Below are 288,358 nucleotides of genomic sequence, written 5' to 3'. Positions count from 1 at the left end.
CAGTAAGAAGTTTGAGGAAAGGGGAACCTTGACATTAATAATAATAATTAATAACCTATAAGATAATAGCCTGTACAAACAGATATCTATCTATTATTTAGGTTATATTTAGTTACATGCACTTAGTAGTAAGTTAGTGTGTGTGTGTGTGTGTGTGTGTGTGTGAAGAATAAATATATTCTTCATCTATTTAATGTTATTATAGGAAGGTGGAATTCAGCCCCATTTATTCCTGTTTACATAAAATCCCTGTTATGTTATGGGTTTGGTTTTTTTGACAACCAGTTGCATTATTTTGTCTATCATTAAATAACTTTGATCATGGTATAACGCCCCTCCGACCCACTCTCACCTACTGAATAAATTATATCACAACTGTGATGGACCATATTTTTTTCTTTCTTTTTTCTTTTTAAGTAATTAGTACTATAAGGGGTCAATTGTGATTTTTTGCAGCAAGCTCATATAAAGGGCAGCACTTTGTTGCACTCCCCCAGGAGCAGATAAGGAAACAGATAGTGGCCAGTGCAGGTGAATAAAAGTGTGCCTTACGCCCTCTTGTTCCCCTGGCAGGGATAACCCACAGTGTTACATAAGTGCACATTATGGACCACAATCTAGACTTGGGAGACCTGTGTTCAGTTCTTTGCTTTGCCATTGACTTCCTGTGTGGCACTGGGCAAGTCACTAAGTCTCTCTGTGCCTCAATTCCCCACCTGTAAAATGAGGATAATAGTACTTCCCTACCTCACAGGAGTATTGTGAGGATAAATACTTTAAAGGTTATGAAGCATTTTAAGCTACTGATGAAAAATACTATATTAGAGTGATGCACTTGTAGTACCTAATTTTATTTCTAAAGTATTATGCCAACACCTTCCCCCACTGTACTCCAAAGTGCAACAGAATAAAAATAAAAATAGGTCACAATGTAACCTAGTTTTAATTAGCTCTTTTTATAGTTAAGTGGATTGGAAGTCCCAGTTTGATTCAGTGGGCTATCACAACACTTATAGTGAAGTGTCATTTCTCTTGTAGTACAGTAAAGCTTCATTTCAATGCAAATAGGTTCAGATTTACTAATTCTCTTAAAATTCAGGAGTGAGTTGGGGTAAAGAGGACTCCCTGACTCCATGCCCAACTGCTTGACCTGGCTGGTCTTGCTCTGAGGGGAGGTGAAGATATGTCTTTTCAGATTCTCCCCTCATCGTGTTACATCATGTTACCAGCATGGAATAGTAGAATGGGAAATCCTTTGTTTTCATAGTGAAACTTCATTTATCGTGAATTTGTTTATATGAAAATAAGTACTTAATTATTTGTGTTAATCTGTAGAAACATGATACAACAGATGTACTCTTAAAATTCACACAAATAAATCCAATTAAGGGGAAGGGATCCTTTACAAAAAGTAAAAGAAAAGAGTTGGGATGGAGATTGGTGATATATTTCAGGCCAACAGTAGGTATAGAACATCTAAACCTTTCAAATAGAAAAGACTTTAGGAGGGTTTTATAAAATCAGGTAGAGGTGAACTGACATGGATGTGAAACTGGCGCACATTCTACACTCTAGAATACACAGAAAAGGCATAATTACTTGGTTGCCTCTGATACAAGTTCAGATCCCTAAAAGGTGGGTGGTATCTGACCATGGATACTCACCATAATGAGACTCAAGAGAAAGGTCTCAAGTAATTAGAACTTGAAAACAATATTAATTTAAATAGCTCCTATAGGTTTACAACAGCCATGTAAAAAGGCAAAGTAATGCTGCTTTGATAGTTGCTAATATTAAGGAGTCTATATATACATTCTTAGCAATGGTAGTGTCCTGAGCTAAGCCCTGGTTTAAAAAAAAAAAAAGAATTGTAAGATTCAGGCCTTATGCTGATAAAGACGTGTTGTTGCAAAGTAAGCTTGGGTAACTAAGACCACAATCTCTAAAGTGAATGAATAAAAATTATAATTGTGCTTTGTTTGACTTGTGGCTTTCCATGGAAAGGCTGATTCTAAGATTTTAAACTTTTTAAAAGATTCCTTCTTGATTAAACGCCGACTCTCAGACCCTGTGCTATCAGTGTTAGGCAATTGGTAACTTCTTTAGATCTCAAATGTTTTTGATATCAGTAGGTGTGTCTTCTACATAAATCAACTGCTTGTGTGTCATTACTCTCTAGAGCCTCCCTTTCCTGTTCCTTTCTGACCACGGTCAGCATCCTTGATGGAATTATGGCATTGCAGCTGGCTCTAGGTCTCTGCAGTTTTGTGGATTTTAGCTTCATTTAGAAAAGCACTCTGTCCATTTTAGTTGTTTATCTGACTTCCAGTAGATTCCACGGTGCTCAGCAATTTGCTTTGAAGCCGAAGCATTCATTTCAAGTCAATGACACCATTTTAACATAGTATTCTACTTCACCTACATTTTGGTACACTGTGATGACTCTTAGGTGTGCTTCCTAAGAGTGCCTGCGAGTCCCTGAAAGAGTGTTTATATTTAAGTTTTGTCTCCATCTGAAGTAACAAGATTTTGCAGATCATGGAATTATGTATTCAATAAATTGTTGGTTATCCAATTCCTAACACTCAAACCTGTATAGAAGGGATGGAGCTCAGAGGAACAGGGATTGCAAATTCTATCCTTCTATGGTTTTAATGGCTGTTTAGACTCATCATCCATATTAGTCATAGGATTTATACATATGTGTCAATAGATCAAAGCAAAAATATGCTCTATCCTGCAGCATTCACATTTCTGCATATTCAAAGCCTCACTGTTTGCTGCCTGCAAAGACTAACTGCATTTTATGAGCACAGGGCAACATGCAGCTTAGTTCCTTGTAGCTGTTTGTTTGAAGGAACAGAAACATTTGTACTGGAAGGTTCTTCAACACAAAAATCTCCAGTTAGTCCCTATAACATGTAGAACTTTGCCTTTTCAGTGCTAAAGTATTTGAATTTTCTAAGTATTTACAAAACATTTCAGGAAAGGAAGCATTGTACAGTAATACTTTCTGTCCTCAAGACCTGAATGAACTATTTTGACTTTTTATTTCAATAAAGAAAGGAAATAAACTCTCTGTGCTTTGTTTTGACCGTGGCATATATCACTAGCAGCTATCATGAATTAAAGGATTTATATTTAGAATAATAATTAATTATTAATAGTAATTTAATGGAAGGGTTCAGTCTCAGCTGAGAACTTGATATGAACTGATCATTTATTAGAATATAGCTTTCATTAATTCTGAATGGAAGCAAATCATGGGTAAAATTATTGTTTTATTCTGGGTTGCTGTAACTTTTGTAGTATAAAATATAGACAAGTATTCTTCAGAACAAGCAGGCCGCGTAACTCCTGTTGATATTAATGCATCAAGAGGGAACAGAAAATAGGGAATGATTAGATTTTCCCCCCTTTTGAAGAAGGGTAAATATAAACCATACCCAGGCTGAATGTGAATAGCAAGATGGATTTATTTAATAATTAGAGTCAGTGAAATTGTGCCCTCAGATATGTGCATATAACTCCCATTAAACCTTTGTTCATAGTTATGATATATTTTCCACACACTACGTGCAAATCATGTGCTTTAATTTATATGGCTTTAATTTTAGATTAAAGAAAACAAATAAAAAAGGAACAAATGTAAGTTTATATGATTAAAAAGAGACTGTTACTCATCCTGAATTGGCTCACAGCAGTAGCATAGCAGACAAAATGATAGGTAAATTCCAATAATAATACCTTGCTCTTATGTAGAGCTCTTCAGCAGTATATCTCAAAGGGCTTTACAAAGGAGTTAAGTGTGATTATTGCCATTTTACAGGTTGGGAAAGAGAAGCACGGAGAGGTGAAGTGGTTTGCCCAAAGTCATCCAACAGGCCAGTGGAAGAACTGGGAATAACATTAGATCTCTTGAATCTTAAGGGTGCAGTGTGAAGCAAATAATCATAACACAGTCCCTACACTTACCTAGTTACAGAGGGTATACCACAATGGCCTGGGTGCAATCTCGCTGAAAATACTAGATTTGCACCCATTCTCCATGGCAATAGAATTTTGGCTTGATGGGAGTAACGTGTATGCATCTGAATACAGCATTTGGTATTCAACGTAGAAGAAAAGGAGTAACATTTATCAGTAAATTAGTTGTCATCGAATATTACTATTTTTATATTGAAAACTGTGCAGCAACTTTTACTTTTTGAAAGCCTGTTTATGTAGAGATTGGGCAATTTCAAAAAATGGTAATGAAAAAGTATGATTTGCAATGATTTCTAATCATGTTGTAATGATAAAGCTTGGAAGGGATTAAGGGAGAAGATGCTCTTGACAAAAGTAAATGATTTAACTGAGAGAACAGAGCTGCTGAAGACAAGTATAAAACATGACTAGGTAACACCATCCAGTGGTCATCCCCTGCAGCTCATACATGCTGCTTCCTTATGGAATACTGTACATCACACTTCCTTTCTGGTGATACATTTTGCTCTCTTTTCTCATGCACAGTCAAGAAGAGTTGATTCCCAGGTGAAAGTTAGAGGAAAAAAATGCTCATTTGGACCTTATTTTGCAAAAAGTGAATTTTTAGTTATAGCACATTCAGATACCATTATATCTAAACCAAGAAAGAAAATAGGTAGACAGACAGATTTGAGAGATGCTTGTAATTACCTCTATAAGCACACTGAGCTGTATATCTATAAAATTTCACTTACATTATGCTTTGTAAAATATTTCTGTCTTCTCAGAATAAGTGAAGTTCATCTTGCTCAAAAGGAACAGCATTCTACAGTAAACTACCATTTGAATGGAATGAAAGCTCTCAGTTTGATTATTCTTTCTCATGAAAGAACTACAGGGAGTAAGGAGATGGTTTTTATGCTTTTCTTCCCAGCTATTTAGAAAACAGAATTTATCAAACAGCAGGCTATTATGAAAGGTACTTTTTTTTTCTTTTGTGACTGTGCTTTCCTTAATTCTGTTGGCATAGAATTTATGTATTATCTATCCAGATTACCTTGTATCACAAAAGCCCAGCATGGTGTATATATTAATGACTCAGCAATTGATTTGGTATTAATATGGGCATCTTTGGACATACGTAAGTAGGTTGGCTATTCTAAAGCCCAGATCCATATTGTCTAAGCACATTGGGAATGGATTTTATAGCATTACATCGCAAGTTACTGCCACAACCTTGTCTTTTCAGTTGGTCTCACTCTCTGTTCACACCCATTCAGAACTATGTTGTTTGAGATAAAAAAAAAAGCCTGTGATAAGCTTTAGAAATTTTTTTCCCTTTTAATAATATGAAAATCATCTTCAGTGCATTGAAAATATTTCAGTGTGTTTAGATTTTTAAGGGTATAAAGTATGTAAAAAAGAGCAGTGTTCTTAAACTTGAGGCTTAAGGTTTTCTAACAAATGTGATTTAAACTTCTTTAAAATATACTGAGTGCTCTTTGGGCTTTTCTTTCCAGGGACTCAAAGGGATGTGTTCATAATATAACACGCAGTTATATTATAACACATAATATAATACAACATAATATAAAGCCCAAACCTGCATTGTCTAGGCACAAGTGGGAATGGATTTCATTTCACTATATCACAAGCTATCAGCACAAACCTTGTCATTTCGATTTGTCAGACATTTTCTTTTTTTTGTATCTCAGTGGATCTGAGAATCACATCTCTTTAACCCAATGCCATAGGCTACTAGTCTGGAACAAAACTTAGTCTCAGTCTTGAATGTAATGGAAAAGTTAAAATCACAAAAGAATATGATAATGGCCATGTCTGCTACTATGAGTTCCACACTCTTATGCTTAGTAAGTCCTTTAGTTCATCAACCAAACTTGAATTTCAACCTACTGGCTCTGCCACTGCTATTTCTGCTCTGCCCAGTGGCACAGACATAGCAATAACAAAAGAGAACCTCCCTCCAAAAGCCTTTTTAGCGTCCACGGGAACAGAAGAAATCACAAAGATGATAACCTGACTTTTTTGGCTGCACCTTCTCAGTAGTTAATGATCTGTCCCCTGTAGCATAGCAAAAGCCAATTTAAAACTTTTCTACTGGTCCTTTCTTTTTGGTAGCTGCTGTAATTTATTCATATTTGATAGCACTCCCAAAAAACAGAATGTCAGAGGGTGTTAAATAGTAATCTGGAGCAGTACCAGTCTGTTACAAATGAAAAGGGCCAAATTCTGACCCACAGACACTGAAGCTACTCAAACATGTTTATTCAACAAAAGCATTGGGCCTTCTTTTGTAATCCACTCCACTCTTATTCAAAAACAGAAATCACATATTAAACCTGTACCTACAGACCCCACTCAGGGAGAGTTCTTTCATTACAAAAGAAATTTTGCCTGATTGAGAGTTTCAGGTTTAGGTCCAATTAAAGTAAAGATAGCAAAGTTTGCTATGTGTACAGTTCCATCAGTCATTTACCTATCCTGACAAGTTTCTAATCTAGTCAGTTTTTTCTGCATTTACTACCTTCCTAATACATTATTTATCCACCTGCTTTGGGATTATCGAGCAGTATGGATACCTGTAAATCCTTTAAGTCAGGGATTCCCAAATGTTTGAAAGCTGAGCCCCCATTCAGGAAAATGAAACCATTCACAACACCAGTTGCAACCCTGCAATAAGTTGTGAAAAGCCTAATCATCATAATTTATACTTGTACGCACACACCATCCAGTCCTTCTCCCCTCAGTGGCATGCCCCGCACTTTTGGAAATGCTATTCTAAATAAAAAAGTATAAGGACCAATCTCAATTTATTGTTGAGTGTGTAATCAATTTATTTTCTTCTCCCAGAGCCATAATTGTTTTGATAATATTGTCAGCGGGAACATTGTCATATCTGCATTTTACTTTTTGGTGAATACTCAGGCCTGGTCTACACTACAAACTTAGGTCAACGGAAGCTGCCTTAAGTTGACCTAATACTGTGTGCGTCTACACTACCAGGTCCCTTCCACTGACCTAACTCGCCTGTAATGTCAACTTCATTACTCCACCTCCACGAGAGGCACACCGCTTAATTCGATGTTGATGGGTCAACAGAGAGGCAGTGTAGACACAGTGTTATGTAATTCAACTGTCATTGTGTCCCACAATGCTCTGCGGTGACCACTCTGGAGATCGTTTTCAACTCTGCAGCAGCCAGGTACACAGGAAACAGCCCCTCCCCTGTTAAAGCACTGAGAAGTTTTGAATTTCCATTTCCTGTTTGATCAGTGTAGAGAGCTTGCCAGCTGATTATGGAGACTCAAAGCTCCAAATATGCTCCAGCCTGGAATACATAGGAGGTGGTGGATCTTATTGGTCTGTGAGCAGAAGAATCTGTGAAGGCACAGCTCCAATCCAACTGAAAAAATATAGACATCTATGAAAAGATCACATGGGGAATGTTGGAGAAGAGCTACACCAGGGACACACAGCAGTGAAAATAAAAGAACTTTGGCAAGCGTACCAGAAGACAAGGGAGGCAAATATTCGTTCTGGTTCTCTCCCATAGACATGTCATTTTTACAATGAGCTGCATGAGATTGTCAGTGGTGACCCCATCAGTACCTCCAAATGCAGCGAGAACACATCCCAGGAGTCTGAGTCCCAGGCCACTTCAGGCAACAACGAGGAGGATATTCAGGACAAGGAAGAGGAGGAGAATGGGAGACAGGCAAGGAGTGGATCCATTCTCCCTAACAGCCAGGAACTATTTTTAACCTCTGAACCCAGCCGGTTGCAGGACAGCATAGTGGCCGAGCGTGATTCCCGGGAAGGCACCTCTGGTGAGTACACATTTCCAATCAAACTGTTGGGGTTACATGCTCTTATATTTTATGTTTAATCTGAACAAAAAATGAGGTGCTGTGGGTGTCTGCTTCCTGGTGGCCACTTCAGGTACACAGTAGGTGCTCCCCCAAAAAGAAGCAAAAGTGGACGGGAATCTAGGAGGCAGTGACCATGAGTTGGTTGAGTTCAGGATCCTGACACAGGGAAGAAAGGTAAGCAGCAGGATACGGACCCTGGACTTCAGGAAAGCAGACTTCGACTCCCTCAGGGAGCGGATGGGTAGGATCCCCTGGGGGACTAACATGAAGGGGAAAGGAGTCCAGGAGAGCTGGCTGTATTTCAAGGAATCCCTGTTGAGGTTACAGGGACAAACCATCCCGATGAGTCGAAAGAATAGTAAATATGGCAGGCGACCAGCTTGGCTTAACGGTGAAATCCTAGCGGATCTTAAACATAAAAAAGAAGCTTACAAGAAGTGGAAGGTTGGACATATGACCAGTGAAGAGTATAAAAATATTGCTCGGGCATGTAGGAATGAAATCAGGAGGGCCAAATCGCACCTGGAGCTGCAGCTAGCAAGAGATGTCAAGAGTAACATGAAGGGTTTCTTCAGGTATGTTGGCAACAAGAAGAAAGCCAAGGAAAGTGTGGGCCCCTTACTGAATGAGGGAGGCAACCTAGTGACAGAGGATGTGGAAAAAGCTAATGTGCTCAATGCTTTTTTTTGCCTCTGTCTTCACTAACAAGGACAGCTCCCAGACTGCTGCGCTGGGCATCACAACATGGGGAGTAGATGGCCAGCCCTCTGTGGAGAAAGAGGTGGTTAGGGACTATTTAGAAAAACTGGACGTGCACAAGTCCATGGGGCCTGACGAGTTGCATCCGAGAGTGCTAAAGGAATTGGAGAATGTGATTGCAGAGCCATTGGCCATTATCTTTGAAAACTCGTGGCGAACGGGGGAAGTCCCAGGTGACTGGAAAAAGGCTAATGTAGTGCCAATCTTTAAAAAAGGGAAGAAGGAGGATCCTGGGAACTACAGGCCAGTCAGCCTCACCTCAGTCCCCGGAAAAATCATGGAGCAGGTCCTCAAGGAATCAATCCTGAAGCACTTACACGAGAGAAAAGTGATCAGGAACAGTCAGCATGGATTCACCCAGGGTAGGTCATGCCTGACTAATCTAATCGCCTTCTATGATGAGATTACTGATTCTGTGGATGAAGGGAGAGCAGTGGATGTATTGTTTCTTGACTTTAGCAAAGCTTTTGACACGGTCTCCCACAGTATTCTTGTCAGCAAGTTAAAGAAGTATGGGCTGGATGAATGCACTATAAGGTGGGTAGAAAGTTGGCTAGATTGTCGGGCTCAACGGGTAGTGATCAATGGCTCCATGTCTAGTTGGCAGCCGGTGTCAAGTGGAGTGCCCCAGGGGTCGGTCCTGGGGCCGGTTTTGTTCAATATCTTCATAAATGATCTGGAGGATGGTGTGGATTGCACTCTCAGCAAATTTGCGGATGATACTAAACTGGGAGGAGTGGTAGATACGCTGGAGGGCAGGGATAGGATACAGAGGGACCTAGACAAATTGGAGGATTGGGCCAAAAGAAACCTGATGAGGTTCAATAAGGATAAGTGCAGGGTCCTGCACTTAGGACGGAAGAACCCAATGCACAGCTACAGACTAGGGACCGAATGGCTAGGCAGCAGTTCTGCGGAAAAGGACCTAGGGGTTACAGTGGACGAGAAGCTGGATATGAGTCAGCAGTGTGCCCTTGTTGCCAAGAAGGCCAATGGCATTTTGGGATGTATAAGTAGGGGCATAGCGAGCAGATCGAGGGACGTGATCGTTCCCCTCTATTCGACATTGGTGAGGCCTCATCTGGAGTACTGTGTCCAGTTTTGGGCCCCACACTACAAGAAGGATGTGGATAAATTGGAGAGAGTCCAGCGAAGGGCAACAAAAATGATTAGGGGTCTGGAACACATGACTTATGAGGAGAGGCTGAGGGAAGGTGGGATTGTTTAGTCTGCAGAAGAGAAGAATGAGGGGGGATTTGATAGCTGCTTTCAGCTACCTGAGAGGTGGTTCCAGAGAGGATGGTTCTAGACTATTCTCAGTGGTAGAAGAGGACAGGACAAGGAGTAATGGTCTCAAGTTGCAGTGGGGGAGGTTTAGGTTGGATATTAGGAAAAACTTTTTCACTAGGAGGGTGGTGAAACACTGGAGTGCGTTACCTAGGGAGGTGGTAGAATCTCCTTCCTTGGAAGTTTTTAAGGTCAGGCTTGACCAAGCCCTGGCTGGGATGATTTGATTGGGGATTGGTCCTGCTTTGAGTAGGGGGTTGGACTAGATGACCTCCTGAGGTCCCTTCCAACCCTGATATTCTATGATTCTATGATGATTCTATGACTGTTTATGTGCCCTGGATGGCTCGGGAATCCTCCATGGAGATCTCTAGGAAACGTTCATGGAGGTATTCCGCAATCCTTTGTGGTTTCTGGGGACATCTGGCTTATTTCTTCCACCACAAGAGGACACTTTCCTATGCCATTCCAGTATTAACTGCTGGCATTATTGTGGTACACAGCATATTAGCACAAGGACCAGGTCTGTACAAACGGACTTGATTTCTCTCCTCCCAATTTTATCAGACTGTTTGCCCAAGGTTAACTTATTATCTTGTTCTTTCTGTTTCTTTGTGTGTGTGCAATAAAAGCAAACACTTCATGGAAAAAAGGCTCTTTATGTATTCCAATCGTGGGGGTATGGTGGGGGTTCAGGGAAACTGATGCAATGGAGGGGTATCGGGTATGGTATGGGAAGGTACAATTCAGAGAACCAGCGCACATTACTGTGACTTATTACTGAAATGGGTTTTCAGAGCCTCCCGGAGACGCACAGCTCCTTGCTGAGCTATTATTGTGCTGGTATCAGGTTGGCAGTTAATTTTGAGCAGCCAATCTGCCTCCATGCCCCACCCCTGCAGAAACTTCGCTCCCTTTGCCTCACAGATATTATGAAGCAGACTGCATGCAGCAATACCAGTGAGGATATTGCTTTCACTGAGGTCTCATCTAGCAAGCAAACTGCAGCAGCAACCCTTTAAATGTCCAAAGGCACATTCCACCATCATTCTCCCACTTGCTCAGCCTATTGTTGAACCATTCCTTACTGCTGTCCATGTGGCCAGTGTACGACTTCATGAGTCATGGGAGCAAAGGGTAGGCTGGGTCTCCGAAGATCATGATTGGCATTTCAACATCATCAGTGGTTATTTTGCAGTCTGGAAAAAAAGTCCCTGCTTGCAGCTTTCTGAACAGGCCTGTGTCCTAAAGATGCACCTGTCATGCACCTTTCTTTACAATCCCACGTTGATGTAGGTGAAATGCCCCTTGTGAGCCACCAGCGCTTGCAACACTATTGAAAAGTATCCCTTACGGTTTATGTATGCTTTGGCAAGGTGATCTGGTGCAAAGATAGGGATATGATTGCTATCTATCGCCCCACCGCAGTTAGGGAAGCCCATCACAGCAAAACCATCCACTATACCCTGCATGTTGCCCAGAGTCACTACCCTTCTTAGCAGAAGTTGATTAATGGCTCTGCACACTTGGATCACAACAGATCGCACTGACTAGTAACAATCCGGCATTACAAGCTTCCACAGAGCAATCACCACTCACTTCTCCACTGTTAGAGAAGGTTTCATTTTAGTGTTGCTGTGCTTAAGGAATGGGAAAAGCTCTGAACAAAGTTCCTGGAAGGTGGCCTTCCACATTCGAAAATTCTGCAGCCACTGCTTATCATCCCATAGCTGCATAACAATGCAGTCCCACCGGTTGGTGCTTGTTTCCCGGAACCAGAAATGGCGCTCCACTAATTTCAGCTGCTGCATGACTGCCAGCAGCAACTGAGAATTGTTTCATTCTGTGCCTTGCAGCAGGGCTGCTTGCATGACATTGCAATGTTCCATGGGTCGGCTCCTGTATCAGCACTGGAAATACTGAAGGATAAGGCACAAAATGTTTATAATGCTCAGAACAAGAGTGCACAGAGGAGCCGGGTCCATGGGCGTATGTGTGGCTAAGACAGGCTTTTGCAAAAAGGCATGAAAAAATGAGTTGTATGCCATTGATAGCAGGGTAGGGAAGGAGGAAACTACATCATGGGAGGTTGAAGCCATGTTCCCATTCCCCCATGGGAAAATATTTTGGTCACATGAGGCATTGCAAGACCTTACCAAAACCCCCTGCAGCTAATTGCACTGTGGGATAACTGCTCATGGTGCACTGCTCTGTGCATCAGTGCACGTGCTGCTAGTGAGGACATACTCCACCCACACAATGAGCGTGGTGTGGACACGCACAGCAGACTCGGTTACTGTGGAGGCTGAATATCGACTTACATTAAGTTGACTTACCTTTGTAGTGTAGACATGCCCTTATTAGAAAAAGAGCTCAGTTTTTCAGTTATGTCTTCTTGCTGGTTAAAAAAATTCACTGATTTCTTTACCTTTATGTATTTAAATAACATTTTATTGTTTTTAGTCTGTAATTCTTCTCTCTAATTGTAAATTTTGGCTTCTCTTATCAGTTTTTTACACATTTTTCAAGCTTTGCTTCATGCTCTTTCACCCCTTTAAAGTTTATGTTCTTATACTCTTGTAAGCAGAGTCTGAATGAGCTCTCCCCTGACATCTAGTTATGAGCTGTGGAACAGGATTTCAGGAGCTGATCTCGTTTGCATGGGCACACCCATCCTGCACAGGTGCTCAGCATGGTGGGGATGCTTGCCCAAATGATCACTTCTGGCTGGTGTTGGATCCCCATTCTCCTTGTGATTGGGGCAGGAGTAATAAAGCGTTGTTAACCTTGTTGTGTGAATCAAGGACAGGAGAACTATGCTTGGCATACCCTGATTGAGGGATTCATCGTCAACTAAACGGCACTCATTAGGCAGGGGGCATGGGTTCCAAAACCCAGTGAGTTGAGAGATGGTGGGGACAGGTACTTGTACCTGGTAGTGTGGGCCCTGCCTAAAGGCCCCAGACACCGTTTGGTTCCCCACCCCCTTCCTCCCTCCCTCACTCCCCCCCCCCCCCCACTGTGTATTAAAAGACCTAATTTAGACTCAATTGAGAGTCTTGTTACACACTGGTTTCAGAGTAACAGCCGTGTTAGTCTGTATTCGTAAAAAGAAAAGGAGTACTTGTGGCACCTTAGAGACTAACCAGTTTATTTGAGCATGAGCTTTCGTGAGCTACAGCTCACTTCATCGGATGCATAGCATATCGTGGTTGGAGCAAATGCGGTTGTATCGCAGAGCTTGGCTGTAGACGATGGATCGTGTGGTGTGGTCAGGGTGAAAGCTGGAGGCATGTAGGTAGGAATAGCGGTCAGTAGGTTTCCGGTATAGGGTGGTGTTGATGTGACCATCGTTTATTAGCACTGTAGTGTCCAGGAAGTGGATCTCTTGTGTGGACTGGACCAGGCTGAGGTTGATGGTGGGATGGAAATTGTTGAAATCATGGTGGAATTCCTCAAGGGCTTCTTTTCCATGGGTCCAGATGATGAAGATGTCATCAATATAGCGCAAGTAAAGTAGGGGCGTTAGGGGACGAGAGCTGAGGAAGCGTTGTTCTAAATCAGCCATAAAAATGTTGGCATACTGTGGGGCCATGCGGGTACCCATAGCAGTGCCGCTGATCTGAAGGTATACATTGTCCCCAAATGTAAAATAGTTATGGGTAAGGACAAAGTCACAAAGTTCAGCCACCAGGTTAGCCGTGACGTTATCGGGGATAGTGTTCTTGATGGCTTGTAGTCCATCTTTGTGTGGAATGTTGGTGTAGAGGGCTTCTACATCCATAGTGGCCAGGATGGTGTTATACAACCTGCGATACAACCGCATTTGCTCCAACCCCTCAGACAGAGACATACACCTACAAGATCTCTATCAAGCATTCTTACAACTACAATACCCACCTGCGGAAGTGAAGAAACAGATTGATAGAGCCAGAAGAGTTCCCAGAAGTCACCTACTACAGGACAGGCCTAACAAAGAAAATAACAGAACGCCACTAGCCGTCACCTTCAGCCCCCAACTAAAACCCCTCCAACGCATTATTAAGGATCTACAACCTATCCTGAAGGATGACCCAACACTCTCACAAATCTCGGGAGAAAGGCCAGTCCTTGCCTACAGACAGCCCCCCAACCTGAAGCGAATACTCACCAACAACCACATACCACACAACAGAACCACTAGCCCAGGAACCTATCCTTGCAACAAAGCCCGTTGCCAACTGTGCCCACATATCTATTCAGGGGACACCATCACAGGGCCTAACAACATCAGCCACACTATCAGAGGCTCGTTCACCTGCACATCCACCAATGTGATATATGCCATCATGTGCCAGCAATGCCCCTCTGCCATGTACATTGGTCAAACTGGACAGTCTCTACGTAAAAGAATAAATGGACACAAATCAGATGTCAAGAATTATAACATTCATAAACCAGTTGGAGAACACTTCAATCTCTCTGGTCACGCAATCACAGACATGAGGGTCGCTATCTTAAAGCAAAAAAACTTCAAATCCAGACTCCAGCGAGAAACTGCTGAATTGGAATTCATTTGCAAATTGGATACTATTAATTTGGGCTTGAATAGAGACTGGGAGTGGCTAAGTCATTATGCAAGGTAGCCTGTCTCCCCTTGTTTTTTTCCTGCAAACCCCCCCCCCAAGACGTTCTGGTTAAACTTGGATTATTGCTGTGCACATTGTAAGATGAGCTGTTGCCAGCAGGAGAGTGAGTTTGTGTGTGTGGTTTTTGGAGGGGGGGAGTGTTGGGGGGGGGTGAGAAAACCTGGATTAGTGCTGGAGGTGACCCACCTTGATTATCATGCGCATTATAAAGAGGGGTTTCAAAGGGGGATGGGCTATTGCCAGCAGGAGAGTGAGTTTGTATGTGTGTGTGGGGGGGGGGGAAGGGTGAGAAAACCTTGATTTGTGCTGGAAATGGCTCTACTTGAGGATCACTTTAGATAAGCTGTTGCCAGCGGGGGAGTGGGGTGGGAGGAAGTTTTGTTTCATGGTCTCTGTGTGTATATAATGTCTTCTGCAGTTTCCACGATATGCTATGCATCCGATGAAGTGAGCTGTAGCTCACGAAAGCTCATGCTCAAATAAACTGGTTAGTCTCTAAGGTGCCACAAGTACTCCTTTTCTTGTTACACACTGCAGAGCTGAAATCACTCATACCAGGGTCTAAGCATTAGACCTGCTTTAGAACAGTGTCTCTGATAAAAGAGACTGCCCAATGTGCACCAGCAGTGAGGCTCTCCACTAACAGCTGAAATCACTGAGAGCTGTCTTAAGTGATGGGACTTGAAGACATCCCAGCGGATCAGCGATCGGCAGGCAGGGCAGCCAGCGGAGAGGCATGGCAATTGGCTAGCAAGGCAGCTGGTGGAGAGGAGTGGTGACCAGCCATCAAGGTGGCTGGCAAGGAGCAGTGAGCGAGTACCTGGCCAGCAGAGCAAGCCTTCTTATTCCCCGTCCACCCAGAGGGGGAGATGAACTCTGCTGATAGACCTCTGAACTTTGGGTCTGCACTGATCAAGGACAGCAACTGTAAGTGGGATGCAGAGAAGGGACAGGCACATTAAATGGACTTTTGGTTGCTGGACTTAAGACCTGGAGGGAAAAGGACACAGCCCAACTTCCTTGGGGGTGGGTCTTTTGCTCATGGTTTATGTTTATGAACCCTGTTTGTGGTGTTTTCCCAAATTAATGCTGAGTTACTCCCCCCCGCTTTTTATTAAAAGTTTCTTTGCTACACTCAGACTCTGTGCTTGCGAGAGGGGAAGTATTGCCTCTTAGAGGCACCCAAGGAGTGGTGTGTCATTGTCCCAGGTCACTGGGTGGGGGCTTGAGCAGGTTTTGTGTTGAATTATTGAAAAGGAACCCCTAGATACTGAACCCGGCCCTTGTTGCTGCCAGCACTGACTGGCAGAAGGGTTACACTCTACACGTCACATGGCACTTTCCCTTGATATCTTTTATGGCATCTTTCGTTTTCTATGTCTGCCTTATTCCCTTTCTAGTATTATTCCCATGTGCTACACTCATTTCCTGAGGTTTGCATTTATTTTCTTTTATAACCCTTCATTTCCTTTCCCTTTCTATGTCCCTGATTTCACTATTGCATAAGAACAGCTATACTGGGTCAGACCAACGGTTCCTCTAGCCCGGTATCCAGTCTTCTGGTCAATGCCAGATGCCTCAGAGACAATGAACAGAATAGGTAATGATCAAGTGATCCACCCCCTGTTGCCCATTCCCAGTTTCTGGCAAACAGAGGCTAGGGACACTTCGGAGCATGCTTTTGTATCCCTGCCCATCTTGGCCCACATGACTCTTTTTTTTTCAATAATCTCTTCATTTTCTGGAATTTTGACATTTTAAATATCAGTAGTCTGATCTTATCCCTTTTAACAGTAATAAAGCCAGCATTAACCTTCAAATTTACTAGATTATGTTTGTTGTTGTTTGGGTTTTCTCATTCTTGTTATTTAAATATAGACAAGTGCTGTCAACAGTACAATCCAGTCCTAGGTGATTTCAAGGGTTAGGGGAGTTTCTCCCCAAATAATGTTTGGTCCCTTTTATTTCTCATGACTGTTATGTTGGTTAGCCAAAGACCATGTGTGGTATTTTTCTAAAAAATGTAGAGGATAATCTCAATTTTTTGGCCATCATCTTCTCTCTTAGTAAAAAATATTCTAAATAACTAAAGCTGTCACACTGAACTACACAATCACTGCAATAGTAGCAGCTAACATTTCTTTGTAACATGCTCTGGGGAATCAAATTATATTCTATATTTTTTTCTTTGCTAGCTATTTTTCCTGTAAACTGTAAATTCACCATTATGAGTATGGACTAGTTGTTAGAATAAAAGACTGTTCATAAGCTTCTCGTGAAGCCTAATTATCTCCTTCATAAACATTTGAAGGCTGGAAACACCAAGGAGGGAGAGGAGTCAATTAGCGTAGTGTATAGGGTAGGGACAAGAGTAATGAGATGAAATTAAGAAAGAAATATTTAAGTTAAATAACAAGAAAAATCTTCCAGACACAGAACCACTAGCCTATGAAACTGTGTCAAAAGGAAAAAGGTGGAAAGATTATTGCTTGGGACAATTAAAACTAGTTGGGCTCCGAACCACTCTAGTAAATATACAATAAGGCATTGCTGGAGGAAAATTGACCAGATAATCAAATACAGGTGTTCCATCTCAAATGCTTTTGATTCTATAATTCCGTGAAGCGCAATCCAAGCTTCTCATCCTCATGATGCTTTGCAAAGAGAGCTGATGTTCGAAAAGCTTTTTTGAGCTGTAATGACATAAATGACCCATTTGGAAGCTTCTAGTCATCAGATACTGCCAGTTAAAGCATTAAGCCTTCTAAGGTACTTCTTGGGCTCTAAACTTTTCTAACCAGTCATTATGTGACTGGTAGAGACCTCCAAGCACATCATTGATACTTAAATATTTATTAGTACTTGAAATTTCGTACTGCAGAATCCAAAATGTCATTCATCCATAATTCAAGAGAAGTTTAAGACAACAATTACTGGCTTGCGATAGCCCTTTAATCCATGTGTGGCAGTCCCACATAAGGACTTAAGGTCAATGCAATTCAAATGAGCTTTATGGGTAATGTAAAAATTTGAGAAAATGGAAGGAGCAAAAGCCTTTCAGCTTAATTCTGAGGAAACCAACGATTTACATAGCTATGTAATTATTTATATTGGTGGCTGCGGATCGCAGTTAGTATGCTAGTGGGATGATGTTTGTCCTTAAGGACAGAATATAGATTTCCATTCAAGATACATTCAGTGGATTTTTGAGAGGTTGGTACATAATTCTACTTAATTCACCATTTCACAAAACAAATTCTTAGACTCAAAGGAAAATGGTTTCTGACCCAAAGCCTAACCTCAATACAAAACCATTTCCGTAATTAAAACGATCTTCTCAGAGTGGTCACTGGGCTATACTACTGACTTAAAAAAATAATAATCATTCAGAGAGAAAAATATATCTAAGCTTTATATTTGGTTTTCTGCACTTCTGTAGTACCCAGGCAACCTTGCTATGCTGTTTGATAAACAACTTTAAACAAGAAAAAGAAGTAGCCTCAGGACTTATGTGATGTAACTATTAAATAATAATTATCAGATCATATGCAAAGGATAAGAGAAGAGTAGTGTTTGTTGTGACTTACAAGACATTAGTTACCTGCACCATAATTTTGAAATACAGAGAAACACTTCAAAGAAAAGTGGGATTCCTTAGGAATTATGTACTCTATTCCATATGAATGCCAAATACATTCAATCCTGATTAATATTACTACCGTGGATACCAAATGAATACTTAATTACTCACTACTTATTTTAAAATACTACCTGTGATATATAGTTCATATAGAAAGCCGTGTTCAGTTAACAAAAAATATTAAAATCTTAGCTTAAAATGGCAAAAAGCAGGAAACCGGACTTAAAAGTAAAATATTTTACTTTTATCCCATGTTCTGTCTGCAATAGTGAACATAAGGTAGAAACTATCTATGGCACAATTAATATATGGTAAGATTTTTGTATACGAATTTCATTTCTTTGTGGGGAGAGAGGCAGATATCCCTATAAGGGGGAAAAAAAGCGTTCTTTAATATATGTTTTAATAAATCCACTTAGTACATTTCCTAAATATATAAGCAGAGGCCATATGAATAAGGAATTTGTTAGTTTGTTTGTTTTCTGGCAATTCTGAAAAAATGAGGGTGGGAAATTGTTTCAGTTCAAACTGACAACAACATTTTTGACAAATAAATTTTAAAAAAAGGTTGCTTTGGGTCAAATCAAAATGTTTGTTTTGACAAAATTGAAATGTTTTGTTTTGATTTCGACCATTTTTGAACATGGTTCTTGTTTTATTTAATAAAATTAAAGGAAATTTTGAAACAAAAAGCCATTTCAAACTTAATCAAAACACTTGATTACAAAAATATCAGAATGAAATGTTTGGAGGGTTTATTTATTTTTTTAAGGTTTTTTGACTGAAATAATTTGATAAAACTGACATGAATTTTCAAAATGTTTTGGTGTTACTGCATCTCCATTTCTCACAGGAAAAAAAAGTTTCAGTATAATTTTTTCCCCCAGCTCTATCTATGAGGCCACGTTCTGCATTCATGACAGGTTTCAGAGTAGCAGCCGTGTTAGTCTGTATTCACAAAGAGAAAAGGAGTACTAGTGGCACCTTAGAGACTAATCAATTTATTTGAGCATAACCTTTCGTGAGCTACAGCTCACTTCATCGGATGCATTCAGTGGAAAATACAGTGAGGAGATTTATATACACACAGAACATGAAAAAATGGGTGTTATCATACACATTGTAAGGAGAGTGATCATTTAAGATGAGCTATTACCAGCAGGAGAGCTGCGGGGGGGAAAGAAAACCTTTTGTAGTGATAATCAAGGTGGGCCATTTCCAGCAGTTGACAAGAACATCTGAGGAACAGGGGGGGAGGGGGGGGGAGCGGGAAATAAACATGGGGAAATAGTTTTACTTTGTGTAATGACCCATCCATTCCCAGTCTCTATTCAAGCCTAAGTTAATTGTATCCAGTTTGCAAATTAATTCCAATTCAGCAGTCTCTAGTTGGAGTCTGTTTTTGTAGTCTTTTTGTTGTAATATTGCGACCTTTGCATTCAGTTACACTGTTATCAATTCAGAATAACTACAGAAGTCAATAGAGTTTCGTTGGTATAAAACAGGTGTAAGAGAGAGCACAATCAGTCCCTTAACATCTTTATTTGAAGGGATGGGACTGATTTGACAATCACTTTGAATGCAGGACTCCTATACATAGATTGTGTCACCCAATAAACATTGATGGTGCCATCCAGTGAATCACTTTGTCAATGAGGCAGGCTTGCTGAAGGAATATAATAATGTTTTTTCTAAGCACATATCATATAGACATTTTCAAGTATATAATATTTGAGATATGTCTATTTTTAAAAATATTTTTCACAGCCTTATAAAGGAAGCACATTATTTACAGAGTAGACTCTTTAAGAATTGTTTTGGAAATATTAAGATTTTTCATATAAATCCATATAAAATTATAAGTACCTTATTGTGGAGCCAGAAAGAGGAATAGTGTCAGTCCAAAGATACTGCTAAATGAATCCTTAGTATGATACACTATAAAACTTCCAGAGTCTGTCTATCTGAAGCTATGTTGATTTTAACATGGGCATTTTTGTTAAAATGTATTAAGGTCCATACACTAGGAATTAATGCATAAATTAAGCAGTATTTACTGCAACTCTCTGATCACAAAGCCACAAAATGACTTTAGCTAATTCTCTGTGCACATCCTTTCAGCATTTGCAATATTTACTATACATTCTTCTAAACTGTAACATAACATCATGCCTGAAGTGTTATGAATAAGCTTGGAAAGGAACTTCCATTTTAACCTTTTATTTCCCCGTGTCTATAGCTCTTTGAAATAAGAGCTACATGTGGGAAAGAATTCTGAGATCGTTCTAAAATATAGTGACAGACACTAGAAGAAAAATATTTTCCTGTATGCAGAGAAAGAATTTATATAAAATATTAATAACTGTCTACATCATTATATATATATATATATATATACATACACACAAACTACATTTTAGGTAACTCATAATGGTGCAAGTAACACATGATAGGCATTTTTTAATAATATCATAGGTGTGTCACAGCCCCTGTGGATATCACCGATGGGGTACTATAAGTGACCTTTACAACTGGATTTCTTTTCAAAATGTGGATGAAATATCTAATGTAACAATCCCTCACAGGAAAATGGAAAAGATTTTGCTGGCACTTAGTTGTATACTCTGCCCTGATGCCCATTCACATTGGGAAATACAATTAGTGTGTTTTGTGTCCTCTCCAGCTAAGCCCCCTGAAATCAGGAATATCTGTTGGAATATTCAGATGTGGTTTCTTCAAGGTTTGTGAGGGATAGATGGGGACAGATCTCCTTGACACACTTTTTTTCATTTGTCATCAAATTCACAATTGTCCTTGCCCCGGTGATCAAGTCATTGCCCTCGTTACATATGTAATACCTCAAAAATATTTTTGAAGCACATTTCCATAATGTTTGAAGAAGGGAGATGAATACTGAGTACTAAGTCATAATAATTTTTAATATAGTGTGGCATTTATGTATTTTTCAAATATCTCTAAACTTTCCTGGGAGGAGGGGGAAGTTTCTCCTGCAGTAAGCAAACTACCAGCTGTATCTTTGTTATCTGTCTTGATTGATGGCAACCCATTTGTCCCTTTCCTGACTGCTAGGAATCTTCATTTTGTATTTGACTTGAGATTGTCCTCTGAGAGCCACTTTTGCAATATTCTGAAAGTTTCATTTTTTATCTCTAGAATGTTGTGCTGTTGAGGCTAATGCTGTCTGTGGGAGACCTTGAAATGTTAATTCAAGCTTTGGTTGCATCAACAAATTCTTGCTTGCTGAGACTTCTTGTTTCCTGAGCTGACAGAAGGCTGTTTGCTAAAACACAGCTCATTGAAAATTCAGCAGCCAGAAAGTTACTCCATACTAAATCTATTCATTATATGGTCCCCCACTTTGAAAGTCATGGCTTTATAGTTTATGGTTACTATAACCTCTACAATTCCTGAATCACCCTTTAGATAAGAAAAACCAAATGCTGTCTCCCCATTTACTAGAACACTGGCAGTATGATGTATGAAGCTAAGTACTCATGAAGGTAAGGGAACAAAGTGTGAATTTTATCCAGTGAGTCACACGGTACATGAACTGAGGTTTGAAGGAGATAATTTAATAATTAATATCTTACTGCTTTGATGCTACAATGTGACAAATGACATGGAATATTTTTATGTTTTAAACTGATTCCATCTGTTTGTCATTTAATCCAGGGAAGAAATAAACATAGGAGAACATTTATATGTAATTTTCTGTCACTGCTTGCGGTGATCTCAAACTTAGGAAACTCATTGGTATACATTGGAAAAACAAAATCAACCCCTATTCATTTTGCTATAGAAAAGGCAGATAATGATTTAAACAAATGGATTAGTTGTGTCTAAATACTTTGCACTACAGTAGATCATGACCTGGTTTCACAAAGAGTGTGGCTATCATTAGCAAAGGTAGTTTTCCTTTGGCTCCCTGATGATGTAAAATGATAGTCAAAATGATATACTGTTTTGTATATATGTATTTAATTTGCCATCTATAGAATAACATTGCTCCTGTTGTATGTATGTGTGTGTGTGTGTGTGTATATATATATTTATATATGATACACATCCTTCTACTAGAACAGCCTGACCAGACCTGTGTTGTGTAAGTGCTGAAACTTGCAAGTTTGAATACTGAAGCCTCTATTCTATGACATGTATGTAAGAACAAATGTAGGAACTAATAATTAGATCTGGTTGTAAAATGAATTTCCTGTTCTGCAAAAGATTTCAAGATTTCAAAAAAAATTCCTTTTCAAATTGGAGGGAAAAAACCCAACCTCTCAAAATTCATCACGAACAAAAAATCTGGGGAAAAAATCATTTTGGATAAATAGAAACATTTTCATTTTGATAAATATGAAATGTTTCATTTTTATTGTGACTTTTTTATATAAACATAAATAAAAACGAGAAGTACTTGTGGAACCTTAGAGACTAACAAATGTATTTGGACATAAGCTTTCATGGGCTAAAACCCACTTCATCAGATGCATGCAGTAGAAAATACAGTAGGAAGATATATATATACATAGAGAACATGAAAAAATGGGTGTTGCAATACAAGCTGTAGCAAGACCAATTCATTAAGGTGGGCTATTATCAGCAGGAGGAAAAAAAAAACCTTTTGTAGTGATAATCAGGATCATTTCAAACAGTTGACAAGAAGGTGTGAGTAACAGTGTGTGTGAGTGTGGGGGAAATTAGCATGGGGAAATAGTTTTTACTTTGCATAATGACTCAACCACTCCCAGTCTTTATTCAAGCCTAAGTTAATGGTGTCCAGTTTGCAAATTAATTCCAATTCTGCAGTTTCTCATTGGAGTCTGTTTTTGAAGTTTTTTTGTTGGAGAATTGCGACTTTTAGGTCCGAAATTGAGTGATCAGGGAGGTTGAAGTGTTCTCCGAATGGTTTTTGCATGTTATAATTCTTGATGTCTGATTTGTGTCCATTTATTCTTTTGCATAGAGATTGTCCAGTTTGGCCAATGTACATTGCAGAGGGGCATTGTTTGCACATGATGGCATATATCACATGGGTAGATGTGCAGGTGAATGAGCCTCTTATGGTGTGGCTGATGTGATTAGGTCTTACTATGGTGTCCCTTGAATAGATATGTGGACAGAGTTGGCAATAGGCTTTGTTGCAAAGATAGGTTCCTGGGTTAGTGTTAGAGCTTGGCTGTAGACAATGGATCATGTGATGTGGTCTGGATGAAAGCTGGAGGTATGTAGGTAAGTATAGCGGTCAGTATGTTTCCAGTACAGGGTGGTGTTTATGTGGCCATCGCTTATTAGCACTGTAGTGTCCAGGAAGTGGATCTCTTGTGTGGACCATAACCCCTAGCTATGTAGACTCTCTCCTCAGGCCCTATGCTACGGCACTCCCAGCTATCTTCGAGACACCACTGACTTCCTGAGGAAACTACAATCCATCGGTGGTCTTCCAGAAAACATCATCCTGGCCACTATGGATTTAGAAGCCCTCTACACCAACATTCCGCACAAAGATGGACTACAAGCCATCAGGAACAGTATCCTCAATAATGTCACGGCAAACCTGGTGGCTGAACTTTGTGACTTTGCCCTTACCCACAACTATTTCACATTTGGGGACAATGTATACTTTCAAATCAGCAGCACTGCTATGGGTACCCGCATGGCCCCACAGTATGCCAAGATTTTTATGGCTGAATTAGAACAACGCTTCCTCAGCTCTTGTCCCCTAATGCCCCTACTGTACTTATGCTACATTGATGACATCTTCATCATCTGGACCCATGGAAAAGAAGCCCTTGATGAATTCCACCATGATTTCAACAATTTCTATCCCACCATCAACCTCAGCCTGGACCAGTCCACACAAGAGATCCACTTCCTGGATACTACAGTGCTAATAAGCAATGGCCACATAAACACCACCCTATACCGGAAACCTACTGACCGCTATACTTACCTACATGCTTCCAGCTTTAATCCAGGACACATCACACGATCCATTGTCTACAGCCAAGCTCTAAGATACAACCACATTTGCTCCAACCCCTCAGACAGAGACGAACACCTACAAGATCTCTGTCAAGCATTCTTAAAACTACAGTACCCACTGGTGAAGTGAAGAAACAGATTGACGGAGCCAGAAGAATACCCAGAAGTCACCTGCTCCAGGACAGGCCCAACAAAGAAAGTAACAGAACGCCACTAGCTGTCACCTTCAGCCCCCAACTTAAACCTCTCCAGCGCATCATCAAGGATCTACAACCTATCCTGAAGGACGATCCCTCACTCTCACAGATCTTGGGAGACAGGCCAGTCCTTGCTTACAGACAGCCCCTGAACCTGAAGCAAACACTCACCAGCAACCACACAACAAAAACACTAACTCAGGAACCTATCCTTCCAACAAAGCCCGTTGCCAACTCTGTCCACGTATCTATTCAAGGGACACCATCATAGGACCTAATCACATCAGCCACACCATAAGAGGCTCGTTCACCTTCACATCTACCAATGTGCCAACAATGCCCCTCTTCCATGTACATTGGCCAAACCGGACAATCTCTGCAAATTGGACACCATTAAATTAGGCTTGAATAAATACTGGGAGTGGTTGGGTCATTACACAAAGTAAAAACTATTTCTCCATGCTAATTTCCCCCCCCCACACACACACTGTTACTCACATCTTCTTGCCAACTGTTTGAAATGAGCCATCCTAATTATCACTACAAAAGGTTTTTTTCTCCTGCTGATAATAGCCCACCTTAATTAACTGGTCTCATTACAATTGGTATGGCAACACCCATTTTTTTCATATTCTCTATGTATATATATCTTCCTACTATATTTTCCACTGCATGCATCCGATGAAGTGGGTTTTAGCCCATGAAAGCTTATGCCCAAATAAATTTGAAAGTCTCTAAGGTGCCACAAGTACTCCTTGGTTTTTTTGCTGATACAGACTAACACGACTACCACTCTGAAATAAATAAAAACATACATTTTGAAACAAAAAGTCATTTCAAACTAAAAAGTTATACTGAAAAATTTCCAGACAGTTCTACTAATCATCATCCCGTGGTAAATAATACATTACATATGAAAATGGGGGAGGAGGTATAATGGGGGGGAGGAGAGGCAATTGACCTGCCATGGTTCTGCATCAGTGTCATTTTCATATCTGCTTTTGAAAATTCCAGACACATTTGAGTGCTCTATGCCCTGATTGGTGAGGACTCAGCAGCACTGACAGGATACTTGCAATGATGCACCTGAGCTACAGAGAATATCTAAGCTGTCTTAAAAAAAAAAAAAAACATACAAGTGGATTAATGTGAATTAATTTACCAGCTGAGGGATATTTGTGTCTAAGCCCTTAAGAATTTTGTGGATTTTTTTTTTTGACAAGGCAGATGATACATACACTTCTGGTTTCTTATGGGTGCATAATATTGAGAAGAGCACTGCAGGTACCATGCTTGACTATTACAGTCCCTGTGTCTCTGTGCCTCTCCTCCTGTCAATACTTCTCCATGTCACAGAGATCAACCCCTTTCCTTGCCCACAGAGCAGAACTTACCATCACAAGGGCAATTATATTCCCTGGTTCAGTATGATGTTCAATGGTCCAATATGATGCTGGAAATTGATGTTTTCTGATGTGGCCTTGCATTTTTGACACGTATCATTTGCTTCAACTACCCCTTAAAGGGTATATATTCCTTTTGTGCAATATTTCTCTAGCAGCCAGATTGATGATAGTTTGTCTATACTCATCCAAGCAGTATTTGCATTACGGATGTCTTGTGGGTTTTTTGGCTCTGTGCTGATTCTTCATGTTACCCAGTAATCAGCACATAGACCCTGCATTGCATCCTTACTTCATACCAGGGTTGAAGAGCCACACAAGAATGCCTTTGAATTTTTCAACAGGTGGGCACAATAGTCTCTAAGTACCATAATCAAATGTAATAATTACCTTTTGAAAATCTCCAGTCATAAGCAATCAGTTAGTTTCAAAATTCTCAGGCAGAAGAGTGGCTACATTTAATAACATTTGGACTGTCCCCCCAGATTTGAAAGTAGTCCCCATTTTAACAGGTTCCAGTGCTCTAGATCCCTGATGTACCCCTTTAAAAATCAACCTGTTAAACTCTTTTTGTTTGTTTCTCTATCAAAGAATTGGGATAATACTATCTACTTACCTCCTTCCCAGTGATACTGTGAGGATTAGCAAGTTAATATTTGTCAAAATTACTTGAAGATATCATTTTATATAAATGCTAAGTATTGTTAATACAAATCTGCACACTCACTCGCTTCATATAGTTCTATACAAAAGAATAGCGTAGCCCTTTTTATTTTACAGAGATGCACAGCTATTAAAGCTTCATGCCTATTATAACAAATCAAAACCTACCACTGTGACAAAATATGGAACATCTGTATAATACATATTTCCTGCTTAAATAGAGCTTTTAGTCACATGCATAACATTATGTGAATCTCTTTATGTGAGAGGCTTTCTGAAAGGAACTAATGCCTATTTCTAAGGTGACTTTTAAAATGCCCGATATGAAATCTGAAATTTCTGGCCAAAACTCTGTGAATGAACATCTGTTAACTGGGAGATCTGTGCACATAAGAAGCTAAAACATTTAGCAGAGATTAGAAGACAAGTGTCATCCACAGCTGACTACAGTATCCTACCTCACTGTTTCAGAGTAACATCCGTGTTAGTCTGTATTCGCAAAAAGAAAAGGAGTACTTGTGGCACCTTTTAGAGACTAACCAATTTATTTGAGCATGAGCTTTCGTGAGCTACAGCATCCGATGAAGTGATGTAGCTCACGAAAGCTCATGCTCAAATAAATTGGTTAGTCTCTAAGGTGCCACAAGTACTCCTTTTCTTTCTACCTCACTGTGTAATGCATAGCCAGTGAATCCTTAAAGTATAATTATAAAAAAGTACAAGAAATTTAAGAACATTCTGAACAGTTTGTCTAACATATACAAGTGCTTTTCATCTCTTCTTCCAGTTTGAAGGAACTGATTTACAAATGTTATGAACAGCAGAATTTGCCTCCGTTTATATCTAATAGTACATGAATATTACTGGGTATCACATTTTCAAGTTATACATTCCAGACTGTTTTCTATAAAAGCAAAGATGCACCTTAAACTCAGCTCATAAGACACTGAAGTGGTTGGATATCAGCTAATTATAAAACCTTTTATATTGTAAATACATTTATCCTGTGCTTCCCAACCAACAAAGACTTAAGAAGTAGTTTTCGTCAACTGATGGGTCTTCATAAAGGCCACTTTGCACATAGCTTATTAATATTCAGGGACAGACACTTGAGCAAGTTCTCGCAAATCACAATTTGCAAATCACAGTCTGGAGCGAACATTTCTAGAGATCACAGAAAATTTTATGAGACCCTGTTTAGTGCTGGGTCACTAAATCTTTATAAATTAACTCAGATGCATTTTTATAAACTTTCAAAGAATGTACAAAATCTCACAATTTGAATAAGAATTTAACTTAGAAGCTTATTATGTTATTTAAGAGGCTCCATTTTTAAATTATTCAAATGTAATAAGTAAATCTCATGCCAGAAATGTCTTTCCTGATCATGTTCTGAACCTTATTTCCACTAAGCATTGTGTCTTCCTAATCCCTTTTTTTAAAATTCTACTTCCTTTGCTAGGAATTTAGGAGCTTACCACATCAAAATAAATAGTCCATAAAAACCAATGTATGTGCAAAAGTTTTAGCTAGTTTAAGGACATGCAATGCTACAGGGTGAGGCATGAGCCAGTCTAATTCCCACATGAAGAGGAGTAATTTCTGTATTAGGAAATGGTGCTTGAAATGTCGTTTTGAGACATCACAGGCAGTAAATAGATCCTGTTTCATGCTGCTTTTTATTCATCTCTTCATGCAATATTTTTAAGATAATCAATCTGGGAGACCTTTTCTCCTAAAATACGTCTGCTTATCCTTGATGTGAAAACACAGGGATGGATACTCAGCTGGTAGAAAGTCTCATCTCTTTACACTAACTGAGGCTCACTGATTCTGGGCTCTTTTTACAAACTGACCTTGTGAAATTCTTTATATATAATATAAATATAATATAAATTTCAATTAGCTTGTACTGCAAAGGTGCTGCATATAGATCTTATTACTAGATGGTTTGTGATTGGATTCACAGTGCCCTGTAACTCAAATTAAGACCAGTGGCAGCAATGGCTAGTACTATGTTTCCACAATGTGACATGTCTTCAAGGGCTCACAAAGTGGATCAGAAAAAAAATGCTGAAAGGCAATTAAAATGGCCTAGTTTTGCTAACTCTCTCCATATAAGCAACATCATCAAAAGTTTCTATTTCAACTTTACATGCAGCATTGATCACAGTGAGCTCAGTTTTGAAGTCAAAACAGGAGTACGTCGGCGTGTGTCATGTCTGCAATCCTCTTCAGCACTGTCATCAACTGGGTAATGCAGCGTACAACAGAAGACATGCCAAGAGGCATTAAATGGACACCCTTCTCATCCCTCGAAGACCTGGACTTTGCAGATGATCTCACTCTCTTATCAGATACCCAACACAATATACAAGAAAAAACTTGACTCAAAGCATTCAGCCAGCAAATTGGACTGAAAATCAACTGCAGTAAGACTGATATCATGACCTTTATTATTGCCTCATCATCACCAGTATGGATAGAGGAGTATGTTCTCACCAATATAGAAACATTCACATACTTGGGCAGCACCATCAGCCAGGATGGTGGAACAAGCCAGGACATCCAGAACAAAATCAGTAATGCCAGGAACACCTTCAGGAGCTTAAATACAGTCTGGAAATCATCAAAATACAACATCAAAACCAAACTCAAGATTTATCAGAGGGGTGTACTTTCAACACTACTTTATAGTGCAGAATGCTGGGGAATGAGAAAGTATGACATGTCCAAACTGTCTTCATTCCATACAGCCTGTCTCAGAAAAATCCTCCATATCTTTTGGCCCAGAACAATCTCAACAACTTTTGGCCCAGAACAATCTCAAACAATTATATGATTCTATGAAACCAAGATCTATTGACACAGTGCAACCAAGAGGATATGAGCACCATCATTACCAGGAGGCACTGGAGATGGATTGACCATGTGCTTCAGATGGAAACTGATTCCATCACCAGAATAGCAATAAGATGGACACCTGAAGGCGAGCGAAAATGAGGCTGCCCGAAAACAACATGGTGAAGAGAGGTGGAAGCCAAACTGAAAAACCTGAGGCACAGCTGGGAAACCATTGAAAGACTTGCCAGAAACAGACAGGAGTGGAGGAGCTTTGTCACGGCCCTAAATGCCAGAGGCTTAATGGGAACATGATGATGATGATGATGATGAGTTTGACTAAACCAGTTGTGATTTCTAGAGTTTGCAGACAGTGTCATGATCTCACAGTTGTTGGTTCTCACATTTGGATATAGCAGCACTTGGATAGTGGAGGATGTGAGGAAGACAGGCAAGGTCCAACTGCAGCCATCGAGATAAAACAAAAGTGATTTACCAGATCATCCTTTTTGAGGAAGAATATTTTACTTTTTGTTTTTATTTAAACAAGAACAGCTATTGTAATTTACAGCCAAACATGTCAATCTTTTTTTTCCACACTGCTGTTGTCAAAAGTGGCTGTAATCTCATGCAGATGAGATATTGATCTGTTGCCGATGTTGAGCAGCCAAAGGGGAACCACATTACCAGCTACAAACTCCATCAGTCATAGTCTCCTTAATAACAGCACTGAAACGATCTCTCTTGGTATTAACTTATATTGTATCTCTGGCTAGAATCCAAGCTTCAATAGAAAAGGGCCTTTGCAAAGCAATAGTTTTGTGGCCACTGTTGGTCATTTAAATAAAAAGACTCCTGCTTTCTTGAGTGCTTTGTCTACAGTAATTAGTCTGTATTAAACGCATTAGCTTGATTTAATCCAATTAGTTCAACTGGAATAGAGAAAAAAGCATGCCTTCATTTTCTTATAAATATCAAAGACGTAGTTTAATAGCAAAATAAAATATGGCTGTAATGCAAGAATGTAAAATCTGGGTTCTTAAAAATCTTTACCATATATCTACTTAGAACACAACGCTAGAGAAAATGTATGTTATTTATTACCTTAGTGATTGCATCATAATTTATTTTTACTTATAAAGGAAGACATTTTTAGTACCATGGGCCCAATTCTCCCCTCAGAACCACATGGAGAATTTAATTGAAGGCAGCAGGTGTTGTGTATACATATCTGAGAGCTGAATTTAGTCCATATCTTTTAAAGCATATTTTTAAAACCATATCTACTGTCACTTTTGTTCATTAGAAGTTTTTGGCATGATTTTAACAGGAGACCAACATTAACTGATATAAAGTAATTTTTCTGACATCTCCAAAAGATGTCCTAAGGACATTTCCAATTATGCCATGATACAGACATGTACAGACAGATAATTCCATTAACCATTGTAGGTTTTTTAATTTTATTGTAACAAATATCTAGGATACATTTTATACAAATATCTAGGATACATTTTATACTCCATTATAATTGTATTATAAGGTTCCTTTCCCATGTTCACATTTAGCTTTTGAAGGATTTGAAAGGCAATAAACATCAAATGAAATTGGTAAGAATAACATTGTCAGTGTCTAGACAATGTATTATGAAACATTGGATGAAAGATACTGAACTAACTATTAGAATTTTTTACTGAGAACAAATTCTTTATCCCATTAGGTAGAATATTCTCTAGCATAAGTGGTCAATCAGAAATTACAAAGAAGATACGATCACCATATTTGGTTTTAAATTAAGAAGTATATATTTATGACTGTATCTTCAGGGCAAAAAAAACAGTATGTCTTTTACAATATGATGGTTATCTCAATATAAAATTCTGGTGGAGATAAGTCACAGTAGTTTTTCCCTCAGTGTAACTTTTTGAGGTTAACCCTAGCGGGGTGTTCTAGGGTTGACCTCAATCAGCTATACCAAGGGAAAAAAAAAACTACCTGTTCCTCGTCTTCACTATGTTGAAATAACTATTTTGGTGTAAAAAGCATGCCTCTTTTGCTGTGAAGACAAAGTGTATGTCTTCAGCATACAAAGTGATTTTTTTTCCAGCATTCTGTGTCTTGAAATTTCAGAGAAGTCTGCTTGTCTTCAGGCCATTTTGTGAGGCAGAGTTGTTGTAACATGTTGCAGAAGAGATACACACTATGCTTTCTTGTGAGAGCCTTTCTTTTATTTTTTTCTGTTTTGTTGTTTTTCTTATTCCAAAATAAATCATTCATAGACTGGATAGAGAGTCAGCCATCCTAAATACACAACTAAAATTATTCTTAGTGAATAAAAAACTTAACATCAATGTGTAAAAATATCCTAGTTCTATTTAATGGGCCGTTTGACTTCAATGGGATTATACCAGTTCGCACCTGAAGAGCTTTCTCAATGTTTTAAATTTATTTATTAATTATAGTGCTTTCTTTTGGCAATATCTCAACTTTTAAACAGTAAAATATCATAAGTGGGGTTTTATTTACTTGTTCATTTCTGTTGACTTTGCCTTTTCTTGATATATTTGTCAATATACATGTGTGTGAATCATTTAAAATATTTTTTTTAAATTCAGTTTTAAAAATTTTTATGAAGGCCAGAGAAAGTAATGAATTGCCCAGAAAATCCATGTATGTCAAATAAACCATAGTACAATGAACACAAAATAATTAGCCTATAATCTCTTTTCAGGCCTAACTCAAATCATATTGAAGTCAATGCAATGACTCCCACTGACTTCAATGGCTTTTGGTTTAGTCCCAGAAAGTGGAATTCAACCCTCATTCGTGTTGTAATACATTGTTTTGGGTATCTTGATAATTTGTGTGTTGTTGTTTGTACAACTGAGTATCATAAATGAGGAAACAAAAGGTGCATAAATATTTTGAATGGATAAAAAAACTTAATACAACTAAATCCTAAATTAGGCTCTCCAGAGAAGTTCTACTTTTTCTTAATTCATTTTGAATTTTTTAAAAGCTATCAAGACAGGTGTTTATTTTAATATTGAAATACATAGTGTACACTGCTCTGTCAGCTGAATGTCTCAATACTTATGCTGCATTAATGTGCTGGATGAGACTATTGGGGTATGTCCACACTGCAGTTGGGAGTGAGCCTAGACAGGCTTAAGCCAGCATGCTAAACACAGCAGCGTGGAAGTTATGACTCAAGTTTGAAAACCTTGAAAGCCGAACTGCATCCAGAACCACAACATCGACATGGCTGTTTTTCATGCACTAATTCGAGGCCTGCTAGCGTAAAACTATCTACCTGGGCTGGATGACTCACTCTTAACTGCAGTGAAGACATATGCTTGGAGGCCCTGGCTAAAATCCTGTTACCAAAATGGAGGGAATGCTGATCTGATTTCCCTATTTCTGATGGAGTTCACCCCTACCTCTGAGATGTCATCAGAGTTTGCTCATTTGAAAGGTCTATAAGAAATCTTCTGTAGATCATTTTTTTCCCCCCCGAATTGATCAGATTGTGTCACATGCCAATTTACTCAGTGGACCTTATGCTGATCTCACTTAGTATTTTTAAACTGGTGTTATTCACTGAATTCAGTGCAGTTACCCATGATGTATATCAGTGTAAATGGAAAAACATCTGGCCCAGTATATTTTTCTGAGTGTTTCCATTTGGTCCACTATAGAGATTGATCTGTACTGGAAAGTTGTTTCAGGATCTGGATCTTCATCCAAACTTCCCCAGTGTTTGCTGGCATCCAGGTCCAATGTTCTGATTCAAAACCATCTGTGTTAATAATGAAGAATGACATTAACCAAGTTCAATTTCTCTTCTCTGAAAAGAAATAACCTTTGCAATACACATCAGTGTGACTTTTACCTGAATACAGACCAAGTAAAGCCAGGAAGATTTGATCAGCAGATCCAAAAAGGTATTGCTAAATTAACCTCAGGTCAAATCTTGAATTCTTTAATCTCTCATTTCTTGCTCAGACATAACTCCCATTATAAGTCCCAATTCAATGGTGCACATAATCATTGTGCATAACTTAAATGGAAAATAAGCATGGGTATGTCTTCAATGAGGCTTAAGCATGATCTTATAAGCACGTGCTTACGTATTTCACTGAATTGGGGCCATAATAAATGAGAATACCACTGGCAAAGCACTGAGTAGAAAATTGGGTAGGAACTTGAGGATTTGGCCACGTATTAATACAACGTTATTTTCCCACAACAAAGCCATTAAATTATATTCAATGCAATGGGAAATTATACCCTGCTTTTTAGATAAACTCTTATGCCCTGGTCCTGGAAGACACTACAAAGTTCTGAGTGCTCTCAACTCCCACCAAAGTCAAAGAGATTTTAGCACTCCTAACACCTCACAACATGTTCTCCTCAGCACATCAGTTCCATGCTTTGCTTACTTGCATACAGTCATACACTCTGCCAAAATTGTGCTCTTCTATAATCTGAATCAATTTGAACCCCATAAAATTGGAGAGGCAATTTATTTTAGCTTCACTCTAATAAAAAAAACCCAGTAATGGAATAATTTGACAAAATGTATCAGTTTAGAAAGTTGAAGTGGTGTCCAGTAATCATCATGTACATTTTTCATCTTAAAACATCCCAGTAATAGTCAGGCCCAGAATTGTTTGAATTCATTTATCCTTCTGCCTTTGCTGCTGAACATTTTAAGTAATGTCTTATACAGCAGTTCTACAGCAGGAAGCTTAATAGGGATGCTGTTTCCATAACAACAAATAGAATTTGAGCAAAAACACAGTGCTCAGTGGTTACTGTTCTTCACAGCAGATAAAAGCAGTTATTCAAAATTACAAGCAGCATGACATTGAAAAAATAAATTAAAGCAAGGAGTGCTAACAGTTCTGTTCCACATTTAGTAAAAGTTTAACTCTTAAATGCTTGAGGGGTACCTGTAGTGTCCCAAAGATTTACTGTATTCTATACACCTAGTTAAATCTTGACCTGAAGAAAGAGAATTGTCTTGGACATTTATGTTTAGGGTACAATTAAGAGAAAAAGCAGTAACAATCAGGTGAGTCACAGAAATGGTCAGACTGAAGGATCGAATTTATATTTTACAAATTTGGGACATAAAGGCTCAAATTCTGCTTTCAGTGGCCCTCCTGTTTGTAATGAGGTTGCAAGTATGGAAGAGAAGAGGCTTTATTTTCTCGATTCATGATTTTGATCACTTTATATTTTGAACACTTGGTGGTGTTCTGAAAATTACATAATTTTTCCCATATATGATATTTTTTGTCCTAAAGCTATCAATTTTTCTTTTTTTTTTTAACTTTTATAAAAGATATGTGTTCCTGTTGTTTATAAAACAGTAGCAGTATGTGTTGATCAATACATGTGGGAAATGAAAATTAGTGTTTCAGCACCATAGGCAGTGTTCATGCTTCTTTTTTCCATATAAGTTAAATTTAATTTTAATGGAGAAATAAAATAATACAGTGAAAAGCTATATGGTGTAGCCTTATTTTCCTGTTTTACGTATTGTAAAATATACAAGTCAGATGGGAGCTGAATTTACTAGGAGAACTAGATCGGGCTCATCAGACTCTTCCTTACCTGGCCTGTGGCAGTGTCACCTTCTGGTATATGTTATCCGCAGTGATACTGATAAATCAGAACCTATGTAGCAATATTCTGTGCAACATTTGAGAAAATAAATCTGGATATGAAAGTTAGAGACAAAGAGAGAGGTTACAGTCAGTCCCTTTTCAACACATAGAAATGCCTGCTGCTAATGTGGCCAATGAATTTGTTAGCCAATGGATTTCAAGCACGTATTTTGGCTGTATTTTCAACTGGTCATTATGGATAAGGCAAACACACACACAGGTCCCTCCAGCAAATCCATTGATAGGATCTTACCATCCACCCCCACAGGAGGGTTAAGGTAGGCTATAAGAATGGGGGTTGGCTTCCTGCCATACCATCATAGGAGTCCCCAACCACCCCCCATTCATTCCTTTAATGAACACTTATTTTTAAGTCCTTTCCAAGCCATTTATCCAGTCACTGTATATCTTTCCTGTACCTACACTGGACATCCGCCATACACTTACATAAGAGTTGCGATATATGGCCTACCGCCCATCATGCCATGCATGAACAGAGCCCTTTCTGAAACCCGCTGTGGGGAAGGCAAAAAAACTCCTAACTTCACCCATGGTGGTAAGGGAAAAATTCCTTCCCAGCCCCCCTAAAAAAGGGGTGGCTAGCATAATGTCCACAGCAGGTGTTGACCAAACCTGGTATTTTACCACCTAAAATGGTGGGTCCGGCTTCAGCCTTGGCTCACATAAAAGGGGAGATTTCAGGCACTGAGCTGCCCCTTTGAAACTCTGCATTCCCAGGGGATGAGTTAGCAACCATGGTGACCCTTTTTGCAGGAGTTTTCATCTTCCCTCTCCCCGCCACAGCCATACAGCACTGTCTCCCCTCTCCCCCCGGCAGGGCGGTCCCTGTCCCTGACCAGAGTAAATAATCAGGCAATTAGAATTATGAAAAATTGACAAAGTACCAAGCCCAGATAAATTACATTCCCAGATCCTAAAGGAACTAGCAAGGAGAAATAAAGCAGCATCTGGTAAAGAATTTCAATATCTTACAGAGGATGAGCAAATGCGTCTGTAGGATATGAGTGGTGTGACAGAGGCTACATTAGCTCCTACATTCAAGGAAAGAATCAAGGGAAAGTTTACTAGATATATGTAAGCCACATTTCACTTGTGTGGATGGTAATAAGCATATTAATAAAAGGGAATTAACATTTTGTAATATATAATTTAGTAGCGATGGGATGAGAAGCAGATAAAAAGCATTATTCTCTAATTTCAGGAAAGCAGTTTATACTGTATGTAGTATATGACACAATGATCTAGCAATGATAAAGACTGGCATAAAAAAAGTATTGGCTTTGATTAATTTAAACTCAGAGATAAAAATCTAAGTTGCTAACAGATCAGGGTAGAAGACGAGTGTGGAATAAGGTACAGGCAATGCCCATTCCTGTCACTGTATTTTCAAAGATGACTGATTTTTTTCTGATGGCTCATAAGTGAATTAAAAACAATTGCAACAATGAATTGATTGCAACTACATTAACTGCATTATGTTCACCCTGCATGAACCCATACACAATTGATCTTGGGAGATGTTTATGGGTTCATGCAGGGTGAACATAATGCAGTTAAACAAGAGAAATGCAAGAAGGTAATGAGATTGGAGCCCCAAAAATGATATTGGAAATTAGACCACAAAGAAAGCGTAATGTAAGAAGATGAAAGACAAACACAGGCCAGGGGAAAAAAAGGCTTGTATTTATGTTAGTAGGCAGGAAAAAAGGGAAATAATATCTTGAGGCGTGGGAATGGAATTAAATCAACAGAAGTTAATTTTAAGCATTAGTGAAATCACATTTGAAATACTGTACGCTACTCTACCCATATTATTATCAGAGAATGAAAATGTACCATTGACAACTTCCAAAATAAGATATAAGATTAACCAAATTTGGCACACAAAGCATATCTTAAGCAAAAGGAGACAGTTTTCATACAAATATATAAGTTCAGGCTTGTTTAGGAACAGGAAGAAATGCAAATAGAAACTATCTGAGGCAGTAACTGTTTCAAAAACAAGAAGTTGTGGCCTTGAAGAAAAGATCAGCCAGTGTGATTTCAAGCAACAGATGTATTTATTTTATGTTTGTTTATTTATTTATTTATTTATTTATTTAAACAAAGGGTTACTTATGAGTTGAAATGTGGCCAGGGGATTTGAGTTGTGTGAAAATATTCTCACACAGAATGAAACTGGCATAGTCAATTTGCTAATGTGTTGCTAGTTGGGGGCCTGTCTAACCATTCATATGCACAAATGTGAGTAAATTTTTGCACACTTTTTTGGTGCATGCAGGAATTGTTCATGTTAAATAACATAAATCAGAAGTACAGCTGGTTAAAAATAGGGGGAATATTTCTATTATTTTTGTATATCTCCCCTCCCATTCCAGAAATTTCCAACCAGCTCTAGTCAGAATTATGATTTTCAATTAAAAGAAAGCATTAGATATGAGGCAATCCCCTGGATGTGGACTATCTTTCTAGTATTGTTGAAAAGACATGATAATTTGGATCAATGTGGGACTGGAAAAGAAAGTGACGGAGTTCTGCACTGAGAAGAAAATATTTTTTTAAGCAACAGGTTTTATATGCAAGCATTTACTTAGATGTCTCCAAACAAACATAATGATTACAATAATCATTAAAAATGAAAGGTTAGCAGTTTACTCTGATAGGCAAGTCAAGACACAAGGGGTAGGAAAAATATAATATTGGTAGAAATAATATTGCATAATTAACTGCTCCAAAACAAAACAAAATTAGATATATAGCTCAAAGCAGAAACAATGCAAGTGGACTGTGCATATGCAGTTAGATACAAGTATTGTATAATCCTGATAGAAATGAGAATGACTTCAAGTAGAGGTTGGAAAATTAAACCTTTATTGATGAAAAAATAAATGCATTTAATTCATGGAAAAATGAATGAGAGGGGAAATCCATTTCAGATGGATAAAGAAAAGATTCCCCTAAAAGGCTGGACCTGTAATTGTAACAATGAAAGCTTGGAGGCTGAAACGGTACAAGAAATTGACCTACTAACTATGCTAACACTAAATAATCTACAAGTGTTATAGCTATAACAGAATTATGAGTGTATAAAGGCAGAGAAGGATTTGGTCTATTTTCTGAATATGTGATATGAGGGAAAATCTCAAATATTTTAGAAGGTAATTGAAGTAAGTGTCAGCTTTGAAGGAAAAAAGGCAGCAAAAACGTTTTACTCCATCCGTAGTTTTGATTTCAACCTGTGTTTTCAACCTGTTAAGAATTGTAATGGAAACACTGTCATATCCAATGAAGGAATCATGGACGATTGGAAAACACACGGCCCTTGGGGAATATATTAATCCTGGAATGGAAAAATAATACAAAATGATGGCCAGAAAGCATTTAGCAGATGGAAAATGGGAACCCTAACTAAGATTTTTTTTTTCTACAGAACAATGAAAAGATGAGACAGCATCTCTGGAAATGAGGAACAATAAAGCACTCAGTGTTAGACATACAGTTCCAATGATTTACTAATTAACTGAGTGGCTAAAACACATTTTGACAGTCTCCAACATTTTACAAGGCAGAGATATTATGGAAAGTGTATCTAAAGGTCTGGATGTGTATTGCCATTCCATTGCACAAAAGAAGTGTCAAAACAAAGCTATGCAGCTATAGTACACAGGCTAAATTCTAAAGAAGGAATAAGAAATGCAGGAAAATATCAGGCACGATTCAGACAGTTTCAAGGATTGTAAGGAACAGAACTGTATGAAACTACTAGTGTTGGCTTCATTCACCTAGGAAACCTGAGACTTTCAAGTATTTGCAAACAGGGGTGAGTGAATAAAAACATAAAATACCAGTCAGCATGAATACAGTGGTAGTTTAGTGTGTGATCTGAATATCTCCTGGCTATAATTCAGTCAGAATTTAGCTCATGGATATTATCCATCTGCCCATTGCGGAGATGGGCTCTTGACAACAGCAGACACCAAGCTGATTGTTGCTTCTATGTCTAGTACCCTGGTGGCTTTCCTAAGTAGCTGTACGTAAGAACCTGAGATCATTTGTATCCCTTTTTCAGTGGAGCTGGCATAGTAGTGTGGCAGTAGCCTGTCCTATTTTTGCTCCTGCACAATGGAGTGGCAGATTGCTGCACTGAGGGAAGCCACCCAGGCCCGCTGAAATATACAGAGGAGATGGAGCAGCCACATGATGTGGAAAGGAGACAGGCATGGGAGCAGCAAGCTGTTGGTCAAAGGTAAGGGGAATGGTCATGTTTCCAAGGAGTATGGGGATCCTGGGGTATCTAATCTTAGTGAGGGAAGGGGTTTGAGAGATGGAACAAACTGCATTATCTCTCAATTCTGATTCAGATATCTGAATATTATCTCAGTACTAGGATCCCCAAACAATATGTATATCATCCAAATATTATATGCTGATATTCATCTATCCTTAATTACTGGTGGCTTAGGAAAGAATGAGACATGGCAGCATGCTCCAACTATGATACTATATTTTTGAACCTGAAAACAACATTAAAAGGACAAAAAAACAAATAGTTCCAAAATTGGCCCCAAGGCTCAGTGTTCAGATCTGGTTCTGAATTTAAACATCTGAAAGGGGCTAGGAGCTAGTATTCAAGATTGGATCCTTCTTGGAGGGATGGTTGCATAATGAAAGGTTGGATACAGGTTAAAATTCAATCTTTATTAAAAAGAATTCAGATCCAGTTGTCCGATTTGGGCTCATTGCCTTTGGACCTTTCCTACCACCGACTGCTAATTAAATAAACTTAACAATTTGTTAGTACTGTAAATGCTGTTCAGGTGACAGCTATGAAGCTTTGCCCAATTGTTCAGTGTCGTTTAAAAAGTAGTTATTATTAGAGGTGATCCAAAAAAAATCTTCAGTATTTTTTCAACAAATTTTTTTTTCAATTTATATGTAAATTTGGGGGGGGTTGTACAAAAGGAAGATTTTTAATATTGTTTACATATTTTCATGGAAAAGAACTCCTATTCTTCAGCCAGCCTTAGCTGTTAGAAAACAAAGTAACTGCAGACTTTGTGGGTATTGTTGTTTTTTGTCTTGTTTTGCTTCATTATATCTACAAATTTAAGAGAAACAAAGAAATCGCCTACAATAAAAAGACTCATAGGGAAGAGTTATTCATCATGGTAGAAGGACAAATAGGCAGCTTCCTTCAGGATCTCTGTTGTAGGCCAAGTTGAAGTGAATACTAGATATATGATTGAAAACAATCAATTAATGTTATTGTCATTCACTAAATATGCCACGCTCCTGACATTTTCTAGAATCGGTGCTTGGAAATAATCTGTGATCTACACATACTGTAGTGAGTCATACACAATTAACACTACTAGACCCGCTAGTAGCTATTGAGAACTGGAGCTTGACTCCAAACACTACAGACACAAATACTTCAGTACTTAGCAGCATGTGGTTTCTTCAAGAGCCTCCTTGCCTGTATCCCAGTAGATGATTCTTTCCTGTAAGCAAAGCCCAGGTGAAATAACTGACCTTTTGTTCTTAAGGGTCAGATTTTATAAACTGCTTACAGGAGGCAGTGGGGACACATTTTCAAAATATTTAGGTACCTAAAGACGTAGAGAGGAGCCTAGTAGAATTTTCAAAATCTCTTAGGCAGGGCAGGTACCTAATTCCCATCTATCACAATTATAGGGCGAGCAGCATTTTGGTCCCCTTTTTGTCCACCAAGCCTGGCTTCCTGAACACCTTTCAAGTGTGAAGCAGTGCAGTTAAATGCATAAATAACTAAGTATCCAGAAAAAGAGGGGTTTGAACATACATCTCCTACTTCACAGCAAAGTGCCCTAACCATCAATTGGCAGCATCCACACCTATTTGCTTGCCTCCCCAATGACTAGTCAAGTATTTTATGCAAAGTAGAATAGCTTCAACAGAAAAGCCTCTTAAATCAGCCTACCCTAGAGCTCTGTACAGCATGCTCTTTCAGGAGATAGAGGTTCAAATCTCTGCTCTATATCAGGCAGAGAGGAGAATTAAACTTGGGCCTTGCAGGTGAGTGGAAGCAGTAGCATCCTTCTTTGGTAAATCTAGGAAGGGTGCCTAAGCTCTACTCCACTCCACCAGGAGCAACAAGTCACAGACTCCAATATAAACATGGGTCTGAACATGGACCCATAATTATATCTGTTTTTGGACTAAGTTTGGCTACCATTGATCTCCAGTACAAGCCCCATATGGGAGTACTGACATGAGTGCATGCTATTCAGCATGAGAAGGGTTACAGAATCAGGGTATCGATATAGATGTGTGGATGGGTAAGTTGTATATGACATTAACTTTTAAGGGCCAAGTCTGATTTACCTCTTTCTCTTCTATAGTTTTCTAAAGAGGAAAGTCCTCATTTACCCCTTGATCTTTTCTATATTTTGGAGATTACATTGTCTCCAAAAGAAAATTAAAATTTGAAAAGTTCTCTGCTCCAGATTCATTGATGTGTTAAAGAGGATCAGGAAAAAATATTTTGTAAAATTCTGCCACAAAGTCAAAGCTAAAGGTTTAAATGATTTCCCAGCCTCTGTTCACCAGCTGCAGTTCACCAGTTCTTTGGAGAGTTATGCTCTGCTATCAAGGATGACTTTCCCCTGGGACTCATCACATACTTCAGAAGAGAAGGGTTTTTTTTGTTTTTGTTTGTCTTTGTTTAATCTTTTGGTATATTGGTTTCATAAGGAAACCTAGAAAACATTTTTGGGACCCCCTGTCTGCTACATTGGCAGCACAACATTGCATAAAGTATGCTATTTAGGTGATTTAGAGGTATGATCCATTAAATGGATCCCAGAGTGGATCTATCTGCAATGGTCAGTACTAATCATGCCATAAACAGGCAAGAATGCCTGCAATATGATACAATCCTTTTCTGCTTTGTTTCTACATTAAGCCAAGAAGCTACAAGGAAATGCTGGTCAAACTTCTGGAAAGGTGGGGTCCGCTCAGTGGAACTACCAGGGCACTCTGAGAGAAGAAGGGTTTGTGATAAGCTGAATGACCCTCATAGAAGATTTGGTGATAACAAGATTAAAACCTTGCCCAAACAGCATGATGCTACTGGAAGAGCTTGCCAGGTTTTCAGTGGAGTGGTGACACCTGTCCACTTGACTGAAATCAATTTACTAATGAAGGTTAATGGCTCATCAGGATCTCTATGGAGAAATCCAGTTAAGACAGGCCTCCTCAAAGAAGTTATATAAACCATAGGGGAGGGGGCAGGAAAGTCAGATAGTTTGGTTGAGAGTGACTGGGTGTTTCTCTTGTTCTATAGGTATTATGGATGAAGGAAGTCTCTTAAGTTTTATTTTAAATTGAACTGTCTTGAGGAAGGCTTTTTTGTTCAATCTGGCTTGACCTTAAAAGGGAAGACATTTTTTGTTTTCCCTGAACAAACCACATGATCAGATGCTTGAAATTCACTCCAGTGATGCTGATTCCTTTGATATGCTGCCACTATAGCAACCAACATCCTATAAGCAGGGTAGAAAAAGCGTATGTCCAAATTTGAATAAGATTGAAGTTACAGATGTTTTTGGTTGAAAGCTAGACCCTAGTGGATCATGTTGTTGACATAAATTAAAACACAAAGTTTAATGTTTCTGATGAAGAGATAACTCTGGAACATGTCAGAGTTGTTTTAGATAAGGATTGAGGTCCACTGATACTTTGATAAAGAAATATACATACAATCTAGCCTTACTCTAATTCTGTTTAGCTAGTGCTTTCAATCTTTCACTTTCATGAGCACAAAAATTCATCAAGTCTGTGCATGCCCTACAGTGCATATTTCTGTTAGTAATACTCTTATAGTAGCTTCTAAAGTATTGGGGTAATATTAAAATAGGTATAAATTCTAGTAGAACAAGATGTAGGAAGGAGTATTAGCAGCACAGAAAAAGGCCATCATATGTGCCAATGTCTGTTTCTATAATCCTGCTGAAACTTATGAATAAAGGAAGAGGGTGGGGGGCATATTTAACTGAAGACACTCAAAGATGTATCAATATGAACACCTATTAAGTTAGTGCCTGTACAGCCTCCTTGTTCAAAAACTTGTCAAGTTCCATCTGAAACTGATTTACGCTACTTGCTTCTAATGCCACCCAACTGGCAATTTGTTTCCTGTTTCAATCAGTCTCTGCATAATGAAAATCTGTCTGAATCACTTATAACTGATTCTATTCTTTTTTAACCCCCTTAGTTTCAATTCAAGTCTGCTTGGTTCCACTTGGTTACTATATCAACCAGCTTCTTGGCATCAATCCATTTCTTCCCTATCCAGATCTTATATGCCTCACTCACAGCTGACCTTTGCCTAAATTACATAGACCAAATCTGGCTGAACTTTCATCATAACACAAACCGAGAAACAAACGCAGTTATTGTTGATATTATTTCTCTTATCATGGCCTTTCCTTCTGGAATTTGGTTATACAAATGATGACATACCCACAGTGAGGACTTGCCTATTGCCATACTACATGACAAGCCAAAATGGCAAATAGATGGACATATTTCATAGTCTTACAAGAACTTCTGTGGCATTTTTAAAAATTTGTATCCAAACACTGTGCACCTTTAACTTTTCTGGTTTATGTTCTGTTTTCTGTTGTACTAAAAAAAAAAAAAGAATGCTGTCCTTGAAAACTTGATGAACATAGGAGGATTATTTGCACCACTTTTCTACTCTTTTTTTTTAAAACAAATTGGTTATTGTTCTGTGAATCCTTTTGATTTCTACACCTAACAATTCTCCTTTCAAAAGTGCAAGGCACTCTGTATGTCCTTTTTTATCTTGCTTGCTATGCCACAACCAGGGCTGTTAAGCTAAATACATAGTAACAGGTTTCAGAGTAGCAGCCCTGTTAGTCTGTATTCGCAAAAAGAAAAGGAGTACTTGTGGCACCTTAGAGACTAACCAATTTATTTGAGCATAAGCTTTCATGAGCTACATCTCACTTCATCGGATGCATAAAAGTGGAAAATGCAGTGAGGATATTTTTATACACACAGACCATGAAAAAATGGGTGTTTATCACTTCAAAAGATTTTCTCTCCCCCCACCCCACTCTCCTGCTGGTAATAGCTTATCTAAAGTGATCACTCTCCTTACAATGTGTATGATAATCTAGGTGGGCCATTTCCAGCATAAATCCAGGGTTTAACAAGAACGTCTGAGGAACGGGGGCGCGGGGTAGGAAAAAACAAGGGGAAATAGGTTACCTTGCATAATGACTTAGCCACTCCCAGTCTCTATTCAAGCCTAAGTTAATTGTATCCAATTTGCAAATGAATTCCAATTCAGCAGTTTCTCGCTGGAGTCTGGTTTTGAAGTTTTTTTGTTGTAATATTGCAACTTTCATGTCTGTAATCGCGTGACCAGAGAGATTGAAGAGTTCTCCGACTGGTTTATGAATGTTATAATTCTTGACATCTGATTTGTGTCCATTTATTCTTTTACATAGAGACTGTCCAGTTTGACCAATGTACATGGCAGAGGGGCATTGCTGGCATATGATGGCATATATCACATTGGTAGATGTGCAGGTGAATGAGCCTCTGATAGTGTGGCTGATGTTATTAGGCCCTGTGATGGTGTCCCCTGAATAGATATGTGGGCACAGTTGGCAACGGGCTTTGTTGCAAGGATAGGTTCCTAGGTTAGTGGTTCTGTTGTGTGGTATGTAGTTGTTGGTGAGTATTTGCTTCAGGTTGGGGGGCTGTCTGTAAGCAAGGACTGGCCTGTCTCCCAAGATTTGTGAAAGTGATGGGTCGTCCTTCAGGATAGGTTGTAGATCCTTGATAATGCGTTGGAGAGGTTTTAGTTGGGGGCTGAAGGTGATGGCTAGTGGCGTTCTGTTATTTTCTTTGTTAGGCCTGTCCTGTAGTAGGTGACTTCTGGGTACTCTTCTGGCTCTGTCAATCTGTTTCTTCACTTCAGCAGGTGGGTATTGTAGTTGTAAGAATGCTTGATAGAGATCTTGTAGGTGTTTGTCTCTGTCTGCGGGGTTGGAGCAAATGTGGTTGTATCGTAGAGCTTGGCTGTAGACAATGGATGTAGAAGCCCTCTACACTAACATTCCACACAAAGATGGACTACAAGCCGTCAAGAACACTATCCCCGATAATGTCACGGCTAACCTGGTGGCTGAACTTTGTGACTTTGTCCTTACCCATAACTATTTTACATTTGGGGACAATGTATACCTTCAGATCAGCGGCACTGCTATGGGTACCCACATGGCCTCACAGTATGCCAACATTTTTATGGCTCTACAATACAACTGCATTTGCTCCAACCCCTCAGACAGAGGCAAACACCTACAAGATCTCCCCGTTCCTCAGACGTTCTTGTTAAACCCTGGATTTATGCTGGAAATGGCCCACCTTGATTATCATACACATTGTAAGGAGAGTGATCACTTCAGATAAGCTATTACCAGCAGGAGAGAGGGCTGGGGGGAGAGAAAAATACCCATTTTTTCATGGTCTGTGTGTATAAAAATATCCTCACTGTATTTTCCACTTTTATGCATCCGATGAAGTGAGCTGTAGCTCATGAAAGCTTATGCTCAAATAAATTGGTTAGTCTCTAAGGTGCCACAAGTATTCCTTTTCTTTTTGTAAATACATAGTAGAATCTAAACCAGTGATAATGAGTGTTGTCACTGACTGCTGCAACAACCCATAGTAGTTTGTCAATTTGTTGTCTTTAAGCTAGGAAAATAAGTTAGTTTAGATAATGTAAGAACTAACTTGATATGTCTGAATGTTGAATTGAATTGATTTCTGACTCTTTATATGGTTTGGAAAAATTCAGATTTTTTTAAGTGCCTCATTTCTCTGCCCAAGGAATTTGGATACGATTCAGATAAGTTTTTGAATTCTTTTTAATGCTTTTATACAAACCAAACCTTCTGGGATTCACCTATTATTACAATGAACCAATTTTTAATCTATTTCCAGGAGCTGCTCCCTTTCCATTATTTCTGAAAGGTCCCTTTTCAGATTGCTGTGCTGGACACAAACAGTCCTGGCTTTTAAAACTCCTTTTCTCTTGTAAAGGTTTTTCTGACCTGTAAGATGTATTCTAGTGAATAACACTGAGAGTTTGTTTTAAAAAACCCACAACAACCGCTATCTTCCTGCAGGAATCTTAAATGGCCAGGACTGTATGTAAGTGCCACAGCTATGCCTGGTCAATAATTGGACTGGAAATTACCAAGGAAAGATCACGGTTGTCAAAGTAGTACTGGTGATTTAGTGGATGTCATCCTTCCTTCCTGCCTTACCAATGTCCCAGTATAGCCTAAGGAAATGAAACACTGTGCTGCCACAAAAGTAACTATTTAATAGTCACACTTTATTTATTATTATAAATTATTGGCAAGAAGTAACCTGTTGGACTGTGACAATCAATAACTATTAATTAACCTTTATTAAAATGTTTATTAATATTTATACATTATTTATAAATGAAACCTTAATATAAAGTGAGGTTCATGAAGGACAAGTGGATAAGTGATTTCTATGTACATAGGACAAAGTTCTGATTGTACCAACATTGATCCACTGGGGAGCAGGAAAGGAGAATGCAGGAACCATTTTCCATACCCCCAATAGTCCTGCCTGAAAGAAGTACCCATAATATGGCTGTCTGCACTTCCTAAATACATGCAGGGAGAGCATGGGGGTGGAACCCCTTGTGCTGTTTGCAATGCTTAACACATTAAAGCAGATGGGTAAGTGTGATCCCATACCTCTTCCCTTGTGCACTGGCTCACATCTGCGCTGAGAGAAGCACAAGCTGCTCCTCTTCCCACAGGAGTAGCAAAGGTGGATGGTGTTGGTATTTTCCCCCCCATGCACCTGGCAGCATTAAATATCTGGCCTCCACAGGCACATTGCCTCCTGCTACAACTGCTTGCATGATGCAAAATGGATTTCCTTCCTCAGTACAGCTTTGGATGTGAGCCTGGGTAGCCCCAAGATTTGTCAAGTTCTTTGGGACTCCTTAGGTGAGCAGGTGCTTTGTCAATGTCAGATATTAATTAATATTATTATTGGAAATATGATAATAAATACCCTAGGCATTGATGAAGAGTAGACCCTTCACTTTATAGCAAAGTCTTTTGCAATGCACAATTACTGTTTCTCCTTTGACTGCCATTTCAATGAAGCACTCTCAAAATGCAAGTGAATTCTGACATGACCTCCTTCTCTCACAAATTCATGCTAAATGTCCTTTATCAAATTAACATTGAATTCCAAGAGCTGAAGAGATTTGGTGATCAATTGCAGCCACTTATTCTTAAGGTTGAGTTAATTATTTTGGGGAGTTGATAGTAATTGGATTCATTGTACTCTGGTTTTAAGAAAGGAATTATAAGAAATTTGGGTATAGCAACTTGTAAATGATCCTGTTGAATTTCATTATTAAAAGATCCACCACTTCTTAATTGACTGGCTATTAGTAAAACAACCTAAGAGAATTAGGTTAGTTAAACTACTCCCAGATGTTTTCACTGGTCACTGCCCTGGCTTTAATAGAAAATCAGCATTTAAAATTGCTTGAGAATGAGAAACAAATGAAAATAAAGAATTCCAATATTCTATTCAGGCAAATTCCTGGGACATATAATTGGAAATTATTGGAATCACTTTTAATACATTATATTGATTGTGCACAGGAATATTTACACAAAGGGTATGTGACAATTTGAGATGGGCATTTGCAGGGTCCAAAGGCTGGGTTGATTACAAGCAACATATGCGACTGAGGCCCCAAAGATGTCACATGGAATTTTCCTCCCCTTCATTTACATTGAAAAAGAGTCCTAATTAAAACTAGCACTTTCTGAGTACCAAATGTACATTGTGAAAGTACAATGGAAAAACAAAATCTTCACTACGGAGAAAAACCCATACACAGCCATCATGGGAGTTTTGTGAATGTCTTCATGAGTTTTTTCATGATTCACTTAAAAGGACTAGTTAAATAAAAACCATGCACGATAAAATCATAGATCCTATTAAAATGGCAAATGAACTTATTTGCTTTATAAAATATGTGCCTGTTTTGATGGCTGTAGTGGATAATCTCATGTCTCAGGTTGCTGATCTGTACTATCAAGTTGCATGAGCAGACTCTTCAAATGGATTTGCAGAATGATCCTGGTTATGTTGCAACTTGTCTCCATGCTTTTTGTTTATATATTGTTAACACATAAAGTAGGATATGGGAGCTGAACTTGACAGATTTTAATTAAACTACTAACATACTGTTAATTTTAAGTTTGCCACTATATATTTATGCCAAAGAAAGAACAATAGCCTGAACATTAAAAGTATCAAAGTGATCAGCTACAGGAATGATTAAGGAGCTAAATATTCAAATATATATTCACCATTCAGACAATCTTATAAAAGAAAGCACATTAGTTTGGCTACTCCACTGCTTATTTTATTTCATAAAGTAGCACTGACTCTTAAAAATCTGAGTTTGGGCCATAACCTCCTTCATTCTGGTATCATATCTCTACTTAATAATCATTGCCAGTAACCAACAGTCTTCCTACAAAGAAAAACAACATCCTATCATTTCCTGTAGACCATGAGGGAAGGAGCATGGGAAATCAGATTGTATGCCTTACAGCTAAAGAGAGGTGGATCAATTCAGCTAAAGTAAGAAGTGACATAAATATTTGTCCAAAACTAATTCTTAACTGAACTGAGTCTTCAACACTTTGGAAAATGTTTGGATTCCCCTGCCCTCTCATTTTTGTCCACTTTTGCACTTACTGGTTTTGGGTAGGGCTAGAAATGGAAGTGCCCAAATGGAATGAGTAAGGTTAATCTTGTTGTTAATCTTACATTTTTTTCTGGTATAATTTAAAGCTGAAAGCCTTCACCCTCCCTGAAGAAAAAAACATCAACCAAATTTTGCAAACAGCGGTCTGAATATTTCATATGAGGCTTGGGTAGCCTCTCCAAACTGAACCTCTGATTTATTTTTGAACTTCATTTACCAATATATATATCTATCACTGTGTAAGGCTTTTCTATAGTCCATTACTCTGCTAATTATAGTGAAAAATGTTACTGCTGTGCTGTCAGATATGCATCACACTTATTAAATTTTATAATTTGGTTTGGATGTCATTCCTGCTCACTACTGTAAAAAAATAAAGGAAGCAAACTTGTGTATATGTTATTTTTTGGTGTCTTGTCTGTGTGAAGTGAGATGTGGGGTCTGATGCAAAATTCCATAACTCAGATAACATATCCGGTGGTGGGGTGACAGGATAGGAGATATATATAACTAATGATGTGACTGTATTAGAAGATAGCTGCTGAAAAGTACTAAGAAAGGGAAGATTTTGGTATCCGTGGGGAGTGGTAAGAGTTATCCTAATCATGATCACTGCTATATGTGGGCAGAGGGCCAGAAGGATTTATCTTCTAAGTTAGCTCCCCAGGATTATCTTCTAATACCAATATGCATAAACAATCATTATTAGCTAGAGAAGACACAAACAATTATAATACAGTACTTTTCCAATAATCGGTCAAAGGCAGTGGACATGCACATGTTCTTGCCGTGACTGGGCTTCTATTTACAGTTGTAACAAAGCTGGTGTCTTGTTTTTGTTGTTGTTATGGTTTTAATGGTCCAGATGCAGAGACTTCCTTGCAGTGGAGAATGCTCCATTCACACCCTCTGATGCCCAGAAACCTCTCAGATTCTCCAGTGAGTGGTACCTCCATATTATTTATTTATATTTCCACCACCATCAATTGCACATATGTTTAAAAAGTCCAAATCTTGGGTAGTAGATAGAATATCCCAGGTCAGGGTTCTATCTACTACCCAAGATCCATAAACCTGGAAATCCTGGGCGCCCCATCATCTCAGGCATTGGCACCCTGACAGCAGGATTGTCTGGCTATGTAGACTCCTTCCTCAGGCCCTACGCTACCAGCACTCCCAGCTACCTTAGAGACACCACTGACTTCCTGAGGAAACTACAGTCCATCGGTGATCTTCCTGATAACACCATCCTGGCCACTATGGATGTAGAAGCCCTCTACACCAACATTCCACACAAAGATGGACTACAAGCCGTCAAGAACACTATCCCCGATAACGTCACGGCAAACCCGGTGGCTGAACTTTGTAACTTTGTCCTCACCCATAACTATTTCACATTTGGAGACAATGTATACCTTCAAATCAGTGGCACTGCTATGGGTACCCGCATGGCCCCACAGTATGCCAACATTTTTATGGCTGACTTAGAACAACGCTTCCTCAGCTCTCGTCCCCTAACGCCCCTACTCTACTTGCGCTATATTGATGACATCTTCATCATCTGGACCCATGGAAAAGAAGCCTTTGAGGAATTCCACCATGATTTCAACAATTTCCATCCCACCATCGACCTCAGCCTGGACCAGTCCACACAAGAGATCCACTTCCTGGACACTACGGTGCTAATAAGCGATGGCCACATAAACACCACCCTATCCCGGAAACCTACTGACCGCTATTCCTACCTACATGCCTCCAGCTTTCACCCAGACCACACCACACGATCCATTGTCTACAGCCAAGCTCTGTGATACAACTGCATTTGCTCCAACCCCTCAGACAGAGACAAACACCTACAAGATCTCTATCAAGCATTCTTACAACTACAATTCCCACCTGCTGAAGTGAGGAAACAGATTGACAGAGCCAGAAGAGTACCCAGAAGTCACCTACTACAGGACAGGCCTAACAAAGAAAATAACAGAACGCCACTAGCCGTCACCTTCAGCCCCCAACTAAACCCCTCCAACGCATTATTGAGGATCTACAACCTATCCTGAAGGATGACCCAACACTCTCACAAATCTTGGGAGACAGGCCAGTCCTTGCCTACAGACAGCCCCCCAACCTGAAGCAAATACTCACCAGCAACCACATACCACACAGCAGAACCACTAACCCAGGAACTTATCCTTGCAACAAAGCCCGTTGCCAACTGTGCCCACATATCTATTCAGGGGACACCATCACAGGGCCTAATAACATCAGCCACACTATCAGAGGCTCGCTCACCTGCACATCCACCAATGTTATATATGCCATCATGTGCCAGCAATGCCCCTCTGCCATGTACATTGGTCAAACTGGACAGTCTCTACGTAAAAGAATAAATGGACACAAATCAGATGTCAAGAATTATAACATTCATAAACCAGTCGGAGAACACTTCAATCTCTCTGGTCACGCGATTACAGACATGAAAGTTGCTATATTACAACAAAAAAACTTCAAATCCACACTCCAGCGAGAAACTGTTGAATTGGAATTCATTTGCAAATTGCACACAATTAACTTAGGCTTGAATAGAGACTGGGAGTGGCTAAGTCATTATGCAAGGTAACCTATTTCCCCTTGTTTTTTCCTACCCCGCGCCCCCGTTCCTCAGACGTTCTTGTTAAACCCTGGATTTGTGCTGGAAATGGCCCACCTTGATTATCATACACATTGTAAGGAGAGTGGTCACTTTAGATAAGCTATTACCAGCAGGAGAGTGGGTTTGTGGGGGAGGGGGGGTGAGAAAACCTGGATTTATGCTGGAAATGGCCCAACTTGATTATCATACACATTGTAAGGAGAGTGATGACTTTAGATAAGCTATTACCAGCAGGAGAGTAGGAGAGTAGGGTGGGAGGAAGTATTTTTTCTTACTTTGTGTGTATATAAAAAGATCTTCTACACTTTCCACAGTATGCATCCGATGAAGTGAGCTGTAGCTCACGAAAGCTTATGCTCAAATAAATTGGTTAGTCTCTAAGGTGCCACAAGTACTCCTTTTCTTTTTGCGAATACAGACTAACACGGCTGTTACTCTGAAACCTGTCATGTTATTTTGAAAACTTCACTTCACTTGGATTTTAAATACCCAGTGCTTTATGATCAAGCGTGAGTGCTGTACATATGCTATATAACTCATTAACCTTTCATTATTCACATACTAGGTAGCTGGAATTTTATTTTAGAAAATGTCTAACTAGGTTGCGCTGTAAATAAGGCACTACATATTCTAATGTCTCATATTCTCATGACAAAACCTGTAATGAAAATTAGAAACAGCACAGCTTGAATCCATTCCTGTAACAATTGCAAAGACAGTAGGGAATGTCAGGAACAAAAACTTACTGCTTTTAGTTTGTAATTGTGAATGATGGAGGTCAGGTGCCACAATGAGATGCGGCATTACTAACACAGAGATATATTTCAAAATAAATTCAAGATCCTGAGCCCTAAGAAGAAGAAGAAAGCTGAATAAGTTTCAAAAGTAGTGTGGCTGGCCTTCAGGGGAAAAGGCTTCAGGCAACTCAGTTTACATAGCAACTCTTGTTTCATAAAGAAGAACTGGCATCAAATCCAGACATGACTACTTGTCTGTCCTTCTGACTAGAGGTGAAGGCCAACAGTAGGATAAAAAGAAGAAAATAAAGTAGATAAAAAAGCCATGGACTGAAATACATTTTCTGGATTAAATATTGAGCTTCTTTACTTTATGTAATCTGTTCAATATCATGTACTGTTTGCTAATCCTCCTGCCTAATGCTCAATAAGTGAATTTGTCAGACAATTATAATGAAGTTGGTTTAATTTCCTGCTTTCCCAATAGCATTTATCATTATTTTTACCATTGGATTTAAATTTCTGAGGCCAGTGTTCTCCTGGTTCTTTTTCCTGTTAATATCTGAATAGCTTTTAAATTTCAATAAAACATTCCCCCGCCCTGACAGTTAAAGTAGATGTTAAATAGGAAATAAGAATGGATATTAAATGATTTAAGTCATTATTTTGTTTCCTTTTGTCCCTTCAGTACACTTACGAATGTAAAGGTCACATAAAATGCTAATTCTTTTTAGTCACTCTGAATTCCTCGAAAGACATATCCATTTTTGTACTCAATCTATTCCAAAGTAATAGGAAATCTAGCTGGTGTCAATCTTGAAACATCAGCACTGGTCCAGAGCTCCTCAGCACAAGGGAAGTTTGGGGCTGTAGAGTGGGACATCAACAAGGAAAGAGTAAACACAGTAAAAGGAGAAACAAATGCTGGGGAGAAGTCTAGGGCTGTACATTTATTGAGCATCTTTGCAAAGGTCTCATTGAATAATTCTACCAGGATGTCAGTCTGAATGTAGTAGATAAGAGGTTCTGATGTCTTTGTTTTTAACAACTCATGAACATCTTCAATGAGCTTAGTCATGACATGGGTCTCTTGATTCCCCTAGGATATTTTGGGACATTTCTACTTAAGCAAACACCTTAAATAGTTCACAAGTGTGTGTTTTGGCCATTATACCTCAAAGTGGAACTGCCCCCAGGTAATGGGTGACTTAATCCATAATGTCTGGTTGTGCTTTTTCTCAGGGGCTGCATCAAGTCCATGCCTATCAAAGAGAACTTCTCTTACTGGAAAAGGTAATCATTGGACTTTAGGTACTCCACTGGGCACCACACTGACTGGCACACAGGGAAGGAAGCATAGAAGTCAGCTATTCCTTTGGCTTCCCAGACAGAAGAAGTGAATGAGTAGCTTTGAGCCATGTCTTTTTTTTTCACCAAGTGTTCTGCAAAGAGAACAGCATGAACCAAGTGTAGGAGGCCAGGTAACTAGCAGCTGATTATTAATTCCATTCAGTAAAACAGGCTAGCTTTCAGCTCATAGCAAAGATGCTGGTTCACTCTCAGGGATTCCACAGCACTTGGTCATAAGAATGGCTCAACATGTTGTTCTCTCACTCTACATCCTAAAGTTGGAAAATCCAGTTAGTATCTCAGGCTTCAGTTTAAAGAATATTCTCTGTCTCACCCATTTGACAGATAAGCTGATGTGAGGATGATGGACTCAACTGAACCCTAGTTCTATGATAGGGCTTAATGTCCCAACAGATCAACATTCTTCAGGGCTGACCATTTCTTCCTGGGCAAAGTTGGACCACAGCCAGAGTAGAGTAGACCTTGAACCTCAGCCCTTTTGACCTGGACCGGAATAATGAGCTTAGCACATCCATTCCTTTGTTCTTGACTTGCCAGCATGCAGGCCTCGCAGTAACAGCACTCTAAGCCGGTGGCACCAATTCAGAGTCTCCCCTCTCTCCTACACACACAGCACATGAGTTGGTGCTGCTAGCAGTCGAGTTCTCAGTGGGTTCCCCTGTGCTCTGCCATTCAGGAACAGACCCCCCCGTAACGGGTTGCAACACCATTGACCGCCATCTGGACAGAGTGGCATTTGAGGGATGCAAGTCACTGAAATTTGGTCCAGCAACCCCTACCTATGAATGGAGGGGCAGCCAAGTCAAATTTCCATGGTGTTGTGATCACATAGTTGGAGAGATGCATTGGACCGCTCTAGCAGTAGCTGTACTGATTTAGTATGGGACCTCTGCTTATAAGTGGTCAGACTATGCACCTCCCCCCGCCCCCCCAGCTCCACAGCCTATGGAACTTTGAGCAAGTGCAAAAACCCAGGAGGGATCTACTGGTCTAAATATAGGCAGATCCTGCTTGTGCATTCCAGTTGCTCACAAAGTGGGTTTAGGTTCATGCCGTAAGCTTGGTGATATGTTTGCCTTCTCATAATAGATTGCTTGCTCACCTTCCTTCCTTGGTGCTATCAGTGAGGGAGGATCTTTGCTCTAAACAATTTGTTATCAGATATTCCTGTCTGGGGACTCCAGCCTCCACGGTGAAGATATAGTGACACTGTGAGTTGCTCTACTAGTCTATCCTCCTGTCTCAGCTGAGTCTGAGCCCCCTGTGGGGCTTCTCCCTGGACTCCACAAACAGTATCCACTACAATGTAGTACCACATTAACTGACAACTCCTGTCAGGATCTCTTCCCAGTGTCAACAAACACATTCCCTATTTCCTCCAGGAAGATTTCAGATGAACTTCTCCACCATAATCTCTTTGGCAGTCCATGGCCTATACTCGACATCAGGTTTCAACTATCGCTAACAGACATCTCACAACTTCTGAACCATCATGCTGGACTAGCCACTAACAAGATATCTCTCTTCCCAAAAATATCAGTGATACATTTTGTCACTGACTTTCAAGCACCATGGACTGACTGCTTTAAACTGAACCACCTAATTTTCTAATGCTCTCCAGTGGCTGGCTCTTTTCAGAAAGGAGTACAGCTCAGAAAGAGATTGCAAAAATTTCCTTCTCCTCCCTGGTCCCCTCTTCTTGTCCATATCATGACTAGAGATGTGCAAAACCTTAGGGCCAAAACATTTTTTAGTGGAAAATGCAGATTCAGTAACACCAAAACATTTCACGAATATGTGTCTGTTTTACTGAATGGTATGTGTAGGGAAAAAAAGATTCTGAAAAAGTCAAAAGGCTTTCAAATTTCAAAGCCATCTTTCAATTTTTCAAGGAGCAATGATTTTTCATTTCAAAATTTCCTTCAGGTTTTTTTGATTTGTTTTGTTTTTTTAATTAAAAATGCTCAAAATCAAAATGAAACAAAATCAGAAATTTGTATTTGATTTTTGGAGTTGCTGTTGAACTGAAAAATCAGTTATTCATACAGCTCTAGTCATGACTTATTTGCTTTCACTTTCAAATTTTAAACTAGCTTTTCTGCTTGGCTGAACAGGTGTTGTTTTCCTGTGACTGAGTCAGAATGCTATTTAGAGGCAGTAGTTGCTTCTCTAAAAAACAGAAATGAATGTGGCTTGATTGTTAAAATGAATAGCCTTGCTTGATTAAAACCTGAGTGTTGGGAATGCTGTTTGTTTTTGCTTTTATAGTTTAGGATTCTGTTTTCTGTCACCCATTCCTGCATTTGCAAAACATCTCTGTTTTCAAGATTATATTTCTATTTATTACATGGCATATTCAAAGTTTTCAAATTATAAAACACGGTCTAGAATTTTTGGAAACACTTTCCCTCATATATTATTTTTAAGTAGCTAAAACATATGTTTTTTATCCTCTGCTTCAGTCCAACATCATACTTTGCTTGGCTCTGTTACACTGGGCTTCTTTAATCTGCATGCACTAGATCCCATTGTTGCACTGTGCCAGAAAAAATACTTAAGTTATAGTCTCTGTATTAAATTCTTGAATTACTCAGCCATCAAGCTCAAGAGAGTTTGGCTAGAATGGGTTTTGAACCTTCTGACACTGTGAGAAGTCTTGTTGCTTCTGTTCTATTAGAAGTGGGCTGCCAGATGCCACAGTTATTCCTGAAGATAGAGAAACGGGTAGTAGAAAAGATTAGCTGAGCTGGTAAAAAAGTTCTGGATTTTTAAAAAACTCCCCAAAATTTTGGACATTTTTGCAACTTATTTATTTGTCATCTGGAGAGCTGGTTGTAACTTTTCAATAAATTCCAATAAAATTTTGAAATAAAAAAAAGAAAACCAGCAATTTTTTAAAATCACATTTTAAACTGTCTCCCTCCCTCTCCCTCCAACCAGCTGTAGTGACTAGATATGGTAGAAGGCTGGAAGGTCAGTGAAAATTGCATGGCTTTTCAAATTGTGTACAACTATTCAGACTTTGAATAGCTTTGTCTTACTATGTTGGGATATAGTCTAATATACTACAAGCACACAAGTGAGTAATTATTCTGAGTATTAGAATATTTTTCTCTATTACATCACTATAAATGCAGAGTTACTCCATAGACTCCAATGGAGTTACTTCAGATGTTCACCAGCATGATTTAGACTAAAACATAGTACTAAATATTTATTTTAGCTCATTCTTTTTCTTTCAAATTCTTTCCTTTCTAGTAATAACCATATAATTGCAAGTAACTTTCTTTATTCACTTCTTTATGAACACCAAACTCAGACTTGTCAAAACTCATATAAACAGAAGTTTAATGAAGTTACTGTTACACCAGCTCTGAATTCATCATAATTGGTACTATTTATGCCTTAATTTGAATTACTGGAGAACCCTCCTCAGCTTACCTGTGCTGGTGGTAAGTGCAACCATCTAATTCAAATATGTTTCTAAATAAATTTAATAGAAGATTGTTAGATTTTTTTTTTGGTCACCCTTTCCCAGCTCTGTTCACCAGAAGAACAGATGCAAAATATGCAGACATATCTCCACTGCTACAATGGTCAACACCCCGACCCCCACAACACACCTTTGCAGATCTGTGGGTCTTACACATGCCTATCACAACATGTGGTGTAGTTCATCCAATGAACTAAATGTCCCAACAACAATTATGTGGTGAAGCAAGACAATCACTGAGCTCTCAAATGAACCCACACAGGAAAATAACAAAAGACAAAAACACCACATCACCCATGGGTGAATGCTTTTCACAAAAAGTGGTGTTTTTTTCCCACTTTTCACTCCATATCTGACTTCTAAGTCCTCATCCTCAAAGTAACCTACACAACATCTTCAAAGGACAAGCCTTAAATTCATGGATACTTAAATTCATAACTCTGCTTGACACTAAAAACCATGGACTTAACAGAGACGCTGGTTTTATGGACCATTCCAACAACTTGTAAAATACCCTGCTGCCTACTATCTTCCTCCACTGTCCTACAACACCAGACGTGTTAATTGCCCACTTCATTTTAAGTGGTTTCCTACAACATGTATGAACCCCTTATGCTTAACAATCTGTCCCACCTTGTATTTAGCTTTGACACTCTAGTTTCCTTCTTCATACCTGAAGAGCATTGTGAAAGCTCAAAAGCTCCTCCTTTCCACAAACAGACGTTGGTCTGATAAAATATATTATGTCACCCACCTTGTGTCTCTCATATTCTGGGACCAACAAGGCTACAACAACACTGAATTAATGTAAATGGAATCAATGTTTATAATATATGTCTACTTATACTTCTGAGAGCCAGGCATTATAGAGGCAAATGCTTTGCAAATTTCCACATATTTTTCTATTAATGTTCCTCCACGTTCAATCACCAGCTGAAAAATCCTTTACTACTTCAGATAGACCTCTGTTATAGATATTTTGTGAATTAACTCAAATTTTGTCAAACTATGGGATATAGTACTCCTTCCTTTTTCTACTTTCTGTTCTCATCTTTGGCAATATCTACTTGTACTACTTGTCTCGTTTCTCAAGCTTGAAAGCTGGTTGCAGCTAAATCTTGTAGGTTCTTCATACAATATATCTAGAATTTGCTGGTTCCTTTCTATTCCTACTGTGAAAATATTTATCTGGGATTCTGGGTACCTTCTTGCCTTCATTATTCCAACTTCCTCTTCTCTGGTTATCCAGAGATCTCCTCGTCAGTCTGTCCAATATCCTGCTATGAGAATCCTCCACTTTATCTTGACTTTTAACCATATCCATCTAGTCTTCAACCTAATCTCCTACCTTGCATCCTGTTCTTGTCTCTGTTCTCCTCTGCCTTCATCAATTTTGCTACACTCAAGCTTCATCCGGTATAGCTTCTTATGCCTGGAATTTTTCATATACTCATCTTCTAATCCCTGAAACTGAAAGTTAATGGGAGTTGGCTGCCTAACTCTCTTCATTCTTTTGAAAACCCCAGTTTTAATTTTCTTTTCTTTCTAGTCCCTGGGTGCATTTCTTTCCATAGACATAGAAATACTTGAACTAACAAGATGAATGATAAAGTTATTTAGCTAATCAGACTGCTCTTTAGTAGCCATCCCCCATCTTCAAAATTTACACTTTTTATTTAAAGTGTTTGTAAGTTTTTTGGGATCAAGGCCCTATTTTCATGTTTATCTGTAAAACACCAAGTACACTTCGCCATTATGTAAATGATTAAATTAACTTAAGATTTCTGTAATGTTTTTGAAGCATCTGTAAGGAAACTACACCAAAGAGGTAAATAAGTCACAGCAAGGGACTAAGGCAAAGCAGACTTCAGTGATGACAATAAGCATTTCTCCAACATCGAATTCATATACGTTCAGGTAAACACAATTAGCAACAACACCTGCAATAGTGCCATCAGGCGACTTCCAATAATAGTACACTCATTCTTTAGAAACAAAGAAAACTTACAAATATAACATTATACTGACTTAAATATTTTTCTCTGCCAAGGAAACAACCACAACAAAACTGAAAGGCTTTCTTGGTGCATCATAAAAATTCATAAAAGTACAAACCCATTTTTGTTTTCAGGGTATTTTCCAGAAAAGCGTTGTTCTGAACCTTGAATTTCCTGTCCTCCTCCCCCCGCCATCTCTCTGTAATAAGTCACATCTTAAATATATTAAAAAATCAATCTATCAAGAATGAAGATAATTTTCTTGAATAGTGGTTGTGACAGAGTGGGATATATCTGCAGAAACTATAAACTCCAGTTTATATTGTAACCTCTATTTTGTGCCGTGTGCTGAACACATGTATAACCTTGCCCAACACAAGTCTAGTATGATGTATTCCAGTCAACCACCCTGTCCAGAAAAGGTGCTTGTCACCTTATTGAAGGACTGAGAAGCCATCACAGAGCAGTTTAGGGCAATCAACTTAGAGTCTCACTCAACAGCTGGCCCCATGGAATAATGGATTTTCTACACAAGGGCACTACCATGGCTGGTAGATCTGTAGCTTTTCAGCCAGGGCACATAGAAAAAGGAGAGAGGCTGTATTTAAGGTGGATTGCTTCTCTGAGCAAAAGTGCTATCCATCACCACATGCCAGAAGAATTGGCTGAAAAAAGAGAAGACAGGAGGGCCTGGGCCTGGTGTGAAATGCTGACAAGACTGGAAACGCACAGAAGGAGTGAGATCACATATGGGGAGGGTGCATGTCAGAACTTCTGTTGTTTTGCAGAGATTTCCAGTGCTTTTAAATAGCAAAGTGACTGTGGATAAGGAATTCCTTGGCTTAGCCTGTGTTCCTTGCTTCCCTGCCATATTTTTTCTGAAGGGGTTAAACTAGAAGCCAGAGGGCCTTACAGCTATGTGGAATTCTGGGGGAATGTGTCTAAGCAACCAGGCTGAGGGTGTGGGAAAAGAATTGGGAGGTCTGAGGCACTGGTTCTAGAGTCTGGGGGGTGTGCACTGCAGATTCCCATATCCCAAGGAAGGGCCAGACCCAGTTCACTTTGAAGAACGTAGGACCCAGCAGCTGGTTTCACTAACAACAGGCTGGCGACCACTTAGAGGAGTTTCAGAGTAGCAGCCATGTTAGTCTGTATTCGTAAAAAAAAGGAGGACTTGTGGCACCTTAGAGACTAACAAATTTATTAGAGCATAAGCTTTCGTGAGAGTGAGCTGTAGCTCATGAAAGCTTATGCTCTAATAAATTTGTTAGTCTCTAAGGTGCCACAAGTCCTCCTTTTCTTTTTACACTTAGAGGAGGAGGGGGTCAGATTATGACAGTGTCATATAATTGTTCTCTGCATTAGTTGAATAATACTTTCAAACATTATCAGTTAAGGATGTTACTTTTTTTGCAACTATGATTTCAAGTTGAGTTAACTTAGGAGCCATTACACTATGGTGATATGTGCTAATAGATCAGAGATAGTGTCCACCCGATTAGGTTAAATCATACTGAGAGAAAATAGACAAGGCTAGAATCTGTGGTTTGTTACAGCCCCTTCATGCTTCTCAGGCTGTAATCTGGCCACACAGTTCCACTTGTGTCAGGGAATTTTCTGCTGGGTATAACTGTGCTGTGGGCAGGTTTATCCCTCCGGCCCCTTAACTTAGCATATTTCAGGGAAGCTCCATGACTCCGATCGTTCAGTCAGAAGCAGCTATAATTGATGTTGGGGCTGGCACTAGCTCTGATGATTCCCTTCCTGAACCATGTGGAGCTCTCCTACAGGAGAAACTCAAATCCACAGAGTTTTGGGAGGAGAACCCTCTTTTGTTTATTAAAGGTCAGTTCTGGTCCTTTGCTGTTTTCTTTACATGTTTAATCAACTATAACTTGTTCTGCTTTATTTTGCTGGTGCATAGTTCCGTTTGCTTTACAAGCTTGTTGCCAGGAAAAACAATATCAGTTTTATCAGTATGCTTGGAGGACAAAAATAGCAGCATGTATCAAATCTGCCAACAACTGATCCAGAGTGGCATTGGGGTCACTATAACTAACTCTCACCAGCTGTTGAAACACTCTCTGTCCACATGTGCACTAGGAGAATGCCAAACTATCAAACATCATGTAGTAATGCCAGTAAACAGAGTTACCTGTCATTTCACCTTCCTTTTCATTTTTATAATATACTATGGCTCTTGTCCCTTTTCTTCCCACCACAAAAGGTTTTTGTGCCCAATCTAAGAGAAAATTCATAACAAATACCTTATATTGTAGTTCAGCAGATTAATTATGTTACAAAACTCATTATTACTCTCTTATGTTATTGAATAGGTACTCAGATACCATGGTGATAAGCATGGTATGAATGGATAGATAAATGGATGTTATATGTTGTCTCAGGGTTTCCCTAGTGGAAGAGCAGATGTTTTCTACAAAAATTCTAGTGTCTATATCTACTGAACAGCAATATATTTTAGATATTGTCATGATAATTCTCATTGACTTATTTCAAAATGATTAAATGAATATTGTTAAATACAGAATTATATTTTTTCTCTCTCCTCACAAAATACGTCACTAATTAGCCATTTTTTTTATCAAACAAAGGTGTTTTTTTTTTTTCTTTAAAATCAATACTAGCAGCCCAGACATCACCCCTTATCAGTTCCTATAATAATAAGCCTACAGACATGCAATGCAGGGGGAAAAAACATTAAAAGACCAATCCTGTGAGATGCTGAGTGACGTAAATGTTCTGCAAAAAGAAAAGGAAGACTTGTGGCACCTTAGAGACTAACAAATGTTCTGAACATTACAATTCCACTGCAACTGAGGGTGTTCAGCACCTTGAAAAATCAGGTCCCAGGAAAAAGATTTTATTTTCAGTGCCCCAATCCAGCAAAGCATCCAGCAAAGCCCATGCCTGACTTTAAGCAGGTGAAAAGTCCTGTTGACTTTAATAGGACTGCTCTCACATGTTTAAAGTTTTATGCATGTGCATAAGTGCTTTGCTCGATCAAATGCAAGGGCTTGCTCCTGTTCCCACTGAAATCAATGGGAGTTCATCTATTGGCTTCATTTGGAAAGGATTGGATCCAGAGCTTCCAAGGGGATTGGTATAAACAGCAGTGACAGAAGAAAATAGTGAATGTAAAAGTTAAATACATACCTTGACAGCATATTGAAAACCTGACAAATATTCAAGGTTCATTTCTTAAAGTGATTAATAAGGAAAACTTATATTTTTAGAAAGAAACATGAGCAGCAATAAATTGTGAATTATAATTTGGGAAAGTATTTAATACTCTATAAAGCCCTCGAGCTTCTTGCGACAAATAGCTTTGAATTGGCTCTGGTTCTAGCATTAATTATTTAACCAAAGGGAAATTAAAGTTCATTTTGGTCAGTTTAGAAAAGCTTTGGGACATTGATTAAGATGCAACAGGAACATATAGGAGGGAGGGAAATAACAGAGAACATTACTGAGTGTGAGACAGCAACGTGAATTTTGCCTTGAAGAGCTGAGAACTAAATGAATTACAGAAATATAAGTGCACTTTAGCCTTTAATCTAAAGCAACATGATTGGAAATGGAAGTTAAAAAAAAATGCTGATTACCATTCGTAAGAATTAAGAAAACTGTCCTAACTACTATTTATACCCAGAAATATCCTGGAATGGCTAATCGAAGTGTGTCCTCTGGGAAGGACCTCCATAAAATAAATAAAAAAGTAAACCAAGAATTTGAAGACTTGATTATGTATAATGCCACATTTATGACTCAGACTCTGCCATTAACAATTGCAATCCCTTTCACTGGAATGATACAAAAATACATTTTAAAATAACTTGAATTAGAGGGAAAACAGACAAGGGAACCATTAGACATTGCTATACCTCAGGCCAGATGGTATATGATCATTAGCATTTCAAAAGGAACATTATTATTATCTAAATTGGACTGTCTAGTCTTCCCAGAAAAAAGTAAAAACTATACAATACTGTAGCAGCAACTCTGTAGCAGACCTCTAAAAATGAAGTATACTTGGATCATTTCATACATGACTTGCAACCCTCTCTACCCTCAGTAGAAAGAGAAAAATAGTATTCAGGAGTGTGTTTTCTTCTTCCAAAGATCCTAAAGAGCATTTTGAGCTGAAAAAACTTCTTAAGTTAACTCTTCCCCTTCCACCCCTCACATACATTTTCTTTCAAGTTGTCTCTAAGACTTGTTTTTCACCTTTGTGTCCAAAAGTGACTTCATTCTCTTACTGTCTTTTTTATTTACTGAGATCTATGCTGTAGCAGCTAGTGCTAAAATAATTGTCACCTTAGGTCTGTGGTGGAAAAGAATAGCTTCTTCTTGACCTTCTCCCCTTCTCTTGCTCTGTGTCTCTTCTGCTGGCATCTCATCTGCAGGGTTTTGGTTTGGTTTGGCTTTTTGTGTTTGTTTTCTGAAGTTGACAAGTGTTAAGGAATGAAGCCTGCATCTTGAGTCAAAGGCTGTCTGCTAGTTGAAAAACATCCTGAAATGCCAAAAGGGTAAAATTTACTGCTTTTCACATCTTGAAGAAAGTGTTCAATGCCACTTTTGTAGAAAATACATTTTTTTCTCCCAAGCACTGAGTACAGAAAAAAATCTATTTATTACCGAATCCATAATTGTGAAATATTACAGCATGCGATAGCAAATACATTTCTGCAAGAACTAGTGCACGGGGATGTTCCTTGAAAGCTAGCATGCAACAGACATTCTGACTTTCTCCAATCAATCAAATTTTGGAGCCACTGAGTATGGCTTAATGGTACATAATGAATTTGCAGACTTCTATAACTCCTTCAAAGATCTGAAAGCATTTAGGTTTCCATGCCCCTATATTACTCTTGACCTTTGAAGTCACCAATTCTTAGCTCTAGCTTGTAGGCTCAGAAGGAGTCGGACACTAAGGCTGTCTGCAGTGAGTCAGAGTGACAAGCACTTTATCAGGGTTTAATTAGATTTTCCTTTTTACAACCAAGGACTCAATATCCCTTTCATAAAACACTCCAGACATAGGATTGGTCTGCATGGGCTCAAGAGAATTGTGGAAGAGCAAGCTTCACCTAAGCAGTCCAGTGACATTAAGGCATCAAAGACAAGCACTTGAAATATAGTAACTTAGAGGCAGACTTGACATGAATAGATTGTGTTTTGTTTGTACCCAAATGTTTGATATATAGATTTCTGCTATTATGCTTTCCTTTGTAACACCACTGACTCCACTGACTGCTAAACTTGCTTCTCCATTAGTATACCTCACAGGAATGTTGAAAGTTATCAGTCAGCAACATAGGGATAGATAAAGAAGAAAAATATGGCCAAGGATTATTTTTTATCGCTACCACAGGGCTATATTACCAGAATCAAAGAAAATCAGTGTAATCAAGTCCTTGGAAAATCTGCAAGCCAAAAGAAAACATGTACTAGCAAAGAGTCATACATGAACAATGTGTTCTTTTTCCCTAAGGTTGCATTTTTTTAAATCTTTTGCAAAGCTGAGATACAAGAGGTTTAATAACCATTTTAAAGATAAATATTTTCCAGAGATAGTTTAGCTGCATAACAAACTGTTACTAAAACAATGAAACCAGAGAGTCCTCATTAATTTGTCTTAATCTTATGTGTAAAACACTTATCCACAAAGTTTCCTCTTGGTAACCCCAGCTGATTATAATGTACCTCAGTATGATTAAACTTATGATATGGGACAGTGGTTCCCACTCACAGGTTCCTCAAGCTCATATGACTGGTTGACACCCAGAACCACTTTTTTCTAAGGGTCGTACCAGATCTAAGCCAATTAGTTCAAACGGCACTCCAACTATAGGGAGTGCTACCAAGGGGGCCTTCAGTACTTCACGGTGGATGCCAGGCCAAAAGAACCTTTGTGCCATCCACTGTAGAGACTTGTCCCTCCCTAGGTGCCCTGCCCAGGGCACTGAGTGTGCTAATTGCAACAGGCCTCTCTGGTACTTCCACGGGATCAGCAACTGCCACAGTTCCTCTGGGGTCTGAGGCTCCCTGAGCACACAGTAAAGGCAGTCCTCACGTACCTCGAACCGAGGTCCCTGTGGCATTCTTTGTTCGTGCCCCTTCCCACCCCTGTTGGGCTCTGGTGCCACCACTTGTTCCCAGGCATGGCTTAGAGTTTGGTCCTCTCCCTGTTCCCTCATGAAATCCCCTCCTGTGTCTAGCCAGTCGTGGTCGACCATTTCTGTCGACCCTGTCTCGGGGGTGAGTTGTAGGAAGGTACTGGGTGTAGGAGAATAGTCTCTTTCTGGGTTCACTGGCCTCCCTTGGGCCCCTTTTTCATTGGTCTTATCCTATCTTCCTCTGATGCCCGGCAACTCCAGTCTTGGACAATCTTGCGGAACCCTTGCCAATCTTGCCCCAAGATCACTGGGTACGCTAATACTGGGGCCAAGCCAACCCGGCACACCTCCTCCCGGTGTCCATCCAACAACTGCACCCAGGCAGCAGGGTATGATCATACATCCCCATGAACACATTGCATGAGGATAGGGTCCCCACCGTGATTGGGGGACTCTACCAGATTGGCTTGCACTAACGTCTGGCTACAGCCTGAGTCCACTAGGACTGCCACTGGGGTGCCCTCCACCCATAGGGTTACCAGTAACTTGGCGGGGCCTTTTCTTCTTGCCCTGGAACCAGCTGTCAGTGCTTGGCCAAAAATGCAGGCCATGAATGGGAAGTCACGACAGAAATGCCCTTCCTGTCCACATTCATAACATTTTCCTCAGTCCATTCCCTCTGGCAGCTCTGGAGCCCCATTTGCCGGTCCTACTTGCAGGCCACTCTTCCCACGATCCAGTGGTGGGTTGACTGATTGCCGTCTAATCAGCATTCACTCTGCCCTCAATGGACCAGGTTGATAGTTCAATTTCCCTGGCTCTTGCCTACGGGTGACATGTTCTAGCTGTTGGCCTGGGGCCCCAGGATTCTTGGTCCTTTGGCCTCGTGCCTCCAACCCCTCAGCCACCAGGTAGTCCCTCCATCAAATGAATCCAGGTGATGTCACTTCACCCATTCTTTTCCTCCGGTGGGGAGAATCTGCATAAACTGCTCCAGCACCACTGCCTCTGCCACCTGGGCCCCTGTCAGCTTCTCCAGCTCCAGCCAGTGCCAGCAGTAATCCCAGAGCTTTTGGGCCACAGCACTTGGCCTAGACGCTGGGGTTCAGACCTTCTGATATTCCAAAACATCCTGGAGGTTCAGATTGCAGTAAATCTCCTGTGCTAGGCCAGTCAAGTACAGACCCAGCAAGGTGGCCCAATGCTCCCCTGGCCACCTAGTGGCAATGGCAACCCTCTCAAATATTACTAGAAAGGCCCTCTGGGTCATTGCCAGGTCATTGCCGGGCCCCATCCTAGTCAGATGGATAGGGAGTCCCATTAGACCGCTCCCAGCCCCACCAACATGGGGATCTAGCAGGGGAGCAGGCTGCAGTAGGGTCACCATTTGTTGTATCAGGCGTTCTTGTTGGGCCTGGAGCAATTTCTGCTGTTCTTCCTGCTTCTGGGCCAATTTCTGTTGTTGCTGGACCGTCGATTGTTGCAGTAATTGTGACTGACGTTGCTGCTGCTGGGCTACCGGTTGTTGCTGGCTCTCCAACAGCCATTTTAGGACCTTTTCAGCCTCCATTTTCCTAAGTTCCACCGGAACAAGAAAATAAAAGACACAACAAGAAAAAAAAAAGGAAAGGGGGGCTCTCACAGCCCTTCATCTCTGTGGACTTCTCAGCAGGCCCTGGACGTTGCCTGAATTCTCCACCAAGTTGTCACAGGGCAAGTGCAGCCCAGCCCCTCTTGGGGTGGGGTAGAGTAATTACTTCCCTGCAGTTGCATCCTTAGGACCAACCTTTGTCTTGGGGTGGTGAGGACTAATCGAAAATGTCAATATGTTCGCTCTCCTCAAGGTTGTGTGGCCCAATGGCCAGAGTCAGTTAGAGTGGCCCTTGCATTCAGGGCAGCACAGCCCGGCGGCCAAAGTCAATATCAAAGCCTCCAGACACAGGGCAGTGCAGCCTTGCTGCCAGAGTCAATACCAAAGCCTCCAGACACAGGGCAGTGTGGCCTAACGGCCATTACCCAGGGGGCAGCCATGACCATGGGGCGGCAGCCTGGGTAGGGGTGCTCGGGCCCACCCAACTCCATCAGGTCCCGACCCAGGGCCCTAACAGTGGCGGAGCTGTCCACCACTGGGTCAGTGGAGAATCCCACCGAAACATGCTGACCTCACTTGAGTGGGAGATATGACTTGCTCATCCTCCCTGGGTCACTTTCTACCGTATTTCCCAAAGCCGCAGTCCATGGGGTATCGGGGTCTCTGTCTCCTCAGCATGGATGATTCTCTGTGACTCTGCTGGCCACAGACCTCCAGTCTGACTCTCAGAATCTCTGGCTCCTGCAGGCCAGGGATGGGACGGGACAGCTCTTCAGCTGGAGCCTCTGCCCAAGGTCCTTCCCCTCTGGCGGCCAGCCCTGAATGAGCTGAGCTGCTTCCTTTTCTACCTAGTCTCCAGCTGGAGCATGCCCAGCAGGGCTGCGGGGGCATGGCTTCCTCAGCCCAGAGAGTGGCGTTAACCCTCACAGTACCAATGCGGGGCAAGTGCGCCCCATCGCAGGTATAATCCATAGAAGTGGGTGCCTTCACATTTTTATTTATCAGGGTAAATCAAGAAGTATAGGGTAGCTATTGTAACAGACTCCAACATCCATTTATTTTGGTAGAAATACAGTGCCCACTTTTACAAGCTATATTTCTCAAAATGGCACAGTGAAATTTATAATTTGCTTCTGCAGTCTTCTGACTATAGAAAGAAACTAAAATTTCAGAGTGTGATAAAAAAATAACCATTTGAGTAACACAACTGTCATTCCAATTGAAAGAAAAAAAATGTTACATGAGAGAGAGGAAAACCAACTTGTTGTAGAGAAAGTGGAAGGAGACAAATCTGTAGCTTTGTAAAATAGAGTATTATTTCTCCTAAATCTGTATCTAGTAGCTCACCGCTAGGCTCGTCACTGTAAATGTGGCAATCAGTTGAACAACTTGGCTAATTAAATTGTTTGGTCTGTTCTAACCTCAGATTTTTGTAGACATCAATTGTTCCCACAGTGACTTTACTTTAACTAAGTTTTCTTAGGTTTTTAATTATGAAATGTTTTTGTTTGGGTACCATTTTTTTCACGGAAACATGGAATGTACCAGTCAAAGTAACAAGAGAAAAACTTTTTTAGGGATGGGCAAACCAATCTGGATGGGGCAAGCACCACACCAATTTTTTAATCAAAACTTGAAATAAATTCAGATCTATTATTATTATTTATTATTTATTTTATTATTGTATTATTTTAGGATTTTCCAATTCCCTTCTCTCTCTTTCTCCCCTCTTGATTTCAACTGGGACTTGAAGTAGAAGAACCACAAAATACTCTAAGGAAAAGCTCCTCTCACTGTATTTCCAGGCTGATATTTAGACCAAATAGCTTTGCAGAAGCTTCACATAAACATCTAAATAAGAAGCAAACATCTTGAGCTTTGGAAATTCATCCATCACTACAGAAGTCTTTTAATATCAATAACTTCCAAAGGGCTTATGGCTTTTAGGGCCTGATTCTCTAAGCACTTTGAATAGTCATTTACACATACACAGTCATTTACACTGAAGTCAGTGGGATTTGAGGATACTCAGCACCTTGAAGTACCTGGCTTGTGATGTTTAAGTTCACATTTTTATGCAACAGCAATTTCACCAAGAAATTGAAAAAACACATTGAAAATGAGTATATTCTTATTTTTTTCACTCATTTCTCTCCATTTCTAAAAGTGCAAATGACATCCATTGTAATGTTCCCTTCCCACATTTCCGATCTCCAAAAGGGGAACCCCATAATTGACTGTATTTTGATCCCAAAGATGGAGATCCTCTAAAAGCATACACTTCTAAGGTAAGTGGTCATATTCCCTCCCAACCTTAAAATGCTTTCACATTTTTTGAGCTGCTTAAGATCTTTAACCTCTTAGTTACCTGAAATGTAATGTTCACATCTTTTTGTAGGTAAATTATTTGAAATTATTAACTTGTCATAGAAAGAGCTGGCACACTAAACATCTTTTGTTATATACACTGGGTTAGATTGCTTCTTAATTAAAACAATACTTATGGTGATACTCATTAGAAAGTGAAGTGAAACACAGTCACCTATGAGCTTTTCCTATGATGTTGACAGTTTAATACGCATTTGTTGCTAAATGTTTTCTAATACTTTGACATCTCTGAGCAGCTCTATGATTTTAAGGCACTCAGTCTCTCACTGTTGAGTAAAGACACAATAAAGAATTCATCTATTTGTAATTAGTGTGTCAATATGCTAATACGTGGATTATATTAAATTAATACAGTGAAAGAAACAAACGTTTATATTTACTTAATCCCTTTATTATTTACAATTTCTGCAGCACTCACCAGCATACTATCTGAATGCCTAACCTGTTATGATTGTATTGCTTATACATGTTTGTGTATGTATTACTTCTGGGAGAATTCTCGGCCATTACAAAGGTATAGAATTCATGTCCCCCACAGCTTTATTTTCTTCCCCACAGAAAAAAAGATTTTCTGATGGGGAAGCAAAAGGAGTCCACAAAAGCGGTCACACGCCTCTCCCCAGCAGCACAGGTGCATCTTTTAGGTTAGGACTCCCGGAGCAGCTGACAGAGAGGGAAATCACTGTGGAAGAGGTGGGGCTGGAGACACTCCTACCCTGTGCTGGGCTCAGTTCCTCATCCGAGCTGGGCTGGGGGCAAAGGAGGACACAACTTTTTCTTTCTGAAGGGAGCAGCCAGGGCCAAGTCAGACCTCAGAAATTTCTCCCTGCTGCATGGTCCGCACCCACCCCTCTGCTTCCTGCCCCCATCACTCCTCAGAAACTGGGGGGGGGGGTTACTGTACGGAGAGTTGCTCCCCACCTGCCCAGCCCCCATACCACAACAGCTCCACAGGGACTCATCCCCTGCACCCGGACCACCCCTGCTGAGTCCCCCCACTCAAACTCCCACCCCAACGAGCCTCAGTCCTCTGCACCTGGACCCTCCCTGCTGAGCCCCCTCACCCAGACCCCTCTGCCAAGCCCCATCCCCCACACCCAAACTCCTCCTTCTGAGCCCCCAACTACCTTCACAGAGTCCCATTGCCCCAGCACCTGGAACCCTCCAACAACCCCTGTGTATAATAAGATGTACAGTCTAGAGTCTAGACTGTCAAACAGTGAGAGACCAAAGCTATGTGAAACATGTATATGGAGTCCTTGTCTGCATTAGCGTTTTTGTCAGACTTTCTATAGTTGTGCTACTAGTTGTGTAGTTCCACTGGTAGTAGGAAGAGAGGGAGAGATAGTGTAGATTGTTCTCTGGTGTTTTAAATATTGCGTTATCTGCTCCAGCTCAGAGAGGTTCTAAAGAACATGGCAGTTAAAGGCTGAAGGATAATGATAGATGGGCTACACAAGTGGAGCCCCTGCACTGATGGCAGTGCAACAGTGGGAAATCTGAGGAAAAAATGCTAGTATAGAAAAAGCCAAAATGTCAAGCATATGGATTGTGTACTGCATATATGGGGTTTTACACACACATATTGCAAGGGCGATATGAAATTGACTTTTTTTAGATTTGGCTACAGGGTTTTGAATGTTTGAAAATCTGTCTACTTTAGGGATATGTCTGATCTTTAACTTTTCTTTTTGACCCCACAGAAGCTCAGAGCACTCCAATTTTATCAAAATTCTGCAGCAATCTTCAAATCCCAAAGTAGCATCTGTTCAATGGAGATACATGGGGAAATGAGATCAGAATTTGACCTATAACAGGAACTATTTTATCTATGAAAATGACTATATCACAATTAGCTGTCATTAGTGTAATGTTTTGTATGACAGGAGAGAAAGCAAACCACTTTTATTTACTGCAGAAGCACTCCTCTCAATCTGAGTCTGTTCAGGCTCCTGGAACCATCTAGTTCAGATCAGGTACGTTCAGAGACTTAATACCACATTAGTAAAGTCCCTCTAATATTATCTTGATTTCATCTTATTTGCATAACAGATAACTTGAAAATTCCCTTTGCAGGTACCAGTAGCCTCCTTCTGAGCTTGTTGCCCCTAGAGGGAAACACTAGTACTTTCTGATAAAAGATTTTCTTTCCCTTGCTCAAAACTCACTTGTGGGATATGTTAGCTTAGGTCTTTTACTGCTCCACTAAACATAACATTTTTATTTGCTCAAGCAAAAAAAGCATTTCTTCCTTAGCATATTCACTGTGCAAAACCTCCCAGGACTATTGTCTGTTTGGGGGAGAAGGGATTCTACAATAATTATCAATTTATCACAATAATGACATTCAAAAAGATGGCCTTTGTCAAACTAAAATATCAAAGCTAGCATTAAGCACGTGGTTTTAACAAGCTGTTTGAGAGGCTGAGTTGAACGTAACACATATAAACTGTTTATAACAAGTAGACATTCAACAGTCCAAAGGACAACCTGAGTATTAGGTTCCAAATATTCCCAATATAATTAGCAGCTTAAAATGTATGATGTAAATTGAACTGATGGTGCCACTCTTCTTCCTAATGGATAAATGTCCATTTTACACAAAACAGCATCATAAACAATTGGTGCTAAGTGTTAGTCTTAGCAAAAATGACTAAAGACTGAATGGGCATAGAGACTGACATCTGGCCTCTCTCATTCCTAGAGTTTGTCCCTCCATGTCTAGGTTGATGTATATTGGTAGGACAATTCTGTGTCTTTACCTGGTCTGTAGATAAATCTTCAGTCATTAGATCTTTAATATTTTTTTGCTGAAAATCCAACAACTTTCACAGCCATTTCATTTTCACATAAAGAATTTTCTGGAGAAAGAAAATAAAACTCTTCAGTTCCATACCACACTCTTCATGAAACATTTACTTTATGCATTTGTAAGAGCCAATAAGTTATATGTTACCAAAAGAAATAAAAAAACTCAAATCACTATCTCCTTGTAAAATAAAATTCAGAGCATCTTAAACTATTGAAGTCTTCAGGTAGTTTTATCTACCCCTATCTATTTGTGTGTCTGTTTCTGGTGTCTGCTTTAACCTTGACCAGCTGTCAGTTTAATGATGCAGAAGTTACAGGAAAATATAATTATTTTTCCTTTGATAATTAATTCTGGAGAGCAGACAAAACTGCCAAATCATTTTTTTTAAAGTTTATGTTAAGGTCTAATATCTTCACAAAATAGGATATCCAAAAAGGATGGAAGCAAAAATGTAGATGCCCCTTTCCACTCTTTAAACTATGATGTTTTAAAGACACCCATTCCCAGTTTTTCCAGAGTTGGTGTTGGTTGTCATATTTTCTCTCTCTTTCTTGAGATTAGTGAGGAATGAACATCTGGAGGCTTATTAATCCTTAACCACACCCATGACGATGGCCCCACATCCTGCACATTAATGAAGGCAGATTATAGATCTAGGAAAAAATGAAGATATGGCACCACAATATGATGATGAGGAATAAGATGATGATTACCTATGGTGACATCATGAAGTATTACAGCAAAGGAAGCCAGGGCTGCTAACAAACCTAACCTGAACAAGGGTTTGTGTTTGAGAATATAGTTATGGTATAAACAGGAAATCTATTTATTTTACCAAATCTCATCCGTAACACTGATACATTTTGAGATCATCCATCCCTTTATGACTTATTTCATCGGAAGGATGCAAAGTAAAAATACCCACACTTTTTTCTAAAGCCATAACATCAAATGCCCCACTCATCAGGAACTCTTCAGCTGTGGAAGCATTTCCCATTGAACTGTCACTGCACTAACACACCTTCACAGTTAGACTGCCTGCTTCTGCATGAAGGAGACAGTGGGAATGGGCAGGATTCACTGCTTGTTTGCTCATTTTGCCTGAATTCACCTCACCAATCATATGATTGACAATGGTGTTTTGATGGAGAAAAAGGTACCTAATTAAGAACTCCATAAAGAATGAAAATTCCAGATGTTTGATACATTTTCTGAAGGCTGAATGTCTAACATAAAAGCAGAGAAGGAGTGGTGACTGCATAAGATTTAAGTTAATCAAAATAAATAAACAACAAGAAACAGCACCAAAATGCAACATTTTATGCATCTATATAATGCGATTTATTTCTGAACATTGTTATTCATACAGAAAAGTAGCAGAGTGCTTCAGAGATGTATTAGCCCTTAGACTGTACTCAAATTATACAGATCTTCCTCTGGTGCCTATGTTTAGGTATGCCTAGCATCAACAAATATAGTAGGGCATGTGTGAAGAGTGGGAGAATGAGCAAATTCTTTGGAGAATGGTTGAGCATTGCAAAACTGGGGGACTCTGGGTGTAGAATTTGATAAGTCAGTGCAAAGAGGATAGAGTCTTGTAAATATATTTATGAAGACACAAACCCCACTGCAGATTTAGCCATTGAGAGCCTTTTGCCTGATTTTAAATCATGAGCCACAGGTTAATTTTAAAAAGGGCAGAATAACAAACATAAAAAACGCTGTAGGAATGTTGTTAGATTGTCAACTTCCTGTTTGCATTGTTCAAACTTTTAATTAATCCGAAAAGCTTCATTATAGCATCTAGTGCTGAACAAATGATGAAACACGGCTATTGCTATTTTCTCAGGCTCATGCATTGGCAGCGTTATCATGTGAAGCTTACTTTAGGCCATTGGGCTCCAATGGCCAAGGTTCCAGAATGTGGTGACCATATGTCCCAGTTTGAGGGGTATGTCTCAATGTCCCTGACAAACTTACAGAATCCAGTTTCAATAAATTAATTGAAAATGTATTATATTCTGCCCTAAGTCTTTCAAAGAAACGTTACCTGAGCTGACTTGTTTGTGTTCCCACTGCAAAGAATCTTCCTTACCATTGGAGACTTGGAATCCAGCCTATAGGCTGGTTCTCTCCCCCCGCTGCAATTTTATATGGTGTGATTTCTGTGATTAACACAGAGAAAGAGAGGAATGAACATCTCACCATGCAAAGCTGCATTTTCCGTAATGATTGTGATCAATGGCAGCAGAGTCAGAGAGAAGGAAAAATCAGAGTACATGAACTGTTACAAAACTTTCCAATTCAGACTAGAACAAGGCCAGTATTGCAGCTAGTCAGAGAGAAATGGAAGGGCAAGGGGTAGAAGAGACTATAAGAAGACAAAGAAACACATAGAGGCAGAAAACCCCAGAAAAAATCTTACAAACAGAGTACATGGGGGGGGGGAGGACAGAAGATATAGAGAAAAATAAAGGAGTGGAAAAAAATAAAGTAGGACTAGGGAAATAGGCCCCAATTCAGCAAATCATTTAATTTTAAGTGTGTGAGAAAGTGCTTTGCTGAATAAGTATGGTTTGCCTAATCGAGGGCATAAACCCTAGGGAACAATGAAAGAGATGGGGAAAAGAAGAAAAGAAAAGAAGTTGCCATAGAATTGGTAGATATACCTGCTTTGTTTGCCAATCAGAATACTGTGTAACGCCAACATAGTTACTGAGGGTTTATGCTTGAGTATAACCTTAATTGTTTGTGTGATTCTACTGTGAATTAAGCATATTGGTGTCTGAATTCTCACTGGTACCGGTAACATCCGCCCAGCCGTGGACCATTAAAGATCCGTTTCAACAATAGGGCTTATATTTATTTCTTTTATAAAAAAATACCTGTATATTTATAGAAAGGAGAAGGATTCAGAGAAGGCACAGTGTACACATTTGTTTTTAAATTCAATAAAGGAGTCCTGGAGGGAAGAAAATGATAAAAGGAAGTTATGGGGAATATTAATGGAACCTGCTTTTACATCCCAAAAATAGTGTCAATCAACTTTAGGCTCATCTGCTAATCTATTATTCATATTTCCCTTTTTGATATTTACAATTATGGCAGCAATGTCTTCATAATTTTTTGAAAAGCAGTTTACACATTTACACTGTAATGTTTATGAGTCAATAAAAATGAAAGGGGTTTTCATCAATAATACTTTCACTTTATTTGATTGAATTACTTCAGCAGCATCTTACAATTTTACAATTTAACATGCCGAGCAATAAAATATGATGCAGCAGGTGACACTTTAACATACTTTCATTACCAGGTGCAACTGCGGGTTTGGATAAGCTTCTTCTGAGTGCTTTTTCAATATTTTCTGGGGGGGAAATATTAAATGCAGCAATCAGAGAATGAATGATTACTCTGGCATATTATGGATGCTTAAAACATTGCTTTTTAATTATTCTGATTAGAGGAATCCTTTGCAAAGACTAGTTTATGTAAATAAATTTTATCAATGCCAAACTGATTTTGTCCTGACAAGTAATCATGAATAAAATTCTCCTTCTTAAATACTGGAAATGCCAGTGCTATTTTCAACTTTTCACTCCATTCATTTATTCACTTTGCATACTACTTTGGACTGAGGTCTCTTATTCTGGTATTTATTGAAATCTGGAGGAAAGCAAGTACCTCCCTTAGGGAAAAGCCACTTGTAGGTTGGCCAGCAAAATGATACTATAGTTTACTTTTTTATAGTGCCTTTAATCCTCCAAATACAGCTAGCACACACTTGTCACACTTGCATAGCATGTTCCTGAAGATTTTAATATGGTAATAATCAAAAGAGTGATTTCTTTAAAAAGTCTGCACACATTTGTCCCTGTTTCCTCTACTTCTTCACACATCACCAAAAAAATTAACAACTACTTTCATTCCACATTCTTTACTATGGAAGTGATGATTAGGAAAAAAAGAAATTCTTGGGATTAAGGGAGTCGTTTTATGCTTGGGAAAATGATGGAGAGAGTCCAATTTGGAAGGAAGGGGACTGGTTACTGTTGAGCAACTTAATTTCCTGACCAATATAAATTTGCAGTTTTCATGCAAAGCAATGAGCTATAAAACCACCAAAGTGATACCACAATTAGTTTTTCCCACAATCTGAACTGCCTGATACTAAAGCAAGTTTATTTTCTTTTCCCAGTTTCTTCAGGCTGAGACCTCATAAATTCGGAGAAGACAGAGATGGAAAAGACATACTAGGTCATCCAGTCTCTCATTCTGCAAATGCAAAATTGTTCCTACAGCATATTTAGCAGTGCTTTGCCCAGTCTAGTTTTAAATACCCCAAGGGAATTATTCCACAGCCTAACAGATCTCCCCATCAAGAAGCTTTTACCTGACATTCATCCTCATTTTTTCTTTTCTTAATTTCATGCCATTACTCCCGGATTATACACACTGAACTAACATAAATAATTCCTCTCCTTCCTAAGTATTTAAATCCTTCCAATAGTTGTGGATTGTCATCATGTTCCCCATTAGTTATTACTAGGGCCCTACGAAATTCACTGTCCATTCTGGTCAATTTCACGGTCCTAGGATTTTAAAAATAGTAAATTTCATGATTTCAGCTATTTAAATCTGAAATTTCACGATATTGGATCTGTAGGACCTGATCCAATTCTGAAGGCAAGAGCGCAGAAATAAGGGTGGCATGGTATGGTATTGCCACCTTTACTTCTGCGTTGCTGCTGGCAGGACGCTGCCTTCTGAGCTGCGTGTCTGGCCAGCAGCCGCTGCTCTCTGGCCACCCAGCTATGAAGACAGCGCAGAAGTAACAGTGGCCATACCGTGACCCCCTACAATAACCTTGCAACCCCCCCACCGCATCCTCTTTTGAGTCAGGACCCTCGTTTTGAGAAACTCTGGCCTCCCCCATTAAATCTGTATAAAATAGGGTGAAAGTACACAAAAGATCAGATTTCAAGGGGGAGACAAGACTCATTTTTCACGGCCATGAATTTGGTAGGGCCTTAGTTATTATATAGCAAAGCCATAGTGAACACCCTTAAAGCTTTGACATTTTACTACTCAGGAAGATATTCTGAGTATTATCAGAGTTCCCCATTCTAGCAATAGGAATAATTACTTATACCAATAATGAATAGCAAAAAAAAAAAGTAAGAGAATCATAAGAATGGCCATACTAGGTCAGACCAAAGGTCCATCTAGCCCAGTACCCTATCTCCTGACAGGTTTCAGAGCAGCAGTCATGTTAGTCTGTATCTGCAAAAAGAAAAGGAGTACTTGTGGCACCTTAGAGACTAACAAATTTATTTGAGCATAAGCTTTCGTGAGCTACAGCTCACTTCATCGGATGCATTCAGTGGAAAAAAACAGTGGGGAGATTTATATACACAGAGAACATGAAACAATGGGTGTTACCATACACACTGTAAAAAGCATGATCAGGTAAGATGAGCTATTACCAGCAGGAGAGCGGGGCATGGGAGGGGTGAACCTTTTGTAGCGATAATCACTGTCAGCCATTTCCAGCAGTTGACAAGAATGTGTGAGGAACAGTGTGCGGGGGTGGGGGGAATAAACATGGGGAAATAGTTTTACTTTGTGTAATGACACATCCACTCCCAGTCTTTATTCAAGCCTAAATTAATTCTATCCAGTTTGCAAATTAATTCCAATTCAGCAGTCTCTCGTTGGAGTCTGTTTCTGAAGTTTTTTGTTGAAGAATTGAAACTTTTAGGTCTGTAATCGAGTGACCAGAGAGATTGAAGTGTTCTCCAACTGGTTTTCGAATGTTGTAATTCTTGATGTCTGATTTGTGTCCATTTATTCTTTTACGTAGAGACTGTCCAGTTTGGCCAATGTACATGGCAGAGGGACATTGCTGGCACATGATGGCATATATCACATTGGTAGATGTGCAGGTGAACGAGCCTCTGATAGTGTGGCTGATGTGATTATGCCGTATGATGGTGTCCCCTGAATAGATATGTGGACACAGTTGACAAAGGGCTTTGTTGCAAGGACAGGTTCCTGGGTTAGTGGTTTTGTTGTGTGGTGTGTGGTTGTTGGTGAGTATTTGCTTCAGGTTGGGGGGCTGTCTGTAAGCAAGGACTGGCCTGTCTCCCAAGATCTGTGAGAGTGGTGGGTCGCCCTTCAGGATAAGTTGTAGATCCTTGATGATGCATTGGAGAGGTTTTAGTTGGGGGTTGAAGGTGATGGCCAGTGACGTTCTGTTATTTTCTTTGTTGGGCCTGTCCTGTAGTAGGTGACTTCTGGGTACTCTTCTGGCTCTGTCAATCTGTTTCTTCATTTCAGCAGATGGGTATTGTAGTTGTAAGAATGCTTGATAGAGATCTTGTAGGTGTTTGTCTCTGTCTGAGGGGTTGGAGCAAATGCGATTGTATCATAGAGCTTGGCTGTAAACAATGGATCGTGTGGTGTGGTCTGGGTGAAAGCTGGAGGCATGTAGGTAGGTATGGTGGTCAGTAGGTTTCTTGTATAGGGTGGTGTTTATGTGACCATCACTTATTAGCACTGTAGTGTCCAGGAAGTGGAGCTCTTGTGTGGACTGGTCCAGGCTGAGATTGATGGTGGGATGGAAATTGTTGAAATAGTGGTGGAATTCCTCAAGGGCTTCTTTTCCATGGGTCCAGATGATGAAGATGTCATCAATGTAGCGCAAGTAGAGTACGGGCATTAGGGGACGAGAGCTGAGGAAGCGTTGTTCTGAGTCAGCCATAAAAATGTTGGCATACTGTGGGGCCATGCAGGTACCCAAAGCAGTGCCACTGATTTGAAGGAATATATTGTCCCCAAATGTGAAATAGTTATGGGTGAGGACAGTCAGAAAGTTCAGCCACCAGGTTAGCCGTGACATTATTGGGGATACTGTTCCTGACGGCTTGTAGTCCATCTTTGTGTGGAATGTTGGTGTAGAGGGCTTCTACATACATAGTGGCTAGAATGGTGTTTTCAGGAAGATCACCAATGGATTGTAGTTTCCTCAGGAAGTCAGTAGTGTCTTGAAGATAGCTGGGAGTGCTGGTAGCGTAGGGCCTGAGGAGGGAGTCTACATGGCCAGACAATCCTGCTGTCAGGGTGCCAATGCCTGAGATGATGGGGCCAATACCAGATGTCCCAGAGGGAATGAACAGAACAGGTAATCATCAAGTGACCCAACCCCTGTCACCCAATCATTTTAATTGACCACACTGTGTACATTCACCTCATTTAATATTCCTTCATCAATCATTCCCTCAATCTTTCTTATTACTATTATTACTATGTTTTATTATTTAGCATTTCTATTCCCCTATTTTTATTCACAATGTGCCAGGCATGAGTCAAAAGGATTCAAAGACACAGTGCCTGCCCCAAAGATTTCCTAAACTAAGAAGACAAGTCTCATATGAAGGAAAGCAGAGGGAGAGTGACAAAAACATGCGGACACAATATACACATAAGAAATATAACAAGAATTGCCAACAAACCCAAACAGCTTCCCTCTCTGTGGATTAATTTCTTGTAAGTGTCATGAGGGATGTGGGAATTAAGCAAGAGTAACTTAGAAGAGTATAGTGGCCTGATCAGATCAGGAAAGGAATGCTATGTATAGGGGATAGTGTGGAAGAAAACATGGAGTTGGTTGTAGAAGTTGACAAACAGGAGACTGAGGCTGGCATTATTGGCTGGAACTGAGGAGAGAGAGGGCTGAGTGATAAGAGACAAGAGCATTTCAGTAGGGAGTAGGCAAATTTGTGAAGGGTTCTGGAGCTAAGGGTGAAAACTGAACTTGGTGGAAGGTAGAGGGATTTAACATGGGAGAGTGATAAGGTCAGACTAATTGGCAAAGAAGATGAGCTGCATCTTTTTTATGGCACAGAAGGAATGAGGTGTATGTTGGAAATGTCAAAAAGCAGGTAGTTGCAGTAACCAAGGCAGGAGATGATAAGAGCTGGACAAGGTTTTTAGCTATGTGGACAGAGAGAAAAGGACAGAATTAGAAAAGTTGTACAGGAAAAATATATTTCTGGCATTTTTCTCCTTTTTTTCTGTTTACTTCCAGTTTCCTAAGGTAATGGAGTGCGCAGAAATGAAGTCAATTTTCTGGGGGTTCTATTTCCTTCTCCCCTCATAGGCTATAATTAAGTCCCACATAAGTCATAATCCAAAGGGCCACATTAGGTATCTCACACAGGAGTAATTTAGAGATTGATCCAATGCCATTGAAAGCAGCAGAATGGTTCCCATGAACATCAGTAGACATTGCATCAGGACCATGGAGGAGGAACTGTTATCTTTCCACTCAGTGATGTGTTGTTTTTGCATAAGCAACCTAAAACTGTAATGGCCCTTTTTTTCTGCCATATGCTTTTGTAGACTCATGTCTAATTTTATTTTCCACCATGATTCCTAAGGGTATGTCTACACTACGAAATCAGGTCGAATATATAGAAGTTGTTTTTTTAGAAATCGTTTTTAAATAGTGGATTTTGTGTGTCCGCACACAAAATGCTCTAAGTGCATTAAGTGCATTAACTCAGCGGAGTGCTTCCACAGTACCGAGGCTAGCATCGACTTCCGGAGTGTTGCACTGTGGGTAGCTATCCCACAGTTCCCACAGTCTCTGCTGCCCATTGGAATTCTGGGTTGAGATCCCAATGCCTGATGGGGCAAAAAACATTGTCACGGGTGGTTCTGGGTACATGTCATCAGGCCCTCCTTCCCTCCCTCCCTCTGTGAAAGCAACGGCAGACAATCGTTTTGCGCCTTTTTTCCTGAGTTACCTGTGCAGACACCATACCATGGCAAGCATGGAGTCCGCTCAGCTCACTGTCACCGTATGTCTCCTGGGTGCTGGCAGACACGGTACTGCATTGCATCACAGCAGCAGCAACCCATTGCCATGTCCGAGGTGGTCCGCCTGGGCAGACATGGGTGCAGGGACTACATTAGGAGTGACTTGACCAGGTCACTCTTTTTAGTCTTGCAGGCAGTCCTATTCTACCATCTTTTGGTGAGCAGGCAGGCAATATGGATGGCTAGCAGTCCTATTGTACCATCTTCTGCCGAGCAGCCAAGAGATGTGGATGGCTTGCAGTCCTTCTGCACCGTCTGCTGCCAGACAAAGATATAAAAGATAGATGGAGTGGATCAAAACAAGAAATAGACCAGATTTGTTTTGTACTCAGTTTGCTCCCACGCCCCGTCCCTCCGTGAAGTCCTGACTGAAATACTCCTTGATGCAAAGCCACCCCCTTTGTTGATTTTAATTACCTGTAAGCCAACCCTGTAAGCCATGTCGTCAGTCGCCCCTCCCTCCATCAGAGCAACGGCAGACAATCGTTCTGTGCCTTTTTTCTGTGCGGACGCCACACCATGGCAAGCATGGAGCCCGCTCAGCTCACTTTGGCAATCAGGAGCACATTAAACACCACACGCATTATCCAGCAGTATATGCAGCACCAGAACCTGGCAAAGCGATACCGGGCGAGGAGGCGACGTCAGCGCGGTGACGTGAGTGATGAGGACATGGACACAGACTTCTCTCAAAGCATGGGCCCTGCCAATGTGGGCATCATGGTGCTAATGGGGCAGGTTCATGCCGTGGAATGCTGATTCTGGGCCCGGGAAACAAGCACAGACTGGTGGGACCACATAGTGTTGCAGGTCTGGGACGATTCCCAGTGGCTGCGAAACTTTCGCATGCGTAAGGGCACTTTCATGGAACTTTGTGACTTGCTTTCCCCTGCCCTGAAGCGCATGAATACCAAGATTAGAGCAGCCCTCACAGTTGAGAAGCGAGTGTCAATAGCCCTGTGGAAGCTTGCAATGCCAGACAGCTACCGGTCAGTCAGGAATCAAATTGGAGTGGGCAAATCTACTGTGGGGGCTGCTGTGAGGCAAGTAGCCCACGCAATCAAAGATCTGCTGATATCAAGGGTAGTGACCCTGGGAAATGTGCAGGTCATAGTGGATGGTTTTGCTGCAATGGGATTCCCTAACTGTGGTGGGGCGATAGATGGAACCCATATCCCTATCTTGGCACCGGAGCACCAAGCCGGCGAGTACATAAACCGCAAGGGGTACTTTTCAATAGTGCTGCAAGCACTGGTGGATCACAAGGGACATTTGACCAGCATCAATGTGGGATGGCCGGGAAAGGTACATGATGCTCGCATCTTCAGGAACTCTGGTCTGTTACAAAAGCTGCAGGAAGGGACTTTATTCCCAGACCAGAAAATAACCGTTGGGGATGTTGAAATGCCTATAGTTATCCTTGGGGACCCAGCCTACCCCTTAACGCCATGGCTCATGAAGCCGTACACAGGCAGCCTGGACAGTAGTCAGGAGCTGTTCAACTACAGGCTGAGCAAGTGCAGAATGGTGGTAGAATGTGCATTCAGACATTTAAAAGCGCGCTGGCGCAGTTTACTGACTCGGTTAGACCTCAGCGAAACCAATATTCCCACTGTTATTACTGCTTGCTGTGCGCTCCACAATATCTGTGAGAGTAAGGAGGAGACGTTTATGGCGGGGTGAGAGGTTGAGGCAAATCGCCTGGCTGCTGGTTTCACACAGCCAGACACCAGAGCACAGGAGGGTGTGGTGCGCATCAGAGAAGCTGTGAAAACCAGTTTCATGACTGGACAGGCTACGGTGTGAAAGTTCTGTTTGTTTCTCCTTGATGAAACCCCCAGCCCCTTGGTTCACTCTACTTCCCTGTAAGCTAACCACCCTCCCCACCTCCCTTCGATCACCACTTGCAGAGGCAATAAAGTCATTGTTGCTTCACATTCATGCATTCTTTATTCATTCATCACACAAATAGGGAGATAACTACCAAGGTAGTCTGGGAGGGGTGGTGGAGGAGAGAAGCACCAGGAGGGGTGGTGGAGGAGGGAAGGACAAAGGCCACAGAGCACTTTAAAAGTTTACAATTTTAAAACTTATTGAATGCCAGCCTTCTGTTGCTTGGGCAATCCTCTGTGGTGGAGTGGCTGGGTGGCCAGAGCCCCCCCCCCACCGCGTTCTTGGGTGTCTGGGTGAGTAGGCTATGGAACTTGGGGAGGAGGGTGGTTGGTTATACAGGGACTGTAGCGGCGGTCTGTGCTCCAGCTGCCTTTACTGCAGCTCAACCATACGATGGAGCATATTGGTTTGATCTTCCAGCAGCCTCAGCATTGAGTCCTGGCTCCTCTCATCATGCTGCTGCCACCTTTCAGCTTCAGCCCTCTCTTCAGCCCGCCACTTACTCTCTTCAGCCCGCCACCTCTCCTCCCGGTCATTTTGTCCTTTCCTGCACTCTGACATTGTCTGCCTCCACGCATTCGTCTGTGCTCTGTCAGCGTGGGAGGACAGCATGAGCTCAGAGAACATTTCATCATGAGTGCATTTTTTTCGTCTTCTAATCTTCGCTAGCTAGCCTCTGGGAAGGAGAAGATCCTGTGATCATTGAAACACATGCAGCTGGTGGGGGAAAAAAAAGGGACCGTGGTATTTAAAAAGACACATTTTATAGAACAATGGGTACACTCTTTCATGGTAAACCTTGCTGTTAACATTACATACATAGCACATGTGCTTTCATTGCAAGGTCGCATTTTGCCTCCCCCCAGCGCGTGGCTAGCCTCTCCCGCCTCCCCCCTCCCCGTGGCTAACAGCAGCGAACATTTCTGTTCAGCCACAGGCAAACAGCCCAGCAGGAATGGGCACATCTGAGTGTCCCCTTAAGAAAAGCACCCTATTTCAACCAGGTGACCATGAATGATATCACTCTCCTGAGGATAACACAGAGAGATAAAGAACGGATGTTGTTTGAACGCCAGCAAACATACACTGCAATGCTTTGTTCTACAATGATTTCCGAGTATGTGCTACTGTCCTGGAGTGGTAAAGTGTCCTACCATGGAGGACGCAATAAGGCTGCCCTCCCCAGAAACCTTTTGCAAAGGCTTTGGGAGTATATCCAGGAGAGCCACGAATGCCAGGGCAAATTAATCATTAAACATGATTGCTTTTAAACCATGTATAGTATTTTAAAATGTACACTCAACAGAGATACCTTCTCTGCCTGGCGGGTCCGGGAGGCAGCCTTGGGTGGGTTCAGGGGGTACTGGCTCCAGGTTCAGGGTGAGAAACAGTTCCTGGCTGTCGGGAAAACCGGTTTCTCCGCTTGCTTGCTGTGAGCTATCTACAACCTCATCATCATCTTCTTCCTCATCCCCAAACCCTGCTTCCGTGTTGGCTCCATCTCCATTGAAGGAGTCAAACAACACGGCTGGGGTAGTGGTGGCTGAACCCCCTAAAATGGCATGCAGCTCATCATAGAAGCGGCATGTTTGGGGCTCTGACCCGGAGCAGCCGTTCGCCTCTCTGGTTTTCTGGTAGGCTTGCCTCAGCTCCTTAAGTTTCATGCGGCACTGCTTCGGGTCCCTGTTATGGCCTCTGTCCTTCATGCTCTGGGAGATTTTGACAAATGTTTTGGCATTTCGAAAACTGGAACGGAATTCTGATAGCACGGATTCCTCTCCCCATACAGCGATCAGATCCCGTACCTCCCGTTCGGTCCATGCTGGAGCTCTTTTGCGATTCTGGGACTCCATCATGGTCACCTCTGCTGATGAGCTCTGCATGGTCACCTCTGCTGATGAGCTCTGCATGGTCACCTGCAGCTTGCCACGGTGGCCAAACAGGAAATTGAAATTCAAAAGTTCGCGGGCCTTTTCCTGTCTATCTGGCCAGTGCATCTGAGTTGAGAGTGCTGTCCAGAGCGGTCACAATGGAGCACTCTGGGATAGCTCCCGGAGGCCAATACCGTCGAATTGTGTCCACAGTACCCCAAATTCGACCCGGCAAGGCTGATTTAAGCGCTAATCCCCTTGTCAGGAGTGGAGTATGGAAATTGATTTTAAGAGCCCTTTAAGTTGAAAAAAAGGGCTTCATCGTGTGGACGGGTGCAGGGCTAAATCGATTTAATACTGCTAAATTCGACCTCAACTCCTAGTATAGACCAGGGCTAAGCCTCTTTCAGAATTACTATTTTCCAGAATTTCCCCTTCTCTGAATACTTTCGCTTTGGATTATTTTTCCTCAAATGTGTTATCTAGCATTTGTCCAAACTGAATATCCTTTTGCTATTTTCTGTGAATTTTTCTAATCATTCTGTATCCCTCTGTTTCCACTGGATATTAGTAATTCCTCCCAATCTAATACCATTGGTGAATTTCATTAAGATGCTGTTTACTCCCTCTTTCAGACCATTCATCAAGATGTTAAAGAAAAATGGACCTAATATGGATCCCTGCATCCCCCCACCAGAAATGTCCCCTCAACTTGAGATATTGCCATTCATCATGCTCTTTGATTACAATTCTTCAGCATGACTGTGATCCTATCCAAGATTACTTAAATTAGATTTCTAGTAAGATTTAGTGAGACATGGTGTCAAGGTTCCTTCCCCACTCTGAACTCTAGGGTACAGATGTGGGGACCTGCATGAAAACCTCCTAAGCTTACTTTTACCAGCTTAGGTTAAAACTTCCCCAAGGTACAAACTATTTTACCTCTTGCCCTTGGTCTTTCGCTGCCACCACCAAATGTCTAACACCGGTTACTGGGAACGAGTCCGTTTGGAAACGTCTTTCCCCCAAAAATCCTCCCAAATCTTGCACCCCCTTTCCTGGGGAAGGTTTGATAAAAATCCTCACCAATTTGCATAGGTGACCACAGACCTAAACCCTTGGATCTTAAGAAAAATGAAAAAGCATTCAGTTTCTTAAAAGAAGAATTTTAATAGAAGAAAAAGTAAAAAGAATCACCTCTGTAAAATCAGGATGGTAAATACCTTACAGGGTAATTAGATTCAAAACATAGAGAATCCCTCTAGGCAAAACCTTAAGTTACAAAAAGACACAAAAACAGGAATATCCATTCCATTCAGCACAGCTTATTTTCTCAGCCATTTAAAGAAATCAGAATCTAACGCATATCTAGCTAGATTACTTACTAAGTTCTAAGACTCCATTCCTGTTCTGTCCCCGGCAAAAGCATCACAGAGAGAGAGAGAGAGAGAGAGAGAGAGAGGCTTTGTTTTTCCCTCCCGCCAGCTTTTGAAAGTATCTTGTCTCCTCATTGGTCATTTGGTCAAGTGCCAGCGAGGTTATCCTAGCTTCTTAACCCTTTACAGGTGAAACGGTTTTTCCTCTGGCCAGGAGGGATTTTAAAGGTGTTTATCCTTCCCTTTATATTTATGGCACATGATATCAAATGTGTTCCTCTAATCCACATATATTGTTTCAGTTATGTTTCCTTCTATTAACTTTGTAATTCTATCTGTTTTTTGTAATTATTTATTACTAATATGCCTCTCTGTGCAAACAATTACAAGAGGTCTGAGCCTGAATAAACAGGGGAAAGGAAACTTCTTTAAACAATTCAGATTTCTTTGGAACGTATTTGGTTTATTAAGAATGGAACAGATTACATTACAGGTATTTGTAGATGTAGCCATGAGCAGGCAGCCAGTCTGGTATGTAGATGTGCTTGCAATCAAGCAGCCAGATAACTATTTATGGTTATTGTGTGATTATGAGTTCTTAATTAGTAGATAAGCTTGTCGGGCAGATCTCATGGGCCACCATTAGCTCATGAGAAACTTTCTCCATCACTTGGAATCGTCCCAAAGGTTAATAAAACCCCATCTCACTGTGCCTGAGGCCTGTCTTCACCTCTGGGTTATAAGTTTTAAAATTTGTTTGAGATATTTAAAACAACATTGAAGATAACATTAAAAATATATAGTGGGAAAGAATCTTGCATTGGTCAGGAGATGATTTAAGTTACCTAATAGGTCCTTTCCACAGCAAACTTTTATGATTCTATTAAAATTTCCTGTATTTCAGGCCTTTCATTAACATTTTTAAACAAAAGAAGGGAGCTCGGTAGGGTATGAGACCATTCCCAATGAATTTGTGGGAGCATCAATCAGTTCTTAATTTATTAGACACTGATGATTTTGAGCATAAAAGTAAACACATATCCCTTATAGTTATGTAAATCCTGTGGCCTGAAGCTCTAGATAATAAGGAGCTCTCTACCCCCATCAGTTTGTGAATGGGGGAAGTATGGCAACAGAGAAAGATTCTTTTGCATAAGCTTTCTACACAGAATTCTATCAGTGACACTTTGGGAATCACCATAACTGTACTGAAACTCAGAATTGGGTGGGTAGTCGAACAGAACTGAGAGGAGAGGAAGGGGGAAAGGGGCCCTACCTTGTAGCAAGGAGTGCATTCTGGGTAGCAAGCACCTGGATTTTTCATTTTGTGGGAAAATCTACACTTTCAAAAAAGAAAAATCCCTTTCAAACAGATATTTTGTTTTTTAATTTCCCACTGAACACAATTTTAAAAACCGAATATATTGTGTGTTGATCAAAATGTTTCATTGAGATAAAATCAAATGTTTCATTCCAATTTTGACTTTTTAAATTTAATATTATATATTATACATTTTAAAAAATTGATACAAAAAGTTAGTTTGAAATGGAAAATCAAAATGTCTCATTCCAAAAAGGTCAAAATAGAATGTTTCGATCTTATCCAAATCATTTTTTTCACTTTTTCTTTTGTAATGAAATTTAGTCACAGTTGAGATGTTTCCATGAAACATTTCACTTTTGACAAGTTGGTATTTTATGGTGGAAAAATTTTTCATGATAACATTTCTAATTAGTTCTAATAATAAGTATGGTCTAGTATTAACAATGTTTCACTGTTTATATCCAGTTAGTGGTAATAGGCTGCATGGCCCCTTTTGTGGTAAACCCATGAGATGGAGCTTAGGAGGAGGACATATCTAGGAGGTGCCCTTTGCAGAGTTTCTCCCCGTCATTGCATCAGGGTACAGGGTTCAGACCACCACCTCATCCCCAACAACAGACCATGGGAACCACACATAAACTCAGTGGATCCCTAAGATCTCCAGAAGTGTCCTTAGTGCTCAAGATTATTTGTCTGCCCTATCTCCCTGGTAGTGTGGCTTCAGTGGAAATAACTAGTATGGAGGATGCCACATGGGAAAGTTAACATGAGGTTTCATTATCTTTTCCCTATAATCTCTGCCAGGAGCTAGGATATACATTCCCCCCTCCCCCTGACCCTAATACTGTTGCTAGATCAGTGAAATAAATGAAAGCTATGTTTTAAAGCATGTACACCCTGAGATGTGCAATAGCCTTACTTTTTAGAGCTGGAATTCAAGAGTCAATCAGACTGCAATTTTATGAATTATTAGGAAGTGCAACCTCTTTCCAAAGAGTACTTGAAAAACAACCCACCTGAATTAGTGCAATATAAATGGGACAGAGGCAGTATGATTGGTTATAGAGCTTTATACTTTTGTTCAATTGTGGTCAAGATAAAATAATGGACTATAGCCATGGATCTCTCAAAGAAACTGGAAAATTATTCTTCTGGAGCAGAATTCAGAGGAGCCCTTGTAATCATCTGTCATATCATCATAAATAGTTTTTTCTTATAAGTAGCATTTTGACCCCATAGACTATAACAGCTTCAAATGAGTCATTATGAACTAGGTTTTAAATTTTTCTTAGTTCAGAGATTATTGATTTGCCAGAACACATATCTGTTCCAGTCCAGTCTAACCTGTTCCAGTCTAATCTATTGGCCCTGACAAATCATGATTTTTCCAGTCTAGCTATCAGTCTACCTGCCATTCAGACACCCCTAATAAACAGGCTAATAGTTCACAGTCCACATAAAAATTTCATTGAGGAACAATGTGTGTGCATGTGCTATAATATAATAACAACAGTAATAATAAAACCTGTCACCTCAATGGAGCAACAACTTGATCTTTTAGAATGTCCCCCTTCAGGAAGTTCAGAGTGATGTTACAATAAACAACATTTAGAAAACCATTATTCACAAAAATTGAAGGCTATGGCAAACATATATGTCTTTAACTTCCTACTGAATTCTGATATTGACTGGGAACGCTAGATAAAAAATAGATGTATACTTCACATTTGAAAGGGGTAGTTAAGAAATACTCTAGATTCTACTCTCAAGGCTGTAGTCAAGAATGTAAAGCTTATTTTATAGATAGATACAGAAATAGGTATGTGTGTATCTCTCTCTCTCTCTCTCTCTCTCTCTCTGTATACCTGAACATTTATGGCCAGTTTTTTACATAAGATGAACAGGATGTATTACCAAGTGTTTTGAGAAATTTCCTATGGAGGTCTATTACTATTACATTAGTCGTTCATGTGTTTTAAAAAAAAAGACCCTTAACCTTTTCTGTCTCTCCATCTCAGCCCATCTCCCTGCTTCCCTTCTAATCTGAATTAATTGAACATAATGAGATTTTAGCTGTAATTAATACCACTCTTCTTGCCCTGACCCAGTTTTCAGCTGAGAATCAGCCTTGCCTGAGTTTATATGAGAGATTTTGTTTAGGGCTTCCTCCTCATCCTTCCTCCAACTCACAGAGCTCTGTTATATATTATATTAATTATATTACATTATACATAAAAGAGTTTCAAGATTATTGAAACAATACATTTTTATAAAGTAAAAAAAAATATTTCAGAATATTTTGCTACACAAAAACATTCCAAGATGTTGACTTTTCATCCCAATTTGGGATGAAATGAAAATTCAGATGTTGCTATAGGATGAAATTTTTTTGTCCACATCTGAAGCAGTTAGAAACCAGGTTGAGGGAGGTAGTTCAGCCATACAATGAGCAAAGGTGGAAGCCAGTTACCTCACTGTGCTGAGGAAACAAGGAGGCATGTCAGGGGGCAGAGGTTTAAGAAGTGCAGTATCTTCTTGACTTCTATGAATAGGAGCTGAGCCCTGACAAGTGTCAGTGAGCAGCAGCTTATTTTGCAAACATAGAAGCAAAGTAGCTTTTATGTATAATTCTTTACAAATCCCCTTTCTGGTTTGATTATAAAGACCACAGGGATTCTAAATACTGACTTTTTCATACTGTTTTTCTTTGTCTGCTGACATGGAGCTCTGCAGTCTGTAGCAGAGGATTTAATACAGTACTGTACATAGATGGAGTTGGCTGCATTGTTCTGAACCTGAAATGTCCTGCTATTCCAACTGAGTAGGACATTTCTAGCTATACTACCAAAATATTTTGTGTGCCTTTGGTTGGCAAAATACTTCTTTTTTCGACTCAAACATTTTGATATTCCAGTGACATCCAGCTGATGTTAAATGACTACTTTTCAAATATGTTTTCTGTCTGAAAGAGAGAACTGTCTGAAAATTGATTTAAAATACAGGGTAAAAATGGTTCTCGAGCTCAAACTACTTCAGGGAACTCTGCAAACCCCCAAATAATTTGTGATATATTATGAGGGACACTCATACTTAATGGCAAATAGTTTGCTACCTAAAGCAACTTTAGGTGTTGCAAACTATAAGTAACTCTGAGAGGTACCATTTAAGACAATAACACTTTGATTAAAAAGGGGGGGAAGGGAAAAGATGGGGAGTGCAGTAACTCATCTTGCACCACAGAGTTCAACTGGGAAGTTTGCCATTAACTTCAGTTGGAGCAGAATAGGACCCTGGCACTGCAGAGTTACATAATTAATTGTCTAGATCTGTAAAGCTGTCCCAAAAGCATAGTCTATCAGAAGTAGTATATATGGGATGCTGTCAGTTTTGTATACACACTCTGCAAGAATTCTGGTTCCGCACATGGCTACAAGAGGGCAGCAGGTAGAGTATTTTGATTCCAGACCATCTCTCCTCTGAACATACACATGAAAATGAAATTCCATGGCTCTATGAGTCTTTGACATGTCTCAGTAAACTGCTCCAGTATAATTCAGCTAGTCAGTAGACTGCAGTCTTTACTGTTTTCCTTCAGAGGCTTTGCAGTTCTGTCCATTCCAAATATCCATTCTACTTATTTTGAAAGCTTCCATCCAAAATTTTATTGTGGTAAATAGTCTGCTTCTGAAAATAACACAAAAAACCTATGCCTAAATATGAGTTTCTTTACATTTTTTGTCCACCTTGTTAAATTCTAGTCCAGTTATCCTAGTCTAGTTATCCAATCCAGGACAGGCTTCTAGCTATTTATTTACAAAACAAAATAGAATAACATATTAGGCATTATATAAGATTTTTTTCCCTGAATCTGTAGGGTCTATAGATGACCAGGAAACAAATACATAAATATATGTATATGTTTATGATTCATCTTCTCACCTCTCATATCATATCCCTTATTGTTAAAAGGATACAATATATAGAGTCCAGCAATACAGTTTATTTGATCAACATATTCTGGATCACTTTTTATTATTTCTCCTTATGAGCAATCTCTATTCTTTTGTATTCTGTCACATGAAAATCCAAAACAGTAAAATCTTAAATGTGACCATATTTAAATGAGTGGTGTAACTGTCAGATTGCCTGGAGATCTTGGGGCTTAATTCTACTTTTCCATCAGATTTACACAGATGTAAATATCAAAAGTTTCCATCAAAGCCAACAGTTACTCCTGATTTATACTGGTGTAAGTGAGTGGAGAACTAGAACCATGATCTTCTGGTGACTGTTCGGCAATTTATAGTAAAATGAGATGGTGCTTTTAGTTACAATGTATCCCCAGATGCTTAGATATTGTGGTGATGGGCACCAACATAAGAACCTCAAAACTAATAGGTCACAAAAATAATTCTCACAGTTAATATTAATCGGTACCTTATGGACCATCTACGCAAAAAGCACATGGAGAATGAATTGCCCTCTCAGTTCTAGGCACAGGCTGTAATTCTGTTCTCAGTTACATCAGTAACTCCGCTGATAGTATTCCAGAGGCTATCATCAATGTGAGATCAGAGCAGCCCCCACATTTTTTTCCCCAAACCAGGCTATTAGAACACTACTAGAGGTAATGTGGGTAAGCTTAGGGTTCCCCTCTCTGTGTTGTGCTTTTTCTGTGGCTAAATAAGGCTTTAGTCTCCAGTGCTGTCAGTGCCAAACTTTTCACTAGTACTAATTCACTTTAAAATATTATTTTTTTTATTTAGAAACACAGACAAAAAAGCAGGCAGTAGTTAATGAAATCAGTTCTTAATTCGAAAATATTGGGGGACACAATTTCAAAACAGCAGAATTAAGCATAGACATATGCTTCCACCATATGAGCCATCCCAGAGTTTGTAATACATGAAGAAAATTCATTACTTGGGATCACAAAGGAGTCCTTGTTCATCTCTAATAAAAATTATAATGTGAAATTTAAACTGTACTATGTGTTGCTTCACTTTGCTGAACTCAGAGGGATGATGAGTGGAAATTTTTATTTGCATGTATTGTACAGACATTTCCATTTAATAAATCCTTGTCAAAATTTTATTTCTTTTTATTTCTTTTATTTCTGGGCATTTCTTTTTATTATTTCTAGGAATTTCTTTTTATTTTTGGCTGGAGCTCCCTCTTCTCCCATTTGTGATATATCTGTACATGGGTCCCCTATGTTACTATCTTTGTTATTGCAACTAATCTGTTTATTTTTTATCCATCCTCTTTCCCACTGTCCTTTTTGCCTCTAATCTCTTGTTCCTTTTCTGTACAGTTTGAAGGGGTTTTTTCACCCTATTTTTGATTTCTATTGTTTCTTTCTATTGCCTTTTTCAATGTTTTATCCTTTTTCTCTCCTTCTCTGTGAAGCCCCCTTGTTTTCAGCCTCTTTCTGAAAGATGTCTCCATTCAGCCTCTTTCTGAAAGTTGTTTATCAGTCTTTCATCCATTCTTTCTCCTTTTTTTCCTCTTTCTAGTTCATTTCCTTTGCAGTTTCATTTTACTCTTCCTCCCTCATCATGGTGTATAGTTGGCAACATGAAAAATTTTGGCCAGAAAAAAATCTCTTAATAATCAAGGGGGTCCGAATGCATTTGACTAAGGGCTAGTGGAGAACAATGTCATTGTGTACAGCCCCCACAAACTATGGTTCACACCCTCCAAACACAGGAGTTCAATCTACATGAATGATCCATGGAGGAATCTTCCATGGAATCAGAAGAAAAGGGGAAGATGCCACAGAGCTATAGCTCCTCTCCTTTTGTATCCTTCAGGGGTGGTGTGCTGAGTCTGGATCCCCTGCAGGACACAGTATCACTACAATATATCCTGTGCCTTCTAAAACATTATCACCACCTGTCAAAGCTGGCATGAAATAGCTTGCAAGGCTTTTGTGCTTATTTTAAGGAACTAGAAGCACTGGGCATGTTATTGATTCAGAGCTTATTCAAATACACACTTGGCCAGCTCCTGCCCAGAAACCAATGATTAGATTTTGGATATTCCTTGAGTTCATTGAACCTTGTAGTGTAGTTGGTTGTGACAACCGTGCTCTCCTGTTGCGCCAAAGGTCTCAAAAGGAACTAATCAATGAAACACACATATAAAGGAGGCAAAGAGTGCTGTGGCACCTTCTAGACTAACAGACGTATTGGAGCATAAGCTTTCGTGGGTGAATACCCACACCCATGAAAGCTTATGCTCCAATACGTCTGTTAGGGTATGTCTACACTACGGAATAAGGTCGAATTTATAGAAGTCATTTTTTTAGAAATCGGTTTTATATATTCGAGTGTGTGTGTCCCCACAGAAGTGCATTAAGTGCATTAACTCGGCGGAGTGCTTCCACAGTACCGAGGCTAGAGTCGACTTCCGGAGCGTTGCACTGTGGGTAGCTATCCCACATTTCCCGCAGTCTCCGCTGCCCATTGGAATTCTGGGTTGAGATCCCAATGCCTGATGGGGCTAAAACATTGTCGCGGGTGGTTCTGGGTACATATCGTCAGTCCCCCCCTTCCCTCCCTCCCTCCCTCCGTGAAAGCAAGGGCAGACAATCGTTTTGCGCCTTTTTTCCTGAGTTACCTGTGCGGACGCCATACCACTGCAAGCATGGAGCCCGCTCAGGTAACCGTCACCGTATGTCTCCTGGGTGCTGGCAGACGCGGTACTGCATTGCTACACAGTAGCAGCAACCCCTTGCCTTGTGGCAGCAGACGGTACAGTACGACTGGTAGCCGTCATCGTCATGTCCAAGGTGCTCCTGGCCGCGTCGGCTGGGAGCGCCTGGGCAGACATGGGCGCAGGGACTAAATTTTTAGTGACTTGACCAGGTCATTCTCTTAAGTCCGGCAGTCAGTCCTATTGAACCGTCTTATGGTGAGCAGGCAGGCAATATGGATTGCTAGCAGTCCTATTGTACCATCTTCTGCCGAGCAGCCATGAGATGTGGATGGCATGCAGTCCTTCTGCACCGTCTGCTGCCAGCCAAAGATGTAAAAGATAGATGGAGTGGATCAAAACAAGAAATAGACCAGATTTGTTTTGTACTCATTTGCCTCCTCCCCCGTCTAGGGGACTCATTCCTCTAGGTCACACTGCAGTCACTCACAGAGAAGGTGCAGCAAGCTAAATCTAGCCATGTATCAATCAGAGGCCAGGCTAACCTCCTTGTTCCAATAAGAACAATAACTTAGGTGCACCATTTCTTATTGGAACCCTCCGTGAAGTCCTGCCTGAAATACTCCTTGATGTAAAGCCACCCCCTTTGTTGATTTTAGCTCCCTGAAGCCAACCCTGTAAGCCGTGTCGTCAGTCGCCCCTCCCTCCGTCAGAGCAACGGCAGACAATCATTCCGCGCCTTTTTTCTGTGTGGACGCCATACCAAGGCAAGCATGGAGGCCGCTCAGCTCACTTTGGCAATTAGGAGCACATTAAACACCACACGCATTATCCAGCAGTATATGCAGCACCAGAACCTGGCAAAGCGCTACCGGGCGAGGAGGCGACGTCAGCGCGGTCACGTGAGTGATCAGGACATGGACACAGATTTCTCTGAAAGCATGGGCCCTGCCAATGCATGTATCATGGTGCTAATGGGGCAGGTTCATGCTGTGGAACGCCGATTCTGGGCTCGGGAAACAAGCACAGACTGGTGGGACCGCATAGTGTTGCAGGTCTGGGACGATTCCCAGTGGCTGCGAAACTTTGACATGCGTAAGGGCACTTTCATGGAACTTTGTGACTTGCTTTCCCCTGCCCTGAAGCGCATGAATACCAAGATGAGAGCAGCCCTCACAGTTGAGAAGCAAGTGGCGATAGCCCTGTGGAAGCTTGCAACGCCAGACAGCTACTGGTCAGTTGGGAATCAATTTGGAGTGGGCAAATCTACTGTGGGAGCTGCTGTGAGGCAAGTAGCCAAAGCAATCAAAGATCTGCTGATATCAAGGGTAGTGACCCTGGGAAATGTGCAGGTCATAGTGGATGGCTTTGCTGCAATGGGATTCCCTAACTGTGGTGGGGCGATAGATGGAACCCATATCCCTATCTTGGCACCGGAGCACCAAGCCGGCGAGTACATAAACCGCAAGGGGTACTTTTCAATAGTGCTGCAAGCACTGGTGGATCACAAGGGACATTTGACCAGCATCAATGTGGGATGGCCGGGAAAGGTACATGATGCTCGCATCTTCAGGAACTCTGGTCTGTTACAAAAGCTGCAGGAAGGGACTTTATTCCCAGACCAGAAAATAACCGTTGGGGATGTTGAAATGCCTATATGTATCCTTGGGGACCCAGCCTACCCCTTAATGCCATGGCTCATGAAGCCGTACACGGACAGCCTGGACAGTACTCAGGAGCTGTTCAACTACAGGCTAAGCAAGTGCAGAATGGTGGTAGAATGTGCATTTGGACGTTTAAAGGCGCGCTGGCGCAGTTTACTGACTCGCTTAGACCTCAGCGAAACCAATATTCCCACTATTATTACTGCTTGCTGTGTGCTCCACAATATCTGTGAGAGTAAGGGGGAGACGTTTATGGCGGGGTGGGAGGTTGAGCCAAATCGCCTGACTGCTGGTTATGCGCAGCCAGACACCAGGGCGGTTAGAAGAGCACAGGAGGGCGCGGTACGCATCAGAGAAGCTTTGAAAACCAGTTTCATGACTGGACAGGCTACGGTGTGAAAGTTCTGTTTGTTTCTCCTTGATGAAACCCCCCGCCCCTTGGTTCACTCTACTTCCCTGTAAGCTAACCACCCTCTTCTCCTCCCTTCGATCACCGCTTGCAGAGGCAGTAAAGTCATTGTTGCTTCACATTCATGCATTCTTTATTCATTCATCACACAAACAGGGGGATGACTACCAAGGTAGCCCAGGAGGGGTGGTGGAGGAGGGAAGGAAAATGCCACACAGCACTTTAAAAGTTTACAACTTTAAAATTTATTGAATGACAGCCTTATTTTTTTGGGGCAATCCTCTGTGGCGGAGTGGCTGGTTGGCCGGTGGCCCCCCCCACCGCGTTCTTGGGCGTCTGGGTGTGGAGGCTATGGAACTTGGGGAGGAGGGCGGTTGGTTACACAGGGGCTGTAGTGGCAGTCTGTGCTCCAGCTGCCTTTGCTGCAGCTCAACCATACACTGGAGCATACTGGTTTGGTCCTCCAGCAGCCTCAGCATTGAATCCTGCCTCCTCTCATCACGCTGCCGCCACATTCGAGCTTCAGCCCTCTCTTCATCCCGCCATTTACTCTCTTCAGCCCGCCACTTACTCTCTTCAGCCCGCCACCTCTCCTCCCGGTCATTTTGTGCTTTCCTGCAGTCTGACATTATTTGCCTCCACGCATTCGTCTGTGCTCTGTCAGTGTGGGAGGACAGCATCAGCTCGGAGAACATTTCATCTCGAGTGCGTTTTTTTTTCTTTCTAATCTTCACTAGCCTCTGGGAAGGAGAAGATCCTGTGATCATTGAAACACATGCAGCTGGTGGAGAAAAAAAAAGGGACAGCGGTATTTAAAAAGACACATTTTATAAAACAGTGGCTACACTCTTTCAGGGTAATCCTTGCTGTTAACATTACATACATAGCACATGTGCTTTTGTTACAAGGTCGCATTTTGCCTCCCCCCACCACGTGGCTACCCCCTCAATCCTCCCCCCTCCCTGTGGCTAACAGCGGGAAACATTTCTGTTCAGCCGCAGGCAAACAGCCCAGCAGGAATGGGCTCCTCTGAGTGTCCCCTGAAGAAAAGCACCCTATTTCAACCAGGTGACCATGGATTATATCTCACTCTCCTGAGGATAACACAGAGAGATAAAGAACGGATGTTGTTTGAACGCCAGCAAACATACACTGCAATGCTTTGTTGTACAATGATTCCCGAGTATGTGTTACTGGCCTGGAGTGGTAAAGTGTCCTACCATGAAGGACGCAATAAGGCTGCCCTCCCCAGAAATCTTTTGCAAAGGCTTTGGGAGTATATCCAGGAGAGCCGCAAATGCCAGGGCAAAGTAATCCTTTCACATGCTTGCTTTTAAACCATGTATAGTATTTTAAAAGGTACACTCACCGGAGGTCCCTTCTCCGCCTGCTGGGTCCAGGAGGCAGCCTTGGGTGGGTTCGGGGGGTACTGGCTCTAGGTCCAGGGTGAGAAATAGTTCCTGGCTGTCGGGAAAACCGGTTTCTCCGCTTGCTTGCTGTGAGCTATCTACAACCTCATCATCATCATCATCTTCTTCGTCCCCAAAACCTGCTTCCATATTGCCTCCATCTCTATTGAAGGAGTCAAACAACACGGCTGGGGTAGTGGTGGCTGAACCCCCTAAAATGGCATGCAGCTCATCATAGAAGCGGCATGTTTGGGGCTCTGACCCGGAGCGGCCGTTTGCCTCTCTGGTTTTCTGGTAGGCTTGCCTCAGCTCCTTCAGTTTCACGCGGCACTGCTTCGGGTCCCTGTTATGGCCTCCGTCTTTCATGCTCTGGGAGATTTTGACAAAGGTTTTGGCATTTCGAAAACTGGAACGGAGTTCTGATAGCACGGATTCCTCTCCCCATACAGCGATCAGATCCCGTACCTCCCGTTCGGTCCATGCTGGAGCTCTTTTGCGATTCTGAGACTCCATCATGGTCACCTCTGCTGATGAGCTCTGCATGGTCACCAGCTTGCCACGCTGGCCAAACAGGAAATGAGATTCAAAAGTTCGCGGTTCTTTTCCTGTCTACCTGGCCAGTGCATCTGAGTTGAGAGTGCTATCCAGAGCGGTCACAATGGAGCACTCTGGGATAGCTCCTGGAGGCCAATACCTTCGAATTGTGTCCACAGTACCCCAAATTCGACCCGGCAAGGCCGATTTAAGCGCTAATCCACTTGTCAGGGGTGGAGTAAGGAAATCGATTTTAAGAGCCCTTTAAGTCGAAATAAAGGGCTTCATCATGTGGACGGGTGCAGGTTTACATCGATTTAATGCTGCTAAATTTGACCTAAAGTCCTAGTGTAGACCAGGGCCTAGTCTATAAGGTGCCACAGGACTCTTTGCTGCTTTTACAGATCCATACTAATAGGGCTACCCTTCTGATACATATAAAGGAGACAGTTTAAAAAGCCACTTAGTCCTCAGAACTAGAAATATTTGAAAGTGCATCATTCTTACTGAGATTTTTTTTCTCATGAATATTGATACTTAGTCATTATTCTTTTTGTTGGAGAAAAGCTAAGTTATGCATGAGCTACTTTTCCCTATTTTCATTAACACATCCTACTTAAGAAGAAGTATTTCTTTAGTATTTATTCTAATTTGATACACAATCAGAAATAGTTTACCATAACAGTGGGAGGGGAAAAAAAGTCTTGTTTTAGTACTGGTTCTAAAGAGAACAAAGCACATACAGGACTTTTGATCTACATGTTGACAGTCTAAGGTTCATAATGTAGTTTGAGAGGGAACCTGTAATTAGTGGAAATTATACAGCAATAGAGTAAAAAAGATTTTGTCAGAGCTAGCAAGGTCATGGATCAAAAAATATTAATTTTCTAAAGCAGTTTTCTGATTTCCTCAAATTCCTGTGACCCTCAACATTTACAAGTCATTTTCTCCATTACATTTTATTCATTTATCATCCCTAAAACTTTTTAAGAATTGAAAAGTACTTTAAGATACAGTTACAAAGTCAGTTTGACAAACTGGTGTGTTATGAAACATTTCAATTTAACTTACCCAAGCTTCTTCAGCTTCTTTACCTAGCACACCTTAATCTGTCACCACTCACTACTATCACTACACTATATCCTGTGCCTCATTATCACTACCTGTCAAAGCTGGCATGAAATAGCTTGCAAGGTTTTTATGTTGATTTTAAGGAATTAGAAGCATTGGGCATGTTATTTATTCAGAGCTTATCTTCAGCAAAATACACTGTAACTAGTAGCAGTGGAACACTTCTTGAATCGTTTCTAGGATGGGCAGCTGAGGTATTAGAATGTCATCTAGATTAAAGCTGTCTATAGTTTGCACCCCAAAGGGACTTTATTTAGAAAAAACCTTCTGTATGGTATATTAAATCCACTCAAATTAGGATTCCTCAGTGATAAGCCCAAAATAATAAAAATATGGTTGTCAAATTGTTTGTATATGAGAGTGTGTTATTTTTTTGTTTTGTTCTGACAGTGAGTGATCCCAGGAAATCTTTAAAGGTGGGGAAGAATGACCAAATCCATGCACTAGTTAAGCTGTCTGCAACGACTAACAAAAATCACTTGGGACATGTCCAGTATTATCAAATCATTGCAAACTCACTGTCATTGAAGTTTCTCTGTACTTCACCAATGCAGCATACAATGAGATGGTGAACAAAATCCAGCTCCTGGTAAAGAGATGATCACATAGCAGAAAACCATCATAAAGTTGGTACTAGTTTGGGTACCATTTTGATCAACTTAGTAAAAGGGCCAATGTTTGGATGAGCATAGAACTGAAGCACATCCATTTTAGGCCTGTTTTGAGGTACTGTTGCTGCCCAATTTTATATCATCTGATGAACTTCACTTTGTAGTGTTGTCAGTATGGCATCTTTCACAAGCACAAAATTCACTAACTAAAAATAATGATTATTCAAAAAGTCCCTCTGTTTCTTATTAAATTCCTCTTCTGTAGCAGAAAGAGCTTTATCTATGTTCAGTTTTGTCCCTGACTCTTGTCTTTCAAAAGTCAAGTTTATCCTTTTTGTATGTATAGCACCAACACCTTCACTTGTCTTAGCAACCAGCAGCTCAGTGAGAAGGATGAGTCAAAATCACTGAAGCTGCTCACTGATATACCTCTTCCCTCCCGCCCCCACGCACATGTAAACAGGAGCTATCAATACTGTTGACCTCATTGGGAAATCTGCAGTGTTCTTCCAATACGGTTTCATTCTCTCCAAACTAATAGGAGAAAGAGACAGCACATCACAACTAATTCCGATAGTGGTGAGAGAAGAATCTTTCTATTCACAGAACAGGCAGAAGAATTAGCTTCTGTCCCTGTGTCACAAAGTTTGGGGGAGACAGGGCCCTGCACCTTCCCCCTCCCCCACTTCCTGCAATTCACCGTGACTCTCAGCCAGCCAGTAAAACAGAAGGTTTATTAGACAACAGGAACACAGTCCAAAAGAGAGCTTGTAGGTACAGACAACAGGACCCCTTGGTCAAGTCCATCTGGGGGATAGGGAGCTAGACCCGGTTCTGGCCTCCCTCCATTTCCCCAGCCAGCTCCAAACTGAAAAACCCCCTCCAGCCATTTCACCCAGCCACACGCCCCGGCTCCTCCTCCAGCCTTTGTTCAGTTTCCTGGGCCGAAAGTGTCACTGGCCCCATCCCCCTCCTGGACTCAGGTTGCATGCTTAGGTATCGTCCCTCAAGTGAAGTCACACCCTGATATCCCATCACCAATTCAGACAGTACCAGGAAAACTCCCCCACAACATCCCGAGGTCAATCCTCCCTACTTCATCACGTCCTGTTGGCTGTAGTCTGACAGAGAAGGAGATAGTACATATAATGCCAACAACATCACTGCACTTGCTGACATTGCTGCTCTGATCCCTAGTACTGCTTCATCTGTATCTAGGGCCTAATTCCAAAGCCCATTAAAATCAATGAGGGTCTTTCCACTGTCTACCAAGACTTTAGACCAGGCACTGTTTCTGCGATGACAGCAGAAGCATCTCCCTGCTGTTTTCCTCAGGCTTAGAAAGTGTTTAATTGAAGGAAATATTTTGCATGGCTTTGTTTATACCAGCTGAAAGGGTACAGACTGTTTGTCTCTCCATCCCCATTCACTTTTGTTATATCTCTGTGTGACAGGGTCAGGCCAGATGGCTATAAGAGAGTAATAGAAGGCAGATATATTAGCCCCAGGCTAAGTAGGTCCCCTTTCCCTGGGTAAAGGAGCAGGGAAGGTTCCAGAACAATCAGGAACCTTCTGGAGACAATTAAGACAGGCTGATTAGAACACCTGCAGCCAATCGAGAAGCTGCTAAAATCAATTAAGGCAGGCTAATCAGGGGACCTGGCTTTTAAAAAGGAGCTCACTTCAGTTTGTAGTGTGCGTGTGAGGAGCTGGGAGCAAGAGGCACCAGGAGCTAGAGTGAGAACACGGACTGTTGGAGGACTGAGGTGTACAAGCATTATCAGACACCAGGAGGAAGGTCCTATGGTGAGGATAAAGAAGGTGTTGGGAGGAGGCCATGGGGAAGTAGCCCAGGGAATTGTAGCTGTCGCACAGCTGTTCCAGGAGGCACTCTAAGACAGCTGCATTCCACAAGGCCCTGGGCTGGAACCCGGAGTAAAGGGCGGGCCCGGGTTCCCCCCAAATCCTCCCAACTCCTGGTCAGACACAGGACGAGTTGACCTGGACTGTGAATTCAGAAAAACGGCCAAGCTGAGGGCTGCCGTGAAGCTCCAAGGCGAGCAAATCCGCCAATAAGCGCAAGACCCACCAAGGTAGAGGAGGAACTTTGTCACTCTGTCTTTCTCTTCCACGCTTCTGTTGCTGCAGGGAGTTCACACTCACAGCGTTCCACCCCTCTTCATAATTCTGCCTCAAAAAATAACACAACTGAAATAAATGTGTTTGTAATTTAATTTATATTTTCCTTCTGAGTCCAACAACAAGAAAGAAAATGAACAGTCCAGCTGCGGATATTGTTTTTCTTTGCCTTACGGTGATTTGCTTGTAGCATTTTGACTAATCAGCTTTTCTCCAGGCACCCCCATTCAAATTTTCTTTCTCTTTCCAACTACATGTCACACTGATTCTAATGATTTAGGCAAGATTCAGTCCACAAACATGTTGGAATATACTTTGCGCCACGCAATGTCTTTCATCTGCTCCCAGCTCTAAATGATGATGTATAAAAGCATGCCAACAAAAATAAATTTGGTGATTTAACACATTAATAAATTTAACTGACCATGGAAGATGCTGGACAACGAGCCCTGGAGATCAAAAGTCCTCTCCTGAAAGAAGAGATACATCCTGGACATTGGCAACTTATGCTCCCCCTACTGTTCTGCCAATGTGCTTCCATTCTGATCGGGGAAAACCACTTCTAGGTATGAGAAATTAATTCAATACTCTACTGATTCAGTCCTTGGTTTCTCTATGAACATTGCTCACAAGAGTGTGAACTGTGATAGTAATTTATTTTATGTGGGCAATAGTCCATTAGGACTGGACTGAGATCACAATTGATTTTATATAGACCACAAAAGGTAAGATATTGTTATAACTGCCTTTTCTTTACTGTGAAAATAAGTAAGCTTCATTTACAAAGGAAGGGGAAGGAACTGCCTTTTTATAGAAATAACCTAAAATCATATGTAGCCCAACTTCTCTGCATATCTCTAGTTCCTAGATCTGCTGCATTCATACTCTCTTCACATAAGGAAATCTAACTACAGTTAGTCTAACATTCACTGGAGCAATTGCAATACCTGCCCATAGTCATTTTTTTCACATATCGTAATTTTATATTCATTTTCTCCTCAAAGCATGTCCAAGTTTTTCGCATTAAATAGGCAATGCCACAGCATGCCAACGACATCAATCAAAAATTATAACATTGATCATGCAGCTTCAGAGCAGCTGGATGACATCTGCCATAACACCTTACAATGCTATAGTAATGTATCAGAAATTTGATGCATAAGGGTATTGGTTTGTTTCTTTGCAATCAATCATGGCATCTCTTCTAGCAGAATATCTTTGAAGATGTAATAGAATGCTAATAAATGGGCTAGATTCTGCTCTCCATTCAACTGAAGTCAACAAATACATTCTGGATTCAAACTGGTGTAAGTGAGAATGTAAATCAATGAAGTTATTCCAGATTTGCATTACAAATAACTTTCTTTCTTTCTTTGGTATGTTGTTGTTAAACTTTATTATAGTAACATTACTAATGCAATCAAAGGTTAATATTGACCCTTTCCAGAGTCATGTAAATCTAGCAATCTTAAGGACCATGTTTCTTGTTAAACCCTGTGATGTCTGTCCTTTGTCATCATTCATCTTACATTTTATTCATTTTAGATGTTTGTTTTAAGTATTGCAAGTATAATGCAAATCTAGCTCATACTCTCATTTATATTGTTCTAAACCTTAACCAGATGACTAGCATGTTACTGCAGGCTATTCCCTACCTTCTTCTAGATAAAGGTCTTCAGGATGGAGCTATCATTAGGACTAGAATGTGCTTTTTTGGCATGGCTCTGCATATGCCCAGTGGAGATCCATGTGACCAGATTGTGGCTAAGAAGGCACAATCCCACTTCAAGTTCCCTGTCATGTACGGAAAGGGTGAACATGGCACCATCCAATTTCAGGGAGCCGGGCATGTATCCGAGGACAGAATTTAGCCCAGTATATGCAAGCCCACATATGCTTTTGTTTTTTGTAAGAAGAAAGGCAAAACACAAGGACTGAGATTTTGCCAACAACCAAAATATGGACATGCCTGCTCATCTCATCATATAATAGAAATCAAATATATTTTACCTTTTGCACCTGGTATAATAAGCCCGTGGAATCATTGCCACAAGATATCTGTGAAGCCAAGAATTTAGGGGGATTCCCAAGAAGATTACACATTTAAATGGATAGTAAGGATATTCATATTTACATAAGGTAGGACAAACTTTTTCTTCGGTTATATTAGATAGGACAAACATCTATACAGGATAGTAACCCTTCATGTTTAAGGATAAACATCAGCCACTCATTGATGGAAATTTGGTAGAAATGTTCCCCAATTAACCACAATAGAAATTCTTGCATTTTCTTCAAAAGTATGTATTTCTGGTCACTATCACAGACAAGATCCTTGTCTGTGCAGACAGCTGCTCTGCTCTGATATAGCAATTTCTATGTAAAATCTACTTATATATTTTACTATGAAGTTGTGTGTAACAAATGGCTTATCTAATCACCCATTCATTGACAGATTTGCTAGATTACTGTCAACCTAAACATTAGATTTAATTCACATAATTTTGAGACTTGTATGTATATACAGCAATATTTTCTTAATCCTTTGAAAAAATTCTCATATTTAAAAAAATATTGCTTCCAAAGCCGCATGGTAGATAGTGGATTAGCACTTTTCTTTATCTTTCGCTGGCAGTCTCTGAAGCCAGATGCTAAGCACTGGAAAATATTTCTTCCAGCAGTAGCATCTGGCATTTTGGCAGACTCCATAAGCAATTTTGTTTTACAGCTTTAAATCTGCTTCTGGGTCTATTACATGGTTAATCTGATGGGCTGACTTGTCCTCCTGGATGCCATATGCCAGCAGCTAGAGGTGCAGTGAACTGTTTGCCCATTAGACTTGCAATAAAGAGCCAGCCTAAAAAATCTGCTGAAAATTATGCACTTTACTACTGTTCACCAATTAAGCTCACAATGATGAGTGACCTGCTTTAAAATAGTGCCAAAAAGCTGCCAGGAGCTATCAGATAGCAATGAGGGCCAACACTGGTGGAGACATTACACACAATGTAATATACTTAGGGTGACATCACTAGATTCTTAGTTGGTTCTAAAAGTGATTTTTTTCTCCTTATGTACATATGGATGGAGCATCAGACAGATGAAGGGGTGGATGTTGGGAGACACATGAACTGAGCACCAAAAGAGTAGATTAAAGTGCATATTTTATTACATTTTAGAGTGATTTTGAGTGGATCAGATGCGAAATAATAACAGAGAATGCATTTTGTGCTGAGCCCGAAAATAGCACTTTAAAAGTAGAATTGTAAAATTTGGAGAATAAAGAAGAACGTAAGAATTTGGGGCCTGATAGTTAGAGGTACCGAACACCCCAAATTCCAGTTGAAGTCAATGAACCTGTGAATGTTCAGCACTTATGTAAAATCCTATTGGCTTTTTGTCAGCTTTGCAAAAAGAGAAAGGCAAAATAATAAATAAGTTTCCCATGATGTTTTGCCAGCATCCAAAATTGCTTTACAGTTTACATAAGTCAAACTAGTGCATCAAAATGGAGTAGGCATTTGGCATCCAGAAACAACAGGAGATGTTGTGTCAGAAAAATTAGGAAAATATAAAATTTTGGTAGTGAAAGACAACAATTAGCACATTTTCATTAGCCTACCTCTTTGCTCAGTTTTCAGAAAAGATAATGTATATTTTTAGGAGGAGGTTGCGTTGGACAGGATATAGACTGGGTGTAGAAAACAGAAAAAAAATGGGGCGGAGAACTGTAAGTGTGAAGGCAAGCTTTACATGGTTTTTGCTTCTTTATTGGACTTTTTGAGAGAGAAGTTATCATCTGGAAAAAAACATACATGATATAAAGAATTTTCATAAAGACACACTGGGGGCGGGGGGAGGGAAAGGATTCAGAATAACTACTTATCAAACCTTAAAATAAATGTTTCCTGTGCAGCTGAAAACCAGTAAGATTCAACTAAAGTAGCAGCTTAAAACTAAAAATAGTGGGAGCACCAACTATAAGAAGCAGCACTATCTAGCTCTATTACTACATATGGTAATCTCAGGTGCTTCCATTACCATTAGGGGAGACCCAGATTTAGCCAAGATCTTGGGTGAAGATCATTTCCACCCTATATCCCTTCCTTTTTCAGGCAGTGAAGCTTTGTGTTTCGTTGGCAAACAATAAGAATCAGATGTTGTGGAAAGATGCAGAATTAGTGCATAGTGCTTCTGATGACACCTAGAATAGGTGAAAGAGCCTAAATTAAATCACCAGTATGGCAATTCCTAGATCCATTCCAAAACTAGTGCAATGCTTCCAGCTGGGCAGGGTTTACCAGGCCAGTCACACACCCCCTCCCCGCCCCCCAGGGGCTCTGATCTCACCAGCATCCAGTCACTTTTTCATAAGAAAGGCTGATTCAGTGACATCTCCAACCAGTTTTTCAGTTTGTATACGCTTCTGAACAACACCTGAAATGTTGGCTGCTTATTCATAGCAACCTTTAATACTTTAATAACATGCAAAGTATGTCTACAGTGCACTTAAGCACCATTGGCTGGCCCATGAGAGCTGACTTGGGCTTGGGGGCTCAGGCTACAGGTTTGTAAAATTGTGGTGTATATGTTCAGGCTCGGGCTAGAGCCTGGGTGCTGGGACCCTCTCTCGACACAGGTCAGCTACTGATGTTTAATTGCAGTGCAGATATACTCTTATTGAGAGTAAGGCACTGCAGAAGTTATGCTCAGTTGTATGCAGACATTTATCAGGCCATTTACCACTATGTGTAAATTACACAGGGCATTCCCCACTGCTGAGCTTTATGGTTATATCAACTTGAAGCATTTAATCTAGTGGTTTAAAATTGTGTGTGTGTGCTAGGCAGGAATAATGAACACCTGAAGTTAAAGTTTATCAGCATTAATTTAAAACCATATCCAGGCAAGATGTATTTTAAAAAATAGAGGAAGTCTTAAGGGTTATGCCCTGAATGCTTAAATAGTTTACATAATGTGAATTTAAATATTTGACAACATGGAAATTGAACATTATTTTTAAGGGGAAAAAATGGAGCTGTGTGAAATAATCTCAGCAAATCTCAAATCCGCTTAAATCTCCTAGAAGCAGTGTTGTCTAGTGTATAGATACTGAACTGGGAATCAGGAGACCTGACTTCTGATCCTAGCTTTGTCACTAGTTTGTTATGTAACCTTGGGCATGTCACTTCTCTCAGTGCTTCTGTTTCCCCTCCACTCTTTGTCACATCTGTTCAGATTATAAACTCTTCGAACAGAGACTATATTTACCATTTGTACAGTGCCTCAAACTGTGGGGCCCTATGTTTGGTGGTCTCTACTGTAATTGTTAAATAATAACAATAAATGTTTATTGAGTCTCAAATTCAAGACATTTACAAAGTTGTTCATGAACAGACAGGACCCATGTATTATCTTTGTATAGTTCCTTCGAGTGTATTTTTTGCCAGGCACATTATATTTGGGTTCACACCATTCCAGTATACATAGAATTTCCAACTCAAAGCTATTTATAAAACAAAACCAGAAACATAATTTTATCCAGATGAAATCTGTAAGGTATGCATCACCTATCAGTGCTACAGTGTGGCACATTTATAGACAGATATGACATTAGACAGGATCTTTAGCATATTTCTACAGGGCTGTGCCAAAAAGAAAATGTTCAGAAACCATTTAAATTATGACTTTCATGACACCTCTGTCTTAATCCTATTAAAGACTTTCAATATTGTACAGCAATAATTCTGGAGAAAATGAGATTTTTTTTACCCTTGTCTTTTATTTCATGCCAATACGTTTTTTGAACAGTGAGTGTAATGGGGGTATATGGCTTCCTGGAACTGTTCCTCTTTGGATCGTCTCATCGGAGTACATGAGCAAAGTATTCTGTCTCTGAAGATAAACTGAGTTTTGTTAATCCCTAGTTATTGGTTGGATTCAGGTTTTTCCCTCCTGGTTCTTTTATAATCTATAAAAACATGAAGACATTGAGTAGTTCCGTCAATGAAAAACTGTAGAGAGTTCAAGAAAGTGAAAACAATGTAACACACCAGAGCTTTCATGAAAAAGAATCAAATACATTGTTTAATCATGCTGATGATTACAAATGAAATTCAGTACATAGAGCCAACAAAATGGTTATAAGTCAGTTAACTTCTATTTCAATACTATTTTGAGTGTCTGAATGAGACTTATGGCTTAATTCAAACCATTGCAAGTCAATAGAAAGATCCCACCCACTGATTTCAAAGGACTTTGCATCAGGCCTTTTTTTGTGCATAGATACTATGCTTGCCCTTTGGACAGGAATAGATTTCACTCTACATAATTAATTCACAATAAAACATCTATTCGGTAAATAAAAAATCTACACATGAATTGACTGCAAAGAACTTATCATTTTCACTGATTTGTTCATAATTCAAAATTATTTTCAGAATCTCTAAACTAAATAATTATTGCCCCATATATTGGTAACAAGCAGTTCAGTTATTCAATATTTGGAATTCCAAAGGTGTTTCTTCTCTCTGAGTCAACACAGAGGTCACATGGTATTGGTTTTGTTTCAGTTTTCTTATTAGGCTTTCTTCCTTGGCTGGATTAATGTAACTCTCAGAATCAAACAGTGAAAGACCTTGAATTTCTAGTTTGAAATTTGATCTCTTTGAATATTTTCCATTATTCACTTAAAATATGTTGTTTCCACAACTAATTTCAGCTAATTCAAATCACAGGGCAGTATAAGCACAAGCAAAGAGAATTTGAACACAAAAAACTTTCCCTATTATTCAACCCATTCTAGTTAACAACAACTGAGATCATTGTCAGTGAATAATTGTAAAACAGCAGAAATTAACATAGTTGCTATCTTTTGTAGCTATTTTTGCAGCTTTTATAACATCTTTGTGGTAGGGACCATGACTCTCTTGCATATTTACATAGCACTCAGCACTAAGGGGCCTGATCTGGGCCTCTCAGCTCTACCATAATAGAAATAATGAAATGAATCATCCTGACATAGATAGAAAAAGTTATGCTGATAGTTCTTTCCAAAGACAAGGGAGCCTAAGAAATCCTAAACTTTGCCATAGAAAGTTTCTTTCTAGATTTCTCGTGACGTACTTTTGGACTGTCTCAAAACATTTTAGTGAGAAATTCTCAATGTAGAAAAAACACGTTTCTCTTACAAGACACCTGCCTCCATAACTTGTGGTACATTGATTGTTCTGCATTGTGTCTGTGCATGGTAGCCAAAACACATTGTTTCCTATGAAAGAAAGACCATCTGGAAATGAAAGCTCATGCTGCTAAACCCCAAAGCAATCAGGAACACTAAGAGCAATTGGACAGCAGAATTGCCTACCAAGGGAGGTAATGAGAGGCACATCACTGCAGACACTCAGGTGGCCATTAATCATAGAATCATAGAACTGGAAGGGACCTCGCGAGGTCATCTAGTCCAGTCCCCTGCACTTGTGACAGGACTAATTATCTAGACCAGGGGTGGGCAAAGTATGGCCTGCTGGCTGGATCCGGCCTGTCAGGGCTTTGGATCTGGCCCACGGGATTGCCATCCCCGTGGCACCACAGGCCCCGTGCCGCTCCCAGAAGCAGCCGATACCACGTCCCTGCGGCCCCTGGGGGAGAGGGGGGGCAGAGGGCTCTGTGCACTGCCTTCGCCTGCAGACACCACCAGCAGCAGCTCCCATTGGCCCCCAATCCCCTGCCCTGAACCCCTGCCACACCCCGCACCCCTCCTGCACCCCAACCCCCTGCCCTGAGCCCCCTGCTGCACACCCACCCCCTCCCCCTCCTGCACCTCAGTCCCCTGCCACACCCTGCACCCCTCCTGCACCCCAAACCCCTGCCCCAGCCCTACATTCATGGCCCTGAATGCAATTTCCCCACGTAGATGTGGCCCACCCCGATCTAGACTATTCCTGATAGGTGTTTGTCTAACCTGCTCTTAAAAATCTCTAGTTATGGAGATAACACAACCACCCTAGGCAATTTATTCTAGTGCTTTACCACCCTGACAGTTAGGAATTTTTTCCTAATGTCCAACCTAAACCTCCCTTACTTCAATTTAAGTCCATTGCTTCTTGTCCTATCCTCAGAAGTTAAGAAAAACAATGTTTCTTCCTCCTCCTTGTAACAACCTTTTACATACTTGAAAACTGTACTTGTAGCACCTTAGAGACTAAAGCTTTAGCTGACAAAAGCTTATTAAATTTGTTAGGCTCTAAGGTGCCAAAATTACTCCTTTTCTTTTTGCGGATACAGACTAACACGGCTGCTACTCTGATAATTGAAAACTGTTATCATGTCCCCTCTCAGTCTTCTCTTTTCCAGACTAAACAAACCCAATTTTTTCAATCTTCCCTCATGGGTCATGTTTTCTAGACCTTTAATCATTTTTTGTTGCTCTTCTCTGCACTCGCTCCAGTTTGTCCACATCCTTCCTGAAATGTGGTGCCCTGAACTGGACACAATACTCCAGTTGAGGCCTAATCAGAGCAGAGTAGTGCAGAAGAATTATTTCTTGTTTCTTGCTTACAACATTCCTGCTAATACATCCCAGAATGATGTTCACTTTTTTTGCAACAGCATTACACTGTTGACTTGTATTTAGTGTGTGGTCCACTATGACCCCCAGATCCCTTTCCGCAGTACTCCTTCCTAGGCAGTCATTTCCCATTTTGTATGTGTGCAGCTGACTGTTCCTTCCTAAGTGGAGTACTTTGCATTTGTCCTTATTGAATTTCATCCTATATACTTCAGTTCATTTCTCCAGTTTGTCCAGATCATTTTGAATTTTAATCCCATCCTCCAAAGCACTTGCAACCCCTCCCAACTTGGTATCATCCACAAACTTTATAAATGTAACTTTAGCGGCCTCGTGGCCAAGATGGAGTCTGCTCTGCAGGGGCAGCACTGGCCAAGAGAAGGCACATGCAAGAATGCAGCAGGAAAAATCCGTTCCAAACCCCCCAGAGTGAACACACACACCCACAGGAAAAGCGCAATGGATATAACAAAGGGAGATATTTATTTACAGAGGGATGAGAGGAGAAAAACAACAGGGGAAAATATAGGGGAAGCGGTAAAACAGGGTTGTGTCCAAACCAAGGCCCCACAGGCCCAGTGGTAGCACAGTCTGAAAGGGCAGACACCGAGCAATGTGTCTGCACACAGAGTTCAGGAGTCCTGAGCAAAGTTCCAGTTCAGTGGTAAGTCTTGGGTGCTCCTGGTCATCTTCGGTGCCAGTGAACTTTCCCCAACAAACCCCTCCGGTGCCCTCTTCTGCCGCTCTCTGCAAAGCCACACAGAGCGACCACCTCCCCACTTCACTAGCTAGCAGCCTCCCTCCTTATTCCCAGTGCAGAGTCACAAGCCCCAGTACTCACAGCCCCATGCAGCTCTGGGCAGCAGTGATACTGGGTCCAGCTCTGGTCTGTCCTTCTCAGGCGATTCCCCCCGGCACAGTGCTCCTCCTGGCTCCTGTCCTGGGCAGTAGCGTAGCTGCGGGGGAGCGGGGCAGCGGCCACTCCCCCACCGAGCAGAAGTGGAGCCTTTTTATTTCTTTGGCGCCTTTTAAATTTTTATTCACCCAGCGGCACTCCGGGTCTTCAGCAGCACTTGAGCGTCGGGTCCTTCTTCGCTCCGGCCTTCGGTGGCATTGCAGTGGCGGCAGGGGTCCTTCAGTGCTGAAGACCGGAGTGAGTGAAGGACCCGACGCCGAAGTGCTGCTGAAGACCCGGAGCGCCGCCAGGTGAGTACCAGGGGATGGCGCCTTTTTTTAATCTCTGTTCCCCCTGTTTTTTCTACCTAGCTATGCCACTGGTCCTGGGGTGTCCCCGATCGGCCTTCCTGTCCTTCCCAGGCTTCAGGCAGCTGCTCTGCTGTTTCACTTTGTCAGGGCCTGTGGGCTGCAGCCCTTCTCTCCCTGGAGCTCCAGAGCCACACCCCCGAGTTTCCCTCCTTTCTCTCACTGCTCCCCCTCCCCCATAGGAAAAATACTTCAAGGGGCCATGCTCTCTAAACCCCACAGGAGTTACATAAGTGTACTCTGTATGCCATAATGGTGATGATGTAGCGAGTAGCCCTGGGGAAAAGCACGGTGGTGAAGTGCCCGACTCAACCCCGTGGTATTGTTTTTGAAACTCTGAATTAGTCACATTTTTTTAAATTAATATGAAATGAATGAATCTGCACCCCAACCTTGGGAGCAAAAATTCTGTAGGTCTGGTCTACACACAGTTTTGGGGCGAATATAACTATTTCAATTAGGGATGTGATTTTTTTTTTATCCAAAATACTTATTTTGGCACAACCCCTAGTGTGGACCCAATTATAGAGATATAAAGGTGCCTTTTACCAGAATAAGCTATTCCAGGATAAGTGCCTCTAAAGTGGGCTTTATACTGGACTATACTGGTATAGTTAAAGCAGTACAACACTTGTGTGTAGATGAGTCATTAGTTTTACGGGCAGTTTGCTTTCCTAATGGCTGGATACACTTCCAGGTCACCTTCTCTCTCCCTCTCCACTTCCCCTCAGGCTGGTCTCCTTTTTCCTTTGTCAAAGCCTTTCCTGATAGCTGGGATCCAGGAATGGCAACTACAAAGATGTTTTCACACTCAGTGCTTTTTCCCTCTGCTTTAGGAAGCACAAGGGACTGCTCTAAATTGTGGTCTTAGGGACACAAACCACTCAAAGGAGTCAAGGAGAAGGTTGTTGCATGTGTATCCCATACTGGCTTGTGGAGCTGGTTGTGCTCTGGAGGAGCAGGCTGAGCCATCCTGAAGCATTGTGCAGTGTGCAGGCCCTGCACAGCAAGTAGCTCCAAGTTGAGCTGTTCTTCCTGCAGCATGATTGTTCATGATCTCCTCCTGGAGCAATGCAGCTTCCGAGCACCATATCTCTGCTTCTCATGTGTTTCCATGCTTTTTTAAAATTTATTCACAAAGACTATAATAATTAGGAAATGAATCCTTCTGTCATAGCTCAAAATCATCATGGATAAATAAATAAACACACTGGATTCACAGAAGTCCCATGGCACTGTATATTAATATTCTGAGCTTGAATAAGTTTATTAACAAACCTTATGTACTTCAAGTTCAGCCTCATGATTCTTCATTTATGGACACCTACAGAGATACATATACATGATTTATACACGACTGCACATATAGAAATATATACAGAGTAAATGTTCTCTGAATTCTGGTGTTAATTCTGAATTATTCCAATAATAAAACTAGAGAAAGGTGCTAAAATCTATTTTAATCTTCAAAATAGCCGCTGACTTGCAATATTTTAAAAAAGATAAATTTTGATCAAATTTCATTTTCAAGTCTTCGCTTTTGGCTCATTTTTTTCATTTTGGATTTACATTCTTTAAACAATTTAAGCACATTTTTAAATGATTTGCACTTCTAAATTAAAATTGGAGGGTTTTATGCAAAAGTTTCAGCTAAACATATAACGGTTAGGATTATCTAGTTGGACATTTACTTTCTCTAATGGGATTCTGAAGTCAAGTGAAGGACAGGTAGGAAGAAACAGTAACTGGACTTGACAGAAAATTTTACAGCTAAATACTGCATTCATGTATGCTGCTCATAAGGAATAGACTGTTCAATCTTTTTTCTAAAGGCTCTCGTTAAGAGCTAATTTTTTGTTTTAAATTGCTAATATAATGAAGGCGACATTCACCTTGGTCAATATTTATCTCTTGGGCCAACACACCTTCCTGTTCATCTCAACAGAAGTCAATATATGCTTATATTTATTGCTTCATTCCCAGATGAGTAACCCTAGCAGAGTGACCCTGCACAGTGATTCAAGGAAGGGGGGAAACTGTGGACGCTAAACAAAAAGACCAAACCCTAAATTTCTGTGTTTGTGACATCTGACCATAATAGTTTGAAAAAAAAAGTCATTAGAAAGGGGAAACAGCCTGGCTTGGAGAAATGAGCATGAGGCGAGAGCTAGGAAGTATTCTCTCTCTGGTTCTGATTTGCTGTGTGGCTTTGAGCAAGTCATTTCATTTTTCTGCCTTAGTTTCCCTAACAGTAAAATTGGAATAATAACCTTTGCTCATATTTTAGGACTGTTGTGTATATTAGTTAAGCAATATTTCTCCAATGCTTTGAACATGTAAAGTGGTGTACCTGTTAGGAGTAAAGTATTATTTATAATATTTTTAAATAAATAGTGTGTCTATCTCTTGCTTTCATAATAAAAAGAGGAGCTGATGGCTGCTTCCTTTTATGTCGAATATATAATGAAGATGATCTGGGGTTTACTGGAGTCCACCGATTTTTGATATGACATTGACGATACCAAGGAGTCTCAACCTCCAAGTCACAGCAAAGCTTTAGACAATGAGGTATACATTTCCAAAACAGGTTTCAGAGTAGCAGCCGTGTTAGTCTGTATCCGCAAAAAGAAAAGGAGGACTTGTGGCACCTTAGAGACTAACAAATTTATTTGAGCATATACTTTTGTGAGCTACAGCTCACTTCATCAGATGCATCCGATGAAGTGAGCTGTAGCTCACAAAAGCTCAAATAAATTTGTTAGTCTCTAAGGTGCCACAAGTCCTCCTTTTCTTTTTCCAAAACAGTACATGAGGATCTAGTAGCATGACTTCTACTGATGTTAATGGGATTTGTATGGCTAAATCTTAGCACTTTGCTTTGAATGTGTGTATCTCACTCTCCAAAGTCATGACAATATGTTATTTAGACAGTGTTAAATGTACAGCAAATATTTGTACTGGAATCATCTAGATTTTGGGGTCTGTAACAAACACATCCAATCTTCAAAGTAGTTAAAAAGAGTTTGATCATCTGGGACCAGGTCCTCAGCTGGAGCAGAGGAACTTCAGCACAGCTGAAGGGAAAAGGGGAACACAACAGTGCATCTTTGGCTTCCTCTATCTTGGAGTCACTGCACTACAGCTAAGTCCCCTAACACAGGTTAAGGCAGCTGTGTCAGCAGACAACAACCATGGGACACTTTAGATGGACAAGGCACATAGAAGACCCCACATACAAATTGTGCTGATCATGTAACCCTCAATTCAGGACCGGGAGTGGTTCGATTCCTTGTTGCACAGGGAGGAGGAGGAGGTTTCAGAAAGGATGGAAGACAGTCACAATCTCTGTGCTCCCACTCAGCCACCCTGAAAGGGGTAGGGAAAAAGGCAGGCACAGACTTAGGATTGTCTTTCCCAGTATACATGAGCATACAGTTGTCATGTTGAAAGTTTCTTCTATTTTGAAAGATTTCATTGGTTTGAGACAGATTCTGTATTATTAAAATGAGGAATATTGTGGGAAACTATAATATCTGTCAAACCAGCAAATACATTTTAAGTACTTCTGCTATAGACCAAACTTGTGTGTCCGTAAACTTAGGCATCTACCATCTATGTTTAACATCTGAATAAAAATAAATAACCTGATTTTCTGAACTGCCATGGATATTCATCTTCTTTGGGAATCAGGTTGTTTAAGTACCTAAATATGGATGTAGGTGCCTAGCTTCAGACACACATTTGAAAAATGTGGTCATATTTCCTTATTAATGCTTTCCACAAGAAATGATAAGACAGAAAAAGAAGCAGCAAAGCTTGCACTGTGAAAGAGTAATAGCACTTTCAGAGTGCCAAGAAAGAAACAGCTCCAGCCAGACTTCTCAACACACACAAACCTGTCGCCAACTGCTGGGCAGTACCTATGTACCTTAAATCCTCCTCAAACTCATTAAATCCTAAGCATACATTCCTGGCTGACACCCAGAATCTTTCTGCACCCAACCTCAGTAGATATCAAACTACCTGAGTATCACTGATTTAACAAAAAAGGAGCCATTTTCACCTGTTGTCATAAGACAATGCAATGCAGATTATCTGTATTCCCTACTCAAGAATCTTGCATACCAAGTTGTGAAGGCCACCCCGTGAAGACAGGGGCTCTTTACATACAGCCCCTTTAAAGGTGTTTATTATTTTAGCATCTTAACACATGCAACCTGCTCTAAACTTTTATTGGTACAATACATTACGCTATAGTACATTATGGGTAATTTTGATCCAATAGTCCATAACAGTCCTTTTTGATAGCTTTACTATATGGAACTATGGCATCATACCCTAGAAAAGTGGTCTCCAAACTGGGGTGCGCGAGATGATCCCGGGGGTGCGTGGCACCAGGAGCGCCGCTCGATGGCACTCCGCCATTTTTTTTCTTCGGCAGCAGCTCTGCAAGTCCACGGCTGGTGTTCCCCTCCGGGGGCCCACCTGTGGTAAGCAGCACGCCTGCGGAAGGTATTCTGGTCTTCTTCCGTCAGCAGCGCGTCTGCAGCAGGTCTTCCAGTCTTCACCCTGGAGGTGCGCGAGCCAAAAAGTTTGGAGACCACTGCCCTAGAACATAGTGTATTTTTTCCCCAGTGTTACAGCATGGATGGGAGATTTTAAGAAAAAGCTCAGTGTAGACAAGGGTAGTGGTAGGCAGAACCAAGTAATTAAACATTAAAATGATGTTTTAAAATTTACTCACAGTTATTTTCACACACACACTTTTGTAAGCAAATCTTTGGAAGCCACTTCTTAAAATTAGGCTCTTTGTATTCCAAGGTTTTAGGACCATCAAGTATGTGTCACTACAAACCTGTAAAAATGGAAATGCTGACACACCCTTATGTATTACACTGCCAGTATGCACCCTTGCAAAAAGCCCATTTAACTGAATTGCACAGTGACATTTTCCTTCTGAAAATGAAAGTGTATTGCTTACCCCACCAACAGACTGAGCACCTATTAATGTGATTACGAATGAAATTTTTGAGCAGGTTGCATGTGTAAAGACTAATGTTCATCAAAAGAATCCCATGGGCTGTTGAAACTGTAAGACCTCAGTGTCCTTGGCCTGCTTATGACTCACAGAAGACATAAATATGGCTTGGGGATTAGGGACAGAGGCATAGCATGTGCAAATCTCAAACTGTCAATTAGTATGAATCTGTAGTAGAAACACCAAGGGCATGTTTGTCTGCAAAAGAAAGGATTAAAACAGACAATCCCCATTGACATTTAAGATGTATGTATATCTATGATTCATGACACAGGAGGAGCCACATCTAAAAAATGTGATCATATCACAAGTCCTGGCATTACTTTATACTTCAGTAACCTAGCAAAAATGCCCCAGCAAATACCTTGTTAATAAACTTGTATTTGTAATGACATTTACTTTCACTTTTTTGATGAAGCAGAACCATGTGGAATTAACCACATGCAGAAGTGGAAGTTTTCATAATCTTTCTGTCCGCCTGTCTGTCAATCATCTTAGGTCTTTCTAGGGCACCCTTCATCACAGTATCTGTGCATCATATGGATTCTGTATGCATGTGAAACTGTTATCAAAGCCAAAAGACTTACAATACTTTTGAAGTTACTAAATATCTTTTGGTTTACATGTAGCAAATGCTTGTACCATGGGAGCATATAAAGTCAGTCAGGGGTATTTTTCTCTAGTTTTGACAGGAGAGAGATTCTTAAACATAAAATGTACAAAGATTTCCAACTGACACCATAACAGTTGTAGTTGCAAAGTGCAGCCTAACTTCACAACTATGTTCTGAGTTCCTTTTCCTTTTCCCTTGATGAAGCAAGATGAGGATAGATTGAAAATAGAGTGTTTTGTTTTAATAAGGAATTTTTGAGTGACACTCCTCTAATATGAGCTGAAAGTAGTACATGATATACCTTTAAAACCACTGTAATTAATCTAGCATTGTTTTTAACTTGATTTTCTCTTTTTGTTTACAGGATTAAATTACTTTGATCTAGAAGAGATAGGTATACATGAACAACTGCTCTGTGATGAATTTGATTCCTTTAAGTAAAGTATCTTTCTTGAATAGTAACTATACAATTCAATGATTTATAGCCATTCTCAAGGAAGTAAATCTGCAAAGATTAATGTGTGTGGTGGGGCGGGGGGTGAGTTCAACCAAATTTAAAATATTTTATGATTCCTCATATCAGTTCTGCTTCTGAAAGTTACATGAGGTTTTCCACAAGAACAAAAGTCAATATTAAGTAGCCTAAGGTAATATAATTTTGTCTACTTTGCCTTGTATCATATTTCCATTATTATAACTATACTTATATTAATATTGGCACTGATAATATTAGAAAGGTATGTCAGAAAGGGAAAGTAGGAACCTATTTGGAGGCAATATTTTAACTCACTTCAATATTTCAAATTTAACATTGCATCTGGAACTGCTCACAGCTTTTAAAACCGACTACACAGGGATAGATTCACAACTCCCAGCTAATCCATTTAAAGCAAAGGGCAGAATAGAGTGTTCCAGTAGAAAGAGAGCAAAATATGGGCTATATGTAGGGGGCCTTTCTGGAGCTCCTGTCAGGATGACAAGCATACCTAATGTTAATCCATGCATGTAGTAGAAGAACAGTGGGTATGGTCGGGAGGTTAACCTCTGAAAGAGGAAACGGAAGCCAGGCATTTTGAGAAGGAGGCTTGAAGGATGAATGGTTTGCATTTAAGGCACCTGACTGAGACTCAGAAGATCTCAGTTCAGTTCCCAGTTCTGCCACAGCTTCCTAGGAGACTGTGTCAAGTCACTTAGGGAGAGATTCTGTGTTGCACCTCTAACACCTTGAAGCCCAGGAGCCTTGAAGCCACCTTTGCACTTTCCTGATCATGGGCTGCTCCAGTGGTTAGAGAGGATCCTGGAATAACTTAGTCACCCCCTGAGTCCTGCCTGAGGATAAATCTACACTGTAGCTGGGAGATGTAATTCCCAGTGTGAACAGACCAATACTTGATACCTCTGCCCACGCTAGAGTATTGGAATAGCTGTGTGGCCATTGTGGCAAGGGTGGTAACTTGGGCTACCACTTGAGTAATACCTAGACTCTTGGATGGGGTTGAACTAGGGTTACTAGCATGTATGGCTGAAGCCCCATCACTATTTGTAGCACACTAGTTAAAGCAAAGCTAGCACATGTATGTTTACCTAAACTGGGAATTATATCTCCCAGTTGCAGTGTAGACATAGACTAAGTTTTGGGCTGCTCTGTTGGCCACAGCACTGCCTGGAATCTCTTCACAGCTGCGTATTGTCACCCCACCCCTTACACTGAGGTTTGCAAGGGCATGTTCACGAGGCAGCTTTATGTCTGTCTTCAACTGTAGATTAAAGTAGAACAGAATAATTGTTCTGTCATTCTAGCTACCTCTTCTTTGAGAGTTGGATTATTTACATCAGTGGATAAACCTTCCATCAATGTAGGATGCATCTACACTACAGCTCAACAGTGGTACAGCTGCAGTGCTGTATCCGTGCTGCTGTCATGTAGACATACTTTTAGAATTTGCAGAGTCTTCAGATATGGTGGTGATGAGCCTGTATGTGTACAAAACCCTATGTAGATAGATGGATGCCAATAATTCATAGCTATGAAAGAGACCTAGAAACAACATTGCCTCTAAACTGCATGTGTGCACGGCCTGCAACAATCTTGCATTGATCAGACATCACAAACTACCACTCAAAAGGGTGGGAGGGTGTAGCACACTCCACCAACATTCTTCCTTAGCAGTACTCTTCTGTGCAGAACCTGTGTAGTACCTGGACCTGAACCCAGCAGAGATCTGGAACACTGGGAGACAAGGTTCAGAATGGACCCCATTGTGTAGTGGAGCTCACGGAATTGAAGTGGGAACAGCAGCATTGAAACCCGGAACAGATGCAGCTGGGCCCGTAGCTCCCCTTCAGGATGGTCACTTGCAGTGCAGAGGTAGTGGAAAGGATTACTGTGGGTCTGCCCACTGCCATAAAGAGCCAGTGATGGATCCACTTTGCCTGGGGCTCCTGCATGCTGGGTTGGGGGGTAGGACTATAGCTCTTTCTGTCCAACCTCCCTCCTTGTCTGATCTACCTCTTTCACTTGACTGCACACTTGCGCAAGCAACTCCAGATAGAGCCCAAGCAGCACATGTGACACTGGCACAAGACCGATGACAGCAGGGAGAGTGCCCAGGAAGAACTGAAACGGCAGAGAGGCCATCCCCCACTCTGCCAGCTACCCCTTCTCCTTGCTGTGCCAGGCTGGAGAGGTGTCAGCCACTCTGCTCATTGATTCCAATGCTGATACAGCAGCATCAGAGGTACTTGTTCGGGTAACTGAGAAAAAAGGCTGTGGCCGCCTTCTGCCTTGTGTTCTGGGATTCCCCTCCAAGCAGGGACCCTGTCCTGGATGAAGCATAGGGAGCCCTCCCCCCGCCAACACACTCCCAGTCCTGCCGGCCAAGGAGGACCGACAGTGCTCCCTTTGAAACTTGCTATGGCCATGGTTACATGTGCTGACTTGATATTGTAAGGCCACTTAGGTAACTGTTTAACTGCCAGTGAAGCGTTTGAGAGTTCTGCCAGCATAGCCAGTGCAAAAGGTTTCTCTTGGGCAGGTACTGGGATTGGAGCTACTGGTGAGTGTGTCCCCCTTGGCTCCCTTTGCTATCGACTGCATGTTCACACCCACAGAATGTGCCTCAGAGCCCTGCTCATCCATGGCTGGCAGCGTGTATATTTAGGAGAGTGCCATGAACTCCTGCTCGACATTGAGTGCTGTAGGGAGAAATGCCCCAGTTAGGGGTGCTGTCAACTGTGCTAGGCCATGCAGACTCCTCCTCCTGTCCTATAATGGCCCCTCCTTCTCACTTGGGAGAGTAGGAGAGGTTGGCCTAGAGACCTCTAATTGGTGCCCCACAGGTAGCACCACTCCGCACAGCCAGTACTCCCTGCCACAACTGATTCTTCATCCACATCTGCCCATTCAGTAGACCCAGGCACAGTGCACACAGTCCCATCCCTCTTCTTCCGCCTGCCATTAGTGCATGTTCTCTGCCACTTGTCAGAACAAGTATACAGTTGTAGCAACACAGGGGTAAGCTAGTTCATTGTAAGAAGACTTAAAAAAAAAAAAAGAGAGAAGTCGGGGGGGAGGGTTTAAGCTCGCCCAAAAACAAAAGTGTAGTGCTAAGTGGATTTTAAATAGCCCACTCAGCACAAAGAAAATGTAGAGGGAACATAGCCTAGAAGGCATTACAAGTATGAGGCCCAGAGGTAATAAGACTTTATATCAGCTGTATGGGAGAAGTGGTCATGTAACACACTGAGAGAAGGTGGAGATAGAGCAGATGAGAGAGAGAGAGAGAGAAAGAGCGAGAGAGAAGCCCTGAACCAAGAGTTTAAGCTAACAACTATTGTCAAGTAATCCAACACAAAGGTCTGATCTATGCTTCATTAAAAGTATGCAAATATCTTCCCTTTGTAGTAAAAAATGGTGCATAAGAGGAAAAGATTGATCCTCAAATCACCCCAGCAGCGAAATGTATTACCTTAGTTTTCATCATATTCACACTCATTTGTTAAGTGAGCAGCAGTCAGTGGGTGTAGTTTCAATATTGGGGTATTGGCTATAGACTCATTCCATTGGCTGGAATACTGAGCCAAATCCTCAGCTGATGTAAATCTGCATATATTAATTGAATTAAAATCAGAGCCATTCCTATTTAGACCAGCTGAGGATCTGGTCCATTGTACTCACTGATATACAAGCTGGAAATTCATGGCATGGCAGAAAAAAGGTAGTGAGTAAATAATGTGAAAAAATAGACTCTTGTCATCCTACCCAGTGGGCCCCTTGCATACAGACAGTTCAAGCAGGGAGAACACATCACCTCTTCTCCTACCACCCACACTGGAATATCAGGAAAGGCACCACCTCCAAGCTTAGCAAGATTACCTAATGACCTCACTGACATATGGCCATTTAGCATAGAGTCAATGCCTCTATCCCCAGGAAGGGGGCAGAGCTGGGCAGGCACAGAGCAACTCTACTACCAATGCCATATCTCTCAGGATTTGTTGGCTGCTCTATGGGTATGGAGTCTGAGTGGATTGTGGAATAGTCAGGCCACACTACAGACATGGAGCAGCATGGTCAGGATTTGGGCCCTAAAGAATATAAATATAATTTTCCATCTTCTTCACCTCTGAAACCTTTTACCATCTGCACTGTAATAAAGGAGGATCCAAAATTTTGTATAATATTACTGGTTCACTGTCTCACACCAGTGTCATAAGCATGTTTTCTGGTTTGTATTTCTTTCCTCTCCTGACACCCCCAATATTTCTTGCATATTCCAGCCCTACAGATCTAGGAGGGTGCATTCATGAATATAAATATAATTGTCTAATTAATTAATATTAGTCTTTTTTTAAAGTTGCTGGGATGTGGTACATTAGAGTTATCTTTAGTAACTGTGGCAAATTGCTAGCACTACTATGATGGGTCTTGGGCTTTCTCTTCTTGGGGGAGGTAGGGGGTGGTTCAGGGCACCGTTTCTTGCCCCTGAACTGGGGTATTAACTGCCCCACTAGTGTCCTAGAGGAGGGGAGTGGAGATGGGGGAACCCAGGTCCGCTCTCTACTCCAGGTCCCAGCCCAGGGGCCTTAGGGATAGCAGTAAACCACTAGAACTAGCGGTTCCATCCCCTCAGCTACTTCCCTCTCCTGCCCTCCCTCTGCACAAACCAGGTGTCCCTAGGGTCTTGGTCTTCTTAGCCCACTGCAACACTTCTCTAAACTCTCCTCTATTTCCCGTCAAACTGCTCTTTGCTCCAATGCCAATCCACTCTGTTTCAACTCCTTCTCTTGTCTGATTGAAGCAGGGGGGTTTTATCGTGTGACTGGCTTCAGGTGCTTTAATTGGCTTCAGGTGCTTTAATTAATTTATAACAAACTTTCTTCCCTCTACAGGGAATAAGGCTCCCTTCTAACACTCTTTTGCTGCCCTCTGGCCATGTTGTATCACAAAACATATTTCACATAATCAACAATCCTTGATCAAGATGTGGCCAAGGGCATTTCTAAACATTCACATCTTGGAAAACAAAGTCTGAGATGCCATTATTATATAGGCAATCAAAGCAAATCAGCTGTCTTTAGGGGACATTGGTCTGGGCGTAACAGAAAAAAAGAGACAGACAGGCACAGGCGAAGTAGCAGCTCGAAAGGCTGGAAAAGGCTTGAGAGCTAGTAGAGGAAAAGGATCTTCTTTAACAGCTGGACGAACAATTGGGAAGTCCCCAAAGCAGTGTTGGAACAGACCATAAGGCCAGAGGAGAACTGAAGAGATCTTGGAAAATGTTTTATGATGAAGCTGGAGAATGAAAGCGATTAAGAAAAGCCAGTGCACTGCAGGCCTGAAGTTCACTTAGGGTATGTCTACACTACGAAATTAGGTCGAATTTATAGAAGTCGGTTTTTTAGAAATCGTTTTTATATATTCGAATGTGTGTGTCCCCACAGAAAATGCTCTAAGTGCATTAAGTGCATTAACTCGGCAGAGTGCTTCCACAGTACCGAGGCAAGCATCGACTTCCAGAGTGTTGCACTGTGGGTAGCTATCCCACAGTTCCCGCAGTCTCCGGAAATGAGATTCAAAAGTTTGCGGTTCTTTTCCTGTCTACCTGGCCAGTGCATCTGAGTTGAGAGTGCTGTCCAGAGCGGTCACAATGGAGCACTCTGGGATAGCTCCCGGAGGCCAATACCATCGAATTGTGTCCACAGTACCCCAAATTCGCAAGGCTGATTTAAGCGCTAATCCACTTGTCAGGGGTGGAGTAAGGAAATCGATTTTAAGAGCCCTTTAAGTCAAAAAGAAGGGCTTCTTCGTGTGGACAGGTGCAGGTTTATATCGATTTAACGCTGCTAAATTCGACCTAAAGTCCTAGTGTAGACCAGGGCTTAGGAGTATTCAGAAACGTTCTGACTTTGGAACAGAGCTCAATCAAAAGCTCTCTGAACAATCTTAATCTGAAGGTACATGTTTCTGGTGAGAAAAGAATGCAAAGCCATAGCAGAGTCATTAGCAATCAGACAAGCCACTGGGTTAAATATATACTGTATGTTTTGCCTTGTTCAAAACTTTTATTTCTGCCTGAAACCATATCTTGGTTATTACTACATTTTCAATCTGACTCCATCAACACTTAAAGAGAGGTTACTGCTGTAACATCAGGTGCTTAAAAATCTGACATATGAAAGGTGCCACTTATAAAAAATGACAGCCACTCACCAAGCTAGTGGGACTTTATCAGCTGGCGAGATATGCCAAAAGGGAAAAAACATCAGGAAGGTCTATCAGTATTCAGGGCTGCAGTATTTCCCAATATATATTCTCTGACTGTTGTTTTTGCAGTTTTGAAAGGTATTACAAGACTGTAGTTGAATTAATAGGAATGGTAGAAGCATTTTTCAAAATTAGATGGATGCAATTATGTACACAACTACAACTGAATGTGCATATGCCCAGTTAAGTCTAACTAGCTATTTATGTGTTCAATTAGCTGACATATGCAGTCACTACACTTATGCATGTAAATCAGGCACACAACATAACATTCATGTGTTGATTATTATACATCTGTGCCTACTTTGGAGAGGAAAAAAGCCCTAAAGGATTCCACAAAGGCCAGGAACTTCAAATTTGAAGATCCCATTTTCCTCACACAAATAGCAGTTTTGAGTCAAATTCACAGGAAAATACATGTTTAGTTTTATTAGTCCAAATATAGGCCCAAGTTTTCAAAAATGGGTACCTAACCTCAGGCACATAAATAAGTGACATGTTTTTCAGAGGTCAATAAAAGCAGCAGATATTTAGAACATCTTAAAATCAGGCCACTTTTATTAAGGTACCTTATTTTAAGTACCTAAATTTGAAAATGTTTCTCTTAGCCAATATATGGCATTCACAGAACATCAAGTGGCCATGCTCTACGTGCCTGTAAGCTAACTAGGGTGGCCAGGCATCTGGTTTTTGACCAGAATGCCCAGTTCCTGGCAGCTTCAGTCAGCACCGCTGACCGGGCCATTAAAAGTCCGGTCGGCAGCAAAGCAGGGGTCCTGGGCTAAGGCAGGCTCCTTGCCTGCCTTAGCTCTGCAGGGCTCCTTGAAGCGGCCACTATGTCTTTGCAGCTCCTAGGCGCATAGGCGGCCAGGGAGGCTTTGAGCACTGCCTCCGCCCCAGTGCAAGTTCTGCAGCTCCCATTGGCCGGGAACTGTGAACAACGGGAGCTGTGGGGGTGGCGACTGCGGGTGTGAGGGCATAATGCGGTGCCTCCCTGGCTGCCGATCTACCTAGGGGCTTCAGGGATCTGGCAGCCACTTCCTGGAAGGCACGGTAAGTGCCGCTGGGAACCCACACCCCGGATCCCTCCAACACCCTGCCCTAGCCCAGAGCCCCCTCTTTCACCCCAAATCCCTCAGCCCCAGCCCCAGCCCATGCCTGCACCCGCACTCTGAACCCCTCGCCCACAACCCAGAGCCCGCTGCAACACCCCAAACCCCTCATCCCTGGCCCCAGCCCAGAGCCTGCACACCGAGCCGGAGTCCTCACCGCCCTCCTGCACCCTAACCCCCTGCCCCAGCCTAGTGAAAGTGAGTAAGGGTTGGGGAGAGTGAGGGGGGAAGGAGTGAGTGGGGGCTGGTCCTTGGAAAAGGGGGGTAGGGCAGGGCCTCAGGGAAGGGGTGTTCGGTTTTGTGTGATTAGAAAGTTGGTAACCCTAAAGCTGGCATACCCAACCATTTCCTCCAAGATTTCCTCCAAGCAGAGTCACAGATCCATAGGTTCCGTGCTCTTGAACAGCCCTGGAATAGTCCCTGGAAGGAATCCCGTCAGTGTGTTAACCCCCTTAGGGTCACACTCTCTCACTGGGATAAGCCCCTTGGTTTCATTGCCTCCTGGGATGAAACCTCGGAGCCTTCAGCACCCCTGCTTCAATCCGTGAGCTTCCCTCTATGAGTCCACCTGAACTGGACACCAGGGAAAGACTTACACAGCCAAAGGGAGCAATGGACCCCTGACTTCCTGACTGTAGAGTGACTCTTAGCCAGCATTGTAAAAACAGAAGGATTTACTACATGTCTGGAGCACAGCATAGAAAGTCTTCAGGTTAATATAGAGAGTTACAGCGAAGTTCATCTGGATCAGACCTGAGTCCAGATTCCTTTGACCCCTTTTAGAGTCCCAGTCCAGAAGAGTGTCCTGTTTCCAGCAGCCCACACATAATAACCCCAAGGCCTTCACCTCTACCCTTTGTTCTTGTTCCTGGGCAAACACCTGACCATGGTCCTTAGTCCATTTGTTCTCCAGCTTGTCACAACTGTTTGGCTTTCTGCAGAGGACCTCTGGGTCTTTGCAAGAGTAAACAACCTTTTCACCCCACCTAGTTAACCATGCAACACATAGGGGAAACTGAGACACACACCATATTCACACATACTATGATTAAAAATTCCCACTCCGTCACAAGTAGCAAAATCCTTGGGTGGCTTAATGCTGCCATAGTAGCTCCACAGTTATCTCCTTTCCCCTGAGTCAGAAAATGTGACTAGGGAAAAGATGGCAGGAAGAAGTGGAGGGACTGATATTGCAGGAGGCCCTTATACAATCATACAGGATGGGAAAGCCACATCCCTTTCTCTCTCTACTTCAACAGAGTGACCTCTCACTGTCTGGTCCTTTATGAGTAAAATATGTGTCCCTTCCATAAACAGCATAGGTGATATTTCTCCCCATACAGATCCCAATGAAGCCAATGGATGTGTTTCCACTGTTTTAAGAGGGAGCAATCCTGGGCACATACTATATGGCCTCTTAGCATATCATATTTTTAAATGTATGTATGTATACTGTGACAAAGTTCCTGCTCTACCTTGGTGGGTCTTGCGCTTTTTGGCGGATTTGCTCACCTTGGAGCTTCACGGCAGCCCTCAGCTTGGCCGTTTTTCTGAATTCATAGTCCAGGTCGACTCCTCCTGTGTCTGACCAGGAGTTGGGAGGTTTGGGGGGAACCCGGGCTCGCCCTCTACTCCGGGTTCCAGCCCAGGGCCCTGTGGAATGCAGCTGTCTAGAGTGCCTCCTGGAACAGCTGTGCGACAGCTACAACTCCCTGGGCTACTTCCCCATGGCTTCCTCCCAACACCTTCTTTATCCTCACCATAGGACCTTCCTCCTGGTGTCTGATAATGCTTGTACACCTCTGTCCTCCAGCAGTCCGCGTTCTCACTCTCAGCTCCTGGTGCCTCTTGCTCCCAGCTCCTCACACACACACCACAAACTGAAGTGAGCTCCTTTTTTAAAACGCAGGTGCCCTGATTAGCCTGCCTTAATTGATTCTAGCAGCTTCTCGATTGGCTGCAGGTGTTCTAATCAGCCTGTCTTAATTGTCTCCAGAAGGTTCCTGATGGTTCTGGAACCTTCCCTGTTACCTTACCCAGGGAAAAGGGACCTACTTAGCCTGGGGCTAATATATCTGCCTTCTAGTACTCTCCTATAGCCATCTGGCCCGACCCTGTCGCAATACATATATCCCATACGCAGTTATTTATCTGTATCAGGGAAGTCCGGAAAATTACTCCAAACCTTTAAACTATCTGTACCTCATCTGCAAAAAATTCAAGGCCACTTTTTAATTTTTTTAAGAAGGGGTTCACTTGTGTAAACATTTCTGCATCCTACATTTTCATGTACAATCACCATGACTGCACAGGTAAATTGATAATCTGCATGCGCATATGGTTAGATAGGTGCCCAGCCATCTGTGCACACGAGTATATGAACACACAAAAACATACGTGGACAGTGAACTTCATAAAAATCAGTCCTTTAACAATTTCCCTTGCTTTCAGGGATTTGCTTTTTTCCTTTCTCTTTGGCATCTTGTCTTATTTCTTGCTAAATATTTTTTAGCATATTGGCTTTCATGGTCTAAAGCTTCAAGAACTTTGTCTTTCCCGTCTAAGAATTTCACAACTACATCACTGGGTGTATGTTTCCTTGTTTCTGTGTAATTGTAGTAAGCCAGCATATCATGTTTTAGATGTTGTAATTAAACTTGATAAGGTTTTACATGCTTTGCAGTAATGTAATGTATATTAATATTACTAATATTACAAAACCTCAGCGTAATTGTTTCAGATTGGTGGAACGGCTTTGTACCATGTTGAGAAAAATCCTTAATGCTTTAAAAATGTTAAAAAAAAATACACGGCTCTGTTTCAATATACATTTTTACAGATTTGGGGCCTAATCCTTCATCAGGATCTCCAAGAACAGATCCCTGCATGCATATTCATGTTAAATACTTTTTTTAATGGCAGATTAATGTGACCCAGATCAGAGTATCTGATAATCTGGGCCTGTCTGTGGCCCTGATTCTGCATTAGGATTAACTATCATAAAACCCCTGCTTTAATGCAGACCCTCATTAAAATCAATGCTGTATTGACATTAATAAAAAAAGTATTTTAAAAAAGAGTCAAAACTCAATAGACAGAATTTAGAACTAAGATCTCTCTCTATTATCCCAGAAATAGAGCAGCTTGGGGCTCAATGATATTTTGGACATGTAAATTTATTTAAACAAAGGTTGGAATTAGTAGAAAAACCGCCAATTTAAAAAATATTAAAAAGCAAACAAATATTGTCTAACCCATGGTTATATTTTATTAATAAAAATTGCTCAAATTATTATAACTCGTAAGAATTTTAAAAAGCCAAATTTGTTCACACCACTTCGCAGTGAGTTAATTTTATTTAATTTGTTTATTTATTTATTTGACTTTCCGTCAGTTTGGGCAATGAAAATAGATGGTGCAGTTTCATATTTGACATAGTAATTTCCCTTTTAGTTTCTCATGCATTAGCAAAATGTTGAAATGATGTTAAAACACTGCAGAGAATGTTACTTCATGTTGCTTTTTTTTTCTCTTTAATTTCCAGTGGTTTTAAAATTTTGTCTCACTAAACTTAAATTCAGGGACAAATTTGATGTGATAGCATTTCTTTAAAGACCTCAGCTATCATAATCAGCAGAGTAATAGATTTGCTTCATAATTCTGACCCCTTACAGTCAGCAGTAGTGATCAGACACTGCTCATCTTGATCTCTTTAAGTTCCAAAATGTTAGCCTGACCTTCCAAAAGAATCAAGAAAAAAAATATTTCTTGGCTACTATATTCTCTTTTCGTGTTGCTGCTAATCCTCCCCATGGTGTTTCAAACTTTCTATCTGACAAGACATTACAACAAAAATTAGAAAGCTTCTCTACTAGAGGAACAATATTTACAATTAAATGAATAAATCCTGATACCTGATACAATCTTTCTATTTTGAGAATTTTAACTAATAAGGCAAGTTATTCAAATTCATTCCACTCAAACTGCTCTGATACTGGTGACCAATAGTCAACCTCTTAATGGTGTGTTCCACTTTTTCAGCGGTAGTCAAGAAAATAAATGAGGTAATCAACAACACTTTCCCGTAAATCATTCAAGTCCAATGTTATCAAACTCTAATAACTTTATGGATGTTTACTCTGGCTACATCAGGACCAGACTGCTCTCATATTGGCCCACTATTCTACTAGTTCAAAGTATATTTCCCCCTAAATTTACAACCCAAGTGAGGTAGAATCACCTATATGCTATCTGACACACTCCTTTTTACAAAGTGTCTCATCACAAAGACACTAATGTCATCATAAGAAAATTTGTTGTTTAGTTAAAAAACTACAAACTCATTAACTACAAAAGTAAAGTCACAACATTTTAGTCAAAGTGATCTTTCTTTCTTTCTTTCTTTCTTTCTTTCTTTCTTTCTTTCTTTCTTTCTTTCTTTCTTTCTTTCTTTCTTTCTTTCTTTCTTATGAGAGTCCACAGGAGTTCTCTGGCTATACCAGCAGAAGGACAGGAGACATTTGACATGGGTTTAATCAGGCCGCAACTTTATTATTAGATGTCTGGGATTACCCGGCAGATAAGTGTACAGTGCACGTATCCCCATGTTTATTCCATAATTATCCGGGGGCTTCCACCAGTTCCCCCTCTTTTTCCATATAGGTCCCTCAAGCCAATCCATTGCTGGCACCTTACCATCCATGCCCCCTTGCAGGAAGGTTAAGATGGGCTATAAGAAAGGGGGGTTAGTTCCCTGCTGTAGCAATCATAGGAGTCCCCAACTTTCCCCCCGCCCCTCCACCCTGTCATTCCTTTAATGAACACCTTTTTTTAAGTCCTTTTTTAAGTCCGGTCACTGTATACCTTCCCTATGGAGTACCTGCACTGGACATCTGCCCTACACTTAAATAATGAGTTGTGACATATGGCCTACCAATCTTCATGCCATGCATGAACAGAGCCCTCTGAACCTGCTGTGGGTTCTGCAGCCAAGCCAATATGGTGGTAAGGGAAAAATTCCTTCCCAACCCCCCTAAAAAAGGGGGCGGCTAGCATAATACCTACAGCAGGTCTTGACCAAACCTGGTATTTCACCACCTAAAGAGGAGGGAGAATAGGTGCTGCCTCAGCCTGCTCCATGTAAAAGGGAGATTTCTCACACACGACTGCCTTTTTTAAACCCTTCATTGCCAGGAGATGAGTCAGCAACCACACTGACCCCTCCTCCAACCATAAAACACTGTTCCCTCCATTTGGCCAGCCAGATAAATTTCCCCCCACCCCCAGCTAAAAGTTACGGTGCTGTCATTTGTAGTTTTCTATAGTAATCAACAGTTGAACTAATTTCACTGAGGACCTCAAGACTAGCCTAGTTAAGTCCTAGGCTGCATAGAGGAAGGAAATGGGACTGTTTTCACTAGACAGAAGAGATATTGCTTGACATTTGTAATGTAAACAATTTGGAGCCAGATCAGCTATCCCAATTTACAACTGCAGATCTGACCCTTTGTATCCACACACAAAAATGTTCCAAACATTGCTACACCTTTGCCAGGAATGCTGGTATGGTCAAGGTTCCTTCCCCACTCTGAACTCTAGGGTACAGATGTGGGGACCTGCATGAAAGACCCCCTAAGCTTATTCTTACCAGCTTAGGTTAAAACTTCCCCAAGGTACAAACTTACCTTTTGTCCTTGAACTTTTATGCTGCCACCACCAAGCGTCTAACAAAAATAACAGGGGAAGTGCCCATTTGGAAATGTCTCCCCCACAATATATCCCCCCAAGCCCTACATCCCCTTTCATGGGGAAGGCTTGATAAAAATCCTCACCAATTTGCATAGGTGAACACAGACCCAAACCCTTGGATCTTAAGAACAATGAAAAAGCAATCAGGTTCTTAAAAGAAGAATTTTAATTAAAGAAAAAGTAAAAGAATCACCTCTGTAAAATCAGGATGGTAAATACCTTACAGGGTAATCAGATTCAAACCATAGAGAATCCCTCAAGGCAAAACCTTAAGTTACAAAAAGACACAAAAACAGGAATATACATCCCATTCAGCACAGCTTATTTTATCAGCCATTTAAACAAAACAGAATCTAACGCATATCTAACTAGATTGCTTACTAACTCTTTACAGGAGTTCTGACCTGCATTCCTGCTCTGGTCCTGGCAAAAGCATCACACAGACAGAGAGGACCCTTTGTTTCCCCCTCCCTTCCCCCAGCTTTGAAAGTATCCTGTCTCCTCATTGGTCATTTTGGTCAGGTGCCAGCGAGGTTATCTTAGCTTCTTAACCCTTTACAGGTGAAAGGGTTATTCCTCTTGCCAGGAGGGATTTAAAGGTGTTTAGCCTTCCCTTTATATTTATGGCAGGACCTATTTCAATCGAGTCTTAACAATGACTCCCTCTGCACTGGTGTATTTCACAGTGTTGCCAGGCCAGTATGGATGGGACCAGTAGGTGTTGCAGTCAGTCCTACCAGCTTCAGCTTTTAATGATGTACTCCACCTCTTCATTCAATTCTCTTCATTCAATTCTCCTGACTGTGTCACTCAGCAAAACTCCAATTCCTTTTCCTGGGCCCAACAATAACTGCTCACCAGGTGAAATTCCTTGGGGGAGAGGGGTGGTATAGACAGGACACAATTAATACGATTTATTAGTATTCTTATATATTGTTAATATTTCTGTAGCACCTAGGATTCCCTGTCATGGATCCAAGACTGCACTGTGCTAGGCACTAGACAAACAAAAGAAAAAGGCCATCAATGCCCCCAAAGAGCTCACAATTTAAATAACTATATAATGCAATTTAATAAATGTATGGAAAATATGGCCCAGATAAATTCCAGTATTCTGAAGAGTGTGCAAATTACTGAGTCTGGTGGGGCAGCTGTGCTGGAAAGAGGATGAACCTCAGGGTACTGTCACCTGCCTTTCCACAAGGATCTATCTTTGGGTTCATCTATGAATTCTCTCACATCTCCTGGTTCTGCTCTTTTCCTGAGTGCTCTATTTTTTCTGTGTTATGTCTGTCTTGGTGACTTGCAACCTTATATCTATATCTATATCTATCTATCTATCTACCCAAGAAGAGACTTGCTACATTATATCTAATCTATCTATATCTAGATATTGATATTGATATATACAAGAATCATAGAATCATAGAATATCAGGGTTGGAAGGGACCTCAGGAGGTCATCTAGTCCAACCCCCTGCTCAAAGCAGGACCGATCCCCGACTAAATCATCCCAGCCAGGGCTTTGTCAAGCCTGACCTTAAAAACTTCTAGGGAAGGAGATTCCACCACCTCCCTAGGTAACGTATTCCAGTGTTTCACCACCCTCGTCGTGAAAAAGTTTTTCCTAATATCCAACCTAAATCTCCGCCACTGCAACTTGAGACCATTACTCCTTGTTCTGTCATCTGCTACCACTGAGAACAGTCTAGATCCATCCTCTTTGGAACCCCCTTTCAGGTAGTTGAAAGCAGCTATCAAATCCCCCCTCATTCTTCTCTTCTGAAGACTAAACATCCCCAGTTCCCTCAGCCTCTCCTCATAAGTCATGTGTTCCAGTCCCCTAATCATTTTTGTTGCCCTCCGCTGGATTCTTTCCAATTTTTCCACATCCTTCTTGTAGTGTGGGGCCCAAAACTGGACACAGTACTCCAGATGAGGCCTCACCAGTGTCGAATAGAGGGGAACGGTCATGTCCCTCGATCTGCTGGCAATGCCCCTACTTATACATCCCAAAATGCCATTGGCCTTCTTGGCAACAAGGGCACACTGTTGACTCATATCCAACTTCTCGTCCACTGTAACCCCTAGGTCCTTTTCTGCAGAACTGCTGCTGAGCCAGTCAGTCCCTAGTCTGTAGCGGTGCATTGGATTCTTTCATCCTAAGTGCAGGACTCTGCACTTGTCCTTGTTGAACCTCATCAGATTTCTTTTGGCCCAATCCTCCAATTTGTCTAGGTCCCTCTGTATCCTATCCCTACCCACCAGCATATCCACCAGTCCTCCCAGTTTAGTGTCATCTGCGAACTTGCTGAGGGTGCAATCCACACCATCCTCCAGATCATTTATGAAGATATAGAACAAAACCGGCCCCAGGACCGACCCCTGGGGCACTCCACTTGATACCGGCTGCCAACTAGACATGGAGCCATTGATCACTACCCGTTGAGCCCAACGATCTAGCCAGCTTTCTATCCACCTTATAGTCCATTCATCCAGCCCATACTTCTTTAACTTGCTGGCAAGAATACTGTGGGAGACCGTGTCAAAAGCTTTGCTAAAGTCAAGAAACAATACATCCACTGCTTTCCCTTCATCCACAGAACCAGTAATCTCATCATAGAAGGCGATTAGATTAGTCAGGCATGACCTTCCCTTGGTGAATCCATGCTGACTGTTCCTGATCACTTTCCTCTCATGTAAGTGCTTCAGGATTGATTCTTTGAGGACCTGCTCCATGATTTTTCCGGGGACTGAGGTGAGGCTGACTGGCCTGTAGTTCCCAGGATCCTCCTTCTTCCCTTTTTTAAAGATTGGCACTACATTAGCCTTTTTCCAGTCATCCGGGACTTCCCCCGTTCACCACAAGTTTTCAAAGATAATGGCCAATGGCTCTGCAATCACAGCCGCCAATTCCTTTAGCACTCTCGGATGCAACTCGTCCGGCCCCATGGACTTGTGCACATCCAGCTTTTCTAAATAGTCCCGAACCACTTCTTTCTCCACAGAGGGCTGGTCACCTCCTCCGCATGCTGTGCTGCCCAGTGCAGTAGTCTGGGAGCTGACCTTATTCGTGATTTCAGAAGATTTCATGTTAATGGAATCCAGGTGATAAAGTTGGTCCTGTAAGTTATACAGATAACAAATAACAATACTGAACAGGAAAAGAACTGGGAAAGAAAACTAAGCAGTCTCTTCTCATGTAAAAAAAAATAACAGGAAAGAGATTTTGATATTAAAAAGATGCTACCTTGGAGAACTACCTGGAGCATCCCTCACTCACCAGATACCTGTGTAAGATAAATAGGAGGAGCATTCCAATGATACCCAATTTACAAACATACTAACTAGGCAAAGCTGCTCACACCACTAGAAGGAAGTGTTAAGCCTCAAGTTTTCCACCAACTGAACTTCCCAATATCACCAGTCCTCTCCCTATCCCAGACAATCAGCAAGTATATAGAGGAAATATGACTGGGCCAGAAGAACTCTCCTGGAAAACTTGGACCTGGATACACAAAAGGAGGTAGGCACCTAAGTCCCTGTTTCAGATGTCTAAATCCCACTTTTGGGATTTCTGAGACGCACATAACTCCCACTGAACCCAGTAGATTCCTAAACTCACTAGGCACCTAAGATGTTGCAGGGTATAAGTTCCCTAGGGTTAGGGTTTCTGTCTTTGGGCATGCGTGCTAAAGCCTCACTCTGGATGCCTATCTCCTGTGTAAACTTCAGAGTGATTCACAACTGCGGGAAGATAGGTGTTCAAATTGCAACACAGGGCCCAGTATAGTAGACATCTTTTGAGCACACATATGGGATTGGGACCATCAGACAAGTTTACACAAAACAGCTGGAGGGTGGGGGGAAATAAAAAAAAGGAGGAGCTCACTCATAACTTTTAGCTCAGAGGTTAAGGCACTCACCTGGGATGTGTGAGAACCACACTTGTAGCCCCCCCTCCGCATGAGGGGATATTCCATAGCCTAGTGGTTAAGGCACTCACCTGACAGTTGATAGAACCCAGGTCAAATCTTTTCTTATTCTCAGGTGGAGGGGGGACTTGAACTGGGGGTCTCCCATATCTCAGGTGAATATCCCAACCACTGAGCTAAAAGCTGAGGGAGGGCCCCCTGCCTCTACCCACCCTGACCCTGGCTTCTTGCTAAAATGGTGTAAGTGCCTAACTGCAGAGAGGGATCACAGCTGGGAATTGCTATAGGGAGACAGGCACAAATGCTGAATCCTCCTTCCACCTCACATGGGACTTACATGACACAAATGTTGTCTGCAACATTAGAACCACACCAGATAAAAGGAAAGAAGTTGCAAGTATTCAATAAATGTATGACTTCACCATGACCAGGCCGGGACTTTTTCTAACAAATGCCAAAATAATAAAAACAGCCTTAGGCAATAATGGTTTTGCATTTTTGATATTGCTTGACTCCTAAACCCACAACATTTCAAGGAAAGTTGCAACAAACTAAAGCCCCAAAAAGTCTATACCTACAGGTGCTGAGCTAGGTAGCTATAGGGAGGTGCTGAGGACTTTCATAAATTTCCATTCATTTCATTGGAACTAGAATAGGGTTAAGCAGAACTTCCTTGTATCGAGAAAAAGGAACTTCTTCACCCTTCTGCTTTAATTTGGTTTTCATTCAAAATAATTTTATCAAACTGAATTATCAAACAGCTGGAAGGTGTTTTGAATAACAGCTGGAGTGTGTTTTGAACCATCCTCTTGAATTCCTCTGATGCTAACAATAATTCCTCATCTTTCGGGCCCTGAAGAGTTCATATAACAACCAACATGGTATTTTCACCATAGTGCAGTTTTTATAAGGCCTTTTCCCCTTCACATTTCCTTGCATTCTATGAGTTCCCAGCATCTATGGAATGTGCTGTTGCAGCCACTTGAGAGCTGTATTCCCATTGTCGCTATGCCAGTCACGATAGACTTTAACACTAACTTGCAACGATTAAGATAAATTAATTATTTCTTTGCTACATATTTAATTAACTCTAACTCTCTGAGAGAAAGAGATGGAGATTTATAATACTAATAAAATCTAATTGTTCCCTCAGACTGTAAGAGTAATGTATGTCTGAGGTTGCAGCAGAAAGTTCACTGAACTCAATATAAAAAGCTCAAGTGATACATGCTCTACCATGATGAATACAAAAATTATACTTTTTTATTTGTGTTGATTCAGTATTACTTAATATATTGCACCTCTCCTGATTCTTTTTTAACCATGGAGCTTTCCATCTCACCTTGTTCTCTGATTATTCTTCCTGCCTCTCTGAAATGGTAAGAATTCAAATTCACTGAGCCCTGATTCAGGAAAGAATTGAAGCAATTGTATAATTTTAAACACCTGAGTGTCCCTATTAATTACTCACATGCTTAAACTTTTGCACATGTTTAAGTATATTTGCTGGATCAGAACCTTAATCAAAATAATCTGACTTAAAGGAAGGTAGTTAACCAGTCCAATACCTTATCAAGTAGGATGGGATCAGCTCTTCCTGCTCCCTATTGCCTTTGGGCAAATTATATAATCTATTTGACAGTTCCTATCTCAGAGAAATCTTTCAACTTTCCTCATCAGGACATGTGACAATACATTAATTAATGCTTGGGGCCGGGGGAAGGGGGGCTGAAATACTACAGTGATGAGTGCCACAGAAAAGCTGATCATCAATTAAACATACATTTTGATACATGCTAGACAGTGTAACAAATTAATGCAGTCTCTTTTTTTTGGAAATTTAGGTTTAAAAAGTTGTGGAGTATATAAAAGAAATGGGTTAAGTGTTTTTAATCTGGTCTCTAGTGGGAATGTATCTATATTTAAAACAAATAATCAATGATCAAATAGTATTAGTCTAGCCCGACCCTTAGCAAAGAATATGAATAGTTGTGTGATATGAGTCATTACTAAAATATGTCAATAGCACAGCAGTGTAGAAAAGTTTCCACAAGCACCGGCCTTTATTTAATTTGCATGGCCCTAATAAGTGCTATTTGTCTCCGACTACCAAATAATCAAATGTATATATTAGTGCTGGTCAATTTTTTCCCGTCAGATACCTTTAATGGAAAATGTTATTTGGTGGAAAATTGTGTTTTCAACTAAATGATTTTTTTTCTAGAAAACTGTATGTTTTTATGGAAAAAATCCATGAAAACCAAAATACTTCAATTCAAATATTCCACCATAGTGACTCATGAGAGTTTATCTCCTATGAAGCATGATGGCCATGGGATCTCTATCATGCACTGCTTCCTCTTATCAAGATGAGAGATCATGGAGTATCATGGGAGATGTACTCCAGCCAGAGATCCTGGCCTATAGAGAAGAATGCAGGCATGAGGCATGTGAACTACAATTCCTAAGTACTACAGTACTTTAGCCAAATATTTTGGTTTTCAATTTTTCTATGTAGAGTTCACCAAAATTGTCTACACAAAAAAAATTCTGACTAGACCTCAAAATTCTCTCTTCGAAACTGCTAATTTTTTACTGACTATTCAGAACAGCTAGGGACCACTTCATAATATTACATATTACAACTTTTTTTTTGTAATGCACACACATCTGCATTAAATTGCATTATGGAAAAACATAATTTGCAATATTTAATCTAATGAAGTGTTCCTAATGGTTCCAAAGTCAGTTAAAAAAAACAACCAAGTGTGTGTGTGTTTATATATATATATATATATATATATATATATATATATATATATACATGCTCAACCTGTATAATTGTCATCAAATAATTAACAGTAAGTCTATCATCCATTTAGTACATCTCACTTGGGAAATATTAATCTCTGTCTAACTGTAGACAGCATTGCTAATAAAAATGTATCATTTGGAACAGTAATGTTATCAGTTTTTAAAAGATATTATGTGAATTATATTTTACAAGGTCCAGTTTTGATGATGTACAGTTAATGTTAAAATGCAATGGTCCTGCTGTTTTGTAAGTAAGGCATTTATGTAAAATCTTGTCTGTGACACGTAGAAAGCCTGACCTCCTATTTCCTTGCTCACCACTGTTTAATCCCACTGAACCACAAGCTCTTAATTAAAAACAAAGATGGATATGCCTTGGTGTAAAAGTTATTTTCATTTCTATCTGAGTGCACTACAGACAGTGATTTCCTGTATAGTAGTGCCAGGTGGAGGTTTGGAGGTCACCTCTGTGTAGCAGCGTGTGCCTCTCAGATCGATGAGAAGCCCATGTTGCTGACTTCCTCAGTGACCAGATGGGCCAAGTCCTGCAGAACATTCCACAGCCATTACTCTGTGCATCAGGCTGTGCAATTGATTTCAAGATAACAGACAAGAAGGAAAGGGTTGTCAGGCCTGACTGCCTCCTGTCAATGTAGAAGGCTTGGAACAGTGTAATTCAGCAATTTTTTGTCAATTTGTGTGGGGAGGGGGGAGACCTGACAGGGTGATTCTTTACTTGTCATGCAGTACAAAGGTACAGTGGGAATCCATTCACTAGCTCCTGAGATGTGACTGAACTGGATGTAGCAGGACTTCATGATACATGGCTCAATTTTACAGGCAGCTCTCTCTTTGAGGTTTTAGTTTTGTAGACAGGGGGAAAGTTGAAAGAGGGACATGAAAAAGGTGGTGGGTTGGTTTGTGTTTGTTTCTACAGTTCATTCATTTAAAACAAAAATAATGGTTTTGCTCTCCAGGGAACCAGTGCCTGACAAAAGGAAGGAGGCTGTTCAGTAGAGGCTGCCTGGCAAACGCTGTACATAAGTACTTGCAAACACTGTTTTGCACAATGCCATGAAATTGCTGTGACAGATTCACACCATTTTTCACAAATATTTATAACAGTGATTTTCATTCTCAAGAAAGTTCATAAGAACTGAAAGTCTCTGTAAAATGTACATGAATGTGTTCATGTGAGGGTTTGCAACAGAAGTATTCATTCAACCAACTTGTAATCTCTTTAATTTTCCTCCTGTTTATACAAAATCCCACGTGACTTCAGTGACCTATCACACAACAAATAATTTAAGACACTGTTGAGTGAATAGTTTGAGAACCAATCATAGGATGAAATATATCTGCCTAAAATATGAGGTTGAATTATTTTGAATAGCAAATAAATTTCTAAAAGTCTAAGTCAGTTTATGGCTAATGTTCAAACAGAAAAAAGGGGAAATTAACTGAATATATTTGCTATGAACAGTTTATCCTGCTCTACTGTAGCCATTGATACTAAGAAGAAGCAAAGAAAGAAGAGTTATATTTAATGTCAAAACAAAGAGCCTATTTCTGCAGAAGTACTGACTTGCCCTCAACTCTCATTGAAGACATAGGGAATCAAGGGCCCCATTCTGGCTTGTGGGATCAATTCCAAAACCATTATAATTATACTTTATGAGACGGAATTAAAATCCCCTAATTAGATATATGGCAAATACACCATTAATAATATTTCACAAAGAAACAGCAAATAGTTTATCTGGACTTTAGTTTTCACTTGCATAGAATGCTCCCCTGAGAGGGCATATACTTAACTGGGAAATCCATATTCTTGGGGAATTTTATAGGGAACTGAATTAAGGTCAATGTTATTCAAGACCTGATTTTAAAAAATTAGAGGCCTGATTTCATTCACATTTTTAATGTGCATCTGCTTACCTCGATTGGGATAGTGTGTGAAACTTGGGTATTTTTATGCAAGAGTACAGATAGGTACCTATCTAGCCACTTGTCCATGCAAATATTCACTATGTACACACAAAGTGCCTGGATATAGACTTTATCTTTCTTTCTTTCTTTTGGAAACTCAAATATTTTATGGCAAAAATTACTCTTCAATTGGGACACCAGAAGGCGATTAAATATTGTTCAAAGTGTGATAGCAGGTCATTTTGATGCTAAGAGATGGTGCTTTGTCTTCCCATAAAAGACCTCTGCCAGTGTTGGTCCAACAAAACAAAACTGATTTAATTTTCTTTAATAGGCTCTTTCAAGCATTGTTTGAAATTACTCTCTCTTCAGGCTGGCAGTATCACAAGACTTTCATTTCAGCTGAAAAAAAATCATTTTGAGTTTTTTCTCTGTGGCAGATGTGTGTCACCTTTACCTCTTTAATGAGCCAGCAGGTTTGATGTGAGCAAAGTAATTTGAGAACCGTTGAGAACAATTTCAGGTATGAAATAATGTCTTTTAATTAGGATTTCCACTTAACTGAGATGAAAGGCTATTGATTAGGGTGTCCCGATTAAAGAGATTTCATTTGTTTAGGGATATACTTGTGTATAAAATACCTGCTACCTACCCCTGGCTGTTATTAGCAGAATGTTTGCAAATGAAAATTAGGGATGGTAGGCAGAATTGGGCCTGTGGTTAAGTAGTGAAATGAGTGGGAAGACCCATCTGGATTCAGAATTGAAGATATTTCATAATTTAGAAACACTAGATTTTTAACTAGTTTTATAGCACCCATATGCTTGATTCTGATGTCACTTATCCCAGATTTTCATCTGTTTAACTTTACCGGTATAAACTGCTCTCAAGTACACCCGTATAAATTGGGAATAAATCTACTGACTTTAGTTCAGATTTGCACCTGTGTAATTGAGATCAGAATTAGGCTGCTTGAGTTTAATAGTTAGTAGCACTGATTTACATTTGTATAAATGATGGAAGAAATTTGCTCCATTGTCTCTAACTCATACTATCAAACTACTGCATGTTGTAATTAGTGCAAAATATAAATCAACACTCTAATCAGTAAAACAAAGCCCAGTGCATATTTTCATTTGGCTCAGTATCTTTATCAGCTACATATGATAAAACCATGGATCAGGAAGCACTGATCAGCAATTACGATTTAAATCACATGGTTCAGGAACAGGTTATATCGTCATTCATAGCCATGAAAATCCACATCAGGCAATAAATGGTTTATATATAACCTTATTTATTTGTAAAAAGAAAAGGAGCACTTGTGGCACCTTAGAGACTAACCAGTTTATTTGAGCATGAGCTTTCGTGAGCTACAGCTCACTTCATCGGATGCATAGCATATCGTGGAAACTGCAGAAGACATTGTATACACACAGAGACCATGAAACAAAACTTCCTCCCACCTCACTCCCCCGCTGGCAACAGCTTATCTAAAGTGATCCTCAAGTAGAGCCATTTCCAGCACAAATCCAGGTTTTCTCACCCTTCCCCCCTTCCCCCCCCCCCCACACACATACAAATTCACTCTCCTGCTGGCAACAGCCCATCCCCCTTTGAAACCCCTCTTTATAATGCGCATGATAATCAAGGTGGGTCACCTCCAGCACTAATCCAGGTTTTCTCACCCCCCCCCACACCCCCCCTTTTCCCAAAAACCACACACACAAACTCATTCTCCTGCTGGCAACAGCTCATCTTACAATGTGCACAGCAATAATCCAAGTTTAACCAGAACGTCTTGGGGGAGGTTTTGCAGGAAAAAAACAAGGGGAGACAGGCTACCTTGCATAATGACTTAGCCACTCCCAGTCTCTATTCAAGCCCAAATTAATAGTATCCAATTTGCAAATGAATTCCAATTCAGCAGTTTCTCGCTGGAGTCTGGATTTGAAGTTTTTTTGCTTTAAGATAGCGACCCTCATGTCTGTGATTGCGTGACCAGAGAGATTGAAGTGTTCTCCGACTGGTTTATGAATGTTATAATTCTTGACATCTGATTTGTGTCCATTTATTCTTTTACGTAGAGACTGTCCAGTTTGACCAATGTACATGGCAGAGGGGCATTGCTGGCACATGATGGCATATATCACATTGGTGGATGTGCAGGTGAACGAGCCTCTGATAGTGTGGCTGATGTTGTTAGGCCCCGTTGCCAACTGTGCCCACATATCTATTCAGGGGACACCATCACAGGGCCTAACAACATCAGCCACACTATCAGAGGCTCGTTCACCTGCACATCCACCAATGTGATATATGCCATCATGTGCCAGCAATGCCCCTCTGCCATGTACATTGGTCAAACTGGACAGTCTCTACGTAAAAGAATAAATGGACACAAATCAGATGTCAAGAATTATAACATTCATAAACCAGTCGGAGAACACTTCAATCTCTCTGGTCACGCAATCACAGACATGAGGGTCGCTATCTTAAAGCAAAAAAACTTCAAATCCAGACTCCAGCGAGAAACTGCTGAATTGGAATTCATTTGCAAATTGGATACTATTAATTTGGGCTTGAATAGAGACTGGGAGTGGCTAAGTCATTATGCAAGGTAGCCTGTCTCCCCTTGTTTTTTTCCTGCAAAACCTCCCCCAAGACGTTCTGGTTAAACTTGGATTATTGCTGTGCACATTGTAAGATGAGCTGTTGCCAGCAGGAGAATGAGTTTGTGTGTGTGGTTTTTGGGAAAAGGGGGGGTGTGGGGGGGGGGGTGAGAAAACCTGGATTAGTGCTGGAGGTGACCCATCTTGATTATCATGCGCATTATAAAGAGGGGTTTCAAAGGGGGATGGGCTGTTGCCAGCAGGAGAGTGAATTTGTATGTGTGGGGGGGGGGGGAAGGGGGGAAGGGTGAGAAAACCTGGATTTGTGCTGGAAATGGCTCTACTTGAGGATCACTTTAGATAAGCTGTTGCCAGCGGGGGAGTGAGGTGGGAGGAAGTTTTGTTTCATGGTCTCTGTGTGTATATAATGTCTTCTGCAGTTTCCACGATATGCTATGCATCCGATGAAGTGAGCTGTAGCTCACGAAAGCTCATGCTCAAATAAACTGGTTAGTCTCTAAGGTGCCACAAGTACTCCTTTTCTTTTTACGAATACAGACTAACACGGCTGTTACTCTGAAACCTTATTTATTTGGTTTCATTGCTTCACAAAAAATTTGCAACCTCCAGACTGTAAAAACTGAGACCCAGTTCCAGTGCAGACTGAAAAAGTTATCTTGGGTCTAATGGACTTAACACTTCAGGCAAAGTTCATTTACATGGACAGAAGAAACCTTTTCTTGATGTGCTACTCTAATTAACCTCATGATAATCTCAAGTGACTTCTAGTTTAACAAATTTATGATTCCATCAAGTATCAGTTTCTGATATAGTAAGGACTTGTTTTGAGAAGGAGGCAAGTTTTACAGGGAATGCCAAAAAATTAGCATAATCATTTGACAGAGAGTGGAGGTCAGGGACATTTTGTACTCTTTACTGCTCGGTTGTTTTCATGGATATACTATTCTTATGGGTCTGTATAGTGCAGTGAGAACAAACTTTCTCAATCTAGCCTTTTATTAATTGGTTAGTGGACCTTGAATCTGTGGTTTGGGGAATTAACTAGAATTCATTTAGATTGAGCAAGAATCTCTATTCTGAAATTGACCTGATTGTTACAGGTGCTGGAGTGGAAGAACTGAAAAATAATCCCAATGAGTTTCACAGGTGGTTTCTGACACCAGCCTCTGATGCAGCCAGGATCCCTGTAGAGACTTTTGGAATAGAGACATTGGTCCAGGTATTCAGATCTCAAAAAGTTTTGCATCCAGCATGGTTGAATTCTTTATTAGACTTCATCTTCACAGATAAAGAGGAACTGATCCGAGAACTAAAAATGAAAGGTAAACAAGCGATCATTACTTGATCATATCTATAAACTGTAAAAAGAATAAAGACTTAATCAGGGATATATATACTTGGTGCAGAGGTGACACATTGGTCATACACTCCATCCATGCTGGAATGTTACCCACCAGCAGCTTCCTGGGAGAGAACCTAGCTGCGGCAGCAGCAGGCTTCCAGGGGCAGTGGCCAAGTGAGCTGGAGCCCCAATGTGCCCCACACACATTCGGCCCCTGTCCCCAGAAGCTGAGCCCGGGTAGGGAACATGCTGCCACCACTCCCAAGCCAGGCTCTCTCCCATGCAGCTGCTGCTTCACACTGAGCAACCCGGGGGCGGGGGGCTCTGGCTTGCTCAACCCCTATCCCTGGAAGTCAAGCCTGGACAGGGAATGGGCTGCTGCTGCTGCCACTTCCCAGCCAGGAAGTTGGCTAATCTGCATGGAGCAGCAACTATGAGTGGCTCTGTCCTGTTCCCTTCCCAGGCCTGACTGCCGGGGAGGGCAGCCAAACATGCCGGGGTGCAGGAGGGTCATTACAGCAGGAGGACAGAGCCCTTCCCCTCCACAGGTAATGTGGGGGACAGAACACAAGGGCCCCAGGAGGGCTGGGAGTTGGGCAGGGAGGAAACACTTGAGGAAGTCAACATCCTCCCCTTTAGCTGCTGCAGCCCCCTACTCCCTACCCCCAGTATGCGGAGGCACCAGTCATGTATGATTTCGTATTTTAAAAGGGGCAATTTCAGAAAGCTGCAAACAATTATGAGCCAGATCATCTGGGAGGAAGAATTTAACCCCAAAAATTAGAATGATAATAGGGAATTGTTTAAGAACAATTTATTAGATGTCCCAAAAGCCACAACTCCACAGTTGAGGAAGAAAGCCATATCGGTTTAAAAAAATCCAACAACCTGGTTTAGAGGGAAAGTGAAGGCATATATATATATGTATGTATGTATATATATGCCTTCACTTTCCCTCTAAACCAGGTTGTTGGGTTTTTTTAAACCGCTATGGCTTTCTTCTTTATATATATAAAACAAATGGAAGAAAATGGAAGGTGATACAGAGTAAACAGGGGAGGTTGAGCGGGAGTTCTGTTGGAGGAGTTTGTGGGAAAGACTAGGAGAACCAGGCAGAGGAACAGACAGGCTAGCAAAAGGAGTGTGTAGTCGTCTGGCAGTGCTCGTTGGGGGTTTGTTTTGCTGTGGGTGGTGGTGTTTTGGTTTGGCTTTTCACCTAAACTAACCCAGTTTCACCCAGACTAACAGGATTTAGGTAAAAAGGCTATGACAGATATGGAGGCAGCAGTGGTAGTGACCCAAGCAGTGGAAGACACAATGAAGATGACTGGATGTGGAAGCGGCAGTATGTACATGATCCTGGAGGGGGTACCTGAAAAGAGTTTCATCTGCATGAAGTGCCACCTGATAGAAAGAAAAGATCCGAGGATGCAGGTGGAAACTCTGGTCGAGTTTAGAAGGGGGTTCAAGCAGATGAGGGAGCAAAGATATGAGGAGGCTGAAAGTAAAAGCTCAGACTTGCAGATGGAAACAGGACCAAAGAACTCTGAGGGGATACTGCTGAGTGAGGAAAGTGGACAGTGGAAGCATGTGACTAAGAGAACTAGTCAGAGGAAAAGACGGGCTAGTGAAGGAGAAACAGAGCTCAGAAACAGGTTTGCGGAGTTGGAAAATGAAGAAGGGGAACAGCAGGTGGTCACTGAAGGTGAGAGGGCAAGGAAGAAGAGAAGAGCAGCTAGTTCTACAGAAAGAGAGGAAGAGTCAATGGAGAAAACGCCACCAAATATGAGCCCCAGGAGGATACAGGATGGGTTGCAGAGGATTGCAAGGGACAATAGGAATCGAGAGGACTTGCAGCCAGAGGGAACAGGAGATAGACCGGAGAATCACACCATCACCAGGAAAAGGCAGGTCTACATGATTGGGGACTTCTTACTGAGAAGAATAGACAGGCCTGTAACAAGACCTGATCCGGAGAACAGAAGGGTATGCTGTCTGCTGGGTGCTAAGATACGTGGACCTGAGGCTGAAGAGGATCCGAACAGGAGTGGGAAAGAATCCACTGATTGTCCTTCATGTGGGAACAAATGATACAGCTAGATTCTCTCTGGAACGTATTGAGGGAGACTATGCCAGGCTGGGGAAGATGCTTCAGGAAATTGAGGCTCAGGTGATCTTCAGTGGGATTCTGACTGTTCCTAGAGAAGGGCAACAAAGGTGTGACAAGATTATGACTATCAACAGATGGCTTAGGCAGTGGTGCTATAAGGAGGGCTTTGGGAAGTATGGCCACTGGGAAGCATTCATGGACAGAGGACTGTTCTCTCGGGATGGACTTCACCTGAGTAAGGAGGGAAATAGACTTCTAGAATGGAGGCTGGCACAACTGATTAAGAGAGCTTTAAAGTAGGAATCTGGGGGAGATGGCTGGGAGATGTCCAGGTAATCTCCATGCCGGATTTTAACATTGAGAGGGAAGAAAATGAAGTAAGAAGGGATACAACTGAGAATGGACATAAGGAGGAAGGGTAGTTTAGATACCAGTCTAATAGGTGATACTGGCGGTAGAATCTTTTTGCCTAATCGGGTAAAGAATGTGAGCTAAGCCAAACAGCAAAAATTAAGATGTTTGTATACCAATGCAAGGAGCTAGAGTTACTGTGCAGGAAGTGAAACCAAATATTATAGGTGGAATAGTGGTCATAACTGGAGTACAGGTATTGAAGGGTATGTGCTGTTTAGGAAAGACAGAAATAAAGGCAAAGGTGGTGGAGTAGCATTGTATATCAATGATGAGGTAGACTATAAAGAAATAAGAAGTGATAGAATGGATAAGACAGAGTCTGTCTGGGCAAAAATTATGCTGGGGAAGAAAGCTACTAGAGCCTCCCCTGGGATAGTGCTTGGGTGTGCTATAGATCTACAGGATCCGATCTGGATATGGATAGAGACCTCTTTAATGTTTTTAATGAAGTAAATACTAATGGGAATTGTGTGATCATGGGAAACTTTAACTTCCCAGATATAGACTGGAGGATAAGTGCTAGTAATAATAATAGGGCTCAGATTTTCCTGGATGTGATAGCTGATGGATTCCTTCACCAAGTAGTTGCTGAACCATCAAGAGGGTATGCCATTTTAGATTCAGTTTTGGTGAGTAGTGAGGATCTCATAGAAGAAATGGTTGTAGGGGACAACCTCGGTTTGAGCGATCATGAGTGAATTCAGTTCAAACTAAATGGAAGGATAAACAAAAATAGATCTGTGACTCGGGTTTTTTATTTCAAAAGGGCTAACTTTAAAAAATTAAGGAAATTAGTTAGTGAAGTGTACTGGACTGAAGAATTTGTGGATCTAAAGGCAGAGAAGGCCTGGAATTACTTCAAGTCAAAGCTGCAGAAGCTATCGGAAGCCTGCATCCAAAGAAAGGAGGAAAAAAATTATAGGCAGGAGTTGTAGACCAAGCTGGATGAGCAAGCATCTCGGAGAGGTGATTAAGAAAAAGCAGAAAGCCTACAAGGAGTGGAAGATGGGAGGGATCAGCAAGGAAAGCTACCTTATTGAGGCCAGAACATGTAGAGATAAAGTGAGAAAGGCCAAAAGCCATGTAGAGTTGTACCTTGCAAAGGGAATTAAAACCAAGAGTAAAAGGTTCTATAGCCATATAAATAAGAAGAAAACAAAGAAAGAAGTGGGACCGCTAAACACTGAGGATGGAATGGAGGTTAAGCATAATCTAGGCATGGCCCAATATCTAAATAAATACTTTGCCTCAGTCTGTAATGAGGCTAATGAGGAGCTGAGGGATAATGGCAGGATGACAAATGGAAATGAGGATATGGAGGTAGATATTACTACATCCAAGGTAGAAGCCAAACTTAAACAGCTTAATGGGACTAAATCGGGGGCCCAGATAATCTTCATCCAAGAATATTAAAGGAACTGGCACATGAAATTGCAAGCCCATTAGCAAAAAAATGTTAATGAATCTGTAAACTCAGGGGTTGTACCGTATGATTGGAGAATTGCTAACATAGTTCCTATTTTTAAGATAGAAAAAAATGTGATCCAGGTAACTACAGGCCTGTTAGTTTGACATCTGTAGTATGCAAGGTCTTGGAAAAAAAATTGAAGAAGGAAGTAGTAAAGTGAGGTCAATGGTAATTGGGACAAAATACAACATGGTTTTACAAAAGGTAGATTGTGTCAAACCAACCTGATCTCCTTCTTTGAGAAGGTAACGAGATTTTTTAGACAAAGGAAATGCAGTGGATCTAATTTATCTCTATTTTAGAAAGGCATTTGATATGGTTCAACATGGGGAATTATTAGCTAAATTGGAAAAGATGGGGCTCAATATGAAAATTGAAAGGTGTATAAGGAACTGGTTAAAGGGGAGACTACAACTGGTCACACTGAAAGGTGAACTGTTAGGCTGGAAGGAGGTTACTAATGGAGTTCCTCAGGGATAGGTTTGGAGACCAATCTTATTTAATCTTTTTATTACTGACCTTGCAAAAAGTGGGAGTGTGCTAATAAAGTTTGTGGAGGACACAAAGCTGGGAGGTATTGCCAATACAGAGAGGCACTGGGATATCGTACAGGAGGATCTGGATGACCTTGTAAACTGGAGTAATAGTAACAGGATGAAATTTAATAGTGAAAAGTGAAACATCATGCATTTAGGGATTAATATCAAGAATTTTTGTTATAAGCTGGGGACCCATCAGTTGGAAGTAACATAGGAGAAGAAGGACCTCAGAATATTGGTTGATCATAGTTATCATACAGGATGACTACGAGCTGCCAATGCGATATGGCCGTGAAAAAAGTTAATGCGGTCTTGGGATGCATCAGGCGAGGTATTTCCAGTAGAGATAAGGAGGTGTTAGTACCATTATATAAGGCACTGGTGAGACCTCACCTGGAATACTGTGTGCAGTTCTGGTCTCCCATGTTTAAGAAGGATGAATTCAAACTGGAACAGGTACAGAGAAAGGCTACTAGGATGATCCGAGGAATTGAAAACCTGTCTTATGAAAGGAGACTTAAAGAGCTTGGCTTGTTTAGCCTAACCAAAAGAAGGCTGAGGGGAGATATGATTGCTCTCTATAAATATATCAGAGGGATAAATACCAGGGAGGGAGAGGAATTATTTAAGCTTAGTACCAATGTGGACACAAGAACAAATGGATATAAACTGGCCATCGGGAAGTTTAGACTTGAAATTAGATGAAGGTTTCTAACCATCAGAGGAGGGAAGTTCTGGAACAGGCTTCCAAGGGAAGCAGTGGGGGAAAAAGACATATCCGGCTTCAAGACTAAGCTTGATAAATTTATGGAGGGGGTGGTATGATGGGATAGCCTAATTTTGGCAATTAATTGATCTTTGACTATTAGCAGTCAATATGCCCAATGGCCTGTGATGGGATGTTAGATGGGGTGGGATCTGAGTTACTACAGAGAATTCTTTCCTGGGTGTCTGGCTGGTGAGTCTTGCCCACATGCTCAGGTTTTAGCTGATCACCATATTTGGGGTCAGGAAGGAATTTTCCTCCAGGGTAGATTGGCAGAGGCCCTGGGGTTTTTTCGCCTTCCTCTGCAGCGTGCAGCACGGGTCCCTTGCTGGAGGATTCTCTGTACCTTGAAGTCTTTAAACTGAGGACTTCAATAGCTCAGACAGAGGTTAGGGGTTTATTACAGGAGTGGGTGGGTGAGATTCTGTGGCCTGCGTTGTGCAGGAAGTCAGACTAGACAATCATAATGGTCCCTTCTGACCTTAAAGTCTATGAATCTATTAACATAAATCAGAAGCTAGATATTTTAGAAATTTGATAAGTGAAGACAAGGGACACAAGTAGAAATCCATGGCCAGCAGAGTTAAGGACAATAAGAAAGAGTTTTCCCAAGTACATTAGAAACAAAGAGAATCCTAACAGTGGTATTTGTCCATTACTAGGTGGAAATGGTAGAATTATCAATAATAATGCAGGGAAGGCAGAAGTGTTCAATAAATATTTCTGGTCCATATTTGGGAAAATAGATGATGTAACCATATCATGTGATAAAACTTTTTCTGTTCCACTAGTATTTCAGGAGAATGTTAAACATCAGCTACTAAAATTAGTCATTTTTAACTTAGCATGTCCAGATAAGTTCCATCCAAGGTTTTTAAAAGAGCTGGCTGAGGAACTCACTGGGCTGTTAAACTTGATTTCCAATACATCTTGGAATACCAAGGAAGTTCCATAAGATTGGCAGAAAGCTAATATTGTGTCAATATTTAAAAGGGGTAAATAGGATGCCTCAGGTAATTATAGGCCTGTTGGGCTGCCATTGATCCAAGGCAAGAAAAGATAGTGGCTAATACAAGACTGCATTAATAAAGAATAAAAGGAGGATAATATAATTAGTGCTGATCAACATGGTTTTATTAAATATTTGTATTTTTTGGATGAGATTACAAGTTTGGTTGTAATACAATACAAGCATTTATGTAATATATTTAGAGGCTTCTGCAAGGCATTTAATTTGGTACTGTGATATTTGTACTGAAAAATTAGAAAAATATAAAATTAACATGACACAAATTAAATAGATTAAAAGATGGCTAACTGATAGGTCTCAAAAAGTAGTTGTAAATAGGGAATCGTAGAACAGTGTGTTTCTGGTGGAGATAGCGCTACGGTAATTAATATTTTTATTAATGACGTAGAAGAAAACATAAAATCATCACTGAAAGTTTGCAGATGACACAAAAATTGGGAGAGTTGTAAATAATAAACAAAATAGGTCACTGAAATGGGCGACCTGCATAACTTGGTACGCTGAGCACAAGCAAACAATGTATGTTTTAATATGGCTAAATGTAAATGTACAAGAACAAAGAATGTAGCTCATACTTACAGCATGGAACACCCTATCCTGGAAAGCAGTGACTCTGAAAAAAGATAAGGGGTCATGGTGGATAATCATCTGAACATGAGTTCCCAGTGTGATGCTGTGGCCCAAAAGGCAAATGGCTTTAGTGTAACCCAGACTTGGATACATAGTTTGTCATTTCCAGTCCTAATCTCCATGCTCTAAAGGCAGTTCATGCAGCTGCACATGTAGCAAGGAAGATGCATTTTTTAGAGTAGAAGGTATCACTACATGGTTGGTGGACATATAAGTTTAAGTGTGGCACTCAGTGCTATTTCTGGCATAAACAGATGTGATGAAATAGCTAATGGAGGAATTAAATATTTTCCTAATTTGCATGCACCCAAAAAAGTGTCATGAAAATTAGCATTGTTTTTTTTTTCACGTGCAACAATATGCAATACAAAGTATAGATCTGTGTGTGCTGTTGTTGCCTCAGTCTGTCACACTGGCAACTGCAAAACATAATGATTCCTCTCCATACTTGCTTTTGAGTGTGCCTGTTACATCAGTGTCTTTTTTTTTCTGTAATGTAAGAATAATTCTGTTTCCAAATACTTTTCAACTCTCTCCCCGCCCCAGTTTATAAAATTATTATTGAGGCAGTATTGAACCAGCAGATTCTAGCCTCTACACCAGGGTTTGGCAACCTTTTAGAAGTGTTGGTGCCGAGTCTTCATTTATTCATTCTAATTTAAGGTTTTGCGTGCCAGTAATACATTTTAACATTTTTAGAAGGTCTCTTTCTATAAGTCTATAATATATAACAACTATTGTCGTATGTAAAGTAAATAAGATTTTAAAAATGTTTAAGAAGCTTCATTTAAAATTAAATTAAAATGCAGAGCCCCCCGGACTGGTGGCCAGGACCCGGGCAGGGTGAGTGCCACTGAAAATCAGCTCGGCACGCATGCCATAGGTTGCCTACCCCTGCTCTACACACATGTGAGTGAAGATGCACTTGGTAAAATATAGCCTATTATACCAACCTTTTTATGTGTTGTGATTTTACAAATAGCACGGAAAGTCATATCACTTACTAACCTAACAGTATTATGCACAAGAGCTTGAGATTTTACAGAACCTGCTCCTGGTTTCTGGTTTAACTCACCTTCACTCTGTTGTTGGTACCTCAACCCCAACATCTGGTGAAACTCTGAAGAGGGGCTAAAATAATTAGATCCTGAAAGTGTGTGTCTAATACTTGCACCCTGTTAATCTAATAAAAGCTCTTACCTTCAACCTTATGTCATAGATTTATTCCCAAAAGGTAAAGTTAAAGCTTCCAAGTTAATCAATTATGAAACAACCACAGCTCATAAATTAAGCTTTCATGAAAAGCTACTTACAAATAGGAAGTCAAATTAGTCCATATTAGGTGATTGTGTTGGCTATTACTTTAAAGTAAAAGGGAAATTCATTATAGGAAAGAATCAGGAAAACTTCTCATATTATTGCTGAAGTTACCTGCCAGGATATAACTGAAATGTAAAAGCTTGTTTTTTAAAAAAGAATTATTTAGAAAGCCAGCATGGCTGTAGGAATTTAAGATACATGAATTTGTCAGTCTGGGGACATTATTTCGCTTCCTTTACCTTAGCCCCTAGGAAAACTTCAGTTTAATATTTCACTCTCCTGAACTTTTTTATGAGAAACACTTGGGTACAGATCTCCTACAAACTGGTAGAAAGGAAATAAATCACTCTCCTTGGCATTCCCCGTGGTCTGCCAACACAGTTAGCCAGCTTCTGCAGATGCCATTCCTGGCATCAAAAACCAGAATCCCGCAGGAAGCAGAAAATGCCAGGTTTCTTCTTATGTCTGAGATGACTGTGTTTGCTGTAGGAGAACCCTCTGTGCTATGATAAATGCCACTGCGCTGAATCAGCATGGTGGACAGTTTAACTTTGTGACCTTTTTGAAGTTGACAGTTTCCCCTATAGATTGTCTTTCACACAACCTATAACATAGACTGTCAAAACTACTACAGTAAAAGAGATCTGTATTTATTTTACTGCTTAAGACTCCTACCTCTGAGCAGATCTCAGGTGTCTTGCCATTCTCCTGGACAATTTCATATGCTTTTGTTGTTGTTGTTGTTGTTGCTTGCCATGCGTAGGGGTTTTATCTAAGGGAGTGCATTCCTTGATTGGCCCTATTCTGTCACCTTGACATTACACATGTTTTTTGAATGCCGGGACCCAGTTTCCACCAATGGTTCAGAACAATACTGAAGTTTCTTGCAGTCTAAGCATTATTGCCATTACGTTTACTATCTTCTGAGCCGCTGGATGAGTTTCTGTTTTCCAGTTTGGGATCTTTTTGCAAAGTAATACTTTCCTAATAATAATAATAATAATTAATAATAAAATAATAACAACAATAATAATGTTAGTGTTTTATCGTTATTAATCCTTTGCATTTGAAAAGAAAACTTCTCTCATTCTTGTAAGCAAAACTTCACAAAAATGTTCTGGATGTGTTTAAAATATCACCGCTTGGTTTCTGAGCCTGAATACCAAGCACTCTCTTCTTTCAGTCTGTGGCTAATTGTGAACATAAAATATTGTTTTAAGGTAATTTTGATGCCCAATTGGCACACACAGAAAATGAATGAGGAGGTTAATTCAGACCAGCATCAATATTTAAAGCAGCAACTGATTAGACTGAGAACTGTCAAACAGCTGGTTAGAAAACACCCAAAAAAGGGGGAACATTTTTTTAAAAAGTCTTTGCCAATCAAGGTGAAAATTTTGAAATTGTTTGAAAAATAAAATTCTTAAAAAATTCCTTCAGAAAGATTCATTTCAATTTTGACCCATTTTCACTTCTTAATTTTTTGTTTAAAATAATCTAAATTTAGAAATAAAGTAATTTTAAAGTAAAAAATAAAAATGTTTTGTTCTGAACATAGCAAAATGACATTTTCAAAACAGTTTTTCCATTTTTTCTAAATAAAATTTCACCAAAATCAATAAGATTTCTAAAAATAATTTCAGTTTTATCAATATGACATTTTCTGACCAAAAAAACAAAAAAAGTTTTGACAAATATTTTCCATCCAGCTCTACTGTCAAATACTCCCTTAGTAGGAGCAAATAGTTTCCTTTGATGGACTTTTCCTCCAATTACTGAATGCTGTGCATTCTCTTTAAGATAAATCCAAACACCCCACATCTAAAACAGATATTGTAGACCTTCCTTTTTCTTTTAATTCAGTACACATAGAGTTAAATCTGTGAAAATACAGAAGGGCTATAAAAGGTCCTGTGCATCGAGATTCAAAAAGGTCATAGGGATTTAAGGCTCAGTGCCCTTTTGCCCAGTGGAATCCGCAGCCCTGGGTTAGGTACTCAGCATCCCTATACAACACAACAGGGAGAGTTAGGCCCTAGGACTGGAATTCAAAAAAGACAGCAGCAGCACACTGTGTGGGGAGCTGCCGAGACTAGCCAATAGGGAATGCTGAGGAGAAGGGAGTGGCTTAAATCCCACCCCTCATAGGGAGTTAGGTGTCTAATGGACCAGGGGCACCAACCTCAACTTAGAATTCATAATTGTGAACATGGATTTAGAAGCATAAGCCAGGTCAACCCCTTCTCCTGCTCCCCTCAAAAGAAAAAAAAAAAGATATGGAGAAGGTGCGGCTGTCCAATAGGCCCAGTGTCTCCCACCTCCCAGATGAGTGCCCTAACCACTGGGCTACGAGGTACTCTTGGTGGACTCTCTCAATCTCTCCTGATGAAGCTGCTCCACTTTGTATAAATACTTAAATATTCATTATGTCTGAGAGAAGATGAGATGACTGTCTAGACCAGGATTTAGGGCATGCACTTGGAAGGTGGGAAGCTAGGTTCCAGTCCCTGCTCAGAGCCTTCTGTAACCACTGAGATACTGTATATAAGGGGGCACCACAACCACCACTTCCTCTGGGAGCTGTGCTTTGTGTGGGGCCTGATCTGGTAGACATGTTCTAATGTGATCTCTGAGTATCTACTGCTGAGATAGGTGGGGTCGATGCCTAGTTTGTGTATCCTTCTGGGGGTTAGGCATGAGTTAAATGCCAGTCCCCAGGATTTAGGCAGCTGTGTACATGGCCACTGGCAGAAATTCAGGAATCTAGGGGACTTTATCAGTGGAAACTGTGGTGCTTAGGGAATTTAGGCACCTTAAGTATAAGGCTGCAGCTAAGAGTGAAAATTTTTGAGGATCTAAATTTTGGGCTTAAGTGCCTAACATGCAAGTTAGGTGCCTTAAATTCCTGCGTGGATCTAGCCCCTAGAGACATACCCTGCAAGCGCTCATGGCTTTGAAGAATCAGGCCACAAGTGCAGCTTGTTGTAGGTTCATTAATTTAATCCAAACAGGTCTGTTCTATACTCACTGAAAACCTACACCTCTATACCTAATTTCCTCTAACGTGCATATTAAGAATCCCTCCCCCCCAGCCCCATCAAGCACACCATGTATGCTGTCTAACTTAGCCTATTCACTCTAGCATGTCACAGAAGCATTTTTGCTCTGGGCAATTCTCTAGTTATAATTAAAATATGCACAGATAAATCTACCACCACTTCAAGGGGTGGGGGAAATCAAGCTGATTATTGCTTCGCTATTTCTCTTTTCCAGCACAAGGAGGAATTACTATGTAAATCTTCCAAGCTCTTTGTCATTATCTTTAAAAAGAAACAATGTAACAATTAATGTTGCTTGAAAGTGTCAAAAGAGAGGTTGTTTGCTGAAAAATCATTTTGTTTTATATTTTTTCATGCACACGAAAAAGAAAAAAATAGTAAAGGGAGTTTAAAGAAAGATGTTAGCTAAAGTATTATCAGTTTACTACTCTTCAAATAATATGACAATCAAAAATTCTTTGAAATCCAACAGGAATAACATCAATATTTGAAATGGGCAAAGGTGACCATAAAATCTATATGTAGTGTAAATAAAGTGGTCTCTTTTGAATGTCCCATACAAATATAATCAAATTTGACTTTATTGATAGAAAATAACAGACAGTGATTGATGTCTTGGCATAATAAATGATGCGTCTTTGTATCACCCCATTATGCACAACTAACGATTGATGGCATAAGTGAAATATCACCGTGTATGCATGTCTGTATTTATGTGTGAACAAATTTGTGTGTGTGTGTGTACTGTATATGTAAGCGGGATTACAGTGCAATGTTACACCATATATATGTATGTATATAACTATCACACTGGCATGATGTAACCTACGATTAAGTGTGTAGCACAGATGGCACTGTGTGTGTGTGTGTATTTAAGGATTTATCATGTGTGTGTACCTGTGTAGCCCACTGGTGAGTATGTGTTACAGGTCCCCCTGTGTGTCTTGTCGGAGAAAAACACAGTTCTCACTCTCAGGTTGGGTGCAGCAAGTCAGATACACTTTATTATCTCAAGCAACTGCACAGAGGGAGAGAGAGCACTAGGACACAGGGTTTCCCCCACCTAGGCAGGTCTCTCTCAAGATAAACAATTAGAGCAAGTATGTATACCTTTATTACAGACAATAATAAGCAACAGCTGCATATTGTTTATACATATTCCTTCATGATCTGTTATTTTTCTTACCATTTCCCTTATAGTCGGCATTCTAGTCTTATCTAATACAAGGTCACAACAGTCTTTTTCACAGTTGTTTTCCACTCACTTCGCACTATCCCTGCTTCTACAAATCTCGCGTTATTAAAGCTAGAGTTAGGCTGACTCCTACTCATTTCAGAGGCCTGCATCCAAATTCCCTTTATCTACTTCCACAGTCTGTTCTGCAGAGGACTTCAGTTGGTTATAGTCCCACCAAGAGAGCTTTAGCTCAAGCTGTAGCAAGCCATGCTTTTAGGTCTAAGATTCCCAGTTTAATCCCCCGTTGTGTCGCTACTCTGTGCCTCCTCTAGTCAGGTTAGGATCCCAGGACTTTCTCTCCCCAGGGCTTCCTCTCCCCAGGCTTCCTCCTCACAGCGTCTCTATTCCCAAGGAGTAATCCTATAGCCTCCTCCTTTTAATTTTTTTTTTTATTATTATTATGAAGAACACTCAGCCTCCTTCTGCTACAAATTTCTTTATAGTAACCAGCCTACTCCTGCCCAGCTAGACTTCATGATTAGTCAAACCTGACTCTCTGTCCAGATACAGCCTAGTATGTTGACTGGCCTCTCAGGATCACATTAACCCATTCAGACATATGTGGAGTGCAAACCCCATCACATACCACACTGGCTCTTTAACTCAAGCTGTAGCAGTTTGTGCTTCTAATTCTCAAGGTCTCTCTTCAATCCTCATTGTCAACCAATATGGTAGGATATGAACATACATATATATTATTCGATATATCCATATATTATTCCATATATATATATGGATATATCGAATAATATATATTCCCACGGTTTGCTAGGCTCTTCACCTAATCCGATAGGTGACAAGACCATCGGTGAGATAGGCAATCCTCCACGTATCTTTGCCCATTTGTGGATTGCTCTGGGGCTTAGGCAGAAATAGGCATCCTAATGCCTAGAGAAAGGCTGCAGTGCACATGCCCAAAGGCAGAAATTTAGGTACGAAATGAGTTTAGGCACCTATAGGGTTAGGTGGCCACCACTGTGAATTTCATGGATCTCAGTGGTGCCTAAAATTGGGACTTATGTGTAGAGTGAACAAATAGCAACGGTGAAAAAACGGGATAGGGGGTGGGGGTTATAGGCTCCTATATAAGAAAAAGTCCCAAAAAACAGGACTGTCACTATAAAAATGGGACATCTGGTCACCCTACTTATGTGCCTCAGTACCTTTGTGGATCTGGGCCATGATCCCTGTCCCAAAGAGTTCATCTTCTAGGAAAAAAGCAAATCATGAAAGCAGACAGTTTGTGGTGGGGAAAGGAAGAGAGATCTGATGGCTAGAGGACAAGGGTTAATATCTATAGGATTATGTATTTGCTGCTTTGGCAAACTGTGTACATTTCATAGTAGGTAATTTTGTTTTCTATTAATTGAAACTGCGATGAAACTATTGGATCATTACATTGGATACACAGGATTTGGAGAACGGGATTTGGGTTTTCGTTATTTTGGGATTTGTTTGTATGAGGTGAGGAGGAATGGTGGGGGAAGGTCAAAGGGTTAATAGAGAAGAGGGTATGAAGTCGTAGGATCAAAAGAAGGGAGAGCAGGAATAAGAAAAGTGATAGTGAAGAAAAAGGGAAGTTGGGAGAGGGAGAAGATAGAGAGTTTGATGGATGCTGGCTGTAAGGAATTTTCTAGGGTCTCTCTCTGTGACATACATAATATTCCTAGGCAAAAATGTTAATAATATGTTAAAAAATCCAAAGATATGGAAATGTGCAGTTAAGGCATGCAAACAACCTTAACTCTACCCTGTAGTAATACAAGTAAGTAAGTGAGAAAAATTATTATGGAAATACACCAATCTATCTTTAAAAATCAGTATGATCACATCTAGGATCATATAAAATGCCATAATCATACAGGTTTGATATATTCCTCATCCCTTCCCTTTCACATAGACTTTTCTCATCCCAGCTAAAGCTGAATGAATTTTTTTGATAAAAACTTTTTTTTTCAGTGAAAAACTCAGATTTAGGTTGACTAAATAATTTAGCAAATTCATATAGATTTTGCCAAATTGTTTTGGTCAGAAAGTAAAACCTAAAAAAAACCAATTCTAAGTAAGGTGAAGTGTTTTCTTCTGACATATTCAAATCAAAATGTTTTGACTTGATTCAATTTGACTTCATTTGAAAATTTCCTTTTGCTTTATATTTCTAAAAAAACCTTATAAAATGCTTGAAAACAAAATGAATTGTTCAATTTTGGATTGAACTACATGTTTTGTTTTTACTTTGCAATTCATCAAAAATGTTAAAATATTTCATTTTTTGATTCAACTGGAAACAATATTTTTTTCAGAATTTTCAGTGCACCTCAAATTGTTTTAATAGAATAGCTCTATCTCCAACATCATGGGGAGCCAAGCAAGGGGGGAAGCAGTCATGTGTGGGGATGAACTGGAAGGTTCAGCATGCAGAGGGGTTGTGAAAGGTAGACAAAGGGACAAAGGAGGAAAATGAAGGAGCCATTCTTATCCCATATTTATGCCCCCATTCTCTGAAGGAGCTGTTCACTTTGCACCATAAGAGTCTGACATGATCCTAAACATCAGTACCGAATACGATTATATTAACATGACTCTAAACATCAGTACAGAACTCGCGTTTGATACAGAACATGATTAATGTGATCCTAAACGTCAGTGCAGAACTTGCCTTTGATGAAACACAGGAGCCAGTGTTCACCATGAAAACTGTAAACCTGACTGTTGGAGTAAAATTTTTACCAATCAGAAGTCTTGACATGCATAGTCTCCGTCATTGCCATGACTCTTTTCGGACAATAGAATTGCAGTGTGTAAACTGGTTGGACAGAAAAGTTCATGATTGCTTGAATTATCTTTGATGTCACAATGGCCTCACTTAAGAGTAACCTGAGTTATGGATCTGAATCAGTCTGTAATCAGAACAATCCGATATTATAATTTGTAATAATTTACTGAGCCAGACAGAAAAATTGGGATTTTTTTCTCATGGAACTTTTTGCCGGAAAAATCCTGTTTGAAATGTTACTGTCAGGAAATTCTTATTTCCATGTAGGAAATTCTGAAAATGTTACAAAAAAGGATTTTTCACAATATTTCAATAAGCAGCTCTGAAAATCATAGTGTGTGATCATGTAATTAAAGATTGTATCATTAGGAATATACATAAGGGAGCCAAATTAATGTTACATAGACAACCTTATCTCTGGTACTTATTTTTGCAACCTTAAGAACCTTATTTTAACTTAACTTTTTATACATAATAGCAAATAGGCAATATCCCTTCTTTAAGTGCAAAACTCAGTCATCAGTTTCTTCATTTCTAAGAGGCAAGTTTTGTAGAGAATCTGTTTGAAATAGTCCATAATCCATTATTTCTCTCTAGAAGGATAATACCTATTCTAGGTTGTGTATGGGCAATGAATTTTAAATTAATTATCTGAGGCTGTTGTAAAGGCTATATCTACATTTTCAATGGAAACATGCACCCCACTACTCTCAAACTGTCTTGTAGTAAATAGCAAATAAAATATGGACAGATTCAGTGTAAATCTCATTTGTTATAACCTGATTTTTATATTTATCATTCTTATCTTGTTTCTTACAGGTTCAATTAGATGATTCTTCAGAGTGCTCTGAAACTTTCCTGTTATTGCTAATAAAATGATGAAATCGTCTTCAAAAGGTCTTTGTGTTTTACACCTTTTTTGACCTTCGTATCTCTTTTTTTCTTATTAGTACCTGTATAGAGCTCCTTATCACATTGAAGGTGTGGCTAGCACTGGCTAGCACTGGCTAGCACTGAGAACTGTGTGGTATCTCTGACAAAAAGACAGCTTTAGTTCTCAGTCCTGTGCATAGATATAGAATAGTCTTAAAACTGATTTTAATCAGTGGGCATTGAAGGTGCTCTATCCCACATAGGAGGCACTTACTACCTCAGAGAAGCAGGCCTTTTTCACTATTACAACTATAAAATTAAAAGGAGTCAGTTTCTGTTGGTGTTGTACAAACATCCTCAGTACTCCAGAACAGAGTTCTCTAATTGTGGTACATAGCAGTATATGGGCCACAATTAAGAAGTAGTCTGGGGTTCAAAGTATAGTATCATAACCAGAATACATTATGCCTACACTAATTAAATTAGAAACACGGTTCTCCAAATACATTGTGTATTAGATGTGATGTGCTTAGTCTGAAAGTCTAAGAACTGCTGGAGAGACACTTCTGCAAAACACTTAATCTCAATGAGAAGGAACAATCTGACCTCGGACTGACACTATTTTACCTGTTTACAGCTCATTCAGCAGACTAATTCTGTCTCTCTAGAGAACTGGGGCTCTGATTCTTCCTGCTTCCCCAGACTCCAGAAAGAACCTACCATATTACATTTCCACCTGATTGTCATCAGCTCTGCACAATTCACCAACTTCCATGCAGAATAATGCTGTACTGGTAGATAGAGGCAATAACAAATGCAAAGAACTTCAGCAGATACTACTACAAAGATATAGCCCAAGGCATCCCCTGCTGAGATACCTTTTTTCTTCTAGATCTTTCTTCTAGCTCTATATGTTACAAACTGTTAAGGAAGTAAGCATAATAGGACATGGAGCTCAGTAACTGTTCTGGGTTTGTTCTGGCTGTATTGACTCTTTACATTGTTAAAGACTCTGCAGGCCCGCAGGAAAATCTGTCATTTCTGTGAGACAGAAGAGTTTCAGCATGTTACAGAGGAGATGCACACTGTGCTCTCTCACAGAGAATTTGTTCTTCCTTGTTTTGTTTCACTTGATGTAAAACCAAAATAATTCATACTGAAAATATAAAGTTGTTTCTCGTGTATAAAAGAAAGCCTATCACACAATGCAATTGCATACCAAATATAAACAACAAGAGCAAACCAACTTTAAAGATAACAAAATTACTTCCTACAGGAAGTCTGTTAAGGATGTTATATTTACTGGATGGTCCCATTAATTTGGTGCATGGTTCTTAACAATTAAATACCATTCTTCCAAGATTCAGTTTAACATATATGGCAATTATAATTTAATAGCCATTGATCACTATGTCACAATATCTTTAAATGATTAACAAGTAAAATAAACACTGGAATTACTATCTGCAGTCTTCACAACTCATGTACAGTAAGAAATTCAGGAATATGACTATATAGTAGGAAATGCAAAAAACAGTGGATATGCCTATTAGCTGTTTCATTGCTTGATATCAAATATATGAAGAGATTTAGCTATAGGTTCCATATTCCTAAGACCATGTAGCCTTCCAAAAAGTTACTGAAGAGCAAAGGGTTCATTTGAATTTATCTGAAGATTTTGCAGACAAAGCCACTTGCAGAAAAAAGGTATCTGCTTTTGTTAAGCTATTTCTTAGCCTTTTAAAAGCAAGGACTTTGCTTGAACAGACTGATTCAACTCATTTAATATGGATTTGCATCTTATCTGAATTCCAGTGACTCATTGTTTTTTAAACAGGTGGGAGTACAAATCTGAATATTAATGCAATAACTGCAGTATGGCGTCAAGAAGATTCAATAATAAAACAGACCAAGTGGTCAACTATTAACTTGTCCTAAGAAAGATACTGGCTTACGTCAGAATTTATTTCTGTGTAGTCATGCAAATGACTATTAAATATCACATTCAACTGGAACATGGAAGTGATTCAGAATGCATTAGCTCAACTAAGTTGTATGTAAGTCAGTTAGAACTCAATATGTCAAAGTACAGAAACCTTGTGGCTTTTTAAAAGAGTGATGTTGGAGTAAATTTGCATTCTATTATTTCCATATTATGTCCCCTAGGCCTTGGTAATGACTTCAGAAAGCAATTCCAGATGAGTTATGCTTGTGAAAACATGCATACACTGCTGCAGCTCACAGCAACGGCAGCCTTATACCTGTCTGACTAAACTACTGTGACACATACCAAGTGCTTCAACATGCTAGTAAATTATACGTCTTTAACAAATGTCAAAAAATGAACACTATCAGGCTGGAACACCGGACTTTGTTTTCATAAAGACCTGATACGAAAAACATCACCATACTCCCATTAAGCTCTGCTATCAGACAGAGTCGTACTTAATCATCCACAGACAAAGAAGACAGAGTAGCTCTTGAGGTTCACGGTGAGCTGTTGCTGCCCCCTTAAGACAAGTAAACATAAATAATAGTGAGTACGCTGCAGTTCCCTGAGCACATTTTCTCAAAGGTCTTTCTCAATGAACTATCACAGGATAATCATAATAAGGGGCTTGCTTAGCGGAAGCTGGTGCAACAATAAATCCAGGAATTTTAATGGACTCTATTACAACTGCAATGAAAACCTAAGGTTTAGATTAAGGACCTTAGAGAATAGGAGAACCAGAGTCCTTCAGTGAATTCATGCTAGCAGCTTTAAGATAACAAAGCTCAAACTGTGAAAATAAGGGTACAGTTAACATTATTCAATCTTTAAATGAAAGTTACTAGCAGAGGGAGAAAGAGGCCCACTTTCTCTCAATTCACTTTAGAATGACATACTACAGGGCAACCCAGGTAGGCCATGAGATGATCTGAAAACTATAACAAGGATAAGTTATTAGCACTTTCCATTCCTTTAACCTTTGTCAAGAGGCCCGCTTAATGTTTGATCATTTGCTCCTATCTTTAAAGTTGTCTAAGGGTCTGATATTAGAATGTTAATGGCTGCTATAGATGTGCTTTGAAATAGAATCGGTGTAATATTTTTATCTAGACTGATCTTTAGTTTCATGTGGATGTTTATTCTACCCCTTTGATTCAAGCTTGCCCGGATGCAACTGTGAGAGGAGAAGAGTAGACACACTAAGCATCCAGAGCACGAACATTGTGTCTTTAGCTGGTTTTACACAACCAACATAATATGAAGTAAACACTTCTGCACAATGGGGTCCAAAGAACCACGTTTACTGAATATACAAAATTGAACATATGCAGTCAGATTCTCTGCTTTGCCTAGTTTATGCTCGGTGAAGCAGAGATGGGATTCTGTAAGCAATGCCAGCTCTGAACCCACTTAGGGACTCCTCCATACCAACAGAATCCCCAGCTGTTGGCTGCAGCTAATCTCTGCTCCCTTACCACCATCTTGAATAGTGCAAAGGGAGCAGAGCAGGGGAGAGAATCTGTCCCAGAATATTGAAACTGTCTGAATACAAACACACGTTGCAATGGAGATATGCAGAATATATGCGACCCTACAATTTTCATTTTAAAAACAAGTATTTAAAATAATACATTAATCTATTCCTGTAACACAGATTCAGTAAAGTGGGAAAGGGAACAAACAGTGACTTTTGTTAAATGTTATTTTTATTGGGGTTCACACCAAGATTACACTGTAAATACAGGGTACAGGAGAAAAGCAACATAGGGACCAGGGAAGAAGTGACATGTTGCTGCTGATTATCTTCCTGTTTCATGTTAAAAATAATATATGTATTTTTAGCTCCTAACCCTAGTGTGTATTAGGAAATATATTACATCTTAGGTATAAAAGGTGAACAAATTAATTTTCTCTAGCTAGTGATTTTTCCTGTTTGGACAACAAGAATACTCTAAACTATTGTGTATTTAGCAGAGCTGAACAAATGAAACAAAAATATTTCTTAGAATACTTGTCCAAGATCAAAAATAAAGTTTGTTGCCACCATATTCACTTTCAATAAAAATAATAATAGCTTTCCAGTTTTACTAGCATAATCACTTAAACCTCCATTCAGGAAACAGATACAATACCACATGATTTCCCTAAGTATTGAATGCAGAGTGAACTTTGAAAATTAAGGCTTTTGCAATTAAATATGTAAGTCAATTTGTTTTTCAGGGCCTGCCCTCTGTCCAGCATTTAAACATGTGACTTCAATGGCACACCTCACATGCTTAAAGTTAATGTTGTGCTAATTGCTTTGTTCAAGCAGGATTTATGTATATGTCAGTCACTCAGGATACAAAAGTACATGAATGATATAACAACACAGATCAGACTGTAAATATTTATAATAAACTTTTGTGAAAGTTCATCAGAGCATGAATCATTCTTTAAGAAATATGCAAATAATTTAAAATAAATAAATTATAGACTTTCACAATATGGTCATGGACACTTCAAAAATAGGGAAAAGGGCAAAAAAGTATTAATTATTTCTTGAGAATTATTCATTCAAACTCTAGTAATTATCTTAATTAAGTCAATGGACCCAGGATCGGAGGGGGAAATGTTGAACCGTTGTAGCTTAGCATTATTCACTATGGACGCTGCATTTGTGCAAGAGTAGTCCTAACAATAGTGTTTCTGGAATTTCAAATTGTGCTATATGTTGTTTTTGTCACAGAACATGTAGTATTATTCCTAACCCACTTTTTTCCCCCTAAAAAGAATTAACAATATATTTTGGGGCTAAGCCTCATTTTTGGTTGTTTCGTTGTTTTATTCATTTAGTGGTTTTTGTCTCTCTTTCCCGGATAGTGTTCGTTTCTTCCTGTGTTATTCTTTCTGCATGCCCATTTATTATGTGCAATCTAGAATTTGTGACATTCTGCATATTTATAATAGCGTGCACAGTCTGAGTGGTTTTGTTTATCACAGTAAAAAATTCTAATTGGTTTGAGTTTACCTTTTGAACTGGGAACCTTTTAACTTCTTTGCTTGGTGTTCTACTGTCTCACCGTTGACAGCTTTGTCCACAGCCTGTTTTAATGTAAGGTCTGCTCTGCTAGTACTTTCCTTGTATTCCAGATATTAACTGTCAGACAAATGTGTCCTGTGAAACTTCTTTTAAAAGCTATCCAAACCTCTCCTATGTTGCCATTTTAAGTCTGTTGAAAATGGTTGATTCATGTTCATGGTCCTTTAATTAAATGTTTGCCTTTCAACTTATTATAAGCATCCTTTTATTTTAATGCTCTTTAACCAAAGCACAAGTTTCTTCATAATCTTTTGACACTAGAACATTGGGGATTCTAAGCAGAGCAGGGCAACATTTTTTAACCTAAACTTTGTTTTGGCAAAAAAAAAAAAAATGCAGATTCATTGCCACCAAGAAGTATCATGAATTTTGTCCATTTCACCATGTTGTATTGGTAAATAAAAACCTTAACAATTCTGGGGGGAGGGAGGGCAGAAGGGGGGGAATCAAAAAGATTCTTTTCAACATTTTCAAAAGGAAACATTTTGATTTTTCAGTTCAAAATGGCTGTTGTTTCAAAATTTTCAGTGTGGTCATCTAAGCATTTTTAAAATGCTTTAAGGCTGCCCAAAATTTGGCCATTAGTTTGCATTAACTAAAATCTTTTCACAGGATGTTCTCAGTCACTTCTCTCCCTATTCCAAGCAGGTGGTTTGATTATAAAATGTAGAATCCCCGTAAAAAGTGAATTAGCCAAATACCTGACTGTAACCCCTTTTATTTTAGTTTTTATAAAATATTTGGATTTGTTTGATCAGCATTTCTCAGTTTAGTTTTTCGTTATAATAAAATGTTTGCTGCAAAGCTTAGAGCAGGTATTCCCAAACTTGGTTCCTGGCTTGTTCAGGGTAAGCCCCTGGCGGGCCACGAGACACTTTGTTTACCTGACCATCTGCAGATACAGCCGCTTGCAGCTCCCAGTGGCCGTGGTTCGCTGTTCCGGGCGCAGCTTCCATTGACTGGGAACGGCGAACCACGGCTACTGGGAGCTGCGAGTGATCGTACCTGCAGATGCTCAAGTAAACAAAACATTTTCCTGAACAAGCCGCAAACCAAGTTTGGGAACTTCTGCTCTATGTTTTTCTCAAAGCTCCAGCTCCTGGAGTCATATGATTAAATGTGAAGCTCAGCTTTCATGTTTGAAAAAGTATATTTCTGTCCATCATGTGGTGGGGAAAAGTTTGAGAATGTGCTCAAGTGCACTCTAAAAGCTCAGAAACCAAAAAGAAAAATAAAATGAGCCCCAAGTTCACCCTTTCTGAAAAAGACATGATTTCTAAGCCAATCTCATGATTTTTGAGGCCTGACTCATGATTTTTGAATGTTTAGGGTTGGCAATACTGGTGTAGTCCTTGTGCTTTGTTGGCAGATGGTGAGGTTTAGTACAGTCCTTCTGAACTACTCCAGGAACTAGGCCAGCATAGAACCAGCCTCAAGACTTGGAGCTGTAAATGTTTTTTTGGGGCTCTCTCTCCTCAGATACATGGAGTTGCTTAATTGGCACAAGTGAGAATCTTGAGCTAGTCAAAAAACAGTAAACCACTTCTTGATTTTTTTAAAAAAAATGTGACCAGTTTTACAAAATTACATTTTAAAAACAATTTTTGTCAAAGAGTTTCAAAAGCAAAAAATTCTAACTAGCTCTGCAGCAAGTTAAAAATCTTGAAAATAGTTTCATTTCTTTTTATTACAAATGTGAAAATTACCAGCTGTAATAATAGTGATCTCTACCAAATATCGACCATTTTTGCAAAAAATAAAAATTGTTCAGTTTTGTAGAATGATTTGAAATGAGTTAGAAACAGTGTTCCACAAGAAATGGAGAGTAAATCTCACTGTATACTGCATTTCTACTTAAATAGTAGAATATAAAGCTACTTTTTCTTTTTGATCCCAAGATAATTATATATGCCTTTTCATCTGCTTTTCCAAAATTAGACACAACTAAGAAAGGAAGATTGTCCTTAAAAGTTTATTTTCACTTTAATTTCTGTTTTTATTACACCACGGAGATGCTAACTGAAGCTTTTTCAAAACTAAATTTACGCTTGGAATAAAGTGGCAATCAAAGACCTGCAGCAAGAACATGTTTTCAGTTGACACATTTGACATGATTGTTTATTTGTTCCGTGAAGTTACTGTTTGCTTTTGACTGGCATTCAGTTTGTGTTTTTCTTCTGTTGCAAATGTTGACATTGCTGGATTTGAAATCAGCTCTGTTCCATGTTTTTAGATTTATTCAGATATACAATTATATAGTCTTATAATTTCATTAATTTCTCATCTGTAGCATGTATATTATCTTCTTCAAATCTCTGTCCTTCTCAATCCTCTGTTCCATTTTATTTCTTAAGTAAGAGGCATGGAAGCTAACACTTTCTCTCAAAACAAATTGGAAAAATATAACCATAATGAAACCTGACTCTTTTTTAGCACCTTCCTGATTCCTATTTTCATAAATTCTTCAAATTTTAACCCATAACTTTAATAAGAAGTATCTTCTACTTTAACACTTAATCATAAACCATACAGGTAATTTGCACAGTACTTGAAGTAGCAAGTTAGATGTGATTATATCAGTGTGAGTTCTTGATGGCATTAATTTACTGCTGTGACACTGTAAGAATACCTAGAGCTTCACATCCTGAAAATGTTGCCTCTTGTCTTCTATAATTAATCCATTCTCTAAAGAGGTGCACTAAAGGTTCATGAAATCAGGCTAGTGTTCCCAAATAACACTACCGCTTTGAATATTTTCTTTCTAAGGAGCAAACAGATATTTTGGGTTTAAATAAGGTAATATGTTTTAGAAGGGTTTTTTTTAAAAAAAGGTGTTTTTTGGTCTTCTGCTGAATTCTTGCAGTGCAGACACAGTCAACCAGCTCTTCTACACAAAAAAACTTCTCCTATATTGTGTAACAGGACTACTCTGTTTTGTTTGGGGTTATTTTTATGGTATGATCCTGTAAACACTTACTATTGAGTAGAGTGATTATTAAATATTAATAATAATAATAATATTTAATGTGTTTGAATCCAAACATACTAGGTATTTTTAAAATACAGAAATACAAGTTTCTAGGCACTTTCTAAGCATAAAGATATAGACTCCAGCCCTGAAAAACACAAGCTGTCTATATTAAAAAGAAACTTTCCAATGATGATCATATAAAAGGAGCAAAAGTGAAGAAGAGAAAGAGAGAGAAAATGAATCAATTAACATTCATTTATCTCCCACAGTTGCTTCAACCGTTTTACTCCCTTTTAAAGGCCTGGATGGAATCTCCATTTTGTTTATGTGATAAGGCTTACTGATTTGTTATTCATTTTCAAATGGAGGCTAATTGATATTGATCTCCATGCGTTGTTTATTATCATTGTGTAGAGAGGAAATAAGTTTAAGGGTAGTATATCTGGAGTGAATTGTGGTCCTGGAGGCAAAATCAATGTGCCTAGGAAAGGTTGAAGAAGTGGCTATGACTTGTAGCTTGTTGTTCTTAAGGGAGATATACTCGGGGATAGATCTGGGTGAAAATTTTCACCCACATTTTTTCAGATAAAAAATGCAGATTTGGGTGAAAATATTTTGTAAATTTGCCAAATTGTTTAAAAAAAAACCCTAAAATTGAACTGTTTCAATATTTTTGAAACTGAATGTTTTAATTTTTTTTATTTGAAACAGCTTTTCATTTCAAATTTTACTTTAATTTTTTTTTAATTAAAAGTATTAAAACTTTGAAAAAAATAAATAAAATATTGATTTTTGGTTGGAATGAAACAAAAAATCTGAAAATAATGTTTTTCTGATTTTTTGGAAGAGCCAGAAAACCAATCAGTTTTTCATACAGCTCTAGTTCGGGAACATATGCTGGATGCGTAAATCATGTAAAATTTTCTGAAGAACTCTATTCACTTCCATGTTTAACAAAATATAAAGTGCCAGTTTTTGAATGTGCAGTGTTTCTGTAGCCATGTTGGTCTCAGGATATTAGAGAGACAATGTGTGTGAGGTGATATCTTTTATTGGACCAAATTCTGTGGGTGAGAGAGACAAGAAGAAGAGCTCTGCGTAAGTCCAAAAGCTTTTCTCTCTCACCAATACAAATTGGTCCAATAAAAGATATTACTTCACCCATCATATCTCTCTAGTTTTTGAATTATATATTATGCAATGTATTGAATATATGGAGGAAAACTACAACCTGGCTGGCTGTAAACACATGTAGAAAATGTGGGTGTTGGAGAACAATCAAGAGTGTGAGGAGGAGGAGGAACCATTACCAAGTGAGTAAGGAGAATCAGCCAGTGGGACAGAAGAGGCAGAGGGTCAGCCAGTGGGTGTAGGTGCAGCCAGCATGAGACAGAAATGCCGGGGAGTGAGAGTGGCATGGGTTGGGATGGATATTTTGGAAGAGTGAGGAAAAAGATTCAGGACATGGGAAACGGGGACACTTGGAAGTTGTTTAGGGAGGGGAACTTACTCCATAGAACTCTGTGCTTACAGAGATGGAGTTCTCCATGTTCTCTGCACACAGGGAAGAACAGGCAGTTTCATCTGTTTGGCGGTCATTCTGCACATTTTGTTCCCTTCGTCAAGTGCATAGCAGAAGCATAGCATGTGGCCCAAGAGCTTCAGAAAAAAAGACAGATTTCTACTCTAAGGCCATGTCTACACTACAGGGATTATAGTGGCATAGATACAATGCTCTAGCTACTCAGCCTACACCAATAAAGAGGTTTTTTTCATAACTGTTAGAATTTCATCTCCCTGGGCAATGTTAGCTAGGTTGACCGAAGGATATTTCCATAAAGCTAGCTGTGTCTACACCAGAGATTAAGACGGCATGTATTTCACATCCCTGAGCCAATGTAACTCTGTTGACCTAAATTTTAAGTGTAGACCTGAACTAAACTCTTAGGGCCAATTCGTCTCATTCACGTTTAAGAAGGTGTTTAACAGAGTTGTGCAAGTTTGTTTTAGGTCAACCTGAAATGAAAATTTGTCAGTATTTTCACTCATTTTTAAATAATAAAATTAAAGTACAATTCAAAAGGGAAAGGGAAAGACATTTTGAATCAAAAAGTTGAAATGATACAAATTTGTGAAAAGTTTTGGTAGAACCGAATCTGCATTTTTTGGGGAAAAAAATTCACATGGATCTACTCCAGCGCCATTTCTGATCTACTCTGGGGCCATTGAGAGCGTGGACCTGAGAAGGCAAGTGAACTGTAAAATTTTCCGCTGATGAAACCTTATGGATCTCTATGAAGCAATTACCCGGGTTCATTCTCCTGGGCCTACCACTGCCTCACAGTACCAACTCTCGCCACACCTGCCTCCTACTTTGTAATGTACAAAAAATATAAAGGGGGAATTACTGTTGCTCAGAAGAGCAACAGTTTACAGTATTCAGTCTATCTTAAATATGTATAAATTTAAAAGGAGGGATTTCAGAGACCATCAAGAGCAAAAGTTTCCCTGATTTATCTTGGAATTCCCTAGCCATTTTCCTCTTGGCTGTGTATTGTTGAGGTCAGGAGGGAAAAGATAAGATTACATTGTTTGGGGGGTGGCTGGGGAGAGCAGGTGGTCTATTAGCATGGTATAAAAACCTAGATTACATAGCATGCTGCTATATAAGTACCTTTCCCAGCTGCTACATAACTATCTTTTCCAGCTGCACAAACCCCATCCTTAATCTGAGTAGGACCCTTGAACTCTGCTCTACCCTTCTGTGATGGGGTTCACTCACCACTGTGGTGTCTCCTGCTGGGTGTCATGGGGATTAGCTCTGTTTACCAGTGCACCCTCCTCTGGTGAGCCTCACCGCTGTCACTTTCGTTCCAGGACCTGCACCACTCCCAGGACTGCGGGTTCTCTTCAATGACACTACCCTCCAGTTGTGCCACACTCTGTGTTCCCCCCTTCTGGGGGACCTGCAATCTCTGTCCAACCACTTCGTTCAGCGGCAACTGCAATCCATTGTCCTGGGGCCACTTTCCATGTGGCTCCAGCACCCTCTTCTGCCCTTACCTCAGGGCCTCAGCCTTCAGGCCCTAGTAGCCCGCCAGGAGCTCTCTCTAGCTCCCCAGTCCCTGCTTGCGGCACTGCTTTGTCCCAGGTGCTGGTGCTTCTCCCTCCTGCTAGGAGCCTAGTCTTCTCCAGTCAGCTACCGACCTCTGCTCTGCCCTGCAGCTCTTCTTATATGAGCCTTTAAGGCCATGATTGGCAGCTCTTTGCAGGTCCTCTCTAATTGGCTGTTCTCTGCAGAGGACTCTATTAATCCCTTACTGGCCATTGTGGGACTGATGCCCCATCACACCTTCATTCAATAAAAACACACAGACCAAATAATATAAAATATTATTCTGTATATCTCAGCAACAGATCAGAAGTAGATTCAAGATCATAGGCTATGAATAAGGCCCTTTGTTATTGGTATTTACTGATTTCCCCTCCAAAATTCCTGGATTTTTGAAAAAGGCAGTGTTCAGGTATTACTGATTTTCACCCACATTTTGGCTTTTTCAGGACCGAAGTGTTTTGTACCAGAGAAGCGAACAGGGCTGCATTGAAGGATGGAGTCAGGAAGGCTCTGTCTGTCAGGGGGTCCTGTTCTCATGATTTGTAGTCTTCCACTCCCCTCTTGATCCTGGCCCTTCAGCACTGCCCAGTTCACTTCCTCTGTGCAGTGGGGAAGTGAGATGGGCGGGAAGCCTGGTCCCTGAAGTTGAGACTACCCAACCACTGCAGTAACAGGCCCACAATGAGCAGAAGGCTGCAACCTGGAAGTACTGGCTCCTTGTCAGACAGAGCCCCCTCCCCTCAGCCTATAAACTAGCTACATATATGCTTAAGACAGCAATACTAAACTTGAGGGTTACGTGTGTTACTTCTGAAATCTTAATAATATCATGAGATTTGCATGCTCTGTTTTCAGCAAAAATTCAAATTAGTTTGAAGGATAGTTTCAGAAGAACCTCATCTTAGCTCAGTCCAAGGTGCTGACATTAGAGAGATGAATTCTGAGGATATATGTAACCCGTGAATGTGTGTGTGCGCTAAAAGGCATATGCATATCCCCAATGCAAAATATTAAATATGTTTCTAATTATAATCAAAACCATTGAGAATCAAAACTTTGATTAAATACCTCTGGAGTATTCTTCTCTAATCATGACTAAGAAGAAACTGTATTCAGCATGCATGCCACATTCATTTATATAAATTAAAACTAGAAGAGTTTGACAATTCCAGCAAGTAGAATAATATCTATTTAATAGAAATGTAATTATATGTCTGGGCTGTGTTCACTGAGTTTAGAAGTGCTAAGATTAGAAGGTAAGATCAGCATTAATTCTTGTAATATGATCATGTATGTAAGAGGTACTTCTAGGGAAAAAATCACTAATTTTTTGTGGAGGAGCAAATTTTGAAAGTAGGTTGTTCTCACTCCAGGGTAGACGAGTGTAATCAAAGCAAAGTCTTCTTTGGAGGCCAGTGAATATAATGCGGGACGGGGGTGGGGGGGAGGTAGGGGGAAATAATATATTTACTGAGCAGTAATAGAATATATTCTAATAACAATCAATTTGAAGTATTGCCAAATCTTTCTTCAGGAGTAATGGAAATGCTACATCAGTATGAATAAGAAAAGATTATTTTCTCCACCAATAAAATGAATGATAGAATGCTTTATTACTGTTGCCAGAAAATTTATACTGACAAGTATACCCATATAATTCATTGCATGACATAGAACATTGTGTTGTCTTGTCAAAAAAAAAAAGAGGATTTTAATTTAAGATGAATTGTACTTTTCTAGCTGGTGCAATCTTCATAGATCACAGATCTGAGTAATTAAACTAATTTAAAGAAAATAGCTAAGACTATGAGGTTAGCAATAGTGTGATTTGAACAACTTAGTAATTGGCCAAGGAATTTCGCATTTTGAGGATAGGTGTCTGCAAGAGTTGATTTTTTTTAAAAAAGTGAAAGTACCTGCAATAATATTGTTTTTTAAAGTTTAAGTATACCTCATGGATTGCAAGTTGCTTCAGATACAAAAGGGGAAAAATAATTCTGTCGTGCTCAGCTCTGCAAGAATTGTGCAGGAAAATTATGGTCTTCATGGAGATGTTTTAATCACTTCCTTTACTTGAATCATGTAAAGCTTGTTATTAATAGAAATAACTCCTTGAACAGTCTCACTCCATTGACTTCAGTAGGGCTGAGTCAGTGCAGTACACATTAGTATAATGAAATATATAGAAATTGAGCTATTTTCACATCTCTCACCCACAAAAAAAGCGTGAGCTGAAATCATTTCCATGGAAGATGAGCAGTATCTTAGAAATTGCTCATTTTGTCACTTAAGGCTATTTCTGTCCTCAGTTACTCTGGTGCAATTTCTAGTGTGGATAGCTTTGATATAACTGAGACCATTATATGGCTTAGATAGCATAAACCCTGTTTGAGACATCACCACCTGTCCAGAGAAGGAGTGGGGAGGTCAAAGAAAAACAGTGGATAAAGGACAAAACTTGGAGAATTTTTATCAGCTCCCAAGGGGACTCTTGATTGTAATGAAAAATTAAGGGGAGATTAAACTTAATAACTAACTTAAAAGACTGTACAATGTGGACAAGTTCAGTGAATATATCTGTCTCTTTTGTGCAGTGATTCTCGCTTAGAAAATACAAGCATGGAATAGGTTTCAATTGATTTTGTAAAGCTCCACTCAGGAGGGGGTGGGGAGGGAAGATGGAGGTATGAATACAACTGAAAATACTGATATGCTGATATGGCAAAACCAATTTTTTTTCTTTGCACAATTTGATTGTCAGAACTTAATGAGAAACAAAATATATCCATAATCCTTAAAGGTTCCAAATCACATTAAGCCTAATGCAAATTAGCTTAAAATAGGATTAGATATTTAATGGTATCCATTATGATAATGAGAAAAGACATAAAACAAAGTGAAAATATGCAGTTATTCTGTTACAGTTAACAAACAGGACATACAAATTATTAAATTAATGCAAGCTCACTGAAGATGTTAAATAAAGGGACTTGGTTTTTGCAATTATTTTTTGTTGTCTCTTAAATGTTTATGTCTGTTGGAAGTTTTTATTCAAATTGATAATTTCTTCATTCTTAAAAATAAAAGAAATAATTGTTTGTTTGTAGCACCCTTATTATAAACTTGAGTACTGCTTTTAATGAAAGAACCTATCTGCTTGTCATGACTAATCCAGTTTCCTAATTCCCACAATGAGCTTGATCCCGTGTTTGGTACTAGAATTAACCCTTGATTATGGTACATAAACCTGTGGAACAGACGGGCAGGTGAAGAGCTCATACAACTAAGCTCTTTTCACCTTTCCACAGTCCATCAAGTGCAGTAGCATTTTTAAGTCACTATTGTTGCCTGACCTCACAATACATTTTGCAGCATGGAGAGGATGATCCTGGAGTTCCATCATTTTTAAGAGACCAATACAAAAAATAGTACAAGGCAGGGTGTGGCAGTTTAGTGTGGAGTTTTCCCTTTTTAGTAGGGCTGACCAGAAAACAAGATTTCCATTCCACAAAAATAACAGCGGTTTCAACATTTCTCCCCATTCCAATGCTGAATGAAACAGAACTTTTGAATTTTTTTTTTACAAAAATGAGACACACATACACACACCCAGCCCCAAATTGCAAATAGTCTGGGGATTTGAGTACTCACTTCAGCTGTGGGAGATCCATGTTCAGATTCCTTCTTTTCCTGATTCAGACCAGGAACTTAAAGCTGGTTGTCCAACATCCCTTGTGAGGGCTCTAACCAGCAGGCTTTAGAGTCAGTATCTCCTGTTGGAGCTGTTCTGCTTTGTATAAATAAATATTCTATCAGAGAAAGAGACTTAGGAGCATGGTGGCTAGGGCATTTCCAGAGAAAAAACATTTTTTTTCTAAAAGTCTAAAAGTCTCTGGACCGGCTCTACTTTTTAGTAAAGATTGCATTCTCAATGGTAGTTTACATATATGTATTTGACCATTGATACCATTGTACCTTTACCGGTCTTCCTTGGCTGTTTCCTTTCATGTGGACAAAAGCCAAAATAGAATAACTGTGGGATGGGCAAGGACTTCTGTAGATATAATTCCACAAATAGAACTACGGTCTTAGAGCTAGCGGTTGTGACCCAGCAGGTCTGCTATCACTTTTTCACATCTTTCAACCAAAGACTTTTGTAAATGTCATAATCTCAAGAATGAACAACTTATGCTGTCAGGAAAAGAAGGGAAAAACAGAACAGAAACAAACAAGAAAGGAAATGTCTATGCTGCTATGGCTAGCCTTACCAAGCTACTATCAGACATTAGCAGTGGAGCATGTGTCTTAATGCTAGCGATTTGTGCCATGGACATCAGTTTAAAGAAGCCAAAACAAGAAAAGGGAGAATGGATGGGTGAAATGTGCAAGGTATGATTGTGTGAGGTACACAAAGAGAACCCTTCAGGGCCCTTTTGCAAAGGTTTAGCAATAGGTCAAACAGCACAGTTTTCTTCAAAGAAAATCTAAGCCTTCAAGGCCAAAAATCACCACTTCCGCTCAGGGAACTCTTGTCCCAGAAGCTGTCCCCCAAATGCCCTTATGCATTTGGATGCAGTGGCAGTTGTCTGGTGGCTACAAGAAGGGTAAAACTGCTATCCTGGGACCCAGAATGAAGTGGGAGAAGGAAACAAAGGTAAAGGGTAAGGTTGGGAGATCCTGGAAACTGGGGGTGGAGAACTGGGTTGCAGCGGAAATAGGAGGAGAAGTGGGTTGCAGAGGAAAGTCAAGGATACATATAAAAAACATCTGCTTAGATCCAGGGGAAGTTTGTCAACTGGTCTAATCTTTACAGATTGCCGTGAAACCAAAATCTACCCCAAATTTACACTGTCTCAAAAGGGAACTAAAGAGTTAGGATGCACTTATATATTTAAAAATGCTCTCTATGGGATGATACATTACTTGGTTGTAATTTATGAGTTGTAACAGTTAGCCGCAATTTCCCAATTATATTATATATTGCATGGAAATTTCACTTCTCCAGTGCAGATTATATAACTGCTACAAAAAAGATTCTTCTTTTGTATTGTTCCCTTTCTCCTGAGGGCAAGACTCCTGACTATTGGAAGTTTTTCTGCCTGGTCATGTTACATTGATTATTTGTAAACTATAAAAATGTGGGAGAAAAGTTTGAGTAGTAAAAGACTTGCAGTCCTTCAGAGTAGACATAAAAATCAGAGAGCCAAATTAAGCATTGATTTACATGCCATGCCATGATGTTAAAATGCATCTGGACGGGGAGTAGGTCAGTGCTGAATGAGGCCCAATGGATTTATTCCAAAGTGTTATACAATATCTAAATATTACAAATCCACATTTTAAATATTTTAATCTTGAAAGATCTTCTATTTTTAGGGGTAGGAAGTACCTCTGAATCACTGACACATTCAGAGGTAAGAGTAAAAATCTGGTGTGCCATAGTACCATAAGATAGTACTTTTGTACCTGGGTTTTGCCACATACAAGATTTATATCTGGCAAACCTCAGACCCCCCTCAATACCCAGGCATGATAGCTAAATTGAGGAACAAGAGCTAACCTATATTTTAAATCTTAATTTCACTCTTTTGTTTTATTTTATTTTATTTTATTTTATTTTTAGACACTTAGTAATGTCATGATTTGAAAGTGGGGAGGGCAATTTAGTTGAAAATATTCAGCTCTATGTTTATATGCGCAGTAATTGCTTTAAGTCTCCCCAGATGTTTTCAGACTGTAAAAGGAGTTTGGGTCGGTTCATAAAATTTACAAGAGGTATATGAGTCTCATCAATTTCCCAGCGCAGTAAAACTATTTCTCTGTATAAAATATTAATCAGCACAACCTTTAGGTTCAAAGGAGATATTGATTCCACAATTACCTCTGTTCTATCAGTAAACACCCTGGATTTCTCAAATATTCATTCACAAACATTTGGGGATGACATGAAATTATCAAATATACAGTAAGAACCCCTATACAAATCACCACGAGTAAAGCAAATCACCACTGGTAAAGATGTTCAGTTTAATAATGCACATTGATATGATGTGATTATTAAGTTTTCAGTACTTCCACAGCCATGCTTGTAAAATTTAGATGAAAAGGTCTACATGCAGCTGCATTCACACACTGAAATTCCTTGTGCAAATGCAGGTGACACGCAGAACTAGGCCTCAACCTTTTTTTAAAATGGAACCATGAATGTTTTTTACCATCAGGAAGAATCCTGCACCAGTAATGCCTGAACTACTTGACCTAATAAGTCATCTTCCATCTCTAAAGTCCTTATTCATTATCTGATCCTATTCCCATCAAAGTCAAAGGAGTTTTCCATTGACTTTGATGGAAGCAGAATTGGTCCTTAATTACTTATTTCTGTGACATTGGGTTCAGCATGAGCCATCTGGTCTTCATCCACAAATTGATTTCCCGAAGGCATTATAATGTTTTATCAGTAGCTTGAGTCAAAAATGATGTATATAGTTGAGTGTCATCAGCATATTTTTGGCAGCTAAGCCCATAGTGTCTCACTGTCTCTCCCAGGTCCGGTGTCACTCCCTCCTGTGGCTGGTGGAGGTGCACATTCAGGGCATCTCTGGACACCAGCTGTCCCCAGAAATAAGGAAAACAACCTGCAGCAATAAATCAGAGCAGGCCTCAGAATCAGGAGATTGCAAATCTACCTTTAAGCTACCTTTATGCTCTTTTTTTTCTCCACTTTCTTCAGCAGGTGCTGAGTTCTTCTCTGTCACAGCTGAGTATTGAAGTCTTAATTATCTAAATACAATTTTGTAAAAAGTGAAGTGTGTAATTTTGAATGGGTTCAGTCAGCTATATCATTAAGGTGATCATTTAGTTCTCTGATATGAGTCTGAGCAGGGTTCATGCTTGTGCAGTATTTTTATTTGCTTTGAGTCTTTATGACATTTGCCATGGAGGGGAGAATTTGCTGAACTTAAGCTTATAACATAGTTTTTAAAACAAATTAACTTATTTAAATGTAAAGAGATCAACCTAGCAAGAAATGCCTTGAGGCCAAACACTGCTTAAGGGCTGCATAGCTTCCCTAAGAAAATTAAGAAGACAAGGTGAGTGTAAGTATGATTCAGCACAAACTTTAAATCACTACCTACACTTGCCAGTCTCCAGCTAGGTACTGCAGATGTGATTATATAGACAGGAGCTATCACTGAAATGGTGGCAAATAAGCCATTCTCTTGTGAAAGCCACTATCTCATATGTGTTATATCATTTTCACCCTGCATAAGTTGTTTCAGAAGGACTTGCCTCTGCCTGGAGGCTAGAAAAATTTAAAACAACTAAAGATAAGATTAGGAATGGCACAGTCTTATACCCAATGCAGTGGAAAGTCATAGTGTATTTTATGCAGCCTTCTGAAAAGTACCTCCAGCACTTGAAATGATGTCCAAGTTTGCTTTTTCTCACACTTAGCAGGTATCAGGATGTTCTTCAGACTCTCTTTTGACTTTCTTTTTGACCAGCTATAACATAAACAATTTTCGTCTGTTTTTACTTTTTATTCATAATTTCCTTTGCATGTGCTAAGGCACTTTGTGTGGCAATTTGCTCAATAGCTAAGTGTTCTGGTTCAATGGTGATTTAAAAGACAGAAGCACCTGCTTCTAATTATTCAGCTTTCTCTATTTTTGGACAAAGAGCTTTGTTTACAAACTTTATTGCTACATTTTAGGAACCTTAAATTCTGATGTCTCCTGGTAGCTAAGGGACTTCACATAAGCCAACTTTTTCCTTCTGTTCCTAGGCAATTGCTATAGCTGTCAGCACATTGCCAGGTAGCTAGAGCAGTAACAAACATCTCAGACAGCTTCTTAATGAAAGACCCATGCTGGTCCTTCTATTTATGTATTAAATCATTGACTGCTGTAAGAGTCACGCTATTCAAGCAATATACTGCATACTTGTAATATTCAGCCAAAATTCCCAGCAATGAGGAGATAAGTGTCCACACTGCAACTGACTCCCCAAAAGGGCAAAATAATGACACATCACATAGTGTCCTAACCTCTCCATCTAATCCAGTGGTTCTCAACTGTGGTCCACCGCTTGTTGAGGGAAAGCCCCTGGCGCGCCGGGCCGGTTTGTTTACCTGCCACGTCCCAGGTTCGGACGATCATGGCTTCCACTGGCCCCAGTTCACCACTCCAGGCCAATGGAGGCTGCGGGAAGTGGCATAGGCCAAGGGATGTTCTGGCCACCCTTCCTGCAGCCCCCATTGGCCTGGAGCGGCGAACCGCAGCCAGTGGGAGCTGCGATCAGCTGAACCTGCGGACCCAGCAGGTAAACAAACTGGCCTGGCGTGCCAGGGGCTTTCCCTGAACAAGTGGTGGACCACAGTTGAGAACCACTGATCTAATCAAACATCATACTGTGGAAACTGAAAATAGCCCCAAATCTTACAACTTTGCATTGGGCTGGTAGAAGTGGTAAGGTATGTCACCTTCATCAGTAGAATAAACAGTTTATTTGAACCAGAGCTGCCGGGTTGGCAAAAATGACTATGTGATTGGAACTTGTAATTTCCGCAAGACCTGTGCAGAAATTTGTACTACTAGATGAGACTTGGCAAAGCTCTGACTGCTCACATTTTCATAGAAAATAAACTAATTTTCCCACCTAGTCTTATTAAAAACTAGGCACTAGTTCTCACTGAGATTGAGGACTTCTGAGTATAAGACAATGAGTTTGGAGATCAATCTGTTTTTGAATTATGATCCTACAAAAACATTGACTTATTCTTTTTTAAAAAGTGACCAAAAGTCCACCTTATTAAAATCCAGTAATTCAAAAACAGTTTATTGAAACTGTCTTATACTTAAATTGTAAGATGTATGGGGCAGGGACTGCCTTTTAATTTTGTATTTGTACAGCACATAGCATAACAGGGTCCTGATCCATGAGTGGATTACCACAATACAAGTAATACTAAGCACAATAGTAGGCATTACCAAAATACAAGTAATTTTAATAATAATGATATTAACCTCAGATGCTCCTCAGCCTCATCAGACTGCAAAAAGAATTCTCCCTATGCTTACAGACAAAGCATGAAACATTTCAACTGAAAAGGAGCTTTTGTATTTCATTTTATTCCTCCCCTCCTGCCACCCTGCCCCCCCCCCCCCAAAGAATTTAGGAAAGGAAGACTCAAACACTGACTTAGAATGGAAACTGTCTTACAGCCTTAACCACGCAATCATTGCCAAAATTTCACAAAGAAGCAGAAGCTGCCATTCACATATTTAAATGTAGTCCCAGTACGCTGCTTAAGTTATCATCCCACTTTCTGGCTTCCCTCTGCTGAAATATGCTCATTATTGGGCTATAAATATTATAAGTGAGAGACAGAGCAAATATTGTTGTAGAGAAGCCAATATTGTTGTAGAGAAGCAGGGATAAGATTTGGGAATCCAGCCAGTGGGAAGGCTAAAATTGTCACCATTACTTTTCGCATCTACATAAAGAGAGTACAGGATGTCTTATCACAGATCCCACTAAAACCAGTGCAGAGTTGTACATATAAAACTTAGAAAAGAAAAAAGGTATGGGAGGATATTGCCTATTGACTGAATCCGAATAGCACTTATATTAAATACTTTCCTTGATGATTGACGAGAAATTCCAGGTCTGTTCTTGCTTGATTGGTTTCCCCAAATGTTTTTAGTGTCAATGATAGTCTTATCACCTGCCCGGATTCATTTTCTAGCAGTAGTTATTGGAGTCAGTTTAAAAAATATTGTAAACTACTCCCTTGAATTTGCTCTCCACTCTTAGAACAAAAAATGACCAATTAGCTTCAAATTCAGGAGGGGCAGGAAGGGGAATGTTTTCACTTTGAGACCCTCTGTATCATCTGCCTCAAGCAAATTTTCACAGTTGAGTTATATCAAAGGGTTTTTAAATTGAAATAATGTCATACCCTTGACCAGCAGTATGAATGGTCCTGCTAGACTTGCAAATGATCTTATGAACAAGTTGGTAGTTAAGACACTATTGATATCATAGTGTAAAAAGTAGCATATAAAGTAGTTAATAACTTGTTGCTACTGCCAGTCAAGGTTATTTGTGGGTTACCATAAGGACAGAGTTTAGATATGTAAGACTGCTCTAAGATGACAAAGTTGTTGAATGTAAAATGTTAGGAGGAAAAAGTAAGTGATTAATGGGAAATATGATCTGAAACATTAAACATCAGAAAACTGAGGAAATCTGCAATAAGGAAATGACATACTGTTTTCATCACTTTCTACACTTTCCACAGTATGCATCTGATGAAGTGAGCTGTAGCTCACGAAAGCTTATGCTCAAATAAATTGGTTAGTCTCTAAGGTGCCACAAGTACTCCTTTTCTGTTTTCATCACAGTTAGTAGTTAGCATATATTGATGTAAATACAACAATAGACAGTATTTTAAATTTATATGTCTTTTATTGACAATCTTATTTTCCTACCTCTGGCACAACACTACTATAATATGTCATATTTCAAGAGAGGTGTTTCTTTTACATTACCATTTTTTATTTAAAATAACATTGCATGTTGCAACTTAATTATAAATCCATGAATTACAATATACAATACCTAAGAATGAACTCCAAAGCATACCAGGAATCCTCTTCTATCAGATCATCTGAAAGGTTTATGGTTTGGAATGTCACAGCTATGATATTAAAGGAGACAGGTCATGCCTGACCTACTGTTGCTATAACCATAGGCTGGTAACAAATTCTTCAAGCGCTTTACAACCTTCCATCATTCAAGAAGAGTTGCGGACAGATGTTTTCCATCAGACTGATAGTATGTTCTCACTGCTTTCATTAAACTGTCATTTTAAAAACTGCTTCAATTTCAGACCCCTTTCTGCTTTGTTAGTTTTAATGTATCTCTCTGTACCTTGGATGACAGGAGAGGTTGCCTTTATTCTTATTTTGTGCAAATTTGCCAAAGATTAGGCCATGCACATTCACACGAGCCCACACTGAACTGTATGTAATCGTGCAATAGCAAACAGGTTTAGGGCAAGCACAGGTTTAAGGATTTATACTTATTTATCTCCCAGCCTGAGAAGTGTTATAATGTATCAAAATGCTTTGAAGTGAAACATTTATGCAACTTTGTTTTGAAAGACTCAGCTGTAGTACATATAGTTCACTTAACATGCAAAATGGATGCTTCAGCTCTTCCCAAACAGACGTAAAAGAAAGATTCCAAAATAAGCACAGCAAATAAACTGTATAATTGATTTAAACGATCCTTTAGTGAGACAGGCATTTGGTTCCGAAGCCTGAGAGTCAAGGATGTAATTCCTCTGCCCCCCACCCCGAAGCAATTCCATGCTTGCTTTTTTTGGCCTTGGATATTTTCAGATCTTGTGAAAATGCTGCCCTTAGGAGCTAAGAACTCAGTAGAACAATAAAAGAGATGTTTCCTTAGACAAATGTTTTCAGAAGTTTTGTAGGAGCAGAGGCATGGGAAATCAGGTGACATTCATAGAGTACTAGACCTATATATACAGAAATTAAGAAAACAGTTTATCTTACTTCTCTTTTGTGGCATTACTAGATAATATGGGCCAAATCCTGGCATCTAGCCAAACTGTACAGAGCACCAGTCAACAGAGAGTGCAATGATGAATTAAAGATCACATTTGCACTTTCCTGATCAAGGGGCTATAGTGTGCAAGTTTAGTCCCCTGGTGTAACTGAGATCAGCCCTCAGCCTGTTTGTATTTACACAAGCTACATAAGACACCAAGGGTCTGAAATGAAGGCTAGGGATCAGTGTGGTTCAGGAATGTTCCAGCCACAAACCCTTTCCCATGGCCATGCTACAGCAGGGATATAGTATGTTGTGAGGGTGGTGTAAGAACCTCTATTCCAACCTGCTTGTGCTGGAATGATCTTCTTAGAGCTACAGACAGATTCCACCAAAAGTGCAGCTCAAAATAGTCACATTGCAAATTGAGAATCTGGTCCTATATGTGTAATGATGCTATATTTAATCATGGAGGTAGCTACAGTTCAGTGGCACAGCCACGAGAACTGATTCCTTTCTGTATAACTATCTACATATATGTGTGTATCTAAGCAATTTTTCTGAAAATAGAGGGGATGTGTGGGGATGGGGGGTCAATTGCCCCCAGATTGGCCTGCTGGGGCAGAGAGTGAGAAGGGCTCTGACCTCTCTCTGTGCCTCTTCCCACCCCGGCATGTTCTCCACTCTTCCTGGCAGCCAGGTGGGGAGATGGAGCCACTTCTGCCTGAGAGAGCCTGGCTGGAAGGCAGTGGTGGCCTGCTCCTTTCCCGGCTGCTGGGACAGGGGCTGAGTGAGCCGGAAATGTGCCGGGGAGGAGAGGAGGCTCCAGCTTGCTCAGCCCCTGTCCCCAGCAGCTGGGGCAGCAGCAGCTGCCCTCCACCCAAGCCCAGCTGCCAGGAACAGGGACTGAGTGAGCTGGACCCTCCTTCTTCCCCAGCATGGTCGCCCCCTGTCCCTGGCAGCTGAACCCACTGCTGCCTCCCAGCCAGGCTCTCTCAGGCAGAAGTGGCTCCATCCTGCTCCCTGCCTGGCTACCATGGAGAGTGGCCGAAAGTGCAGAGGGGAGGGACAGGGAGAGGACAGATCTCCCTCCCCCCACAGGTAACGTGGGGCAGGGAGAGTGTGGTGGCCTGGGCTGGGCGCAGGGCTGCGCGGTCATTGGGCAGAGGAGATGTGGAGGGTGGTCACATGTTCTCCCCTTTAGATTGTGCCCCTCAGTATGGGGAGGCATGAGTTGTCTGTGTTTGAAAGTTCATTAAAACAGAGGCAATTCAAGAAGAATGGAATAAAATAAATATATTGATCTGCATAAAAGGAAATAAGGATGATACTGGCAACCAATTTCCTACGAATATTATCTCTAGTCTTACCAAAATGTATAATAGCGCAAATAGTATGATCCTATTCCCAGTGAAATTCTTGGTAAGACCTCTTCTCCCTTACAGGAAAGATGGTCCAGTGGTTCAAGGCACTAGTTTAGGACTTAGGCAGAGGTGGGTTCTATTTCCTGCTCTACCCCAGACTTCCTGTGTGACATTAGGCAAGTCAATTTCTCTGTGTCTGTATTCCCCATCTGTAAAATGAAGACAATGGCACTTCTCTGCCTCACAGGTTGTTGTGAGGATCAATACATTAAAGAGAGTGAGACACTCAGGTACTACAATTAAATAGATAAAACCAACAATGGCTTCAATGGCAATCAGAGCAGGCCTATGCAAAAATCACTAACCTTCTAAAGTATAATGGAATTATGAGAAATGATCAACATGGGTTTAGAAAGAATAGATCTGGAGTGATGAACAAGGTTATTTTTACAGAGATTAAATTAATGGATGAAAGAAACAATACATCTAAATGTTTGAATTTCAAAAATGCATCTGATATGCTTTCTCTCAAAATTAATCCAAACGGGTTTTGTTGTGAATGCTATCACTTGGGTTGAAAACTGTTTGAAGGAAAATCATAATTCTTGTTGTAATTTTTACAATGATTGCCCCATAAGTGTACAGGGCACTTTTCAAATATAAAGCACAATCCCTGCTGTGAAGAGTGTATAAACTTCAGGCCTGATTCCACAGCCCTATGTAAAGTGGGATTAAAATACTATGATTCAGATGTGGTAAGATTTGATGTGCAGTTTGAATTCACTTTGAACATGTGCAAATGATGACACAAAGCTATAGACCAGGGATCAGCAACCTTTCGCACGCAGCCCGCCAGGGTAAGCCCCCTGGTGGGGTAGGCCAGTTTGTTTACCTGACACATCCACAGGTTTGGCTGATCGCAGCACCCACTGGCCATGGTTCGCCACTTCAGGCCAATGGGGGCTGCAGGAAGGGGCGGCCAGCACCTCCCTCAGCCCATGCCGCTTCCCGCAGCCCCCATTGGCCTGGAGCGGCAAACCACAGCCAGTGGGAGCTGAGATTGACTGAACCTGTGGATGCAGCAGGTAAACAAACAGGCCGGGCCTGCCAGGGGGCTTACCCTGGCAGGCCGCGTGCCAAAGGTTGCCGATCCCTGCTGTAGACAAATAGCCCCCCCCCATTCCCCCATGTACAGATGTAAGTAACACAGTGGGCCAGAAGAATAGTTCAAGGAATGTGGTCAGAGAAAAGTTGGAATGTCTGGAGTGATGGTGTGGTGTTCCTATGTGCTAGAATAGCCACTTCCTCATCATTGTTCTAACTTTCTCCAGAAACTGAAGAGGGATGTTGAGAACATATTTATTAGAATCTGTTGGAAAACTGGAAAAAATGCAAAAACATTTTTGAACATATAAGCACCAATATTAATTTGTTTAAGGCCAGTTTCTGCCTGACTTTTCTGCAGTTTGCAAGAAGCTGGGAATGGGCAACAGAGGATGGATCACTCGATGTCTGCCTGTTCTGTTCATTCCCTCTGAAGCACCTAGCACTGGCAGACAGGAAGACAGGATGCTGGGCTAGATGGACCTTTAGTCTGACCCTGTATGGCCATTCTTCTGTTCTAGTTATGCAGTGGTGGGGAATGGAACAAAGAGCCTTTTCTTTTGTGTGGTCCATGTAATGGCCGGGCAGCGTTGCAATGCTTGTGCTCATAGAAGTGCAAGAACTACTTCCTCCATAATCCCATGGGGTCTGAAGTTCTCCAAATGAGGTAGGGAGAGGGTGGAACATGTCTCCCCTTCCAACAGGCCAGTTCACAGGGAGCAAGGTACACCCCGTTAAGGAGTACAGCAACTCTGGAGTGATGAGTCTGTACGCCACTCCTTCTACAGTCTGTGCTTTAAAACCACAGTCCCAACCCATTGCCATAGCTTCTGGGCACATAGTAGAGGTTAAGACCCATATACAAAAGTCAAATGGTCGAGAATAAACAGCATAAATTTCCCCTCTCCCTGACCAAATATAATATACCACTGCTCCATAGTCAAGCAAATGCTTGACTAAAGAAGATGTTTTGCAGTCGCTTAGCAACCTATATACTGTATTAATATCCATGCAGAGAGTATTTATTAAATCTTCCCCAGTGGAATTAGATGAAAACTCTTTTGTAAAAAAAAATGATGAAATCTCTCTTTAAAACCTTTTTTTATGAAACTGAACAATAATTGAAACGCACTCAAATTTGACAGAATACAAAGTGGAGTCTATGGAGATTGGCATGTATTTCTCAACACTATGTGCACTTTAGTTTAATTTTTAATATATGTCTCTATTTTATATTTTAATTTTCCCTATTTTTTTCTTTAGGTTGTAATACTTTGGTATAATTAAATTTTACACAAACTTTTCATATTCATTCTTTATTCCCAATGCAGCATTTTTGTAATTATTTTCAGCTCTTCTTTGAACACATTCAATTACACTATATGGGACTTACATAATACCAAGCCTTTTATGCCACAACAAAGACGCTGCAATATAAGATAGCTCTAAAGCTTAATAATTTGCTTTCTACAAGCCATTACCCTCTGATCCCACTGAGAGTTACCAAAAGAAACTACAGCATTTGCTCAAGAAACTCCCTGAAAAAGCACAAGATCAGATCCGCACAGACACACCCCTGGAACCCCGACATGGGCTATTCTATCTACTACCCAAGATCCATAAACCTGGAAATCCTGGGCGCCCCATCATCTCAGGCATTGGCACCCTGACAGCAGGATTGTCTGGCTATGTAGACTCCCTCCTCAGGCCCTACGCTACCAGCACTCCCAGCTACCTTCGAGACACCACTGACTTCCTGAGGAAAATACAATCCATCGGTGATCTTCCTGATAATACCATCCTGATCACTATGGCTATAGAAGCCCTCTACACTAACATTCCACACAAAGATGGACTACAAGCCGTCAAGAACACTATCCCCGATAATGTCACGGCTAACCTGGTGGCTGAACTTTGTGACTTTGTCCTTACCCGTAACTATTTTACATTTGGGGACAATGTATACCTTCAAATCAGCGGCACTGCTATGATTATCCGCATGGCCCCACAGTATGCCAACATTTTTATGGCTGACTTAGAACAACGCTTCCTCAGCTCTCGTCCCCTAATGCCCCTACTCTACTTGCGCTATATTGATGACATCTTCATCATCTGGACACATGGAAAAGACGCCCTTGAGGAATTCCACCATGATTTCAACAATTTCCATCCCACCATCAACCTCAGCCTGGTCCAGTCACACAAGAAATCTACTTCCTGGACAGTACAGTGCTAATAAACGATGATCACATAAACACCACCCTATACCGGAAACCTACGGACTGCTATTCCTACCTACATGTCTCCAGCTTTCACCCTGACCACACCACACGATCCATTGTCTACAGCCAAGTTCTGCGATACAACCGCATTTGCTCCAACCCCTTAGACAGAGACAAACACCTACAAGATCTCTATCAAGCATTCTTACAACTACAGTACCCACCTGCAGAAGTGAAGAAACAGATTGACAGAGCCAGAAGAGTTCCCAGAAGTCACCTACTACAGGACAGGCCTAACAAAGAAAATAACAGAACGCCACTAGCCGTCACCTTCAGCCCCTAACTAAAACCCCTCCAACGCATTATCAAGGATCTACAAACTATCCTGAAGGACGACCCAACACTCTCACAAATCTTGGGAGACAGGCCAGTCCTTGCCTACAGACAGCCCCCCAACCTGAGGCGAATACTCACCAGCAACCACATACCACACAACAGAACCACTAACCCAGGAACCTATCCTTGCAACAAAGCCCATTGCCAACTGTGCCCACATATCTATTCAGGGGACACCATCACAGGGCCTAATAACATCAGCCACACTATCAGAGGCTCATTCACCTGCACATTTACCAATGTGATATATGCCATCATGTGCCAGCAATGCCCCTCTGCCATGTACATTGGCCAAACTGGACAGTCTCTACGTAAAAGAATAAATGGACACAAATCAGATGTCAAGAATTATAACATTCATAAACCAGTCGGAGAACACTTCAATCTCTCTGGTCACTCGATTTCTGATCTCAAAGTGACTATCCTTCAACAAAAAAACTTCGAAAACAGACTCCAACAAGAGACTGGTGAATTGGAATTAATTTGCAAATTGGATACAATTAACTTAGGCTTGAATAGAGACTGGGAATGGTTGATTCATTATAAAAAGTAACCTATTTGCCCTTGTTTATTCCTCCCCCCTCCCCCCCCCCTTCCTCAGACGTTCTTGTTAAACCCTGGATTTGTGCTGGAAATGGCCCACCTTGATTATCATATACATTGTAAGGAGAGTGATCACTTTAGATAAGCTATTACCAACAGGAGAGTGTTTCTGGGGGGGTGGGGAGAAAACCTGGATTTGTGCTGGAAATGGCCCATCTTGATTATCATACACATTGTAAGGAGAGTGATCACTTTAGATAAGCTATTACCAGCAGGAGAGTTGGATGGGGGGAGAGAAAACCTTTTGTAGTGATAAACACCCATTTTTTCATGATCTGTGTGTATAAAAACATCTTCTGTATTTTCCACAGTATGCATCCGATGAAGTGAACTGTAGCTCACGAAAGCTTATGCTCAAATAAATTGGTTAGTCTCTAAGGTGCCACAAGTACTCCTTTTCTTTTTGCGAACACAGACTAACACGGCTGTTACTCTGAAACCTTGCTTTACACAGTATTTCTTTCATTCCACACCACATCAGTTTCATTAAGAGTGATAATTTGAAAACTAATGTAGGGATGCCATTCTGATCAGCAACAATTATTTCTGAAAAAAGAAAAGGAGGACTTGTGGCACCGTAGAGACTAACCTATTTATTTGAGCATAAGCTTTCGTGAACTACAGCTCACTTCATCGGATGCATTCATCGGATGCTGTAGCTCACGAAAGCTTATGCTCAAATAAATGTGTTAGTCTCTAAGGTGCCACAAGTCCTCCTTTTCTTTTTGCAGACACAGGCTAACACGGCTGCTACTCTGAAACCTGTAATTATTTCTGAGTTTCACAATAAAGTTGGCACAAATAAAATGGGATTTGTTCTAGTGGTGAAGTTTAGCAGGGCACAATGGTACTCATCCTGACAGCTTCAGTAGCCATATGCAGAGGCAATGACGATAAAAATGCTTTTCATTTTATACACAGTGCTTTTCTTCTTCATAGGGTTTAAAAGACTGACAGAAGTATTCACTAATTTTGTGTGACTTGGTTTTTGTATGTCCAACTTGAGATACTTTGAGCTAGATTTTTTGATCACTACTTAGCAACAAATACAACTCAGTTTTGCTGAATTGATTAAGGCCCTGGTGATCAGTGTTTGCTTCATATTTCACCTGAGGAGAAACAAAGGGTAACCTACACACACACAGGTGTTCCCTACCGTCCACTTTATGCAAACAGTAAATTATAGTTGCACTTAAGTAGAAGGTGCAAATATGGCAGGACTGAGGGAATGGATTCTAATAGGGATTTTCTAGGGATTTTACTAATCATTCCAGTAATAAGAACTAATCTGCTTTACTCAATAAATAAATCAGACAAATCCACAGATTGATATCCAGCCCAAGTTCCTGGGCTCAGTGCTGGGCAGATATACAGGTAGGAACACAAGGAATGGGGGGCATGTTCCCAGCAACCCATGAAGCAGCTGAAAAGCTTCACTGAGGTTACTTAGTACTTCAGTCCAATAACTGATGTATTTCTGGGTAATAATAATACTCCCTCATAAGGGGCAGCTACTCCTCTGACAGTTTGTTCTTGCTCATTCCTACCTCTTGCTGTGTGCTGGAATGGAGCAGGGCTCTATTTTGTGCAGAGTTGTCTATACTTTCTTCAGCTCCATAATTTCTCCCCACCCTTCATTCCCCCATGCAGAACCTTAGTACCATTTTGTGCTGCCATGGAACCCTCTGCAGCTGCAGAGGAAGGGGGGCTAGTGGTGTGCATAGTTTTCCAAAAAGTGGTGTCTTATCTTTCTCTCTGTATTGCTAGGAAGCAAGCTAGATAAGGCAATTTGGATTAAAATAATGGTGTGTTTTAAAATACAATAAAAAATATAATTGCATAGCAAGGATAGGCAGCCAAGTGCTTTATGCTCTTGTTAGTCTAATAGGTAAAATTTGAGAAGGGACAACATCTCTTTGGTTTTCAACATCTAACTGATGTTCAGTGGTTTATGAGACTGTCTCTCTGTTTTTCATCTTTAACGTGATTTTTCTCACCACCAACAGATTTATCTCACTTTGAGTAACCCATCATATTTTCTGTGAATTTAAAGGCCTTTCACAATGGGGTTCCATAATTTATCAATGGAAATATTTAAAACAATTAATTTTAAACTTATTTGAGATAAACCCAAATGCCTGTTTCTCATCACTCAGCACCAGTAGTTTGGACTTATCTCAGCGTTGACACTGACCAAGGAGCCAGCCAGTCCCATCCTATCCACATAGGGTGCCAAGTGATGAGACAGGTGATTCTTCTTCTAGCTTTAAAAATTTTGAACGGAGATATGTCTCAATGTATACAGGTTAAGATATGAAAATACTCCTTGCTCACCAACACCCACTATCTGAAGTAGATGAAGGCATTCAGCATATCATGTCCTTGAGATTCTATCAATTCTGCTAGTTGCCAGCCTTAAGTTTCATGACATTTTTATATAAATGCTGACAAATACCTCTGTAGTATACATCTGAATGAAACATGACTATTTTTTTGTTAATCTGTTCCTTGTAGTTTTGCTCTTTTACTCCATAGCTAGTCTTGCTTTTCAATTACAGCTCTATATTTTAAGGAATTCCTCATTTCCGACAATATTTTCTTATTCAGAGATTCAGATAGCGGCCAGCAATAAGACTGCTTTTCGCCAACCCAGAAGCATCAAACAGTCTCAAAGATACCTAACTGGGCAGCTGAGGATTCCCAGGAATAGAGGACATGCCAGAGAGAGGGGTTTTGGAAGTGAGGGTTTATGAGCACAGCACACCAGGCTCCGGCAATCCACAACTGCAGAAAGGCCCCTAGTGGGTCCAGCAACTGGGCATAATTTACAACAGCCTAGCCCAGTGTCTCAAGACTAATGGATGTGCCAAGTTTACTTACATGACCTTGGTCCCCTGTTTTGAGCAGAGCTCTGGCACAGAGGAGGATCTGAGCCAATATCTCAAAGTTCTGCTCTCTCTTAAAATATGAACGACTTAATATGTTTTAAAGACTCCTACATCACTTTAGGCTTTCTTATAGCCTTTTCCATACATGACCTCCTGTTACACCAGAAAAATAAATTCCTTCCATCTAGCCATACGGAAAGGACATGACCCTCAGGTTGAGAATCCATATTCTAGTGCTGATTTTAATTTAATTGCAAGAGCTTTTGCAGAGAGCATAATGGCTACTATTAACTATCCAACACTGACCAAAAGTTACCTCAAAGTGATATATGAGATGCTGCAATTTTTCCCCTTAGCTAACTATGGCAATTTCTGTATTGAGAGTGCAATGTTTCTAAATACCTAATTTGTGCCCACAATCAGATAGTGGAACAGGCACTCAGATTTTCACACACACTCCATTGTATACACACTTCAGCTATGGACATAAATAGTTTCCTCAATTCAAAAGCAAGTACTTGAAATCAATGGAAATTAGGAGCCTAACCTGTTCTGATCCTTTGGAAAACCTTGCTAGAAATCTATTTGCATCTTTAAGCACCTGGATACCTTTGAAAATCTGGCCACAGATCTTCAGCTACACTGAGCACTGTAAGCCATCTTTCTATTCCTTCAGTCCTGGAGCTATTGGGGGCTGCTCTAAATTACACTTCCCAAAACTTCCCTAAAGGTTTTGCAGCAGCACCCAGCTGAGGATCAACCAGATTTCTGGGAGTTAACCCTGTTCCCTCCCAAGCCCAGTACACTCCCAAGGCTGCAGAGGAAGGTGGGAGCACAAAACTGTCTTTGCACTAGACAAAAGTCCCCCATGCTGAGAAAAGCTTTACCCTCCTGTTTGAAGTAGCTTTTAAGCCCCTTTGTATCACCTGGAGAGACACCAGAGGGATTTACATAAGACTGAGGATCAGGACTTGGAAGCACACTGCTAATAGAGATATAATAAAAGTGCAAGGAATGGGATGATCAGGGAACTCAGTTGAAGGGATACAAATCTCCAGACATAGGTGCAGTAGTGCTGAACCAAGCTAAGCAAACTGTGAAAGAACCATCTACTGTGTATACCAGGATATTAAAATAAAGTACATAGCATATATTTAATAAGAGAAGTAATAGCAAGTTTGTTAGTGAACAAAGAAGTATAGTAACTCCATCTCGCTCCCTCTGACCCTGGGCTATAGTTCCTCTCTAATGTTAAGGTTCAAAGGAGATAGGGGTCTCTCCTTGGGTACAGGTTTCAATTCTGCAGGGGTAAGTTCGGATGAGCAATGAATGTATTTACACTAATCAATAAGTAGGAAAAATATGTAATCAGTTGTCTAAACTGTAATTTTCAATTTAACACTAACTTATACATAGATATAAACATAATCATACAAAATTCAATCCATTCCATGAGTCTTTGTTAAAAACCAATTCATAAAAGCACAATATGATTTTAAATAGCCATTTGATGTTAAAGATGCTTTTTTTGAACGGTTGAAGCAAATAATAAGCAGAATCAAAAACTCAGGCTTTGGGGAAGTTAAAATTTGGGTTGGAACTTCACGGCTGGTCCCAATCTCTGTAATGAGCTAGCCAGAAGATCCAGATTCTAGAACTTTGAGGGAATTTGAATTTGTATCAGACTGAGATCAGAAATTTGAGGCCTAGGTCCCTCTCCAAGATACAGTTTTCTAACCAAATCAAACGACAGAGCCATAGTGAGTAACCATGTAACCACCTCCGTTAGATAGAATGCTTGGTATAACAGGAATAAATACAATGTAAAAGCAATTCACAGGATCCATTGTCTTCTACATAGGAAATTAAACTCTTGATTTCATTTCAATATTAAAGGCTGGATACGGAAAATGGCAAATCAGATGTCTGTGTAAAAACTGCAGAATAAAAACTAAATTGTGCCTTTGCGCAACTGTGTGAGGAGGAAACATGCCAGGAGACTTTTTCTGCCCTTCCCCACTCCTGCCTTGTGCCAGGCACAGTTGCTGTTTGCTGGTCCTGCACTCTGGGAAGAATTGAAATTGTTCTCTTGACACTCTCCTGCAGGTTACAAGTCACTCTAAAAAAGAAAGGAGATTTAGGGTGCAGGTGTTACACTCCCAAACTGGGGCAGTTTTAAAACTGGAGTTTTATTCAACTTAGAATTTAAAAAACAAACAAACAAACAAAAAAAACAGCTTGCATAAGACCCATTGCTGTTCAGACCTTTCAGCAACTCTGCTGCTGCAATTATTAGAGCTGTCTTCTTAACCACCCTCCGCAGCAGTCCTTTAATCCTTGAAAGGACAAGGCACAGATAAATCTAACCTTGACATTGCTTTATGAGTGCTACAGTGGCAGGACCCATATGTCCCCCTCTCCACAGAATAGATTATCTTAAGGGAGGGTTCAGGATGCACATTCTTCCTGTGTGCCCTAAAACTACAGGATAGTCTGTGCCTTTTGAAGGGCAATCTCTCCTCAGAGCTGGGACAGATGTGCACTGTCTCCAAAGTGGGCTTGTGCCTTCAAGACATAATCTGACTTTAAATGTGCTGGCAAAGGTGAAAACATACAAACAAGCTGGCCATCACTTTTCAAAGCCTAACTATTTTTTTTAGACTTTCAGTCCAATTTCCAGAACACTAATCTCCAAGAAACATTTGGGTAAAAGCATCCAAATTGAAATAACCGCCCCCTCTCCCCAATCTTTTCAGGATCACTTTGCACTCGCTCTTAAATAAGCATGTTGCATTAATATAACCACTTAAAATTGTGCTGAATTAATGTTCTTCATTAAAGAATGAAACTTTCCACAACTTGCCTGTAAACTTTAAAAAGAAGCCCTTGCATACTTCAGCCCGTGAGCTGGCCAAGGAAGGTCTCTTAAAGTATTAAACATCCTGACAGTTTAAATTAATTATTTCGTGCACTTACATTGTTAATCACGATTCAGCTGCCCAAAACTTAAAAGCTTTGGCTGTGTAATATGGGCCTCAGTGTTTTTGTTGCATTATAGCCAACCTGATCAAGAAGTAAAAGAAAAAGAAAAAAAAATACGGGGGAAAGATGCCAAGACAATTACTTTAAATATATAATGAGCACTCACATATACACACTAGTACTGACTACATTTGTTTTAATGATTCCTTAGCCACCCCTGACATACCGTTATGGTTATGGACTAAAAGGAAACCAGACATTAAATGCCTGCATACTGTGAAGTGTGTAAAAAGCAGGTATTTGTGTGCACTATATGGACAGTTATGTGGCTTATGACAGGAACTGCTTGCCTTATATCAGGCTTTAAATCAAACTGTCCACAAAAGACAGTATTACTAACCCTCCATCCTCCATAACACCAACATTCATAAATAAGTCCACTGTCAATCAAAAGCTTCATCCAAAAAGTGTGTTTTCACTGTACATTGAAAGTCAGTAAAATCAAGTGCTGGTGGGATGACAAGTTTTGTAAGAGCTTGTAGATTAAAATAAACATCCTAAATTATATCTGAAAGCAGGTGGAAAGTCAATGCAATTTTGTGCAGAGTACATGTAATGTATTCATTAAAACTCACTTCACTAAACAGATGGACCACTGAATTCTGCACTAGGTGAAGCTACTAATGGGCTTTCATTTCTACGGTCCATTGCAGTAGAACACCAGAAAGTGTCAAGAGAAAAATATGATGGACGGGTGGCAAGGTGAAGCTTGAAGGACCCACATTTACAGGACTTCTGAGGTGTAAGAGTGGCTATTAAATATTACTTTTTGAGATCTCATAAAAAGAGAAGGAGCCACTGAAAAACAAGCCAACACCTATGATGCCAAATTCCAATAAATGGGCCAGTAGGTTCCGACGTCTACCATTGGAGACCCTAGTAGGTCCTCCAAGGCTGCTGAGCTGATACCTCAGATTATTTGAACTTTTGATTAACTGGAGGTTCTGGGCCTTTTCCAAGATCTTTGGGTAATGAAAGATGTACAGTATAGTCCAACTAGCTAAACAGTGATCAAGTCATCAGAACTTCATGCACTGAAATACCAAAGAGCACCTGTAAAGTAAGTCAGACCATTGTCCACACTAGATGCTTTTTTAAAAACAATGAGAGACCCAATTTTTATTTGACAAACTGAAACTTTTTTAGTATTATGTAAAATGAAATATAATCAGTATGTAATGGTGCTCTTCATGTATTAACACTGAATTTTATTTCACTTCAGCTTTAACATGTTTCTTTTGTTTCATCTGCTGTATGTGATATTTTTCCTTAGCAAAAATTGATATATTATGTATGTGCTATATATCCACATCACACAAACACATATATTTACATGACATTTATATATGAAAATTTACAAGGTACTTAACAAACATAGATAAGGCAAGTAGTTCCCTGTCTCTGCAATCTAAATAGCACAAACAAAATAAGACATACAGAAGGATTCCCAATGACTTGAATGGACATTGTGTTGAGTCCTGAGTGAACAAGGAAGGAACGAGAAAAGATGAAAGAAGTAAAAGTTAAGACTAACATTTTGAGAAAAGTGTCCTCATCTTGAGACACCAGGCCTGTTTTTCAGACTTCAGGGGCAGTTGTGGGTCCTCAGCCCTTCTGAAAACCAAGCTTTAAAGCTCAGATCCTTAAAGATATTTAGGTGCCTAACTCAACTTGATGAGGGAAATTAATGAAATTGATGAGAGTGGAGTACCTAAATACCTTTAAGGATCTTGGCACAAACGTCTAAATTTGAGCAGAAAAACTGAGCCAATCAAAACTAGTGGATACTTTTGAAAATGCAAGCTACTCAAACTAAAGGGAACTATGAAGGGAGAAATGTGTCACTGGCATGCCTACAACTCTCTCTGATTTACTATCCCTATCACTTACGTGATTTAATGAAGAAAGTACCTGACCTCTTTTAGTATATATAGGTTTGTCTTCTCTTCAGGTATACAACAAAAATACCAGCCCCTATTATTTACCAGAGGTGAAGATACATGGAATTAAATGAATGGAAAGTATCTGCCACTTACCTTTTTCATAATGCAGAATATGAGCATATACGAGTAGAAATTCCCAATTGTAATTATGCACATTTGTCATTGTGACAGCAGAACCTGCTGGGAGTTCTGCACTACAACTCCATTTTGGAAAGACCACTTGGAAAGTCATAGGACACCCTAATAACTCATAAATTACCATATAGGAAACAAGCTTTGTGCTACACGAGTCTACACAAAGAAGGTTGCTTTTAAGAAAACCATAGAGGATTATAATGTGTTGACTCATTGTACTGCCATCTAGAATAGGCCTATGTTACAAAAGAATATCATAGAATCATAGAATATTAGGGTTGGAAGAGACCTCAGGAGGTCATCTAGTCCAATCCACTTTTCAAAGCAGGACAAACACCAACTAAATCATCCCAGCCAAGGCTTTGTCAAGCTGGGCCTTAAAAACCTCTAAGGATGGAGAAAAGAGTCTACCACATCCCTAGGTAACCCATTCCAGTGCTTCACCACCCTCCTAGTGAAATAGTGTTTCCTAATATCCAACCTAGACCTCCCCCACTGCAACTTGAGACTATTGCTTCTTGTTCTGTCATCTGCCACCACTGAGAACAGCCTAGCTCCATCCTCTTTGGAACCCCGCTTCAGGTAATTGAATGCTGCTATCAAATTCCCCCCCCACTCTTCTTTTCTGCAGACTAAATAATCCCAGTTCCCTCAGCTTCTCCTCATAATTCATGTGACCTGTTAGAGAGCTTATTCCTTCACTCTCCCACTTCCCTGGTCCTTCTCGCATGAACAGAGAGCAACAATACCCGAAGTCCGAAGGTGCAAACAATTCGATGTTTATTGGGGTGAACTTCCAGCAAGCTTAAATACAAGTTCCTTTTCCCTTATTTTCGAATCCCAACTTACTTCCTGTTTGCCCCTAATTTATATAGTAATATTCTTAGCTATACCTTAACCAATCATTCTACTGAAATTTAACTAACCAATCCTAACATATTGTAACATGATTAGCTAACCAATTATATCCCACCACCTTAATTAGTTTACACCCAGCAAAATTAATTATACAGCAGACAGAAACAATCACAGAACCAGACACAGACCATGCCAATAAACAATAGCAAAGTGGGAACTATAATGACAAAACAATACAGAAGTGAGGATTTCACAACTACATCTATAAAGACATAAGAGTTTCCCAGCTGTGTCTATTGATAGGTGAGTTCTTACCAGACAGAAAACTATCAACCTCAATTTCCTTTTACATCTTCTAGGCACTTCCCTTTCTCTGGAGGTGATAGGCATTATCAGGACAGGATTGTATCCTAACAGCCCAATAGCACCTTCTTTCAATGTGACTACTTTGGAATGTGAGGATGTGACCAGTCGCTTCCCAGCTTGTGGCTGCCTCTGTTGCTTAGCCAAAGATCTTAGCCTGAGAACAGGGCCTCAGACTGTCACAGTAAGAAAAGGACCTTACACTGGCAGACAGTGATTTTGATTCTTTCTTTTATACCTCTAACTAGCCAAGTGATAAGAATACACCTAAATTCTTAAAGTACAGGCCTTTGCAGACAGGCCTGAATATCTATATCCTAAGATGACCCACGCCCCTAATCGTTTTTGTTGCCTTCTGCTGGACTCTCTCCAATTTGTCCACATCCCTTCTGGGGGCCGGGGATGGGGTGGGGGATGACAAAAACTGGACTCAGTACTCCAGGTCTGGCCTCACCAGTGCCAAACAGAGAGGAATATACACTTTCCACGATCTGTTAGCAATGCTCCTACTAATACAGCCCAATATGCTATTGGCTTTCTTGGCAACAAGGGCACACTGCTGACTCATATCCAGCTTTTCGTCCACTGTAATCCCCAGGTCCTTTTCTGCAGAACTGCTGCTTAGCCAGTTGATCCCCAGCCTGTAGCGGTGTATGGGATTCTTCCTTCCTAAATTCAGAATTTGTCCTTGTTGAATCTCATCAGATTTCTTTTGGCCCAATCCCCCAGTTTGTCTAGGTCACTCTGGACCCTATCCCTACCCTCCATCATATCTATCTTTCCCCCCAGCTTAGTGTCATCTGCGAACTTGCTGAGGGTGCAATTAATCCCATCATCCAGATCATTAATAAAGATGTTGAACAAAACCAGCCCAGGACCAACCCTTGGGGCACTCTGCTTGATACCGGCTACCAACTAGACATTGAGCTGTTGATCACTACCCGTTGAGCCTGACAATCTAGCCAGCTTTCTATCCACCTTATAGTCCATTCATCCAATCCATACTTTTTTAACTTGCTGGCAAGAATACTGTGGGAGACGATATCAAAAGCTTTGCTAAAGTCAAGATATATCACATCCACCACTTTCCCCATATCCACAGAGCCAGTTATCTCATCATAGAAGGCAATCAGATTGGTCAGGAATGACTTGCCCTTTGTGAATCTATGTTACTGTTCCTGATCTCCTTCCTCTCCTCCAAGTGCTTCCAAATGGATTCCTTGAGGACTCATGGATGCTCCATGATTTTGCCGGGGACTGAAGTGAGGCTGACTGCTCTGTAGTTCCCCAGGTTCTCTTTTTTAAATAATATATGCACATAACAATATGCAAATAACAATATGCACATAAAATTAACATTAATTAGCATGGGGATTTTATAAAGAAATAGCAGAAAATATGTTAGATCTGATTTTACAAAGTGCATAAAATAGTTTTGATTTCCCCCCATTTGCTAATGGAATACCTTTGTGGGAGAAATTAATGGTTACCTACCTGAGCACTCCACAGAAGCAACTGTTTGTTCTAGTTTGGTTGCAAAGTATCACATATACGTATGAGTGTGTATGCAGAGGTCACCACAGAAAAGTCAACAGTTACCACAGTTTGATCTGCAAGACTACATTACTGCCTATTCTAAAGAAAGGGAGATGCAGTAGTGTCTCTGATACCATTAAGTGGTACCTGTTAGCAAATGTTGACCTTTAATGGTGAGCAGTGTCTGAATGGTGCGTATATTTATGAATAGATGTATCTATATTTATCTTGTAGCTTTTACATAATCTCTTACTGGTGGAAAAATCCAATGAAGTGATGAACACCACTTGCAGAATTTGATCCACTTTGTTCAAATATAGTGTAATTTTTTTCAGATTTATGCAAGTTTATGCTTAATTTACATTACATTCATGATTTCACTTAACAGACTTCCCACCCATAATCCAGGCATTTTGACTTCAGGGTCTGAGTGGTAATAGTCTGATATTTTTTCAGTCCCCGGTGGTTGTAAATGTGGAAGGCTCTAGATATTTTAGGACAATTTACAATGGTTACTGATTTACATATGGCATCTCTGTGCGACCACAGAATTACAATTGTAGTCTTTGTCACAAGAATAGATTCTTTGGTATGATTTTCAGTTCTAGATAGAGCCTTTGTCCTGAGGGCCAGTTAATCTTGTATTCTTTCCTGCCCTATTACAATTTTAAGATTGTCACAAGAAGGATAAATTTCATACCATTTTCTGTTCTCATTACAATCTTCACATTGTTATGAGAATGGATTTATTTTGTTCCATTTTCTGTCCTCATTACAGTCTGTTATGAGAATGGATTAATTTTGTGACATTTTCTTCTCTCATTATAATCTTTGTTATGGGAATGAGAATATGTAATGAGAATGAGAACATATCAGGCATTAAAGGTCTGTGAGAACTCATGACAAAGATTGTAACAAGAAGAGAAAATGGTACCCAATCCATTCTTGTGACAATCTTAAGATTGCAAAGAGAACCCAGAATGACACTGCATTTATCCTTTTGCAAGACAAAGATTTTTGAGAAAATGAGAACTGGGACAAAATGAATCAATCCTTGTGATAATCTTGACATTTTATGTAACCTTATGGCATATTTTTATATAATAGAGTATTTACATGACAATATGCATGAAATGAATATGCAGTAGCCATGACCAAGAATCAGATTTCTTTCAGGTTTCTTTTTTGGATATAGCCAAAAGTCCACTGAGACTTAAAAAGATAATGGCACATTGTATCATCCAAAGTGTCAGTAGTGGAAAACTAGGGTCCACAGGTGGCTCCACTAAAGTTCATGGCAACCTCCCCTTTCACCTCAAATTCTGATTTCCCTATTTAGTCAGCAAATGAGGGTCTCCTCTGCATGAAGACTGCAGCATTTGTCCCTAGATTGAACACATTAAATACAAGAACAAATCAGGCTTCAAAAAAGCAATGAACTATTACCAAATATCAAAGGACCAAATTCAGCAGGGTTCTAAGTGAGTACAAATCCCATATACTTCAATAGCTGTTGTATCCCTTTACACCAGAGTCAAATTTGGCCCAAAAAGAAAACTGGTGGGCTTTTAACACTATTTAGAGTCTTTCTCTCTGACCTTTAAAATCATATACTACTGTCCATGGCCAATGTCTCTGTTACCAGCCCCTTCAGGAGTTGCAGTCTGATCTAAGAACAGTCCCTTAAGAAATGAGCTAGTGTAACTGAGCCACAGACTTTTAAGAGTAGTTTAGGACTTGCTCTTACTGCTGTAAAGGGAAAAATTAAGTTTTACTGCTGCTACAATCTAAATTGCCTGTACCAAATGGAAACTAAGTAATGAATGTGAAACTTGGCAGGCTTTTGAAGACAGTTAAAAGCCTATTCCTCTTTTCTAAGGTGTCTGATGTCAGATGCAAAATAGACAGGAGTACTCTGAAGTTAGTGAGAGGAGAAAGAGCAACATGAACCAAGGGAAATAAAGGTTACTCCTTATGCCTGGGAATTCTCTGCTAAAATGTTTGGTCCTTCATCAACATGGAGAAGTGTCTGACAAAGGAAGACTTAATTTTATCCATAAGTTAAATATGACACCAGTCGCAGCACTCCAAAGGTGCTTTCAGCTGGAATCTCAGCTGAAATCAGTAAGAATGATTGATGATGCAACTTCAAATTCAAAATGGATATCAGTGCCTCAGATCTAATCACATCTTGTACCAGTGTGTTCTTGTGGGAATTTCATTCCCACTCTGCATTGACCTACCCCCATTGTTAAAGGTCAGTAGCAGTCACCTTGCATGGCAGTTGATCAGAGCAGGAACATAATCAAAGGGACAGTGGCAAGGCTATTAGGTGAAAGACTGATTTATCTTGATAGTCATCCTATATTACAAGGATTCCAGGATTGTGTTTTCTCAGCCAACTCTAGATGCAAGGTAAAACTAATAATAATAAAAAATCTGACAAACTACACAATCCATTGTAAACAAAGCAGTAGACAATGTGATGAACTAGCGCAGCAAATGTAGCAGCAAAATTCAATAGAAGTAGAGGAAACAGTTTTATGTGGATGTTTTATTTAGGTACAAATATTCATTAACTGAGGGGAGTGTCATAAACTGATCAGCAATGATCCTGGCTTCACTTATTTGCCCCACCACCTGGAGTGGTTTAAGCAAACTTCTGTTTACCAGTAAATAAACCAGTCCAGTTAACAGAGTCTTTCATAAGGATCAATGGTTCATTACAAAACACACAGGATGAATTTATCTTTGTACCTCAATTATGCTAGTATGACGAAGTTGGGCATGTGTTACATGCACAAGTTGTTTACAATAGCAGACATTAAGTGTATGGATGTGGTTGTGGAATGGATGTGGTTGGGAATACTTGTTATTACTATTTGAGTAGTCCAAAATTTTTTGTCAGAACAATTTTCTATCTTATCTTATCTTATGTTTTAAAGAGTCAGTATGTTTCATGACAAAACAAACAGGTGACACTATGATCAAGAATTTAAGAAACAGCTGTTTTAAATGTTATTTTTTTAAAATAAAATAAAATAACAATATGGTGTCATAATTTGATGTCATATTAAGCACTACTCTGGCTGACATGAAAATAATGTAAAAATATAAAAATATATATATAAAAATTTCAAAATAAATATTTCAAAAAGATTGAAACAATTTTTGAAATGGTTTATTTTTATTTTTTAGAATTTCTATTTTGTGGGAAACACTGACAATATTTGTTACTATTCAAAATCAGTATGAAATAAAATTTAAAATGTCATAATTTCCTGCAAAAAGGAAATTCTGAGTTTTTACCTCCTCTAATTACTATTTGCCCTGCAGCAAGAATTGTTGGGGAAAATCCATGGCCCTTTATTCCTTATGATAAGTCCAACAGTATGGGTCTGTCACCGACAGAAACCAGTAATTTAATCTACTCAGATCAATAATTCCATCGGTGATGTTTTAAGCAGTATCTACAGGTAATGCTTTTGGCTGTTCAGCTGTTTATGCTATATGAAAGCATTTACTACCTACACAACTGATCTTCTTTAATCCTGCTTGAGTATATCTCCACTTAGCTGGATAGAGCCTTGGATACACTTTTTCAGAAGACTATACTTTTAGTCACAAATCTGACAAAACAGATGTGTGAGAAACTGTGGTCTTCCTTTCTTCAAAGGAAGAATATTCACACTATGTCTTGTAAAATGATTGTAAGACCGATTGTACGACTTACTGTATATGGTCTAGAGCTTCTTAGATAATCCTGATTAATAGACTTGTACTCAACACACTTCATGATCATTTTTAATAAAGTATTCAATTAATATTGTTTCTTTTAATCTTCATCCATCTCTATTGTGTGCACACAAGCAGGACCTATTTTCACAAGAGACACAGCAATGCACACTCTTGTGTACTGATAGCATGAGAGAGTTTTTACCAGCTATTTAAATACCCAGAATTATGGAATTCTTGATGCTAGTTTGGAAAAAGGTCACTAGTTGTAACAACCTATAATGCATATAATTTGATGAGAAATTTTGAGGATTGTCCTGACAATATTAAACATTCTTTTGCGCAGACCAATACCCTGATTCAGCAAGGCACTTAAACACATGCTTAAGTTCCGTTGAATTCAAACAGATACATAAGTGCTTTGCCATCAAAATCTTCCTCTAACAGTACATAAAAATACAAGTAAAGTAACACTGTTCTCATTTTTCCCCCATGTCTCTTTTTATAGCAAAAGAAAATTATGGTAAACTAAGTCTGAGTTTCATGACATTTTTATGCTTAGAGATGATAGTCTGAGATAGGGAACATATTATGAACTGTGGATATTTTATTAATTTTTCCATGGTAGCTAAATAACATGTTCCACGTAGTAGTAACCAAAGCCTAATTCACCTCCTGCATGCCACTGTGTTTCAAAACTATTGCGTTAAACTCCTGTTCCAGTTGTTTTTTCATTAGGAATGGGCATACTAGTTCATTTAAAATAAGAGCTGAATTAAACCCAAAATTTAAACCCAATTCAATCTGACTGTTTTCTGAGGTTTGAAAGTTTGGTTAACTTTTAATTATCCCCCATCCTACCTACCATCTCTTCTTCACTATCAAGATGGTGACTCCTACCTCAGATCAGTCAACGATGCCACCTTCCATTGCCCACTTGTGAAATTTTCAAACAAGCACCTTCACGTTTTTTCACATGCTGCCCCTCACAGTTGGGAGGCGCTCCCCATAAACATCCATAAAGGTATATCATTCTCTTCCTTCAAATCCTCTTTAAAATTCTCCTTTTCTATGATGGCTATAAAAAACTTGTCAGCCTCTAGGTTGCTGGTCTACTGAGTACACCACCTATCATGTTGACCAATATTGTCTCATTTTTTCCTTGTACTATTGTGTCTGTCTTTATCCGTTAGTCCTTGTCTTGTACTTAGATTGTAAGCTGTCTGGGGAAGGGACCAGCTTTTTTGTGTGTGATTGTACAGCACCTAGCATAACCGTGTACGGGACCATGACTAGCATTTCTAGACATTGCAGTAAGACAGAAAATAATAATTAATAATTAATAACATTTAGAGATGCACCATGCTGCCCCAAACATAAAGCTTGTTGGGAAATGGGGTTTTGGTTCAGTCCGCTATAGTTCTGATTGTGCAATTTTCAGTCTTACATAGCACCACACCAAGGTCTGATCAAAAACCCACTGAACTCCTGTTGAGTTCGTTAGGCTTTGGATCAGGCCCCAGGAGAATAGCAGGAGAGAATGATCTCAGGATGCACATTCATAAAATTACACAAATTTATTTAGGAGTAACTCCATTAAAGGAATTTGTGTTAGAAATTATATGAACCGAAGAGGAAAAAAACAACAGAACTCACTAGCCCTTATGATGGATATTCTATTACTTTTCCTTGCAAAATAATACATTTCCAATAGGTATTATCAAAGACCAATTAACCTGTGACATGTAATTTCATTAATGATATGCCATTAGTGTGACACCTATGTATGTAATCCAGAATCAGACTCAGAAATGATAGATATGCATAATTTGGGCAATATTGTTTGACAGCCAGATTGTGATACCCTTACTCATGGTGAGCTGTACCTACAATGAAGTCAATGGAACTATTTATGAAGTAAGGTGCTACTTAACATGAGTAAAGGTATCAGAATATAGCCCTTGGTGTTTTAATGAAAGAAATATACGTGCATCAGCACTCCACCAATATTATATATTCCATGTCAACATTTTATATCACAGGGCCTACATAGGTGGAGAGAACATCCTTTAGAATTTCATGCCAGTTAATCAGTTTATCAAAATTAACAGTTAATGAAATATTAACACATTGTTCCTGCTTCTGTTCATTCACTTTCGTACTTTGGGATTATTTTGTGATAACTTCAGTATTAGCATATGTAATAAATGTACTTTCAGGTTAAAATTCAGTCCATATTTGTGCATTCCAGAGTCTCCCAATACTATCTGCCGCCTGCTGTGCATGGAATTATACTCTAACACTTCCAGATTTTATAACTTTCTCACTTTCCTCATTTTTATAGTTTTTTTCCTGGCCTGTCACCTCAAAATAAGAAGGATTAATTGTCTAAAAATATATATTTAACTTTGACTAACACCTCTAAATGAGTATACCTGGTTTCCACACAATTATAAAGGAAAGAATACATGTAACTGATCCCTGGTCCCATATAAAATCTGCTCAGAATATTTGGCCACTTTCCCCAATCTCTACTTTTTCTGAACTTCTTTCTTTGTGATCATCATGGTACTTTTACTACAATAATTACACAATTATCCACTTTCCTTTCTTTGCAGCATGATAGAGGTAATCTAACATATGAACTAAATTCTTAAGAAAAAAATTATGGGAATTTTAGGAACAATTTAAACTGGTTTGAATGGTGATATAGAGAGACTAGAGTCAGGTCGTAATCTTGATGTAAGGGGATGTAAACAAACAGTCCAGGGGCCAAAATCTCTCTGTAGGCATTTATATAAAAGTTACCTGATTTTCTCAGATGCTGAACACCTGCAACTTTAATAGCTTAGCATGTCTGAAAATGGACCACTAATATGCATGCATCAAAATGCAAATTGAGGTTCCTAACTTTAGGTCCTCAAGATTGGAAATTTCAGCCATAGTTCCATTAATGCTTCTTTGTTTTATACAAGTATTGTCTTGCATGTTCAGATTATAATATACCCCTTAAATAAATGCAACACAACCCAGTTATCCAAAGGTATGGGGCACACTTGTACCCTTCAGATAATTGGGATGTCAAATAATCAGGGGAGCAGATCAGCTGGCTTTGAAGTCTGTGGCATAGTGTCCAGCTCTTTCAGGGGCTCTATGCCACATACACACACTTCTCCTGACAGACATTCTAATGTAGATTAGGAATTCATTCTAGGTCATGGCCTACTAGCCTGGAGTCAGACAAGATCATACATAGGAAGGGAGTAGTTTTGTGATTTGTCACTCTGCACTCATGCGTGATTTTGTCTGATTCTGGGACTACTAAGCCATGGGAGAGAATGAATTCCACAGCTATCTTGGGTCCTCAAAATGCAGGGTCTGCAGTCCCGTTATTGACATCCAGCTGGATTTCCCAAGATCAGCTAGCTCAACAAACTGAATTCCCGTTCCTTCTCTTTTCTCAGCCATTCCACACTAAAGCTGTGTGAGTAACAGATACTTTCGGTTCAGAGGCTGAACAAAGGAATAAAAAATACATGTTCAATTCATGTCAACTGGAAACAAAAAAAATCATTCTTTTTGGTGGGACAAAAATGTAGAAAAAAATTGTTTTGGGATAAGTAAAATGTTTCATTTTGGTTTTGAGCTGTTTACCTTGTAAAAATAAAATAAAATGGAAGTAACAATTTAAACAAAAAAGTCACTTCAAATCAACATGTTCCATTTAGAAATATCTAAACTTTTCGACTTTTTGAAGTTTTTTTCTTTCTCCAGCCAAAAAGATTTGGTTAACTTGATAAGAATTTGCAAAATGTTTTGGTTGTCCCAAATATGCATTTTTTGGTGAAAAAAAGTTTAACCCAAAAAATATCACCAAGATCTACTCCATTCACCCCATTTCTCCTGCTATCCTACACAGGGACATAATTTCAGTCCAACAGAGTTTCTAAGCTATACAGAAGCTTTGTTTCTATGGAGTTTTAGTTTTATTGCATTACAATTATACAAAACAGATATACGGGGGGCAGGACTTTCCTTCTGGATGGTGGGAAGATGGACAGGGCATGGGGTGATTAGGTTTTTATATGTTATAATGTGTATTTAGCACAGACAGTATATGTGCTTATTTTATTATGTGCATTTAGTAATGCTTTGTGTTAAACAGTTTTAAACTTTTTTAAAATACCCACAAGCATTTATAAGATCTCATAAATATTGACCTACTCGTGGTTTTACAGTAGTACAAGAAAAGTTAGATTAAATAATGAGTATTAGCAGAGTGAAGGAGAAAAGCGCTAAAAATAGAGTTACATGTGTGAGGAACACCATTGTCACTGTGAAAAAGTCAACATCTGAATTAGTTATGGTAGAGTGGTGCTTGCGATATGTTATTGTTATTAATAATAATATTATTATTAATAATAACGTTTAAAATAATACATAATTGCAGCATCTTGGTTACCATTATGTATTAACTCTTGGTAAATGTGGATTATTTGTAGTAACCACTTCTATATCCTGCCTCCACTCCTCGCCGCTATAGAGTCATCAGTCTGTTGTAAGTGTACCTAGTCACTGGATCATACATGATTCTAAGCCAAATGCATATGGGTTGAGTCTAGTCAGTTTCTAACTCTGGGTCTCTAGGCACACTTCCAGATTCAGACCTTTAGCCTGCGCCCTGTCTTGGACCTGGGACACCACAGTCCAGCTGCCTCTGAACTTCTGAGCCCCCCTGTTGCTTACACATACTTCCCAGAGTTCCACCTAGCTGTGGGTGCTCTGGCTTCTAGTTTAACCACTTTGGGTCCACATGAGAGGAAAGCAAGGAACACAGGCTTAGCAAAGGAATTTCTTAACCAGTCACTTTACTCTTAAAAATATTAGAGAGTTACAGATCTCTGAAAACAATAGACGTCCTAAGGTGCATCCCCAATCTGATCTAACCCCTTCTCTGAGTTCAAGGCTTGTCAGTTTTTCAGGTTAGGCAGAGTCCCTCCTGCCTCCTGTCTTTCCAGCCTGTCTTCTTGCATATGGTGATAAACGCCCCTCTCTCCCTGGAAAATAATCCCTTCTTAAATAAAGTCTTTGTCTCTTTTTGCCATGTGCTCTATTGGTATGCTTGTCCCTTCAGCCCTCTGGGCTCCTGTGTAGAGAGTCCATTGTCCCATAGGGATGGGCTGGTTGTTGAGAGACAGAGTCAGTAAATCTAGGTTGTTGTCTTTATGGCTTTTCAGATATTGTTCTTAAATGAGGTATCAAGTATCTTTCCTGGGAAGGATAGCTGACCAGAATATATTATAATAACCTTGCCTTGGGCAATATTAGACATGAGTTCAGCACATTATACGAAATGGATGTCCTAAACCCAAAATGGACGTCACAATACAAAATGAAGATGACAATCCAAAGTGGAGTTCACAGTTTGATCCAGACATATCCCACTCTGTCACAACCATTATACAACTGCACTCTGCACTTACTTGATTTTGCTTCCCAATAAAATACAAAATCTTATGTTGTACTGAGGAGAAAAACACTTTTGAATTATATCTTTGTTTTTCTCACATGTGCCCATCTTGGACTTGGTCATGTGCTCTTCACTCTGAAGCATGTTGCAAAGGAGTAATTACTTCATTTGTATTAAGAAGAAAACAGTTATATAAATCCACTTGTTCCTGTGCTGTGTTGTGACCCCTTTATTCAAGATGCTATAGCAATTTAAAAGGAGTTAGTGCAGATTTTCTAAAAATGGACTCGCAATTTTATCTAGGCAATAGAAAGGGTTGTTTTAAAATGACAAAGAGAAAAACATTTGGATTTATTTTGAGTTTGGAGCCCATAATCCTTAACAAAGTTACATTTCAGCTTTCTCCTCAGCCAAAAAAAAAAAAAAAGGCTTGAGAGTGTTAAATTATGTATGGCAGTTTTAAAGATGAAGAGACTATCATCTTTCAGGAGGGAATGAGCTGAGACTACAAAACTCATTTGTGGGAAGGTTTAACAGAGGTGAAAAGCCAAGTGCTAGATCCACTAACTCATCCTACCCTTTATAAAATGTGACATTGTGTGGGCCAGTGGAAACAGACAGAGATTACTGTACATCCTTTACAAAACAGAATTCCTAAGACAACCTTTAATATAGAAGCGCCTAGGGGCGTGTTGGATTTTTTTCTTTTCTTCACTTCATTTGTTGTACACTGTATAATGTTCAGAAATCCACTTGGAGGGGGGGATCCTGAAAGTGATAATGAGGAAAAATATCACACTTTAGCTACATTCCCCACAGTCACACGCAAATACACATTTACGTTTACCCACCACATTTTCTCATTAATACACAGAGGGCTGTTTTGACAATGCTGAGCAGTTTTGAATTCCACCTTCTTTGTTTCAGAATCAGCATTCCCACAGCTCCAGATTCCTCAGAATAGGTTCTTCAATCTAAATAGTCAATTATCTTGCTTACAGAATAAGCATCAAATCCTTGCATTTTCCACTACTTTCAAAGGAGATTAAGAAAATGTCCATATGATATTCAACTGTGATGGCAGTTTAAAAAGGTTTAACATGTTTTTTTCCCCTTTCCCTGCCTTTCTGAAGGAGATAGCAATCATTTATCTCAGCAAGGCATTTCTCTTGAAGAACAGTAAGCAGATAGAGATGACACCAGTGGCCATTTAAGCTGATCCAACCTATTTGTCAATAGTGAGACAGGGCAGAAGGTGATATAGACTCCATTTAATTTTATTGCAGCACAGGAGTTTTTTACTCTCTTAATATATTGATGGTATTTTTTCACATTTGTACCATAAAAATCCCTTGTCAATTGACTTTCTTAGGGGCAGATAAGATACTGTGTCTTTCTCCTTCAACTATAGGTAGAGATAAATCTGTGTGTGGGAGTGTAGGTGGCAGGCAAGGAAAGCTGGAGCCATTATTTACTCACCATTTGACAAAAACAGAAATGGAAACATTATTTAACATTTTTTAATCATTGAAGGTAATTGATCTGACAATCACACCGAGCAGAGCTATTTACAGAAACCCTTTAGGTCTCAGAACCCATTTGGCTCAGATCCTTGAGTGCTGAGAAAGGGAATAGGAAAGGCATTTGTTTCAAACAACCTGTCTCAGTTTGTGGGCACAGCTCTAACCCCCTCTACAGACTGTGTTAAATTCCCTAACACCAGGCTAGACAGGGGATAAATAATCTTTTTACATCCTTGTTTTCTCAAAGTAAGCGGATAGAGTAGACCCAAGAATCAGGTAGAATGTCTTTCCGACATTATGGAGTTGCAGGTTTAACCATTGTGCATCCCGTAGGAAGTTGTGGCATATATTCCTCTCTAATATGGGCTACCTGTGCAGTAGTGGCTGCAGGGCAGCGCCTGTAACTCCATATCCTGAAGGAGAAGATTCCTGTGCATCCCACAAAGCCCCACTGTACCAAGTACCTCAGCATAGATATGACATGGAAAACAAGTGAATAAGGCATAAAATGTATTAGAAGCTTCACTCTTGTTTCATTCTCAAACCCAAATTAAAAGCCTACAATAACTAGCATATCACAGACACTCCAACTATGCCCAGTATTCAGTTTGCATCTTCCTATATTTCTTCCCTTTCCCCCTAATTATTTAATTAAAAACTGAACAAGAAAATAAACACAGAAAAATATTTGTTCATTGAAAATAAATTAATGGGCCCTTAAATGCATGTTCAGACTACTGGAATAAACCCTATACTCTGACATCCAATTTCAAGAAGCATTTCTGTACTTCAGAGATAGCATTTGCAACATGTAATGAAAGGAATGTGATGACAATTACTTTATCTCACTGAATAGGTAAGTAAATCGAGCTTGAAAATCCAAATAAATAGTGACTGTGGAAGTTAGACCTTCTCACAGGAGGCTTAACCCAAATATCAGTCTTTTCCCTTTTAAAAAAATCAATCATTTTTATTTTCATAAGTGTGATTTGCACATTTTAGTTAAAACTAAGAGCCTTTATCCCTCTAGACTTCAGGCTTTCTTTAACTTAGTGGCCCCAGAAGTAAGTTCTAAAATTATAAAGTATCTATTTACACAATGAAAGATAAGTTTAATAAACAGTGTGAGCATGCACTTTATCTGGTTTCTGAAGTGTTGACACACTCCAAAAAAATAAAATCTGTACAAATGGTACATAAATAGTACTTGACTTCAAATGTTCCACTTCCATCCTAAATCCAGGGTAGAAAATGTTCATCAAACAATGAGTTGAATGGGACCCACATCTCTATGCCCAAGGACAGCGTTTAGCTCTACCAATATGGGTATCAGAGTAACAGCCGTGTTAGTCTGTATTCGTAAAAAGAAAAGGAGTACTTGTGGCACCTTAGCTCACGAAAGCTTATGCTCAAATAAATTGGTTAGTCTCTAAGGTGCCACACGTACTCCTTTTCTTTTTGCAAATATGGGTACCCTCATTTAAAGGTGATTAGATGAGAGGTAGGTTATGCCCATGACTTTTCAGTGACTGTCTTAAATAACAAGGGGAAATTGGCTTGGTGATCCATGTTTATCTGGGTATTTTACAATTTATCTTCAGTTTGACAACTTTTCTAATCTGTACTAAACAATTTATAGGTTCTCTATATATACTGCATATGGACCTTGTGACCAAAAGACCTTTTAATGCCAACTGGCAAGGGGATGCAGAAGGATTGCAGGAATCTCCTGAGGCTGATATGTGCATTTTAGTTCACCAAAAATATCATGTAAGGTCTCAAATTAAAGGTGGTGTCACATTGGTTATCAATATCATTGTGAAACTCATGTACTGATATTGTGTGTAAGAAGAACTGAATGCAAATGAATGAAAGACTCTAACAGGGTGAGAAAAGAAGCAGAGGGGAAAACCCTATCTGAAAGTGTATAACAAAGGTTTACTTGAATATATTTGGGGCAGGGGACAGAGGAGACATCTGGGCACCCTTCACAGAGGAAATAAAAGGACAGCAATTTTGCTTCATGAAAAAGAGGTCTCAACTAGGCTTTGGGGAAAACACTGAGGAGAACTTTAGGTGAGATAAGCTTCTTTAGACAACAGAGTAGTTAGAGTAACAACAGAGTAGCAACATTATGATTTTGTTTTATATTTAACTATTTGTTTCCAATGTTCTTACTCACTATTACTTGAATCTCTGTTCTTTGATAATATATTTATAGTTAAAAGAATAAGTTTATCTAAGTGCTGTGGTATTAAGGAAAGTTGAATCTTACAATCTGATAATTCTGTGAGTGTTCAGTGGATAAGGAGCTGAAATGCTCCAAGCATCTGGGGGTTGGTGTGAGACTGGGTGTGCAAATGTGGATGTATCCTGCAATTGCATGCAGACCTGAGACTTCTCTTTCTTGAACACTTGTCGCCTTAGATTTTGAAAATAAGATACAAACTGACAAACAAGATTACAGGTTAGCTTCCAGGAGTATGAGGAAATATCTGATTAAGTTCTGTTAAGAAAAATAGGATTTCATCCTAAAACCCTTCAGAGCACTGAACCTAAATTTACACCAGTCAGGTCTAAAGTGCCAGTTTAAAACAGGAGAAAAATTTGGCTTGTTAAATGGAAATGAATACGAAAAATCAGAGATAAAGGCTTGCTCTGCTTTTTGGGTTTATTTATTTTGTTTTTAAATTACTCACTGAAGTGACTTAGATGATGACATTAAAATAAGATTTCGAAATTTGCAGATCCCACTGAAATGGGAAAATAATAAACTGTGAGAAACATTGCAGTCACATACAGAAATGTAAGTTTCTGAACATTTCTCTAAGGAAAATAAAAACTGATACAGTAAATAGAACTCCATTGAAGCAAATTTTCCCCTTTCCCTGACAATTCTCCATCCTCGCCACACTCATCAGTCTAAGGAAAGGAAACTTATTGATACATTCAAATATGATTAAAATGAGAACCAGCACATTTCGGACAATTAAAGCAGTCTTCTAAGCTACAGACTCCCCTTAAATCACTAACAACAAAGTAGCTTCATATATTGTAGGTACAGTAAAATAAAATATGGTGAACTTGTCTCACTCCCATTAGCACAATCCTCCCCGGTCCTCACTTTTGCTCCAGTTTACTCCAATACCCCCTACTAAAACTAATTGAGCAGAACGACAAGCTTATCAGCCCCTTTCCACCAACTGTTCTTCTTTCATGTCATTCCCAAGTGACTGAACAGGCACTGGAACTCCGATGAAACCAGCAGTAACCTGGGATCTGCATGAGTTTTTATTTGTCGGAAGAAGATCTAACAGAAATTATGGACAACTCAATGGAGATATCTGTTCAAAGCGTAAAGCAGCAGGCCAAAAGGCAAACAGTATATTAGGTCCCCATTCCCCTGTCACATTCACACACAGAGAGGAACTAGCACAGGGGGAGGTGTCAGGGGAGGAACGCTGCACCTCTTCAGCATTTATTTATTTAAGTTGTTAAAACATGAACGTCCCGTGCACTGGGTGCAATGCAAGCACATATGAAAACTCAACAGTAACTGAGGAACCAATGTCCAACAGATCCCTCTCCTTCCCTCCAAAGCCCAAATTCTACCTACATCCTCAAACATCTGTTTATTCCTAGGCTACCCCTGCAAAGGAAAGCCTAGTAGAACAAATAAGCCTTGTGAAGCCAAAAAAATCTGGCTCTGAGAAATCAAAGCTGGTAACACTTTCCACATTTGAAGACCCTTCCCTCACAGTATACTGTTTCCAGCTCCCTGACAATTAACTTAATAATCAAATGCTTGAGGAAGGAGGCAACCTCTAAGATAACCAGGATCTAACCAATATGAGACTTTAAAAGTTAAAAAAAAAAATACTTAAACTGAACCTGAAAAATGATAAGTAGCCAGTGAAGAACATGGAGTTCCTTCAAAGAAATATTCCTATACAAAGTGTCTGCCACATTTAATACCAGATAATATGTCTAACTGGTTTTAATGTAAATCCATGTAATTATACATTCATTGCTGTTATCCTGGCTCAAATTGTTAATGGCATAGATTTCTATGGCCAACTTTCAAAAGTAAAGTCGCAACCTTCTGATTAAGCACAACTGATAAAAAAGCACTACTGGTCACTGCTGCCTCAGAAATCTGCAGTTCTGGATGCTGAATCCAAGCCTTCTTTCATTAGGTAGGAAGGGTGAAGAGTAATAAGAGAAAGGTTTATAAGTTGAAAAGAACTTTAGCAACTCTTCATGTTGCAATTCACAGAGGTTGATCTCCAATATGCAGGGAAATTTGGTACTAGGAGAATATGAGAAAGTCATACTGTTATTGAATAATATATTATGCTCTCATCTTGAATACTACATTCACTCTTGGCATATTTGCAAAAAAAAAAAAAGGACAATCCAGAGATAGATAGATACATAAAACAACACCATAAGAAAATTTCAATTGAAAAGTCAAGCGCGCGCACACACACACACACACACACACACAAATACAAATTAGGAAGTGCAAGAATAAGCATTGCCTGGGCAACCTTGATTTGGTCTTCTTGTGTGTCATTATAATTCAGTGTTTATTACATGACCACTCACTATTCTTTCTACCGAAATTAAAAAGAAAGAGAAAAACAAACCAGCCCTATAAAATCAATATCCTTTATAACCTAAAAAATAAACTGAAAACAATGGAGAGAGGACCCCAAAAGTAATAAGAATTGGCTATATCTGAAGTAACACTATTTCAATATCTGAATTAAGACAGAAATCTCCTATACAAATTAGAGACCAATATGATCAACTAACTTGAGTCTTAGTTAATTTAGGTACTTGGGCTACTAATGACAAATGCAAATGAGTATGGATATATGTGGAGTAATTACCAAGGAGAAAATAATAAAAAAGAACAGGGGTGCACAACAGAGATTAGAAGAAACAATAAAAAGATATGGGATTTACTGTAGAGAAAAACTGTACAGTCCTCAGCTCCCTGAAGCTTCTCTAAGGAAAGAAAACAGGTTGATAGGATACATTGCTAACAGAGTACAGTATAAATCAAAAGAAGTAGGATTAGCTATATATTAAGTACTGAACAGACTGCACCCAATCTACTTTATCCAATATTGGTGACCATGCCTTTGAAAGGATATAATTGCTCTCAAAGGGAAGCAGAACAGAGCAAACAAAACAATGGTTCAAAGACTTATATTATGAAGAAAAAGTAAACTTGGTCTTATACTCTCTGGAGAGAAGATTTTGTTATGACCTCATTCAAGTTTTTGAATTACAAAGAGCATGATAAAATTGATCCAGATAAAGTTTCACACCTACAAAGAACACAGAAAACAGTGGATTAGAATTCAAAATTCAGAAATTAGGAGCAAGTAAAGTATCTACTTTCAGTCCGATTCCATCTCCAGCCCCACCCTGGCACATCCCCTATACAACAGCTTGTGAGTGGGTCAGCACAAGGCAGCTTTATGGCTGTCTTTCACAGTTTCAGTGTTGGGGAGAATCCTTTCCAGTGGGGACGGGGCTTTTTAGAGCCCTTTTATGCCACTCCAGCCCTTTTAACTAGTGTAATAAGGTATCCAGTGGAGGTCAGGATCTCATGAGAAATATCTCACTACTAAAACAATAGTGAACTGTTCAGCACAGATTCCAGTTCTGCTAGACAAGACACACATGTATGGCCATGCACAGTGACTAAAAGCTACCAATAGAAATTAGTAGTTGCATTTTCCATACTTTTTTTCTTGTGGATTTTCTCAGTGGGGTTTATTTCCCATGTGATTCCTGAAAACTAATAATGTAGAGAGGAAAATTCACAGGGAACAGAAACGGGCAAAAAAAGAAAAGAAGAAGAAGAAGAAAAATATAAAAAATTCACATTGATTCGATGTTACTTGACCTCACGTCCCACTCTTGTCTCTACCTGGGTCATGTTGGTAGCTCCCCAGCTGTTTGCCACCTACATCATGATAGCCATACCCCTCACTGAGAGTGGAGACCCTTGCCCATGCCTTAACCAAGATGACAGTGGGGAAGGGGGTTGGCTCCAGAACCTCTTTTGCTCCCTGTTCCTCTCTTTTCAAGGTTGCAGGGTGCCTTTTCTCCACAAGGATGGACTGGATAAAACTTACCTCCACACAACAGATTTTGTAGTAAGAAATGTATTAAATAATATGATTTATTCAAAACAGAGTAAACACACCAATAACAAAATGGTTTGCTCAATATAGCTAGAGTTATACTTTGCATAAGATAAACAAAGTAAGGCAAGGCATTTTCATCTTAAATTATAGAAGGGAAACATAAATGCTTGCAGGTTTCAGAGTAGCAGCCGTGTTAGTCTGTATTCGCAAAAAGAAAAGGAGTACTTGTGGCACCTTAGAGACTAAATAAATTTGTTAGTCTCTAAGGTGCCACAAGTACTCCTTTTCTTTTTATAAATGCTTACATGTTCCAAAAAAGATTAGTGTCCCACTGATTAATGTTACAGAGTCCCCACTGGGACTGTCTGCAGGGGATATGAAGCATTAGAGGGGCTAGATAGGGGGCTTTAGCTCAAGCTGTAGTAATACATGCTTTAGTTCTGGAGACCATGGTTCTATATAACAGGTATCCCACTAAAATGAAATAATTAATGAGACTGACATATAAACAGAGCTAAAAATGGGATTTTCTTCAGAAAATATTTGTCCTCTTTCCATCGGAAAATTTCCCAAATTGAATGTTTTTTACCAGCTTGGTATTTAAATCACCATAAAACCAAATTTTGTTACAGAATCATAGAAATGGGCCTGTCTACATTAATCTCCCTTGCTGCAGATTAAGCCCATTACTTTTTGTTCTACCTTCAGTGGAAACAGAGAACAATTGATCACTGTCCTCTTTATAACAATCCGTAACATATTTGAAGACTGTTATCAGGTCTCCTCTTGGTCTTCTTTTCTCAAAACTAAACGTACCCAATTTTTAAAATATCTTTCCTCACCAGTGAGTTTTCTAAACCATTTATCATTTTTGTTGCTCTCCTCTGCACTCTCTCCAATTTGTCCACAACTTTTTTTAGTGTGGTGCCCAGAACTGGACACATTACTCCAGCTGAGTTCTCACCAGTGTTGAGAAAACAATTACTTCCCATGTCTTACATATGACACTTTCATTAATTAGCCTTTTTCATAAATGCATCACACTGTTGGCTCATATTCAATTGTGATCCATTCAGATAACCCCCATTCTTTTCTCCAGTTCCACTGAAAAGCCAGTTATTCCCTATTTTGCATTTGATTTCTCCTTCCTAAGTTTAGCACTTTGCACTTGTTTTTTTTTTTTTTTTTTGTAATTTCATCTTGTTGATTTCAGACCAATTCTCCAATTTATCAAGGTCCTTTTGATTTCTAATCATGTCCTCCAAGTGCTTGCAACCCTTCCCAGGTTGGTATCACCTGCATATTTTATAAGCATATTCTCCACTCCATTATCCATGTCATTAATGAAAATATTGAATAGTACCGGACCCAGAACAGACACCTGTGGAACCCCACTAGATACATCTTCCCAATATGACAGTGGATCATTATTAACTATTCTCTGAGTACAGTTTTTTAACCACTGGTGCACTTATAATTCATCTAGTTTCATGTAGCCCACATTTCCCTATATGTGATAGAATATACCCATGTTCATACCCTAGACACTATTGTAATAATGCTTGTATAAGGTATACCTTGTAAGATATCATTTGAAAACTCATAATTTGCTGATCAGTATCATCCTAATAAAATATGTGTGGCAACACTGTATGTGAAGCTATAAGATTTCCCTGTATGGTGCTATTAACACATATTCCAAACCCCACATCCCTGTCCAAACAGAAGCTGGCAAAAAACTCTGTCCTAATCAAAGGAATGTATGTTTGCCTTAATTTGCATTTAAGTAGTAAACAGAATCATCAAGCAGGAAGGGAAGACAAAGGAAGTTCAATCAGGTAAAAAAACCAGCAGGGAATATCCTTCCATATAAACTCTTTGTCTCCTGGTTCTCAGTTGGAAATGTTTTTCAAGAAGGGGACTGAAGCTACAGAAAGGAGGGACAAACCCCCAAGGCACCCCTCTCTCTCTCCCTGACCATTGCATTCATGGCACCTGAAGAAACAAAGGAAATAGTTATTGGACTCTAGAGGAGGGTTCCAGACCTGAGAGTTTGGTCAGTAGCCTGATGGAGCATGTGGAGAGAAAGTTTGCTTTGCAACTAAGATAGTTTCTTAAGTAGATACTAGTAAACATTTTATCTTTATTTTTCTTGAGGCCATTTCTGACTTTTATGCTTCATTACTTGTACTCATCTAAAATCTGTCTCTTTGTAGTTAATAAACTTGTTTTACTGTTTTTATCTAATCCAGTGTGCTCAAATTGAAGTGTCTCGTTAACTCCATTTGGGGTAACAAGTTTGTGTGCATTTTATTCCCTTAAAGGAATAACGGATTTACCATACTTGTTCTATCCAGGAGAGATCTGGGCAGTACAGGACATACATTTCTGGGGGGAAATCTGGGACTGGGAGTGTGTTGGGGTAACCCTGTGGTAACTTTTAAGGCTGGTAAGAGCCAAGGAGTGATTGATTGTCTGCAGCACACACAAAGAGACACAGCTGGCTGTGACTTACATGGTCGAGGCTGTTTGTGAGCAGTCCAGGTTGGAGGCAACAGCAACAAGGCATTGTAAAAGGCACCCTAGGTTACAGAGCAGAGATGACACAGCTACTCATTAGTCTGGATTGCACCCTGGACTGGCATACTGTGTCAAAAGCTTTACTAAAATAATGATAAATCACATCCATCCCCCTTATCCACTAAGCCAGTAACCCTGTCAAAGAAGGAAAATATGTTGGTTTGGCTTGATTTGTTCTTGATAAATCCATGTTGTCTATTACTTAACACCCTATTATCCTCTAGGTGCTTACAAAATGATTATTTAATAATTTGTTCCAGTATCTTTTCAGGTATCAAAGTTAGGCTGACTGATTTATAATTTCATTGGTCATCTTTCAGAGTAGCAGCCATGTTAGTCTCTATCCGCAAAAAGAGAAGTACTTGTGGCACCTTAGAGACTAACAAGTTTATTTGAGCATAAGCTTTCGTGAGCTACAGCTCACTTCATCTTTGTCATCTTTGTTCCCCTTTTAAAAGATAGGTACTATGTTTGCCCTTCTCCAGTCTGGGATGTCAACCATCCTCACTAAGTTCTCAAATATAATTCTTAATGGTTCTGAAATTCTTTCAGGTAGTTCCTTACATTCCTGAATTTTGTCAGGCTCTGCAGACTTGAATAAATCTAATTTATCTAAATATTCTTTAACATGTTCTTTCCCTAATCTGGCTCGTATTCATTTCCCCTTGTTGTTAATATTAATTGTGTTAAGCATCAGGCCACAATTCACTTTTTTAGTGAAGCCTAAAGCAAAATAGGCATTAAACACCTCTGTCTTCTTGGTGTCATCATTATTAGCTCTCCTTTCCTGCTAAGTAGTGGACCTATACTTCCTTTTGTGTTTCTCATGCTCTTAATATATTTATAGAACCTCTTTATACTTTGCTGTTGTCCCTTTAATATTGTTTCTTCCAGAAACTGCTAACTCTCCTGAACTCCTTTTTCCTTTTTCTTCCCATGGGACCTTACTTACTAGTTCTCTGAGTTTGTGAAAGTCTGTTTTTTGTAGTCCATTGTCCTTATCTGCTGCTCTCATTCTCTCTTTTCCTTAGAATCACAAAGCCTATTATTTCATAATCACTTTCACCTAAATTGTCTTCCACTTTCAGATTCACAGTCAATTCCTTCCTGCTAGTCAGAATCAAGTCTAAAATGATGGCTGCTCTGGTTACTTAACTCCATCTTTTGAAACAATAAGTTGTTACCACACATTCCAAGAATTTATTGGACATTTTGTTGTATTACTTTTCCAACAGATTATTATGCTAATCTATGTCCCTGGCAATTCAGTTGGCCTCAGAGAAGTTGTCCAGTTGTTTAAATCATTGCAGAATTGGACTCGTTATTATGATAGTTGAGCTTTAAAATTTCATCTGTCTTGTACAAGATTTCCAGTCTGATGGAGTGATTTCCATATAATAGTATTGACATTCTTTTCTTGAAAGGTGGAATTTTAGGTTTTTAGGGTCATACATTTTACAATCTCATTGAATAGGGCAGTTCATAACTAATAAGAAAGTCAGTAAGAAAAAAGGTGTGTTTTTTTTTAAATCATACATTAGTTAACACATGATAACTAATATATGGTACAATCCTCATATGGGCAAGGCAGTTGTACTTTTAACATTTGACTGTCTTGGCCACACAAAGATTTTACCACATGTTGGCAAATACATTGTAAAAAAAATCCACCTTTTTTTCCCTAGCATGGACACATCCAAGGTTTTCTTTACAACCTGAAAGACAAGACACTTTTATTTATTAAATGAAAGTTTAATTATGCAGAAAACCAAAATCTGCAGTACTTATTCCTGTAGCCCTAACAATAGTACATGATGGAAGGCCAGAATCAGTGTCTGATATCATCACTGACATTCGATGAAAACAGCTGATGCAAACCAAGTAGTCAGCCAGCTGCTTCAGTTTCTCTTGCTAAGAAAAATAAGTTGTTTTTCTGTGTTAAAATCTCAAAAAGGATAAAATCTTCAGCCTGTAATATTTTCCATGTTGAAGTACTTCTCTGCTGAAGTCCTTATCCCTATAGAGGTATCGATGCAAAAAGTTTTCTAGACAGAAAAATTTCTTCATTTAAATTCTTATTTTTATTAAAAAATCCAAAAGGTTAAAGATACATATAGTGACTGTCTTCAGGAGAATGTTTTTAGACGCCCTCCAGTCAAAATAGTTCCTTCAATTGTGTATATTGCTTTCCTTTTGGCTTCAGGCAATAAACCACATCTCAGGAACAAATTTTTTCTCTTGGGTAATATTTTACTGCTTTTGTGCTTAGAGCCAGCCAATATTTGTACAACATATATTGCACAGAGGGATAACAGATAATTTGTGAATATTATTTTAGTGTTTTTTACTTATCAGATATACAGAAGTAGACAAATACAACAAAATATTATTGTCCAAATGAAGAGTAGACTATCAGATTACATTAAAATATTTACACTGTATAGAAAACTAGAGACAGTATTTAGACATGGTGAAATATCTAAGAATATTCAGAGCAAAGATGAAAATACATAAACTTAGAGTGTATCCAGGGAAAGAAAGGAAATGGAAATACGGGGTTGGAAAAGATTCCATGGAGCACTGTCAAGGTTCCTTCCCCACTCTGAACTCTAGGATACAGATGTGGGGACCTGCATGAAAACCTCCTAAGCTTACTTTTACCAGCTTAGGTTAAAACTTCCCCAAGGTACAAAATTATTTTACCTTTGGATTTCCACTGCCACCACCAAACTTTATCTGGGTTTACTGGGAAACGTGGTTTGGGCACGTCTTTCCCCCCAAAATCCTCCCAACTCTTGCACCCCACTTCCTGGGGAAGCTTTGGTAAAAATCCTCACCAATTTGCATAGGTGACCACAGACCCAAACCCTTGATCTTAGAACAATGAAAAAGCATTCAGTTTTCTTACAAGAAGACTTTTAATAGAAGTAAAGGAATCACCTCTGTAAAATCAGGATGGTAGATACCTTACAGGGTAATTAGATTCAAAACATAGAGAATCCCTCTATGCAAAACCTTAAGTTACAAAAAAGACACACAGACAGGAATAGTCATTCTATTCAGCACAGCTCTTTTCTCAGCCATTTAAAGAAATCATAATCTAACACATACTTAGCTAGATTACTTACTAAAAGTTCTAAGACTCCATTCCTGTTCTGTCCCCGGCAAAAGCAGCATACAGACAGACACAGACCCTTTGTTTTTCTCCCTCCTCCCAGCTTTTGAAAGTATCTTGTCTCCTCATTGGTCATTTTGGTCAGGTGCCAGCGAGATTACCTTTAGCTTCTTAACCCTTTACAGGTAAGAGGATTTTTCCTCTGGCCAGGAGGGGTTTTAAAGGGGTTTACCCTTCCCTTTATATTTATGACAAGCACCAATAGTCCAATAAACTCAGTGGTTCCCAATTCTGGTTCCTTTTACACTCATGCAAATGGATTGGCTTCAGTGGGAATTTTACCTGAGTAATAATGTCAGTATTGAGTTATAGAACAAAGTAAAGATTATTGGCGAGAGTTTCAGCAGATGTAAAATTAATATTATTCCACTGAAGTCAGCACAGCTAAGCCAAGTTAAACCAGCTAAGTATCTTGTCCACTAGAGGGAACAGAGATATGAGGCCTGTCTAGAAACGGATTACAATGCTAACAGTAGTTGATTTCAAAACTTTCCTTCCGTTTTTACATTTATTTATCACAGTGTCATTTTATTTAGGTTAGTAATGACATACTTTTCTTCTGCTCCACATAGGGATTGGGACAGAGGTCAGCTGTCAACATGGTAATGGAAGAAAGGTCACTTAAACACGGGTTTTGTTTACTGATGGTCCGATTAACAAGTCTGTTATTAGAAATATCTTCCTTTTCTGCTTAATTTCATCACTTGCTGAGCAATATCTATTAACAAACATGAAAAAGTCAGCTTCAATACACTTTGCCCATAAATGCTGTTGAAACTTGTGATTTAATATGAATGGGTTTCCCTAAATAAACACCAGAACTGATTTAATTTTAAAAAAGCACTCAGTATACTGAATGCAGGTTTATGCTCAGTTTATTATATTTATATGTATTCTGCGAAAGTTTTAATGCAGCAGGCTTGGAGAAAGAAAATTAAAGTGCTTGAAGAACTTCATTAGAAAAAAGTTTTGCTAATAAAAATAATGAGAATTGAGAGTAAAATTAAAATATTTCAGTATATTAAAATGTGGTAAACAACCCACCAAAGGGCCTTGATTCTGGAAGGCTATGAGCCGTGTCTATTCCCTTAAAGTCAATGGGAACTGTGTGTGCTCAGAATCTATTAAAATCAGGCCACTTAAGATGGCCATATTAGGTGGATTTAGGTAGCTCGCAATAGACATCCCAGTTTGAAAACTTTGGCCCAGATCTTCAAAGGTAGGTGCCAAACTCCCATTAAAATCAATTAGAGTTAGGTACTGAAATACCTTTTGAGGATTTGGGCATTACTCTTATTGACTTGTATTAGGTGAGTTATTGGCGGAAATGGGATTCCCCACAAAGCTTAATTCTGCCCCTGAAGAATCTGAGAACTTCCTTTGAAGTCAGTAGCTCTTGGCTCTATGTTGGTTGAACTAAGCTATTCACAAAGCTTTTTTGACATTTAGAATAGATTTGGGGTCAGTTTACTGTGTTTTGGAATAAGGTTCAGGAATAAAATTGATCTTTCTCATTTACACTCTAATTGTCAATACACAATACAAATTTTGAAATCAAAGGGTTCAGAGTATTTCAATGAGGTTTTGAGGACATTTCTGCTGACATGGTGAAAATGGATGATTTACATAAAACAGTATCAAAAGTTCAGGTGCAATTATTGTGAAGGCATCTGTGTACATTGTATCCGTATGCTGTAATCCAGATGAGTTAGGGGCTGTGTCACCCCAGCCCTGCAACCTGGGGTGCCTCAGAATGCTTTGCTGCTGTAGCTCCCAAACTGGTCTCCTCACAAACAGCCAAATAGCATGTATGTCACACCCACAGTGTCTGTGTATAGCCACAGCCCTGGTCCAGCAACTCTGACCCCCACAGCCGGTCAGCAAACAGCAGCCACACTGTGCTGTCCACAGGCATTGGTTACTACTTGCAGGATGACCCCAAAACATTCCCAGTCCCAGTTCCCCCCACCACAAAAAAATGTGTCCTGCACTGTCTAGCCTTCTCCTGAACAGTTCAGACATATTAGGTCCATTGCCCCTTTAAGGGCATCAACATACAACATCAACTGCTACCTGAAATGGAGTTACCCAAACAATTCACAATACTGGATTAGTTTTAATTACAGAATGAAACGAGTGTATTTACTTACAAAAAGAAAAATTTTAAGTGAGTACAATTAATGGGGTATTAAAATCAGTAATAGTTACAAGAAAAATAAAGATAAAATGCTTTCTAAACTTAACAAACTAGACTTGGTTCAAGGTGAAGTCCCTTACCACCTGTTTTCAATAACATTTCTCTCATTTCAGTAACAAACTCTCAGACCACAATCTGCTCCTTAAGTCCAATGGCTGTTTATTTTGTCTTGTTAAGTGAAAAGAGAGAGATGGGGAGAGATCACCTGGTGTGTTTTTGCCTGTCACTTTTATAGTCCAGTCCCATTTTAAGATGCATTCTCCTAAAGGTTACCCCTCAAAGCAGAGTAAAAGTGTCTAGTAGTGACATTGCTATTTCTTCTCATCTCTGTTTGCTGAAATTCAGATTTTCCTTGTCTCATGTCTTCCCCCTCTAACTATCTGAGGACCCTTGTTTGTAAACTGAGATAAACACTCACTTTTTTGTTTAAGTCCTGATTGACCAGTCCTGCCTAGTCGGAGCTACATGGGTTTGAACATGTGCCAACATCTTTCAGGGGAAATTCATAACTTTACATATAATCTCACTGCAGACATTCCACCAGGATTTTATTGACCAGTATGTTGTTAGTTTTCAAATGATGCCTTACAAGGCATATTTTGTAAAAAGATTATTACAGTAGTGTATAGAGTGTGAATACAGGGGTGCATTCCTCACAGTTGCCAAATAAACTAAAGTCTAGTTATAACAGGATCTGTGTGAATATGTGTGTGTGTGTGTAGTGTGTGCATGGGGGAGGGGATCTTAAACTATTGCAGTATCTGTAGCCATGTAGCTTCACTATTTTATGTAGCTGTATTCATTTCAGTGCTTTATTATGACATAACATACATCAACATTACAAGCTGGCAAGCAGAGATAAATAGTGGCAAAGCTTTTTTTATGCTATTTTGTGCAGCTGAATACTTTGCAATCTCATTTTTGACAGTTTCAGGCTGAAGTATCATATTTTCCCAGAAACATTATTTAAATTCACAGATGAATGGGACAAAGCTTTTATAAAACCATAGAGCAGAACTCATGTACGCAAACACAGAAACACAGAGCAGAGTTTACCAACATTAGTTAAACTCTGTGAGATTCTCCTTCACTAATGTCTTTATTTTAATGGGTAATGGCTGCTTCTTTTCAATAGATAATTCCAAAGAAGCAGCAGGGGAAAAACTAACTATGGCCTGATTTAATAGATTCTTACTGTCTTAAACATTCATTTATTTCTGTTTATTTTTGTTCATTTTATTTAATTTATAATAATGATTCCACCAAGAAGTGCTTAGCCAAGCCTCAATGCACTTTTAACATATTTTAAATATATAGACATACAAATAAGTACAAAAGCTAGCAGTCTCTCCCCACTCCCAAAATAATAATAGTAGTAATGAGAATCAAGCCCAAACTTTCTGATCCGGTCTATATACACCAGTCGTGACTGCCTCCCTCCCATTCCCAAAACTGAGGAAAATCAATGAGTATTGCAGCATGTCCTGTAGGTCAAGACATCTGATCTGTTTCAGATCAATATGGGGACTGAATTCCAAAGCTGAGGGTCCATTAAAGGGACCCTTCTGGCAGTCCCTTTTCTATTAGATTGGGAGATTTGTCTGCATTAGCGTGATTGTAGCTATACCTGTGCAAATTCCCACTGTCTAAGTGCTGCACCTGTATAAAGTGGGGCTTATATATAATTAGAGGTTTCAGGGTAGCATCCATGTTAGTCTGTATCTGCAAAAAGAAAAGGAGTACTTGTGACACCTTAGAGACTAACAAATTTATTTGAGCATAAGCTGTAGCTCACAAAAGCTTATTCTCTAATAAATTTGTTAGTCTCTGAGGTGCCACAAGTACTCCTTTCCTTTATGGCAGCAAGGTTCACATCTGAAAGAAACTGTCACAGTCTCTTTACCAGGCATAAATGTAAAAAAGCTATCCTAGGCAGTGAAACTATATTATTTGCAGAAGCAACTGGGGATACAACAATATCATCAGACCGTGAACTCTAGTAACAAAGAGGAAGCAGAGACCTTCAATCAGATGGAAGGATAAAATCCTCACAGTATTTTCTGATTGCTTTCACCAACAACCAGCATCACCAGCTGACATATCTAGCAATATCAGCACTTGATCTCCATCTGTCACCAGAAGATCATCTCTTAATGCCACCAGCAGAGTTTTTGTACAGACCGTGTATTCAGATTGCTTGATAAATGTCAAGGAGATCTGAGGAAACTAAGGCTCTCCACAGCTTTCTCAACAAACATACCCAGCAATGGAAGATTAGATACTAGACAGTTATTGGTCAGAATGTCAAGTGGTGATTTCTTAAGTAAAGGCAAACTACAACAAAACCAGCAACCTACCTTCAATGAGCTTGAGCATGCTCAACACTTCTGAAAAGCAGGCCATTTATTTGTGTGCGTTGGTATAGATTTACAAGCTTAGATAGGCTACTATTCTTGAAAATTTTTGTATTCCATGTATTTTGTATTCAAATCAAGACCTGTGTTAAGGTTACTGACATGATTAAGGACCTAATTCTGTAAATCCTTAATCACAAATCATTGACTTTAGTGGACTACTCAAACAAGTAACGGCTTCTCATATGATTAAAGACTTGCAGAGCTGGGTCCTAACTCATTAGGAAAAATGGAAGATTTTTGACAAATAGGGCTTTTGTATAGCATTACTGATGTATGCTGTACCGTATGAGATATTGTTATATTCTGTATAACAGGTTAGCTTTAATAGTTATGATCCTGGATACATTAGGAAATTATTCTTCTCAAAGACTTAAGTTTTATAAATTATAAGAAATCAGAAAAATGTGGAAACACCTTTCATTACGTCTGATGGGTATGGATATTTCCCTTGAGACTTCAGTATTTTTTTAATTGGTCCTTTATTAAATTACTTTTGATGGAATTAGATAACAATGATAGAAAAAATATGAAAAGAGTCATCAAGTTACATACTAATGAATAATTCTGTTTTGCTAGAAGAAAACAAGCTTCCAACAGCATTTATTCTCTCTGACTACAAATACCTAAGTACAAAATATTGCATGTTTTACAGGGCCTGTTTTTGTGGCATTCTGAAATAAAGTGCTTAATAACTAAACTCATTAATGCTAATGGTAAATCAGTGAGATTAAATATTTCTATAAATCATTTTATTAATAAAACAGAGGGCTCATTAAAGAGCTATTGAATTGTAAAGATGCAATATTTCAGTATCAGCATTTTATAAACATTTCAATTAGCACAGGTTGACAACGTAGAGGAGGAGGCATAAAATACCCAAGCTACAGAATAGGAAATAGAGTGCAGACTCAGCTTCTCGAGAAAAAAGGATGTTTCGGTGGGGGCTATAATGCATAGCAAATGGAACATTTTTAAAAAAAATAAATATACGAAGAGATTCTAATTTGTGCTTTTCAAGGACCTTCTGAAGGACTGTGTGCTACTACCGTACACTATATCATTTTATTATTATCCTTAGAAGGATGACTGCCAACCTAAAAGGAATTTGAACAGTTGAGAGAGGACAAAGAAGTGCATACTTAAACACACACACACAAATAGTGATAGCTTAGGAGAACAATATGAGGAATAAATTGCCCTCAGTAAGAATGTTTAACATATGTAAATAGTGAAAAATGATAGCGAAAGTCTTTGTTTCAAATGTGCTACAACAAATGTGAAAGCAGAAAATGATCACAAAATAAGCACTAGGAGGATGTCGGGTTACACAGTATCCTGATTCTTTCCCATGTCAAACCTTTCTTTTTCTTTAATGGGGACCCATGTTTAAAAATATAAAAAATAAATATTCGCAAGTGCCTAATGTGATTAATAGAAAAAAAAATCAGTTAATTTCACCCTCAAGCTGCTCTCTCATCCCCACTTCTGTATGATACTAGTTTGAAAAAGAGCAGATGTTAGCTTTGGGGCTGTGAAAAAAACATTGGCGAAAGAGATAATCTATTGCCTAGGTACTTTTAAAAAAAACATGATTTTAAGAGCTTGTGATTCCTCCCAAAGCCAGACAAATATCGACACTCAAACCTTTAGTCTTGTGTATCATGTTCCATGCTGGGAAAACAAGTCTTTTCATTTGGGTTCAGCATGTCAAAGAAAATAATGTAAGTGACTGACTATCGGGCTCATATTTGAACTTAAGCTGCAGGACTAAGCATCTCAAAGCTTTACTCATTGTGCAGGGGATGGTGGGCCATATGTTAGCTAATGATATTCTGCATTGACTTTGTCCTAAATATATGAAAGCAACACCTGAAAGGACTTCACACTGTAAGCCCTTTAGGGAAAAGGCTGATGTATATCCCATGTGAAACATAAATAATAAGAATATAATATGGATCATTTAATCAAAGCACAAAATAATTATATGCACAATCCAGTGCACAAAACATATTTTCTAAAGTCCCAGTTAATTCCTGTACACAGCCATCCTCCTTTTTATTTTGGGCCTGATCCAGTGTTTTATATATATCAATGGGGAATTGACCTAAATGTGCACCAGATAATGCCCATTGTTCAGGTTGTATGGGTCTTTAATTTTGACAAGGTGCATAAAGTTGGGTTTCTTTAAATTTTATAATCTCCAGAGTTTTGAAATGTGCATTATCATTTAATGGGCACAATTCCTTTCTTTCCATCCATTCTGCTGGCACTGTCATAAAGTCATAGAGTTTAATGACAGAAGGGACCACCAGATCATCTAGTGTGACCTCTTTTATATCACAGGCCAACACCACTCAGCACTTGCACACTAACCTCAACAACTGAAATTAGACCAAAGTATTACAACCCACTATTATGTGCCAGAGGCAGAGAATAGGAGGCAGTGAGGTGCACCAATGCCTGAGACTTGCTCAAAGGCAAGGAAATGATTACACGAGATATGCTGCTGAGGAAAGTGGAACACACACCTTCTCCCAAAGTTACTGCCAATCTGACCTGGGGGAAAATTCCTTGCTGACCTCATGTATGGCATTAGACCCTGAGCTTGTGAGGAAGAACCAGCCAGCCAAGCACTTCAGAGAAAGAATGCTTGGTGCTAACTCAGAGCCCTGGCTCTCCTTGTCCAATGTCCCATCTCTAGCCAGGGCCATCCTTGATGCTTCAGAGGAAGGAGATAATAAAAACAACAACACATAATGCACTATGGGGGTGGGAAATCCCTTCTGAACTCCTGCAGGTGGATGGCTGAAACCCTGAAGCATGAGCTTTTATAAACATATAAACAGGAAACAAGCTAGATTCATTGAGCTACAGACTCTGAACCCAAGCGGCCAAATAAGCCTTCATATGAGTGGTGCAATTAAGTTAATGGAATAGCAGTCGCTTACCCGAAGACTGAATTTGGTCTAGTAACTCTTATGTAAATCTTTCTTTAGCTCTTTTACAAAAATATAGTATCCTTATCAACCAATGTGTTCTTGCGTTGGCAAATTGTCACCTGATTTAACAATTTTATTTGTCCAGTTCATATTGTTACAGTATTGTTGTCGCAGAACTAACGGCTTACATAATGATATTCATATAATAAATTCCTCAAGCAGCTGCAGGCAGGACATTTTCTAGCAAATAATCTGTGCAATGTTGAGGGTGAGCATCTGCACTGGACTGAAAGAGGACATATTCTTGATAGGTAACCAAGCTCTAGTAACCCAAAAGCTTTCGATATTCACTGCCTTTCTAGGAGTATAAATTTAAGGACAAAGGACTCGAAGAAAGATTGGGAGACAGTATACTATAAGGTAGAAAATGATACACATGATGAATTCAGCTCCTTTTGAGGATGTACAAAATATGACTAGCAGGTCACTTTGAATTAATGTATTATGTATTATGACTTGAAAAGTCAGACATACAAGAACCCTTCAGTACTGATAATGGTGCAGTTTACATCTTTAACCTTTATAACAACAGACAACATTAACAAAGAGATGCTATTGTACTCTTAGCATCAAAATTAGTTCCTATATTTGTTTTCCTTTTGATCTTAAGTAGCAAACTGTGCATGTAGGATGTTAAGCCCTGGTAATTTTCTATCGATAGTGCGGAGATAAAGTAAGAAGGAGGCATGCCTCGGGGCCCTATTTTACCCTGGGGTGTTTGCTACTTCCCACCACCCAACACAGATGTAATGAGGTTAAGTGGTGTCTATATAAAATAAGTAAGAACTACTAATTATTCCTCAAGAAAGGCTTTTAATGATTTTCAACTATAATAACAGCATAAACAAAACAAAAAAAGGAAAACCAAAGACTAGCCCTGAATAAGAATTATTACAAAAGGCAGATTAATTTGAAGAGAAGTGCAAGTACATGTAATATTGTGGACCATTTGTGAGTTCCTGAACAGTGACTCTACATATGCTGGTCTTGGCAGGTCATAATAAAAGCCCCGAAGACAAGCATAAGTAAAGCTCTTCCTCACCAGTTTTATATTCCTGGTGAAAAAATATTTCAAAGGCAACACAACTATACGTATAAGGAGCTAATGAACGACAGCACTACAGGCATCCGCTCGGACTACTTGAAAGACAAGAACAAATACATGCAAAGCTATTATGCATCAGCCGCCTACTATTGATTTAATGCGACAGTATCGATACAACTATGATCAATTTGGCTCGAGCGACCAGACTTCTTTACTCTGTAGACTTACCCTGCATTCGTCCGAAAATACGTTACCCTTCAGTCGGCCACATTCCGCACTGGCCAGGTACAGACAATCAAGAATTGCACATCTCTTCAGTTCGGGGGGTATGGGTCAGGTTTCCCTTATGACTGAAAACACACACACACAGTCCCGTGCCTTCATCTTTTTTATCTGGTCTGATGGCCGTGTTTTAGAACAGACCAACCAATCAGGGTGGGTCACATTGTTTATGTGGTTGCCCTAGTTGTATAATTGATGCCTATTTAATTTTTATGTCCAATTGTTAGTTGTTAGGCCTATTTATTTTTTCTGTAGCCAATTAGCTCTTGAATGTGGGTAATTTGGGGTTGATAAATACATAGGAGTCAGCATAAATTGTTATCTGGTTGCAGCGCGTCCTGAGCACAAGCTTAAGCTTTATTTTTGGAAGGCTTACATTTTGAAGTATACAGAAGTTTGAGGCCTAACATTTGCAATACTTCTATTCCATTCAAGCTTGACAAGACAGTTGTTCAATTTATTCACAGATAGCTGCTGTATAATTTAGACAAAAATATAAATAATATGTGATGTTAAATGTCATGATTTCGATGTACTGCTGGCACATTTCCTAGAAATCATCAGCCAAAGAAAATCCTATTATTTTGAAATTTTATTAAAGCATGCAAACTGGTAACAAATGCTTGAAGAGTAAACGTGCTCTGAGGAAGCACATCTGAGACCTAGATATTGGTTACAAAGGGTTTAAGGTTCATGTGAAAGGCCAAATCAAGACTAGATTTTGAGCTTGTATATGATGGCATCAAAGTTTTGTGAAATATCCATGTAAGATTTTTGGCTTCATCTAAACCAGAACCAGAAAACAGGTCACATCTTACTTTGATTCCAATCTTCAAACAGAACACACAGTGGTGTGTTTTACTGATTTAAATTGAATCTTTCCCACCCATGTTTGAAGCAGTTTAGATTTGATGTGATGGGTTTAGTCGCTCCTTATTTAAAAGCTTTACAATATATTTGGAACATCTAAACTGTTTTCATTAAAATATATATGGCTAAATTTTGATTAATATTTAAATTATTTATCTTACAGACTATTTAAATCTAATGAGCACTTATACTAATCATTTTGGCATCAGAGATATGGGAATAAACTCTGAAAGAATGTATAACAGCCAAATACAAGAGTTTACTGGGGTCAAAAAAATAATCATTCAAAATAAAATGTATCCCTAGTGATGTTGGCAATTAGGAACAAAAGGTTTGGCATGTAAGATGAGTTCTTAACAACTATAAAAATACTTTGCCCTTACAAAACTGCTTTCATCTGACGATATCAAAGCATTTGTCAAACATTAACTATTTAATTTTCACAATACTCTTCTGAGGTAAATAAAGGATATATAAGAATAATTTCATCCTGAAGTATAAGATCACAAGGTTTAACAACCTTACCCAACAATGAATGACCGGAAGTGAAGAAGTATATTATATCCAGCGGAAATTGCAAGAGGAATGTAGACAAAAAGTCTTACCAAAGTTGAAATGTGGTCATGACACAAGGATTAATGTCATCATCTGCTCCTATGAAATGTGCCATTATCTCTTTAACTAGTTCAAATGTCCAGGATCTCTATTTCATTTCTCATCAGGAATACAGCACCTTCAGCAGCACAATGGTTCTTAACAACATGCTGGGTATAGACTGAAAAGAAAGAATGACACCTACTGAATCACCAATACTATTTTCTTCAGCACCTATGTGCTCCATCCAGTGCCTCATTCCTGGAAATTTTCATTGCTCGTTGGCCAAAAGAAAAATGATGGTGTCTGCCAAAAGTGACAGTTCTTGTCATTCCATGAAGAACTAACAGTTATGGATGATTTGATCTTTGAAGGTGAAAGACTTGTAGTATAGTGCTCAGCAAATTATAGCTCATTCATTTGGGATACGTAGAAGTACAGAAGTGGAAGTGCAGGGCCAAGTGTGAATGCACATATTGAACAAAACATGCTAAAATATCCACTTTGCTTGCATCATTGAATGCCAACCTCTACAAAATCCAAGAACCTCTATAAAATGCCATCTCATCCATGGCAAAGGTGACATCAGATATTTTCACAGTAAATACTGTGCTTCTAGAGGACTATTATAATCATTATTTTTGCTGCAATTACTGGAAAATACAAGCTTCCAAAGTGACCAGTAAACCTAAATTCCTCTTTGTCTAACACAGAATAAATAAAGGGCTGGTATCTGACAACATTGCCAATTACAATTCACAAAAATTCCAAGAGTCTGCAAATAACTATGATTCTAGTTACACAACAATTATCCCCCGCTATCTCAATCAAATAAGCAAATAAAAAAACTCACTATAAATCTTAAAATACCTAATGAAAAAGACCTGTACCATGCTATGTTGGAGTAGAGGAATGGTATTGGATCACCTACTCAGATGAATTGTGGTTTGCATTAGATTTTGTCTTTTTGTCTTACAACGGAAACATGAAAGTCTTACCTCTTCTTCAGGAAGAAGAGAGAGTTCACATGCAGAATCTTGAACAAAAAGTAAATCATGCATTTTTAAATCTCTGGAAGTTAATGAGGTCTAATTTCAGACTATAACACCATTTTCAGTGAAGTTGCTACTTCCGACACAAGGAGGGTTTCTCCCACAGGTGTAGGAACTCCACCTCCGTGAGAGATAGGGGTTAGGTTGTTTTAACTGCACTGATCAGGGTTGTGAATTATTTCTTAGGTGCAGCTATTGATACAGGACCTACCCATGTGAAAAACAGAAACATTCCATGGTATCAAAACATCACAATAACCTTTCTTATAGAGGAGTATGTAGTACTTGTTTGAATTCAGCATACCTATTGTGACAAGTTGTTTAAACCTGTCACTCCTGGAATTTTATTATCAATGACAAGAGCACCAGCATCTTAATTTATGGTTAAACATAGAACTCAGATGGACACAGAGAGGTGCTCACGTGAAATAAGATATAAATTGCTGGGTATAGTTGATGGCACATCTTATGAAATTAGATTGTTTTCTCATGAGCATTATGGATATTTGAACCACTAAGGGAAGCTGAGTGGTTCTGGTGCCTAAATTGTGAATGTTATTAGGAAAATGAGATTTATCTTGTGAAATATGTCCTAAACCCATTAGTACTAATCCATTAAAAGGTATTATGTTGTTTGCTAAGGACAGGAAGGTCAGCTGTACTCAATTCTGATCCTTCAGGAGTGCTGGATCACCGGCAACCCAGGTGATCCTGAGTTAAATTTGCCAGCTTATTAGCCATTCAGCTCCCATTTTTATTTAGACTGCTGGTCCAGGTCTTCCCCTGAAGATAGTCCTTGCTGACTTCAGTCCTTCTCAGGCCACATCATTTTTTCTGGCTTTGTTGCTGCCTTATGGCTTTTCAATCCCTATTATTTCTTTCAATAGCCGTAAGTATATAATATAATTTGCTATTGTGGGCAATTTTCTGTGTTAAAAGCCGCAGAAAGGGATTGGGAAAGTGTTACCCTGCAGACCAGTATCAGAACATATTATTCTATGATCTGTTCCTGAGATGTGCTGAGTTATCCCCATCTATCATGAGTGTAATGGGCATTCAACAGCTCGGAGAACCAGGCCTTGGTACATCCATTTGACGTTGGTGAAAATACTTTGAAAACTTTGCTAAGAAGATGCTAAATTGTTGAAATATTTTTAACTAGGAGTCTGGACTTAACACCAATTAAAATGTATCTGAAATTAACATTTAATTAACATTTATATTTAATTAACTAATTAACATTAACACCGATTAACATTTAACAAAAATAATGAGAATTGCCTTCCTTTCTTATTAACGCAAAGAGGGCCAAATGTAGCCTCCAGTAACACTTGCACAACACAATAACAGTGGAGTATCACTGTGTAACTCATGACAGATTTTGATTTAACAATTTTTTTTTCCTTCAGCAAATACAAGGTATTCACTTTGGACACTTTTAGTATCCACATAGGAATACTTAATGGTTCAGACTATTAATCCTTCAGGCCTCCTACTTGGGGCAGTGGCCAATGCCTCAAGCTTCAAAAGAAGGTGAAATCTCCCCATACTGCAGCTAGCCACCAGTGGAATGTAGTAGACTCAGGAGGGGAAATAAAGAGAAAGAAATTCCTTCTCTTTCTGTGAAGATCAGCCAAAAGTATGCAATTAATAAAAGTGCTGTGCTTTCTCTCAGAACAATCTGTCTCCTTAATGATTACAGAGACCTCACACCAAATTCTAAATGGGGTTTAAATCAGCAGGATTACTCCAGTGAACTTCAAGGAGAACTTGACTTCTCATGTGTTTTACAGAATTTTTAATATTATTTAAATATCATCCCTAGATTTAAAAAGCTTTGATGATGCATATTGTGTATTTAAAAACCCTTTAACATGTTCCTGGCTCATTTTTTTTAACGTTTGTGAAAATTGGTTGTATGAATTAGTAACAGGTGTTCTAGGATTTATGCTATCACAACATACTTCACCTTCCTTGTTGTTAATCTGAATGCTCCGAGAAGGAACATTTTCTAATGCATTGCAGAAACCATCAGATTTGCAAAGAAACTCAGAAAATCATATTGTCTTAGAAGCAGACTCTCATTTACACAAGTATTTGTCTCAGCTAAATGCATGCTATGGTGTTCTGATAAACTGCTGGTGCTACAATCTGTGGAATACAAATGCTGCAGAATCTCTTGTGATATCACAATTTAGTATGGCTCTTACAGGACAGATCAGACTTACAGGAATTTAATCTATTCTCACATTTTTCTCTTGCCCCACAAAGCTATTTTCATTAACAAAGGACTTATGGGTCAGGTTCCAGATCCAGAGTAGGATTGATGTTTGTGCTTAAATCTGAACCAAGCCAAGGTTTGGGATCAGGTTTTGATTCAAAGGCACAAAAGTGTTATGAGCTGTTCTTCACTACATTTTGACTCAAAAAGGTGGCGAACTTTTATAGTCAGATGTTAGAGTAAGATTTCTACCATCCTGGTGCGCATCTGGAACACATTTGGAAAATACACCTCTTCTGGTGTTGGGTCTGAGCTGGAATTAAAACTATAGGATTAGGTTCAAATCCCAGAATTCCCTTCCAATCCTCTCCACTCTGTCCCCCACAAAAATATTCACTTTATTTTCAGAAAACTTCAGGTCTTTAGGAGGCAAAGTGAAGGATAATTTTTTAGCAGGTGCTTTCTCTATGAGCAGTCTTTTCCCTGCCAGCTAATTTCTGAGCAGAAGGCAGCAGGCCATAAGGAAATGTGACTCCAAAGCATAGCGTTGCCTGCAATGAAGAAGTGGGGAGAGGAGAAAGTGGAAGGAAAGAGTCTCTTTCTACAGCACTACTACAGTAAACACCCAAATATGAGAGGAAATGAACTGAGCATGAAGAAGAGAAAAATATGTTACTAATGAAACAAAGTAAAATAAAGTACAAAAATCCCATTCCAAATTTTCAAATAGGTTTTTCAAACAGTGCTTGCTAATTTTGCCCTCTATAATAATAATAATAATAAAAATAATAATAATAATAATTAATCATTAATAAACATGTTTATAAAGCATCCTACAAAAATGCTTGGAATGCTGAACAACAGTCATTAAAACAATTTCTTATTAACTAATAAAAATAACATCCCAACTTCAACAAAATTACAAGCAATGTAGGTTAAAAAAAACCAAAACAAAACAAAAACACAATACAAACAGAACAATAAAACAACAACGGTGGAAGTAATTTAAAAACACTTCTGTATGGTCACATACCAGATTATTAGGTAATTCTAACTACCAAATCTATTACTGGACCAACTTCTACTGGTGAAAGAGACAAGCTTTGAAGCTACACCGACCTGCAAAAGAGCTCTCTGTGTAGTTTGTAAGCTTGTCTCCCTAATATCCATCTTGTCTCTCTAATATCCTGGAACCAGCATGGCTAAAACACTGAAAATCTATTATTATTATTTTGTTTAATATTTACATTACAGTACCATAAAGAGTCCATGCTCATGCATGATCAAGGCCTTCTTGTGCTAGGCACTGTGAATTGCTATGTGTCTACACTGCAATTTAAAAACCATGGGTTGGCCTATGCCAGCTGAATTGGGCTTGTGGGGCTTGAGTAGAGGGGCTGTTTAATTGCACTGTAGACATCCAGCCTCAGCCTGGAGCCTGGAATATAGGACCTTGCAAGGTGGAAGAGTCCCAGAGCTCAGGCTGCAGCCCTGAGCCGGAATGACTACATCGCAGTTACAGAGCCCTGCTGCCCAAGCCCCGTGAGCCTGAGTCAACTGTGGGTGTCTAATTGCAGTGTAGACATACCCAAAGAGGTAGATCGCTACGCTGAAGAGTTTAGAGTCTAAGCTGTCTGGATCCTGCAAACAGTTCCATGTGAGGAGGCCCTCACACTTGCAAAGAGCCCCCTATCCCACACATATCAGAGAATCTGCTTCCTGAAAATTTAGAGAAATACATGAAGAGCTTTGAAATAGCTCCACTTGTGTGGAAATTTCCATTGACTTGTGATCTGCAGTGAACAAGCCTATTTCTCCGAAAATAGAAGGTGTGGAATCTTTGATAGAATGAAAGAGGCTGGCAGCTTTTGTCTTACTAATTTCCTCTCAAACTTTCCTGATTCTGTTTGTTTATATATACACACACACAAAAACATAGCAACTGGACTATTTGAAAATGTCTCATAATGTCTCCTTCTGCAAGTGAGGGAGGGAGAAAGCAGTGATGCCACATATAGATAGACAGATATAGATATAGATATAATGCCCCCTTCTGCAAGTGAGGGAGGGAGAAATATATATACATATACATAGATATTTCTCCCTCCCTCACTTGCAGAAGGGGACATTATGAGACATTTTCAAATACTCCAGTTCCTTTGTTTTGTTTTGTATTAGGTAATTCCTAAGAACAATAGTGTCTAACAGCAGCTCAGCCAAAGATACCCCCTGCCAATTTTACACTAGGGAAATAATAGGAACTTGGTATAAAGCCTAATTAAACTATGTGTTAATGTGATACAGCCATAACATTAGGGGATTTATTATGTGGTGAAATACATTATTTTCCGATTATAAATGGTTTGGCACAAACCATGTGGGAATATTTTCTTTTTATCAATAGTTGTTTTGTTTTTCTCTTTAAAAATAACATATACTGTGAAGTTGGTAGGATGGGCATCAGTGCAGTCTTATATTCTCATGGTCTCTTCAGTTTACCAGTATCAGCTTTATTGCTATGTGGTCACTCCTCTTACCATGTCTCTAAGCTATTAGGGAGGGGAAGGTACCAAGATATATGTTTCCTAAAAGTGAAATGGTAGTAATTCTCAGACTACTGGAGAAGAAAAATTGTCAGGAAGCAATTCTGAGAAAGGATATTTGATTTTGGATACATTATTTTGGTAGATAAAATGTTCTGGAGACATAATTGATTATATTCAGTGCTGTAAATTATAATTCTTACTTATCAGCTCCATGCATATTCACTCTTCAGTTAGAGAAACTACCTGAAGGAAAGACAGGAATTCCAGTGTCTTGACATTTCTTAAAAGAAGTGTTCCTGCCTCTACAGTAGAACCTCAGAGTTACCAACACCAGAATTACGAACTCCCAGTCAAACACACATCATTTGGAACCTGAATCAGGCAGCAGAGACCAAAAATATGCAAATATAGTACAGTACAGTACTGTGTTAAACAAAAACTACTACAGAAAGGGGAAAGTTTAAAAAAAGAAATTTGATAAGGTAAGAAAAATGTTTCTGTGCTTGTTTTGTTTGAATTAAGATGCTTAAAAGCAGCGTTTTTCTTCTGCGTAGTAAAGATGTATTAAGCTAATGTTCAGCTGTAAACTTTTGAAAGAACAACCATAACATTTTTTTCTGAATTATGAACATTTCAGAGTTACAAACAAATTCCATTCCTGAGGTGTTTGTAACTCTGAGGTTCTACTGTATATTGTCCACTCAGTCTCTGTGCGATGGAAAAGACTGTGATCCTCATCTTTTTACAGTCATAAAGTCCTCTATAATATGTTGCTAGGATGAGTTATTTTATACTTATAAGCCTTCTAAAATTAAATACACTCCATGAGCTTCCATTGTAACATTTATAGTAGTTGGTAGCAGAGTAACTTTTAGAATGTGACATTGACAATATTAATGCAATAATGTCATCCAGATCAATCATATCTAGCCTGAAGGGTTATTTTCAAAGTTAACAACCGAAGGCAGAGTCACAAACTGTTAAAGTTCTTAAATAAGTTGTTAACTGTTCAGAAATTTAAGGGCTTTAATGCTATTATTTATAGAAATACAATCAGCTGCCCAAATCTGATTCATGTAACTAAAATACTGCTGACAAAAATTATTTGTACTTATTCAGGCTTCAAGTCATAAGCCTGGATTCACCTACATTAGTCATTTTCCTGTTTTTTTTTTTTCCATGGGTTCAGGTTATCCTCAGCAATGTTGCAATGCAAAATATACTGAAGCTACATTAGCCATGATAAATATAGTGCAAACTAGGTGGGGTGGATATGGATTTAAATCCTTTTGACCCAGAAATTTTAAAGTTTAAAATGCACTCCTCACAAGCTGTCCCTAATGCATTTGTTGAGACATTTTTCTTCATCTCTGTCAAAATTCAGTCTTTTTTCTCATATCTAAAGCAAAAGTGGCTTGTTCAATTTTTATATCATAGCCCGTTCATGTTGACTGTTGTGTTTGCTGATTTCTCCAAATGTAAGCAGCGCTTACCTCTTGAAAAGGCAAGTCAGTGCAAAGGCAGGCCAGCAGCAGTGATTCTGAAAAGTAGTTAGAAGGAAGGAGAGTATCACAGTGCATGCTGAAAATTGCAGAATCCACACCGCTACCAGGCCTCTCCTGAATTCTCATTCCCCTTCCACATGAAACATCCAACAAAGTGATCATAATTAATTACCAAGTAGTAAATGAGGCAAATCCTGGGCACAGTTTACATGACAACGGAGGTCCTGTTAGCCCTAGATAGCTGGAGAATCAAGTGGCTGTGCACTGGGCTAACCAGTCCTGGCAATTGGTGCCTAAATGGGACCTGCACATGCTCTGCAGCAAGGAGCTGTGGAATTCTATCTGGGGACATTAGGGAATTCCCTTAAATGAACTTTCCCTGGCCCTGAGCTGTATATGAATTCCAGTCTCATCTCTCTTCCCATCTGAAACCTGCAGAATTAATCCAGGATACCAGAGAGTCCTGAGTCTTTATTAAAAACATGACTTTTTGTTTTATGAAAAGTGCTTGCCCCTGGCTGATATGGTGTTTTTGTCTTATCATTTTCCTTTGTGAGTTCCTTTGAGTATGTAGTGATTGTCTTGTTTCACCCTGTCAAGGTTCCTTCCTCACTCTGAACTCTAGGGTACAGATGTGGGGACCTGCATGAAAACCTCCTAAGCTTACTTTTACCAGTTTAGGTTAAAACTTCCCCAAGGTACAAACTATTTTACCTTTTGCCCTTGGACTTATCGCTGCCACCACCAAACGTCTAACAGGAATATAATTTGGAAAGAGTCCGTTTGGAAACGTCTTTCCCCCCCAAATCCTCCCAAACGTTACACCCCCTTTCCTGGGGAAGGTTTGATAAAAATCCTCACCAATTTGCATAGGTCACCACAGACCCAAACCCTTGATCTTAAGAACAATGAAAAAGCAATCAGGTTCTTAAAAGAAGAATTTTAATAGAAGAAAAAGTAAAAAGAATCACCTCTGTAAAATCAGGATGGTAAATACCTTACAGGGTAATCAGATTCAAAACATAGAGAATCCCTCTAGGCAAAACCTTAACTTACAAAAAGACACAAAAACAGGAATATCCATTCCATTCAGCACAGCTTATTTTCTCAGCCATTTAAAGAAATCAGAATCTAACACCTATCTAGCTAGATTACTTACTAAGTTCTAAGACTCCATTCCTGTTCTGTCCCCGGCAAAAGCATCACAGAGAGAGAGAGAGAGGCTTTGTTTTTCCCTCCCGCCAGCTTTTGAAAGTATCTTGTCTCCTCATTGGTCATTTGGCCAGCGAGGTTATCCTAGCTTCTTAACCCTTTACAGGTGAAAGGGTTTTTCCTCTGGCAAGGAGGGATTTTAAAGGTGTTTACCCTTCCCTTTATATTTATGACATACCCACATAGTTGTTATTGTGGCATTTAGTTCACTGGATGATGTACACCAGAAAGTCACCGTGCTCTCAAATAAAAGCACACAGAAAAATGATAAAAGACAAAAACACCTATCAGCCAAGGGCAAACATTTTTCACAAAGTGATCACGCCATATCAGACCTCTCAGTCCTCATCCTCAAAGGAAATTTGCACAACACCTTCAAAAGATGCACCTGACAGCTTAAATTCATAACTTTGCTAGATTCTAGTCTTAATAAAGACCCTGCATTTATGGCTTATTAGAATAATCTGTAACACACTAACCCCCATTTTTTGTCCTGTGACTGGAGAGATGTTAACTGGCCTCTTCACCTTGGATGGTCTGTTAGAATATGTGTTAACTACCTGTTCTACCTTGTATTTAGTTGTGACACTCTGAATACCTTTCCCAGACCTAAAGAAGAGCTCTGTGTAGCTCAAAAGTTTGTATCTTTCACCAACAGACATTGGTCCAATAAAACATATTACTTCATCAATTTTGTCTCTCTGATTTCTTTAATATGTCATTTATTGGTGTTCATACCAACAAATATTGGAAAGTAAAGGAGAGTAAAGGCAATAGGGCAGATTTAAGGTTGTTGTTAGTACCTTTGTATTTCCATATTTTTGGCATATAAGTTTTTAAGTTACAAAATTCTAAATTCCTGACTTTCAAACTTTTGATATTCAACCTGAATTCCAAATTTCCTGAATGTGAAATGTTCATTTTTTAAAAACTAATAATATTATTATAACTCAATGGTCTCTTTACTCCAATAACTGTATTTTAGTGATGTTATTGTTGTCTGAGAATTATAAACAAATACCTGAAAATTGGAGATTGCAGTGGTATAGAAATGTAGCCACCGTGACATAAAGCCTTGTTCTTTGTCATTGATGCAATACTCTAAAAATAGAAAAAATAATTTAACATAGTGGGTCTGAATTGCTTCTCCTTCACATGGGTGTAAATCATGAGTAGCGTCACTGAGGTCAATAGAGTGACCCCAACTGTAAATCCTGCATCAGAGCAGATGAGCCTTTGTGTATAACTAATGTTCATTTTTTTTAAAGTACTGCTTCTGGGATTTTTTTCCTGACCTCTTCCCTTGAATGTTTCCCAATCCTCTTTTTCCTTTCAGCTCATAAATGAAGTGACAATTACTGTTGTTACCAGGATGGAGCAAATTCATTATTAGTTTTCTGGAAGCCAAAGCTGACAATCCCAGCTATTAATCTCTTTGCTAATGTGCCAGCTCAACAGTGCAGAATCATTTAAAATCTCAGAGAGAGAGAGAGAGACACCTTTTTTTTCTCCTGGAACATAGGCATTCCCTTAGCTTCTGTAGAATTATTCTGTATTTAATCTCTCTAAAAGTAATGTGACCTGGGATATGGTTTCTTTCCCCCTACTTAACACAACTGTTCCAGACATTATTTTACAAAATGTCTCAAATTAAACATTCTCTGTCAATTACAGATGATAGAAATCTGCTCAGATGAGAACATTACTATAATGCCTGCTTTAATTGCTACATTATAATCTCCAGACCTGAAAAACCCCAGAGACCCTCGATACATAAGATGCCTTTCACCTATGCAGGTGTGGAATTCATTATAAGTTGTTTCTCTTTTTTATTTTTTTAATGGGGAAAAATCCTAAATGCATTGAGACTATGTCAGTACCCTAGGGTTTTGGAGTAAGTTGAAATAATATTTAAAGTTTAAGCATGGTTCTGCTTTGGAAGCTAAGCAGGGTAGAGAGAAAAGCAAGGAAGTGTGACCAGAAGGGCTGTTTGAAGAACAATAACAAAATGGTGACATTTTTGTAAATGTATTGCTGCCATATTTTTCTTTAAGGGGAAACAATATGCTCTTAGAATTCTTGCTGGAATATCTGTGCAAGGGCAAACAATCAAAGAGCAAGGTGGACTGAATTATTTCCTCAGCATAGCAGAAATTGGTTGGGTGCATAGAATCATAGAATATCAGGGTTGGAAGGGACCTCAGGAGGTCATCTAGTCCAACCCCCTGCTCAAAGTAGGACCAATCCCCAACTAAATCATCCCAGCCAGGGCTTTGTCAACCCTGACCTTAAAAAGCTCAAAGGAAGGAGATTCCACCAGGTAACCTTCCTAGGTAACTCATTCCAGTGCTTCACCACCCTCCTAGTGAAAAAGTTTTTCCTAATATCCCACCTAAACCTCCCCCACTGCAACTTGAGACCATTACTCCTTGTTCTGTCATCTGCTACCACTGAGAACAGTCTTGATCCATCCTCTTTGGAACTCCCTTTCAGGTAGCTGAAAGCAGCTATCAAATCCCCCCTCATTCTTCTCTTCTTCAGACCAAACAATCCCAGTTCCCTCAGCCTCTCCTCATAAGTCATGTGTTCCAGTCCCCTAATCATTTTTGTTGCCCTCCACTGGACGCTTTCCCATTTTTCCACATCCTTCTTGTAGTGTGGGGCCCAAAACTGGACACAGTACTCACCAATGAGGCCTCACTAATGTCGAATAGAGGGGAACAATCATGTCCCTCGATCTGCTGGCAATGCTCCTATTCATACAGTCCAAAATGCCATTGGCCTTCTTGGCAACAAGGGCACACTGTTGACTCATATCCAGCTTCTCGTCCACTGTAACGCCTAGGTCCTTTTCTGCAGAACTGCTACCTAGCCATTCGGTCCCCAGCCTGGAGCAGTGCATGGGATTCTTCCCGTCCTAAGTGCAGGACTCTGCACTTGTCCTTGTTGAACCTCATCAGATTTCTTTTGGCCCAATCTTCTAATTTGTCTAGGTCCCTCTGTATCCTATCCCTACCTCTCCTCCCAGTTTAGTGTCATCTGCAAACTTGCTGAGGGTGCAATCCATGCCATCCTCCAGATCATTAATGAAGATATAGAACAAAATCGGCCCCAGGACCGACCTTTGGGGCACTCCGCTTGATACCGGCTGCCAACTAGACATGGAGCCATTGATCACTACCCGTTGAGCCCAACGATCTAGCCAGCTTTCTAGCCACCTTACAGTCCATTCATCCAGCCCATACTTCTTTAACTTGCTGGCAAGAATACTGTGGGAGACCGTGTCAAAAGCTTTGTTAAAGTCAAGAAATAACATGTCCACTGCTTTCCCCTCATCCACAGAGCCAGTTATCTCATCATAGAAGGCAATTAGGTTAGACAGGCATGACTTGCCCTTGGTGAATCCATGCTGACTGTTCCTGATCACTTTCCTCTCCTCTAAATGTTTCAGAATTGATTCCTTGAGGACCTGGTCCATGAGTTTTCCAGGGACTGAGGTGAGGCTGACTGGCCTGTAGTTCCCAGGATCCTCCTTCTTCCCTTTTTTAAAGATGGGCACTACATTAGCCTTTTTCCAATTGTCCGGGTCCTCCCCCAATCGCCATGAGTTTTCAAAGATAATGGCCATGGCTCTGCAATCACATCCGCCAACTCCTTTAGCACTCTCGGATGCAGCGCATCCGGCCCCATGGACTTGTGCTCGTCCAGCTTTTCTAAATAGTTCCGAACCACTTCTTTCTCCACAGAGGGCTGGTCACCTCCCCCCCATGCTGTGCTGCCCAGTGCAGTAGCCTGGGAGCCGACCTTGTTTGTGAAGACAGAGGCAAAAAAAGCATTGAGTACATTAGCTTTTTCCACATCTTCTGTCACTAGGTTGCCTCCCTCATTCAGTAAGGGGCCCACACTTTCCTTGACTTTCTTCTTGTTGCTAACATACCTGAAGAAACCCTTCTTGTTACTCTTAACATCCCTTGCTAGCTGCAACTCCAAGTGTGATTTGGCCTTCCTTATTTCGCTACTGCATGCCTGAGCAATATTTTTATACTCCTCCCTGGTCATTTGTCCAATCTTCCACTTCTTGTAAGCTTTCTTTTTGTGTTTAAGATCAGCAAGGATTTCACTGTTAAGCCAAGCTGGTCGCCTGCCATATTAACTATTCTTTCTACACATTGGGATGTTTTGTTCCTGAAACCTCAATAAGGATTCTTTAAAATACAGCCAGCTCTCCTGGACTCCTTTCCCCCTCATGTTATTCTCCCAGGGGATCCTGCCCATCAGTTCCCTGAGGGAGTCAAAGTCTGCTTTTCTGAAGTCCAGGGTCCATATTCTGCTGCTCTCCTTTCTTCCTTGTGTCAGGATCCTGAACTCGACCATCTCATGGTCACTGCCTCCCAGGTTCCCATCCACTTTTGCTTCCCCTACTAATTCCATTGAAAGATGTTCTTTGAACAGGCTTAGTTTTTTGACAGATAAACCTTGTGTTGTAGTTTACAAGGTGGTGACTGAGGCAATTATTCAATGAATTAACTCATGAAAACTATTGATTAGAGAAATGTAAACTGATTTACAGTAATATACTGAAATAAAATACAGAAATAATACATGTAGGGCCACATTTTCAGTTGCATGGGGCTCAGTGCAGATGAGGCAGGCTGATGGAAGGTGGCTTTAAATCACTTTTTCCGTTTATCTGATCCTGGGGCAGCTGCAATAGTTATATAGGACACACTACTCTACCCCTAGCAAACCCTTTCTGTGAGGCCACTTTGTGTTTATGACACTAGGAGGAATTCACTTATGCAAGGGAAATCTTTGGTTACCCTTCTAAAACAACTTTCTGGCTACAGCCCATAATCTACACTTCATTAGGTGTAGTGTAATCTTTCCTAATAATCATACTTTAGACTATAGGATATACATAGAATCACAGAAATGTATGCTTGGAAGAGACTTCACACTGAAGCAGGGTTAAGTATACCAAGACCATCCCTGACAGGTGCTAGCATGCCAATAGCCATAATCTGAAACATACTTATTAATGGTTTCATCTGTTTAATCTTCTACAAATACAGCACGTGTATGGCATCGATTTTGGACAATGGAGATGCATTATTTTCTCCTGATTATATAGCTTTTTTTAAAAATCCAGTCCAACACTGCAGTTGGACTCTTTTATGGGAAATGGTGGACAGGGAGGAGTGTGGAATCATGCCACTCAAGAAATTAATTGGGCTTAGCTGACTCTCTTTTTTTAAAAACTGGTTTGTTTAATTAAATGTCATTTTCCTGAGAAAATCTCTTGAGATGGAACATGTAATTTACAAGAAAATGTTGGGAGACAGACAGTTCAAAGGATTTACCAGTTGAAGTAACATTTAACCAAAGGTGACCCAATAATCCTTGTAATTGGGTTTAATGACATAAACCAACAGACAAAAATAATAGCAAGTGGTGAAATGAAAACACTTGTCAGTCATGCTCACAATATGTTCCCCTGTGCTCAGAGGAAAGAATGGTGGGCAGGTTATTGAGCTGATGTGTAGGTTAGTCTCACTTTTTTGTCACAGGAGTTGGGGTTTCCTTACTGCTTACCCTGGAAAGTTCTGGTTATCTGGTGCTGCATCCCAGAGTCCTTTCCCAGGCAAAACTATGAGAGCAATGAGAATTTTGCTTCAGTAAAGACTGCAAGATTTGACTGAACCTGGAGGCAGAACTAAAAAGAATGAGTCAGGCAACTTCTTCCATAAACCTCAAACAAAAGCTTTTGTTAAAATCAGATTCTGGCACTTAAACAAATTGTAAAGAAGAAATTATTAAATTTCAAATGAGTCAGAAGTATGAGAGAAAATACATTTCACCAATTTAAAAGAGCTAAATTGTCTGCCCAATCAAATAACTCATTAATTTTAAAATTGCAAGAAAGTCCTCGTTTCTCGGATCTTGATCCATCAACCACTGCATCACTGAATTTAGTTCAGATTCTTTATTTTCCTCATTTTTGAGTGGTGGTGGTGGAATGTGTTTAGTATTGAGGCAGCCCTCCTAGATGTTCCAAAACCTGCCATTATGCTCATGGAGCGAGCTTTCAGACATTATGAGCATTATGAATTTTATTGATAGTCTTCTGGAATAAGAAGTAAGTCATAGGATCCTGCAACCAACACCACAATGAAATCATCCTTAAAAGGTAGAGAACGTGCTAGGGTCTTAAGAAAAAATCCCAGGGTGTCATCATGATCCCACAATTACATAAAACGAGGAAAGAATCTCAGCTGCCATTGTCCACTTGATTGTTTCCAACATTGCTAAGTTCAGGTACTTTCTAACTCCCTCACACCCAACAAATGAGAATGAACATAAATCCCTTCACATAAGTAGGTGGGCTACAATGTTTTAGCTTGTCTCAATACATAGCAGCCTGGTGGAAAATGATTCATCAAACCCCAATACACAAGATTTCCAGATACTATGCTAGGGACAGATTCTCTGCTGTGGCTGTGATCCATTCAGTGCAGTGGGGAGCAGGGAGGTCATAAGGAAACCAGTGGCAACTACCCCGGTTCTCTGCTTGGCTCCACCCTTACCATAGCCCCAGTCTCAATGTAAGTTAGTCTCTCACCTATGCTACCTAGCAGTGGCCCCAAAGAGATGTACACTAGTTGGGGATAGCCAGAGCACAACGCTCTGGCCACACTGTAACATACCTCTGACATAACCCCTATACTGGGCTTAAAAGGGGAGTGTCATAGGAGTAAGCAGTACCTACCAGAGTCTCTCAAAGCTGGGCTGCTCTCTTTGTACAGCCAGCGATGAATCTGGCTCCATTTTTTAATCAAGTTCAATGGTGGGAGTTTTGTCTCTTTCCTCATTTTTGTTATTGGTCGAATTTTATGTTGAGGTTTGAGGGTTTGCTGGCATTTTATGTTTTGTAAAGTGTTCTGTGAGGCAGGTTTTGAACAGTGCTATATACATACTAGGCACTGAAAGGCTGATCTTAGCAGTATCAGAAAGTGTTCATGCAGGTACAAGATGACAAAGGCACGGTCAAGGAATGATTGTTTAGTGTTTATACCTCTCTGTGGTTTAAGGCTTGTTTCCTTCATGGTTTGAAAAGAACTGACATTAATATCACTTTGTTTTGTTTTCTGAAAAAAATTGGGGACTTGATAGCTAAAGAGACAGGTAAGGTTATAGTCATGGTTTTGAAACCGGCCCTGGTCATGGTTTTGAAACCAGCCCTGGTTAGTGTGACTATGGGAAGAGTTTGAGGAGTCTTAGCCTGGATGCCAGAGGACATATACTACTTCACAAACCTATCAGTATAACTGAGATTAATAAGCAGCCTTATTGGCACCCTCAGCAAAAAGCCCAAGCATTATATGAGCATGGAGACTAAACTCTAAAATACAAAGGAAGCCCCTCCTCCTTGTGGCTGAGGCATATTTGCAGGATATGGGGACAAAGTTTCACTACAGCTGACTCTCGCTGTCCTTGTTCTGCGTACACTTAGTACTTATTTCCCCCTCCGGTTAGGTCATCATCATTCTTTCCTGAACACTAAATCCAAACAAAAATCCAGTGCTAAAGAAAAGCTGCATTTTCAAAAGGTAGAGATCCAGCTGTGCATTGACAACCTAAGCCGACCAATTTTCACATGCATTTTCTCTCTTTATGAGTACAGTTGTGAAAATTGCACAAGCAAATATGGTTTGCACACTGCTTCATCTGTGACTTCCTTCACCAAATATTTGGAGTAAAAGGTGTTGGATTGAGAGCCCTGAAGACTTAAGTCTTCCATCTGCCTACAGCACAGCTATCATCTAGTTATTTATAACGTGAAATTCATCACCTGTGCATAGAGCCAGTATAAGGCCTGAACACCACTCCAATCCAATTTAAACCCTCCTGTGGAAAAAGTGTGATACAGAAATAAAGGTGTCTAAAAGTAGCAAAGTCAGCTTTATGCTATTCATTCTTGAGCCTCCAATGCAGAGGGGATATTTGGGGACTGTGATGGAGTGGGAGGGGAAATGCCAAGAATATGCTTTACGTTCATGATCCTGGGCTTGCTGGCCCTCTACTTCTCCACAGAGCAAGCAGGATGAGGGGGAGTAGAAAAATTGTAACGAGTCACCTATGCCCCAATTACCATTCTATTCCTTATACTTTCTTAAGCCACACTCATGACTGTAGAGCACCTTCCAGTGGTGCATTTAACGATGTGACTACACCTCTGCCACATTTGTTCTCTCATCTTCTGCTGGGAGAAGTGTGTGCAGTGGAGTGTCTTCTTTTGGCAGGTGGGGTTGTTTTGGGTTTTTTTGTTTGTTTTTTAAATACACATGTTAGTTTGTATATATGTTAGAAAAATGCACCTTACACTTGCATTGGATGGTAGTAAGGTTTGCGATGGTCCTTAGTTCCTGAGAGAATTCATTTCACAGTGTCAGACCAGCCCCAAAGACAGTTCTGTCTCACACACAGACAAAATTTAACCTTCTTATAAGGAGTTCCATTGTGCCAGAGGAATGAAGTTGTTGATAATGGTCTCCATCCCATTGCTTGAAGCATGCTTTTAGATATCCTGAGCCCATTTTTAAGTGTTTCCTTTTTATTTATCCAGCTCTGTTTCTCATTCACACAAAATTCCAAGTTGTTCTTGTTTGCCTCTTAAACTCTACAGCATATGTTAAAGCTTCTGACTTATTAGGGCATGGCATGCTACAGGGACATCATGCTCTGCCTATCTCTCACCCACAGGTACTGTACTGTCTTACAAGAGGTTAAGAAAGGTTTCGAGTGTTCCTTGGAGCTGTTGGTAGGAGGACACAAATTAGAGAAACCCTGAGGCTGACCAGCCTCTGGACAACCTTACGACTCGGGGAATATAAAAGTGGTATAAAGCCACTTTTGCACTTCTCTTGATCAAGTTTTACCATTTCAAGTTTTACCATTTCATGGTAGGACAAATGTGGGACAAATACTTGTACAGTACAATGTAAGGTGATTTTAGAAAATCATAGCTAACACACCGTGCTGAATTTGTAAGCCTGTCCATTAAGATGAAAGGCTAACCTGACCAACAACAGTTTGGCGATTAGGCCCTTCTTACAGCATGGAGAAAAAAGGAGAAAAAGATAAATTATTTTGTGTGTATGATTAATGGGGGGAGGGGAGTTTAATTCTGCATCACCTACTGCTTTAACCCATTGTTGTTCTTTTTTTATGAAAATAGCCTGTTTCACATTTTATGCTCCCACTCGATACAGCTCATGTCTTCTGGTAAAAATCATGCCAGTGGGAAGCAGTATATGTTCTTCATTATAAGGGAATGACAAATCAAAACCAGACATGTATTTCAATTTCAAAAGCTTGGTTTTGTTGTTGTAAATCTGCTTAACTTTTGAAATGCTGAAGCACTATTAGGCTAGGTTTTTTACTGAAATTCAGAAAAATTATCATGTTCACGTTCTTTGCCAAAATATTGATTTACATTACAATTACTTTTTCTTTCTTTCTTTCTTTCTTTCTTTCTTTCTTTCTTTCTTTCTTTCTTGTGGAAACAGCAGTATGTGCTCAGTATAAAAACATTAAATTAATGGTACATACACTGATAATGACTGAGGTTATAAGCCTCTGAAAATCTCAATGAGCACATGCTCAATAGAGACCTGTTAGAATTGGCAGCTAAATTCTCTGAAAATTCCATCTGCATCTGCTCCATCCTGGAGCTGCTAGGGCTAAGTAAGACTTCCCCTATAAATTGGTTAGTCTCTAAGGTGCCACAAGTACTCCTTTTCTTTTTGCAAATACAGACTAACATGGCTGTTACTCTGAAACTTCCCCTATAGTTGCTTTTCCCAGCTACCAAGGGCTGCTGTAGTTCGAAACACTGGAATTCAGAGCATTGCTTATGTACAGACACCCAAGCAATGAGGAAAACAAAGAAGACCATCTTGATTCAGATGCAAAAGTGCTAGGGCATGGAGAAAGGGTACAGGTTAGAGAGCAGACAGATCTATAATCATGAGAGCACATTCTCCTCCAGAGCCTGGACCTGACCCCTGTAGCTCTGAATTCCAAAATTCCTCCTCTCTCACCAAATATCTGCGAATACAAACACACTGCAAAGTATGTGTCTAACTTCATCTAGTCTCTGGACCACAGAGAGGAAAAACAGCCTCCTACTTCTACCATTAGCTCATGTGGCTGAAGTCTGTGCTGTGACTCTAAAGGTGCTAACACTGCTGATGTCTTATGTGGGGATTTATATGATTCCTCGTGATGGAAATTCTGTTTTTACAGATCACTTTTTTTTTAATTTTGGGAAATTATACACACACACAAACCATCACACACAAAAACCCCACACTTAAGGCTGCAAAGTCAAACTCTCAAAAAGTTATGAAAGATCAGAATTAAGGCTCCCCAGAGAACATTAATGTGGCCCCTTGGTGTATCTCAGGGATCGCCAACCTTCGGCACATGGCCCGCCAGGGTAAGCCCCCTGGTAGGCTGGCCCAGTATGCTTACCTGCCGTGTCCGCGGGTTCGGCCAATCGTGGCTCCCCCCAGCCACGGTTCGCCCCTCCAGGCCAATGGGGGCTGTGGGAAGCAGCGGCCAGCACATCCCTCGCCCACGCCACTTCCCGCAGCCCCCATTGGCCTGGGACGGTGAACTGTGGCCAGTGGGAGCCGCGATCGGCTGAACCTGCGGACGTGGCAGGTAAACAAACTGGCTCGGCCTACAACGGGGCTTACCCTGGCAGGCCGTGTGCCAAAGGTTGCCGATCCCTGGTGTATCTGAATTATGACACAGTCTTTAATTACATAATTACATATTATTTTTCCACAGGACCCCCTGCTTCATTAAGTTCCCTAACGTCTTATTCTTCCTCACTTAGCCATACTTTACAGTGAATCTTCTGCGTAGGTGTAGTGGGATAGCCTACCTCGTTCTGGGCCAGAGGACTGGAGTTGACCAGTTCCATACAATTAGCCCTGCCTATTGCACATGGGATGAGGTGTGAAATTTAATTAGTAGAACCACCTGGGGCTGAGGGAGTTGATTCTCCTATAAAGAGCAGCAGGAAGCTGTAGAAAAGGGGGTTGCTCAGGGACGGATGGACGCACGCACAAACAAACTGTAGAGTCTGCTAGAAGTAAGAGACTTCAGCATAGGCCTTCCAATGCAGGGAATAGCTGCTGGGAGCAAGTAGGCTCCAGCAGGGAACTCCTGGAAGCATGGACCTTATAGGGATGTGAGACATTTTGTTCTGAATATTTTGTTATATTGGTATTGGTATACTGGGGGGGGTGTTGCTGAACCAAAGAAGAGTTGTTTTGATACAATGATACAATGGGCCCTGAACTGAAGAAGGAAAACTGAGACAGTGTGTTGCAGAGTAGCTCATGGCCACAAGGTGGTGCTTGAGAAGTGACTGGCTCATCTACACTGCTTTACAATTAGCCTGAAGAATCCACCGGGACCATGAACAACTGAATATCCTCATCGCCAATAGTTCTCATAACTATATTACTTCAGAGTCTGAGAAATTAAGAAAAACACCAGATATTGAGAAACTCACAATTAAAATTATGACAGTTAGTAGCACTGATGTTTTCTTGGTTCCCAATCATTCCTGGTTTCCACTTGTCTAGAGATATCATTGAATCACTTTTAATGTGGTATTTTGGTACTTCTTTCCTCTACAAATCTGGGTGGAGAGACTTGAATCAAACTTTAATTTAGCCAAACAGATTTCGTCCATCCCTATTTTATATATGAAATTAATGGTTGACAATTTAAACTAAGCATTTTAACTAATTTTTCCAAACTAAAGGCTGTGATCCATTGAATCCTACCATAGAGTTCAGTGGGCCCTAAATTAGTAGTAACTAATTTAAACCAAGTTTCTTAACTCCAGTAATTACTTCACACTTATTTACAAACACATACTCCAAGTGCAGCTTATATGATGAAATGAGTGTCACTGAAACACTGACTTCTCAATTTTAGAGTATTCAGGGGCATGCCACCCCTTCTTCCACAGTCTCATGCCCAGCCTACATAAAGAACAGAATCATCATGAGGTTATTCACTACTTCAGTCAGTTTCCTGTTCAAGCTGTTTGTGTTTCATTTTTTAATAATGTATTAATAATATATGTTCTATCAGTGGGAATGGGCAGAAAAGCACTTCTATTTTTGCTCACTCTTTAATGCATTTCATGCATTAATTCAGGTCTTTCATATAATTATTCTGAGAACTGGTTCTTTCTGGATAAGCAATGATTTTAACAGTACCTCAGCCACGGGCTTTGTCTGTGGAAACAAAGGTGAAAGATGGTGAGTGAAATTCATGTGATAATTTAATACAGGGGAGAAATGTCATGATCACATTTTTTTTCTAATGTGGACTATTTCCTGATGTGGCGCCAGCTACATAGCTTGTTCTCATATGGCTGAATTTATAAATCTAATTTAAAAATGGACCCTGTTGGTCTCCCATTTGCTGTGTTTTCATAATGCTGTCATCCATCAGGACTGACTCTAGGTGGCATTTATATTGCTATAAAGTAGGAATCAGCAAGGTCCATTCTTTAAATTAGTTTTGTCATCTAAACTTATAATTCTGATGTGAACAACTCAGCCAAAGATGTCTAATTTTATCAATTTCATCCCATGCTCTCATCAGACTTTTACACAGACCAGTAAATTTGGCAGAGAGATTAGCCCAACTGTAATTGAAATATATTGCATTTCCTTCATTCAATAGAATTTAAAATGAGGAACATTTGGCTGTATCAAAGAAGTCAACGAGAAAGCAAAAAAACTTGAAAGGGGAAGTCTCTTTTATATTATAACACAGGAGACATAAAGAAGAGAACTGCATGTGAAACGTTTGCGGAAATTAGGCTTAATATTGTATATGCCAAGTTCATTTGCTTAACTTTCCCACCAAAAAATAAGTTGTGTTAAATCATCTGACTTTTTAAACAGCATCCATTAACACTGTTGCTTTGAACAGCAGATTATGGCGCTGTAATAATTTAGCAAAACTTCATAAGACAAAAAAATGTGCCTCTAACAGGTTTTTTTCTTTCCATTTTGTTTCTGCTTCTGGAATTAGGTCATTTCAGCATGCATCTGTGGTTTAATTAGCTAACTAGTTGCTCATCATAGCATTTTGAGACTGGGACAATTTATTTAGCAAGTGTGTTTAGTTTGCCATTTTCCTGTCATATTATGATTATTGTTACTAGTAATAGTATATTATGAATGTATTTATTACAGCCCAACCCCCCTTTTAGTATAAATTCAGATTTATAGCCTATAGGTATGGGTAGACAAGATACAGGTATGGATGAAGGAATTAATGCAAAAGCCAGACGCCTCAGGTCTATAAGATTTTTAGCTTAGCCAAACAAGTCCTCAGGCCCTTAACCAGTAAGTGAACATAGATCAGGTTTCAAAGTAGCAGCCGTGTTAATCTGTATTCGTCGGTGGGTATTCACTCACGAAAACTTATGCTCTAATACGTCTGTTAGTCTATAGGGTGCCACAGGACTCTTTGCCGCTTTTACTAATTGTTTTAACAAAACTATTGCAATTCAAAAGGCTTTTCCTAAGCATGGGTGTTGCAAACATTAACGTCTGGGTTCCCAACTGAACAATAATTCTAATAATACTGGACCTGATCTTGGGGTGAGAAAAGACCAAACCTCAGAATGTTAACTGAGAATTCTTAAGTGATCAACATAATTAATACAAAAAGAAAAGGAGTACTTGTGGCACCTTAGAGACTAACAAATTTATTAGAGCATAAGCTTTTGTGAGCTACAGCTCACTTCATCGGATGCATGCAGTGGAAAATACAGTGGGGAGATTTTATATATACAGAGAACATGAAACAATGGATGTTACCATACACACTGTAACAAGAGTGATCAGGTAAGGTGAGCTATTACCAGCAGGAGAGCTGGGGGAAGGGGGGAGCAGAACCTTTTGTAGTGATAATCAAGGTGGGCCATTTCCAGCAGTTGACAAGAACGTGTGAGGAACAGTGGGGGGGGGGGGGAATAAACATGGGGAAATAGTTTTACTTTGTGTAATGACACATCCACTCCCAGTCTTTATTCAAGCCTAAGTTAATTGTATCCAGTTTGCAAATTAATTCCAATTCAGCAGTCTCTCCCTGGAGTCTGTTTTTGAAGTTTTTTCTTGAAGAATTGCCACTTTTAGGTCTGTAATTGAGTGACCAAAGAGATTGAAGTGTTCTCCGACTGGTTTTTGAATGTTATTAGGCAACAAGATCTAGCGAAGTCAGACCTCTGATTAGAATAATTAAATGTTTGACATGTTTTTTGATTGATAAAGTTGGATACTAGAGGTAGTGATAGACTTCACTATTTTCACTAATGCTAATTTTTTATAATTGATTTAATCACTGTTAATTGATTTGTAGTAGTTATTTGAGGCTGAATATGAAGAAGAAGAATTAAATGGGAATAGGTTAGATGCACAGAGAGTAACAGATAGGTCTATAGTTCATTTCCAAATGTTTTAATGCAAACTATGGTTGAGCTGTTTACCTTTTGAATTATTTGTTTTTAGCTTTCCTGGAAATGGTTCTAAAGGACACCAGTTCATTGAAAATATGACTTGTTTGGTTTTGCAATGAGTCTCAAACCAGTGGAGGATTATTTTTATCAACTGATTATTTGTCTTTTTAAAGGAAAACAGGCTTCTTTAAAATGTCTGAGACTGAGATCTTTAAACAGCAGGTGCTATATAGTTAGAGGCTTTGCTTAGATTCTCTTCTACAATGAATACAAATGTCTACATTTCAGGAGCATGCCAATCCTGTATGAAAATTCCAAAGATGCATTATTATACCTACAGTAGATTTGACATTTTAAAAATAATTAAGAGGATTTCTCATTCCATTTCTTACATTACTGGTAACATATCAGTTTTACGCTATTAATTTATCAATTATTTTAAAATGACTAATATAACTTGATAGTATCTTCCATTATTTCAACTACACACTTTTCTCATGAGAATTTTCTATAGAATTTAATAGGTCTGATGCCAATGAGTTTCTACAGAAATGTATTAGGATTCTATAGAAATTCTCTTAAACACTACAGAATCAAAAAAGTCATTGGCAAAATGCATGAGTAGTCTTATGTGCTTGAAGTTAAATATTTTCCTAGACTGGGGCCAGCTTCCTAAACACATTGCAGGATTAAATGCTAAACCCTTCCTGTATGTTGTTTTGACCATGCTATAGAATGGTTATCATTTCATATTTAATTGATCAGTGCTGAAAAGCAGATTGAAACCATCAAATCATTTCACATAGGCCTCCAAACTGCTATTCACACCAAAAGGACTTACTGTCACTATCGACCCAGGTTGGATTTGAATAGTTACCTTTAGTGTTGAAAGGTCCTGTATCACATTACCAATTCCCCCAGCTTTTCAAGCCTGTCTTCCATCTTCCTGGGATGGCAAATATTTCTGGATGGTAGATGGATTTATATTGTCAACATGTTTTTTAGAAGTTCAAATGTAAATCCTCTCCCCTCAGTATCAGCTGAATTGTTGGGTCCCTCAAAGCTTAGTGTCTCTACCTGCCCTTTCCAAAATTGAGGATGTCATCAGCTTGGCTATTATCAGTCTTGGAATGGTAAATGCAAGGTGAAGGTTTCCAAGAAGTACAATACAAAGATATAAATAACCAGTCCATAAAGCCACAACTGATGCTCTGACCTTATGTGCCAAATTCTGTGATGGTGCCATTCCAGTGAACTCAGTACAGCAAATATCAACTGCAGATTTGGATCTGTAATTGCTGTTGGAGGAGGAAATTCCAAACATAGGACTTATTAAGTGGATACTTACATATACAAGTAGTCTCATGATTTCAACTGAGTTATATATATATTATATGAACAAGGGTTATAGGTTCTGATCTATAGTTTAAACACATGACAGACCTTACAGATTTGGGCCTGAATTTTCAGCTACTGCTCTGACAGTGTAGAGGGAGTCTTAAAGTGAATATAAATCTAATTATACACACTTTAAGGCTTATTGTTTACACCTACAGAGCTGCATAAGATGGCCTTAATGTGACTGAGAGCAGGCCCACAGATTAGGCATGCACATGCAGTATTAGAGTGTAAGGAACTGGAAGAAGGTACTATTCGTAGGTGTGTCATTGTTACCTGTAAAATCCCCAATCTGGCCTACATCCGTTCTCATTTAAACCCTGTATATCTCCATACATTATATGTAGTTTCCCATTTATACTAACCTAGGAAAGGTATCTGTGATGTTTCACATGATTTGCAATTCAAATGCTAAAGAAAAATTAACAGCAGAGTTCAAAATGTGAGATAATGGAGCAATTTTTCTTGTGGGAGTGTGGCTAATATTAGGTATGTGCAGTATGAAAATCATGTCCCATGTAACGGATCACAGATTGTATTCTCAACAAAGCAAGGTTTCTCAGGAGGAAAATTGACTGCAACACAAGCAAATATAAACATACAACATAGGAGATGGAACCTTTCAGCACAAACAATCTGCTGATTTTTTTATCTGGGTTTAAAGAAAAGAAGCCAGAAGCTCAGATGTATGAGAAATTAGCAATAATGGGAAATGTCCAGTCAGCTATAACCCAATTCTTAATTAAGCCAAGATTTATGACAAGCACCTAGCTTGTGATGTGACCCCTGGAAATATCTACAGCTGTTGTTGCAATCAAATACATGTTCACTATTTGCTAAGTCTCTGCAGGTAAAATAAAAAAGTAGATAAATCATAGTTATGGCTACAAATTTGGGTGTCTCAAAAGTGAAATCTGGGAAACTTGTAGACAGACAGACACACACATACACAAAGAGTTTCTACTGAAGTGCAACAAATATTCAGATTTGTGCTGGCTGCACTGCTTTATTTGGGGAGCCATAATTTCCAGATTATTAACCTAATCATTTAAAAAGAACTTTTCACAGCATTAATCCCATTTAAATTTAAGATGGAAACATTCAGTAGAGGAGAAGCTCTATTAGCTGCACAATGTGAAACAAATGGGAACACAGAATGCAGCTGAGCTAAAAACTGAAGGAAAATGGAACTTTCCATAGACATTAGTTAGCCCATAAGTAACAAGCTAAGCAGCAGTTTACTTTGTGGGCTGCCTTGACATAATGCCCAGCATGAAGGGACCTCAATTCCAAAGTTCATATTTAATCGAGTGCCACAGAAATCAGATGAGGAATAAGAAAGGAATGCAGTGGAAGACAGTATGACAGCTATGTCATAAAAATGAAAGCAGATCCTCAGCAGGTATAAACCATGATTTTTTCTCATTGAATGAACATCATCTATCCTGTCCACTGAATAAGGCAGAGATCCTGTAGAAAAAATAGTATGGGTGGGATCCATGAAATTGCAAAATTGACCATCATGGCACCAAAGTTTTAGGTGCATAAAAATATCTCAAGAACAGCACTGTGATGCATAAAGCTGAGTTAGGCTAGACCCACCTGTTGAAGCAGTTTTACTGTAGATCATGGAATCGCAGGACTGGAAGGGACCTTGAGATGTCTTCTAATCCAGTCCCCTCCGCTCATGGCAGGACTAAGTATTAGCTACACCATCCCTGACAGGTGTTTGTCTAAACTGCTCTTAAAAATCTCCAATGATGGAGATTCCACAACCTCCCTCGGCAATTTATTCCAGTACTTAGCTACCCTGACAGAAAGTTTTTCCTAATGTCCAACCTAAATTGCCCTGGGTGAAATTTAAGCTCATTGCTTCTTGTCCTATCCTCAGAGGTTAAAGAGAACAAATTTTCTCCCTCTTCCTTGTAACAATCTTTTATGTATATGAAAACTCTTATGTCCCCTCTCAGTCTTCTCCAGAATAAACAAACCCATCTGTTTTTCAATCTTCCCTCATAGGTCATGTTTTCTAGAACTTTAGTCATTTTTGTTGGTCTTCTTTGGACTTTCTCCAATTAGTCCACATCTTTCCTGAAATGTAGCACCCAGTACTGGACACAACACTCCAATTGAGGCCTAATCAGCATGGAGTAGAGTGGAAGAATGACTTGATACTCTGATATTAGAGACTTTGCTTTAAGGGCTGAGCTTCAGGGGTGGGTGGGTTGTGAAGCTCTTGTTTTTGTGCACTGCCAGTTGGAACTAGAGGCAGAATAAAGCAGAGCTCTTCCAAGCTCCGTAAACACTGAAAGATCACTGATCACCACAGGTGTTATATCTCCTTTAGAGAACATCTTCTTTAATGATTATGAAGAGGCGGTAAAAAGCATATTATATAAATCTGATGAGCCTAACTGGCAGGTGTTGGAAATGCTTCTGGGGAGAGGAATACTATGAGGGGAACAAGAGAAATTAGAATCATGGGCAGAAAATAACAAAATGAGATTCAACATGGAAAATGCAAGACAAATACATCTAGGGAAACTAGTCTGGAAAAAAAATAGTGATAAAAATAAGCAGACATACAAAGGAACAGAGAAACCTAGAGAGCAGCGGTACTGAAACAGATGTAAGGGACAACAACTTAGACATGAATTTCTAACATAATAAGGCATCAAGAAGGCCACTGGAATTCTGGGGTGCTTTGCAGAGGCAGGGAGGTAACAGGTCCTGTCTATACTGTTCTGGTGTGTCTGCACTTGGGATATTGCATTCAGTTCTGGGAAACTCAGTACCAGAAAGATATTGACAAATTGGTAAGAGTTCAGTGAACAGCTCAAGGGTTGATTCATGAGAAAATAGCTAAACAGCTAAATGTATATAATATGGCTAAATGATATCTAAGGAAGGGAGGATGTCACAGTAGTCTACACATATCTGAAGAGTGTAAACTTCTAAAAGAAGAATTACTTGGGGTTATGCAAAAGGATTAGTATTAATTAGTATTAATAAGAGGAAATTTAAAAGGAGAAAATTAACATAAATATCTGCCAAAACATCTTAACTATTAGGCTGTGAAATGGTCTCCCAAGAAAAAGGATGTAAACCACATCACTTCAGATGTTTAAACGTAGACTGGAGAAGGAGAAAATGGATTAGATGATCTAAAGATATTTTCCATCTCTAATTTCTGTGACTCTAATCTCATCTATTTTATCTCTCTTTCTGAGGTGGATAGTACATTTTTCCTGACTTTGTGATCAGGGATGTAATGCATGAATCATCTTGTATGACATTCCAAAAAAAAAAAAAAAAAGTAAGAAAACTCTCAGTTCTCATCTGCCTTTAGTCAGTGTTTTTGATTGTGCTGCCATTACAGACCTGTCCATCATACTTCATATTTCAGACTTATTTTTTCCTTTTTAAATTTCTCAGAATTAAAATATTACCCCAAATCAATTTTAGTAAATATACCCACCCCCAATCTCCAGGGACAGCTGACAACCCAGCAAACAGCTATGAGCGCTGTAGGTGAAACAAAGGTCAGTGTGCCTGATGCACAATTGATATTTTGTTTATGTATTTACTTTGATTTAAATAACTAAAAAGATACCTACCCAAGGCTGTAGATGCCCTATCACACCATTAGCAACACAATTAAATCTCAGCAGCATTAAAATAATCAATTCAACAGGAATTTAGCCAGCCACCTACAAAAGGGACTGTCCACAAAAGCTCCAACACTGTGTTATGCATACCTTTAGCCATCTCTAAAAACCCTGTCAAACAAATGTCTTTTGGAGCAAGCTCAGAAAGTCACCAAATTTGAGCTATTTCAGACCACAGGTTGGAGCAAAGCACAGTGAATGCCCTATCAGCCATCCCCTCTGTTCTATAATGAGGGCTTCCAGTTCAGGCACCTCAGCAGATCACAGCAGTGGCAATATAGCATGGGGAGAGAGGCAATCCCTGAGGTAGACCAGTCCTAGGCTAGTTAAGACTTTATGGAGGTTATTGGACAGCCCGTCCAGATCACAGAGCACTGGGAAGCCCTGCTCAGTAACCAAGCTCCTTCATTCTGAACCAGCATTAGTCTCCAAATGATTTTAGGGTATAGCCCCATTTAGAGCATATTGCAATACTCTAAATCTTGAGATGATGAAAGCCTCAATAGGAAGGCAATGTCCACTTCCAGAAAGAATGTTCACAGCCTCCTAACCAGACATAGATGGTAAATGGCTGTCTGGGTGACTGCTATAATATGATCACCAAACAGCTGCTTAGGGTCTAAAATGATCATAGAATATCAGGGTTGGAAGGGACCTCAGGAGGTCATCTAGTCCAACCCCCTGCTCAAAGCAAGACCAATCCCCAATTTTTGCCTCAGATCCCTAAATGGCCCCCTCAAGGGTTGAACTCACAACCCTGGGTTTTGCAGACCAATGCTCAAACCACTGAGCTACCCCTCCAGTAGGTCACAAGTCCTTATAACCAATGGATCTATTTCCTCAATCAAAGGACTGATATTATCTCCACCATCTCATCCAGTGGCTTCCTCCAATTCACGACCGTTGTCTCAGTCTTCTCTCAGTTGAGCTTCAGCCAGTTTGCTCTTATCCATTACCAGAGTTCAGTTATCTATTGTCTGAAGTGCTCAGCTGTGTCATCCAAATGAGATGAGATGGCGACATATAGTTAGGTGTCATCAGCATCACAACTCCATAAATATATTGAACAGAACGGGTAATAGATTGACACCCAGTGGGACTCCACACCTGAGAGCACTTTGGAAGTGAAGCAGTTGCCCACAACTACCCATTAGATACTCAGAGACCTGTCTGAAAGAAAAGAATGAAGCCACTGAAGAGAAACCCTGTCCAGTCCTGCTAAAGTCTGGAGGATAGAAGAAGGAGCTTCTTATTGTATACACTGCATTAGATACTGGTGTACCAGAAACACATGGATGAACATCAACAATAAAGATAAAATGGACTGAATGAAAGCAGGTTTCAGAGTAGCAGCTGTGTTAGTCTGTATCCGCAAAAAGAAAAGGAGTACTTGTGGCACCTTAGAGACTAACCAATTTATCTGAGCATAAGCTTTCGTGAGCTACAGCTCACTTCATCGGATGCAAATGAATGAAACGAAATGAATGAAAGCAGTGACTAGCTGACTGAACAGGCTTTTAACCCAAGAACTTATCCTTCAACAAATACATGCATCACAGTTATATCCCACTTCACCAACTAGATCATATCATCACTTTGCATACTTCTACAAGATATTATTAATATGGTAAAATATTTGGCCTGATTCTTATTTACATTGGCCATGTAAAATGCCTTGAAGTGGATGTAAATGAGAACCAGGACCAAAATATAACATCCAGAATTATCACCACTACCATGAAATATTTCCAACTAAATGAGTTACTTGTAATCCAAAATAATTTATTTTATTAAAAATATTAGTTCCCTTTGTCACCTTTCTTTCCTATGAAAATTAGTCTATAAAATGAACGATGAATAATAGTAATACTTCACTCTTATACAGCAAGAACTCTGATACCAACCTTTCATTATACAGCACTTTTCCAGGACCAATAGTGCACCTCAGCATGAGGAGGTGAAAATCTCAAGAGCACCTGCTGCCAAGAGGCATGATTTGAACTACTGTTTTATCAAACAAAATTTCACATATTGTTTTATCTCCAGTTTACTTTTTTTTTAAAAGAAATATAACAAACTTGAGTGAAGATGCCATTGGGCCTAATACAGACCAATAATCACAGATAAAAATAATTATGCCTGATCTGTCACAGCCTCATGTTGAGTTTCCTGTTTAGTATTAACTGACAGCATGACAGTGTTACATAGTGACTTGTGGTAAGAACTGGCCTACTGTTTTTAACCTGCTGCTAATACCTACTGATGAGGTTTGTCCTTCAAACTTAGACCTCACAAAAACAAACTCCTCAAAGTTGGTTCTATAATAGATATTACCTTACCCACTTCATCTTCTTGAGGATCCTCAGTTCACAAATCCATCTTTGGGGGTGTTTTCTGCTTCAACATAAGAGGTGTTTCTGGGGCTGTTGCTCTTCTGCTTGCAAAAAGTCAAATTCTGATAAATTATGCTTTTAATTTGACTGTTGATATTATTTTGGTTTATGTAGCAGTGACACTCACTCTAGGCATAATCCTAACTGCCTTCTTTTCTATTCCTTTGGAACCACACTTATCTTGTTTTGGGCTCAAAGCTTCAGACAAGGCTTGATATAATCATCTCATTACAATGCTGTAATTGTTTCTCTTTGCAAGTGTACTGAAGGCAAAAAATGGAGCAGAAACTCTGCTAACAATTCAAAAATTGTACTCACCCTGGTTGATCCACTCCCCACTCACAGTGTGCCAAAATCACCCCCAAATAAACATGTGCGCAATACAGACCCCTTACACAGCACATGCAGTTGGATGCATGTAGCAATGTATTAATAAAAGACCTCATGAGGAGGAAAACATCTGCAAGTATTCCATAGGAAATGTTGCCTCTAGGATGTGGCAAAGTGTGTGAACGTAGATGGCATATACTTCCTATATCCCTGGGGGGTAAGAACACCTCATTTGTGTTTTCTGAGGCACACTGACTCATTGATCTTCCTGAACACTCTACCTTTACCCTTCTGTCTGTCAATATTTTTGTGTTGTGGAAAATGTTCTTTTCCTATTCTGAAAGCTAAAAGCATAAGACAAACTTGCCCTTCTTCTCCAGCACAATAAAGAAAAAAAAATCCAGGTTTAATATCTTCTGTCCAAAACAACACATCACTGACAACAACTAGGGCACATTGTGAAATGAATATCGATAATATTGATTACTTCATGAATTTTCCTAGTGTTTTCAATTTTTTTCCACTTCAAGATTCCTGCCCCAGTGTCCTAAATTTCTCTGATGTAAATCTGAACACTGCTGATTTGATTAAATAATTTGTAATAAACATTCTCGACTGGTGTAAATTGGTGCAACTCTAAGATAATACAATTGCACCTATTTTTGCTAGCTGAGGAACTGGACCTTAGAAGAATTTTGCCTCAAAAACATATCACAATTTATTTTAATCAAATGTATTACTTATTTTATTTACTTTTTTTCTTCTTTTCTTCTGGTAACCTCCCTCCAGCCTGACAGTAGGACCCGTTGTAGTCTCCCCTTTAACCAATTCCTTATCCACCTTTCAATTTTCCTATTGATCCCCATCTTATCCAATTTAACTAATAATTCCATCATGTGGCACGGTATCAAATGCCTTACTAAAATCTAGGTAAATTAGATCCACTGTGTTTCCTTTGTCTAAAAAATCTGTTACTTTCTCAAAGAAGGAGATCAGATTGGTTTGGCACAATCTACCTTTTGTAAAACCATGTTGTATTTTGTCCCATCTACCATTGACTTCAATGTCCTTAACTACCTTCTCCTTCAAAATTTTTTCCAAGACCTTGCATACTACAGACGTCAAACTAACAGGCCTATAGTTACCCGGATCACTTTTGTTCCCTTTCTTAAAAATAGGAACTATGTTAGCAATTCTCCAATCATACGGTACAACCCCTGAGTTTACAGATTCATTAAAAATTCTTGCTAATGGGCTTGCAATTTCATGTGCCAATTCCTTTAATATTCTTGGATGAAGATTATCTGGGCCCCCTGATTTAGTCCCATTAAGCTGCTTGAGTTTTGCTTCTACCTCAAATATGGTAATGTCTACCTCCATATCTTCATTCCCATTTGTCATGCTACCATTATCCCTAAGATCCTCTTTAGTCTTATTAAAGACTGAGGCAAAGTATTTGTTTAGATATTGGGCCATGCCTAGATTATCCTTGACCTCCACTCCATCCTCAGTGTTTAGCGGTCCCACCTCTTCTTTCTTTGTTTTCTTCTTATTTATATGACTATAGAACCTTTTACTATTGGTTTTAATTCCCTTTGCAAGGTCCAACTCTACTTGACTTTTAGTCTGTCTCACTTTATCCCTACATGTTCTCACCTCAATAAGGTAGCTTTCCTTGCTGATCCCTCCCTTTTTCCACTCCCTGTATGCTTTCTGCTTTTTCTTAATCACCTCTCTGAGATGCTTGCTCATCCAGCTTGGTCTACAACTCCTGCCTATAAATTTTTCCCCTTTCTTGGGATGCAGGCTTCCGATAGCTTCTGCAGCTTTGATTTAAAATAATCCCAGGCCTCCTCTATCTTTAGATCTATTAATTCTTCAGTCCAATCCACTTCCCTAACTAATTTCCTTAATTTTTGAAAGTCAGCCCTTTTGAAATCAAAAACCCTAGTTGCAGATTTATTTTTGTTAATCCTTCCGTTCAGTTTGAACTGAATTAGCTCATGATCACTTGAGCCAAGACTATCCCCTACAACCATTTCTTCTATGAGGTGCTCACTACTTACCAAAACCAAATCTAAAATGGCATCCCCTCTAGTGGGTTCAGCAACTACTTGCTGAAGGAATCCATCAGCAATCGCATCTAGGAAAATCTGAGCCCTTTTATTATTATTACTAGCACTCGTCCTCCAGTCTATATCTGGGAAGTTAAAGTCTCCCATGATCCCACAGTTTCCATTAGTATTTACTTTATTAAAAACATTAAAAAGGGCTCTATCCATATCCAAATTAGATCCCGGCGGTCTATAGCACACCCCAAGCACTATCCCAGGGGAGGCTCTAATAGTTTTCTTCCCCAATGTAATTTTTGCCCAGACGGACTCAGTCATATCCATTTCATTGCTTCTTATTTCTTTACATTCTACCTCATCATTGATATACAATGCTACTCCACCACCTTTACCTTTATTTCGGTCTTTCCTAAACAGCACATACCCCTCAATACCTGTAGTCCAGTCATGACTACTATTCCACCATGTTTCTGTTATCCCTATAATATCTGGTTTTACTTCCTGCACCAGTAGCTCTAGTTCCTCCATTTTGTTACCTAGGCTCCTCGCATTAGTGTACAAACATCTTAATTTTTGCTGTTTGGCCTCACTCACATTCTGTACCCTATTAGGCACGGTCATTCTACAGCCAGTATAACCTATTAGACTGGTATCTACACTGCCCTTCCTCCGACCCATGGCTGTATCCTTTCTTACCTCATTTTCTTTCCTCTCAATGCTAAAATCCGGCTTGGAGATTACCTGGACATCTCCCAACCATCTCCCCCAGATTCCTAGTTTAAAGCTCTCTTAATCAGTTGTGCCAGCCTCCATCCTAGAAGCCTATTTCCCTCCCTACTCAGGTGAAGTCCATCCTGAGAGAACAGTCCTCTGTCCATGAATGCCTCCCAGTGGCCATACATCCCAAAGCCCTCCTTATAGCACTAGTGCCTGAGCCATCTGTTGATCATCATAATCTTGTCACACCTTTGTTGCCCTTCTCTAGGAACAGTCAGAATCCCACTGAAGATCACCTGAGCCTCAATTTCCTGAAGCATCTTCCCCAGCCTGGCATAGTCTCCCTCGATACGTTCCAGAGAGAATCTAGCCGTATCAGTTGTTCCCACATGAAGGACAATCAGTGGATTCTTTCCCACTCCCGTTCGGATCCTCTTCAGCCTCAGGTCCACATCACGTATCTTAGCACCCAGCAGACAGCATACCCTCCTATTCTTCGGATCAGCTCTGGTTACAGGCCTATCTATTCTTCTACTGGGGTAAAGAGTCCCCAATCACATAGACCTGCCTTTTCCTAGTGACAGTGCTATTCTCCAGTCTATCTCCTGTTCCCTCTGGCTGCAAGTTCTTTCCATTCCTATTCTCCCTTGTAATCCTCTTTAACCCATCCTGTATCCTCCTGGGGTTAAAAACTTCCCCAAGGTACAAACTTTGCCTTGTCCTTGAACTGTATGCTGCCACCACCAAGCGTTGTAAACCAGTGTATGGTAAGTGTAACTTAATGCTGCTGATACATTAAGTGGTATCCATTAGAAAGAGGAAAACAAATATTAATAAAAATTAGCCAGAAGACATTGCCTAGCAAACTCTATTAAAGGCCCCACTGAAAGCACATGGGCACCTAGCATCATCTTCAGCACTTAAACGGTCAGGTAAGCATCTGAATAACTTTGAAAATCCCAGCCAGTCCCAATAGACTGCCTAACCCTTCTTAGACCACACACACAATGTTTTCAAATCAGAGATGACCCACCTTTGACACCATGCCTATCACCCATTTGAAAAATCCCATATAGCTCTAGGTGAAATCTAGGTGTTGGTTAAGGTGCCTAAAGGGCAAACTAGGAGACTCAATTATTTTTAAAAGGTCAGACTTACACTTAAACTGAATTAAACATAAGGCACAAACTGGTATTAAAGATCAAAGGGAAGCAGAGGAGATTCAGAACACCTTTTTGAAGGTGTATTTTTCAAGGCCATTTATCTGTACCCATCTACTGTATGACAGATGTATGGACATATGCCAGGTGTCCCAAATGTAAAAACTCTGAACTTGATTTAATCCACTTTCTCTTGAAAGATTAAGGATTTCTGGGGTAAGATATTTTAATGTACAAAAGATGCTCATCCCAATCCATTTTAGTGGGTGACTTTTCCCATTTTAAAGGCAATAGTGCATATATAAAGTATAAATGTATTTGTGTAATCACTATGAAATACAGTAGTATGTGCAAGAATATCCCACTGATTTTCCATGGGATTACATGTCTATGGTTAAGAAGGAAGAATTTTATGACATAGATTATTTTCCTCCTGCTATATTTCCCAGTCCATGAGATGGGTGATTGAAGAATTTTAATTTGGATTGGATTTGGACTCCACAGAGAACATGAAACTTTTATGCTAATAGACCTTGACCCGTCAGGGGAATGGATATGCAACTTGAATTTTTGCACTATTGTCACTTCCTTTTGAATTTGTATACAACGTAACTGTGTCCATCCCCAGCTACTGTACATTAGAAAACTATTAGAGAGACAAGGTGGTGAGGTAATATTTTTTTATTATACCAACTTCTGTTGCTGAAAGAGCCAAGCTTTCAAATTAACACATACTATAAAAGATACTCTCTCATCTACCACCCAGAAGAAGAAGAGCTCTCTGTAAGCTCTAAAACTTGTCTTTTACCAACAGAAGTTGGTAAAAGTTGGTACAATAGAAGATAATAGCTCACCCATTTTGTCTCTGAGATTCTGGGACCAATAAACACCACTGAGGAAAACTATTGAACACTGAGGGGAAAATTTTCAAACTTGGTTTCCTAAAATTAATTCTCTTTTAAATCAGTGGACATTTGGTGCCTAGGTTCTTCAGAGAACACCACTAGATGCATATCTGCATCTTTAGGCACCTAAAAACGTTTAAAAATCTAGCCCAGGGTTCATAATCTGATTAGGCTACTATCTGCATCTTTTGGTGTCTAAACAAACACCTGTGAAAACCTGGCTTTTAGACACTTTTGAAATTTCTATGTGGTCAACAATTTAATTGGCATTTAACTTCTGTTTTATCTTAACAATTACACCTTCCATCTCATTGAAGCATTATGTCAAACATCTGTCTGTGTAATGCCAGACATATTGTAGAGAATGAAAATTAGCTCCTGAGGCATACATTTTCAGTAGGCAGGCCTCCCTTTGTGAACTCTGTTGGCACACACAAAAATTGTGCCTGCATTTTTATGCCCACAATTAAATTACTTGAACCTCTAATCTCCTGAGTGCAAATCATATAGAGATACAACTATGACACTGAGTTGTGCTCGCAATTGATTTTACAGGTGCACAAAATTAGTGTCATTTTGTAGGCCCAATTTGCACTCACAGAACAAAGGACTTGGCCTCAGTCCTTATGGAAACTCATCCACAGAGCTTTTATTCTAAATTATATGATCAAACAAAGAAAGGTACTATCAAGTCTGCCTACCTAGCTACCTTCCTGTCTATTTCTCTATTGTTAATGATATGTTATCATATATTCATGTATGCATCTTCCATGTCTATCTATATTTATATGTGTGTGTTTATGCACTTTTCTCTATTTATATTATTATGAAAATTAGTGGAAAGGTTTCATACTTACCAAACAAGGAGACAGCACACCCTTAACAGTAAAAGTCACCCATGTTATTCATGAATCTTATCCACATTTTAACTAATACATTTCTAGTCTTCTTATTATAAAACAAAAAAATGCATTCAGGTTTCTGCCTGCAGACCACAGTTTATTTGGCAACTACAGGAGCAAAGTTCAACCCACAGAGGAGCAAGTCAAATTGTATTTACTGCTGGGGTTCTATAAACTGAGTCATAACTGGAACTCTGAACCTGCGGAGGCCCTGGTTAGAATTTAATGGACTGGCAAGGTCAGCAGCTTTCATGGTGAAAACAAAAGAGCTGTCCAGGAGCTTAATGAACAGAATGCCATTTCTGCATGCTCCCCAAAAGTGCTCAGAGCATCTGGAGCTGGTATGACTTGTTGCTACATTGATGTTTTGCTGTTTTTGAGTGCAAGTGGGAAGTGTTTGGTTTGGGGTTTGTTTTGAATGTTGGATTCCGCATGGTTCTCTGCAGAAAACTTCAGTGTAATTCTACCCACAACTCCCTAAACTCCCTGAAGGGGAAGGGGAAGTTAATAGCTGACATAATTGTGCAAGGTTTGGAGTGGAAATTGTCAGAATGGTGTTGCAAAGAGAAATGAATTATTACCATGAACTTGGTTAAAAATGAAGTGAATATGACTTCTTTAATTGTCAGGAAAGAATACCCAACTTTTTCCCATCCACTAACAAAAGCTCCGCTCAGTCTGGATTTACAGTACAGCTGCTAAGTTATGAGAGGGCAGAGTTGTTTTTCAAATAAAATAAAATGAGAAGGAAAGAAAAAGAATCCTCTTGCCATCTACTCCATCATCGTTGTTTCCCTAGAATGACTGCTAGCTTTATATCTCATTAACCAACCCATTCAGAATCATTAGAGCCAGAGGGCTAATGAAGGCTTCTCTCTGTCTCACAATACTTATTAAAGCAGTCGACAAATCCTTAATGTGGTGTAACTTCCAATTAATTTTTTTAAGGTCAGTCTGTCACACTGCAGTCAGGAGTGTAACTGCCACATACAATTGCTTGGAGTACGACGCTTAAGCTATTGACTCTTCAACCACTGTTATCACCTTCAGATGAGTATATCTGTTTTCCAGTATACAGTGGCCAGTCTATACACAGATGTGTGTGCATGTATATTTGAGGACAACAGGACAGGCAAATAAAAGAGGATAAAAGAGTCCTCATCTATTATCCTTTTCCTGCATATTTTGTCTTTATTTTGTCTATTAAGCACAAAGGGACCTTACACTAGTGGAAAGTTGGCATGACTGAACACAGCTCCACTCTCCCCTGCCATTCCCCATCTTGCCTATATGCAGCTGGCACAAGAGCCTGTTCCATTTTATACCAGTGGAAAGTATCCCTCCACAAAAGAGATTCTCTGCTTCTGGTTTCTAACCAATATCCATGCCCTTCATGTCAAGCATGGCAAAGAGTCTGGCCCAGTGGGCTCATCTACTATTTGACCCTTGTCCCTCCCCGCAGTAAGGGCAAATTTTGCTCTCTGGTTCATAGGTAGATGTCAACTCTTATTCTACTTTCTCTATGGGTATGTCTACACTACGGAATAAGGTCGAATTTATAGAAGTCGGTTTTTTAGAAATCGGTTTTATATATTCGAGTGTGTGTGTCCCCACAGAAGTGCATTAAGTGCATTAACTCGGCGGAGTGCTTCCACAGTACCGAGGCTAGAGTCGACTTCCGGAGCGTTGCACTGTGGGTAGCTATCCCACAGTTCCCGCAGTCTCCGCTGCCCATTGGAATTCTGGGTTGAGATCCCAATGCCTGATGGGGCTGAAACATTGTCGCGGGTGGTTCTGGGTACATATCGTCAGTCCCCCCTTCCCTCCCTCCCTCCCTCCGTGAAAGCAAGGGCAGACAATCGTTTCGCGCCTTTTTTCCTGAGTTACCTGTGCGGACGCCATACCACCGCAAGCATGGAGCCCGCTCAGGTAACCGTCACCGTATGTCTCCTGGGTGCTGGCAGACGCGGTTCTGCATTGCTACACAGTAGCAGCAACCCCTTGCCTTGTGGCAGCAGACGGTACAATACGACTGGTAGCCGTCCTCGTCATGTCCGAGGTGCTCCTGGCCACGTTGGCTGGGAGCGCCTGGGCAGACATGGGTGCAGGGACTAAATTTTTGGTGACTTGACCAGGTCATTCTCTTAAGTCCGGCAGTCAGTCCTATTGAACTGTCTTATGGTGAGCAGGTAGGCAATATGTCCTTCTGCACCGTCTGCTGCCAGCCAAAGATGTAAAAGATAGATGGAGTGGATCAAAACAAGAAATAGACCAGATTTGTTTTGTACTCATTTGCCTCCTCTCCTGTCTAGGGGACTCATTCCTCTAGGTCACACTGCAGTCACTCACAGAGAAGGTGCAGCGAGGTAAATCTAGCCATGTATCAATCAGAGGCCAGGCTAACCTCCTTGTTCCAATAAGAACAATAACTTAGGTGCACCATTTCTTATTGGAACCCTCCGTGAAGTCAACCCTGTAAGCCGTGTCCTCAGTCGCCCCTCCCTGCGTCAGAGCAACGGCAAACAATCGTGCATCTGAGTTGAGAGTGCTGTCCAGAGCAGTCACAATGGAGCACTCTGATTGGGCTAAAACATTGTTGCGGGTGGTTCTGGGTACATATTGTCCGGCCCCCGTTCCCTCCCTCCCTCCGTGAAGGCAAGGGCAGACAATCGTTTCGCGCCTTTTTTCCTGAGTTACCTGTGCGGACGCCATACCACCGCAAGCATGGAGCCCGCTCAGGTAACCGTCACCGTATGTCTCCTGGGTGCTGGAAGACGTGGTACGGCATTGCTACACAGTAGTAGCAACCCATTGCCTTCTGGCAGCAGACGGTACAGTACGACTGGTAGCCGTCCTCGTCATGTCCGAGGTGCTCCTGGTCGCCTGTGTGAGGTCGATCAGGAGCGCCTGGGCAGACATGGGCGCAGGGACTAAATTTTTAGTGACTTGACCAGGTCATTCTCTTAAGTCCGGCAGTCAGTCCTATTGAACCGTCTTATGGTGAGCAGGCAGGCAATATGGATTGCTAGCAGTCGTATTGTACCGTCTTCTGCCGGGCAGGCAAGAGATGACGATGGCTAGCAATCGTATTGTACCATCTTCTGCCAGGCAGGCAAGAGATGAGGATGGCTAGCAGTCATATTGCACCATCTTCTGCCAGGCAGGCAAGAGATGAGGATGGCTAGCAGTCGTACTGTACCATCTTCTGCCGAGCAGCCATGAGATGTGGATGGCATGCAGTCCTTCTGCACCGTCTGCTGCCAGCCAAAGATGTAAAAGATAGATGGAGTGGATCAAAACAAGAAATAGACCAGATTTGTTTTGTACTCATTTGCCTCTTCCCCTGTCTAGGGGACTCATTCCTCTAAGTCACACTGCAGTCACTCACAGAGAAGGTGCAGCGAGCTAAATCTAGCCATGTATCAATCAGAGGCCAGGCTAACCTCCTTGTTCCAATAAGAACAGTAACTTAGGTGCACCATTTCTTATTGGAACCCTCCGTGAACTCCCGCCTGAACTACTCCTTGATTTAAAGCCACCCCTTTTGTGGATTTTAGCTCCCTGAAGCCAACCCTGTAAGCCGTGTCGTCAGTCGCCCCTCCCTCCATCAGAGCAACGGCAGACAATCATTCCGTGCCTTTTTTCTGTGCGGACGCCATACCAAGGCAAGCATGGAGTCCGCTCAGCTCACTTTGGCAATTAGGAGCACATTAAACACCACACGCATTATCCAGCAGTATATGCAGCACCAGAACCTGGCAAAGCGCTACCGGGCGAGGAGGCAACGTCAGCGCGGTCACGTGAGTGATCAGGACATGGACACAGATTTCTCTGAAAGCATGGGCCCTGCCAATGCATGCATCATGGTGCTAACGGGGCAGATTCATGCTGTGGAACGCCGATTCTGGGCTCGGGAAACAAGCACAGACTGGTGGGACCGCATAGTGTTGCAGGTCTGGGACAATTCCCAGTGGCTGCGAAACTTTCGCATGCGTAAGGGCACTTTCATGGAACTCTGTGACCTGCTTTCCCCTGCCCTGAAGCGCATGAATACCAAGATGAGAGCAGCCCTCACAGTTGAGAAGCGAGTGGCAATAGCCCTGTGGAAGCTTGAAACGCCAGACAGCTACCGGTCAGTTGGGAATCAATTTGGAGTGGGCAAATCTACTGTTGGGGCTGCTGTGAGGCAAGTAGCCCACGCAATCAAAGATCTGCTGATATCAAGGGTAGTGACCCTGGGAAATGTGCAGGTCATAGTGGATGGCTTTGCTGCAATGGGATTCCCTAACTGTGGTGGGGCCATAGACGGAACCCATATCCCTATCTTGGCACCGGAGCACCAAGCCGGCGAGTACATAAACCGCAAGGGGTACTTTTCAATAGTGCTGCAAGCTCTGGTGGATCACAAGGGACGTTTCACCAACATCAACGTGGGATGGCCGGGAAAGGTACATGACGCTCGCATCTTCAGGAACTCTGGTCTGTTTCAAAAGCTGCAAGAAGGGACTTTATTCCCAGACCAGAAAATAACTGTTGGGGATGTTGAAATGCCTATATGTATCCTTGGGGACCCAGCCTACCCCTTAATGCCATGGCTCATGAAGCCATACACAGGCAGCCTGGACAGTAGTCAGGAGCTGTTCAACTACAGGCTGAGCAAGTGCAGAATGGTGGTAGAATGTGCATTTGGACGTTTAAAGGCGCGCTGGCGCAGTTTACTGACTCGCTTAGACCTCAGCGAAACCAATATTCCCACTGTTATTACTGCTTGCTGTGTGCTCCACAATATCTGTGAGAGTAAGGGGGAGATGTTTATGGCGGGGTGGGAGGTTGAGGCAAATCGTCTGGCTGCTGGTTACGCGCAGCCAGACACCAGGGCGGTTAGAAGAGCACAGGAGGGCGCGTACGCATCAGAGAGGCTTTGAAAACCAGTTTCATGACTGGCCAGGCTACGGTGTGAAAGTTCTGTTTGTTTCTCCTTGATGAAACCCCCCGCCCCTTGGTTCACTCTACTTCCCTGTAAGCTAACCACCCTCTCCTCCTCCCTTCGATCACCGCTTGCAGAGGCAATAAAGTCATTGTTGCTTCACATTCATGCATTCTTCATTTATTCATCACACAAACAGGGGGATGACTACCAAGGTAGCCCAGGAGGGGTGGTGGAGGAGGGAAGGAAAATGCCACACAGCACTTTAAAAGTTTACAACTTTAAAATTTATTGAATGACAGCCTTCTTTTTTTTGGGGCAATCCTCTGTGGTGGAGTGGCTGGTTGGCCGGAGGCCCCCCCACCGCGTTCTTGGGCGTCTGGGTGTGGAGGCTATGTAACTTGGGGAGGAGGGCGGTTGGTTACACAGGGGCTGTAGTGGCAGTCTGTGCTCCAGCTGCCTTTGCTGCAGCTCAACCATACACTGGAGCATACTGGTTTGGTCCTCCAGCAGCCTCAGCATTGAATCCTGCCTCCTCTCATCACGCTGCCGCCACATTCGAGCTTCAGCCCTCTCTTCAGCCCGCCACTTACTCTCTTCAGCCCGCCACTCACTCTCTTCAGCCCGCCACCTCTCCTCCCGGTCATTTTGTGCTTTCCTGCAGTCTGACATTATTTGCCTCCACGCATTCGTCTGTGCTCTGTCAGTGTGGGAGGACAGCATCAGCTCGGAGAACATTTCATCTCGAGTGCGTTTTTTTTTCTTTCTAATCTTCACTAGCCTCTGGGAAGGAGAAGATCCTGTGATCATTGAAACACATGCAGCTGGTGGAGAAAAAAAAAGGGACAGCGGTATTTAAAAAGACACATTTTATAAAACAGTGGCTACACTCTTTCAGGGTAAACCTTGCTGTTAACATTACATACATAGCACATGTGCTTTCGTTACAAGGTCGCATTTTGCCTCCCCCCACCGCGTGGCTACCCCCTCAACCCTCCCCCCTCCCTGTGGCTAACAGCGGGGAACATTTCTGTTCAGCCGCAGGCAAACAGCCCAGCAGGAATGGGCTCCTCTGAGTGTCCCCTGAAGAAAAGCACCCTATTTCAACCAGGTGACCATGGATTATATCTCACTCTCCTGAGGATAACACAGAGAGATAAAGAACGGATGTTGCTTGAACGCCAGCAAACATACACTGCAATGCTTTGTTGTACAATGATTCCCGAGTACGTGTTACTGGCCTGGAGTGGTAAAGTGTCCTACCATGAAGGACGCAATAAGTCTGGCCTCCCCAGAAACCTTTTGCAAAGGCTTTGGGAGTATATCCAGGAGAGCCGCGAATGCCAGGGCAAAGTAATCCTTTCACATGCTTGCTTTTAAACCATATATAGTATTTTAAAAGGTACACTCACCGGAGGTCCCTTCTCCGCCTGCTGGGTCCAGGAGGCAGCCTTGGGTGGGTTCGGGGGGTACTGGCTCCAGGTCCAGGGTGAGAAACAGTTCCTGGCTGTCGGGAAAACCGGTTTCTCCGCTTGCTTGCTGTGAGCTATCTACTACCTCATCATCATCATCATCTTCTTCGTCCCCAAAACCTGCTTCCGTATTGCCTCCATCTCCATTGAAGGAGTCAAACAACACGGCTGGGGTAGTGGTGGCTGAACCCCCTAAAATGGCATGCAGCTCATCATAGAAGCGGCATGTTTGGGGCTCTGACCCAGAGCGGCCGTTCGCCCCTCTGGTTTTCTGGTAGGCTTGCCTCAGCTCCTTCAGTTTCACGCGGCACTGCTTCGGGTCCCTGTTATGGCCTCTGTCCTTCATGCCCTGGGAGATTTTGACAAAGGTTTTGGCATTTCGAAAACTGGAACGGAGTTCTGATAGCACGGATTCCTCTCCCCATACAGCGATCAGATCCCGTACCTCCCGTTCGGTCCATGCTGGAGCTCTTTTGCGATTCTGAGACTCCATCATGGTCACCTCTGCTGATGAGCTCTGCATGGTCACCTGCAGCTTGCCACGCTGGCCAAACAGGAAATGAGATTCAAAAGTTTGCGGTTCTTTTCCTGTCTACCTGGCCAGTGCATCTGAGTTGAGAGTGCTGTCCAGAGCGGTCAAAATGGAGCACTCTGGGATAGCTCCCGGAGGCCAATACCGTCGAATTGTGTCCACAGTACCCCAAATTCGACCCGGCAAGGCCGATTTAAGCGCTAATCCACTTGTCAGGGGTCGAGTAAGGAAATCGATTTTAAGAGCCCTTTAAGTCGAAATAAACGGCTTCATCGTGTGGACAGGTGCAGGTTTACATCGATTTAACGCTGCTAAATTCGACCTAAAGTCCTAGTGTAGACCAGGGCTATATGTGCATAACTAGAGTTCAGTGTATATTAGGGTATAGCAGCAGATCAGTTATACTATACTTGGAGAGCTACAGGTACTATGAAGGTTCACTATGTGGTAGATGGTTTTAAATATAAGGAAAATATAGTTCTGAAAGATGGGCTGAACTAAGGTAATGATCCCTCTAAAGCATATTAAAATGATGTCAGGAAAAATAAATTTTAATTCAAATTGATTGTCTCTCTCAATTTAAAATGCCTTTAATTTCTTAAGGAGCATTGTACTCTTCCAGAGCGAATGCTATCAAAGATCCTCCGCTAAATTGTCTATGGATTGTTACAGCAAGTAATGACCAAGTACAGAAGTCATACATTACAGAATGGGATTGTTTAATGCAACATAATTCTAGAAATAGATGATTGACTCTTTTCAGCATCCTAAGTGGTTATTTTTGGACTTATGTGTTTATAAGATACAATGAGTTGGATCAATGTGCATGTTGATATTGCACTCTGGTTGCTGATCCAATGAGAAGATCATCTACAGCTGCAGTGAACACACTTAAAAAATTTCCTCAATTTTCAGATATATTATTGATTCCAGGATATTTCCCTTTTAAGCACAGGCAATAGTTGTCAAATCTATAGAATCTTTCCAAATGGGAGACCCTTTTAAAATGTAACTACTACAACTTCACGTGGCAGAGACCTGTAGATTTGGAGCCAAAGTTCTTTCATTCTGTCACTGATGCCACGTGTGAGCTGATACCCAGTCTCTGTATGCTCATTGCATGGATTCAAAATAATTTCCAGCTGCTGAACATGAATTCCTGTGAATCTCTAACACATGGGATGAGTTTTGTATCGTTAGGGGTGGAGGAAACATGTAATGCAGGGGTTCCCAAACTTTTTACTGGCACAGCCCCATTTTAATGAAGTATATCCTGCTGGGACACCACACAGTATGGAGGACACCGTTTTGAAGAGCAATATATCAACCTCTACATAGTGTGACTTTGTACATACTGGACCACCGCATGAGGAGGCCATTTTAGTTTATCAAATGGTATCCTCCACACAGTGTGGCCTCATATGTATGGTCATGCAAGGTCAAATTGTACAGAAGATGCCATTTTGTAGAGCAAAATGGCATCCTCCAAGCATCCTGACCCTGCATGCACTGTACATGCGAGGTCGTGCAAGCAGAGCAAAAACTCCGCATAGTAGGGATCACTACCCCTCATCTGCTGATGGTGCAATCCCATCTGGGGTTGCAACCCACAGTTTGGTTACTGCTGAGGTAATGTGAATGCATGTACGTATGTCACCCTATAATGGATCATCCATAGGTACATTATAAGTCTTACTACTGTTGTCAAATAGGGACCTTTTTAAATGGTGGGGATACTGGGTTCTATGCTCATTGTCCCTTGTGTGGTTTAGCTTGTGACCAGTGAGTCTGTATGTGTGCAGCGTTTGAATCAGTTACTGGATCACTCAGGATAAAGTTTCATAGTAGGTTTATGAAAAGGTTTTTTTATATATATTTTGAGATAGAAGGTCATGGAAATGTATTGGTTTGTTTATTTTATTTGGTTTACATCTGAGAGTAGCTAAAGCAAAACAGGCAGAATTTACTGGGGCCATACCATTCTAACTGCAACAGAGATCTTTTCTGAAAACTTATTTTAAGTGATTTTTCCATAACAAGAAAAGGAGGACTTGTGGCACCTTAGAGACTAATAAATTTATTAGAACATAAGCTTTTGTGAGCTACAGCTCACTTCATCGGATGCATACAGTGGAAAATATAGTGGGGAGATTTTATATATACAGAGAACATGAAACAATGGGTGTTACTATACAGACTGTAACAAGAGTGATCAGGAAAGGTGAGCTATTACCAGCAGGAGAGCCGGGGGTGGGGGACAGAACCTTTTGTAGTGATAATCAAGGTGGGCCATTTCCAGCAGTTGACAAGAACAGTAGGAGGGGAAATAAACATGGGGAAATAGTTTTACTTTGTGTAATGACACATCCACTCCCAGTCTCTATTCAAGCCTAAGTTAATTGTATCCAGTTTGCAAATTAATTCCAATTCAGCAGTCTCTCGCTGGAGTCTGGTTTTGAAGTTTTTTTGTTGAAGAATTGCCACTTTTAGGTCTGTAATCAAGTGACCAAAGAGATTGAAGTGTTCTCCGACTGGTTTTTGAATGTTATAATTCTTGACGTCTGATTTGTGTCCATTTATTCTTTTACGTAGAGACTGTCCAGTTTGGCCAAAGTACATGGCAGAGCGGCATTGCTGGCACATGATGGCATATATCACATTGTAGATGTGCAGGTGAACAAGCCTCTGATAGTGTGGCTGATGTGATTAGGCCCTATGATGGTGTCCCCTGAATAGATATGTGGACACAGTTGGCAACGGGCTTTGTTGCATGGATAGGTTCCTGGGTTAGTGGTTTTGTTGTGTGGTGTGTGGTTGTTGGTGAGTATTTGCTTCAGGTTCTGCCCCCACCCCCGGCTCTCCTGCTGGTAATAGCTCACCTTACCTGATCACTCTTGTTACTGTCTGTATGGTAACACCCATTGTTTCATGTTCTCTGCGTATATAAAATCTCCCCACTATATTTTCCACTGTATGCATCCGATGAAGTGAGCTGTAGCTCACGAAAACTTATGCTCTAATAAATTTGTTAGTCTCTAAGATGCCACAAGTCCTCCTTTTCTTTTTACGGATACAGACTAACACGGCTGCTACTCTGAAACCCATTTTCCATAACAGTAACTAAAGTAGTTAATAAAAATATAATAACTGTGCAGTGGCGGTGCAGTTCAGGAAATAAACTACAATATATGCATTGCCTTAGTTAATGTACACTCTTCTGGCTATTTCTGTGGCAGTACTTAGTAATTCAAAGTGATTAAATTAAATTGTTTTTATATCTTTGTAATAAAGATAAAGTATACAGCTCTCTTCCCTCAGTATAGGTTGAGATTTTATTGCTTAGCTTGATTCTTGCTTATAATTGGCCTTTTTGGTTCTCAATGAGCTGTGAATAAAATCTGTGATGTTTCAGATTACGTTAAGAAGGATGTGCTTTCTAGTGAAGCACATTCTGGTTTATGGAGAAATGATGAAGATTATGATTTCACTGTATATGAAGTGCAAAATAAAAAGCCTTACATGATAATCACGATTCCTCTGTGTTCTTTGTTAATGACTATTGGCAGCTCCCAGGTTGATTTTCATATTAAAACTTATCAGACTATTAAAAAGAAACAGCTTTGGGACATTAACTAAGCATCACATGCAAAAAGCTGGATTTAAAGCATTGGCGCATGGATACAAGGGCATTATTTCTTCACGTGGACATGTGAGGCAATCAGATACCATGATGTTAGATAGATAGATCATTATGACATAGAAACCAGAACATGTTATACACTTGCACTATATCACATACTAGTATGTAGTTTCAAGAAAAGGTTCTTTTAAAGTTTGTAATGTAATTATTGTTGATAAATGCAATGCTAAAACATGCACTGTATCTTACAACAATTGACTCTCCAGGCCTCAAGAAAGCATTGGTTTAAAAGATATATTCTTATTTTGAATAACTTTAGAGTGTTCTCTTGTACAGTTATGTGGTGCAGTTGCAGTTATTATTTTATGGTCTAGTTATACCTTCAATTAGATCGAGGGGAGATGGAGGACGAGATAACAATAATAAAGGATGTTTTTGCATAGACTTGCTGTATGTACAATTTGTAACAGTCTTTACTCACACAAGAACCTTTTGTAGTGATAATCAAGGTGGGCCATTTCCAGCAGTTGACAAGAACAGTAGGAGGGGAAATAAACAAGGGGAAATAGTTTTACTTTGTGTAATGACACATCCACTCCCAGTCTTTATTCAAGCCTAAGTTAATTGTATCCAGTTTGCAAATAATTCCAATTCAGCAGTCTCTCGTTGGAGTCTGTTTTTGAAATTTTTTTGTTGAAGAATTGCCACTTTTACTCATGGACACAGTTTCCATAGGACTATTCACATGAGTAAGAATTATCTGTATGAACAAAGCTTAGAAGTATATGGAAGTATATGGTATATGGAACTCATACAATGCCTTTTAACGAAGTTGCATAGGATACATAAAATTTCTTTCACCTCTAGAGACCTGGATTGAGAGCTAGATAACATCACCATTTTTTCATAATAATACATATTGTTCAGCAGATATCTCATCCTTACTGGACATTTGTCCCCATCTCTAAAACACCAGTGTTTATATTGGCACAATTGTCTATGTATATGCATGGGAGGCCTTAACAACAGCTGGTGTTTCATTGGCAATCTTGTGAGGAAAATCATTTTTGAGAACTAAAATTCACTGAGTTTGAAAATATATATGTTTATGTCCCCCAAATTGCCTTTTAAGAAAGCATATTCAGACAGTGCAAGTCAAAGTAGACTCATAAAACGTGGGTAATGAAGTGTCCCCTTCTCTCTTTCCATGACGTAATTTGGAAAAGGGTTGGTTTAACATAATGTATTTCTTTCCTCCTGGAAATTTTATACCAAAAAGAAGCAATGTAGGTCAGCCTCCAACTGGTGTACCAATTAACAGGATATGTCCATTATATTTATTATCCCTCTGAAAGGTGTCAGACTTCAACTAAAGAGCAAGCAAAAACAGAATAACCTCAATTTGCAGAAAACTGTAGTGTGAAAGTTCCTTATTTTTTTCCAGTGACTTGTTCCCCACTTTACTGTACAATCTATTTAAGCATTGCTGAATTAAAATGCCAAGGTTTTACTATCGCCAGTATATTTTGATGGCCCCATCTCACATTTTCAGTGACTATCACAGCAGTTTCATGCTCTAATAGGTACAGGAGATCTTCCCAGTTATAAGGTTGTCACTGGCACTGAACACTCCAGTAGAAATGTGGTTTCTTATTTTCTCTTTAACCATTTAGCCCTATTTTGAATGCTAAGAATCAAGCGTTGACTGCAGCATCTTTATATCAGATCTGCTTTAGAGCAAAACAGCACCCACTGACCATACAGCCATAGGGCACAGTAAAAGGATATGCTTTTAAAAAGTATTGCTCAGAGGCATGATATGAAAAAGGAATCATGAAGGGTCTTGATGTTAATGGAAGTTACATCAGTGTTTCAAGACTGCTAAGAGGGGAAGACAAAATAGAAGAGACAGAAAATAGTTTCCACAAAATCCAGATGTCCACACACATTTACTATAAAATATAGTGAGGGGGAAATGTTGCAGTCTTGAAGACAACATATTACTTTGGAAATATACGAGAGCTCATGAAACCTGGCATCATTCTAATCTCAGCACTTCCATTTCCAGATCATTATAGTGACTGATGTTTTTTACTGTTAAATAAAAAAGGGGGGAAAAATAGGAACCTAAGTGTTTATACATACTCTACATGGGTACACAACTCCCATCAACATTAAAATGGATTGCAAGCATCTAGTGGGTAAACTCCTGGCCCCATTCAAAAGGCAAAACTCCCATTGACTTTAAGGGAGCCAGGAATTCATCCTGAGAAAAGGGAAGAATGAATGTGATGTCAATGGAGGAAAGGTGGTCTTGTGTGCAAAGCATTGATTTAACATTTGACCCAGGAGATCAGTGTTCCTGGGTCTCCATCTGACTTTCTGTGTGATCATGAACAATATCTTCTAGCTCAATCTTGCAGCCACAATGCCAAAACTCCCAGTGACTTCAGTGATGAAGAATCAGGTCTTTAATTTCTTTGTGCCTTAGTTCCTCATCTGTAAAAAGAGAATGATAATATACTTCCCTGTCTTTCAGCGTTGCTGGGAGGATACATCTATAAATGCCTGGAAGTTGCTCAGATACTACAGAGATGGATGCCAAAAGTACCTCTTAATAAATAAAACTAAAAGGATCTGGCCATAGGCCTTTCAAAGTGTATACTGGAGGAAAAAAAGGGGGAAATAATTTAAAGCCAACTAGTAATGCAATTGTTTGTGGGTTTTTTAGCCAAGGTAATGAGGAAGTAAAATAAAGTTTAATAAAGAACTTTATGAGGCAGAATTTTCTAATATTTAAACATATAATCAGAACTGAGTTTATTAGAACATCAGTGGGAGGCGCTACAATGTGTTAAACAAGTGACATAGCAATTTAGTGCACATTAAAATAATTTATAAACAAATCTTTGACTCCTTAACATAGGGATAAAAATGTCTATGAGCAGGGACTATCTCTCACTTGTATTTGTACAGTGGACAGCACAATGGGCTCTCTTGATGCTACTCTAAATAATAATAATAAACAATAATTAGATAGTTACTCTGAATAGATCACTAATCTCAACTCTGAAGGGCAAAGAGGGTTGCATGCATATAATTGAGAGCAGAATTTAGCCTGAAAAGCTATTCAATATTAGAGCAGGATCATATTCATCCTGAATGTAATTTCCATATGTTTAAATTAACTCTACCATTTTATTAGAGAGACAAGGTAGGTGAGCTAATATCTTTTATTGGACCAACTTCTGTGGTGAGAGACACATGCTTTCAGACTTACACAGAGCTCTTCTTCTGGTCTGAAAACACTAGCATTTTCTTTCAAACGAGTCAATGGTGTAATATGTAATATTATGGTACACTCTGGACCATTGTTTGTCGAAATGAATTAGGCATTGGATCGCAGTCATTTCTCCTAATGCAGGAAAATCTTCCATTAAAGTACATAGGAATTTTGCTTATATAAGAATGTTGAATTGGTACCATGGAAATGCAGGTACTTGCATGTATTGTGATAGCAGTGGTCACGTTATTCCTCTGTCTTCCCTATCTCTACTTCCTGTTGCATACCTACCCTAAGATTTAAGGCACAAGCTCAAACGCAAATAACTAGGGCTGTCACTTAATCACAGTTAACTCATACAATTAACTCAAAAAAATTAATCGTGATTAACTGCAGTTTTAATTGCACTGTTAAACAATAGACCAATTGAAATTTATTGCACATTTTGGATGTTTTTCTACATTTTCATATATATTGTATTTTGTGTTGTAATCGAAATCAAAGTGTATATTATTTTTGATAACAAATATTTGCACTGTAAAAATGATAAAAGAAATAGTATTTTTCAATTCACCTAATACAAGTACTGCAGTGCAATCTCTTTGTCATGAAAGTTGAACTTACAGTATAGAATTATGTATAAAAACCTGCATTCAAAAATAAAACAATGTAAAATTTTAGAACCTGCAAGTCCACTCAGTCCTGCTTCTTGTTCAGCCAATCACTCAGACAAACAAGTTTGTTTACATTTGCAGGAGATAACGCTGCCAGCTTCTTGTTTCTGATGTCACCTGAAAGGGAGAAAAGGCGTTTTCATGGCACTGTTGTAGCCAGCATCGCAAGAAATGTAGTGCCAGAGGTGCTAAAGATTCACATGCCCCTTCATGCTTCAACCACCATTCCAGAGGACATGTTTCCATGCTGATGACGCTCGTTAAAAAAATAATGCATTAATTGAATTTATGACTGAACTCCTTGGGGGAGAATTGTCCCCTGCTCTGTTTTACCCGCATTCTGCCATATATTTCATGTTATAGCAGTCTCAGATGATGACCCAGCACATGTTCATTTTAAGAACACTTTCACAGCAGATTTGACAAAAGGCAAAGAAGGTATCAATGTGAGATTTCTAAAGCTACAGCACTTGACCCAAGGTTTAAGAATCTGAAGTGCCTTCTAAAATCTGAGAGGGATGAGGTGTGGAGCATGTGTTCAGAAGTCTTAAAAGAGCATCACTCTGATGCATAAACTACAGAACCTGAACCACCAAAAAAGAAAATTAGCTTTCTGCTGGTGGCATCTGACTCAGATAATGAAAATAAACATGCGTTGGTCAGCACTGCTTTGGATTGTTATCAAGCAGAACCAGTCATCAGCATGGACGCATGTCCTCTGGAATGGCGGTTGAAGCATGAAAGGGCGTATGGATCTTTAGCACATCTGGCTACAACAGTGCCATGAAAACACCTGTTCTCCCTTTCAGGTGACATCAGAAACAAGAAGCTGGCAGCGTTATCTCCTGCAAATGTAAACAAACTTGTTTGTCTGAGTGATTGGCTGAACAAGAAGTAGGACTGAATGGACTTGCAGGCTCTAAAATTTTACATTGTTTTATTTTTGAATGCAGGTTTTTATACATAATTCTATATTGTAAGTTCAACTTTCATGACAAAGAGATTGCATTGCAGTACTTGTATTAGGTGAATTGAAAAATACTATTTCTTTTGTTTTTTTTACAGTGTAAACATTTGTAATCAAAAATAAATATAAAGTGAGCACTGTACACTTTGTATTCTGTGTTGTAATTGAAATAAATATATTTGAAAATGTAGAAAACATCCAAAAATATTTAAATAAATGGTATTCTATTATTGTTTAACAGTGCAATTAATCACGATTAATTTTTTTAATTGCTTGACAGCCCTACAAATAAACAAAGGTTCAGACTGAGTTTTTTAGCCATGGCTTGCACTGGAGGTGGGACTAGAAGGAGCCCAGGGGAAATTCTGACAGATACAACCCAGATTCCTCATGAGATCCTACAGATTCTGCACTGGCAGCTCTGCTGCCACTCTGTCAAAGATGCAGCATACACTTCCCCATGTGACTAGCCCAGAGAACTGGCCAGTGCAAAGGGGAAGTAAGGCGGCTCGTACTTAGCCTCCTAGCTCCCTTTCATATAACTAGTGGCAATGTTAGCTGAGAGCAGTGCATGTATTCCCCTGTGACTCCTTCACAAGGTTATGGGATTGTATTGGTGGGAAAGAGTCCTTGTGTCCTGTTCCCCCTCTTGCACATACAGCCAGACACAATCTAGACCCCAAGGTTTAACCTTTAGATGGGTAGGAGTTAATTTGTCTCTTTCTTTCCTAATCGTCTGAAGAGTTTCACTGCAGTTAGTTTGGAAAACACATTAATTGTAAGGGCTGTTTTCAGCAATGCATGTCATTTAGAATTTCCCAGGCTCATGGGTCATCACTATGAGACGTCATGCCTAGTTACCTCTGTCCAATACTATTATGTGACACGGCTGGTGATAATGCATCAGCCCAATGAAAGTGAAAAATAAATGGATTACTGAGCACTACAGTTAACTGTTTCAGACAAACAAATCACTGTTAAACTGTTTACCTGTTTAGAAAAGTAAAATACCAGCTATGTACAAAACAAGATGTGGACAATGTTTTTTCAGAACATAAGTGGGCAGCAGAGCTGTTATATATATCAGCCATGCGTTAACTGTAGTGAGGAAGGATTTTCTTCTGGCAAAATAGAAATCGCTGTACACGTTGTTACATGTTAACTGAGAAAAGGCAAGGAACATGAAAAACTTAAGGATGCCGTGGCAGCAGCTTTTGTGTCAATTTGCAAGCTTTAAGGGGTGCCACTTCTGGAAGAAAAATGTAACCTGCAGTTGGGTTTTCTTTTCTTTTGTTTTTCTATTGCTTTAGTACCATATACAGGGCTGTTTGAAAATCTTTGTTGAAAGTGTTTTTCAACAGAAAAATGGGGTTTTACCCAAATGAATCTTTTTCACAGAAAATGTTTGCTTTCTGTCACCAAAAAAATCACATTTTCATTGAAAATCAGAAAAATGGAAAGTTTTTAGCTGAAAACCAAAAAAAATTTAGATAAAAAGTGAAAACTTTCAGCTTGTGGCCAAAAATGTTTCTGGTTGAAAATTTTCATATTTTGACATCAAGCTAAAGTTTTCCTCAAAAGAATATGAAATTTTGTTTTCTTTTGTTTTTGTTGACTTTTGCTGTGTAACTTCCCTTCTCCCCCCCCTCCCCCCCCGGTTTTCTGACCATCTCCATCAATATATCATCAGCATGTAAACTGCATACACCAGTCAGAAAGGAGAAATTTTGGCCAGATAACATCTTCAGTTTTCAGGCTGAGTAACCAGGCACTGTGCCAAAAAGATTTTTGGAGATGTGGGATAATGGGAGGAATCCATTCCCAGGCTGGGGAGTTGCAGTGAAATTGCTGTGCATCTGGTAGTGCTGTCTGCTAGAGCATGTCCAAAACAACTCCATGGGCAGTGAGATCCAACAGCACTGTGCTTCACAGCACACCAGGGTTGACAACTTGTTGCATAAGAATATAATTGGTTTTACTGCCTACAGGGCCTTCTTCATCCCCATAGGGTAGGGAGAAGGGGAGAATTTTCCCCTTAATATGTTGTATGTACCCATCTCAGAACTCAATAGAGCATCTGAAGGAAAAGATACCAACAATATAAAAATGTTTTTATATGATAGTAAATGACTGTATGTGTCTTTTCTTCACAGGCTGGAATTTTCAAAAGCACCTAAGAGAACTGGGCACTTAGATGACATTGGCATTCACTGGGTGTTGGGCACTTACCTCCCTTAAGTGCCTTTGAAAATCCCAGCCCTACTCACTTTTTGTTGGTAATAAAATAGTAATGATATATTACATATATTTAACAAGTAATACCCACTGAGAAATTATATGTTTAGAAGGTTGGCTGCTAGGGGAGGTGGACTGGCAGAGAGTGGGAAGATGAGAGAATATACAAAGCTGGCCTTAAAAATAGATAATGAAAAGTTAGAATCAAAGAGCCATATTCAGGATTTGGGTATGGTTTCTTGACTCCAACTTTAATGAGTAGGAGCCACATGCAAGTATCTGAAGAAGCAAAGGAGTCAAAAACCTGGAACAAAAGAGAGAAAGATTAGATTAGATTTGAGATGAGATAAAACAGTTCTGAATACCTCAGTAAGAATAAGAGAGAAAGAGAGAGAGATTAGAATAATAATTGTTTGTCTTTTTTGTCTATTGAAGAGTTTCAAGGTGCCGTACACAAAATGCAGTGAAACAAATGAACATTGAAAAAAACAAATATAAAATGCATAAAATTAAATCAACACACTCTGTGAAAAGCCTTGGGGGAGGGAAGGGTTTTCAACCCACTAACTGGGGTTAACTCTGAGGTTCTTCTAAGGTCAGAAGAAGGGCACTCAACAAACTCAAAGTCAAAAGCCAAAAATGTTAACAATACTCCGTCTGGCTCAACAGCAAGCCCCAGGCTACAAAATCCCATACCCTCTGACCTAAGAGGATGAAATAAGATGTAGAAAGCCAGAAGCAGAGTGAGCTATTTACTCATTTGACATATAATGTTAACAAAATACACGTACTGCAGTTTACTTGTGGGCTTTTTTCTCTAATCTACCTTTTGACGGGCAGTGAACTCACTCAATGTATATGAACTTTTGGTTAGCCTTGAGTGTATCCATCATACATTTTTTTTCTTGCCAGGCAGTATAGCTGGAAAAACTAAAGAATACCTGGATAGAGTTCCTGAGTGAAGCAACTTCAAGTGCACAGAGATTTATAGTCATTGAAATGCATGACAGATGTAGTGTAAATAATGTCTAAACGTACAATGTGTGTGCATTTGTTCAGAGTGTACGTCACTGTGAAAACAGCTAAGAACTACAATGGTTCAGCATGGTATATATAACTGAAATTCATCCTGATTGATGAGATAGTCTACTAGGATTGGTTGAAAATTTTCCATTGAAACTGTTCTTCAACAGAAAATCTAGTTATGGACAAAAGAAATAATTTTGTCATGAAAAGTGTCTGTTTTCTGAGGAAAAATTATATTTTTTATTAAAAAAACTCACAAGAACTAAAACATTTCATCCAAAAACTGAAATATTTTAGTTTCTGCAATGCTGTCACAATGCTACATGGGAATTGTAGTTTGGGTGCTTCATGCTCCTATCCTTCTGTGTGGGCTGTGCTCTGCAGCTGGACTACATCTCCCATGACATACTGGGGGCATCAGACTCCTCTGAGGCATCACCAGCCCTCACCAAGTTGGTGCATCATGACAGTAGTAATCCAATCAGAGAGCCCATCCCACACAGAAGAATGGGAGCATGAGGCACCTTCACTACAATTCTCATAGAATCATAGAATTGTAGGACTGGAAGGGACCTTAAGAGGTCATCTAGTTCAGTCCCCTGCACTTATAGCAGAACTAAGTATTATCTAGACCATCCCTGACAGGTGTTTGTCTAACTTGCTCTTAAAAATCTCCAATGATGGAGACTCCACAACCTCTTTTGGCAATTTATTCCAGTGCTTAACCACCCTGACAGTTAGGTTTTCCTTATGTCCAACCTAAACCTCCCTTGCTGCAATTTAAGCCCATTGCTTCTTGTCCTATTCTCAAA

This window comes from Chelonia mydas, chromosome 5, assembly GCF_015237465.2.
Source record: "Chelonia mydas isolate rCheMyd1 chromosome 5, rCheMyd1.pri.v2, whole genome shotgun sequence".
NCBI lineage: Eukaryota > Metazoa > Chordata > Testudines > Cheloniidae > Chelonia > Chelonia mydas.
This window is presented reverse-complemented; position numbering follows the sequence as displayed.